At 40.2% G+C, this 288358-nt stretch overlaps 1 protein-coding gene and 1 non-coding gene across 5 annotated transcripts; one reads left to right on the forward strand and one right to left on the reverse strand.

Moving 5' to 3' along the window:
* The first annotated feature begins 23385 nt into the window (after positions 1 to 23385).
* Positions 23386 to 221345, forward strand: LOC126470102 (oxysterol-binding protein-related protein 11-like). Of its 4 annotated transcripts, XM_050097675.1 has the most exons (15): positions 23386 to 23544; positions 23637 to 23673; positions 71581 to 71733; positions 71948 to 72003; positions 74021 to 74153; positions 84816 to 85025; positions 87692 to 87872; positions 92409 to 92781; positions 107716 to 107804; positions 126010 to 126229; positions 134483 to 134724; positions 168912 to 169180; positions 192859 to 192975; positions 218660 to 218821; positions 220840 to 221345. In XM_050097675.1, exons 4-15 carry the CDS (start codon positions 71987 to 71989, stop codon positions 220960 to 220962), a joined length of 2136 nt encoding a protein of 711 aa, XP_049953632.1. In that variant the 5' UTR covers positions 23386 to 23544; positions 23637 to 23673; positions 71581 to 71733; positions 71948 to 71986; the 3' UTR covers positions 220963 to 221345. The 4 variants fall into 4 exon arrangements, with proteins under 4 accessions (XP_049953632.1, XP_049953633.1, XP_049953631.1 ...); XM_050097674.1 differs by lacking the exon at positions 23637 to 23673 and having other exon boundaries at positions 23391 to 23544; XM_050097676.1 differs by lacking the exons at positions 23637 to 23673; positions 71581 to 71733 and having other exon boundaries at positions 23387 to 23544.
* Positions 164504 to 164577, reverse strand: Trnat-ugu (transfer RNA threonine (anticodon UGU)). Its single transcript has one exon. It is a non-coding gene; the product is annotated as a tRNA-Thr (tRNA).
* Positions 221346 to 288358: the final 67013 nt, after the last annotated feature.

Genomic DNA, 288358 nt, shown 5'->3' on the forward strand with positions numbered 1-288358 from the left:
ACGGCCAGATTTTTGCAGCCTGATACGCTTCATGTGCCAAGCATCTGCCCTGATACCACCCACTCCAATGAAGGGCTGCCCCCATGTGTGCCACACAACCACACCAAGGGCCGTCTGGCTCGGAAGCCGTTGCCGGGAGTTCTGATGCTCCAAGAAGATAAGTAACTACTCCTTGTCATACATGGGAATGGAATAGCTCAGGTATCAATAGTGGTGGTGGTGGTGGTGGTGGTTAGTGTTTAACGTCCCGTCGACAACGAGGTCATTAGAGACGGAGTGCAAGCTCGGGTTAGGGAAGGATTGGGAAGGAAATCGGCCGTGCCCTTTCAAAGGAACCATCCCGGCATTTACCTGAAACGATTTAGGGAAATCACGGAAAACCTAAATCAGGATGGCTGGAGACGGGATTGAACCGTCGTCCTCCCGAATGCGAGTCCAGTGTGCTAACCACTGCGCCACCTCGCTCGGTCAGGTATCAATAGTGTGATCCCTGTGTTGTCAGGGACCTCAGCCATATGGATACATAACAGCTCCAGCACACGAGCTGGCTACACGTGCTGGTGACCTAGCAGGATGGAAGAGGGCCACAGCGGGGAAGGGAGAGAAGAAGGAAGGGCGGAGAGGAATCAACACAGCAGATGATAGGGAGGGAGTTCTTCCCCAAAAGGCTCACACTAAAAACGGGAAATTTTGAAGTGGAGGTCAAACCTCAAGTGGGGAACTAAACGCCAAAAAAGGATGAAAGAACATGCAAAAGCAACGAAATTGCAACCAATACAAGAAACCAGGTGGACAGTCACGTCAACTTGAATCAGAACACCGAGAGAGGGAAAGGAGTGGGCAATGAGAGAGGAGCTGGAAGACAGGGGGAGGGCAGAGTGAAGGAAATGCAGCCAGGGAAGGAAGCATTGGTTGCAATAGCTCGGGGCCCCATGTGTGCCACACACTAACTCACGAAAGAGCCATGAGCCCCAGGGGGGGGGGGGGGGGGGGTTGTATTAGCTTTATTTTTTGGTTCAGATTTGATCGTTGCCCACATATACTTAAGTGGCCAACAGTCACACAGTCACTTTGATTTGTATCATGGTGGACCTCTCACATTTAAGACATACAAAATTGTTCGTGTTCTTTATTTGTCCTATGTTGACTCTCCCCTCTCACCACTCTTGGATGTGAAGCACTATGATGTTCCGTTTGTGTTTCAGTTTGTTGTTAATGTTTCCAGATTACCCCACTCCTATGGCTGTGTCTACCCCTCTCCCTCTGTCTAATATCATCATATCCTGCCAGCTGTTCTGTTCATCTAACTTAATTAGTACTGGCATGGACCAATTAGATCCCTGAGTAGTTGCCGGGCTAGAGTACCCTAAAAAAGCAGAACAAATGTGACTAACCCACCACACACAGTTATACCTAGTTCATTTGTTTGTGAACACTTGTATCCATTTCATAGCAAAGTGTGCTACCTTGTGGAGATGAGCAATGTAATGAATTGCTACAGGCTTGGACACTTGATCACAAATACCTCCTACCCACCTTTTACCCTTATTGCCCCCTTCTGCATATTCAAATTTAAATTTTGGTAAAACTCCCCCCCCCCCCCCCCCCCCCCCACACACACACACTTAAACAGTGCATTCATTACTAACCTCCACCACCCTTTATGACAACTGAGCGACAAACTTGCAAACTTGTGCAAAAGCTCAGGATCACTAGCCCTGCTAGTATTCCACAAAATTTTTGTAAGTTTCAGTTTTTTACTTATATTACATACATTCCACTCTATGCCTCCACACTTGTGTTGTGGATTGCAAAATTATAATATTTTACAGAATCTGAGGCATTGTTGTTGTGATGCACGATTTCCGGTTTGTACCTGTTGGGAACAGCTCATTGAAAGCAGTACCACAGCCAATTTAAGTAGCACTTCCACGTGTAATCACATGTTTGTGCCTCAGACTTATCACATTACTCTTACTGCTAGTGACTTTTTATTTAATAGTTCTTATTGTAACATAGTAGTATCCACTGTCAGATATCTGTTCATCTAACTTAATTAGCACGGGCATGGACCAATTAGATACACGAGTAATTGGCATGTTAGAGCACTCTCAAAAAGCAAAACACACATAATATCAGCTCACACATAGTATCTGTTCAGATTGACTGTTTTGCCTGGAATGCTTCCTGGGGGGCTAGTGCAATCTGATAGTTTTACCATGCTACCAAATAACTCCAAGGTTCACCTTCTGCAAACCCAACTCTATCCGAGCAGCAGCCATTGCATAACTGTCCTAACTAAGAAAATCTCTAAATGACGTTATTCAGGCATGGCCCTCCTTCCTTGACTGATTTAAGAATACGGTACTTCCGAAAGTTTTTTAATGAAATATTTGAATTTTTTTATGTTATGGGACTCTATTAACTAAAAAAATGATAAAACTGGAACAACATGTTGAATGTATAGTGCTATTATGAACCTAATTTCCAACTTGGCAGTTCTTCACACCAGGAGTAGAAAATCAGTTAATAATAACTCCATGATGTATATAATTTAAATACAGAGGAAAATATATAGATCATTGGTTAATAAACAAAGGAAGTTTGTAAACAAATGTCACTGACTGTTTTTATCTGTTACCTGATAATTACTTGCTAGCATTACTGCTGTGAAAAGTTTGTGCCACTATTACCTGTAACCCCCCCCCCCCCCTTTTATACTGACATCTCTCCATGAGCTGACACCATTCAGTCACCCCCCCCCTCCCCCCTTGGCTCTGTCCACAGTCACCAACCTGACGCCACCTTTACTCAAACGGCATTAGACCGGCGAAACAACTCAAAGGAGCCATTTTATTCCCTATTTTTTGTGACACTAGTGTGGCAGAATTGACTTACTGTATTAAAATTAATTGTTAACTATTAATTGAAAGCTAATGACATTGTAACAATTGCCCTTTTTGCACTTAAGATTTTACATTTTATAAGTACCCTCCAGTACATTAAGCCACCTACTGAATGTCTGTATAATCTATCTAAGAGAACCTCTAAATTCTTACTATCAACTGTAAATGTTCAGTGAACAAAGGACCCAACAAATGGAGAGGACTGAAGGATGTTTCAAAACTTTGTTGCATTTAATTTTATTCTTATGAATTCTGGTACTGCATCTTACGATGGAACAGTTGCCGGGCCTGGGCCAAAGTAGCACTGCATATGCACATACCATGCTTAGTTCACGTGGACAGTATACCCTGGTCGGATAATGCTGACCAGCGGATGCTATTGCAACAGCATTGCTGACCAATGGACATGTTGAGTTACCCCTCTGCCAACTAACTGAGAGCTAGAAACAATCACGTGGAGGATGGAGAGTGGACTGGCCAGAGTGCACCAGTATCGTTGGATCCCCTTTCTTGTCTACCAGCTCTCCTCCTGACCAGACATGTTTCCTAGTTTCTCTTTTTGGACAACATGCCCTACAGTCTGGCTGTGGCACCCTCCTTTTTCCACAGATCACATCAAGTGGTAAGCTTTGGAGCCAAAACACATCAGTAGTGACAAAAATTCGTCTGGTTATGGACTTCTTTCTAATAACTTCCCTGACAAACTTGGGTGCTCACATCCCACCTCCATCCTAAATTGGCTAAGCCTGTACAATGCCTCCTATTTCATAAAAGAATTGCAGTTACTTTAATGGGTAAAAGGTGGTGGGTAGGAATTACTAACCCACATCTGCGTGTGACATAATTATGATTTATTGTGCAAATGATCCATGGGACATGAAAATATCTAGTTACCCACAGAAGGTATCATGTGCTGTTTTCCTTGAAAATTAGGGAGAAATTACAATTTCAATTGGCAAACCATATTCTACACTTGCCCTTTCAATTGGAAGGTCGTGAAATTTTGTAGCTGCTTGTCTCTTTCGGATCATTATACATATGCAGCCAAATTTTAATAAATATTGTCAAACAGAATTTTAATGTCTTGTTCAGACCCATTACATGAAATAGTTAAATTTTTTCCCAGCATATTTGTAATTTTACTTTGAGATCAAACTTTATGAGCTCATCCTTAAACATTTATTCTCCCTTACTCAAACTCGTGGTTTGTTCTAATGCTTGTGCTTTCTCATTCTGTCTGTTACTTTTGTGAACAGTTTTATGCACACAGACAAAACTTTCTCTTCAGCAACTTAATTTGGAGCTGATTATCTTCGAAATTGAGAGTGATAATTAATTCTAGTATTCCTGAATAAATTTTAATTCAAGCTAAACAACTTAATAGTTGTTTGATTAGTTTCTCCCTCCTACATTTTAAATACAAGCTTTATAAAACATAAAATCTTGCTACAAGTCTAACTGATCTAAGCTGGCTTACTCCTCAAACTAATTACATTCTCTTGCTCCTACAGAATGAATGTTCTTAAAATACATTGGTTTAAATTAGTTTAAAATTTTGTGAGTTCTGTGATACTGGTACAGTTTTTGTTAGTTGGTATTACAATAGTTCTCTTAAGAACTACAAATAACATGCAACAGTGTTGTACTCATCAAGACAAGAGAACAAGCTACTACACAAAGGCTGTTGGTATTTATTACGAAGGAGACAAATATTGGCGAGATGGAAGAAGTGAACTCTTGATTCAATGAGTGATGACTGTGAGCTACTTGCACATCAATACTAACTCCTTCTTAGGACAGGATCTAGCACTGCCAGTCAAATCACTAAGTATTTCACATTCGATAAAAACATCCTATAATTACATGTATGATATTTAATTGGTATTAATTTCCAATGTTATTTATAATACATCTTGCTGGTACAATAATTTAAAGAGGATCAAAAAGTTGGTTCTATGGTTGTAAAGTCCAGAACTGAGATGCCAATCAAGCATAATCGCAGTCAATGTTGACACTATCATTCTACCGTCACACCAGGTTGAAGATACCCATTTGCTAAAACACCATGTCCTGCTGCATGAAGACGTCCATATCTGCCTGCCACATACCCCTGTCCGAAGGGAATTGTCAACCCTTCAAGCCCTTTTTTTAGGGACAGAAGGCATGATAATCATTTGGGGAGAAATCAGGACTATAGGGCAGGTGCTTGAGTGTCTTCCACGGTAGTTGGTGTAACTTCTGCCTCCCCAGTTGACCAGTATCTTGTATTGAACTGTGACCAGCATGGAGATTGGTGCACCATTTCACAATGGTGGTTTTCAACAGGTGTGCTGCCCCATACACATTCTTCACTCTCTGATGGATGCCGACTTTTGTCCTTCAGCGGCCTAGAACAGAATAATAGCACATTGGTCCTGTCTGGATAGATCTGGTAATAACGTCAATACAGTTCATGTTTCTGCATTTAGTATACGCACATCAGAAAGACATGAATGCAACTCTAATCTTTTGCGTACATGTTGGTACTTACTTACCTGCATCAGAGTCAGTTATATATATAGTACAGCAAGGTCCTCAACAGAAACTTTTTGACTGCCCCTTATAAACTGCCACTATTACCCAAATGGACATTAACAGGACGAAAATGTTGCCACAATTTGTGATGTGAGACTTAGCCATTTTCTGTGTGAAACGTTCTGTTTTGTCAACTGTAACTTGGTGGAACAACGATCTAAGATAGCAAAGGAAGCAGGTAAGAAGACTGTTCAACTATGAAAGATGGGAAAATAACAAGAAAAATATTGAGAGGTCCCAGATAAATACAAGCTTGCTGTTAAAGAAGATCATGCAATACTAGTTGGAAGCAACTTCACCTTGCCGAGTATAGACAGGGATGTCTATGGACTGATTGCAGGGGTTACAGACAGACAGTCATGTGAAATACTTTTGAACACGTTTTCTGAAAATTGTCTTGAGCAGCTAGCCCAAGCCCACATGCAATGGAAATATCTTAGACCTTGTAGCTACAAATAGGCTGGACCTTATTGACAATGTCAGTATAGAAACAGGGATTAGCGATCATGATGTCATAATACCAACTATGATTATGAAAGTTAATAAATCAGTCAAGAAGGTCAGGCAAGTGTTTCTGCTAGACAGAGAAAGTAAGTGGTTATAACTCATTTAGAAAGTAAATCGGCATCACTTAGTGCCAGTAAGATGGATGTAGAGGAATTATGGGCAAAGTTTAAGCAGATCGTAAATTGTGGTCTGGAGAGTCATGTGCCTAGTAAGTGGATAAATGATGAAAAAGATTCACCACAATTTAATAAGGAAATTTGACATATGCTGAGAAAACAGAGGCTGTTGCATTCTAGGTTCAAAAGGGGATGCACAAGTGACAACAAGCAAAGGTTGGTAGAGATTCGTGTGTTGGTGAAACAAACTATGAGCAACGCATACAACTACCACCGTCACACCTTAGCAAAAGATCTGGCAGAGAACCCAAGAAAATTCTAGTCAGAAGTAAAATCCCTAAGCGGGTGTAAGGCTCCCACTCAGTCCCTTGTTGACCCGTCTGGTGTGGCAGTTGAAGATAGCAAAACGATAGCCGAAGTTTCAAATTTCATGTTCAAGAAATCAATCATGCAGAACTGTACAAACATACCATCATTTGACCAGGGACAGACTCCAGTATGGATGACATAGAAGCAAGCATACCTAACACAGAGAAACAACTGAAAGATTTGAAAACAAATAAATCACCACGTCTTGATGGGCCCCAGTTCGATTTTGCAAAGAGTAATCTACAGCATTGGCCCCTTACCTAGCTTGCATTTATTGTGAATCTCTCACCCAGTACAAAGTCCCAAGCAACTGGAGAAAAGCTCAGGTGACTCCAGAATATAAGAAAGGTATAAGAACGGACTCGCAAAATTACAGACCAATATCACTAACTTCTGTGTGCTGCAGAATCCTTGAACATATTCTCAGTTTGAATGTGATAAACTTTAATGAGACTGAGAAGCTTATGTCCATGAATCAGCATAGTTTTAGAAAGCATTGCTCATGCGAAACTCAACTTGCTCTTTTCTCACATGATATACTGAAAACCATGGATGAGGGGCAACAGGCAGAGTCCATTATCTAGATTTCCTGAAAGCATTTGGAAAGAAGCCTTGGATGTGGCCCTATACTCGGCTGATAGATTGTGACTTAGTTTCCAGACGTGCCAAATTTGGTTTGTAATGCAGAATAAATTTATGTTTGTGTACCGTTTATTTATAGTCACTGTATACTTTACAGTTAATCTGTGTATTTATGTATCTGCACCAATGGGATAAAATTTCATAGAATGGCTAAATATCCATGATATTTGCAGCAAATACAACTTCTGTCTGCCATTTTAAATCAATGTAAATTGAGCGTGTACCACCTGAAGATTAAGGAGTAACCATCAAAATGCATTGTAGTTATATAATAAAACCAGTGACTGATTTTCTCTTTTTGTTGGCATTTTAAGCATACAGTAACAGACTCAGAAACCATTCCATCTTGGCTGAGAATATTTTTAAAAACTCACCTCTGACAATTTATGTAACTAACTTGATAATAATGATAGTAATAAATGAAGAGAAAATAAAATAATTGATTAACACTTCATTTCTACAACATTTAAAATTTCTGTTTATTGCTGTGGTCCTAAGTACAAGGATCTCTTTTGCTACCTCACTACCAGCACTTCCTTTGTAACCCTCTCCTAAATCTACATAGCCTTATGACTTCTTTGAGTTATTCCTTGAAGGGCTGTGTAATTACCCCCCCTCCCCCCATACACACAAACACACTGCTACAAGAAATTAAACATAGGCGGTGGTTTTTCTAATTCCAGCAGAAGCTGTAAAAGTGTACCTGCCGACTGCTGTTTTGACTTTTTTCAGTAATAAAATCAAAACACACTGAAATCAAATGGAAGACAGCAGCAATTACTCTACAATAACTGCAACAGAATGCTTGTGTTCCAAAGTACAGACACCAGGGAGCAGTGGTGGAAGGTAAGTGGTGCAACAAAGTACAGCCAAGTTGAACTTTTGTGGGATGAGAAAAGTTGCTTGTCTTAAGCTGCACCACTGAAAACTGGGAGTTCACACATGCCACGGCATTATGGTACGTCACTAGCTGTGCCGACACTTTTGTTGCGTGTGTAAACCCAGCTTAAGATTTGGGCCCTGTGAGGTATTGGTTTATTTGCTGAATTGTGGGTTCTAGTCTCATAAAGTACATAATTTAAATCACTCAATTCAAGTACAGGACACACAACAACTGATCGTAATAACAACACAATTTTTTTATGTATAGGGGGCAGTCAAATGAGACAGATGTAAAAAAAGTAAACTGTTTATTAATTTAATAGTAATCACTACAGCTGTTAATACATTTATCCCACTGTGAGACAAGACAGTCTGTGTCTTCATGGAAAAATGTTCGCGGTTTCCTAAGAAGCTACAATTGTACCCAGGGTGTGCACTTGATCATCAGAAGCAAATCGGCAGCCATGAATTTCTTTCTTCAGAGTGCCAAAAATACGGAAACAGCATGAGGAGAGATTGGGACTGTATGCAGGATGTGTAATGGCTTCTCAGCACAACTTCTGCAGCATAGTTGAAACAACCTTGGCAACATGTGGGTGGGTCTCGTATACAATTTCAATATTCTCCACTGTAAAGAAAAAGGACCTTCATCTATCCCAGTGCAAACCAGGATCTTAAGTTTCTGCAATTCGCTTCATTTTGCTTTCCTCCCATTGCATGGTCACGGAAGGGAAGTTCTTAGGGTCATAATCTGCACTGAGGAATTCTGGTCTGAGGAAACTGCTGCAACCTCATGGTCAACAGCTGTTAACTTAAGTCTTTTCACAGTGCCAAATATCTGCTACGATGCTGTTGACTCAAAATGAGGGCTGCCACACAGCCAAAGCAATGGCCATCTGGGTTGGTGGCTATTGCCTGGGGCCCACATGCCCCAAAATGGACAGCACCTACTCCTCAGTACGTGTGGAGAAGTAACAGCTTGGTCTTCAACAGACTGGCTACCATACTGTGATGCTGGGTGACCTTCCCCACACGTACTGCACTTGGGTAAAAAAATTTTAAAAGGTAGAAGTCAAACACACACGTGTGGACTGAAGATAGCGTAAAATAAAGAAACAATGTGGGAAAAACCATACTCAATGTCCTACAAGCAAGCAAGGTTGTCAGAAGGGAATTTCTCCTAGAGATCAAAACTGATAAAAGATACAGATAACAAAATCTCAGAACAAGGGAGGAAAACATACTGCACTGGCTTGTGACCTCGTGTTCACCATGCACATGCTCACTAAATAAATGTAAACTCCTTGGTGGGAGCTTAAAACAAATCTAGTTAATACCTACAAAAGTTTATTAAGAAGTATTATGTTGATAAATAAATCAGATTAAACAAAAACATCCATGTCACCTGCACCAGCAAACTTCCACAAGAACTGAAGTTTTTATACTCATTGAAAATTCCTTGTCATGTTTCCAGTGACACCGATTCAACTCAGTCCACGAACACCCTGGTATGTAAAGTACTGCCCTCAGGTTAAATTTATCCTTACATGACATATTTCAATGTACAAACAAAGTTTAATATTTGGAATGGGAATATAATAGTTATTTAACATGTTTAGTTATTAAAAATTACTAACATGACTCTTTTGTCATTTTTAAGTATTAACTTGTCTATATCATATAGAGATCTCTTAAACAAAAAAGGACTAATAAATAAACTGAACTACACTAATGACCATGAGAGAATTGGACATACAGAAGCTAAACTTTTTAATTAAAAATTTAGCTTCTGAGAAACTGCAAGAAAACTGAAAAAAGTGCAATAATTTTGAGATTATTTCAATACGGAAGTGGAAGCTCAACTCTGTAATTGTGGAACTCTCAGATTAACTATAGAGGAGGTACACATGAGCAATTAAAATATTTTCCAGAACACCACCAATTTTTCTCAGGCAGAACTCTAATTTTACTGGCCTATAACACCTGTGCAACCATGACTCTACTTGTAGAGTGCTCTTTGCACACATCACAACACTTCTTAATCAAAAACTGGACTGCATTCAATATTCAAGAGATAAAATTTTCTCAGCTTGTAATGAACATATCTTCAACATAATATGTCAATAAATATTGAATAAATAGAGCTAATCTTATTCAGAAGCTATTTTTCGTATATTCATCTAGCTGTATGCAAATTATCTGTTGTCTCAAAGGTCATATGCATGTCTGCATATTTCCATCTGGGAAAGTGCCTATTTGTCACTTAACAAACAAATTTTACAACTCTTCAGCACATTTGTTATATAAGAAATTTCCTTAGGATGTGTTTGTAGTCTTCATAAATTATTTCACCTCACAGTAACAGCCAGTATAAGAACTGCTACAGAAAGAAAATAAATTATCTTCAAATGAGGTGCAAAACAAAGCTTTGATTTGTCCTGAAGGATGTCCTGTCATACTCAACAGTTCTGGGAATATATGACAACAATGCTTGGACAATAATACTCATAGATGAGCTAGCAGTTATATTTTCAGTGTAGATCTAGTGAAAATCCAGGCAGATGTAGTGAAAGTTAAAAATAAGTCAAGTGCTATTGGGCATTTTGCTCAACAATTTTGGCAATGCTTGCCATGAAAAAGACACTACGGACCTGGTCAAAAAATTGCTATGACTACCAAAAGAGAGAATAGCTTGTAGATGACATGCTTTGTAAAGCTGAATGGAAGAGATTAAGAACAAACCACAAATAATACAGAAAAATTTCATATAGTTCAGCACTAAAACACACAGATTGTCTTCTCACCTCTCAAGAGTTACCTAAAACTATCCTTGCACTGGGTACATAAAGTGGGGTACCATCTACACACAGCAGAGGAAAAGTGTGTTGCCTGTCATTGTCCTATTATTTTATTTTACCAGCAATTGTTTACACCTTCACTTTACACACTATGCACATGAAGAATTACTTTACAAAAAGGAACGTATGGATGGCCACCAGGTTCCTAATTTTTTATTTTGCTATATACTATTAACAGATCATTTTTATTGCCAATCATTGAACGAAGTTGTGAAGTGGTTAATACACCAGACTTGCATTCAGCAGTATAGAACATGGATTTGTCAATCAACCATCCCAATTTAGGTTTCTAATGTTTTCCCCAAATCACTTAGGGTAAATACTGAGATGGTTCCTTTTAATATACATTTTTAGTAGTTGATGTACGATATACGTATATAATATGAATCACACTACTCACTAGAAATTTGTCTAACATGTAATAAAGCATTTCTGAATTTAACTTGCAATTTCAGTTATTTCTCAAGAAATAATATATGAATGTTGATTACAGCACATCCATATAAAAATCAGAAATAGCTAAACCAATCACAAAGCTGGATTCACATGGTGCTTATCAATATTTTAAAATGGATAGTAAAAACCAAAAATGAGAGAAAGCATGTCTACATGCATTGCCATGCCCTTTCCTCATGCTCTGATAAAACTTTAATCTTGTACATGTGGCCACTCACTCAGTCTTCCACCCCAAAGCTGTGGTGAACACATCCACAGACAATTGTTTGAAAGTAATCCTATTATGTGAATAAGACACACAATGACTGAGATTGTTATCTACTGTACATTTTGCCCACTTATAACAGCAGAATTCACAAGTCAACAGGGTATACTCCTTATAAGGTAGTATACGGTTGTCCTACAAGTTCCCCTTTGAAACAAATAAACTGCTTCCCAGTGTTGATCGAAGGAAGTAAGGAACTTAGTAGTTGCCTTAAAATGGTTTGGCAGAAAGTGCAAGCATAATAATCTCAAAACCACTTCAAGGCTAGATCAAAGAGATAATGTAGGGGCAGTGTTACCCTCATATCAACAGGGTCATTTGGCTTTATTGTGGCCACCCCTTCTTACCTAAACTATGCTTTGTATTCCAAACACTCCTATGTGGTTCAGTTGTGAGATTATGTGCTTTCTATCATTTCATTTGCCTGTGATCCCTCTACTTCCCTGTGAATATGGTAAGTAGCCTGTTTGCACTATGCTGTTAATTTTGGCCTCTCACCTTTCTTTCCTCAGGAACAGCAAATGTCACATCATCGTGTGTCTTGTTTTGCCCTGTCATGTCGTGCTGCTCACTTGCAGAAAATTAACTGTCTGTATTCTTGCTTCTGTTTCTGTTTGCTGCTGTGTAATTGTAGTACATATTTACGGAGGTGGTGAAGATAGCACTTTATACGAGCTGTTGATTATTTATTGTCATCGTGTGCTGTAGTCTCACTAGAATGGACACCAGAGAATGCTTTATTTCAATTTGAGTTACTCACCAAGCCACATTTGATTAACCTGTTCATTAGTTACTATAAGAACATGGGTGGAGGAGGCAACACATCTGTGACACGTTTTTAACACTTTCATCCCACACTGTCCACCGGGGTTCCTGAATGGCAAACTATTGGAGACATAGTGAAAATGCAGGTTCTTACCAGTTTCTCTTACATGGTGCCCACAACACACCTTCTGTCTGCGTACTATGTCACATGGTGGATTTTTATTAAATGTTATGTGAATAGTTCACTGTAAGTGCCAGTATGGCACCAAGTGAAGAGTCTAACAGTATGCTTACCACAGCATTTTATACAGCACCTGTTTTTTTTTTTTTTTGGTCAGCATTGAGCCATTCACAATGAAATTGTTAATGAGGTAATTCATTTATGCAGCACCCAGTAAACAGCAAATGACATGCAGCATTCTTCAACTCATAAAAGACATCACACCAACTTTACTGTTTCCTGTCACTTATCGATTGGGAATTATTATTCGTGAATTTAAGTTTGCATACTTCTCTTCAAAAAGGGGTTTTATTATTTAAGATGTCATTCTCAAGGCAGTTTACACATTTTATTCTTGTATGTATTGAGATAACAGTTTGAATAACTACTGACACAGGTGCAGTTAACAGTTTACTCAATGATTGTTTCCAGAGAATGACAGTGTGTCTATAGTGTGAACCTCGCTGTCTGCTCAAATATCTGTCATAGTAGCTTTCATGAAAGAGGCTCCTTTCAACCCCTCCACAGATGGCAGTCTCTTGGCCTTCAACGTGCGGTCCCTGCATTGCTGTACCACCACCTCTTCCTACACCCCCTCTCTTCTTCCACCCCCACTTGCCACTCTCAACTGGATAGCCAACTGTGACATCAAAAGGTCTTTGCCCTTCCTTGCTGTGATGACTTGTTTATCATAATGTGCAACTGGTAGTGCCTTGACCTCACATAACCAACTTGCAAAGTAGTGTGTATGGAGTAACATTAATGGAAAAACTGTTCAACAATTGATTTTACCATTCTGTTCAGCAACTGTAGCCTACTTCGCGCCAGCGTGGCTTGTGACAGCAGTCCTTGAAGCCCCTGCAATAGGAACACCTAACATGAAACATGGCCTAACAAGTTGGCTGTTAGCACAGGTTGTGTGTAAGTGGGCTGGTGTATGCAAAAGAGGCAGTTTCACTTGGAGCCTGGTGGGGAAATTTGGGCATTTTCCCTTGCCACTATTGTACTCCCTGTTGCATCTGCCTCTGTCTCTCTTTGCTTCTTTTTTCAAATTGCAGGAGGAGTATCATTCAGACACTGCACCAAGGTTAATGCAGTACCTCAATAAATTCTGGGTTATTATGTGCTGCACGTTTAATCCATTGTATCATACCCATTTGATGGGTGACTTTCAGTTCCTATTCATTTGCAGCTGTTTTCATCCTAAATCCCATCCAGCAAGGGATGGATGCTGAAATTGGCCAGCCCTCCTACTATAAAGAAATTAGAACACACTTCTAGAAAATTACATTATTCTTATCTTTCATTTTCAACTTCAAACATCCTTTAATTATCTTCATGTAAGCCAAGAATTTCGGTGTTAATGTCATAATATGGTCCATTCCCTCTGCTCTATGCTTCACTGCAAGAGTCCCATTACAGGCATTCAATCTATTTCATTATTATCTCTTTACTGTTGTCTTTACTGAGAGGTACTGTTTGTAAAGACCCATTAAGAAGATTTGAGGGAGGCATCATAATTGTCTTTAGTTGAAACTGGAAAGTTTAGCTCCAGTTTTACAATTCTTAATATACTTTGGCAGTCAAGCCAAGCAACCAGCGAAAAGCGCTGTTTTCCAGAACGCTGCTGCACAGCATGGACTCTGAACCAATGCTGCACTGGAATGTGTGAAGTCAGCTGTAATATTCACACCTGGTGACAAACAGATTAGCCACAGTGTGGCCTTCCTCCTGTTGCACTGAACTCTTCTGACTAGAGCTGAAAACTACACTGTGTGGAGTCAGTTGTGCACTGAACTCTTCTGACTAGAGCTGAAAACTACACTGTGTGAAGTCAGCTGTAATACTCACACCTGGTGACAAACAGACTAGCCACAGTGTGGCCTTCCTCCTGTTGCACTGAACTCTTCTGACTAGAGCTGAAAACTACACTTCTTAAAAGATTATTGGCTCCCCATCAATGGGAATGACCAGTATGTGAATCTATTGGAACCACCAGCATTTCACAGACATATTGTTTAATGCACGAGTTTAGTCTTGCTCCTGTGTTAATGCTACCACACCGATGTTATGTGTAATAATGATCCACACCAATGTCTGTTCCAAGTTAACCCAACACTATACAACACATAAGCTTCTCTCTTTCTGTCCTGTCATGTCACTACGCACATTAGACTTTGGCAATCCAACTGTTCGATTCAGTCACTTGACAAAATTACCAAGATATTGGAAGACTTGCCTGTTTCCATGTATGTACCAATGTTATTGTCAAACCTTTAGGGTTATTTTCTCACAGTGATCCAAGGTAATTACCAGCATTACATGAAACTATAATTCAAGGTATGGAGTGGTACTTGACGATACACACACTACCAATAAACACAATGTTCTGACTGCATGTGGTAACTTCTCCATTACATCAACAAAGAAAAATCTGCCTTTGAAATAACACCAGAGTTTAACTGCTAAGCAGGAATTCAATGGTATACTTAGTGACTTGTAGAGTCATCTTCTAATTACCACATTAGATTGCTGGTGTATTATTGGATTCCCACGTCCGCCCCCCAGTAGCTGAGTGGTCAGCATGACAGAATGTCAATCCTAAGGGCCCGGGTTCAATTCCCGGCTGGGGCGGAGATTTTCTCCGCTCAGGGACTGGGTGTTGTGTTGTCCTAATCATCATCATTTCATCCCCATCAACGCGCAGGTTGCCGAAGTGGCGTCAACTCGAAAGACCTGCACCAGGCGAACGGTCTACCTGACGGGAGGCCCTAGCCACATGACATTTCATTTCATTTCATTGGATTCCCACATCTCTTGGGCCATGGCAATGTCTTTCAGCCCCATCATTAACTAAGAAGTTGAACACTATCAATAATTCAATCTATATCACCAAAGCTTGGATTTCCCCCAAAGACACACTAGCAAAAAGCAGTCAGCAACTGCTGATTTATTGGTGGAATCGCTAATCGAACTACCTAGAATGCATATGTTATGGGATGGTAACTATTTTCTAGCTTCCCCAGTTTGAACTCCCTGGCCCAGTTCCCAAAACCTAGTCCACAAGCTGGTTTCCTGTGCCATATCAAGTGCTGAAGTGATGGTCTGCCATACTACAATTCACTTAAGAGATTGGATGCAGCTGTCTGTTTTCAACTGCACAGGCTCTGATGTGACATCATCCCTTCTGGAACTAGGAGTGCTATGTTGCTCACAGCAGCAGGTCAGTATTTTTCTTTGAAACTGCACGGAACATATTGTGCAAGCATAAAGTATGTGGTATTTATGAGAAGCCATTTTCTTAACAGCACTGTGACCGAGGGGCCTAACGTGTAGACTGGCAAACTTTCAACTCAGGTTCTATTTCTGGTGTTACCAACTTTTTTTTTATCCACTTTAGTTTTTCTTTGGAATGTTAAAACAATTAATTACAAAATTTAAATATATTTAAGCAGTTCAATTTATATCTTTGAAATTAGTATATTCTATTTAGCTATGATCACTATCCTTGTAAGTCAAAAGACTATAGGCTAGATGGTGATAAAATAGGCATATATGAGGAAATTTAGTATGAAAATGTTTTCTGTACATGATCTTCAAAGGAGCTCCTTTTCCAGCAGGTCTTTGGAGGAGAAAACTAGATTTAAAGAGTTAGGCAGATTTACTTTACATGTAAATCTAACAACTGAGGGACATGGGACAAGGCTCACCAATTTGGCATATGTAATGCTGAAGATTTCGAAACACTTGCAAAATATTTTCAACAGCATCTAGATTGTCCAGAACCAATCCATGAGCTCTAATACTCAAACCCTCATGAAAATGTAGAAGGTGGTTTACCCCCAACTATCAACGAAACTGAAGACATTATTGAAACCTTATAAAGCTGGAAAAGAATCTATTACAGAGCAACTTTTCATCTCTACCAAAAATAAAAAAAGAGCTAAAATTAATCTTTGAGAAAACCTGAAAACAGAAACAGTCCCACGAGAGTGGAAGGCGGCCCTCATACACCCACTACATAAGAAAAGCAATAAACAAGATATTAACAACCACAAAGGAATTTCTTTGCAACCAGTTGGATTTAACATATTTTCCAAGATTATACTAAACACTGTAGAGTAATTTAGGTGAATATCAAGGTTTTAGGAATGGAAGATCATGTTCTGAAAAAATATTTAATCTGAAGTCAATTATTTGCCAAAGATGACTGATTTTAAAAGATGTTTGTTGATTTCCAAAAGGCCATCAATTCTGTGGACAAACTACAGATAAAATAAAACCCCTTTCAAGTTCATAGAATATTTCGCCTGAGTGGTCCACAGCAAAAGGTGAAATGCTCTCTAAAAATTTACGTGTAGAGTATGAGGGATTTCTAAGGAGCCATTCTTACAATGGTGTCATGGCCGAGTGGTCTAATGCAGAGACTGACAATTTGTCGATGCAGATTTGAATCCCATAGTTAACATCCTTTTTTTTAAATTTATTTTATTCCCCACAGTGTTTAACTATTAATTAAAGATTTAAAATATATTTACACAGTTCAATTTATATACATAAAATAAATTTATTTGATTTAGTTATGATGAGTACCTTTGCAAGTCAAAAGGCTATAAGCCCACCACATTGAAGCACACTGGTAAAATTTTGAATGATCTGCAACTGTCCTACCCATTAGAGGCTGCGTAGCATGTGAAAGCAGCCATGTCCTATACCAAGTCTGTTGCACACAATGCACAGCTTTTTATGTCAGTATGGCTACCGACCAGCTGGCCACCATGATGAATGGCTATGGCCAAACCATTTCCAAGAACAAATTTGATCACTTTGTGGCATAACATGCTCAATTTCAATAGTTGCTTCACAACCCAGGCCATCTGGATTGGTCCCTCCACCACCAGCTACATTGAACTGTGCAGATGGGAGTTATCCTTGCAATACATCCTTTGCTCCCATAATCATCCTGGTCTCAATCTCCGGTAAATCAATGTCCCCACACCCTCCACCCAACAGTTTCCCCTTCCTTGATCCTGTCACCCCCTCCTACTTCACGGCCCCACATCAACTTCAGTGCATACCACTCCCCATTGGCTCCAACAACCGTACATCATATACCAAGCACTTCTGCCTGCCATCCCTCCCTTCCACATTCCTAACCAGCAAACTAGCTGCCTTCCTCTGAGCCACTAGCCACCTCCCCCAATCCACCCCCCCCCCCCCTCCATGCCTCTGCCCACCCTACTCAACACAACCCTCATAACAACAACATAGTCCACCTGCAAAAAGCAGCACTGGCACCGTTCATTCAGCTGGCATCATGTAGGGTCATAGTGCACGTTTTTATCTTCTAGCTCGAAGGATTACTCTGAAAGCTAGTATGTTTTCTTTCTTTCTGAGTGTACCTATCGACAACTCAATGCTTCTGATTTTTGGTGAGTGGTCTTCTTTAACTCAAAAGTATTTCCATTCTACCAGAACTTTCCTAACATAAATATATTAAAGCAGAACTGGACATGCAGACAAAACCATATAACTGTTGTTGTTGTTGTGGTCTTCAGTCCTGAGACTGGTTTGATGCAGCTCTCCATGCTACTCTATCCTGTGCAAGCTTCTTCATCTCCCAGTACCTACAGCAACGTACATCCTTCTGAATCTGTTTAGTGTATTCATCTCTTGGTCTCCCTCTACGATTTTTACCCTCCACGCTGCCCTCCAATGCTAAATTTGTGATCCGCTGATGCCTCAGAACATGTCCTACCAACCGATCCCTTCTTCTAGTCAAGTTGTGCCAAAAACTTCTCTTCTCCCCAATCCTATTCAATACCTCCTCATTAGTTACGTGATCTACCCACCTTATCTTCAGCATTCTTCTGTAGCACCACATTTCGAAAGCTTCTATTCTCTTCTTGTCCAAACTGGTTATCGTCCATGTTTCACTTCCATACATGGCTACACTCCATACAAATACTTTCAGAAACGACTTCCTGACACTTAAATCTATACTCGATGTTAACAAATTTCTCTTCTTCAGAAACGATTTCCTTGCCATTGCCAGTCTACATTTTATATCCTCTCTACTTCGACCATCATCAGTTATTTTACTCCCTAAATAGCAAAACTCCTTTACTACTTTAAGTGTCTCATTTCCTAATCTAATCCCCTCAGCATCACCCGATTTAATTTGACTACATTCCATCATACTCGTTTTGCTTTTGTTGATGTTCATCTTATATCCTCCTTTCAAGACACTGTCCATTCCGTTCAACTGCTCTTCCAAGTCCTTTGCTGTATCTGACAGAATTACAACGTCATCGGCGAACCTCAAAGTTTTTATTTCTTCTCCATGGATTTTAATACCTACTCCGAATTTTTCTTTTGTTTCTTTTACTGCTTGCTCAATATACAGATTGAATAACATCGGGGAGAGGCTACAACCCTGTCTCACTCCTTTCCCAACCACTGCTTCCCTTTCATGCCCCTCGACTCTTATAACTGCCATCTGGTTTCTGTACAAATTGTAAATAGCCTTTCGCTCCCTGTATTTTACCCCTGCCACCTTCAGAATTTGAAAGAGAGTATTCCAGTTAACGTTGTCAACTATGATGCGGATAACTGTAGTTGTGTTCTTCACTGACTAAAAAAAGGACGAAACATGCACTTAGACATGTTAAAATAACCTACGCAGTGATTTGGGCAGGGCTCCAAACACCACATAAAACCTTTTTTAAAACACACCAGCAGCTGTTGCACTATTGTTTTTTATTTTAAAAATCATGACCCATTCCAGTCCCAGATAGACTTAATAACAAACACACACACACACACACACACACACACACACACACACACACACACACACACACACACACACACACAAATTTCGAGCTTTCGCAACCCAAGGTCACTTCATCAGGAAAAAGGAAAGGAGAGGGAAAGACAAAAGGATATGGGTTTTAAGGGAAAGGGTAAGGAGTCATTCCAATCCCGGGAGCGGAAAGACTTACCTTGGGGGGAAAAAGGGACAGGTATACACTCGCGCACACACACAGACATATCAATCCGCACATATACAGACACAAGGAGACATGTGTATTACATTTCCTTTTATTTTGTCAAATTTAAAAACAAACTTGGTTTCGCGAATAGCCAGGAAGGATATTTGCTTCAACACTGTGTTAAAACATTCAAGTCTGCCACATTAAGCTCTGGAAGTTGTTCCTTTGCTATAAACCTGAGCACTTGCTGCCCTTCTGTGATTACATACATTCATTCTGCTCATGCACTGATAAGAAGATTAAAGACCTTACATTAGAGGTTTAACTGGAACTTATGTGCACCTCACACCATGAGGAGCTATCAGCAGATTCTTAAAGGTGAATTCGAGAGCCTCAGCACAGAGGCTGGGTATCTTAACACACTCCCCTGATGGACACCACTCTCCTGGATATGCAGGTCTGAGAGTATATGACCAACTCTGAACCTAAAATACTGCCCCAAGAGGACTGAGCACACTATAATGAAAAGACAACTTTGGAACCCTCATTCATACAGTTTTCAGATGATGATGTATCTCCATCTAGCGTAATACGCCTTTTCAGCATCCAAAATAGTCCTATCAAGCACTGCCTTAAAAAAAAAAAAAACCCCTCTTGTATTGCTGACTCTGGGAGTATTAGACTGTCAAGTGTAGAGTGGTACCTATGGAAATTGCACTGATAGCAACTGAGAAAATTTATGGTTTCTAGAGTCATACTAAGCTGTTGTTGGTTATTAGTTCAAATTTCTTCCATACACAGCAGTTAATTGCTATACTGTGTTAGTTACTATACACCACACACTGGCATAAGAACCTGGGCAGCTGGAAATGCTGTTACTAACTTTCATGTGCGAGATGCAGCCATTAGTAGTACCTGAAAGCCATAGTTTCCAACAACAATGGGAAAAATGCATCGCATGATTTGTTGTGGTAGGTGCAGCATGACGCAGCCATGCCAAGCCCACCTCAACTGTCAGCGTTTTTCTCTTGCCACACAGACTACAAGGGCTGGTGCAATTCCTCCCAAGTTTCAGTAGCCAAATCATAATTACTTCCCTCTGAGAATCAGAGTATTGTTCTTCAATACAGATTCTATTAACAAGTGTGAGGGGTGTAGTGTTTTGTCTCAACTTTCAAATATTTCAACATGTAGCAGTGTGCTTCATCTGGCTCTGGCGTTGTATTGAGAGCCATGTATAGTGGATCCTCCAACTTCTTCATACAAAAGAGGCAGTTGTACTCTTGTGTTACTGGAGCTAAAGCCCAAATGTGTACTCAAATAATTCCCATCTGCACTGAGTGTGTTACCTTGCCTGGCATTTGATGTAATTTGTTTGAAGCTTTTGAAATTATCTGGGCTACAGCTTCCTGTGTAGTGATTAGACCACCACTGTACTGCATGGCCACTGCAGTGTCTGCACTACGTTTCCCTTGGATCCTTCTTATTGGCTCATATAAAGTGGGTGACTGTGTGAAATGGCTAACAGACTGTAAATATTCTAATGATGACTGCTTTTTATTCTCTCCAATAATGTGCTGAGCTTTTACTCTGGGAATGCGAAAGGCAGCAAGCTTGTCAGCAAATGGTGTACAGTCAAAGTTTCACAATGCCACCTGCCTGTCCCTGATGGCTACATAGCACTCCTGCCTCCATGTATGAACTTTGGAGATTCGTGATAAAGACTAAAAGAACTATAGCCCCAAATTGTATGCAGTAAATTAAATTCTGTGACTTAGTATAATGGCTTGCAGATGTAGCCTATGTGCTGTGGAGCTATTAGGAAGCTTACTAAAGCATTAGTTGGGTCTCTGTCAGACAACACATGCAGTTGAGAATTATGACAATGCTACATCAAAAAGAGGAAGGAAGAGAACATAGGCACCCCATGCATGAAGCAGCGTTTCACTTCTAAGAGGATGTACTGAAAAATTTGCTGCAACCCATATGCTTCGACTAGTGATAAACAGTATGGTATAATAACAATAATGTCGTGTGACGAGGGCCTCCCGTCGGGTAGACCACTCATCTGGTGCAAGTCTTTAGATTTGACGCCATTTCGGCAACTTGCATGTCGATGGGGATGAAATGATGATGATTAGGACAACACAACACCCAGTCCCTGAGCGGAGAACATCTCTGACCCAGCTGGGAATCGAACCTGGGCCCTTAGGATTGACAGTCCATCGCGCTGACCACTCAGCTACTGGGGGCAGACAACAGTATGGTGGATATGACACATTTTATGAAGTATTGGGACTACATGGGAATCTGTAGGTTTTGGGTTGCCATGTTCTTTCTATTAGGCCTAATAGCGTCAAACATTTTAAAAACTTGAAAATATCAGACCACAGTGCGAAACTATTTGTTTCAATGTTCAGTATTTAATGCACAATGTTGCAACCTAATAAAAATTGTGATTTGACATTTGTTGTCGTAACCAACTCAAAACCTACGTGTAGGACTACACTACCAATCTGTCTGCCACCACAATCTCCAGTTTCAAAAGAGTGCTTGCTGTCATAACATGTCTATTGGCTTCAAAAAATCTCTACCAAACTATGACATTCATATCCATCTTAGACCTCAGACAATACAACAGAGCTTTTTTAAGGACATCATACTCACCTTAGGGCCATTTTTAAGTGGTACTGCAGTATTACTCAAAAATGGCCTGAAGTCCAAAACTGGAACAGTTATATAAATAAATTTCTACAGTCAACAGTGAATATGATGTCCTTTAAAAAATTCTACATGACTGAACCCTAACCGTGAGAAGTTAATCACTACAGAGTCGACCACAAAAACCTCCATTTCGCATTACTGATCAAAGCAGAATGGCAGGACTGCAATCTACAATACACCAGGCCTGGGACATTAACTGGTGATGTGATTTTCCATGTGAAATACCTGCCTGGCGATTGTAAAAACTTGAACATTAAGTAGTAGTAATGATAACATGATCAGACAGCAAGAGCTCTTCAGTCCTACCACACCACAAATCTTTAACAGTGTCTATGGCCAACATCACTGGGTTTTCCTAGGAAGACAATCTGTCTGTTGTCCAGTGGAGTATAGTCTCTGGCTGACAACATGTAGGTCCCACATTTGGTTCTAACCTTCTGCCACTGTTTAAGAGTTCAAGAAGGCAGAAATAGAAGCCTGTATTAACACTTTTTTAATTAGTCCAATATCTCTCTCTCTCTCTCTCTCTCTCCCCCTCCTACCCCCTTCCAGACAAAACAACTGCACACCCAGTAATAATACAGACTGCTAGTCATGGAAAATAACGCTGTTATTTACAGATAATAGACGACGCACAAATCAAACACCACAGTGATATACACGGCTGATTTGTTCTCATACGACAGAGTGACTACCGCAAATAAGACCATCTAGTAAATCATTCGTCTCTGTTCGGTACAAAGAATTTAAAATTATTTTGATCAAACAAAAGCTATCATCCTTTTCGTAACTTACACAACAGTTTTCTTACGAACGTGTATAGAACTTGCACGATTACTTACGTTAAGCGCTCCAATTGTTAGATATACAGAAACCAAGTACAAAATAACTCCAGTGTTTTAACTATTGGGTAGTGCTTGCTGCAACAACTCCAAACCCAATGTGCGTAAACAAAAACACAGCACAAAATTACAACACTGTGGACATTCATATGTTTTGTTAGCCAACATTCAAATTCAGCAACACAACTTCTGACAAAAGAAATGAATCTCGATGCAGCAGAAGGAAATCATGTTAGCCAACAGTACAACCAGGAAAGACGATCTTAATTTGATACTAGTATGGGATGTTCTCTGTGGCAACGCAAGATGATAAGGATTTCGAGTGTGAACCGGTATCTTACGCTATGATACTATCGGAAAAACATGCGGCAATGTTGTGGTGGGCTTCCAACTGGTTGATGTTTCGCAGCTGATTACTGACAGGTAGCACATGCTTACAGTGACTCATGAGTGCCGGATATAGTAGTGTAAAGGGCTTTATGTTGTTATTGGCTGTCTCTGTTTATTAATTACAGTAATCTCGGCGTTTGGAAGCTTGTTTTATATTTCAAGGTAAATGTCATCTCGCTGTAATAATATTTGTTAGATAATATGTAAATTTAGGCCTACCGAGCTTGTGTTATAGCGCCACTTGTACCTACTGTACAGTTTATGTGGCTGCTGCTTTTGATACTGTAAGATTAGATACGGAGATCTGACAGAAGGGACTCGGTCCTGCATCATCATGTCAACAACGACTTACTGTCAAGGCATTGCCCCTCTTTACTTTTCGTAACAGTATAACCAAGCGAATACACAAGCTCTGCGTTTTTGAAGATAGTGAACCTACATACGTTGTGTTTCGAAATTCTTCTAGTGATGGATCCTAGTATTTGTTATTAGGAAGAACAGCTGTTGGTATAAAGTCAAAGAACGAATATGCTGTACATGTTAGTCCCCCCAAATCTGAACGCATAAGTCAAAAATTCCCACCATTTAAGGCCATACCAAAGTGTGAGCGATTTCGAGTGGGGGGGGGGGACTGCAGGTGATACTTTTTAAGGCACCAATGTTACATGCAACTTTTAGTTTGTACACTATGATTATACACCATCAACCACAGTGTATCACAGAAGAAAATTACCTGCTAGCCATCGAAGTTTTTCCTCATTAATTGCTTTATTTTGTCGTACGTTTAGTGATCTTGACAGCCACTAAATTTGTAAACAGAGGTAGTTGTAGCCAGAGAGAGAGAGAGAGAGAGAGAGAGAGAGAGAGAGAGAGACTAGAAAAGAAAATATATTGAACTATCAAATGATAGCCATGAAATTTTGACTGTGTTTTGGGCAGCTACTGGTATCTGCTTTTTCATTTTTTGTTTTCTTAATTCAAGAGAGACTGTTGGTGTGAGTAATTATAATTATTTCACAAGAGAACATAAAATTCATCCTCCCATCCTCACCGTAATGTCCAACTTTTATGTTAGAACATATAAATATTGGCCTCAGAATTGCATGCTGTTCTTTGATCCCACCAGATACTACACTAGTGGTAGCAGACAGCTACATTATTGGGGTACATTTTCTAAAGCACTCAGGTACTATAAGAAATGGAACTTTCAATGCATGAGACTCAGTTGGTTGTTGAATATCAATTTTTTTTACACTATTGAAGTTCTAAATCTGCACTACCAAACAGGAAATGTAAACATATAGTGGGGTATGGTTTACCATTTAGATTTATTGTATTTTTCACTAAAATAATTTTCCATAGAATAATAGATATTTAATTCAAATTGAGATTGTTTTAAAGACTTGTGTTTGGGAAGAGTTACGTAATGTCTCCCATACCCTCTTCTCCTTTCGATTTTCCATAATTTGTGTTATGTATGTATGTAATATTTGGCAAAATACCCTGACAAGATTTCTCAGTTGTGTAATACAAATTTTGTGATTTAACTTGTAATATGTTTTTATGACAAAAAGTGCAGTAAATATTGTCTGAACATAGACATCGGTGTGCACTGAATATCAATCTGTGACTACAACAAAGATTTTATGTAGTGCTGCTATAACAATCTACTCTTGCTGTGTTCATGACATTTCTATACCTCTGAATGGCTGTAATAACAATCTACTCTTGCTGTGTTCATGATACATACCTCTAAATGGCTGGTAGTCATTCTGATAAGAGGAATCTTACTATCAAGTTATTTGTAAATTTAACTCACTATTGTAACCACTGAAATAACCTTACGTACGCTCTCAATCCATGTTGTTTCCTTTTGTTTCCGCGTCCCCTTCTGGAAGCATCACTGTTTTGTTCAGACAGTATCTGTGTATAACATAGGAAACTTTTCACATAGACCTACTGTATTTTGGCAATATACATTCTGCAAATGAATTAGTAGCAGTTTAGCTCTTTGGGCCAGCACAAACTACTAGTATAAAAGTAACATTTTTGTGCATCTTTGTTAACAGAGTGACATCCTTTCAGTGAGGAAGTAATTGCAGTGTGAGGTATAATGAGGAAAGTTTTGTTTGCATTATCTGTTAAAGAAACTCTTAACACTCCGTCATCAAAGTCATGGCCTTTAAATTTTAAAGTTCATTAATCTCAGGAATGTCTTCTGATTTTGTATAGATACGTGGCATAAGGGCCATGGCCAGTCAGATGATGTATCAATCCACTTGATGAACCCTCATTTTTAATCTCTCCATGAAGTTAGGGAGAAATTCACATGTTCTCCTGCCAGAGCCTGTAGTGTCTCATTCACTTTGCCACAGTTGTTGAGTTTTTCAAACTGGTCTCAGTTCCAAGCAACCTTCGTACTTCCATTTGATTGCCTTTCTTTAAACAGTAAAAGGCTTCCCTTTTCCTAATTTCCAAGTCCAGTGGGCATGTTCCTAGAATTACTAACAATGCATCATTCTGGGAAGTGCAGTAGGCCCCCGTTAATTTTAGTAGCATACCTCGTTGAACTCTTCTTACTATTGTGGCTGGCTTCACTAGTGCAGTCTGAGTCCAGACACTCGCACCATATCCTACAGCTGATACTAATATAGATTGGTGGTAAACTGTAATTGTTCTCAAAGGAAGCCAAAATCGTCTATTTGCAATGGTTATAATTTTATTCATTTCATTGGTACCTTCCCTGCCTGTATCTTCTACATGATGTGCAAAGTTACGACATTCGTCGAGAAATACCCCTAGATATCCCATTACTGCACTACTTCTAATCGTTATATCATTTAATTCTGTTTTAACTTTTCTTATTAGCTTCCCTTTCAGCCAGAGGTACATTGTTTTGTGAGGTGCTAGTGACAACTTAACACTTAGACACCACCCTTCGAGTTTGTGTAGAGCCGGATTACATTTGTCTTCTATAATTCTTCTGAAGTCACCACTTGCAATGAGCAGCACGTCATCTGCAAATGCCACCAGACCGCTTGTGTTACCGCTGTCATGTAACTTCTGTAGTATGGGCTCCAGTGCTGCATCCCGAAACTCTGGACCACACACTGATCCCTGCAGACAGAGTTTTGTTATTGTCTTTATTATTTTCTTTCCTGGACATGTTAAAGAAGCATGTCGCCTGTGCCAGTAATCTCTTGGGCAATTATACAGTGCTTCTGGACATTCCAAATCCCTATGGTCACCATAGGTTATCGAAAGTGCCAGTCATCACCTCTAGATCGTACATAGAATGAGTATATGTCACTAGCGAATCACCTTATTAATTGTGTCTTCAGTTGACTTGCCTCTTCTAAACCCGTACTGGTGAGGATTCGTCCTGTGTAGCAGTCTGTGATATTGTAATCTTATGCATAATAGTTTTTCAAATATCTTGCCAAGAACGTTCAAAAGGCAAATTGGTCTGTAGGATTTGGGTATCAGTGGATCTTTATCTTGCCCTTTACTAATTATTACCACTTCAGCGTTCTTCCACACCGCAGGGACCCTTCCTTGCAAGAGACACCCAATGACCAAGATCGCACAAGTAACTATCTAATTGGTCGCATAAGGCTTGCATTACTTCGGCAGTTAGTCCATCCGGTCCTGGAGATTTTTTCTTTTGCAGTCTTAAAATTATATGCCTAATTTCTTCTTATGCAAAGGGGTACACAGGTTTACTGTTCCTATATTCTTCCCATAACATGTCCTGTAACCTACGAAGATCATCTGTCTTGCCTTCTTCTCCATACTCAAGAAGTAGGTTTCCCATTAGCAGGGCAACTGACTGTTCCCAGCATTCTCTTACCATCCCATCATTCCTTCTGAGAGTGGATAAGACTGATGGTGACCACATTTTCTTACAGACTATTTTGTATGGTACACCCCCAGGGATCGGTTCCTAAGTTAGCCTCCATGAATTGCTTCCATCGTTCCATTATGTTTTCCGCAAATCTTCCTTAAAATGTTGTTTAAAATATCTGTATCTACGCAACCTTCGAATTCCTTTTTCTTGAGTCATGCTGCTCTGGTATAGCTTCCTGGCTCTTCTTGTGTTACATCCTGATTTTTATAGTTCCTCGGTCCAGATGCAAGGTACTCCTTTAGAGTGACCTCTGCTGATAGGTATTGATGCCTCCATTTCCCTATGTATAGCCACTGTCAGTTCTTGCACTTTAACATCTACATTATCACCCAGTGATTGAGTTCCTGGACTCTGAAACACTCTTCTTAATTTTTCCCTGTTAGCATCCTTGATCTTATATTCGAGCCTTATGCATATGTTTTTTGTGTCATCTTGGATTTCCCTTCCGGTGATAGTATAAGGTATGTTATTGTGGTCACTCACAACCTTCCAGTCTCTCACACTGTGCATTGCTGCCGTATTTGCTAAAGTGACATCAGTACTTGATGTTGCTCTGACCCTTCCTTTGTAGGTTGGCAGATTGTGAGGCGCATTCAATACCGATAGGTTGAGTTCCACAATGGCTTCTTCTAGTTGTCTTCCACAGTCATCAGTCAGGCGGGTATGCCACAATACTGACTTTGCATTTGTACCAATGGAACACCCAAAGGGCTTAGTTCGTCATTTTTTTTGTCATTAGTCATCTGGCTGGTTTGATGCGGCACGCCATGAATTCCTCTCCTGTGCTAGCCTCTTCATCTCAGAGTAGCACTTGCAACCTATGTCCTATGTGACTAATATCCTTAAGTCTTAGCAGATACTCAGCTATCTCATGACTAAACTGAAAATACAGTTAACAGTTCCTCACAGATTACGTGTTCTGAACAGTATTGTGATATTTTTGTCACTGTAATGGCCTTGTTAAGTACTATTATTGCTGCCATAGGATACTGCCCTTGTGTGACTATCTGGGCAGTTATTGGCATACTGGTGATCTGTACTGCCTTCGTATATGGTTCTTGGAGGCACTCTTCTAGCCTCGTGCAATACGCTGAAACTTCTCATGGCATTAAACTTCTCCTATTTTTATCTCCATTAGGGGTGATAGGTTTATATTCAACACACTTGGTCTACTCGCCTTTAATCAAATGTTGTATTACCATGTGTCATCACAAAGTGCTTGTACAAAGTATCTAAAGAGAATGATTCATTTCCTCTGACAGAAACCTGCTGCAGTAGCTTCTCCAGTTTTTCAACTTCTGTTGGCAGGTTGTTTACTCTGAGGTGGATTCTATCCACAAAATCAGGTACAGGAAAAGTAATATACTCCCCTTCTGGATGCTTATATCTTACTAGATATCTTAACACTGTAGTAAGCGTCGTTGGCTCTTCCACTCTAGTGAGTTGCATAATGCTCTCTATGCATTCATAAATCTGTCACGGATCTGTTCTGATCTGTATGTTACTGTTTACTTCTTTGTAGAAGGTGTTTGTTTCCTGCATGAGCTGGCTCTGAGTCTCCCATTGTTTTTGTTGCAGATTCACTTCCTACACTGGCAAACCTTCTTTTGCTTCTGTAGGTAGCACAGTTTATTCCTCAGGCTGTGTGTTGTCACATTCTACATACAACTGCCCAGTTTGTGTCACCAAATCCTGTTCGCTTATATGTCACTCCCAAATCCGTCTCTGATCTTGCTTCTGTTATACCACATAGTTCTGAATTTTCACCAAAAACTTTTCTCCTGCTTTTTCATAGGTGCAGGATGCTCTACTTCAGTCTGTGTTGCATGCTCTGTTCTATGGTACTTACTGCTCACTTTTTGCAATAAATTCCTTGCTCTTCTGACACCACCTCCTCGATGGTGACATGTTTCTTACATAGCTGGCACTTGGTGTCATTACAGTCCTCATTGCTTTCTACTGTTATGAAAAACCTACCCATAATCAATTTTTAAAATCTGCCTTGTTAGGAGCGTTTGATATATGTGACATTTGTTTTTGTTCCCAGTGCATTTTTTACACCGATATTTACATGGCGCACACACACTGCTGCATGTTTGATTTTATTACAGTCTTTTGTAATATGACCTCTTTCCCCACAGTGTCCACAACTTACTACTTGTTTATCGCAATGTCTTGCCAAATGACCTAGGTCTAGGTCTTGGCATGGAATGCAGTGCCTCAGTACCAGATAGTCTCTCACTGAAACCGAATGAAACCCAAGATATACTTTTTGTCACTTCATGAGAGCTGTTCTAACCTCGAGGCTCACTTCAGTAACTTGATGGACCACTTTTCTTCTCTTTGGTGCTGTCGTCAATTGTACAGTAAAGCCGCCTCTGAAGCTTTCCTTAGTCAGTTCATCTTCAAGGTTCTGCATATACAGTGTGTATACGACCTGGGACAACCAGGAGATACGGGAAAAACCCGGGAATTTTCTCATCCGAGAAAAAACTGGGAAAAACCCGGGAATTTTTTAGAATTCCGGGAATTTTTCATTGTTTTAGTTTTTAGTTAAATTTTTTTTACTTTGACTGGTAAGAACCAATACTCTAACAAAGACTATTAGTGTATCTCGCAACTGCAGAATAATACTGCAGCAATAAAAAACGAACAAGAGGGAAAAAAACGAAAATAAAACTTAAGTTGCAAAGGAAATGCACCATATACAACAACAAAACACAGTGCTCATATAAGTGTCTGCCAACAGCAAAATGTGCCAAAGGCTTTAGGAAGACTATGCAATGTTTCACAACAACAAATTGCCTCCGATGAGTGTGACTTCACAACTTTTTACAATAGATTCGTTTGAGTGGTTGCGAGCGAGCTTCTGCGCATGTGCAGTTGAGTCATGTACGACTAGTACCTTCTCCCACTTCTGGCTACAGAAGTGTGGCAGCTAGCTACACTGTTGTTGTTATGGTCTTCAGTCCTGAGACTGGTTTGATGCAGCTCTCCATGCTACCCTATCCTGTGCAAGCTTCTTCATCTTCCAGTACCTACTGCAACGTACATCCTTCTGAATCTGCTTAGTGTATTCATCTCTTGGTCTCCCTCTACGATTTTTACCCTCCACGCTGCCCTCCAATGCTAAATTTGTGATCCCTCGATGCCTCAGAACATGTCCTACCAACCGATCCCTTCTTCTTGTCAAGTTGTGCCACAAACTCCTCTTCTCCCCAATTCTATCCAATACCTCCTCATTAGTGATGTGATCTACCCATCTAATCTACAGCATTCTTCTCTAGCATGACATTTCGAAAGCTTCTATTCTCTTCTTGTCTAAGCTATTTATCATCGACGTTTCACTTCCATACATGGCTACACTCCATACAAATACTTTCAGAAATGACTTCCTGACACTTAAATCTATACTCGATGTTAACAAATTTCTCTTCTTCAGAAACGCTTTCCTTGCCATTGCCAGTCTACATTTTATATCCTCTCTACTTCGACCATCATAATTTATTTTGCTCCCCAAATAGCAAAACTCCTTTACTACTTAAGTGTCTCATTTCCTAATCTAATTCCCTGAGCATCACCCGACTTAATTCGACTACATTCCATTATCCTCGTTTTGCTTTTGTTGATGTTCATATTATATCCTCCTTTCAAGACACTGCCCATTCCGTTCAACTGCTCTTCCAAGTCCTTTGCTGTCTCTGACAGAATTACAATGTCATCGGCGAACCTCAAAGTTCTTGTTTCTTCTCCAAGGATTTTAATACCTACTCTGAATTTTTCTCTGCTTGCTCAATATACAGATTGAATAACATCGGGGAGAGGCTACAACCCTGTCTCACTCCTTTCCCAACCACTGCTTCCCTTTCATGTCCCTCGACTCTTATAACTGCCAGCTGGTTTCTGTACAAACTGTAAATATCCTTTCCCTCCCTAAGAGTTTGACAGAGCACTGAAAGACCTGAGTCGAAACAAGGCCCCGGGAGTAGACAACATTCCATTAGAACTACTGACGGCCTTGAGAGAGCCAGTCATGACAAAACTCTACCATCTGGTGAGCAAGATGTATGAGACAGACGAAATACCCTCAGATTTCAAGAAGAATATAATAATTCCAATACCAAAGAAAGCAGGTGTTGGCAGATGTGAAAATTACCAAACTATCAGTTTAATAAGTCACAGCTGCAAAATACTAACCCGAATTCTTTACAGACGAATGGAAAAACTGGTAGAAGCCGACGTCGGGGAAGATCAGTTTAGATTCCGTAGAAATGTTGGAACTCGTGAGGCAATACTGACCTTACGACTTATCTTAGAAGAAAGATTAAGGAAAGGCAAACCTACGTTTCTAGCATTTGTGGACTTAGAGAAAGCTTTTGACAATGTTGACTGGAATACTCTCTAGCTACACTACTGGCCATTAAAATTGCTACACCATGAAGATGACGTGCTACAGACGCGAAATTTAACCGACAGGAAGAAGATGTGATATGCAAATGATTAGTTTTTCAGAGCATTCACACAAGGTTGGCGCTGGTGGCGACACCTACAACGTGCTGACATGAGGAAAGTTTCCAACCGATTTCTCATACACAAACAGCAGTTGACCGGCGTTGCCTGGTGAAACGTTGTTGTGATGCCTCGTGTAAGGAGGAAAAATGCGTACCATCGTTTCCGACTTTGATAATTGCCTATCGCCTATCACAATTGCAGTTTATCGTATCGCGACATTGGTGCTCGCGTTGGTAGAGATCCGATGACTGTTGGCAGAATATGGAATCCGTGGGTTCAGGAGGGTAATATGGAACGCCCTGGTGGATCCCAACGGCCTCTTATTACTAGCAGTCGAGATGACAGGCATCTTATCCGCATGGCTGTAACGGATTGTGCAGCCACGTCCCTATCCTTGAGTCAACAGATGGGGACGTTTGTAAGACAACAACCATATGCACGAACAGTTCGACGACGTTTGTAGCAGCATGGACTGTCAGCTCGGAGAACATGGCTGTGGTTACCCTTGACGCTGCATCACAGACAGGAGCGTCTGCGATGGTGTACTCAACGGCGAACCTGGATGCACGAATGGCAAAACGTCATTTTTTCGGATGAATCCAGGTTCTGTTTGCAGTGTCATGATGCTCGCATCCGTGTTTGGCGACATCGCGGTGAACGCACATTGGAAGCGAGTATTCGTCATCGCCATACTGGCGTATCACCCGGCGTGATGGATAGGGGTGCCATTGGTTACACGTCTCAGTCACCTCTTGTTCGCAGTGACGGCACTTTGAACAGTGGACGTTACATTTCAGATGTGTTACGACCCGTGACTCTACCTTTCATTTGATCCCTGCGAATCCCTACATTTCAGCAGGATAATGCACAACCGCATGTTGCAGGTTCTGTACGGGCCTTTCTGGATACAGAAAATGTTCGACTGCTGCCCTGGCCAGCACATTCTCCAGATCTCTCACCAATTGAAAACGTCTGGTCAATGGTGGCCGAGCAACTGGCTCGTCACAATACGCCAGTCACTACTCTTGATGAACTGTGGTATCTTGTTGAAGCTGCATGGGCAGCTGTACCTTTACACGGCATCCAAGCTCTGTTTGACTCAATGCCCAGGCGTATCAAGGCCGTTATTGCGGCCGGAGGTGGTTGTTCTGGGTATTGATTTCTCAGGATCTATGCACCCAAATTGCGTGAAAAATCACATGTCAGTTCTAGTATAATATGTTTGTCCAATGAATACCCATTTATCATCTGCATTTCTTCTTGGTGTAGCAATTTTAATGGCCAGTAGTGTAAATAAGCAATAGCAGCAAGTAGCCAGATGCTATCCGGAAAAATTTTACTGGTGCGCCTAAGCTGCCAGATTCACGTGTACACATTCTAAGTTGATTTCTGAAAGAATAGCAAGTTGATTTTTGAATGCGTGCGTAGTGTATGTGATGTCTCTGCCAGCGGAATCCCCGTCACATTTAGAAATAAACTTTCCTGCAGACAAAAGGGGACGGGTCTATACGAGCTGAGCGGAATAAAGCCGATCGGGTGAATGCCAATCGCTGTTTATGTGGTTGACTGGGTTTGCAAATAGTCAGCGTTGTTATAACTACTAGCGAATTCCATAGATTCAGACTACCAGAGTGGAAATGAACGACTAACAGGAATAACAGGCAACAAATATTGCGTATTGTCTCCTCCGTGTATCCGAGAAAATGAAATTTTGACGGAAAATTTTTGACCAGACCGCTGCACCACCCAAGGGCCAGTTATACAGTCCCCGGATAACAGCCGCTAAAGTTCTATTCTGGGAGTAGCGAGGAAACCGCGTTGTACGAACACTTAATAACGGCTAACCGGAGGATAAATGCGGGATAGCCAAATCAGATAAAAATTTCATACTACTACTTTTCGATCTCATGCTTCAGGAGCGAGAGAGTTTGAATGAAATGTGAAACTATTTCCTAACATAAAACTTTTTCTTGTAGTAGGCCTAATAGGCATTTGATATTGGTACTTCGTGAATTATATTCTGTCGTGTCATAAAAATGAGAATTTGTGCTAAAACAGTCTCGTTTATTTGGTATGTGTAACAATTGCTGCAATATTAGACAGGCCTATTTCGTTTTATCTAGCAGTGACAAAATACACGTAATCAGATCGAGAAACCACACCAGTCTTGGGTACAATTTGTATAACAGCTTTTCTAATAATAGACAACGACATTTGGTTTCTTCATGTAGCAAAACGTTGACGAACTTTGATGAGGTAATAGATTCGTTCCCAGAAAGGAAAGTACGCTATATAAAGCTGTAGCAATATTAGAGAGAAAAAAAGGTAGGGCCTAAGGACTGAAGAAATGTGTACTGTCTTGCTTGTTTCTTGTCTTTACTCGTTTTATGTATCCTCTATTTAATTTTATATCACACAAAACAGCACTGTATTAGCTAATAGGCAGTAAAGACAGCAAATTTTCTGAAGAGTTCTTTTCTGTCGGTTAAAAATAACCCCATCCAGTATTAATTGCGAGATTTTTTAAAATAGGGGCAGGATGTCAGACTGGCCGACTGGGAGCAGGAGAGGCACCACAGGACAATGTAATTTCCATTGTCGTGAATATAGTTTGATGACATCCATTACAAAATATTATGTCTCTTGAATTCCACAGAGCGAAATCAGAGACGTGCGATGGAAGAATGTTGTATGAAGAGTCGTGGCACTGCACTTTGGCACACTTAAGACCAAATGACACCGAGCGAGGTGGCGCAGTGGTTCGACACATGGACTCGCATTCGGGAGGACGACGGTTCAATCCCGCGTCCGGCCATCCTGATTTAGGTTTTCCGTGATTTCCCTAAATCACTCCAGGCAAATGCCAGGATGGTTCCTCTGAAAGGGCATGGCCGACTTCCTTCCCCATCCTTCTCTAATCCGATGAGACCGATGACCACGCTGTCTGGTCTCCTTCCCCAAAACCAACCAACCAACCAACCAACCAACCAAATGACGTGTTACGTTTCCTTGAACATCTATGTATTACGTATCAGACTCTTCAGAAAGATGTGCGCTACAAAATGAAGATATTTTTGAAACGTCAGTTTTTTGAATTTTTGGCGTCCTACCACAAACGCTCGAGGGAGGGGGAGCGCCACTATCTAATATTGCCCCAGTTCCGAAAAAATCGTAGATCAGTCTGAGTTGTAGTGGGGAGGTGGTAGTCTCCAAGTGACCCGTGTTTACGTTAAGTGATTTTGCTGTTTCCTCTTCGTGTATTGCTCTCACGTCAAATAAAAACAAAATGGATTTCTGTGACCAGGAGCTATCAAGTGAATTAAAATACATTCACATAATTACGGAAGGCCAAAATATGTAATTATGTTCAGATTTTATTTTATTTCCACCTTTCTGACAGTCAAGCGTTAATCACCTTGCAGAACAGTGAAGTTATTTTTGTCGGTCTGTTAAAGAAATTTGACTTTTATTACTCTTTTCTGCTGAGGCAGTCAATTTATTTGAAACGAAGTGTTTAGTTCCACAGTATTGGCTAGTTTCAATTGTGCGCACCATTTCAAGTTCACGTTTACATCTTCTAGCACATACGGCATTATGCCTTTATAAAGAACCAAACATGAGGTAATACAGTACTGGTACTCCAAGAAAATTTACATATGAATCTGGGCACATGAATGTGCACTTTAAGCCGAATGATACATTTTAGTATAGTTCACAAAATTCCCATGCTCTTGGAGTATCCTCTAATGTCTTCTTTCTTTTATGAAATAATGTAACATCTTTTAATGTTTTACGCATACGAACGTACAGGTTTCCTGCGTCATCGTAGCTGCGCAAGCGCGGCTGCGCCTGCTATCTGGCGCTCTCTGGCAACTGCTGAAACGAATCTATTTCCAACAGGTCGCGGGAAAATATTCAGAACGGTTGTTTGGAAAGCGTTACTTTGAAAGTAAATTTCCTTTTACCCTAGATGAACTCTGTGCGCGAATGTCCGATGAATTTCTTAAAACACAGAGCGTTTGACTCTCATTTAAAAATCAAATCTTTGAGGACGACCATTTAGAATATTTTCGAGCCCAGAAGATCAGACATTTATGTCGATGTTAAAAATTTTACTGGCACATTTGTGAGATGTATCTTAAAGTGTAACACGTGCAAAAAAAGATCAACATTATGTGTGAAAGCTTAGCTTCTTTTGCAGCTTATTAATCTGATAGTCCAGTATTATACGTAAAAGCGTTTCATTTCTTGTAGCAACATTATGTATATTAATTTAAACCATTACCTTTTCCTGTTCGTGTGTGATGTTATTGGCTGACTACATCACATGTCCTATGCCCTGAATACCCACTGTCATTGGCTGGCGAGATCGCTTGACATGAGCTACGACTGGCTTACAGAAACACATTGCAATCTCGATTTCAATCCTTCGGAAAGCAACATGCGGTGTTTGGTGGAATTCGAATTTATACCTTCGTAATACGAAACGTGCAGTGTACATGTTGCTGCACTTCAGACATCTTTCCAAAACGTGTTTTTTCCCCTGAATTTAGTTTTCTAAAGTGCCGGGAAATTCTACGCCGGTGTATAAAACCACAACCATTGAAAGGATTGATAAGTTTTACAGTTCTGAGGAAAAGTATACTGTTACTTAACACGGAAAAAGTGTATTTTCATCCGGGAGAAAGTGTATTTTTAACCGGGAAACCCGGGAAAATCAGGGAATTTTTTTTTTTCCTTGTCCATGTATACATCCTGCTGTTAGTGCCTTGCCATCTGCATCCTCTGGGATGTTGTACAGTATCATTAAAGGGCTCATTTTCTTAGGCTGTTCACAAATCAGTGTCTCTTGCACCTCTGTTGTTCATTATCTTTTCCGTGTCACTTTATGTAGCAGTTTCCACGATGACTACATTATTGTCTTGCTTGATTTTACATATAGAAATTTTTTCATAGGTAGGGTTTATTAAGGTCGTTAGTTTTTGTTGCGCTACTTTTGCCTCTTCATTTGTTCTTGACTCTATGAACAATATATTTTGTTGCATTGTTTGCGCTGCCGCTATTTTAGCTGCAGGAGCTGTTTTGTTGCGTCTCTACTAGGTGGTGTTGTTAGCCCTGCACCTGCATAGGTTTTCGCTGGTCTTTGTGAATTTTCCCTATAGCTTTCGTTTCCTTTTTGTAATTGGTTTTTCCCTATGAACTAAGCTATTAAAAACCTATTCTAATAGGTAGTTTTAGTGCCTTGACTAATGTTAGCTATGTTGGCCAGATCATCAGTTTAAAAATTGAAATGTATAGTATCTTGTTGTGCTTACATTAGCTTACTGGGTATTGTGTCCACATGTGATAAGGGAGCAAAATTACACGATTTTTTAAAAGAGTGCATATTGCCCCCCCCCCTCCCTCCCCCCTCACAATTCAATGGGCCCATTGTGACCTCAACTGGCTATAGTGATGCAATACAATTTTTAAATATTATTTGACACTGCACTACAGTTTCATAGAAATTGTTGTATATCATGTATAATTCTTCCCTTGAGTGTACATGCTCCAGTCACATTAATGCGACCACCACCTGTGTTTGATGTCAACATGCAGTAACCCCTCATAGATGGCAGGTGAAGTGGAAGATTTATAAAGCGCATCAGGGGGACACGGAACACAGTGCAGTCATTGCCTTAATGTGGAAATGGAGCGATTTACCTGACATCCAAAAGGCCATGAACATTGGCTTTTGTGTCAAGGGTCGAATCATTTCTGAAATGGCTAAGTTTGTAAACTGTTCATGTCTCATCGTGGTTAAAGTACACAGCGCATGGCAAAATTACACTATCTGAAACTGGCACCAAGGCAACTGTGGTGCAATGCAGGCTAGAGATGTTAGGGGAGAAGACAGCTGTGGAGATGTTTATGGGCAAATATACATGAAACTGTTGAGCAACTGACCGCCCGATGAACCAGGGGGCTACCAACAGTTTCTCCTCAATGACCGCCAAGTGAATGTTACTTCGTGTGGGCCTCTGCAGCAGACACCTAGTTCATTTACCTATGCTGACTGCTGTTCATTGGCAACGAAAGCTGGAATTTGCATGCCAGTACCACAACTTGGGTGCCCACTGAGTGGTGACAGGTGGTCTTTGAATATGAATCACTTTTTATGCTCCATTACACTGAAAGCAAACACCCTGTAACAATCATCAGATGGGTCTAGACTGGAGAGGATGGAGCGTTATGGTTTGGGAAAGCTTTTGTGGCATCTCCTGTGTGATGGTGTCATTCTGAAATGCACAGTGGATCAGCACAAATATGCATCTATCCTTGGGGACCATGTTCTCCTTGGCACGATGGCATCTACCAGCAGGACAGTGCAACATGTAACACAGCTTGCAGTGTACATGTGTGGTTCGAAGAGCACCAGGATAAGTTTCCCCATACTATCCTGATCACCAAACTCCCTGAATTTAATCCCAATTGAGAATCTGTGGCTCCTCATCCAAGAAAGCTAGCGCAACTGACCACAGCACTGGAGTCATCATGCCTCCACATCCCTTCCTGCATCTCCCGCAGTGGTCTGTGTTGCAGAAGGTGGTTTTTCAGGCTTTTGACAGGTGGTTACATTATTGTGACTGGGCAGTGTATAACACTATGTCTATAAACTTCTTTGAAGACTTAAAATATTAAATTTAGTATAGAAAGTAATATAACCCATCTGTCCAAACATTTTCAAGACTGGATTAATGAAAAATAGACAAAAGTTAAGATGGTGGTTTTAATGCTTCAGGTGTTTACGTAGTCTCCTTGCACTTGACCCCCTCCCTCCCCCCTCTCCCCAGGGGCTCACGGTTCTTTTGAGAGTTTGTGTGTAGAGCACACGGGGCCCCGAGCTAGTGCTGCCCATTCTTCCATCCTGGGCTGCATTTCCTTCACCGTGCCCCATCCTCATTCCTTCCCCACTGCCCCCTCCTTCCCCTCTCTCGGTGTTCTGATTTATGTTGACCTGGCTGTCTACCTTGTTCCCTGTATTCCTTGCAATTTTGTTCCTCTTTGCTGTTCTCACTTCTAATTTTGTGTCTTTAGTGCGAGCTATTTGGGGAAGAACTTCCTCCCTATCATCTATGGCATGGATTCCTCTCCCCCCTCTCCCTTCCCCACTGTAGCCCCCTTCCACCCTGCTGGGTCACCAGCACATGTAGCCAGTCCATGTGGTGGGGCTGTTATGTACGCATCTGGCTGAGCCCCCTGACAACACGGGGAGTACATTACTGGTACCTGAGCTGTTGCCTTCCCATGTATGCCAAGGAGTGGTTGCTTGTCATGCTGGAGCATTGGAACTCCTGGCAACAGCTGCTGTATCAGTGCTGCCAAGTGGCACCCATGGGGAGAGCCCCTGATTGGAGTGGGTGGTATCAGGGTGGACACTTGGTGCGTGAAGCATATCAAGCTGCAAAAATCCAGCCATTCTCAAATGGCTGTGTCTTGGAGTTGTAAAGGTTCAATGAATGTTGCTTTGTATGACCCTGCAACCTTCTCTTCCCTCTCTACACTCTGGGAGAAAGGCCAGGCTCTCTGACTTTGGATGAAACACTTTCCACGCCATCTGGTCTGTACTAGGACAGATGGGGACACATTCACCACCACAAAACCATTGTTTTTTGTGGATAATATTAAGGCCAAGTTTGGCGAAGTGGAATCTCTCAGTAAGATGCGGTTGGGCTCCCTGTTGATCATAGTTTCTTCTGCTGCCCACTCTGCAGTTCTTCATGCTTGTGATCAGCTTGGCAGTGTCCCAGTGCCTTTTCCCCTCACCAGTCTCTGAATATGATCCAGGGACAGATTTTTCATAGCGCTCTCGTCCCGCTAACTGAGGAGGAACTGTAGGTTAATCTGGAGCGATGCAGCATTCATTTAGTTCGACATGTGCAGAAGGATTGTAAAGACAACCACACTGATACTGGCGCCTTTATTCTGGCTTTTGAGGGAGAAACGATCCCAGAGAAGGTCGAGGTGGTGTGTTACTGATGTCGTGAAGCCTTATGTCCCGCCACTTATGAGGTGCTTTCGGTGCTTGGGTTTTGGGCGTATGTCTTCCCACTCTACAGTGGACTCTCTGTATGGTGACTGGACACCAACTCCATGAGGTAAGCCCCTGTATTCTGCCACCTTTGTGTGTAAATGGATGTGACCGCCACTCTCCACACTCACCAGATTGCCCATCTGACAAGACAGAAAAGAAAATCCAAGAGTAGAAGTCCCTGGATTGTCTATCTTTTGCTGAAGCTCACCAATATATAACCAACACCACACGGTGATGAATTCTTCTACTTTTGCCCTATTACATCCTTTCCCCCTCCTACCTCTTCCTTACCTGAGCACCATTCCCCTCTACCCTCCCCCTTCTCCTCCCCTACAGTTCCGACTCCCTCCCCTCCAGGTGGTGCTCCCCCTCCTGAGCTGAAGAAATGCCCCTTCTTTGGCACCCGCCAGTGATGCCTCCCCCCCCCCCCCCCCCCCCTGCAGGTCCGGGGGTTAGAGTAGGCCCACGGTATTCCTGCCTGTCGTAAGAGGCAACTAAAAGGAGTCTCTCACGTTTCGGCCTTTATGTGATGGTCTCCTGTAGGGTTTGACCTCCATACTTCCAAATTTTTCTGAAGAGCGAGCCAATTGGGGAAGGGCGCCTGACGAGGTCCATCATGTCCATCGTGCATTGAGATCTTTAGCCTGCTTTCTCGGCATCACATTGCAGTCCCGCTCACTCTCCGTCTCTTGGGCAAGGATACATTCCTGGCTGCAGTTTCTGCCATCCACTATGCTGTGTTGCTTTTTGCGCTGATGACGACCATGGACTTATTTGCACCTGGTATCCAGCACGGTAGTCAGTCCATTGTGGTGGGGTCGCCATGTACCCTGTTGGTTGTAGCCCCCTGACATAGCTCCCTGACAACACAGGGATCGCTCTGATCATGTCTGTGCCATTAACTCCCCACGTATGCCAAGGAGTAGATGCCTATCTCCCTGGGGTATCAGGACTCCTGGCAATGGCCATCCTGCCAGGTGGCCTTGCTGCGGCTGGGTGGTGTCCGCAGGGAACGCCGGCCATACCATGGGAGGAACGAGAGGCTAAGAATTGCAGCGAAGCTTATTCGCCCCACTACCTAGTATGTATGAGAGCTGATGGGGGAGCGTTTGTGTCCATAAAGCCTCAGTTCTTCGTAGTGCATTTAGAGGACAAGTTTTGGGAGGTGGAGGGCTTGTCCAAAATGCACTCTGGGTCAGTTTTGATAAAAACAGCATCCTCTGCCCAGTCACGGACATTACTCACTTGTGACAAGTTTTGGGATGTTTCAGTTACCATCACTCCCCATAAGAGTTTAAATATGGTCCAGGGTATTATATTCCACAGGGACCTTCTTTTGCAGTCTGATGACGAGCTGCGTGCCAGTTTAGAGTGGTGAGGTGTTCATTTTGCCCAGCACTTTCATTGGGGTCTGAGGGATAATCAAGTTGCCACCGGTGCCTTCATCTTGGCGTTCAAGGGTGATACATTGCCTGAGAAGGTCAAGATGATGGTCTACTGCTGTGACGTGAAGCCCTATATCCCTCCCCCGATGTGGTGCTTTAAGTACTGGAAGTTCAGCCGTATGTCTTCCTGCTGTACTTCCAGCATCACATTTTGAGATTGCAGACGCCCATCACATCCCAGTACTCAATGTGCCCTGCCTCCCATCTGTGTCAACTGCAGAAAGCATCATTCACCTTGCTCGCCAGACTGCAGGTTATTACAGAAAGAGCGGAAAATCATGGAATATAGGACCCTGGATCGACTGACCTACACTGAGGCTAAGAGGAAATATGAACTACTGCATCCTGTGCGAATGACTTCCTTTTATGCTGCCGCCATGACAACAGTGATAGCCCCATCAGTTCAGCGAATTCCAGTCGGCTCCCCGAGGCATAAGACTACACCTGCCTCCTTGACCGTGGGGGGCACTACTCTCCCTGTTGCTCCTGTGCCACCTACTTCGGGAGCAACACCTCCCCCCCCCCCCCCCCCCCCCCCCCCCCAACCCAACTCATCAGGGACCAGGGACATCCGTCCCCACTCCCCACTTCTAAGCCGGAGAAGCGTCCAACTTCTTCGGCTCGTCTTGCTCGGTAGGGGTCACTTGGGTTCCTCCATTCCCAGGTTTCCACCAGTGGGAAGGATGACAAGTAGCTGGTCGTAGGGCTTCACGATCCTCCTCAGTCCCAGAGACTGAATCAATCAAGCCCTCTCAGCCAGTGAAACCCTAGTAGCAGTGAGAAAAGTCCAAGAAGAAGACCTCTAAGACCAAGGAACTTGCGGTGGTGCCCACCCCATGGCAACCTACAAGCTCTGCGTCTGAGGATGGGGTGGAGATTCTGGCGTCTGCTGAGGACCTAGATCTCGCCGGACCCTTAGACACCATGGAAGTCGATCGCATGGGTACTCAATTGGTGGCAGCAGGTGATCCAGCGGTGTAAAATGCCTCCTCGGTCCCTTCACACCATTTTCGGCCGCAGACAGTGTCATCATCCAGTGGAATTGCAGTGGTTTTTCCACCACCTTGCTGAGCTCCAACAACTTCTCAGCCTTCACCATTTCTTATGCATTGCTCTCCAGGAAACTTGGTTTCCGGCGATGTGAACCCCCACTCTCTGTGGCTATCGGGGTTATTATATGAATCAGGCAGCTTATGAGGGGGTATCTGGTGGATTCTGTGTCTACGTCCTTAACTCTCTTTACAGCGAGTGTGTCCCTCTTCAAACACCTTTAGAGGCTGTTGCTGTTCGGGTGTGGACACCTCAGGCTGTTACTGTCTGCAATCTCTGTCTTCCTCCAGATGGTGATGTCCCGCAGCATGTATTGGCTGCGCTGATAGCCCAGTTGCTGCCACCTTTTGTGTTATTGGGCAACTTTAATGCCCAAAACCCTTCAGGGAGTGGATTGGTGACAACAGGCTGAGGCACTGTCGTTGAGCAAGTGTTGGCACAACTCAACCTTTCTCTTTTAAATAATGGTGCTTCCACACATTTCAGTGTGGTGCATGGCACATACTCAGCCATCGACCGTTCGGTGTGCAGCCCTGGCCTTCTACCATTTGTCCATTGGAGTGTGCATGATGACTTGTGCTGTAGTGACCACTGTCCACTCTTTCTGTCACTGCCCCAGCATCACTCACCTGGGTGCCTCCCCAGATGGGCTTTAAATAAGGCTGACTGGGACTCGCTCGCCTCCATTGCCACTCTTGAGCCTCTTTCTCTTGGCGCCAATGATGTGGCGGTTCACACGATCACCACCGGCATCATTTCTGCTGGGGAATATGCAATTCCCTGTTCTTCCGGGTATCCTTGGCGGAGGATTGTGCCTTGGTGGTCACCGGAGATCGCTGAGGTGATTAGAGATTGCAGGCGGGCCCTCCAGCGTCATAAGTGGCACCCATCATTGGAACACCTCATTACCTTTAAATAGCTCTGTGCCTGAGCCCGACGCCATATTCGCCGCTGGAACGAGGAGTGCTGGGAATGGTATGTCTCTACCATTGGCACCTGAACCTCTCCATTGCAGGTTTGGTGCAAGATTAGGTGACTCTGGATATCAGACACCCGTCAGTGTACCTGGGCTTTCCCTGAATGGAGCAGTCTGTACTGAATCAGACACGATTGCAGAATTCTTAGCGAAGCATTATGCTCAGAGTTCCACTTCTACGAATTACCCACTGGCCTTCCACTCCTTGAAAGAGCGGTTGGAAAGTCGGAGACTTTCATTCCATTCGTGCCACCCCGAATTGTACAATGCTCCATTCAGTGAGTGGGAATTCCACAGTGCTGTAGCCGCTTGCCCTGATACGGCTCCCGGGCCGGATTGCATCCACTATCAGATGCTCAAACACCTCTCGGTGGACTGCGAGCGACACCTCCTTGACCTTTTCAACTGTATCTGGGTTGAGGATGAGTTCCCCTCTCAATAGCAGGAAAGTATTATCATCCCAGAGTTGAAGCCTGGTAAGAACCCCCTGGAGGTGGACAGCTACTGACCCATTAGCCTCACCAATGTTATGTGTAAGTTGCTCAAACATACGGTGAACCAGAGGCTGAGTTGGCTACTTGAGTTTCGGGGCCTTCTGGCTCCGTCCCAGGGTGGGTTCCGTAAGGGCTGCTCTACCACCGATAATGTGGTCTGCCTGGATTCTGCCATCTGCACGATATTTGCCCGCTGTCAGCATCTGGTTGCTGTCTTTTTTGACATGCAGAAGGTGTACAATACAATGTGGCGACATCACATCCTCACCACACTAAATAGTTGGGGTCTTAGGGGCCCACTTCCACTTTTTATTCAAAATTTTCTGTTGCTTTGTTCCTTCTTCATGCAAGTTGGTTCCTCCCATAGTTCCTCCCAAGTCCAGGAGAATGGGGTCCCGCAAGGCTCTGGCTTGAGCCTCTGTCTCTTTTTAGTTGCTATCAATGGGCTAGCTGCAGCTGTGGGAAAGTTGCACAGGTCACACCAATATTCAAGAAAGGTAGTAGGAGTAATCCACTAAATTACAGGCCCATATCATTAAAAGTGATATGCAGCAGGATTTTAGAACATATATTGTGTTCGAACATTATGAATTACCTCAAAGGAAACGGTCTATTGACACACAGTCAACATGGGTTTAGAAAACATCATTCCTGTGAAACACAACTAGCTCTTTATTCACATGAAGTGCTGAGTGCTATTGACAAGGGATTTCAGATTGATTCTGTATTCCTGGATTTCTGGAACGCTCTTGACACCGTACCACACAAGCGGCTCGTAGTGAAATTGCGTGCTTATGGAATATCGTCTCAGTTATGTGACTGGATTTGCGATTTCCTGTCAGAGAGGTCACAGTTCGTAGTAACTGATGGAAAGTCATTGAGTAAAACAGAAGTGATTTCAACTGTTCCCCAAGGTAGTGTTATAGGCCCTTTGCTGTTCCTTATCTGTATAAACAATTTTGGAAACAATCTGAGCAACCGTCTTCGGTTGTTTGCAGATGACGCTGTCGTTTATCGACTAATAAAGTCATCAGAATATCAAAAGAAACTGCCAAACGATTTAGAAAAAATATCTGAATAATGGTGCAAAATGTGGCAGTTTGACCCTAAATGACGAAAAGTGTGAGGTCATCCACATGAGTGCTAAAGGGAACTCGTTACACTTTGGTTACACGATAACTCAGTCTAATCTAAAAGTTGTAAATTCAACTAAATACCTAGGTATTACAATTATGAACAGCTTAAATTGGAAAGAACATACAGAAAATGTTGTGGGGAAGGCTAACCAAAGGCTTGAGTTTTATTGGCAGGACACTTAGAAAATGTAACAACCTACTAAGGAGACTGCCTACACTATGCTTGTTTGTCCTCTTTTAGAATACTGCTGTGCAGTGTGGGATCCTTACAAGATAGAACTGATGGAGTACATTGAAAAAGTTCAAAGAAAGGTAGCACGTTTTGTATTATCACTAAATATGGGAGAGAGTGCCACAGAAATGATACAGGATTTGGGCTGGAAATCATTAAAAGAAAGGTGTTTTTCATTGTGACGGAATCTTCTCACGAAATTCCAATCACTAACTTTCTCCTCTGAATGCGAAAATATTTTGTTGACACCGACCTACATAGGGCGGAACGATCACCACAATAAAATAAGGGAAATCAGAGCTCGTATGGAAAGATATAGGTGTTCATTCTTTCTGCGCACTATACGAGATTTGAATAATAGATAATTGTGAAGGTGGTTCAATGAACCCTCTGCGAGGCACTTAAATGTGATTTACAGAGTATCCAAATAGATGTAGATCCGTATCGTTTTCTTTGTATGCTGATGACTTTTGCCTGTACTATAGCTCCACTGGCATTGCAGTTGCTGAACAGCAGCTACAGGGCGCAGTCTTGGACCGTCACGCTTGGCTTCCAGTTCTCGGCTGCCAAAAGCTGTGTCACGCATTTCTGCTGGCGTCACACTGTTCACTCTGAGCCACAGCTTTATCTTGACGGCGAACCTCTTGCCGTGGTGGAGACACATCAGTTTTTGGGCTTGCTTTTTGAGGTGCGGTTGACTTGACTCCCTCATATTCGGTAGCTTTAACAAACGTTGTGGCACCATCTTAACACTCTTCGTTGCTTGAGTCACACCAGCTGGGGTGCCGATATGTTTACCCTTTTACGATTGTATCACGCGTTGATCCAGTCTCATCTCAATTATGGGAGCCTGGCTTACGTTTCGGCATTGCCTTCCGCATTGCAGTTGCTTGACCCCGTACTTTACTGCAGTATCTGACTCGCAACTGGAGCTTTCTGCACAAGCCCTGTAAACAGCCTACTTGTGGAGGCTGGTGTCCCTCCATTGCGGATCTGCCACCAACAACTACTGGCCGCTTATGTTGCACGTTTGTAACTTGCCCAGGCATCCAAATTACCGCCTACTATTCCACAACTCGATCGTCCATCTTCCAGAACGGAGGCCCTGGTCAGAGTGTATGATCGCGGTTTGCATCCGGGCACCTTTTCTGCTTTTGATCTCATGATATCCTCTCCTGGTCTTGTGCCTTCCCTACCATGATGATCTTTGCGACAGTGACCACTTTCTGGTGAGTTTATCATTCCCCTGCCACCACCAGGCAGACAGGCCCCTACATTGGGGATTCTGCAGAGCCTATATATGTCTGCTGTGCACTCAGACACCTCTCTCTTGGAGTGCATTGATGTGGTCGTGCAAGATGTCTCTGTCACTATTCTTCATGCTTCTGGCACTGCTATTCCCCTATCCACAGGTTCCCCTCATTGTCATTAAGTACCGTGGTGGATCAAGGTTATGGCAGTCGCTATCTAGGACTGCCGATGGGTGCTGCAGCGATATAAACAACACCCTTCACAGACCAACCTTATCACTTTTAAGCATGTCCATGCCAACTAAGACTTGCTGACTTATTAAGCAGAGTAAAATGACTGCTGGAAGTGCCATGTTTCCTCCCTGGGGATGTATGCCTCTTCATTGCAGGTCTGGCTCAAGCACTGGAGCTATCAGGGCCACCAGCGACCATCTACATCTACATCCATACTCCGCAAGCCACCTGACGGTGTGTGGCGGAGGGTACCTTGAGTACCTCTATCGGTTCTCCCTTCTATTCCAGTCTCGTATTGTTCGTGGAAAGAAGGATTGTCGGTATGCCTCTGTGTGGGCTCTAATCTCTCTGATTTTATCCTCATGGTCTCTTCGCGAGATATACGTAGGAGGGAGCAATATACTGCTTGACTCTTCGGTGAAGGTATGTTCTCGAAACTTTGACAAATGCCCGTACCGAGCTACTGAGCGTCTCTCCTGCAGAGTCTTCCACTGGAGTTTATCTATCATCTCCGTAACGCTTTCGCGATTACTAAATGATCCTGTAACGAAGCGCGCTGCTCTCCGTTGGATCTTCTCTATATCTTCTATCAACCCTATCTGGTACGGATCCCACACTGCTGAGCAGTATTCAAGCAGTGGGCGAACAAGCGTACTGTAACCTACTTCCTTTGTTTTCGGATTGCATTTCCTTAGGATTCTTCCAATGAATCTCAGTCTGGCATCTGCTTTACCGACGATCAACATTATATGATCATTCCATTTTAAATCACTCCTAATGCGTACTCCCAGATAATTTATGGTATTAACTGCTTCCAGTTGCTGACCTGCTATTTTGTAGCTAAATGATAAAGGATCTATCTTTCTGTGTATTCGCAGCACATTACACTTGTCTACATTGAGATTCAATTGCCATTCCCTGCACCATGCGTCAATTCGCTGCAGATCCTCCTGCATTTCAGTACAATTTTCCATTGTTACAACCTCTCGATACACCACAGCATCATCTGCAAAAAGCCTCAGTGAACTTCCGATGTCATCCACAAGGTCATTTATGTATATTGTGAATAGCAACGGTCCTATGACACTCCCCTGTGGCACACCTGAAATCACTCTTACTTCGGAAGACTTCTCTCCATTGAGAATGACATGCTGCGTCCTGTTATCTAGGAACTCCTCAATCCAATCAACTGTCCAGGGTCTTATCCTACAGGATGCTTTGTGTACTGATCCATCGGTCCTGGCGGAATACCCTGTGACACGTTTTGTGACAGCATTAGCATCCTCTTTCTATCCTGCTACCTTTCTCAGGCAGAAATGATGAGTCGAAGAACCCCGCCCCCCTCTGTTTCAACCCTCACCAAGCTGAATCCTACAACAAACCCTTCACTGAATGGGAATTCATGAAGGCTCTTGCCTCTTGACATGAACAGCCCCAGGCCTGGATTCCATCCACAACCAGATAATCCAACACTTCGACGTTATGCAGAAGCAAGATTTACTCAGGGTCCACAACCTTATTTGGCTCAAGGGTGCCTTCCCTTTGCAATGTTGAGACAGTGTAGTTACCCCCGTTCTTAAGTGTAGAAAGAACTCAACATCTCTCGACAGTTCTCAACTGATAGTCCTGACAAACATGCTTTGTAAACTGCTTAAGAGGATGGTTAGTTTCTGATTATGTTGGGTGCTTGAATCTTGGGGCCTTTTTGTCCCTGTATCAATGTGGCTTCTGGGAAGGATGATCTGCAATTGACCATTTACTCAGTTTGGAAACAGCAATCTGACAGGCTTTTACTAATTGCCGCCACCATGTTACAGTCTTCTTTGAGCTACATAGGGCATATGACATGGCTTAGTGCCATCATATTTCAGTTGCGCCCCCCCCCCCCCCCCCCCCCAATGACTGGGGCATTTGCAGCTCCTCCCAATTTCTCTTTGGGAGTTTTTATCCCACAGGCTCTTCTGGGTTCAAGTTGGTACTTCACTCAACACCACTTGGATCCAGGAGAACGGTATCCCACAGGGTTCTGTATTATGCGTCACACACTTCTTCATTGTCACCAGATGGCTTCTAACCCCTTTGGGCCTCTGGTTACCCCAGCGTTGTATGTCCCACTCGGTAGCATCTCCTGAACGCAAGGTCCAAGGTGCCCTCCAATGGGCACCTGTGTGGGCCTTTCCCCATGGCTTCCAGTTTTATCCCTGCAAAATGCGGGTTATGCATTTTTGTCATTGACCCACAGTACAGCCCGATCCAGAACTTTATTTAGGTAACCTAGGTAACCAACACCTCGATGTAGTAGAACAGTCCTGTTTCTTGGGCTTCTTTTTGATAAAAAGCTGACCTGGCTGCCCTATATTCGCCACCTGAAGACTACATGCATGTGGAAGCTTAATACTCTCCGGCTCTTTGCCCACACATCTTGGACTGCAGAGCGTGCTACACTTCTCCATATTTACCGTACTCTGGTTTTGTCCAGACTATATTATGGCTGTCAGGTTTATGGCTCAGTGGTTCCTTACACTCTGAAACTGTTCATCATTGTGAGGTGCATCTGGCTATCAGTACCTTTCGCAATAGTCCTGTCCACAATCTCCTCCCAGAAGTGGGGATTCCTCCTCTACAAATATGATGGAGCCAACTCCGGGTGTCTTACACAATTGCCATTCGATGATCCCTTACCATCTCTTGTACCTCATCCTCTTTGCAATCGAGGGATGTCTCCCTCCAGATACCCGCCGTTGGGTGGGATTGCTAGCTGGAATGAGTCCCACTTTCCTCTGTTGGGATCTCCATCTCCACTCACTGGATTGTGCCCCATGTATTCCCTCCCGCACCCCCTCCTTGGATGGTGCCTTGACTACGGATGAAGACTGACCTATTTCAGGGTCCTAAGGTCTCTGTCATCATTATGAAGAGTTCGAGGGTGCTACCATCTTCTACACTGATGGTTCTCAAATGAAAAGTAAGGCAGGATATGCTTTTATGTCCCCTACTGGCATGAAATGCCATTTATTGCTGGGATAATGTAGTGTGTTCTCAGCAGAGCAGCTAGCCATTAACAGGGCCCTCCATTTTGTTACTCAGGCCACCCTCCTCAGTGTTTTAATATGTACCGACTCGGTGAGCTATAGACTGATGCTACTATTGTCCCCCTTTGGTTTCTGCTATCCATGAACTCTGCCCTTGGCAGTGCCAACTGCTCAGTTGTCTTTCTCTGGGTCCTAAGTCATGTGGGCATCCCAGGGAATGAACCGGCTGACTGTTTGGCTAGAGAGGTGGATACTTACTCCCCATTCTCTTTCATGTTTCCAGATACAGATATGCGGTTCACTTCAAATCTCTCTTTGCCCAAAAGTGGGACGACATCTGGTGCACTACTGCTCTCAGTAATAAACTCCACACAATCAAGGAGACTACTACAGTTTGGCGCTCTTCCTTCTGCTCCTCTTGGAAGGAGTCCACTGTCTTATGCTGTCTACGCATCGGTCATACTAGACTCACCCTTTGTTTCCTCTTGTGTAACAAGCCATCCCCACAATGTGGTTCTGGAGCTAGACTGATGATATCCCATATATTGATGGAATGTCCCTTTCTTTTGGCCTTTGGCACTAAATATAGCCTTCCAGATTCCTTGTTTTTAATATTAGCAGACGATTCATGGATGGTTGAACTGGCCCTCGGTTTCCTTTGTGAAAGCAGATTTTGTTTTCAGTTACAAGATTTTGCTTTCCTCCTGAAGGAGGGGCAGGGCGATTGTGGTTGAGGCCTCTCTGTGTTTTCTGTGTCTGGGACCCATGACCACTCCCCCTTCCAAAGACCACTCTTTTATCCCTCTGTTTTTCCAGTTTTTAGTTTTGGCTTACCCTTTTATGCCTTCTTCTGTGTGTACTTTTAGCTTCCTCGCTTTATAGTTTCACCCCTCTGCCTGGATCCGCCAACTTTTAGCGGATGCCTCTATCTTACACATGTAACGTTTGAATTGCAGGACTGTTGACCTCGCAGTTTAGTTCCATAACCTCTCTGTCAATCAATCCCTGCACTTGAGTACAACACACACAATATTTATAAGGCCAGGATAGTCCACCTTTGGATGTTGTTCAGTGTGAACATCACATTTGCACCTTCTTTTGTCTTGGGAAACCATCAGAGACTCAATCTCCACTTTGTTGTTTTGTGGTAGGTTCATATTTATAATACCAATAACACCAACTCTCATCACTTGTGTTTTTTTTCCATAAAATGTTTGTCATGACAATTAAGTCATGGTAGGCTTCCACGCATCATTGTTCTTGTTTGGCAGTCAAAGTGTGTGATACAAACTTTGCGTGCACTTTTCTCTTCTTAACAACATTTTGAAGGATTTGTTGGACATTAGATTTCGTTTAGATTTTGTTGCTCCATTACGTTTTGTGACTCAACCATGTCGACACACTGTGGCAAGCACGTCCACTACAGAAAACTGCTTGCTGACAACTGACTGGTTGAATGCACAACCATTGTTTACCATTTTTAGCTGCCACTGTAGTTACTAAACTGAAAGAAATAAAATCCATGTTGGAATGTTTTGGATGAACAGTGTACATGTGTTAAGCATCCAGCCATAGCATATTAAATGTGTTTTGGGTAATGTATTGATAGTTAAGAGTGCATTAAAGAGCTTTCTGATGTTTAATACCTTCTATTCAACTAAAGTTGATCTTCAAAGGCTCCTTTAAAACTAATAAATTGATCTGTAATTAATAAAACACTATAAACTAGAATATTTAATAAATTTAATCTATTCTGTCATATTTCACTTACTCAGCCACTGCAAAAGAGGGACCTCTTTCCATCTTCCCCCACTGCAAATGAAGGTTCCCTGTTTCCTTCAACTGATGAGCAAAGCAGGGCCCCCCATCCCCCCCCACCCCAACCCCTCCCCCACCATCCACCCCCACCCCCCACCCCCCACCCCTAACCCATGCTAAAGAGAGACCCCCTTTTCCACCTTCAAACTCCCTGCTAAAACAGACTCTTTATTCTAGTGTAATTCACATGCTGTCTGTTTTTAATTGAAAATATTCATGTGTTTTCATGCAAGCACTTCAGTATATCCAGATAAAAGTTTTGATTAATGTTTCATCACAGTGAAACAAATTCACAGTCTTTCACATCAAATAATATGTGATGGGGTGCGGATGCACTCACATTGCCCGAGCTCTTACGGCAATTGGTAGATTGACTGCCACAAGCAATGAGTATAGCAGGTGGGGGCACTAAAAATGTAGTGTGTGGACAGTAAGTGGAGAATGTGGGTCTCACAGGGAGCATGCCAGAGAAAAGTCCCTGCAGTCGCACTATCCTCTGTATCCTCAGGGGCTCAGAAGAATAGAGTGTCTGCCATGTAAGCAGGAGATCCCGGTTTCAAATCCCAGTCAGGGCACACATTTTCGACTGTCCCCATTGATATTTATCAACGCCTGTAAGCAGCTAAAGGTCTGGATTTCATTGTAATTTCAAAAAATATATGGCCATCATCTTCATTTGTAATCTGACTTGATTTACCTTTTTCGCCTTGGTGATAGTGGTTTTCCTGACATTTGTTTGTCAATACATAATTGTAACACAATGCATAGCTAAAAGCCAAAATATCCGAAAGAAAAATGGGCAATTTTGCAGTTGCTCATACATGTTAATGAGTGAATGACACATTGGTAACGATACTTCAGGTGTCATAAGTAGATGCAACTCCAGAATCATCCTGTCACCGGCAATGTAAACAGCTCTTATGTGTAACAGAACTCTTCCAAATTTTTAACTGTTTGTTGTAACAGTCTCAGTTGCAGTTTGTCATGTATGATTACTAGTTTAAATCAATTGATCATCATCTTCAGATCTGACTAATCACGAGTTGTGAAAAGTCAAGAATTTTTAAAAAGAACACTGTCATTAGCTGTAAAATAAAAGGAACAGTACTATGGCAGAATTGTGACAACATTCAGGATTATCCAGCATTTACATTCATCCACAGAGCTATAGATGTTGGGACTCAGGTTGATGCCATGTTTCGTGAATTCAGGAAGGCATTTGACACTGTCCTGCACTGCTGTTTAGTGGAAAAAAACATAAATAAATAAAATAGAAGCTTACTGAGTATCAGACCAGATCTGCAACTGGATTCTTGCAGATAGAACTCAACAGAATAAAATCGACAGGTGTATAGGCAATTTCAGGAGTGCCCCAAGGAAGTCTGGTTAGATTAGATATAGGGTTGTTACTGTTTACAATCTATATTAATTACGTAGTAGAAGGCATTGGAAATCTTTAAGACTGTTCACAGATGATACGGTTGCCTGTAAGAAAGTGGCAATGTCAGAAAACAGTAACACTTTGCAGCAGGACCTGCAGAGTGGTGCAGGGACTGGCAGTTGACCCTGAAGATAAAGAAATGTAACATATTGTGCATACATAGGAAAAGAAATACACTACTGTACAACTACACTTCTGATGACAAATTGCTCGAAGTGGTAACTACTATAAAATATCTGGAAGTATCTAGATCTGGAGAGATCGTAAGTGGAATGATCACATAAAACAAATAGAAGGAAAAGCAGGTGTCAGACTGAGATCTAAGGAAACACAATTCATCCACTAAAGAAGAGGCTTACTGTTCTTGTTTGACCAGTTCTTGAGAATTGTTCATTAATATGGGATCCTTACTAGGTAGGACTGATAGAAGAAAGAGGGAAGATCCAAGAAAGAGCCGCACATTTAGTCATGGGATCGTTTAGTCTGCATGGGAACATAACAGAGGTGCTCAACAAATTCCAGTGGCAGATGTTTAGAGAGAGGCATTGTGCATCATAGAGAGGTTGACTATTGAAATTTCGAGAGAGTGCTTCCTAGTTATAATTAACCATGGAGGTCCATTGCTGTGGCTGTAATTTTCATTTGGCAGTGAAACTTGCTTGATATGCTGATGACTTAATGCGGAACCCATTTGCACTGGAAGAAAATTAGTTCCAATTTTGGCCACCAGGTGCAAATCTGAACTGTACACTGTTTGTGTGATGGTATGACATCCACACTGTCATTTTGACATGACATAATGTGAGTGAACAGCATGGCTATCTAGAAGAGAAACTGTGCAATGCTAGTGAAACTGTTTTATGTGAACGGCAGCAATTATAGTGCTGCATGAAGAGAGTATCACCAACTGAAAGGTCTGAGTAGATGCCCAATGTCGTTAAATGATTTAAAGATGATAATGAAATTTGAAAACACGGGTGATCTTGGTGGTGTGGCCCTGGAAGAGGAAGGCATCCTATCCTGCAAGTTAATGATGAAGTTGCTGTTGCTGTAAATGACTATGCATCACATGCCTGAGTAGTGCTAGTGCTTGTGCAGTGTCACAAGAATTGTCCATCCCATGGTCAACTGTACTGTAAGTTTTGCAATCTATATTACAGAGGTACCTGTACAAGATCCCACTTTGCAATGGCCATTAGCCCAAGTAACCATTGCTCTGGCTGGGTGGCACCTATGGGGAGAGCCCTTGACTGGAGTAGACCGCATAGGGTGGGTATATCACAAAGACAGACTTGATGATTTCAATGCAGATTTTTATTACACCAGGAACTTTCCCACCTTGGCTATGCCATGAGAGGAAAGTAAAATCAAGCAAAATGCAGAAACTTACTGCCCTCAGTTCCTGGTTTGCACCTGGACTGATAGAGGGTCCTTTGTAACTACTAATCTTATTTGTTCTTAGTACATAACATCAGAAATGTATTTGGAGAAATCTCTTCCTTCAGTAAACTATGGTGTGGTTCTGTCTTAATTAAAACAGTGACACCTACCGAGTCCTGAGCATTACTCTGTTACAAGAAACTTGGTAAAATGACTGTCACCATAACACCTCATAGGAGTCCCTTGACCCTACCTCCTTGACCAGCTTATCTTTCATCCCTTTCATATGCTCTTTTTAATTGCTTTTAGATGCAATTTGTCTCCTTTTCTGCTGCACTTTATTTTCTGTTTTAGAGGTAGCACTCTGTTGAGTAGTGGGTGATCTTTTACCGCCTTGTAGACTACACAGGGGCAGCAGTGGGAGGACTGTGGGAGGACGACTCCCATCATATGCAGACCCCCAGTGAGCCCACTTGATGCCTTACCTGTGTATTTCCTATTGTTTTTATTATTGATGGTCCAACTGACGTACATTATATTTTTAGCCTGCTTACTTTTACTATCATGAATGTGCTGATCAAAAGACGTTGTGGTGCTGTGTAACTTGTCTTCAGTGTTAATTGGGCTATTGGGGATCGGATGCAGGGTGGGGCCTTTCTCACCACTGGATGAACCCTGGGAGACTCCTTGTCTACTCCGACCAACACACTGGCCCAATCCATTCTTTCTCAGCTCTGGCATCAGTTTTGCCTTCAGTGCCTCAGTCATACTGTTCTTATGTACTTTCATTAGAACGTGTACTTTGTGGACATCACTAATCCTGGGTGAACTACCCCTGGTTTTGGGGACTGATGATTTTGTTATTTAATCCTTTAACCACCAACCAACCAACCAACCAATCTGCCTCCTTTGCCAGCTGCCGTGGTCATCTTTCTTTTACTTTGTGTTAGTTGCTTTTAGCCACATGCAGCCCTTTTTTCCGGCCATGTCCTATTTTCAGTTTTATTGCTAGCACTCTGTGAAATAGTGGATGGTGTTCCCGTCTTTAACACTTTGACTGCAATTGATTAAGGGTCGGACGGCTCATGGGATGGAGGCCCCTGTCACATGCAGAGCTTCGGGGGACACATACCTGGCCCACCGACTGACCCGATTATTTTTCTCACCTTATTTCATTATCATCAGTCCAAGTGATATCCTTTACTTTTTTAGCCTCCACACTCTTACTGTTGCAAATCTCCTGGCTAGAAGGCATTCTTTATTTTGTCTTCGCCCTTAATAGTGTTGGCACGGGGTCAATGTATGTGATGTTTCTCTTGCTATTGATGAGACCTGCAAGACCCTTCATGTGTTCTTATATATATACTGGCCTGATCCATAGACTTATAATTTCCTGTAAATTCTTTTAGCAGTACAGGCATCAGTGTTCCTTTCAAGGCCCCAATTTTATCACTCCTACATACTTTCATAATTAAATCAAATTTCTGGCTGATATGATTTACTCTAGATGAACTCTCTCTTGACAAAAGGGCAGATGATCTCACTGTTTAGTCCATTAAACACCAACCAGTCAACCAACCAATTTAATGTTGGCACCCAGACATTGGTAGCTAAATGTTATAACTTCCTTGCTCGCTGTGTGGTTCTTTAGTGGATACAAGAGCGAGGAACAGATGCTTTTAATGAACAGAGAATTCAAATATTGATTTATTCTACATCTAATATCAAATGGTAAAAATAATACATAATTTTGTTACTGTAGTTGCAGCATCAGTTGCTAACAGTAGCTTTGAATGTTGAAATGTACAGATATACCACAGATTTATAAATGAGTCAGTCTTCAATACAAGAAATATTCAGTAGATCATGACACCTGACTGCTATGAAAGTCCGTAAATGTTATTCAACTGGCTAACACACAAAATGGGGTCAGCATATGAATGTTCGAACTTAAGCACGCCCGCCACTTTAGCTCTGGAAAGGGGATTCTTGCATCTCATTGGCAGCGGCGTAATCATTTGTGACAGTGACCTTGTGCCGTGGTGGTGGCTGTAGGAAATTCAGCCGCCTAACTGGCGACACACATTTTTGGAAGTGCAGATGACTGGATAGTGCACTCGTCCCTGCCCAACTGGGATGGTACAGGGAGAAGCCTGTGCCATAGATAGTGATGACACTGGTTGCTTGGCTGGGAGCAGAGCAGACTGACCCACGTTCCAGTGTTGTGTCTTGTGAGCACCAGGTACACAGGCTGCATCAAACAGCACTTTTAGGAGCACAGAGGATTCTGCAGAGGGTGATGGCAGCAGTGGCCATGGGAGAGGTGATCTGCAACTTTGGCATCAGTGGCATCACAGGTGGGCAGGTGGAGACTTCGATGGGTGAGATGGCCGTGGGTGGAGGCACCCCACCCTGTAAGCTGCGTAGGAGGCTGCAGTGTGATGGATGGATGTGGCTCTGTCATGGTGACCAGACGCCATGAAATGAAGAAATCTGAAACAGTTTTATCTATGACAGGATCACTGAATTCACAGAACTGTAGCTGATTTTGGTGACGTTGGTGTGTGCCTGTGCTGCTGCAAATAGTATACTATGCTCTGCCAGATGATGTGAAAACAATGCCAGATTCCCATCAATGTGACTTGTTGTATACCTGGTATTGAACTCCGACATGTGAGTGAAATTTCATGGTGAAGTTTGAAACTGGAGCAGAGAGGTAAGGATGAAACAAATGCAGCAAGGTCTGATAGCGTCTCCCATGCAAACATTCTGCTGGCGAAATGTGAGGATCAGGCTGAGTACAATATGACTCATAAACATCAGTGAGGCATTTTTATTTGAATGTGAAACTCGTAGTTTTGATATTTGCATCTTGAATGTTCAAATGAAACATTCACTCTCGCTGTTAGACTGTGGTGAGAATGTTACTGTCCTGACATGCTGTATTCTGTTGTGTTTGTATATTTGTGCAAATTCCTTGGAAGTAAAATGAGGTCCATTGTCAGAAAAAATTGTTTATGGCAAGTCTTAGAGAGATAATACAGAAGCGAGCACCTTGATTGTGCTGACAGCACTTGTCAGATGCATTGAGATAACAAAATGGTATTTGCTGTAGGCATCAATGATAATTAACCAACGTGTTTGCCAGAAAGTGCCAGCAAAGGCTGTATGGAGGCATTGCCATAGAGTAGCAGAATGGGCCAGGAGTGGCCTAATTGTCCACACAAGCATAACATTGTGCTGTCACATGTTCTATTTGCTTATCTAAACCAAGCCACATACAATGTTGGCATGCTAGCTGCTTAGTGCGAACTGTTTCCCAACGACTTCTATGGAGAAGACTTAACATCCGCTGTTGCAATGAGGTGGGGATTAACACTTATGTCTGTTGGTTAGGCATGTGGAGCAGAATCACATCATTCAGAACAGGTAAACTGGTGTGATGCACAAAGTATCTTTGCTCTAAAGGATCTGGAACACATTTCTGAGAGCGTGTCCAACCTTTGCAACTCTTTAGCAATCATCGTGACTGGTCATGGTTCATGGCTTCTGCGATCCACCATGAATCAATAAGAAAAGAAACTAGTGCTTGCAAATCAGAAGAATCAATATGTAAACAAGAAGCTTCCAATACGTCAAATTCTGCATCTGTGCTGCCAGGTAAATGAGACAATGTGTCAGCCTTTGTGTGTTGTGCTGTCGGATAATAGTGAATTTCATACTGGTGATTTGACAGTAATAGCAACCAGCATTGGAGCTCTTGTGCCATCCAATCAGGAACTTCTTTTGACAGATGAAGCAACAAAGTAAGAAGCGTATGGTCCGTGACTAAGAAAAATCTTCTGTCGTACATGTAATGATGAAATTTGGTGACAGCCTTTATTACAGCCAGGGCTTCCTTCTTGAGATGACTATAGTTAATCTGAGCACTGTTCAAAGTTTTGGAAGCAAATGCCATTGGGACATTTTGTTTTGTCAATTTTGTGGGATAAAACTGTCGCAGTGCCCTGGGATGAGGCATCAACTGCAAGCACAAGGGGTTTGAGTAGATCGTAGTGTATAAGGCAAGATTGATGAAGCAATGCATTTCTCTGTCTTTGAAAAACAAAGCTACAGTCTTTTGTCCTATGGAATAGAACATTTTTACATCTGAGGCGGTTCAGATGCACAGTAATTTGCGCCACATTAGGGATGAACTTTACATAGTAAATAAATTTTCCAAGAACAGCTTGCAGTTCATGTAAATTCTTAAGAGATGGCATTTGCTGAATTGCTTGTAAGTGTTTCTTCAAAGGATGAGCACCATTGGTGTTGATGATATGTCCCAAGCATTCAGTCATTGTGTTGAAAAAATAACATTTCTGCAAGTTACATTTGAGGCTCTCCTTAGTTAAAACTTGAAAAAGACAGTCCAAATTTTTAAGGTGTTGTTCTGCAGATTGTCCAGGGATGATTATGTCACCAAGACAACGAAAATAAGAAGGCATCTTGGACATCACTTGTTCAAGACATTTTTGAAATAATGCAGACACAGGTGTTGATATTCAAACAAGCTGACATTCACAACATGCATTTTCTTTGTCTCTCTGTCGAATGGTAATTGAAGATCGGCTTCTGAAAGACTTATTTTTGGGTAGGAATCAGTGACTGCCTTTGAATTTACCATGCACACAAAGACGAATCTTCCCATTTGGCTTACGAATGACAGCTAAAGGTGATGCCCACTGACTTGCTGAAATAGGTTTTAAGACACCAATGGATTCCAGCCTCTGTAGCCACATTGTCACATAATGCATGTGGCACAGGGTGTGCGCGGCAAAATCTGTGTTGCACATTAGCATTCATTGTAATGTGAGCATAAAACCTATTGCACATCCTACAGTACCGCTGGACAAATGTTGATACTTACCAGAGAGTTGTTGAACTGCGGAATGGAAAACGTCTGTGTCTGTGGCATGCACATTGTCCTTTATGTTCAATCTGAAAGAATCCAACACATTCATGCCGAAAATATTTGGGCTCTTGTGTGGTGGGCTACGGTAAAAGGGGCTTCCTTAATCATGTTTTTGTATTTTGTTACTAAGTGGCATGTTCCAAACACTGAAATGCTGTCACTGTAGGCAGTGAGATGTAGATTTGATGTTTGCTACAGTTGTTGGCCAATTTTTTCCTACGTACCTAGGTTAAGCAATGTGACAGAAGCTCTGGTATCTAGTGAAAAGACAGTGACTGGTTACAAATTTGCTATGTAATCCATAGTTTGCAGTGTGTTCTATGAATACAGTTGTCCTTTCCATGTTGCGAAAAACTGTTCTGTTTCCACCTGCGCAGTAGAGCACTTTCATGAATTTTTAGATTGGGAGAGCCTTTTTGAAGTATGTGGATACAGGAGCGTGGAACAGGTACTGTTTGTGAACATAGAATTCAGATATTAATTTATTCTACATCTAATATGAAACAGTAAAAATAATACATAACTTTGTTGCTGTAGTTGTAACATCAGTTGCTAACAATAGCTTTGAATGTTGAAACATCTACAGATACCGCAAATTTACAAATCAGTCTGTCTTCAATACAATAACTATTCAGTAGGTCATGAGCCCTGGCCACTGTGAAAGTTTGTAAATGATGTTCAACTGATTAACACACAAAATGGGGTAAGTGCATTAATGCGTGAAAGTTCAAACTTGAAGCTGTGGAGAGGGGATGCTTGCATCTCATTGGCGGCGATCTAACATTTATGGCAGTGCGCTCATGCCATGGTGGTGGCTATAGGAAATGCAGTGGCGCAACTGGCGACGCACATATTTGAAAGTGCAGCTGATCGGATGGCAGCTGACACTGCAGTAAACAGAGCACAACGACCTGCAGTTGTAAATGTAGTTGCAAACCTGCATTACTGGTGAAACAGCCAAGCTTTCCTACAACCAAAATAATGATGGCAGCAGAATCTACTGCCAGGAAGAATAAAAAACCTCATGGCAGGCAGAAAAAGAGAATAAAAAAATGTTTCTTTTGAAACAGCCTTACCTCCATATCGAAAATCCGAATTGGGGACAAAAAAGGCCAAACAATCAAGTCCAAATTCTATCAGGCCCTGTGACCATGAGACAATGGATCAGGCGATGAAATAGTAACAATATCCCCAGGGGGCTCGCCACACTTTGGCGGGTTTGTGCTTGGCTACCAGGGGGCCCCAGCCTTTGCAGCATCTTTTCCCTTCCATGATGCATGTCTATCCTCTTGCTATTCTTTTTCCTCTCCCTTGGGAAACATGTCTGGGGTGTTATTGGGAATGTTTTGCATTGTCTGCCACTGACGTAAGAACAGTCTCATTACTGTTTTTTGCTTCCTTTTCCTTTCTTTGTTTCCCTTCTCCTCTCGTTCCTCCGCTTTGGCATTTGAGGTTCCTCCTTTTCTTCTTCCTCCCTGTGTGATCATGAAGGCCGGCCCACATGTGTGACATGTAACAGGTGATTGGGTAACACACAATTCCCAGTCCCAGGTCAACAGGTAGGTTTCGCATGTACCCCCTGGTATAGCCCAGGCCCAGGGAGGGGTGATTGCCTGAGCTGCTACCTTCCCAAATTGTCGATTGGTCCCTGTGTCAGGTGTTGGGGAGGTGTGACCTGAAGTGTGAACAATTCAGTTGGAAGGAGTGTGCAATCGGAGATGCTGGCAGTCATGGGGGCTTTTCTCACAATCAGCCAATCACCTTCACAATCAACGTCTATGAAACGTAAGCATAATGAGGCTAATGATTGAAAGACCATTCCTGCTGCACTACGGTTCCTCATGGTCTCAAATACTGAAGACGGTCAGTCCTTTGCCACGATAAACTCATTTATTATTCAGAAAGGTGTTGATGCAGTTTTTGGCCCTGTGAAATCCTGCTCTCGTTTTCAGAATGGCACTTTGCTTTTGGAGACTACTACTTATTCTCAAGCACAACAACTGCTTGCCGCCTTGCTTCTCCACAGCTACTCTGTTCATGTAGAGGCCCATAGAACTATGAATTCTTCCCGTGGTGTTATTTACAGTAGGCTACTCGATGGTCTGACCGAGGCCGAAATCCAACCTTACCTCTCTGATAAGGGTATCATTGCCATCTATCGGGTGATGAAAAAGGTAGATTCCTCCTTAGTGCCCACCTGCATTCTTTTTCTCAAGTTTGACAGAGTGGTGCTTCCGTCCAAGATCAAAGCAGGATTTGAAATTATCACAGTCCGACCATACATTCTGAACCCGATGTGCTGCTACCAGTGTCATTGTTTCAACCACACTAGAATGTCTTGTCAACACCCAGCCAAATGTGTCACCTGTGTTAGGGATGCACTTGTGGGTGACTGTCCACCTCCTTCTCCCCACTGTATCAACTGCAATGGCGGCCAAGCCGCCGCCTCTCGGGATTGTCCCGTGTATCTTGATGAGTGGGTTGTGTAAGAGATCTGGGTAAAGGAAAAGGTGCCTTACCCAGTCACTTGCAAGTTATTGGCTAGTCGCAAACCCTGCGTTCTCCCATCAGGCACCTATAGTTCTGTTCTTGTTACCCCTCATTCCATGAAGGACATTGCCGTGCAGACATGAAACCTCAAATTCAGCTCTGAGGTTGTGAAATTGCCCTGTGTCAAGGTAGCATCGCTATTTCCCTGTCCAGCTGTGCAACAAGCTATCATACTCTCACCCCAAGGGGCGAAGCCACCAGGTACACAACCGGTAGGCCGGAAAGGACAGGAGGAGTACTCCCATGAAGACTTCCTACGTCTCTCCAGCCAAACAACACCCGAGTCTTCCTCTAACCAGAAAGGCTCGAAGAAGTCCAACAAAGGCAAACAGTCTTCTTCTTCGCTGACTTGAGGGTCTTCTTAGACAGTGTTGCCACATGATACCTTGGCCCGGCCAGTCTCCGTGCCACCAGTGCCCACCACCAATCGTTTTTCAGCGTTGGACTCCACAGACCGACAGCACAAGCAAGCCGATGCTTCTGTATACCCCATGGAGCAGGATCCTCCTGCTTCTGTGCCCTGTAGCAGTGACTCTTCACAGGCTGTCACTATGACGCTGCTGAGGTGAAACCCCAACACCTGTTCCTCATCATGACTCCCCTCCAATGGAACGTTCGCGGCCTTTGGTCCCACAAAGAGGATTTATGGCTGCTTTTAGCATCCCCATGTACTGTGCCTTCAGGAAATGAAATTGCTCCCTCGTGACCGTTTTGAGCTTTCACATTTCTTCCTGGTTTGTTTTGACCTTCCTCCTGAGGTCAGCATTCCATCTCATGGGGGCGTCATGCTGCTCATATGGGATGATGTTCATAGTCAACCCATCTCCCTGACTACTCATCTTCAAGCTGTTGCAGTTCGCCTTTTCTTTCCTACATGACTGTTTCCCTCTGTACTATTTATGTTCCTCCGTCATTCGATGTCACCAGGGCAGACTTCCTTCAGCTTATTGGTGAGTTCTCTGCCCCATTCTACTACTCGGTGACTTTAATGCACATCATCCCTTTTGGAGTTCTCCCAGAACCTGTCAGAGAGATGCCCTCTTGGCTGATCTTCTTAATCAACTCAACCTCTTGTGCCTTAACTCTGGAGCACCCACTTTCCTTTCTGACTCCTTGCACACCTAGTCCGATTTGGATCTATCCTTCTGTGCTGCCTAACTTGCCCATCATCTTGAGTGGTCTGTTCTTTCTGACCCCTACTCTAGCTATCCCATGTGCTATCCGTTTGCTGACTCCTACCCCACCTGTGTGTACACCCAAATAGCAGCTTAGTAAGGCTGATTGGTGGGTTCACTCCTCTTTGGTGACCTTCGAAGAAAAAGATTTCCCCAGTTGTGATGACCAGGTGGAATATCTCACAAACATTATCCTTACTGCAGCAGACTCTCCATTCCTCGTACTTCCTTATTACCATTCCGTGTCCCAGTCCCTTGGTGGACTGAGGCGTGCCATGATGCAATTTGCCCATGGAGACGTGCCCTGCGCGTTTTTAACTGTCATCCTACAATGGCCAACTGCATTCATTATAATCAGATGCATGCAAAGTGTTGTTGCTTTCTTCGGGATAGTAAAAAAACTAACAGTATTTCATTCACTAGTTCTTTTAACAGTTCCACCCTTCCTCTGTTGTGTGAGTCAACTTCTGACAGCTCTCTGGGACCAAGATCCATTCCCCAATTTCCAGCCTGATAGTAGCAGACGATGTTATTGTGGGCCCTATTGCTATCTCCAACACCTTGGGCCACCATTTTGCGGAAGTTTCGAACTCTTCGCATCATCACCGTGTTCTTCCATTGGAAACGAGTGGAGGAGGCTTGGGTGATACCATTCTCTTCTCAGAATCGGGAGTTGTTTTTTTTTTTTTTTTTTTTTTTTTTTTTTTTTTTTTTTTTTTTTTTTTTTTCCTTGCGGGCAAGCACTTCCTGCTTAACATGTACAACCACATCTGGGCAAAGGGCACATTTTGCGGACTTTGGTGTGAAGCCACCATCATACCCATAACTAAGCCCGGTAAGTACAAAAACCTTCCTTCTGGCTACCGCCCCATCTCTCTCACCAGCTGCATTTGCAATGTGATGGAATGTATGATTCATGCCCGGCTGATATGGTGGCTTGAGTCTTGCAATTTACTAACGACTGCACAGTGTGGATTTCGAGCATGGTGTTATGCAGTTGATGATCTTGTTATTTTGTCCACCCATGTCATGATTGTTTTTCTGCTGATATCCCAGACTGTGGCCATGTTTTTTCGATTTGGAGAAGGCCTACGACACATGCTGGAGAACTGGTATCCTCATTTCTCTTTACACATGTGGCTTCTGTGGCTGCCTGCCCTGTTTGCTTCAGGAATTTTTAAAAGACCGAGTTTTCAAGGTTCTTGTGGGTTCTGTTCTGTCGGACACCTTTATCCAGGAAAATGGTGTGCTTCAGGGTTCCGTCCTGAGCGTCATTCTCTTTGCTATAACCATTGATCCTGTAATGGCCTGTCTCCCACTTGGGATCTCCGGCTTCCTTTTTTGTTGACAATTTTGCCATCTATTGCAATTCTCCACGGACCTGTCTCACTGAGTGGCATCTTCAGTGATGTCTTGATCGTCTTTACTCCTGGAGTATCGGCTATGGTTTTCGTTTTTCCACTGACAAAACCATATGTAGTAATTTCTGGTGGCACAGTTGGTTTCTCCTACTATCATTACATCTTGGGCCTGTTGCCCTTCCATTTGTTGAAACTACAAAATTCATGATGCTCATGCTCAATAGGAAACACTCTTGGTCCTCCCAAGCGTCTTACCTGGCAGCCCGCTGTACATGGTTCCTCAATGTCCTACATGTTCTCAATGGTACATCCTGGGGTGCCGATCGAGCCACCTCCTCTGTTTGTACTGGTCCCTTGTCTGTTTGTCGAAACTCTACTATGGATGCTTTGTGTGTCTGCACGTCCATCCATCTTACACTGTATCAACACTATCCACCATCATGGCATCCATTTGGCCACTGGCGCTTTTGACACTAGCCTGGTTGAGAGTCTGTATGCTGAAGCTGCTGAACTACCACTGTGCTACCACCGTGACTGTCTCCTCAGCAGGTATGCATGTCTTAGTCACTTGCATTTTGGCTTCAGGGGGTATCGCGGGACTCTCTTTGAAGTGGCTATACAACAGGCTTTCCAGCCCAGGCATCACTTAATAAGTGTGTTTTTTGACATCATGGCGGCCTACTTGAAGGCACAATATCTCTCTCTCTCTCTCTCTCTCTCTCTCTCTCTCTCTCTCTCTGTGTGTGTGTGTATGTGTGTGTGTGTGTGTGTGTGTGTGTGTGTCCTTTTTAACCTTTTATGTTCTGTTTTTAACTTTTCCGAGTTGAGGATGAGGGACAGTGTTTTCAGTTTCAAAGAAACAGTGAGGTTACATACCTGGTTACCACACATTAGGCACCGAAAATCCTGGTTCCTAAAAGCTATTCATATTTTAAAGTTTGTTAGCCATAATTTGTGTGGAGCAGAGGAGCAGGCTGATCCTGTGTGCTTCACTTTTATGGAGCCTTTGTGCGATCTTGGCCGGACTGTGGATGCACAGTGTGTGTCTGCACTGTGGTTGGTGAGCCACCACTTAACATCAGATGGTGACTTCTTAGGGTGCCACAGCCCTATAAGATAATATCCACACCACAGACACTTGCATATCATACTGCTGCTCACAGACCAAAGGAAATGACAGCAAGCCATTAAGCCATATGGGAGCAGAGTGAAGGACTACCTCTTAGAAATATGTGTGGCTGATTTTAAAGTTTTACAGCAATGCTGGAGCAGATCTTCACCTTGGCTCCTAAAAAGGCCTAGAATTGTTTTAGATTTGACAAAATTTTAAGGAAGATTACACTCCAGATTTTACATTCCAATATTTGTTATATAAAATTTTAGGTAGGCATCACAGTTTTAAGAGAGTGAACACTAATAACACAAAGCAAGAGGACTCCTTTGGCTGTTGGTCATGTTTCCCAACTGTGTCTTCAGAATTTGCCTTCACATTGAATACACTGTGTTTACTGCAGAGCTCCATCTGAACCCGAAGACAATCAAACAGATGAGGCAGCTTCAGAGCAAAGAAAAAGTGCACTACAAGCATTTGCAACAAGTGTACCCAGCAGAGAAACTACCCATTTAATAAAAGACAAAATGCTGTTCCTTCAGCAGCAGAGGAAGCATACCGAGATGGAACTGTTGAAATCCTCTTCTTCTCCTCCCAGCAGGAAGGGTATATTGCCTGGGAGTATTCACACCTATTCATCCAAAAGAATGAGAGACGATAGCCCATCTGATAATAAGAATACTTTGGACTGCAGTAATAGGGCTCATGGGGTCATGAATAACAATGTGTTTCTGGTGATAAAGAGGAAGGAGGGGACATTTGAAAAAGTGTCCCCTTTTTATATCCATAAGGATTAATACTCTGTAGGAAACACCCTGGAGCGAATGGTTAACCGTCCTCTGGTCTGTTTGTTAGAGACCAGGCAACTCCTTATTCGCTCTGTGTGGATTCCAAAGATTTCGGTCCACTGTTGACAATCTGACCCTCCTGGAGGTGGCTATTCAGCAGGCTTTCCTCCGTAAGCAACACTGTATCGACATATTCTTCAATATAAGTAAGGCATACAATATTACTTGGAGACACTGTATTCTCACACAACTGCATCAATGGGGCTTGTGTGTCCACCTCCCCATCTTCGTACGGTCTTTCCTGTGTCAGTGGTATTTTAGGACCCGAGTTGGTGACATGCTGTCTGATCGATTTGAGCAGGAGTATGGTGTTCCTCAGGGCAGTGTTTTAAGTGTTACCCTCTCTGCCATAGCCATCAACAGTATCATGTCTACAGTCAGTTGCAACTTACAGTCTAGTGGGGACTCCAGATTGTCGTGGTTACCACACCTGCGAGACCTGAAAGCCAGAACCCTGAAGGCACTGATCATCATCAAGTGCCTTAGCCACAGGCCTTGGGGGGCAGAGAGGCCATGTCTCCTGCAGTTTTATTGGGCTTTTGTGCGTTGGCAGCTGGAATATGGTTGCATGGTGTATGGGTCAGTGAGACCCTCTTACTTGCGGATAATTGACGCTGTCCATCATGAGGGGATTCGGCTGGCTACAGGTGCTTATTGGACCAGTCCCATACCTAGCATCTGTGCTGAGGCAGGGGAACCGCCACTTACCATCCAGCACCAGCTCCTCATGGTGTGTCAGGCATGTGTGTTCCTTGCAGCTTGAACTTCATCTGCACACCATACTGTTGCTAGTCCATCTCTGGAACGCCTTTTTTCCAACCATCCACAAACCACAATGCCATTTGGGATCCATGTGCAGTGTGTGCTGGAGTCTCTCTGTGTGGGGCCAGTACGACCCCAAATCCCGGGTTTTAACCTCCTCACCCCATGGTTACTGGAGAGGCCCAGAGTGATTTTAGATTTGGTGCAGTACAGGAGAGACAGCACTCCTACTTCCATTTTTAATGTAATATTCTCTGATATTTTATCTGAATACCACAACCCTGTAGCTGTTTTTACGGATACAAAGTCATGTGTCGATGGGAAGACGAGTGACTGGCAGTGACTGATAACAAGCTCCGTGTCATCAAACCTACAACTCGGCCATGGAGTACTTCCTTCCAGCCATGTTCTTGGGACGAGGTCCTTCTTACTCACCTTTGCATAGGCCACAGCCCTATGACACATTCTTAATCCGGCAAGACGACCCTCCAATGTATGGTGCTTGTGGCGTTGAGATCACGGTGGACTGCGTTTTGTTTTCCAGCCAGCCGATTGCGGTGGATTTGCTGTCTATTTTATGTAAAGATCAAATGAATGTGGTTAGGGTTTTAAAGTTTTGTGAATTGTCCAACGTTTTTAACAAGATTTGAGGGAGATGTTCTTAATGTGTCAAAGGGTAGCTGGCTCACCTTAGATTTTTGTAAGTGGTCAACCAGTCACATTTCCCTGCGATTTTCTTTTAGTTCTTCTGTGTTATGTTTTTTCTCTGTTTTAATTTCTTGATTAGCTCTCTTTCGTCCTAATTGGTTTTAGTGCATGTGAGAGTACATGTGATACAGAGTTACTATGTGGTCATTTTGAGTGCTTGCGTGGACAAGACTTTTAGTTCATCTTAACATTAGTTTGTTTTTATAATTGTAAGGGCACTGATGACCTCGCCATTGGGCACCCATCAGATCCAAACACACACACACACACACACACACACACACACTCCCCCCCCCCCCTCTCTCTCTCTCTCTCTCTCTCTCTCTCTCTCTCTCTGTGTCTGTCTGTAATTTATGTGCCACAAAGATTAAATCATATGCTTTCTGTATTTAACTCCACAAGAAATACTGGACTAAGAGGCATTCATAGACGTTATAATAAAACTTCCACTACTATTTATCTTAGTGGGTGATTTCAATATGCAAAATGTGCTATGGGTCTCATAATCTACTTGCCCTAGGGACAGAGTTGTTGAGAAGCCACAGGAGTTCTATATCCATAGCACTCGCAACACTACCTACTTCAGTACTATTGCTGAATTATCCTCAGTCATAAACATTTCATTCTGATCTCCACCTCTAGCATATTTTTCTCAGTGGGAAGTTACTGATGACCATCATTCCAGTAACACTTCTCTGTCTGGATTCATCTACCAGGTGGAATAGATGCTGAAATAATGCAGAACATTCTGGACTCCTCGCCATACCTGCAAAAGCTTTCAGAAATAGGTGTTATTCTGTGACATATTTGGGAACAAGGAAATTTAAGGAAATTAGCTAACTAGCAAGTATGGCAGCCAAAGAAGCATGCTGTTGCTTAATGGGCCACTCCCTTACACGTTATCACTAGACCTCGGATTTTAGGTAAAAACCTATTTTGTTCCTGAGTTCCTATTTGCATAAAAATTTGTACTTATGTGTTTCATGACTATTTACACTTAATAGCGTTAATTCTATAGGACCTAAAAAAGCCTATTTCGATGTTAGTGCCTATTTTTGCGTATTTCGGCTTTAATATCCTAAAAAGTGCTTATTTCATCATATAAGACAGTGGCTCCAAGTTTTTCCACGCTATACGACAGATGGAAAAAAAATATTTTCTGCCCAGCGTGCAGCAAGGATGCTAGTTGATATGCGCTCATGCTTCGTATTTGCCTAACACTTCGGTCTTTTTTTATATCGCTATCCCTGTTAATACCAAATACTCTTTATAGATGTTTTATTATTCATATGTAAAAAATAGATCATGGATCTTTAGGCTAAAACCTATTTTTTTTCCTAAGCTCCAATTTGAATGTAAGTTGGTACTTATGCGTTTCATGACTAACTAAACTGAATGCCGCCGTCTGGTGTGGCCGTGCAGTTCTAGGCACTTCAGTCTGGAACCGCGTGACCGCTGCATTCGCAGGTTCAAATCCTGCCTCGGGCATGGATGTGTGTGATGTCCTTAGGTTGGTTAGGTTTAAGTAGTTCTAAGTTCTAGGGGACTGATGACCATAGATGTTAAGTCCCATAGTGCTCAGAGCCATTTAAACTGAATACCATTAGTTCTATAGGACCTAAAATTGCGTATTTCGATGTTGACCCCAAATTTTGCCTATTTCAGCATCAAAATCCTAAAAAGTACCTATTTCGTTAATCTGACAAACAGTTCTTGTGTTTTCAAAGATTAGAAAAAGGAAGTAAACTTAGGGTTTTACGTCTCGTCAAAGTTGAAGGTCGTTAGAGACTGTTTACAATTCCTTTGCTTGGCTTACTACCAACAGCACTCGGCACGGTTGAATGGTCATCCATCTAAGTACGCGCCGAGCGCGACAGTGCTTAACTTCGGTGAGCGAATGGGAACCGGTCAAAGATTTGAGTTACACATTAGAATCGAACGTGGGAGTACTAAATGTTATATTTGAAAATATTTCGTTTGTAGGGTTCTGGCCAGCTGTGTATTTTCGCAAAGAAACGATTTCATAGGCCTTAAGCCGAGCACGGATTAAAAAATCACAATTTTAATTGTAGACGCCCTCTATAGCTAAATTACTGCCCTTCGTGCATTTTCTCGCTGCTATCTACAGGCAGTCCTATCAAACTACTCTGTTTCGTGAAAGGTATTATAAGTGAATTTTCCAGTTCGAAAAATAATTTGCCAGTAGTGAAATGTTTTCATCTGAAGCACTGGTAGATTCCATTCGCTTGTTCAGAAGGGGCGGCCATCTGTCAGGTGCCATTTGTCCAGCAACGAGTACGGACCTCCTATCGCTCCCACGCACCACAATAAAAGGAACAAAAACAGGTCATCGTTCACTTCAGTTGTCCTAACAATTATTCAAACCACATCTGGTTTCGGGGTAATGAAATCGCATCTGCAGGAATATAAAATTATTGTATGTGATAACACACAATGTGCAGTTGGGCTAGTCAGTGCAGGGTCACCAGATCACTTCATCTTGGCAAAATCTGTCTGCCGTTGGGCAGCCACACACATGAATGTCAACCATGTTGACCACGTTGGCCAGTCATGGTTGGCACTCATACCATGCACCTGTCCAACAGCAGACAGTTTCCGCCTAGATGCAATGATTTGGAACCCTTGCACTGACTGGCTTGACCCCATATTATGCATCCCCAAATACAATAATTGTATACACCTGAAGAAGGGATTTTAATATTCCAACATCAGTCGTAATTTGAATAATCATTAGTACAACTGAAGTGGATCTCTTTAAATTAATCATACTTCTCAGTTGCGGATGTCCTACATACCAAATCATGTAATTATATAGTTCAAATAATAGAGCATTGAATGTGAAATACAAAGATCCAATTTTGATTTCTGATGCAGCACACAGTTTCAATGTTTTGGTGAGATTGTGTATACTACATTACAAAGTAAATGTTTTGTTATCACGCCTGCTACAAGCTGTGCATGGAAATGGCAATGACTGATGGTACTTGTTTTCTGATTTTCATTTTCCTCTTGTAGTATTTCTGAAGTGTTCTGTGATGGTTGTAGATTGCTATAGTGGCAGATCTTACTAGATTCTATTGAGGGAAATGGATTGCTGCCAGTGTGGTTTGCACAGTTGAGACAGTAGTCACAAATGTCTTAGGGGTTTATAGAGCAATTGTATACAAGATACAGTGGATACTTTATGGTGTGACATTACTTCAGTATCAGGTTTGGAATAATACCATATATAAAACACAGGCAGAGTACTGGTGCTGTTATCTTGCAGGGGATTTCATGATGACATTTAAATTTTGAAAAATGTTACTTGGCTTTTGGTTGTGATGACCAGTAGAACATGATTAATGGAAAACATGATAATTATCATAATCAAAATGGAGTATCATGTTTCCTGCTCTCTTCACAGCAATACTCAGTTGTGCTACATATGTTTTGACTTTAGACTGCTTTCATTTGTGTTACGGGGATTCTCAATAGCTTCATAAAGTGGATATAATGTTTAATAAATGCATATAGCGTTTTCATATCCTGAACGGAATAATAATGTTATGTATTATAGGTTAAAAGTTACTAATGCCATTGATCTCTTGGTGCACAGGAACCAAAATAATTCAGGTGAACAGTCTAAATATTTACAAGGAGAAACCAATAGAAAAGCAGCAAACATTTTAGTCAAGAAGACCCTGACTGAAACTAGTGGAAGCTTTAAAAACATAAGGATATCATTTCTGCAACAGATCAGAAAAGACAGGTGAGATCCCTGCATGATCTCTCTCTCTCTCTCTCTCTCTCTCTCTCTCTCTCTCTCTCTCTCTCTCCTGTCTGTCTGTCTGTCAGAGAGAGAGAGAGAGAGAGAGAGAGAGAGAGAGAGAGAGAGAGAGAGAGAGAATGCATTCAAACAACTTTGTGCTGTCATGTAGTGAGCCAGTTTCTTCTTAGCTTATGTGCTGTTCTGTTCCTTACAGGAAATGCCAAAGACTCCTGCGTGACTGTGCGTGTATACTATGGCTCACAATCAAAGGTAAACATTTTCAAAATGATAATTCTAAGTAACTTGGAAATTTTGGTGTTTCTTTAGATTTTTCTCTATTCTAATATTTGAACTAATTTTATTGAGAAGTCTAGATGCCTCACACACACAGTCTACTGGGTTTCTGCACTATTCACCTCTGGAAAATGGTATTTGGAAGGGAGTGAGAAATTCATTAGGGATAAACTGTAGGAAACCTGTTCTAGGACTGAATTAAAAATGGAAATAAAAATGATCTTAGCACATGTAGAAACTTTATCCACAATTACAATTGTGTTTAATTTATCATGTCAGTACACATTTTGACCCTATGTTCGTCTTCAGATAGCCTGTAGTAAGAAAAGTTATTACATAACTTCTCGGATATAGTACAATAAGTTGCAATACTAAAGGAACAAAATTTATAAATACAATAATAACAGATGGAATATAGCTACCAGTTGTGAAATAAATATTTCACCTTATTGTGTATCTCCAACTTATCATAATCCATCCACAGATGTTGTCTAGTAAAGATATCCATAGGCTGATATGCAGCTGCTAATTGTGTTCTGAATTATGATGGACTGTAGCCAGTTGAGTGCATATGTACCACTTCTCTCTCTTACTAGCATAATTGAAAGTCTACATTTTATTTATACAGATATAATTAATTACATATTGGTTTCCATTAGTGAAAACAGTTAAATGAAAGTCTGAGGTAATAAAATTAGGCCTACTTAAACTGCAGCTATTTTCTTTAGGAGCCATCAAAAACCTACAGTAAAGACACCAATCACATTATTTAAGGTGGACACATGATCTGCAACAACTCACAGCAAGCAGTGTTGCTGCATCAGTTTCTAGTGTTGTCTCACTTGGTGGCTGTCGCTCTATAATTGATAAATTATGGGGAATCTCGTGTCTTATATCCATGTAAACAATTGCCTTTCACAGAATGCTTAAACTACCATTTAGTGACGCTTAAATACAAGAGAAGTTTAATATATGAAACAGGTCATCATAGTGATTGATTTTAGATCAACAGAAATTGTTAAACTTAATCTCTGAAGTTCTCCAGAGAAAGTATTATAAAACCACAAGATTAATATTAATCGTAGGGCATTGTAACTCTACAGAACAACATTATCTTATTTCTTATTGCAAATGATTGATAATATGTGGTAAATACTGTTTAAAGCCAGGAAACATAACAGAAAGCCAGTTAGGTATGAGATGACTTAAAACGGCACATATGAAGAATTTATTTTTAATTACACCTTGAAAGAAGTTCTAAAGGAAAGTGTGATTAAAATCTTTTGTGTTGTAAAGTAGACTGAATATTTCTATTTCTTCTAGCAAATTCATTAGGTTTCCCTTCTGAGGTCTGGGGAGAAAGTCTAAGTTACCGTCATTATGTATTGCAATGTGATTTGGTGTTCTTAAGTGCGACCCAGATATTAGCTTAACAGCCTTCATCTTTTCTGTGTGCTGTTTACACCTGATGACAAAATTTTTTTCAGTTTGCCCGATGCATTATCACAATCTCAATATCTTAGTGTATAAATACCAGAATTTTGATAAATTGCCAGCAATTTTTTTCTTTATTGTGTCCTCTTACCTTTTATAATATGTTTTATGAGCAAAAAGAAATTTTTATAGCACACTTCTTAAAACAGTTCAAAATTTTATCTTAAGTACACAACTAGTTTTGGCCAAACAGTTATCTTGTGGCAGGACTTCTCCTTCATGGCCAAACTAGTACTTTCACATGCAAATGCGATTGCAAAATCTTTGTCTGTACTAGTACTGTGACCAATACCTTTGCAGTTCTTGGGTGTGGATACTAACAAAATTTACAAGTAACCATGCAAATTAGTCGCACATTATTTTGAGTGTGACTAATAATGAATTAGAAGGGGCTTGAGTCCTCCTCCTCCTACTTACTACTACTACTACTACTACTACTACTACTATTGATCCTATTGTTGTTACCATACTTCTTATTCCGGCTTCTGTTTTGTTTCAGGTCAGAACTGACATCTGAGAAATTAAGACATCAGTATGAGGGTCAGTTGAATAAGTATACAAATGTTGTTAAAGGATGGCAGTATCGATGGTTTGTTTTGAATCCAGAAAGTGGCACACTGAATTATTATTTGGTACGAATTAGTATTATATAAAACTATAGTGATCTGCACTTTCCTCATGTCCTTGTTAGACTGTAGCCGAACCTAAACACTCTCCATGATATCTTTTGATTTTTAGTACTCTGCCATTTCATTTGTATGAAAAGGCTCTTTCATGCTGGATGTTTGAAGAGTAGCAATGCACACTTGGAACTTGAATGGTGTCGAATATTATGCAGAAGTGTAAAAATGAATAATGAGACATAAATGTCCTATTGCCTTTTTCTAAAAAGGGTCCATCATTGATTATGAGAATAGTAGTCCAGAAGTAAGTTATGATGTCTTTACTGAAGCTCATTGTTGGATTTGGATCTAGTTAACTATGCAGATACAATCCATTCCATGATTATCAAATTTTTAGTTCGATAGTGAGTCACATTTTGAAGAAAAGATACTGATACAGTAACTACAAATAAACTGCTGTACCAGAAAGACTTTTGGAAGACAGGGATGAAGGAAACCAATATGTTTTTCACTTTCAAACTCAACTGTGTGTTTCGAGAGCGATGGAGGACTAAAAATTTTAACCAAAATCTGCCTATTAAGAGCTCATACGTAAAATATTGTGTAAAGCTCGGCTCCCTCTGTTCATCCATGAGGCAGAGAAGGATGTGAGATGTTACTCTCATGTGGATTTTATATTCCTTTACTTTAAGATGGATTTTTGTTCTGTTTCATGTCAATAAGATACGCACTTACAATATAACTGGTGATGTATAGAACTGTTTCTCATAAGGTGTATGCCAGTTTACTAGTATCTCTGTAGTTGAAGAATTATCATAAATGTGTGTAACATAAGGTGTGTCCATTGGGAAATATCGCACCACTACTGTTTACAGTATGGATGCAGGGTGCCCAAAACCTACAGGGTCTGCTTTATACAGACAATTAATTATTGAAAACTGGCCACTTTGAAGTATGGAAGCAATAGTCACAGAGAATATTTCAATTGTTACAACGTCTTAAATGGGCATGACATGTGAGGCATGTGTTTGTAAAATGCTTATATTTCATAACAAACAACTGCTTGCTGCATCAGCATTAGTGTTATTACTTTGAGAAACAATAATGATTCATCTGTGATGTGTCAACAGTGAAGTTTACTACAGTTTACAGTTCATGTTATGTTCACAAATATGGTGCATTACACATTAAAGGAATTCGCAGTAGTGCATTTAGTATATGTTGCAGCAGAATGTTGTGCCTGAAAAATCTGTTCTCTACAAACTACTGTGAAGTGCATGGCAGAGGGTATGTTTCATTTTATTAGTTATTGGGGAATTTCCTGTTTCATTCACATATAGAATGTGGAACTGTGGAAAGAATGGCTGTTTAAATGCCTCTTTGTGCACTGTAATTAATCTAATCCTGTCTTCATGATCCCTATTTTAGTGATACTTGGGAGGCTGCAGTATATTAGTACCATCATTGTTTAAAGCTGGTTCTTGATATGTTGTAAGTAGGCTTTCTTGAAAAAGTTAATGTCTATCTTCAGTAGTCTTCCAGTTAAGTTTCTTCAGTGCCTCTGTGACACTCTACCACAGGTCAGACAAACCTATGATCATTTGTGCTACCTGTCTCTGTATACGTTCAATATCCCCTGTTAGTCTTATTTGGTATGCGTCCCACACATTTGAGTAGTATTCTGTGGTGGGTCACATGAGTGACTTGTAAGTAGTCTCCTTTGCAAAGTGATTGCATTTCCCCAGCATTGTACTGATAAACCAAAGTCTGCTACCTGCTTTACCCATGACTGAGCTGAGTGAACCTATGTGATCATTACCTTTCATATCCCCACAAAGAGTTACACCCAGGTATTTGTATGAGTTAGCCAATTCCAACTGTGACTCATTAATATTATACTTGTAGGATACTACATTTCCTCATTTTATGAAGTGTGCAATTTTCCATTCCTGTACATTTAATATGAGCTGCCAATCTTTCAGTATCTAATGTGAGAAAACTGCAAGTATGGTTTCACATGCTCGATGTTTTCAAAATCCATTCTGTTTGCCATGGAAGATGTCATTCTGTTACAGATATCTCATTATATTTGAGCTCAGAATATTCTAAGATTCTACAACAGATGGATGTCCAGGATATTGTATGGTAATTTTGTGGCTCACTTCTGCTGCCCTTGTAGATGGATGTGTCCTGTGATTTCTTCCAACTTCTGTGAATGATTTTCTTTGTTTGAAAGATCTACGAGAGACAGGCTAGCTCAGCCAGAAATCCAGTATAGAATCTGTTAGGGATTCCATTGATTGCTGGAGCATTGTTAGATTTTAACAATTTCAGCTGCTTCTCAGTGCCACTGACAGTAATACTCATTTCACTCATGTTTTCAGTGGTGCAGGGATTAAAGCTGTGGTAATGCTCCAGAATTTTCCTTTGTAAAGGAACATTTGAGAACGAAGTTTTTGACATTATCCTGCTACAGTAGTCATTGAAGGCTTAATGCATTGCTGTCTTGACAGCCAAATGGATTTCATTCAGCATCTCTCTATCTATAGCCCTATGCTGTGTTTTACACCTATTACATGCAGTAGTCTGTTTCTTTAGAAGTTTCTTTGTGGTGACTGTATATCACAGAGGGTTCTTCCCACCATGAGCTGTTGTACTGAGTATGTGCCTATCCAGTGTGTGGTCAACTATTCTTTTAAACTTGAGCCATAGTTACTTTATATGCTCCTGTCATGAGATAAAAGTTTCAAGTTACATATTGAGATATTAAACTACTGCTTCTTTATCTGGTTTACTGAACATATAAGTATTTCTAGTAGTTTCTGCCCTTTGTACTTTGGTAGCCATTACTGTTACAGCTGCCTCATGCTCACTGATGTGTGGACACCCTGAAAGAGGTCAGGTCTATTTGTGGCCATTAGATCTAATGTATCTTCATCTTCAGTGGGATTCGGAACTATCTGTTGTAGGTAGCTTTCAGAGAAGGCATTCAGTTATATTTCCTATGTTGTCTTGTCATGCCCACCACTAACAGAACTATAAGTGCCCCAGTTGATTTTTGAATGATTAAAGTCTTCTTTAATGATTACAGTATGATTTAGGGAACTTAAAATACAAGTGAACTGAGGTTTTTCTATTTTTTTCAGTTATATCTGGAGGCAAGTTCGGTGATATGTAAAAAGCACCAGTTATTACAATTTTATGCCCACCCTCGATACTGAGTCTTTTGCAAACAGTCTCACTTGCTACTTCAGTTTCTATGTTGGCAGAGTTGAGTTTCTTGTCTATTGTGACACACACTCCTCCATTCCCCATCAGCCTATCCTCTCGATACACACTTAAATTTCCCTAAATATCTCACTGCTATCAACTTGAAGTTTTAACCAGCTTTCTATAGCTAGTATTGTGTGAGCTTCAGTGTTTTTTAAGAGCACATCGAACTGTGGCACTTCGTTGTGGATGCTTTGACAATTACCCACTAGGTATTTAATACTCTTGCCTTTGGCGGGCATTTCCTTGAATCTTACACTGATACTTCAGCATCTCCTACAGCTGTCGTTATCTGGACTGAATGGAGAGTTGCCTAATTTAAAAATATCTTGTGTGCACTCCACACACTGCGAGTTGCTTGAGCAGCACTTTGATTCGTAATGCACACCAGACCCATTTTGGGGGACCTTACAGTTCTGAAACGTATGGTGGAAGTCTAGGAAGGCACAGGCTAGCTGGTCATAGAGCCTATGCAGTTTCTGGGTCAAGCCTTCTACATGCCTCAGAACCAGGGGGCCACAATCTTTTCTGAGGACAATGCTGCAGGTAGTGAACTTTGTTGAAACTTAATGAGCAAGGTTGGTATTCTTAACCTTCTCAGCCAGTCACTGGAATAATCCAAGCATGACCTCTTGAGTCCAGATGACAGGAATGGTTTGTCCCCATGTGTGCCACAATCTGCAACTGGTTACATCCTGGTTCTTCAGTGGCTGCCAGAATGTCCTCTTCAATGTGTTGAATGTGGCCACAAGGCACACACACTCAGTGCACATGGTGTTCCTTACCATCCCATGCTGCCGTTTTCCAAGGGGTACCATCATTCATCATACGCTTGAACTGCCAATGATTAATGTATGCCTCCCTTTTGTGTTTGCCTCCCTGGACACGGAACACATCATTTTTCCCAACAGCTGAAGTGAATCTCACTGGCTCAGTTTTGGTTTCGGTGGAAGACAACACTTTGAACTCCTTGGTTAGAGCAGTGAGTGCGACGTCTTGAGATTCCCTGGTCCCTATATCACCTGTACAGGATTCTTAGACCTCCCATTGACATGCCACTCAGTTACGGGTCCTGTATGTCCTGTAGAAGAGGCAGTTTCCAAGGGACAGGATATTACTGGAGGTACCTTTGGTATTTTTGATACATGACTCTCGGTAGCTCTCCCAAAACACCCATTTGACGCATATTCCAATCACATGACAGTAGTCAGGGCAGTATCCAGCTTCTTACGAATGACCAGTATTCATCCTATGCCCAAGAACAGCATACACAGTGGGGCTCCATTGTACCTGGTACAAAATTATACAGAACTGTAAACAGATAACTTAAAACTAAGTGTGCCCATTCTCTTTTAAGTTATGGGTCTGATATGCTAAAACTATTCCCAGAAGCTTTTTACTGCTGAAGTGATTTGTAGCCAAGACGAGTTATCTATTATGACAACAGAGAAACTTATTGCAAAATCAATCATTTCTCTGAAACATTTTTCGGGTTATAGTCACTAACAAATTTGATAATACTGTTAATTTAATTAGTTATGTCCCCCATAAATCATTTGAACAATTCGATTCTTTTATCAAAATGATGAACAAGTCAGGTTAGTTTACAGGATATGTATACATCATTACTGTTAAGATTTATGAACACATTGTCATTTTATTCCTACTTATACAGCTACAATTAAAAACAAGCCCCCTTTTTTCCTGGCTACCAGTTTTTCAGTAGAAATTTGTTTATGACAGATGCAGACAGTATATGCTTATGCCAAAAGAAGAAACGTATGTGATACAGTAGTTATTTGGAGTAACTGCAAATCACAAATAATGATTCATCACAAAATAGATTTGAACAACACTCATAACTTACGAAGATTCTCCATTTGCAAACATCTGAAAACTATTCTCATGATTTCTGATAATTGTCAAAAAATGTACATTTCTCCACATTGATACACACTGAATCTTTGGCTGCATGATTGCTTAAATGAGAATACTACTGACAAAATTGCAACAGATGTTGTGGCCCAAAGTATATTTTTTGTGGCACACGATTTAGGGAAAATACACAATGTATCATGACACATGCACGAGTCTTGACACAGTCAACACAAAAAACACATTTAAATTTTACATCATGTTTCTGGAACCAACAAGGGAATGGTCCAATCCAGTGTGTCAAAACCTACCCTGAAATTTTTCATGCAGGTAGAATACATCGAAAGGAGTGCACTGTCAATATGTTTGCTGCTAAGGCATACGGCAAGTATTTCACAGAAATTAAAATTTCTCATTTTTTCCACATGAAGAACTGCTTCTAACAGCACTTTCTACAGCCCTTCCTGTGTAGCACTCAAATCAGTGAATAAGCAGATGTAGCTGCCAAGATGATGTAGCACCACATAGTGTTAAGTCCAAGGTGCATGCATGCGATTTTTAGTACTTATTCCATGCCAAGAATTCCTTACTTCATTAATTTTTTGAATAACTTGCAGTTCATTTCGACAGATAAACTGTTGCAGATGTAATTGTTACAAAGGTGACTACAAGAGCAGAAAAAAGAAAGGCAGTCTATGATGTTACCTTACGGATGACTTCCATCAGTCAGGACTTTAATTTGTTGACATTAAATATTTTATTACAATTCCTGTAGCACAGTTCTGATGATAAATTTTGAATAATGTATATTTCACTAACAATGAAGCGTTATCGTTGTTTATTCCCTGTACTTGTCACAAAAATAGATAGTGCCTATTGGATGACGAATCATTTTTCTTACATCAGCCACACCTGATAAAAGAAAGATTAATGCATTCAGGTGCTTTACAGAAATTACCAGTTTTATTTAGACTAAACTGGAATGTAGTAAGAAAAGGTGGTGGCTGTTGTTCTGCATATTGTGCTGCGTACCAGGCATACTTGATCAACCGGGTTCCCGGGTTCGATTCCCGGCGGGGTCAGGGATTTTCTCTGCCTCGTGATGACTGGGTGTTGTGTGCTGTCCTTAGGTTAGTTAGGTTTAAGTAGTTCTAAGTTCTAGGGGACTGATGACCATAGATGTTAAGTCCCATAGCACTCAGAGCCATTTCAGCCATACTTGATCAAATTCGTAAAATGTGGTTATGCAAACTGTCAATGCAGAAATGACTGAAGTTTAGCAATATTGTTCCGCTGATAAACCTGAAATGAAAAAGGGCTTTCAGAAATTATGTTATTCTACAGTTATCTGAAAAATGATTTACACTGCTTGAAAACATATTTTATCGAGTGGGTGAATCACACAATTAATTTTGAGTGGAATCTGAATTACATTAACAGTCGTTTTGTAGTCCTCGTAAAGACCAAGGTGCCATTATGTCCAGGCCAAGAGCCCAACAAAAGCAACAAATTATTCTCTATAAATGGTAGGAAGACATTTTGGATGATACATTGAAAATTATTCTCTCCTATTTTTCCAGATTTTGCTATAGTGATTACAAGACTTTCACAAGTAATTAGTCCGTTTTTTTTAAATTTTTTGTCCTAATTTGCGTGATGTTCCTGAAGACGAGAGAGAGTTGCGGAAGCAGTAATGCACTGATATATATCAAACGAATGATACATATCGTACAAATGTGTCATAGCATTCATCGACTCTACAAGCAACTCTGTCCTGCAAATACATGGGGGGGGGGGGGGGGGGGGAGATATCTCAGAGTGCAGAGTGTAAGTAAAATAAATCCTTAGCTATGCAATCTAGTTTTCTGGGAGTAAAATGAATGTGCTCCCTTACTAAGGCAAAACAAGTGCACTATCCTAATGTTCTCTGTCTTTTTTAACTTGAAATGATAGTGTGGTTTGCACAAAACTTGAATGATTGGCTTAATACACAGCTTTTAATGGATAACAAGAAGCTGCGTCTTCACGTCAGCTATGAATTTCTCTATAGTATTATCTATTAATGACATCTCCTCTACACTTTTACTTGAAGCAAACTTCATAATTTTGCGACTTCCATTTCTGTATAACTTCCTAAATCTTTTTAACCAGTTCAAAGAAGCATGGAAATCAATAATATTCATCTCATTTGCAGTCCAGAGCACCCAGTCTTGTAGACTTCCCTTGGTAACGGTGCATTGACTCTCACAGGCTGTTCTAAATCTTTCAAATAGTTTTTCTTTCACTCTTTGTGAGTTTCATTTTGGTGCATGTTTTGTACTTTGTGTAAATCTTTTTCCCATTAATGCAGTTCATGTTGAGATTTTATAAAATGGATCAGATTTGCACACTGCTTAAGTTTAAGTGTTTTCTTTCTCACTGGGAGCTGTTACTGTACATGCTTTCTTTGGGCTTATAAGGTACTCTATTTTTTTTCTGAACTATAATTTTGACAAGTCATCGTTCAAACAACAATTCATGGAATCATAGTGTTATTTCCTGTTTCTTCCAATGTTTCCACAATTTCTACAGAAATGTTCACATTGTTGGAATGAATGTCCAAGAAATTAACTAATAAACAACAATTACATCGGTCTTCAGGAGAATTAGGTGATTTTGGTCACATATCAGTACCACATTCTTCATATTTCATCTTAACAAGGTGGAAAGCATTAATTGGGTTCCACATTACTGTGAACCTCTGGAACGTGCCAAAAGGCAGATGCTATTAGCTACATATACCAAGAAGTCACAAAGAAAATTAATTCAGTTTTATCTCTACTGTTAACACTTAGCCATACTGCGAAGATGACTGCCAATTACACTGAAGCACCATTCAGATACAGTGAGATGTAAACAGGCAGAATACAGCGCTGCGGTCGGCAACGACTGTATAAGACAACAAGTCTCTGGCGCAAGTCTTAGATCGGCTACTGCTGTTACAATGGCAGGTTATCAATATTTAAGTGAGTCTGAATGGTGCATGAGCAATGGGACACAGCACCTCCGAGGTAGTGATGAAATGGGGATTTTGCCATATGACCATCGCACAAGTGTACCGTGAATATCAGGAATCTGGTAAAACATCAAATCTCCAACATTGCTTGTGGCTGGAAAAAAATCGTGCATGAATGGGACCAATGATCACTGAAGAGAATTGGTGCAGATTTCAATGTTGGGCCATCAACAAGTGTCAGCACGTGAACCATTCAACGAAACATCATTGATATGGGCTTTTGGAGCCAAAGGCCCACTGTGTACCCTTGATGACTGCACGACACAAAGCCTTATGCCTTGCCTGGGCCCGTCAACATTGACATTGGACAGTTGATGACTGGAGACGTGTTGTCTGGTCGGACGAGTCTCCTTTCAAATTGTGTTGAGTGGATGGACATGTACGGGTATGGAGACAAGCTCATGAATCCATGGACCCTGCATATCAGCAAAGGACTGTTGAAGTTGGTGGAGGCTCTGTAATGATATGCGGTGTGTGCAGTTGGAGTGACCTGCATCCATTTTGCATTCTGACGGGCTTGGGCAATTCCAGCAGGAAAATATGACGTCCCACACATCCAGAGTTGCTACAGAGCGGCTCCAGGAACACTCTTCTGAATTTAAACACTTCTGCTGGCCACTAAACTCCCAAGACATGAACATTATTGAGTGTATCTGGGATATCTTGCAACATGCCGTTCAGAAGAGATCTACTCTCCCTTGTACTCATACGGATTTATGGACAGCCCTGCAGGGTTCATGGTATCAATTCCCTTCAGCACTATTTCAGACATTAGTCAAGTCCATGCCACACCATGTTGTGACACTTGTGTGTATTTGCAGGATCCCTACATGATATTAGGCAGGTGTACCAGTTTCTTTGGCTCTTCAGTGTATTATGAATATTAAACGAGTTCAAATTTGAGCGAATAGTAACTGTGCACAATTGTGTCTGGGAAACTATCAATGGAAACTGAAATTCTCTTTACAAATTATGATTGAATTGTGCTGAGGTTCCTGGTCTTTCATGACACTGCTCTACTCACAGTGTGTCTTGGCAGCTAAAATTTCGACATTATGATTTGTTAGGTGTATTCTTCCTGTATAAAAAAGTTCATGACACATTTAGACCTGTTGGATTCAACAGTTCCCTTGTAAGTTTTTGAGACTATTTTATCTGGTACACATGCCTTCTTCTGGTTCCTCCCGTGTGCAGAAATAAGCTTGTTGTGTATACTGTATAAGTCATTGATTGCATGTGTTTTATTCTTCTTCATGCTTCTTCATGCTTGTTACTTGCAAAATTCAGTATGTAAAACTTTAAGGGAATGATTTTTATTTTTGATGAGATGACATCTCACACTTCAAATGGGGTTCTGCCTTCTATGTAGAGGATAACATGATTTGCACTGACATAAAATTCCTGTTTAATATCAAAGTCTTTGCATGGATTATAAGTTGCTGTTGAGTGATTAGCTCATACATCTTTTTGTTTCATAATCATCAGCCACATCCAACAGCGGACCCACACTGAATTTATTTTTCACTTAGGTAGGGGAATAGCCTTTGGATTTATTTTTAATTGTATTTTACTAATTAATTATTGCTGAGCAAGTCATTATTCAGAAGTGACAGTAGTGACAGAAGCAATGATACTTAGGGATTAAAAATACAAATAACTTGAACTGGAATGATCACTAAATAATTTTGTGGGGAAGCAAACCAAAGACTACAATTTACTGGCAGAACATTTAGAAAATGCAGCAGGTCTACTAATGAGACTGTTTACACCACACTTGTCTGCCCTCTTTTGGAGTAATTCTGTGCAATGTGGGATCTGCATCTGATGGGACTGACAGAGGACATCAAAAGGGTTCAAAGAAGGACAGCTCATTTTGTATTATCGTGAAATAGGGGAGAGAGTGCCATGATCACGATGCATGAATTGGGGTGGCAGTCATTTAAAATGAAGGCATTTTTCATTGCAACATAATCTTCTCATGAAATTACAATCACTAACTTTCTCCTCCGATTGCGAAAATATTCTGTTAGCACCCACCTATTTAGGGGGAAATGACCACCAGGGTCAATCAAGGGAAATAAAAGCTCACACAGAACAATTTAAGTGCTTGCTTTTCCCGCGAGCTGTTCAAGAGTGGAACAGTAGAGAAATAGCTCAAAGGTGGTTTGATGAACCCTCTGCCAGATAATTAATTGTGAATGGCAGAGGAATCACATAGATGTAGATATAGTAAATGAAGAAAAACTGTATTAATGATGAATGTGTTGGATATGTTGTGTTTATCTTTCCTTATCATTATTGAAAACATATGATTCAATTTCCTTTCTGTGTTGTACATCTGAAACTTGAAATTCCAGGTTGCTGGTTTGAGAAGAAATTATGTACCTTTCATGTTATTTGATGTATTTGTAATTCATAGAATATGACGTTTGAGTGGAAATATTAAGTGTTGCATTAACTTTCTTACCTAGAATGAAATTGAAAAAAGACAGAGACCAAGGGGCTCAGTTCACCTCGCTGCAGCTGTTATATCACCAAGTGATGAAGACAGTAACACTTTCACTGTCAATTCAGCTAGTGGTGAAATGTTCAAGCTGAGGGCAGCAGATGCAAGATCACGGCAAGAATGGGTTAATAGGATACGTGCTGTAGCTGAAATGCATACAATGGCTATAGCTCAGGTACATCAGCTTTAAATTTGTTGTTGTTGTTCTTGTTTGTGTGGTGCTTTTATTGAATAGCTTTTTCTTTGGAATTCCTATCCGTTAACTATGTTGGCATTAATATTGGTAACAGGGATTTTTTTTCCACTGCATAGCTGTTTGTTGTTTGTTAACATTAAGTGATTGAGTTGCTCCATGCTGGTGCACAAAACTTAAGGATGAAAGTAAGGACAAAAGTAACAATGATGTGCCATTGCCAAGTAATATAGCTCAATGGAACTTGGACCATAAATAGAAAGAACTGCTGCAGTGTAGTACAAAAGGTAACTGAAAGGAATATGCAGTGAGACAAATGGAAATAATCGGTAAGGAGTTCTCATGGTAGGGCATTCCATTCATGTGACTGTGCAGTTGACAACTGCTGGTTAGTTATTAGTGCATGTAGATGTGCTCCAATACATTTCAACACATCACACATATGCTCAATGGGATTTCAGTTGGGGAGAATGGGCAGGTCAGTTGATTTGTTGAGTATCCTGTCATTCCAAGAGCTGCTCCACCTGTGCAGTTTGATGAGGTCGCATATTGTCACCCATAAAAATGAAGTCGGGGCTGTATGCACCCTTGAAAAGACACAACCTCTGCAACATTATGCCTCCACACATTAAAACATGGGAACCGCCAAAATGGTCATGTTAGACAATATTCCTGTATTCATTACATGTTCCCACCTCTTACCGTATGGTGCTATATCCAGCATAGTCGAACATCATTCTGGTGCTCCAGCTTTTATGATATGGGGAGGCATAATGTTGCATGGGCTTACTGACCTCCAAATCTTTGAAAATAGTACACTCATTGGAGTACATTGTGACACTGTACTCCTTCTACATGTGCAACTTTTGAAGGGTGCTTTTGATCCTGACTCCATTTTTATGGATGACAGTGCACGACTACTTTGAACAGTGCAAGAGGAGGAGCTCTTGGAACGAGAGAATATTTGGTGAATGGATTGTCCTGCGCGTTCCCCTGGCTTAAAGCATATCAAGGATGTGTGGGATGTGTGGGATCTGTTGGGAGACATATTGCAGCATGTCCACGTGCACCAGTGACCATCTAGCAGTTGTCAATTGCACTGGTGGAGGAATGGAATGTTACCAACCTTGTTTCCTGCATGGGAGCATGTTGCAGAGCATGCATTGCCATTCATAGCGATCACACAACCTGTTAAGAACCATGTCCTGCCATTTGTAATGTCCAGGGGACATCATGAATCACAGCGACTACAGTGTTTTATTGTCTTTGACTGAAAGTTTCATTTCTGTTTCACCTTATTGTATATTTCTTTTAGTTCTCTTCTGTGCTAAATTTTAGGAGTTCTTTCTATCTATGGTCCAAGTTTCATCAAGCTATATTACTTGGTTGTGACAAATCATGCGAAAGTTGCATTCATCCTTAATTTCTGCACACCACTACAGTAGTAGTATGTGGGCAATGATAAATAAAAAAAAGTAACTTGTAAATAAGTTGAAAGTTGAGTTGAAGAGAGTTCATGGGAATTGCATCAGTGCTCAAGACCACTCATTACTGATTAAATGAATTTAAATGTGGTACATAGCACAAAAACCTGTAGATTTGAAACATTATAAATGCCAAGTTTAGATTTCTTTTGAAGAAATATTTGATAAAAATTATGTTATTAAGATAGAGTACCATTAAATTAAGAGTAATGATAGTGTTGACATATTACATGTGTCATGTAATAACTTGTATGAAATGCTACATTTGGAGTAGTTGAGTGTAATGGATGCTGCATTTGTTGACTTGTGTGCACAGATGCTCAAGAGAAGGCCATTTTAAAATCATGTTACAGCATAATTCTAAAGCGTTTGGTATCTTCTGTGATTGAAGACAAAATGTAGATCTCCACTACACCCTGAGATTCAATTGCCTTCAAAACAAGGAGTTAGCAATTGTGAAAGTGCACAATAAATAAATAAATAAATAAATATTTGATTGGTGAGAAAAGTGAAGGCAACCTATTTGTGTAATGTCCTTTTAATTGACTGTGAATAATGGTAAAACAGAGGCTCTTATTTCAGAGTGTTATGGACTGCCTAAGTGATTGGTTGAAGCAGAAATGACAAAGATTAGCACCATGACCATGTCAGCTTTCACTGCAACCACTATGACAGTAAAAGTGCAGTAGCTTGGCTTTTAAATAGTTCGCCCTCACACAGTACACCAGATTTGTTTCTATGTGACTATTTTCTGTTTCCTTCTAAAAAAGAAGTTCTTTGTGGACATAAATTTTTGGTCAGCAAAGAGACCAGTTTTGCTGTAAACGAGCACTTGCACTCAACCTGCCCAACATTAATTTTCTTGTAAATGAAGTGCTAATTTAGTATAAATTAATGTAATTTAGAACACAGCCTTTAATTTTGTCACCTGGAAGAAGCAGTTTTGCGATTATGAGCAATTGCTCTTACTGAAAACTGCAAATGTTTCCCATTGTTATTATTCATACCATTTGTGCAGCTCTGTGATGAGAGGTATTTGGCATATGTATAAAACTAAACAGTTGATTATACATTTTCATGAGAGTTTTTAAAGCCTCATTATGACATCTTGGCAAATTATAGCTGTGTTGTTATTTGTAGAAACATTTTGTTTTTGTGGCACAGAGTAATCCACCATTACCACCACGGGAGCACATTTCCCTTGTACATGCTCCAGCACCTGTTTCACAAGTGCAGTACTCTCTAGAGCTGCTTGATGCATTTGCTACGGTGCGTGATCACATACATCGTGCAGAACAGTCTTGTCAGCTTATGAGCCAGGAAATTGAGGAGCTACCAGCTTCAGGTAGGTACCTTGAAGAAAAAATGTATGAGCTTCAATCCCCCCCCCCCCCCTTTTTTTTTTTTTTTTTTTAAAAACCATACAGTATAGTTGGTTTTTGGGTCCACCAATCAACAGCCACCATTCTGTTACAAATCTGACCATGATCTTACACACAATGACTGTCAAATATAAGTTATTATCAAATATCACCTTTTTTTATATTTGGTTTTGAAACCCTCTTTGATTATTCGGATATCCAGACAATAAAATGATACCAAGATGCAATTCCATGATTGAGATCAAAATTGGGCAGAGGCAGGCTACTCACTGTTGATGTTGGTGTTCTTGATCACATTAAACTATGTATCATGCTGAGGTTCCTGGCCTTTCATGGCACTGCTCTACCATTAGCCATTCAAATTTGCATATAGGGTGAAGTGAAATTCACGCACTTGGGCTTCACAGTGCGGTTCCTCACATGCCAGTGACAAAAACATGTCTCTCACAAAATTTCATCTGGTGAGTACATCCGGCAGAAAAATGACATTAAAGAGTGGCAATCTGGCAACACTGTAACCACTTGTATGGTAACTACCTCTGCCAGCTCGTATTGGTTGTGCTGTACAGTTGGTGCAGTGGATAGTTTTGGGTTAGCATGCAGGAGGTCGAGGGTTTGATCCTAGGTTAAGGTACATGTTTTTTATTTGGTAAATGTAGTCCAGGTGGTACGGTATCTGGCATCTTGATTGTCAACAGCGATTGCAGCAGGTCCTCTAGAAAACATTTGCACTTACGTACTACAATTGTAGAAATGGAAGGTTGGTTAGCTTTGAAAGAAGCCCTTGGCGTGAATTTATTCACATTACTTCATCTGCTAGAAGCGAAACCTGTTTTCCTTGTACCCTTCTCCAATGGTCCCATAGATTAGTACCAACTATTATTCTTGTCTCCTTGAGGTCCATTACATTTTGTTAGGGACAGTAGGACTAGTAACATACTTTGAAAATAATGTCCAAAGTTGGTTACTATTTGTTTGTGTTATCACCATGGTCCCATTAATTGTGCCTTTCACCAAGCGAGGTGGTGCAGTGGTTAGCACGCTGGACTCACATTTGGGAGGACAACGGTTCAATCCCGCGTCCAGCCATTCTGATTTAGGTTTTCCGTGATTTCCCTAAATCGCTCGAGGCAAATGCTGGGATGGTTCCTTTGAAAGGGCATGGCCGACTTCCTTCCCTGTCCTTCCCTAATCCGATGAGACCAATGACCTCGCTGTGTGGTCTCCTCCCCCATAAACAACAACAGTTGTGCCTTTCAACATTGAGTCTGGTAACCGTTTGCTGTTCAGTGTGTATGTCAATACATTATTATTATTATTATTATTATTATTATTATTATTATTATTATTATTATTATTATTATTATCATAATCGACGGGATTGTGGAAACATCACATCTGTTACCATTAGGGAAACAGTGTAATTCAAAAATGAACATTTCACAATTAGCGGTGTCGGGATGAATCATGCAGTATAATATGTGTCAAAGGGATAATGCATGTTAGGTGCAACAGCATGCAGGACTGATGACGTGTTTGTACTGCATGTGCTATCCACCAGACAGGGAGTAGTTGCGAGTGGAGTAAAGTGCCTGTGACAGACTGTAATGTACATGTGTACATGTACCGAATTTTCTCATTGTAGACCTCTAAACCAGCGCGACAGACATATGGCATGCACAAACGATGAGTATATGGCTACGTTTCTGTTCCTTGGTGCATCTGATAACTGGACTGGTGTTCCAACTCACAAATATGCTGTTAGATATCCTCATCGATGCCATCCAGATAAAGATGTGTTTCGTCGTCTGGAGCTGCACCTTCGGGAGTTAGGCTCTGTTCTTCCACAATCATGTGTCAGAGGTCTTCCACAGACACACCATACTCCAGCTACTGAGGAAGCTGTTCTGGAGGTCATACATCAAGAACCTCAGCGAAGTACACATAGTGTAGCAAGACAGCTGCATGTCTTGCAACACAAGGTCGTTAACACGCTGCACTACCATGGGCTTCACCCCTATCATTATGCTTTGATGCAACACCTGCATTCCGCAGATCGCCATCAGCAGATGCAATTCTGTGAATGGTTCCAACAACAAGAATTGGTAGCACGTGTTCATGCTGCTCTTGTTACTGTGGATGCAGCTTCGCTGCAAAGGGTCAAGAGCTGTGAGATCTGACGGGTTTTGCAATGTTTGGATGTGCAGGGAGGTCGCTTTGAGCATCTGTTGTTCTGAGGACAACGTATTCTTTGTGAAGGTCATACGGTCATTAATATGAGCTTTATTATTGTCACCGGTTGCTAATGTGCGACATCTGAGTGCTCATAGTACATGTAGTAGAAATGACAAGTAGATGTTGTGTTATTGCACGGTGCTATCATCTTTAGTATCTCAAAACTGATAATGTTTTTGTAATTATTCTGTCCTATGACATGTCATTTGTTTCAACTGTCTGTTTCTTACCTGTCTAACCACGTATTTATAATGTTCAGCATTACAAAATGTTGTAAATTTAGGATACATATGAACTAAGAAACGGTGTATGTTAAGTTTGATACGTCAGAATGAAATTAGCAAATAAAAAAAGTTTACCCCAACCCAGCATCGAACCCTCGACCTCCTGCATGCTAACCCAAAACTCGATCCACTGCACCAACTGTACAGCAGAACTAGTGTGAGGTGACAGGGTTAGTTACTATAAATATGGTTACAGTGTTGCCAGATTGCCACTCTTTAACGTCATTTTTCTGCCGGATGAACTCGCCAGACGAAATTTTGTGACAGACCTTTTTTATTGCTGGCATGTGAAGAGTCGCGCTGTGAAGCCCGAGTGTACGACTTTTGCTTCACCCTGTATATGCAAACTGAAATTGTCAACCTGTCATAATTCCTCCCATTATTGTTAATAATGCACACCTATCTTTCTTAGAAGAAAGATGGAGGATGGGATTACAGATGAATCACAATCTAAGCAACTGGGTTCTCTATTTTTGGTTCTCTATTTTTATTGATTAAACTATTTTTTTGTTATTTGTAAAAGATATTTTAATCCTTTTTTAGTGTTCCATAATTTTTGGATGTTATTGTCACAGTTAACTACTTTGTGAGGAAAATGTTTTAGTGTATAAGTGTATATTTGCTTATTTACGGGGGATGCATTACATTTGAAATAAGCATAAAGGCAAGTTCTTATATTCTACACTTCTGTGATGGTTTTGAAAGTGGGCAATCATTGTGGAAAATATTGAAGGAAAGACAAAACAAGACACTTACAGAAGAAGCAAGTTGTCCACTTCTTGATAAACTATATCTGCTTGATATGTTTAATACTTAATTGTGAGCTACACACTCTGAATGGTCCTATCATTTGCCAAACTATTTCCTATTGTTTCAAATTTTTCTTATGTTTTTGATATTCCTGTCAAGTAATCTGAATTTTGTTTTGCCTTGTATATCTGCCTCTCGTAATATATTTTTTCTTCTGGTAAGAGGAGGCCATGCATGATGTTTCAAACTTTGTATGCCTTTAGTAGGCCATTAAAACAACATAATGTGCAAGTAGTAAGGTGCACTATTCTGGCAATTCCGAGAAAATGCAAGAGAAGTTTTACACATCTGTTACATAACTGACATCTCTGTGCAAAGGTGCCAGTCATAAGAAGTTGTTGTGGTCAACTGGTTAGCATTCGTGCTTTGCAAATGGGTCATGGGGGAGGTGACAGTTTGAATCCCTGTGGCACTTAATTTTTTAATCAATTTTTTTAATCACTGGTCACAATATTTAATTTATGTGAAATTTCAAAGGTAATATAATGAAGAGGAAAAAAGGAAACATGCATTTTCATGAAGTTGTAGTGAATTTTGATATGTTACTTGACTATTTACTATTTGTAGTTAAATTTTCAAGTACAAGTGACAGGCTTGGAAAGCCCAAGTCAAACCTCGATAAATAATTATGCGAATGATGTTATTCACATTCAGTAATATAGTAGGTCACAATTTGCCAGACCACAATAGTAATGTAGAATTACTCGTCGGGTGTGCTCTACACATCACACATTGCAGGATGGTATTTGTCTTACAGACATGGAAAACGTAAATTGAAACTTCATGCAAATAGTTCTTGCAAATAGAAGTTTTTTTTTTTTCAAAATGTCATATAAATGAAATAGTGTGACCAGTGATGATAAAAAAAGATTAAAAAAGTTAGCGGTAGCAGGACTCGAACCACAGCCTCCTCAGCACACAATGACTTCTTATAAGTGGCACCTTCGCACAGATACATCAGTTACATAGTAGACGCGTAAGACTTCTCTTGTGATTTTCTCAGAATTGCCAGAGTAGTGCACCTTACTATTTGCACATTGTTTTTTAATGGCCCAATAATGGTGTACAAAGTCTGAAGTAAATGTGTGATCCCAATGTCGTGGCCTCCCCTTGTGAGTAATACTTTGACACAATACATATCTTATATGAAAACTTTGTTGGTTTTGACAGGGGCCCTGAGACACAATGATGAAATGTTATTACTCCTGAAAGCAACAAGTGTAGCAACAGTGAACTGCTTACGTCAGTGCCTTTCAATTCTGGAGCAGCAGCAGGCTGCTGCTTCCATTGCAGCCAATAACTCGAAGAGGCATCCACCTCCAAATCGACCAAACAATTCTCATTTTGTGTCGTATGCAGAAATCAGCACAAACAAAATAACAGTGCCAGCTGCAAATAGTGGTGCCTTAACATCAGTCTCTACAACTTCATTGGAAAGCAATACCAGCAGGTCTGGTACAAGTGCTTCATCTCTGCCAGACTGTGTACCATATAGACAGACGGGCTTCATATCATACCTGGAAGCACCAGATGAGAAGGAAGGGTATATTATCATTAAAATTTTTATGGTCTTAAATCAGACACATTTGTTAGCTCTTAATGTACATTGATTTCTTTTCTGCAGTGCTGAGCTCTCAAACATTAATTTCAAAATTTTCTTCATTTAGGAATATTGACAGATGATAATGTTTACAAATGTAAAATTTCTCCTCAGCTGGACATTTACATACTGTATTTAAAAATTAATTGTTTGGCAAAAATATATTTTCCAGTTCGTTGTACTTTTTTAGTATTTGAATGTTTTTTTATGTAAGAAATGGTTGGTAATTATGGGAAATGTTGGTAGTTTTGTGCCAATAATTGGCTCAATCAAACAGTTGTAAGAAATGTAGCATAATGTCATTCCATTTCGTAATTTTTGTGTGAGGCCTGGAAATTGTGTGCAGAAAAGCAAATACAACTCGTGAAGGATTTGTAAATGTTCTCTCTGTCTCAGTAAGGGCATATGAGTCTTGTAATAGGTGCTATCCAAGTATGTTCATGTTTCACTAGGCCTATCACTTGTATACATTAACCTGCATTCAGTCAAGCAAGATAATTTTAGTGTTGACATTGTATATAATTGATTGAAGAACAACAAAAAGCTTCATTGTTCGTGATCCATAAAATAAACTCTTGCCGCAGATCTTATTGTAAGGAATGTGTTACTACCACTGCCTTCAAGTGCCTGTTAAATAGACTTTTTAACAGCCAGATAACATTGTTTGTTACGCCATATTAGTTCCATCTGTGTTACCAAACAATGTTTGCAATGTTCATATGTGTAGTGCAGGAAAGTGCACTGGCAAATGAAATACAAAGCTTCTTGGCAGATTAAAACTGTGCCACCACTACATCACCTCCTACCTTACAAACTCCTCAGAGGTTCTCATACGTATCTCGCAGTATGACTGAGTTCTAAGGGTGTACAGTTAATGATTATGACATTGGAAACAGTACGTAAGATTAGACCACTATAGCCAAAACTTCAGGCTGTTGAATCCTGTTTTTATGTTGTGAGATACAACTGGCATATTGAAAGTGAGAATTAAGTTATGTCAAATTCACATTAAAATTCTTTCCCGTTCATGTTTAGTTGTTTTGTGTCTGACAGGCGTGCATGAGTGTGTGCGTGCGCGCACGCCTGTTAACTGATGATTACTAATGCCCCAGAATGTGTCCTATCAACCAATACTTTCCTTTAGTCAAGTTGTGCCATTAATTTCTCTTCTCCTTAAGTCAATTCTCTACCTCTTCATTAGTTATCCAGTCTACCCATTTAGTCTTCAGCATTCTCTTGTAGTGCCACATTTCAGAAGCTTCTATTCTCTTCTTGCCTGACTTGTTTATTGATCAAATTTTACTTCCACGCAATTCTTCACTGCAGACAAATACCTTCTGAAAAGACTTCCTAAAATTTCAATTTATGTTTAATATTAACAAATAACTCTTTTTCACAAAAGTTTTTCTTGCTATTTTGTATGTTGCATTTTATATCTTCTTTACTTTGGCCAATGTCAGTTATTTTGCTGTCTAAATAACAAAACTCACCTACTTTTAATGTCTCATTTCAGAATATAGTTCCCTCTGCATCACCACATTTAATGTGACAACATTCCATTAACTTTGTTTCACTTTTGGTGATGTTCATCTTATAACCTGTTTCCAAAATACAATCTATTTCCTTCATCTAAGTTTCCAAATCCATTTGGTGTGTTTGATAGAATTACATTGTCATAGGCAAATTTCAAAGTTGTCAAGTCTTCTCCATGAACTTAAATTTGCCTTTCCAAATTTCTCACTTGTTCTGTTTGCAACTTGCTCAATGTCAGTTTGGATAACATCATGAAGAGGCTACAACCAGGTCTTGCTTACTTCTCAGCTTCTGCTTCCGTTTCGTGTCCTTCAACTCTTACAACTGCAGTCTGGTTTCTGTACATATAATAAATAACTTTTCACTCCCCCACAGTTTATCCCTGCTAACCTTTAGAAACGCTGTAAACACAGGTTTACTTATCTCCAACCAATTTTCTACAATAAATCTTAGTCATTATTGTCTCACTGTGTTCCTACATTTCTGCACAAGTGGAACTTTGCTGAGATCAGGTTCTAACACTTTCTTCTCTAAATAACTTGGTTCAGTGTTTAGCCACTATGTCATATTGGCCGATAACATACATGTACCATTTTGTAAAAAAAGAAAAGGAAGCAATAATATATGGCACTATGAAATTCCAGGATGAAAATATCACCAGTATTGTTCAACAATGTGAACCATAGATTTGGCCATAGTGGACACTAAGTTGGTCACATGACTATGTACAGTCCCATCCCAGTTTGAACTATTGCACATTTGTTTCCTCACTGTGTGGTTGTGGAAAGTGATTATGGAAAATACCTTTGTTGGTAGCTTCATCGGCTTTTTGGTAGCATCATTCAAGTTGTTGTTGTTGTTGTTGTTGTTGTTGTTGAGGAGGAGGAGATCCAATGATGATGAAAAAGGTGACATAAAATGCAAACAAAATGTTAATGTTGACTAAAATCACGTTGTGCTAATTACAGCAAGAGGGATACAATGTTCAGTATCCATCCAGAACAAGAAGCAAGTTATATACAATAAATATCCTGTAGATGATACGGGTAAATGTATTGTTCTGTTTCTATTTCTGTCATGATATGAACAATGAAAAGAAATGCCAAATGTGTGAAAACTTCACAGGTTTCGTGTGGAAATAAGATGCCTAATTTAATATATTTTTTTTTATTTAAAGGCATATCACATTAAAGTTTACACAAAAATGAAGCTTCAGAATTATTCAGGTGAAACGTGGATTCATGGACATTACACTGTCAATAAATGTTAACTAATTGACAGTGTACTTGGAGTATATTCAAACAAAAGTGCCAGTCATTGTTTAATTGTTGTTCCACACAGGGTGTTGATGTATAGATGTTTAGTGTGTGACTGTACTCCACTTGTAAAAATATTGGAGTGTACACTATTACTCTCGCCTCTCCTTGTTTCTCATATGTAAAGATGATGGTACTGACACCCTGGCCAAGCCTTCAATTTGTTTTGTTGGCTAGTAACGATAATAACAACAAAAAATACTAATACAAATGATGATGATGATGATGATGATGATGATGATGATGATGATGATGATAGAGCAAGAATGCATATAGATTACTGGAAAGTGTTGGCGTGGCCTATTATTTGGAGCCAGTCCGACATTTTCCTGAAATGACTTAGGAAAACCCTATCTGTTGTTATTTTCCATACTGTGACCTTTGTGTGTCCTGATTGGACTGTCTTTTTATTATGTATGATGTCTTTTACTATATATGACTCTGTATGACCATCCTGCTGAGCACATGTATCTCAATCACAGATGACTAGTGATAGTTTTTAGGGTCCAAGCAAAACCCTAGTCTTGGTGCTCTAGTTCTTCAAGTTGAAGTAAATATTTGCAGTGGTTACCAGTATTGCCCAAGCTGTTTTTAAATGAGACTGGGAAGGGGGACAGATGTATACCATATTTAATATTTAGGTAACTGTTTTATGCAGTTTCAGATGAGCAGAACAACTAAACATGTTTCCATTGAATGATGTATGCTAGGGGCTTTATTCATTTGAAACAGATGTGATCTTATCTTGGAAAGTATTGTGGCAAATATGTTGTACTAAATTGTCTTGCAATGATTTTTTTCACTGCTGAGCTTAACAGTTCTTCTCACAGTAAAGTAATTAATATTATGAAGTGAGGTTTGTTAGTAAGACTTCATCAAGTATAGAAGTTTATGGCCACAATAGTTTTTTAAAATTTCCTGGAAACTGGTTTTGTTCTTCCATACAGTAGAGCGTTGATTATCCAAATGTCAGTCAACCTGATGACTGCATAACTGAACTGTTACTTGCTCGTACATGTCACCCTCCACCCTGCTACAAACATGGATATATATGTTGCTGTTTAGAAGGAAAGATCACAAGGAGAACCTCTATCTTGTCCCATTCTCCCGAAAAGGCAGTTCAGTTTAATGCAAATCTTGGAGGACTGTCATATTTCAAAGCAAGCATGGGCTGATTAAAACACTTTAAGTAAAGACACAGCATTTGTGAGCATCAAATAGAAGGAGAAATGTATCTGCTTGTTTTTCAGCAGCTGATTCTTTCGAAATCTAACTAAGAGATGTATTGAGGGAAAAATATGGTGCTCATGAAGACATTTGCAATGCTAACAAAACTGAGCCCAGTTGGAAAACTTTGACAAGAAAAACTTGTGCTTCGTGTTGTGAATTAGAAGGTGATGGTCCTAAAATAAGCAAGGGTCGTATAATGGCTTTAACTTGTGCTAATGCTGCTGTTATCCATTGATTGCCTATGCTCGTCATTGGTAAAAGTAAGAAATGGCATTGTTTCAAAAATGTTAATATATCCGCAATGCCTGTTGTTTGCACCCCACAGAAGCATGCGTGGATGGATAGTACAATTTTCACAGAATGGGTTATAAAAAGTTTCATAGCTTCCATAAAAGCACAGCAGTTAAAGAACGGCAAAAGGAAGAAAACATTACTGCCTCGAACCCAGCACCAACTCATCCATCATGCGATACCATAAACAAAAAGGACATAACCTCCTTACTTCAGCTCTTGGATCGAGGCACTGTTGAGACTTTCAAATGGTATTGCAAGAAAGAATTGTTACATAAGTTATTGTTAGAAATAGAATAGAAGAGGAAGGAGAAGACAGCCTGTTAAGAAATTGAAAGAGTGTTGCTTTGAAAGATGTGTCCTACACAATTGGAGCAGCATGGGATAGTGTAAAGGAACAGAGTTTAAAATAAGCCTGGAATAAAATTTTGGGTATGGTGGAAAGTTTTTAAGAGTCTAATTGGAAATGATGAACAGAATATATCTGAAATGCTCAATATGCTGAAAAATTCAATTACCATGAATGGAATGAAGGTGTTGAAGAATGGATGAATGTTGACAATTTAGATCCAGAGTGCCAAATCGTGCAAGATAGTGAAATTGTAAACTTTATCACTGATAAAACTGATGTCACCAGCATCTCAACTACTGGTGGCCCAAAAAATGTGGATGAAAATATACGAGCTGCTTCTGAAGCATTTACATATTTAGTTACTGCCTTGCAATGGTTTGCAACTCAAGATGAAAGTAACTAGTAAGCGCATGGCTTAGCTGCTTGTAAGCAGGCAGGCTTGCTTAGTCAGGAAAAATTAAGGATTTTCTAAGTATTAATTCTATACATATGTCCTGTACATATAAAATGCATATGTATTATATATTTTTTCTTTACTAAGCTGTACTATACATATTCCTATTGTACTTGCCTTTGGGATAATGAGAGATTAATGTTGTTATAAATATATGTAGTTTTTATGGGTAAAACGGTAAATAAAAGTATACAGTTCCATTGTCAGAATAAACCGGTTTTTCGAACATCAGTGTCCTCCAATTAGTTTGGATAATTGGTGCTCTACTGAACTTTGTATTTGTGATTCTTCAAAATTTGATCTGGCAGCTTTTTGCTGTTTATTACTTTATCACCACCACATTTGTTGTTGGGCTTATCAAGTTGTCTCTTGGATTTATGTTTAAGGTATTGCAGTGACATGTAGTGTTTGTGAGATGTGTTTTATTTGAGTAATACATAAAGATTGACACCCCCATGTACGTGTGCAAACACCCCCCCCCCCCCCCCCCCCACCGCTCTCTCTCTCTCTCTCTCTCTCTCTCTCTCTCTCTCTCTCTATCTCTCGGTGGTGTGAGGCTTGTGTGTCTCTACCATATGGGTAGCCATTTTGTAGGTTCAGTTGCATCAGAGGAGTACGTTTTGAGGAGCCATTACAACATATAGCTCCTGATGTTCCTGAATGGCTGACTAATCATAACTTTTAACTTAAACCATCATGCCCTTGTTGTGTTAATACTGCAAAAAGCTGAAAAGCAAAGGGAATCTACAGCCATCATATTTCATGGAGCTATAAAGCTTTACTGTATGGTCAGGTTGACTGACATTTGGATAATCAACGCTCTACTGTATGGAAGAACAAAATCAGTTTCCAGGAAATTTTAAAAAACTATTGTGGCCGTAAACTTCTATACTTAATGAAGTCCTACTATGTTGTACTAAATTGTCTTGCAATGATTTTTTCACTGCTGAGCTTAACAGTTCTTCTCACAGTAAAGTAATTAATATTATGAAGTGAGGTTTGTTAGTAAGACTTCCTCTTGGAAAATATGAGGTGTCTTCATAAAGTATTAAACCTTCAGTGGTCAGAAATACATTTATGCTTTGGAGGCACAGAACTCTAATCCCCTTCAAAGTAGTGTCCTTGTTAATGCACACACTTTTACCAGCACTTCCGCTATTGTTGGAAACACTTCTGGAACACACTTTTGGAATGGTGATTGGCTGGACCGTAGAATTCAGCGTGATGTAGTCTCTTGACTCAAATCATTTTTGGGGTGTTTTAACCTTAGGAAGTAGCCAAAATTCACATGAAACCATGTCTGGGGAATCGGTAGTCTGATTAACCACAGGAATATTGTGTTTGCTGAAGAAAGTCTAAATCAAATATGCAGAATGGGCAAGTGCATTATTATGATGAAGCTGCCAAGCTTTTGCTGCCTACAGCATCATAAAGGCAACAGAGGACCTTGTGGTGTGTTTGTTTGTGATGGTTGGGCCTTGTGTTGTGTACTCATATTACACCACTCCTTGAGAGTTCAAGAAACTGACTGACATGACCTTGACATTGCTGCAGACCTGTTGTACTTTCTTTTTCCTCGAGAATGTCGGATGTTTCCACTGTTGCAACTGTATCTTGGTTTCTGCATCATACCCATAAATCCAGGTTTCATCATCCATGATCACAGTGTCCAGAAAGTTAGGGTTACTGTTTGTATTGTCCAGTGTGTCCCATGCTATTTCCAGATGGTGGTGTTTCTGCTCTATTGTCAGCAGTTTTGGTATGAATTTTGCAGATGGTCTTATCATATACAAACTGTCGGTCAAATTTGAATGTGCCAATCCAATTATTACCCCTGTCTCATTTGTAAGTTACCATACACTGTTACAGTTGATGTCCATGACCAAAGTCTGCACTTGCTCAATGACATTGCCAATTTGGCTTGTTGAGTGTCTGCCTGAATGTGGTTCACTGTCTATTGATATTTAGCAGATTTGATTCAATTGTATCATTCCTTTATCTGTGAATTGCTTGTGACATTGTCCATGAAAAATATGTTGAATCTGGCAAATGGTTTCCAGGTGGCAAAAGTTAATGCAGTATTTCTGCCAATAGTTTTCTCATTTTACAATTCATTGATATGTGATGAGCATTCAATTCATGTCCCCTCTTGTCGTCCAACTGTCAGTGACTGATGCTTTCTGTTGATGGGGAAAAAATTCACGAGTGCATGTGGCATGTGAATGCCTCTCACCAAATCTCTGCTGAAGAAAGTCCCCTGCACTTCGTTGGCTTACATGGGAAATTTGAAGGTTTGATGCTTTTTGCATGCACCTTATATTCCCCCATTCAGATCTGTGGACAGGGTTTACTTAGGAAGGATGTTGTCATCTGGAGGGGAAAAAAAGAACTTGTGTTCTGTGGGTCAAAGCATGGAATGGTAAGTGCCTTAACAGGTAATAAAAATGAAAAAATAAAAGACAGATTGTCGAAGTTTCATATAGTGGGAATTAGTGATGTGCAGCGACTGGAAGAATAGGACATTGGGTCAGGTCAGTACAGGATTATAAACACAAAATGAAACACTGCTAATGTGGAAGTAGATCCAATAGTGAATTGGAAAATAGGAATGGTGTAAGCTACTGCGAACAGTGTAGTGAGTGCATTATCGTAGCCAAGATAGAGGGGAAGCCAACACACACCACAGTAGTACAACTTTGTATGCCAACTAGCACTGCAGATGCTGATGAGATTGAAAGAATGTATGCAAAACATTTCCAGGGCAGACGTAAACTCTGATCATAATCTATTGGTTATGAACTGCAGGTTAAAAATGAAGAAATTACAGAAAGATAGAAAATTGAGGAGATTGATTTGAGAGTTTCGAAGGTAGAAGTAGGCAACAATTGACAGAAACAGGGAGGCAGAGCAAAAAGAGAACAAGACTGCGTAGCTTTGAGATGTGAAAAAGTGAAGGTAGCAGAGGCTCAATTAGCCAAAACAAAAAAAAAAAAAGAAGTCAGTAAAAATACTTGGATAATCCACAAGACAATGAATCAATTACTGACAAGAGAAGATATAAAAATGAAGCAAACGAAACAAGCAAAATGGTATACAGACGTCTGAAAAATGCAATTAACAGGAATTGCCTAATTGTCAAGCAGGAATGGCTAGACAAGAAATGTAAGGCAGTGGGAACATCTGTGAATATGGAAAAGATAGCTACAGTTTATAGGAAAATTAAAGGAACTTCTGGAGAAAAAGAAGCACCTGCTTGAATGTTAAGAGATCAGATGAGAAGTCTGTTCTAAGCAAAGGAGGGGACTCTGAAAGGTGAAAGGAATGTACTGAGGTTTCATAAAACATAAGACAGTATTCTAGTAATGCTCATTGAACAGGAAATAGATTGAGATGAGTTGGGAGATATGACACTGTGAGAAGAATTTGACAGAACAGAGGAAGCTTGAAGTCAAAATGACCCCTGGAGTAGATGACTTTCCCTCAGAATTATTGAAATCCTATATAGAGATGATCATGACCAAACTATTCCACCTGGTGTACAATTTATATGCGACTGCGAAATACCCTCAGACTTTGAGATGAATTTAATAATTCCATTTCAGCAGAGGGCAGGTGCTTGCAGTTGTGAATATTACCAAACTGTCAGTGCAGTAAGTCATGGTTGCAAAGTGCAGTTACAAATTATTTACAGGAGGATGGTAAAACTGGTAGAAGTCAATCTTGGAAAACATCAGTTTGGGTTCCTGAGAATTGTGGGAAGCATAAGGCAATACAGACCCTACGACATGTAAAATAGGCAGAAGAAAGGCAAACTTATGTTGTTATCATTTGTAGATTTGGAGAAGGTTTTTGGCAGTGTTGACTGGAATACCCTCCTTGAAATTATGAAGGTAGCAAGAATAAAATGCAGGTAGTGACAGATTATCTATAACTTACATGTAAACCAGACTGCAATTGTAATAATAAAACAATGTGAAAAGGAAGGAGTAGCTAAGAAGGGAATGAGGCAGGGTTGATGCATCTTCCCAGTGGTATTCAATCTGCACACTGAGCAAACAGGAAAGAAAACCAGGGAGAAATTTGGAAAGGGAATTAAGATTCAGGAAGAGATTGTAATTCTGTCAGAGACAGCAAAGGACTTGAAAAAGCAGTTGATTGGAATGGGTAGTGTCTTGAAAAGAGGCTATGAAATGATCATCAACAAAAGTAAAACATGAGTAATAGAATGTAGTAAGATTAAAGCAGTTGATGCTGACAGAATTAGATTAGGAGATCAGCTGCTGAAAGCAGTCTGTAAGTTCTGACAATAAGATAATAGAATTGTTTCAAAATTTAGTGCTACTTGAGAGTGCTGGAGATGAAAAACTAACAAAGAGGTACGGAATCAAACTTGGGGGGGAGGGGTGATCAAAAGAAGGGACCAGTTAATAGGACACATCCTGAGGCATTCAGGAATTGTCTGTTTGGTAATGGAAGGAAGTGTCTTGGGTATGGGGGAGGGGCTGATTGTAGAGAGAAACAAAGGCTGGAATACATTACGCAGGTTGAAACGGATGTAGGTTACGGTGCACATGCAAAGATGAAGAGGCTTGCACACATTAGACTAGCATGGAGAGCTGCATCAAACCAGTCTTCAGACTGAAGACCACAACAACAATAACAACATAAAGACTGTACTGCTGTTGCCATCTAAATGTAAGTGTATAGAACAATAAGAAAGATGTCGATGATGGCAGAAAACTTCGTAAAGATACATACACATGTCTACAGATTGACTCATCAAGTAGAGAATAAAAGATATTGTAAGGAATGCTGTTCCAAAAGGTAATTCTATTTCTGAAAAAATATTGGGTTAGTCAGTAATGACTTCGTGTGATGTCTTACATGGTTATCAGTAACTCCTACCTGGCATGGAAGAGAGGCTAGGTGCTGGTGCTTGAATATTTCATATACTTTGGTGCAACATTGTTTGTACTGTAAAGATTGAGTGAGTGCTTAGCACTCGACAGATGTTGCAATTTTTTTAGATACAAGGAATTAACCATATGAGACTACAGGTAAACTGATAGAGAATACTTAACAGCACTAGTGAATGAATTAGAAAGACTGCATGAAGCCTACAATAATTTTTAGTCATATCGTGGTGGAAGATCTATCCAAAAATTTTAGGAAGCTCTGGTAATAAATAAAGTCAATGAATAGGTCTAAAACTGCTGTGCTTGTCTTCTGTTGAAACAGAAGACAGGAAACAGCAACATTAAGCTTTAGAAATGTATTTAAGCACGAGGAAACTACCATATCAATGTTTCATTGCTGCAAGGACTTATAAATGAGAGAGATGGTTGTAAGCGTCCTCTGAATAAGTCTGTTTGTTGATGATGCAATTGTGTAGAGGAAAATCTAATTGCTGGATGGTAAGGAAATGCAAAACAATTTTGAAAAAATTGCCACTTTGTCTAGGCAGCGACAGTACTCTTTAAATGTGGATAAATTCAGGACAATCCGTATACTGTAGGGAAAATTAATGGTGAACATCTTGTACTTGTCATACCATATAAGTATTTTGGGGTTATACTAAGAAGAAAAATGAAATCGGAGATCACTTAAAATCAGTGTTATGGGAAGGTAAATGGAAGACTCAGATTTGGTGCAGAGATTCTGTGAAAGTGCAAGTGCACCTGTAAATCGAATTGCTTAAAAAACAACAGTATGACCAATTCTAGAGTACTGCTGCTATGTTTGATGTCCTGATGAAATATATATGACAGCAGGCATGGCATAAATTCAGAGACAGTGTAGTTCATGTGAAAGTGTAACGAGAGGTGCTTGTGGAATTTGAATGGAAATCGTTGGCAGAAAGTTGGAATAGTTCTCAAGAGACCCTGGTGAGTAAATTTAGAGAACGTGAGTTTGAGGAAGATTATTATGCTACCACCATCATGTACCTCATACAGAGATCATGAGACTGAGATAAAATAGGTTAGGGTCAGTACTGAGGCATGTAAGTGGTTATTTTTCTCTTGTTTAACCTACAAATAGAATAGTGTACATAATCGTTAAAATGGCTATGAATTACTCATGCATGGTAAAGTGGTTTGTAGAGAATGTAGATGCAGAAGTTTTTGTAGACATCAACTGTGTAAAACTTAATGCGCATGTGGAGGCCTGCTTGGGCAGAGTATTAAGTACTTCTCATCAAGATGGTGGCAATTTTGAAATGTTGTCACTCCTACATATTCAAGAGGGTAAAAGTATCTTATAATCAATGAAGCCCCTGTTTCACTGAAGTCTGTTTATCTCAAGGTACCTTGCACCTGATTATCTACTGACAAAAACTAAGAGTGGCTTGAGATTATCAAATTATGGCAGCACTGTGCGTCACAGTACATTTTGTGAATAATATTGTTTTTTGGAAGGATATTATATAAAGTATTGCCAATGTGCTGGAAGAGGAATGTGAAAAAGAACTGTGGCAGGAGAAAAATGTAACTTAAAATGTGAGTAGTGATTTGATAAAAACATTTTGATTGTAATGCTTAAAATAATTGTGCTTCCAGAGCACATCAAAGTGGGTTTAATGGGGCTGAGTGTGAGAGAAAATCTATTGAAACAAAATGAATGCACTGTTTCAAACTCCAGCAGTTCAACGGCATTACTCTAGCATATCAAGGAGAGGCAGCTTGTAGAAAATGGAGCAAAGTCAGTCATGGAAGAGTTACCTGTTTGTCCTTGAAAGTTTACTTTTGTAGTCATGAGACTCGTATTGTATGAAATAATTTGCAGCCTGTATAATTTGTGGAAAAATAAATGGATAAACTCACTATGGCAACTCATGTAAAAAGGCCTACACAGCACTATAGCATTTGTTACTCACAACTTCATTTTATCTAGTTGTGATAATGATAGTTGGGAGGGCTGACTTTTTTACATAGACCCAACCAGGTAATGCTACCAGAAACTTCTGTTTTTCCAAGTGCCCTTGCATTAAACTGTGTTACCGTTTACACATCACCGGCCCAGACCTGTACAACACAATTTACCAAAGTTTGTCCACCACCTTTCAGGATCCAGCTTTTCCATTGCCACACAGTGATCACTGGTAGGGTCAGTGGAATGTCAGTTCCACCACACATGGAACTTGCAACCGTGGTTTCTCTCTGTATTGTCTATCGATTTTGACAACACCTAGTTGTCAAGTCTGTCACATCTGGAAGCACTTCACAAAAAACGTCAAGGAAAACTTTCACAACTGTTTTAACATCATATAGGTAACTGGACATAGAAAAAAGGTGTTTCATTTCCTCCCTTGATGTGCCTCAAAAGACTATTATTCCCTTGTCGGTTATGAGTATTGAATTCACTGGTTACAGAGAAAATATTTTGGAGGAGATATTTAGTTCTGGTCTTGTCTGGGGTCCAGAACCACATGAATCATTTCTTTTTATGTATGTTCAGAACAAATGTTGCTGGTGGCTCTCTTCACGGCAGACTTTCCTGAACAAACAGCACCTGGTAAAGTTTTCTTGATTTTGAGAAAACCTAAAATATTACTTTGAACAGCTCCAGTACTGTAAGTTTTGTGGATGTTTTTTTATGTTAACATGCTTCTGTCTCTTTCTTGGACATTTTAGGTATTGAATAGATGACTTTCTGCTCAACCATCTTGACTAGGGTAATGGTGCCCCTTAATATGTTTGCAGAACATCTTTGCTGTCACAATCAGACAAAGAATTTTTGTGATGAAGGAGTTCTATTGAGTATTCCTTATTCATGGATTGTTTCTCTATTTCATTCCCCTCTTCTTTTTACCTGGGATTCGTGTTTATTACTTTGCTAAGTGTAAAATGATAACTGATCAGGATCATGTGAAATTTTACAGAAGAAAATATCTGAGAAACAGACTGTATTGTAAAACTATAAAGTAAATCATGTTACATCTGGACTGAGCACGACCCTGCAAAGGCACTTGAACCATAGGAAAACTTATTTCTGTATGCGCCAGTTTGGTACTCTCCGACTTCCACCCATTTTCACGTTTAGAGAAAATTGTGACTAAAGAACCTTTTGGTTCTGATGGAGAGGCTATAGCACCTGTAGATGAGTTGTTTTTGCATATCTTCCAGAAAGCAAATACACTCTCTGTAATAGCTTTGGATGAAGTGCATTGGTCTAAATGTGGGATGTATCAAAAAACAGGGTACTTTTGCACTTTGATGTATTTCACTGCCAGGCAGAGGAATTATTTTGTTCCTCACAAAAACTTTTATTGATGAAACTATCTGGCAATGGTATACCAGCTTCCAATCACTGAATTTTGATAATGTGACTTTTACCATCTCCTTATTATGCTGTGTTGTCTAACATGAGTTTTTGTTACTCCTGTGGGTTAACCTGTGACTGTGTTGCTTGTTATACGAGTCTGTAGTCTGTGTTTTAATGGAGTGAATTATAGTTTTTGATAGTATGGCTGCTTTAGCCCGCCCGGTTGTCCGTGCGGTCTAACGCATGGCTTTCCGGGCGGGAAGGAGCGCCTGGTCCCCGGCACGAATCCGCCCGGCGGATTTGTGTCAAGGTCCAGTGAAGCGGCAAGTCTGTGGATGGTTTTTAGGCGGTTTTCCATCTACCTCAGCGAATGCGGGCTGGTTCCGTTTATTCCGCCTCAGTTACACTATGTCGGCGATTGCTGCGCAAACAAGTTCTCCACGTACGCGTACACCACCATACTCTACCACGCAAGCATAGGGGTTACACTTGTCTGGTGTGAGATGTTCCCTGGGGGGGTCCACCGGGGGCCGAACCGCACAGTAACCCTGGGTTCGGTGTGGGGCGGCGGAGGGGTGAAGTGGACTGCGGTAGTCGTTGTGGGGTTGTGAACCACTGCGGCTGCAGCGGGGACAGAGCCACTCCGTCGTTTCTAGGTCCCCAGTTAACATACAATACAATACAATACAATACAATGGCTGCTTTGAATATTATATGAAGAATTACATCTCTCTATTAGTTAAGAATTAGAGGAGTTTGGTATAGTTTTGTGATGTGTGTTTTATGTAAACTACCTGTTAAGCATAGAGCGTGAAGATTTTAATTTGTGTGTTTTTGTATATTAGCACTTACACATGCCACTGCTCTTACACATTTCATTTAGATTTGGATTACTTCCTAGTTTTTACATTGTAACCAACATTCAACTTTTTATAGTTTTTTGTGTATGCTGAAGACTCCATTATTGAGCATCAAGCAACCTGTCACCACAGACTCTCTTCCCAACCTACTGACTCTGTACTTCTCACCAAAACTTTATATAACCTTTAACAGAAGAAACTTGGCACCAGTAGGTTTACTCTTACGAAACTTGAGACAGGGCCTCTTCAGTATTCGTGTGCTGCAGCTCTCACTCAGAAAGTGGAACTAAAGAATGAAACTGCTGTTCCATACTTAAAATATACTGCAGTTTATGATATAGATATATAAAGTGAAGCAACACAGTGGTTCCAGTATTATTTTATTGTCATTGGTGGGATTATTTTTATGAAAAATATCAAGACTCTAGTTTGGTGGTGGACAGGGGTGGGAGTATGATTTAAATTTTACTTCCTGCATCTTAGTGATTATTGTGTTTTGTATCTGTTACTGCACCCTTAAATTTTTTTTACTATTTTATTAATTGGAATACTTCTCATTGTTGTCAAATTTTCATTTAGTGTACCTGAAACACAACCATGGCCCACAAATTTATCATCACCACCACCATCACCACCACCATCACCAACATCTGTCGATGCTTCATTAGGTGAGTTGTTTGAAATCTCTTTTAGTTTAATATAGAAATGGAAATAAACCTGACCTAAACATTAGTGGCTAAGCATACGTGCATCAGTTTGCTGCTTTCCTAGATTCTTTCTTAGCAACTTCTGCTGCAAGTACTGTAGCTACCCTTAATTAAAATAATGCAGTTACAAAATGTACACTTCTGTATTATTTTACTTGTGAGGTATGCTACTTTGTTCTGCTTTCCTGCATCATCAAGTGTTCCCCATTAGGTTCAGGGGCGTATAGGTAGGGACAGAAAAATTTCATTTGAATGATAATGCACTGAACAACATAAAATAGAATTTTTTAAAATTAAATCTCTCAAAAAAATAGCTTTTATACCTGTTTTGGGTAAAAAAAAATTGCATGATAAAATGAGCATGTGATTGACATTCGTTAGCTATTTAATGTTGAAATTAGATATTAACTTTCCCATTGGGGATGATTGTGACTTGTATTCCAGTTGAAATTAATAGTTCATTTCCTGTGAAACAAGAAATGTTTTGTCCCCCCTCACTACCAACCTTAATAGTAAAACAATGTTGTGCATGATATCATTGTAGTAGTCATGGTTGAATGCTGTTTTTCATTATTGCTAATGCGTATTTTTGTAACAAAAATACCATTATTGAAAATGTAAATATGCCATGTGCTTTAAATTTGAATCAGATTAAATAATTCAGCATTTGTCGTTTGGGTAAAAGCATGGCAAATTCTGTATCTGTCGCAGTGTAAACTAAGCTTGTAATTAGTACTAACTTATGAAAATACAAGCGCCATTTCTAAACTTCTGCACAGAATGCATGCATGACCGTAACAGTGGAACGATTCCCACATGCAAAGTGTAAACTGTGAGCAAGACTATCAGCTATCACCATGAGTTTTCAATGCTACGATAATTCATGTTTTGAGTGAGAGGTGCGGTTAGAGGTGCCATGTCACGAATCGGGCGGCCACTCCTGCCAGAGGTTCGAGTCCTCCCTCGGGCGCGCGCGTGTGTGTGTGTGTGTGTGTGTGTGTGTGTGTGTGTGTGTGTGTGTGTTTTGTCCTTAGTGTAAGTTTAAGTAGTGTGTAAGTCTAGGGACCGATGACCTCAGCAGTTTGGTCGCATAGGAATTCACACACATTTGCATTGAAATGGAGAGAAAAAATGATTCAGCTCATTTGGACAGCTGCACCACTTGGTGCAGAGAGATGGTGAGCTCAGAACATTTGTACATAGTGGTTGCACCTTCTCCGACAATGAGAACATCTGAGGATGGAGGTCCAGAAAAATGACAACACTGGGTGCCAGATTTTGAGAGCTCTATGTCCTACAACAACATTACAACTGGCAGAAACAAATGAGGAACCTCAAAATGATGGGCTATTGCATTTATTCCATTTTGTGGCACATTATCCAGGAAGATCGGATGCTGTCTTCCACCCACCAGCTAAAACACAGGCACTGCTTGGTAGTGTCAAGGATGACCTTGGAGTATGGAAATCTGGGATCTGTCATGCCAATATGGCATGACTTACATAGGCCAAACTGTGGGTCCTGTCTAAGATTGTTATTGAGAACGCCAATGCCACACTAGACTGCAGCAGCCTAGCAAATTGGCAGTTGTGGAACACTGGCTATCAGAATCACATGGAATTGATACTAAGGTTTTGACACAGACATCTAACTTCTGCAACTGTGTAACTGAAGAACTTATTGAAAGTCAATTAAGGGAGCTGCTGATAAATTGTGATTGTGGCTACATCCTTCCCCACATTGAGCCTGATTAAGAAGAGGTAGACATCCTGCTATGAAATGATGACTTTAAAGGCAGAAAGAACAGCAGCAGAGACATTGCCAGCACACATCCCTGGGTGTGAACCTTGGACAGAATGACTTGGTGGTGAGAGGATCAAGGGAGAAGATGCTGGACCTCATACAGAATGCCAGGTGGGTGGGATTTGAAAAGGGGGGGGGGGGGGGGGGGAGGAGGAGATGAAACAAGACCTACACCAGCTCTGTGGTAGTCAGTTCATCAGCACACCTGATGAAGGCGACGTGATCGTTTGCCAAAACATTGTGCCCATTGGACACTGACATCTGGTTGTTCACCAATGAACTATTCTGTCATGAATTACACAGGGAGTAGTTGAAGAAGCACAATAATTGAATTCTTTTGCGGTGATGACATGTGGGAGCTGTCTAATGCAGACACTGAGTACATCAGTTCACTGTCGGATGATGAAGTGCATTGGATTGTTCTAGAAGCCACATTCATTAAAGAACAGGCCAGGGACTTCATTAATGTGACTGCTTTCATAGAGACTTCAAAATATCCCACTTTGTGCAAACTTTACTCAGTGTTAAAACAGCTTGAAGAATGTTTCAGTACTGTGGGCAAAGGAATTTTTGATGCTGATACAGATTGTTCTTGTCTTCTTTGTTTCCACTGTATCCAGCATCAGGCTGGATCTGGACATTTATGGTCCTTCTCCACTTTCCCATCTTTCTACCATTCTTCTTCCAGTCCAGATTCCTTCTTGTTAAGCTGGTCTTTATTGAGTCAGTATGTCTTGTCCTAGGTCTCCATCTTGCCCTTTAACTTTGCCTCTATCATTCCTTCTGGTATTTTCCATCTTCCATTATCTTCACATGTCCATATGATTTTAACCTGTTCTTCTCAATTATCCCATTCAACTTTTCTACTTCCGTTTCACTCCTCACATCTTAATTTTTTCACTCTGTCTGTCCTTGTTTTTCCTAAAATACTCCTTAGGAATTTTGTTTCATTAGCTTGGAGACTGCTCTCCTCTCTTCTTGTCACACAAATAAGATTTTTAAAAAGATAAAGAGACAAGTGATTCATGCAGGAATAAGGAGGGATTGAAGTGCACTGGGTTGCACCCTCAGATGAAGTTGTCAACTCTTTTGTGCTTCGGATTCAAATAAGTCTGCCTTCAAAGCCTTAGATTCATGTTTTAGCCCAAGGACGATGAGCTTGAATCCCATTAATGTAGACATGAGAAGAAACTTGCAGTCTTCACCTGGAATGGCTGATCTCAGTAGTGCAGATACTCCCAATGGGTAAAAATGAATTTTGCTGAAAAGCAAAAGTCTGTGCAGTCAAGAAATGTTGACATAGCCAAACGTCTGCAGGTAACAGGGGTTGATAATCAGAAATTCACAGTTGTGGCACTCAAGGCTACTTGGGTTCCGTGTTTCAACATAGACAGTGATAAACTGTTTTCTAACTACAGTGAAGTGCTAACAGATGGGCAGCACAAAAACTCGGAAGATAACATAAAAATCATGCCTCTCTCTCTCTCTCTCTCTGTGTGTGTGTGTGTGTGTGTGTGTGTGTGTGTGTGTGTGTGTGTGTAAGGGGGGACGTTGGGGGGATCATATAATTGCAACCGCTGTAACAGGAAGTAGGAACCTAACAAAAGATTTTTCAAATAGAAAATAAATAGGAAGAAAGTATTCCTATTAAGGGATACAGCCATATAGAAATGTCTAAATAATAATGCTGTTGCCATCTAGATACCGTTCTGCAATTTTGTATTCTCAGGTGATTCCTTATTATCCATTTGAAATCAGTTACATTTCATGTCATAGGACATGTCAAAACCATCATATTGTTTGATGATAGAAGAATGTTTATTTTAATGCCACAAATGTGGTATTCCACAGTACAAACTGAAAGTACAATGTATGGTAGATTGCCAGTGGCTACAAAGCAGAAATAGCAATTGTGTAGCAGGAAGGAAATAAAATTACAGAATGCATTATTATTTGGGAAGGTTTTTTTTGCGAAGTTGTAGTTAGTAATGTTGGTGCATAAAGTATATATGTAAATTATGAGACGATAGGTATCCTGGTGACAAGTGATTGATTTTGATATCTGACAGGCTAACAGAGACTTTGCACAAAGCTTTTGACAAAGAGTGACATGAAGACATGTAGCTTACAGATGTAACTCTCTCTATAAAGACAGAGAAGGTAGTACTAGGGAGTGGAAGCAGCAGCTGCATCTAGAATTATAAGTTTGATGGGGATTATGTACTCCCATCAAGAACTTTAAGCGTGCTGTTAGGAGACTCATTAATTATTTAATGGCAGAAGTTATGGTACCTGTGAAAATTTAATTACTTAAATTGCATATTACTGGCAAGACCACCAATAAATCCCTAGTATGTATTAGATCAACATCTATCAGGTCCAGTGGCAGTAGATGTCAACATAAGCCTTGGCAAATATTTTCTCAGCAACCAGAAAATAAGATCCTACAAAACCACTACCCTGGAAGGACACTGCCTTTGACTATTGCACCATTTGTAATCTTATAGCATACACTATGTGATCAACAGTATCTGGACACATGGCTGAAAATGACTTAAATGTTCGTGGCACGCTCCATCGGTAATGACGGAATTCAATGTAGTGTTGGCCCACCTTTAGCCTTGATGACAGTTTCCACTCTCACTGGCATATGTTCAGTCAGGTGCTAGCAGGTTTCTGCTGCACTGAGGAGAGGTATCGATGACAGTCGGTGAGGCCTGGTATGAAGTCGGCATTCCAAAACATCCCAAGGGTGTTCTGTAGGATTCAGGTCAGGACTTTGTGCAGGCCAGTTCATTACAGGAATGTAATTGTCATGTAACTTCTCCGCCACAGGCTGTGCATTATGAACAGGTGCTCGATCGTGTTGAAAGATGCTATTGCCATCCCCCAATTGCTTTTCAACAGTGGGAAGCAAGAAGGTGCGTAAAACATCAATTCAGGCCTGTGCTGTGATAGTGCCATGCAAAAGAGCGAGGAGTGCAAGCCTCCTCCATGAAAAACACAACCACACCATAACACCAACGCCTCCGAATTTTACTGTTGGCACTACACACGCGTCACTCCACACAACGTTTCTCCACTGTTCAATCGTCCAATGTTTACGCTCCTACACCAAGCGAGGCATCATTTGGCATTTATTGGTGTCATGTGCGGCTTATGTGCAGGCGCTTAACGATGAAATCCAAGTTTTCTCACCTCCTGCGTAAGTGTCATAGTACTTGCAGTGGATTATGATGTGGTTTGGAATTCCTGTGTGATGGTCTGGATAGATGTCTGCCTATTACACGTTTTCAACTGTCGGCAGTCTCTGTCAGTCAACAGATGAACCCGGCCTGTACACTTTTGTGCTGTACATGTACCTTCACGTTTCCACTTCATTATCACATCAGGAACAGTGGACCTAGTGATGTTTCGGAGTGTGGAAATCTCCCATGCAGATGTATGACACAAGTGACACCCAATCACCTGACCACATTTGAAGTCCGTGAGTTCTGCGGAGTGCCGCATTCTGCCCTCTCATGATGTCTAATGACTACTGAGGTTGCTGATATGGAGTACCTGGTTGTAGGTGGCAGCACAGTGCACCTAATATGAAAAACGTATGCTTTTGGGGGTGTCCGGATACTTTTGATCACACAGTGTATCTTAGTCCATGGCAAGCATACCAAATATTTATTGACAATCTACTATGTGAATTCCAATGAGGTTTCCACAAACTCCATAACATGATACCTGCTTAAATAAAAGGAACAGACCATCTGAAGTTAGCCAGGATGAGACAATAAGTGACTGTTTTGTGCTATTAGAATTCAGCAAAGCCATTGATACTGGTGACTTCAACATAACACTTTCCAAACTTAGTAGCCTAAATTTTTCTCTGATTGCAGCAAAATGGTTCTTCCCACACCTCACATCCCACCAACAGTGCATAATGTCTTGAACTATAAAATCACACTGGAGGAAGGTTGTATCAAGCATTATACAGGGTTTGATGTAAGCTTCAATACACTTTTCATTGTACTTAGTGACACGTCACAGTTTTGCCACACTACGATTAACATTTGTGTGCGGATGTGATCTCCAGTTCTACATAACTGCAAAAGCCATTAACTCAAATATAGCCACCAAGAATGTAAGTGCTGTCTTGTATGTTTTATTACAGTGGAGTCTGACTATAGGATTCAAATTCAGTCCATCCAAAACCCAAGCAGTTGTGGTTCATCATTCAGTTCTTATTAACTCAAAATTTGGGGAATCCCATATTTAGTTTGAAGTGGGACAAACACAATTTTATCTTGATCGGGAATAATATTAGATGGGAAACCTAAACTGGACTGAACACACAGCTATGGTATTCAAGAAGGCATCATCTCTTCATTCACTACAAAAATATAAAAAACCCCTTCCCTTTGAAACTTGAACAAACATTTGAAATTTAATCCTAGACTACAGTGATATTATCCTGTAAGGACACTCTCATGAACTCTCATGGTATGTGGAGCTAGTGGTGAGCACATGTATAAAATATATCCATTCGTCTCATTATTTTGATAGTGTTTCACCTTTTTATGCACAGTCTTCCTGTTTGTATGTAGACAGTTGCATAATATCCACACACACTCTCTACTGAGCAGTGTGTGTGGTTTTTCCCTCTCTCCCCTCAACCTTAACATACTTATCAGAGCACAACAGCAGAAACACTAATTTCCATAAAGGAAAAATGCTTTCTGCCCCACTCCATCATATTGTTGCCTTCTCTAAATCCTTTTCTATAGCAAGAACACAGCTCTGGCGTGATGTTTTCACAATGTCATCGATTTCTCTCTCTGTTTCTAACTTCAGAATGTCTTCCCTTGATTTTAATCCACCCTTTACACTAGTACAGCTGAGTAACTTCTTCTGCCACCAGATTTTTCCCATGGCTCAAAACCCCTAGGTGTAACAACCTACCTGCATTTTTCTATCCTAGATCCCATTGCACAGTAACATTCTTATTTTTGGATCCTTCTTTCTGTTTATGTCAACATTCTCTGTATAGTAGTAGTAGTAGTAGTAGTAGTAGTTTTTGGTGTTGTTGTGAAGTTATTGGAGTTGTTTAAGATTTAGATATACTGCAGTCATCTTCCTACTATTACCATACATCCAGTAAAATAATTTTGTGATTGACATTTCAGTTAGTTGAATGATAGTGCTATCTTGAGTGGCATGTGTTCACTGTTTTTCATATTTTCTAAGTGCATGCAGAGCCTTGTCATGTGTGGTTGGTTGTATGCTGACAACACTGTACCCCCTCCCACATCGACAACACTGTATCCCCCTCCTGCATCAAAAAATCACTGTAGTCTGTCAATCACAGATTTATTTTATTTGAGCTATACTATAGCAATTACATTGCTGCTGCTTCTACTTAAAACTACTACTACTACTACTACTACTACTACTAAATAATAATAATAATAATAATAATAATAATAATAATAATAATAGCAATACTATTGTTATTGCTATCATGTTATATTCATTATCGTTGTTTAAATAATCTGTAATTCAAAATGTTTTGAACATGTAAAGTGTGGACCTGTGGTAAGAGGTAAGTCTGTAATGTGACCAGGTTTATTATTATTTACAAGTCATAAAGGCTCTTCTCTGCAGAATATACTGTATTGAGCCACTTTGCTTTGTCATCACAAAAAATTTTCCAGTTGTGGCCAGAGTAATTAAATAAATAAAATATGCTTTGTAAATGCAGAGTTGAACAGACTGCTGTTGTATGAAGTGAAATCTCACACTGATATTGTGCATGTTAGTGATGTGGGAAGTCAGCAATGGAGTAGAATAAATTTTCACTCTGCAATGGAGTGTGTGCTGATATGACACTATCTGGTAGATTAAAACTGTTTGTTGGTCTGGAATTCTAACCTGTGACCTGTGTCTTTTCATGGGCGAGTGCTCTCCCAACTGGCAGGGCTGTCCGAGCAAGACTCGCAGCCCACCATCATGGTCTGAGGTGCTGTTGCCATAAGGCTATGATGGCAGGTTGTGTGTCATGTTAGGATAGCTCAGTTAGTAGGGCACTTGCCTGTGAAAGGCAAAGGCCCCAGGTTTGAATCCATGTCTGGCACACAATTTTAATCTGCCATGAAGTTTCAGTAATGGAGGAATTGTGATATCTCCTTAGAGAAGTCAAGGCAGGTTAGCTGAGCTATTGGCTAGAAGTATTGGCAAAAACGAAGACACTATCACATAGGCAAGGTGCCTGTGATAACTAGAGTCAGAAGGGAACCTTTTTCAAAGTTTTACATTAACTTATTGTGAAATACTAGAACTGTGTAGAAGTCATGTGGAAAATAGGAACACTTGCCAAAGAAGCAGAACACAAATTCAGAAACACTGAAGTACAGATTGATTTCAGTAATTTATTTTCCAACAAGTGTGTATGAAGATAGTTGTATCCCAGTTCATAATATCTTTGTAGATGAAGTTCAAAGCAAGCAAATAAATGAGTACTGGAGAGTGATGGACTATCCTGTCATCATGTACACTATGGCAACCAGACTCTAGAGCAAAACAACTTTAAAAAGTTTCACGAGAGGTAGACTGGGATGAAATATATATGAAACAAAATGCCAGTGTCAGATTTAACATTTTTTGTGATAAGTTTGTGGCATTATTTGAAAATGGATTTCCCAGTAACCTAGTTAGTAAGGACAGTAAAAAGCCATGTGAAAATTATAACCAGTTAAATTAGTGTCTTATAAACAGAAAAGTGAAACCTATATTTTTTTAACAATAAAAACAAAGATCCTGTTTTAGGTTCATAGTACAAAAATTACTTAGAATTGTTAAGAAATGTTAGGAATAAGTCTAAAAAAGTATTTGCATTATGTCTGAAATTAATAATGCAAATAACATTGTTAAATGTATGGGGAACATAGTAAAACAAGCAAGAGGACTGCAAATCACATAACAATATAATATGTCTATTGATTTGAATGTCAAGTTTATAAATTATAATTCACAGGTTGCAGATTCTTTGAGCATAATTCCTTAAAAGCAGTAGAGACAATAACATCAAGGATTTAGCAGACAAGTCAGTACGGTATTAAGTGACCTTGTATTATCAAACATATCTCCGTTCGACATTAAGAAACTAATAACTTACTCAAAAATAAAAAACCAAACAGGATTAATAGGATTTCAGCAAAATAAACCTCTTCAAATGAATGGTGATGAGTGTGGTGTCAACAATCACTGAAATGGTTCATTGCTGACCTGTTTTGTGAACTATTTCAAAAATAATATAATCTAAAATGGTGACTTGTTTCATTAATAATAATAATATTATATTAGTACGTAGTAAATCACAATTTGGATTTCAGAAAAATTTCTGTTTACACATTCACTCACCAAATTTTACAAGCATAAAATAACGAAATAGCATTTGTTGGAATTTTCCTTAACCAGTCCAAGGTATCTGACACACTTAATATCAAAAATTTGTTTGAAAAACTGACATTTTACCAATTTAGTGGTGTAGCTAAAAAGTGATTCATGACATACTTAACAAAAATAATGAAGAATGTTTTGGTTACACAATTAACAACTGTAGATCGGGATATCTTTCTGAATGGAGGTAAATCATTAATGGAGTCATTTCTTCTCATCCACCACTACTTCTGATATGTCATCTACCTGTGTTTTTATTTCATGTATTGCACTGTTCTAACATTTTAAAAATTGAGATTTACGTGTATAGTTTTGTCTCTGTTGTTAGTTATTGTACCATATACTTCTACACTCTGCAGTCTACTGTAAAGTGCTTGCCAGAGAGTACATCTCATTGTACAATGTGTTAACATTTCTTACTATTTCATTTATGTTTGGAGTGCACCTTAGGATCAATCTAATCTTGGCTTTTGTGGCCCATATGTGCCATCTAGGCAGCTCTATGTTCCTAGATTCCTCAGTTAAAGCTAGTTCTTGGAATTATGTAAGGAGGTTTACATAGGATTCATGGCATCTTTCTTCCAACATCTGGCAGTTCAGATTTTTCAGCATCCAAGTGATGCTGCAGGTCAAACAAACCAGTGATCATTCACACTGCAATTCTTAGCATACATTTGATATCCTCTGGTAGTCCTATTTGGTAAGGGTCCAATTCCATATCCCAGCAATTTGTTACTCACATATTTGTACAGATTGACTAATTCCAGTTGTCACTCATTGATACTGTAGTCGTAGGATTTATATTTTTATATTTTATATTTTTTTGATGTGCAAAATTTGTCACTGAACATTTAAAGCAAGTTGCCAATATTTGCGTCTCATTGAAATTGTATCAACATCTGAGTGAATATTTGTGCAGTATTTTCAGACAGTACTTCATTATAGAACAATGTATCATGTGCAGTCTGAGGTCACTATTAATGTTATCTTCTTCTTTCTCTTTTATTGCATCTGTCGTATGACAGGTTTCAACTGGTGGCTCTCCTTAGTGTCCTGTTCTGAACTTCTTCCTTCATCTATTTGTAAGTTCATCCTCTCCTAATGTCAGTCATCATTCCAATTGTCTTCCTACCTCTTTCTTTCAGTCCTAGTACATGTCCTGTGAAGATTTCTTCTTCTTTCTGATTACTTTCAATAACCTCCTTTCCTTCCCCTATTATTTTTCATTGCTTCTTCATTCTTAAGTCTGTCTGTCTACTTTAAGCATTTTTCTCCGTAGCCGCGTTTCAGAACATTTTAAATATCTTTTTAACTGTACATGATTCACTGGTGCATAAGACTAAACTCCAGGCATAACATTTAGCAGATCTTTTCGTCAGCTCTATTGGAATTCTTCTAGATCTTAATAACTGCTTCACCTTTTCAAATGCTGTCTTTCCCATAGATATCTTTCTCCTTATTTCTTCTGTACTGTTTCGATTCCACGTTATTAAACTTCCCAGGTAGAGAACGTATTTTACTGGTTCTATCCTTTTTTCCATCTAGGAATATGTTAACTGGAGGCTCCTTATCTACCAGGTCAGTAATGTACAAGGTGAACAGCAAGAATCTCAAGACACTTTCCTGGGGCATGCGTAAAGTTGTTTGTACATTTTTTTTTTTTTTATGACTCTCCATCTGACGTAGCATGCTGTATCCTCTTTACCATGAAACTCTTAGTCCAATTACACAAATTTTATCTGATGCCATGTATACAGTGATGAGCCAAAACATTATGAATATCTGCATAATAGCTCGTTTGTCCATCTTTCAAACAAAATACATAATTGATTCTGCATATCAAGGTTCCAACCGTTTGTTGGTAGGTTTGCGGAGGTTTGTGGCATTAGATGTGTATGCACAGGTCATGTAATTCACGTAAATAATAGGCCGCTGATTTGTGTACATGGTGATGACACTCCAATAGCGACCCAGATGGATTTGATAGGATTTACATCAGGCGAATTTGGTCTCTGGGATGTCAATGTGAGTTCACTATAATGCTCCTCAAACCACTGTAGCATGCTTTTGGCTCTGAGACATGGACAATTGTACTGCTGAAAGATGATATTGCCATCCTGGAAGTTATCAAGCATGAAGGTATACAGGTGGTTCACAGCTGTCAGTGTGTCTTTGATTACTACCACAGGCCCCATGCAAGTGCAGGAGAATGTCTCATGTAGCATAACATGGCTCCCAGCAGCCTGTGTCAGTGGTGCGCTGCACGTTTTGAGCCACCATTCACATTGATGGTGGCATATGTGGAGACCTGGCGTAGCAAAAATGTGATTCACCCGAAGATCCAACACGTTTTCATTGATCGACAGTCGAATCCCAATGGTCTGGTGGCCACTACAATCGTAATTATATTGTATTGTATTGTTTTCATGATGTTGTTGGGTCAACATTGAATACATAGGGGTGGTCTGTTGCAGAGCTCCAGGTTCAACAACATATGATAAACGATGGGCTATTAAACACTTGTGCATGCACCAGCTCTGTGCTCTTGTGGCAGAGATGCCACAGATCACCACCTATCATACTTTACAGAGCAGACAAGCCTCTGAACCCCACGTTCTATGAAGAGTTGTGGATGCCAACCATTTAGAACCTAGTGGCAGTTTCACTGTCCTCCTACATTTTTCTGTAGATGCTGAAGACATTAACAGGTGAATGTCTGACCAGTTTCATTGTTTTTGAGATAATCTTTTACAGGTTGTGCGCAATAATAATCTTCCCTTTGTCAAAGTCATTTATCTCAATGGATTTTTCCCATTTGCAGCCTATATCTTCACTAGGGTGATCCCCATCCGTATCTGGTCTGCCTACATATGGACAAATAAGATCCTACTATGGTTTTCAAAGGAATCTGACACTATTCTTCCTGCAAAATACTGACCAATTCAGGTATCGATGGTGGAGGTGGATAGCAATCATGCACCCTTCTCTCCTAAATAGACCACAGAGGCTCAATAACACTGAGAGCTGGTGACAGTGGTGGCCAGGCTCACAAAACCAGTCCTGCATGAGGTGAACTGTGTGAAAAGGGGCCCTATCATCTTGGAACGCAGCATCATTATTGGGAAACAAACGTTGTACCATGGGACTGACCTGATCAATCAAATTGGTCACATAATCTTTGGCAGTAATGCCACCTTGCAGATTAATGATGGGGCTTATGGAATACCACAACACTGCTACCAAAATCATAACTGAACCTCTGCCCCCATGTTGCACTCTTGGGATATAAATTCAACCGTAAGTCGGAATAATGTAATTTGATCAGTTAAGTCTTGTTTCATACTGTTTCCATTGCTCCATAATCTAGCTTTATGGCATTGACACCATGTTTTCCTGTTATCGGCATTTGCAACACTGATGAATGGTTTTGGAATTTCCTGCTTCTTGAAGCTCTCTTCATGTTTTGGTCCTGAGTTTGTTCGTGAGTGCGGCATTCAGTTCTATAGTGACTTTTCAAGATATCATCCTCTTATTTTTTCTCACAATCCTCTTCAATGATAATCTCTCGTGATCACTCAACACACACTTTTATGCATGCTGTTACTTAATGGACAACGTTTTTCTTTTTTTCCTATATGCAGTTTGCATTTATGCACTCACTCCTAGCTACACAGAATGTTGTCCTGACCACGACTGACACTATGTTAAAGCACGCATTTTTCACGGTGTTTCCATATTTTTGTTCAACCCATGTATATTAAATCTAGTGGCAACAAATAGACTACTTGTGAGTATTCCCATGCTCAAACTGGTATCAGGAGACCATGAAATGAAATGGTTGTAGCATCAATGATTACCAAAGTACGAAGGAAAACTATAACGAGTAGAATTATTTACGTTGTCAATAAACTATATAAAGATGCAATAACATCATATCTGAAGGGGGAACGTCACGCTCCTGGACAGGAGCATTTAGGATAAAGGTGGCTCATATTCAGAAAAATAACTGACCAAGAACTGGATAGATATGTACTTAGTAGAACCTTTTCATGACATACAGTCACTTTAATGAAACTTAAAAAGAAATAGCAACTGCTGTAAAACAAGTGTAAACCAAACCATACGACTACAGGTAGATGATCGATAGATAGACACTGAAGGAAACACATTCAGCTCTCCAGGATAAATATGTGAAGCCTTCAATTACTACTGCACATAATCTTATCTTAATACATCTCAAAAAAACAAAGAAATTATGATCATATTCAAAAGCTGTCACTTGTACCACGTACTTGTGGATGAGACAAGTACTAAAATTGAAGGTAGCAAAAGCAACAATGCTGAACTCCATTTTCAAATGTTCCTTTACAAAGGAAAATCCAGGAGCACTTCATCAGTTTAATCCTTGCAACACCATAAATAAGAGTGATATAGATATAAGTGACAGTGACATTGAGAAACAGCTAAAACCACTAAAACTTACCATAGTCCAGGACTTGGTGGAATCCTAAACCGAATTTAAATCTGAGTTAGTCCCACTTTTAACTATAACATACTGTAGAGCCCAGAATTTGCAAGAAAGCACAGGCACATCCTTATACAACAAGGATAGCAGAAATAATCTACAAAACTACTGTAAAATATCTTTGATGTCCACATGTTACAGACTCTTACAACACATTCAGAGTTCAAACCTAATGAAGTATCTGTAATAGAATTATCTCCTCCGTGCCAACCAGCATAGATTCTGCAACTAACAGTCATAACAAACCCAGTTTACACTTTTCTTGCATGATATGCTGAAAGTCATGGATCAAAGCACTCGGGTAGGTGCAGTATTTCTTGAATTTTGAAAATCACTTGAGTTAGTATCACACCAATACTTATTAACCCTATAACCATGAGCAACACAGGTGTGTTCATTCAACTCTTTCCATACAATTTCACGGAGCCCACAATTATAATGACAAACGTAATTTCTGCTCTCTTTGCATGTCACAATTCACCATTTTCCTGTCGAATAATTTTATCTTGCTCTGGAACGTTGTAAGGTGCTACTTTTCAGCCAAATCTTTTTCTGTTGCTCTGGAACACTGGCAATCATTATTTTCCTGCCTGAAATATTGGGAGTCATGTTTTCAATGTTTTCCAGTAGCACACATGTATACCTTCTCATGCTAGAAATTTTGTATTCATATTCCCGATCAGCTAGCTTATGGAACCTTGCTTTAAGGGGAGACCGAAGGCAAGTGGACTTCAAAAATTTGATTTTTTTGATTTTTGCATATTTGAAATGTCTGGTCTTTCCTGCGTGAAACAGTTTTTGTTTTATATAAATACAACAATTTTTTTCGTGACACATGATGGTTTTCTTGAGGTTCTGTACAGTGTGGCATTTAAATGCCACGCCTTCCACTGTGATAGCAAGGCTTATGACCAGGTACGTGCAGAACAACCCTATGGTCCTAGTGTCACAATTTCTAAATTAGAGTGCATTGGGCATGTCCAGAAGAGAATGGGGTCTAGGTTGAGAAGATTATTGAAAGAAAAGTCAAAAATAGTATTGGAAAATAGTAAGAAGATAGGTGGTAAACGTTGCCTGACAAATGTTGAAATAGATAGATTACAGAATTATTATGGCTTAGCCATGAGAAGAAATGTAGGGAATTTAGAATAGGGAATTTAGAAAACATGGAAAAAAGCTGTGTGGGCTATCTTTTTCCATAAGCATTCCACAAATGAATATCCAGTGCACGGTCTTTGCACGAATAATCCTGACTCTTGGTGCAAGTACAGGAGAAGCGCCAGATATGACCACAAACATTCTTTACCTGCATCAGTAATGAATGAAATTAAACCCATATTTAGAGACCTTTGTAAAGATACCATGTTGAAGAAATGTCTTCATGGGAAAATCGAAAATTTAAATGAATGTGTGAATTCTGTCATTTGGAACTGGTTACCGAAAACTGTATTTGTTCAGCTTACAACCATCAAATTTGACATTTATGATGCTATTTTATGCTTCAATGATGGTGTAATTAGAAAACTGGATGTTTTGGAATTATTGGGCATAAAATCTACTGGAAATACTGCAAAATCCTTGATGCAAATAGATAGAGAGAATCTGCAAAGCAGATATTGCTAATTTAAAATGCACAAAAGAAGCCAGACAGAAAAGAAGAGGGACCAAGAGAAGAAAAGATCAGTATGGTTCAGATGCTGCTCAGTATAGTGCAGAAAAGTATTAGTGGTAAGTAATTCTCGTCAATAACTATACTAGAATTGCAATATTAAACTTTAAATGGAGTTTTCTCAGAACTACCTTTTTTTTACTTTCAGGTACCATTATTTGATAAACTAATGGGGTTAGAAACATGAAATTTGGTCAATTTGTACTTCAGATGGTAATAAGTTATTACAAATAAATTGAGAACCACCAAACGATCAGAAACTGTTTTATAATAATTAATGTACAAAAAAAGTTAAGTTTTACTAGTGAAAGAATATATTTTTTTCCTTCAAAACTATATGAGGTATTATGTTCATTTTATTTGTAAATTGAGGCATATATGTTATATATATACGCAGTAAAAATTTCATTGTTCTATCACTTATAGTTCTTTTGAAAAGTGTACCTATTCAAAGGGTAAAATAGCATTAGCAGAATAGGGATAAAAATTGCCTTCTGTCTCCCTGTAAGATACAACACTCAGAAAGTTTATCATCTACTCTTGTAAGGTTAAATGCAATTTTCGAATTTCTCACATTATTTGTGTCACGTGTCAATTAAAAATGAACCCTAAAGCACATTTTTGGTTTTCTTGTTACGTTTCAATAATTCTATCCTTACAACTACTCTCATTATCAAATAAAAATTCCCTGCAATTTGCACGGAGGAACTGGAAAGTTGCCCACAATTACAGGGTTAATACATACATCAACACGATGTCGACCTTTTCCGCAATTGATAAATGGTCCATTTTAAGACGAGTAATGTATCACGAAGCAAATACCGTCCACACTTGTTGAATGTTACATGATACCACGTACTTACACGTTTGTGACCATTACAGCGCCATCTATCAAAAAGTGAAAAAAGAGGTCCAATTAAAACATTCATATTTCTTTACGTACTACACAAATATTTAATTAAAAATGGGGATTCCTATTTTAAAAAACGCAGTTGATATCCGTTTCACCTATGGCAGCGCCATCTAGTGGGCCCACCATGGCGCCATCTAGTTTCCTCCTTCAAGCTAGATGAGTTCAGTTCTTTGTAGTTTTTTCGTTTTATGCTTATTTCGTGAGATATTTATCTCGGTCACTATCAATGGATCACTCTGTATATTGTTGCGGTATCCTTGAGACAAAGTGTGGCACATTTGATTTTCAGTGCCCTTGAAATGTTGAATTGGCATGGATATCTCCTCTGCTGTCTTTTGCCTTTTAAATATAACTGTATTCAGCTTCACTCACTGTCACATTTTTAAGGTGTGTTTACACTTGTGCACTTTGCAACTAACCGCCGTGCGGTTGTAGCTTGCTCGCACATGGAAGTAGAGGTGCCCTCTGTGAACACAGGTGTGTATGGAATGACTTGCACACACATGTTGAAGGAGAAGCATGCAACCTACATGCCTGCCTCTACTTCCGTGTGTTGCAAGCACAGTAGCACAGCCTCTGGGCATAATGCGCACAGGTGTAAACACACCATTAGAAGGCACTGGTATTGGCAATTGTTCACTGTTGTATAAAGACCGTATAACATATGGTAAATTAGGATACAACAGTTTTCTTTGTTTTTAAGGTGATCCCATCTATCTAACAAAAAATATGTCTGTTGTGTGATCTGCTGATCCCTCCAGACCATGGGAACAGCAAAGACTATGTGGTGTGATCCTTGTAACCAACCTGTCAGGAGTGTAGTACATGATGAACAACATATGAAGGGCTTATTTCAATAGTGGTACAAGTCCATTTTTGTTCATATTGAGATACAAAGTCCTAAAGTTAAATGAGTGCTGAAAAATCTGCAGTTGGGATACCAGAAATATTCAAGCATATGGCTTCTTGCTAGAGATGAACCTTTCTTTATGTTTGTTTGGATCATTACTTTCAGAAGCATTATAGACAGAAAAGTGAAGGTAATGGACTTGTACCACTATTGAAATAAGCCCTTCATATGTGGGAGGGTCATTTCTTGTCATGGTCACCAACTTTACCCCCAAAATAAAGTTTGTAGCACTCTATTACAAGATAATTAAGTTTCTGTTTTGCTGTTTCAGGGTTAGCTCTCTACAGATATAACAGAAGAATTTGTGCTATTTACACAGGCATGGGGTATTTCTTCTTCTGAATTAACACAAAACACAAACTCCAATGAAATGAGAACAACAAGCAGTTACTTCCAACAATTTTCAGAACTCTCATTGCTGAGATGCAACTGGCTACAAAGACAACTTGCTTATATGTGTTAAAGCATGACTCCTCAGCAAGGCTGCTGAACCACTTTCATTTCTTTGAGATAGGTTTCTGAACGTTACAAGAAACGTGTATTCTGCATTTTGTTTAATGAGTTGAACCATATGTTGCCTTATTGGATGACTTGTCTAATAATAGCATATAAAATTAATTATCTGTAAAAGACATTTGTTTTACTGAGCCTTGAATGTGTATGTGAATGAGATCAAGAATTATTTTTATTGGTAACATCACATGAAAAATGAGATTCCTGTGTTCAATGCCACAATATTTCATGATATTTTCACTGTAATTTTTGAATCTCAGCAGAAATTAAATGCATATGTCTAAGATAATCGTAATTTCATTACATGGTATTTATTATATCTCATAGTGATTTCACGTCACACTAAATTTTCTGTTTTAGTGGTTATTTCTTTAACTATTTCAGATGATTATAATCCAGATGAGGAAGTTACTGATAATGAAGATCTAAGTGATGGTGATCAAGATGACACTGAAGAACACAAATCTGTTATTTTGCATTTGTTGTCGCAGCTGAAACTCGGAATGGACCTAACACGAGTAGTTCTCCCCACTTTCATCCTAGAACGGCGTTCCCTTCTTGAAATGTTTGCTGACTGCATGGGGCACACAGCTGAATTTGTAAGGTAAAATATTTAATATTAAATGTTTGTTGAGAGTAATGGTTGTTGACTATCATATTTTGGAACATTTTTCCCACCTCTTTACAGGGAATTGTGTTACTTATTACTGTATGTAAAAGATTCTTGTATTCCTTTTTTTTTCATATATATCACTAATAAATCCTTTAGCATATAACTCTCTGGATTTTCATTTACGGTTAGGCTGTTGGCTCTATAAAAATATTGTGTTCTTTGTTTGTAGAGTTTTGTATGAATTTAGGTGCAATTTAATTGTGGTCTGTTAATTACAACCAGAAATATGAAGAACTGTAAACTTGCATTACATCATTGACATTTTTAAGTTAAACATTTCACATTCTGGGTATTTCATATCAGAATTTCACTGAATCCCTTTCATCCTGCACACAGGTAAAGTTAATTTAAAACTTCATCTGTAATTGTTGATCGAAGACTGGCAATTTATAGATACCAAATGATCTGTTAATTTATTATTTAGTGATTATATGTGAAGGCTACCAACCTTATGATTATAAATTACTAGGTGAGTACCTGTCATTGCCTGGGTATGTTGAGCGAGGTGGCGCAGTGGCTAGCACACTGGACTCGCATTCGGGAGGACGACAGTTCAATCCCGTGTCTGGCCATCCTGATTTAGGTATTCCGTGACTTCCCTAAATTGCTCCAGGCAAATGCCGTGATGGTTCCTTTGAAAAGGGCATGGCCAACTTCCTTCCCTAATCTGATGATACCGATGACCTCACTGTCTGGTTTCCTCCCCCACACGACCCAACCCAGAGTATGCATTTATTCTAATCTTCTATTAGTATACCACCTCCTTCCTTCTCTGTTTCTTCGTCTCGTTGTCTCTCACCTTTCTCTGACCTTCACCACCACCCTAATAGGTGGTTTGTAGTTCTTACTCCAACAGTATTTCTTAACAGTAGTAAGTAACATGTGTATCAAGTTTGGTTGAATTTGTCCAGGGGTTTCGGAGGAGCTTTTACACGCAGCTTTACCCATGAATGCACATCACATATATTTGACATACTTCATGCATATTTGTACACATATTTCACCTGTATCCCTTGCACATTTCGCCCTACAGTTTTGTTTACACATAGCTCAATGTTTATGGCATCTTATCTTATATCATTGTACAACTGTGTTGTATGATGATATAATTTTGCAGGTGTATACAGTAGCATATGTGGATACTGTCTGCGAAATGTGTTGGGAGTAAAGTTATTGGTAAAAGAAGTAATAAATTAAACTGTCATGCATTATGAAGCATTTTTCACACGCCTTGGTGTTTTTGACTTCGTATCACCTGAACTATTTGTTGTACAATGATCTAATTTTGTTGGTCAGTTAGTTAGTAACAGGTTCCATGGGCCATTTTGTGTGATACATTGTAATGATGTGGAATGAGTCATCATACATCACATCACAAATTAATTTGTACAGACAGTTACATTGTGTACGTTTCTATTTTTTTTTTCTTTTTCATAAAAAGAATAAGAAAGATGTACAGATGTGAGTTAATAATTCTTACCCAGCACTTTTTACACATTACAATAACAGAGATTCTCCTACAGAATAGGAGGAGTTATCAAGGAGAAGTTTTCCCAGTTTGTTATCAAATAATTCTTTGCTGTCTGTCAGATATTTTGTATCAGTGGGTAAATAATCAAAAATTTTTGTTGTGACATTGTGCTCCCACTTTTTGTGCTAAGGACAACCGTAATGTGGAGTAATTAATGCCATTTTTCCTTCTGGTATTGTAATTACATACCTCATTGTTCCTCTTGAACTGTAGTGGTTTTATTTACAAGAAACTACATGAGGGAGAAAATATACTGTGAAGCAGTAGTGACAATGGCCAACTCCTTAAACAGATGTCTACAAGGTGACTGTGGGTGAGCACCACATATTATTCTCACAGAACTTTTTTGCACAATGAAGACTTTGTCTTAGAGATGAGTTACCCTGGAACATTATTCCTTATGACATTATTGAACAAAAACATGGAAAATATCACAACTTACTGATTTGTCTGTCCCTAAGATTTGCAATGATTCTAGGTGTAAATGTGGCTGAAATGAGTTGTTTTTGGAGTTCCAAAATGTGTTTTTTCAATTTAAATTCTCATCAATATGAACTACTAAGAATTTTGAAGTTTGCACTGTGTTTATTATTTCCTCACCATTTGTTAAACATATCATTGGTGTAGTACCTCTAGATGTGCAGAACTGGATATGTTGGGTCTTTTTAAGATTGAGGGTGAGACCATTCACAAAAAACCAGTCAGTGATACTTTTAAGAACCTTGTTTACCATTTCTTCTGTTTCTGTATGTATGCTTGGATTCATTACAATACTAGTGTCATCTGCAAGAAGAATTAATACTGCTTGTTATATACTAGATGGAAGTTCATTTACATATATGAGGAACAGTAGTGGACTTAAGAGTGAACCTTGGGGAGCTCCATACATGATTTTTCCCCAGTCAGAATTATGTCTCCGGACTGTATTGCTTGAATTACTAAGCACAACTTTGTGCTTTCGTTTGGTAGATATGACATTATCCATAGAATGTTAATTTATCTAGGAGAATACTGTGTTTTGCAAAGTCAACTGCCGTAGAGAGGTCGCAGAAAATACCAACTGGTGCATTTTACTATTTAATGCTTGTAAAATCTGGTTTGTGTACACCTAACTGTGATTTGCTAAGGATACTATTGGTGCTAAGGTGGGATACTATTCTGAAATACATCACCTTCTCAAAAATTTTGGAGAAAGATTTCATCAATGAAACAGGTTGATAATTACTGCTTTAATGGTACACACAGTAGCATATACGAATACTGTCCGCAAAATGTGTAACAAATGAAGTTAGTAATAAAATAAAACATAATGCCTGATGCAGCACTGTTACTTGTCAGCAGTGAAAATTTAGTTAGCAATAACTTTTTTCCTTTCAACATTTTGTGGGGGTGTCAGCAAGAAAACATTTCTTAAAGCTGTGAAATTATGTGTAAAATTTTGAAGTCAGCAAGTGTTACCATTCTCAAATCCTGGATAAATAATGTCTGGTTATTTGGGCATCATGGCCTACACGTCTTTTTCACTCCTACCCCCACTACTTTGGTAAGTAGGTGGTTCTTACCCCCACAGCATTTCTTACCAGACAGTAAGTGATATCTGTGCTAAGTTTGGTTCATATCAGTTTAGTAGTTTAGGAGGAGATGTGGAACGTACATACATACATACATACATACATACATTTTTATAGCAGGTATTTATTTATTGGAGAATTAATATGGCTATGATAGTTAAAAGCAACAGATTTCTGACACAGCAAAGTGAAACATTTGTCTGATGAATTAAATTATATTTTATGCCATTATCAGAGTCAATGAAATGATACCTTGTAAAATATTCCTATTTTGTGATGTGTGTTTGATGTGCCCTTGCAGATGTGCTAGTACAGAATGAGGTGCTAATTTACAAAGATAGGCAAGTTTTGAATATAACACATATTGTGGATGATAAAACATTTAGCAGCTGAAGAAAGAAAGAAAGAAGAAAGTACATTAAATCATTTTCAGACTCATTGATTGATGATTGCAAATGCTTAATTCAATAACTCTTTTGTTAAGCATGGAATGTAACTGCAGTTTGGACATTACTGTTCAGATTATTTTTCCATGTATACCTACTTGGAAGGGAGCTACAGTGGTGGGACCAGCGCCAGAGGGCTCTATGCTGCAACCTGATTTTCTGATATCTGTTCATCTCGGGTCACCCGTAAACAGAGGGAGATAAGGGCATGGCTGGGATTAGCAAACAGGTCCGAGAACCAGAGGACAGGTTCAAATGGCTCTGAACACTAGGGGACTTAACTGCTGAAGTCATCAGTCCCCTAGAACTTAGAACTACTTAAACCTAACTAACCTAAGGACATCACACACATCCATGCCTGAGGTAGGATCAGAGGACAGGAACAGCTTGGGAACAAGAGGGAAGATAGCTGAGGGTCTAGCAGAAGAGAAGTGAAAGGCGGTGTCACCGTGCTGTGTGTCCACCAGAGGGCCCACAGGCGATGTTGGTTGGGTCTCCCTGCCATGGGCAGATTTGATTTTGATGGCATGTCCAGTCCTCCAGGGACAGAGTGAACCCAGAGCTTCCCCAGTACTGCTGGACGACTGCCAGGATCTGCTTATCCTAGCGTCCTAAGCTCCACACCCACACATGGGTGCCTGGGCAGCTGTGGACTGAGTACCTGCAGTTCAGCTGCCTACATGTGGTATGACTGATTAGGCATTTTATGACACTGGATGCAATGTCGTGGCATTGTCGGTAGTTAACAGAGTGCACATTTTGTCAAAGGCCAGGTGTGTCAGTTCTGTGAGAGGGGCCAGTCTGCACGAAAGCTGGTACGTACTGGGTCTGATCCATGACAGAAAAAGTGATTTTACAGCATCTGAATCCATTACCTGGAATGCGGCAAAGTGCTACTGGAGCCACTTCTAGTACATTTCCAACTCTTCTGCAGTCTCACCACAAAGTAGGAATGGTGGCAGATCTGTTGCAGACTTTTGGGAGAGCAACAATGACAAGAAGGCTTCCTGATGTTACCATCCTCCTAACAGCTGTTGCAGAAAGTGCTGTACGACAACTTTCATCAACGCACCTGGTAAGGTAGCCTATTTCACAGGGTCCGGGTTGTGTAATGAACAGGAAAAATCCCATCGTTATTGCCAATTATGTTGTAACTCCCAGTGTTAAAAGAGAGAGAGAGAGAGAGAGAGAGAGAGAGAGAGAGAGAGAGAGAGAGAGAGAGAGATAACACCTCCAAAAAAAGTATATTTAAGAATTTCACATCACAATAGCTCACAAAGGATACAATGTGTGGCATTGCCACGTGGCAAAACAGGTACAATACAGTTCTAGTTAGTGTAGTAAATAGCACGATGAGCTAGAGCAGACTGAGGGTGATGGCCAGGCGGCAACCGCACATGTATACAGTGTGTCGCAGGTGATGCTGGAGGCACCTGCACAGCTGTCATGCTTGGTCGCTGGGCTGCATTGTCTCCCCCTGGCAGTCCCGCTTCACAATATGGGATGTGGAGTGACTGTTGTGTCGCATGTGCCAGTCGTGCAATGATGGCTGACATTGGAGACAGGGGCTTGTGCCAGACTTCCAGGCAGTAGCCCAGTGAGCTACCACAGAAGCATTTAGTGTTTGTGATGAATATTATGTAGAGAAGACAATGATGAATGTGAATTCATCATAAGAGCACATCTGCCATTTTAAATGTGTCTTAACATTTCCTGTTAGTTACCAGTCTCTATATTTATTACACTCGTACTCTTTATTATGTTGTGCCCCACATGACCTTTGTTCATCATAGAGCAACAGCCACCTGATGGAGAAAGTATGTGGTGAGGAGATACAACAGAGTTTCTTTAAGAAAAAATATTTATCAGCTTTTTCTGAGATAAATAAGTAAATAAATAAATAGACGTAAATGTGTGGCTTCTGATGACAGTTCAATGGAATTCAATGTATAATCTTTGCAACTTTTTAAATTCTTGTAACATGATATTTCTTGAAAGTATCTCATATGTATGTCCTCAATCATAAAATCTCTTATACATCTATAACGTTCCTGTGTGTGTGTGTGTGTGTGTGTGTGTGTGTGTGTTTTACTGAACATCAGCATAATTTTCTTACAAAGCTGAATGTTAAGACTTCGTATTATTGTGTGGTTTTTTAAGCATGAGTCTTGTGGAAATGTTTCACTTTCCATTAATTTATATTAATTTGATATCTAGCACATGATCTGAGAGATAAAGCCTCGTGTTGAAGCTTCTTGATGCAGTCAATGTGAAATCGAATAAGACAAAGTCCCATCATATACTCAAGCAAAAGCAATACACTGAATTAATGAAAGTCATGGGATAGCGATATGTACACATACAGATGGTGGTAGTATCGTGTACACAAGGTATAAAAGTGCAGTGCATTGTCAGAGGTGTTATTTGTACCCAGGTGATTCATTTAAAAAGGTTTCCAACATGATTATGGCCCCACGACAGGAAGTAACAGACTTTGAACATTGAATGGTACTTGGAGCTACATGCATGGCATATTTCATTTTGGAAATCATTAGGGAATTCAGTATTCTCAGATCCACAGTATCAAGAGTGTGCTGAGAATACCAAATTTCAGCCATTACCTCTCACCACAAATATCATAGTGGCCAGTGGCTTTCACGTGACAAACAAGAGCAGCAGCATTTGCATAGAGCTGTAGTACTAACAGACAAGCAACACTGGGTGAAATAACTCCAGAAATAAGTGTGGGATAAAATTTGATATTAATGGGCTATGGTGGAGATGACCGACACTAAGGGATTTGCTAGCAACATGATATTATGTGCAGTGCCTGTCCTGGGCTTGTGGCCATATCAGTGGGACCCTGGACAACTGGCAAATAGTGGCTTGGTTATATGAGTCCTGATTTCAGTTGTTAAAAGCTGATAGTAGGGTTCAAGTGGGGTGCAAACCTAAGCCCTGGACCCAGGTTGTCAACAAGGCACTGTCCAAGCAGGTGGTGTCTCCATAAAGGTGTGAGCTGTGTTTACATGGAATGGACTGGGTCCTCTGGTCCAACTGAACCAATCATTAAATGGTAATGGTTATGTTTGGCTACTTGGGGATCATTTGCAGCCATTTGTGGACTTCACGTATCCAAACTGTGATGGAATTTTTATGGATGACAATGCATCATGTCACTGGGTCGTGATTGGCTTGAAGAACATTCTGGCCAGTTTGAGTGGATGATTTGGCCACCAAGATCACATGTCATGAATCCAATCAAATATTTATGGGGCGTAATCAAGAGGTCAGTTCATACACAATATCCTGCACTGGCAACACTTTTGCGGTTATGAATGGCTATAGAGGCAGCATGGCTCAATATTTCTGCAGGGGATTTCCAACAACTTGTTGACCCCATGCAACCTCGAACTGCTGCACTACACTGGGGAAAAGGATGTCTGACATGATATTAAGAGGTATCCCATGACTTTGTCACTTCAGTGTATATAGAAATGAGGAAGTGAAATAACATTTTTAGAAATGCAGTTGCTACTTTGAAATTGTTAGGTGTCTAATTTTTAATTAGATTGATACAGACTGTAGTGCAATATTCTGTGACTTGTAAATGCTATCATTTTGTCATTTACATAACATTGAAAAGAAAATATTTGATATAGTCTAGTTTATTGTTGTTATGAAAATGTTGTATCTATGTTTTTCTTGTACAACCAAAGTTTTTATTTATTTATTTATTTCGTTCTATAATCTGTTATGTTTAATATTAACTTCTTACAATGAATTGTGATGCAGATAAGTAATATGTGTCAATACCTTTAATTGATTACTTTTAAATGATTGACATGAAGGTATGTAATTGACTTCAAAGTGTGTGACTTGAATTAGGTTGTTTATGTATCTAATGACTGTGCAGAAGTAAAGGTGCTGTGAAGGATCCTTCTGTTTTCATACAAATTGATTGCTCAGGGGGAGGAGGGAAGGGTCTTTACGAAATCTTCACATTCATGCAAGAAATTTTCTAACACCACAGATAAAAAAATTACAACTTGAGTATAAATATCATTTCAGGAAAATAAACTCCTATTTATCAGAAAAATAAGGTAAATGGTCAGCTGGTTCCTATGAAAAGGGAAAGATTTTCTTTCTCATCTTTGCCATGTCCAGGCCTACACTCACTCTAATGACCTCATTGTTAACAGAATGTTGATCACTTTATTTATTTATTCATTCATTAATTCATTCAAACAAAACAGGCCATTGGTGAGAATGGAGACAGAAACTCTTCTCACCCCCTCCTCATTTCCTTTGTCTTGAGTTATGAGCTCTTTTGTTAACCATCTGTTGTTGTGAAGAAGAACACATTCTCATGATACCACAGTCTCGTACCTCAGGAACAGTTCAAAATCTAAAGAAATAATCAGTTGTGTTCTTGTAATTCTATTGATTACATGCAAAACCATATGAAATATAAGCTTAAAGACACAAACACAAAGCTTACTCTACATCAGTGCTTGGATACCAAATTACTCTATTGGATATGTTTCATTATATTTAAATACTTACATGACAGCAATTTTGTCACAACATTTGTTCCAATTAACATATCTGATAATACTTGCTTGCCATTTTGTAGGATTCCTGATGCAGATACTCCAGAAGCAAGAATGCTTGCGGTTTTGGAGTGGTACTTAACTTCATTTCATATGGGCCGTAGAAGCCCTGTCGCAAAGAAGCCGTATAATCCAATTATTGGTGAAATATTCAGATGCTCATGGCGGCTTGTGCTCCCAGTAGATGAAAAACAAACAACAGACAACTCATGCAATGAAATAACAGTTACATATATAGCAGAGCAAGTGTCACATCATCCTCCTGGTAAGTGAAGGTCATCTTCAGAGAACAGCTTCCATTATATAATGATGGTATGAACAAGTTAAGATGGTTAGCAGTAATAGTAAGGCCATCTGCTTATCAATGGTACTTAAGTACTTGAAGGGTATGAAGTTCTGAAAAAGTGTCGTATGCTATTCTAAAGACAATTCTATTTGAGCAGTTTAATGGAACTTATAAAACAATTAGATATTATATTCTAAATTAAATTGTTCTTGGAATATTCATCTTGAACATTTGTCTGGTGGTTGATATGGGAGTGGGAATTTTTTCTTGTTTTGGAAAAGCTTTGATTTGACTATGTTAAAGATAAGCAAGGCAACAGGGAAACAACTGCTTTAGAAATTATTCAGAAAGTAGTAGATTGTCTGTCATAAAACATTGCCGATTAAAACAGGCTGAATGCAGGCTAAGAACAGTTTTCAGATACTTGGGATTAACATACTGTATATTGTCTTGTGTTAATCAAATTGGGCCAGTGATTATAGGATGACACATAAAGTATTAAACTTATTTTTTATGCAGGTTGATAAAATGAGGATTTTTGTGTAATGAAGCAAAGATTCTGAGCACAAAAAGAGAAACTGAAATGCTGCAGCAGTCATAATAGTAAATGTTGAGGTATACATTAGTTAATAATGTATAAAATGACAGACAATTAAGTTTCACTAAACTGACGTAAGATCAAAACTGCTAAACAGTAATCTACTGTTTTCTACACTGTCTCTTGTAAAAATGAAGGAAAAGGACTGTGTAATAATGGGTGACTGGAACAAATTTCCAAGAATTTTCCGTGCAGTCAGAAGTTACTGTACAGGTAAGTCATTAGGACATTCAGTCCAGCCTTGAATGTAAGTGCACTTGTGCATTACCCTGTATAATCTAGTTTTCACTTTGGGGCAAGGTGAGACACGTATTTTGTATGGAAACCCAACCATGAATATGTGATCACCAACCACTACAGTCAAAATAGGAAAAAATCTGTAATTTCCGAAGTAAAAATGTATTGTTTATTTATGACTGTTTTGATTATTCATTAATAGTTTCTGTCCATGTTGAATTTGATGTTAGGCATCATAAATTAATAATGATAAAACACAGAATACACATTTAGAAACCGTGAAATTTCTGAAATTTGGACAAAAAAAGAGAACTGTTTTATAGATTTAAGAAAAGCAGGCAAAGCTTAAATTTTGTAAAAATGTTCGTGACATAATAATAGTATTTACTTTCAAGCCAATACAGTATGAACAACTGAAACAAACGTAAATTATATTTACATTTAAAAGCATGGCGAGAGTCAAGTTTTCCTCAGAGAATATATAGTTCAAACACGTTCTGTGTGTATAGTGAGCATGGGGGCCCAAGCTATTGCAGCACCCACTTAGTTTCTTGTGCTACAATCTGTCATTTCAGACTCTCCTCCTTTCTCTTACTCTCTTTCCCATAATGACAACCTTTGATGTTGACCTGGCTATTCCAAGTAATTTTTGGTTCCCTTCTGTGTTTGACCCACATTTTCCAAATTTTTCGGTAGTGTGGACTGACTTCGAAACACCACCTTAAATACTGCTACTGTGTGCAGCATTTAAGATCATCTGCGTGCAATACCTGTGTAGGCTTTTATATGCATTTCAAAGCCACCAAGAAAGCCAATCCTGCCTTTTTGGTTGAGCCCCCTGATAACATAGGAATCACACTGCTGGTGCCTGAACTGCTAGCTCCCCATGCATGCCAAGGAGTAGATGTCCATCTTCCTGGGGCATAAGGACTCCCAGAAATGATTGTTGCACTAAATGGCCTTTGCTGCATTGGGAGAACTTGTGATAGGAGTAAGGTGGCATCAGCATATTTTTTTGCCGATGAAACATATTAAACTACACTTAAACAACGGCCATTCATATCTGGCCATATCATCAGACAGGTGTAGAAATATCAATGCAGACAGTTACAGCCCATCTGCATTCCTTACCCTGGTGACCCTCTGGGAATAGGGACAACCCAGACACTTGGGAGCAAAACAATTTATTTAACTCTTAATGTACTTGAACTGATGGAAATACTTTTACTATGACAAAACCATTATTTTTTGTGGGACATATTGGAAATTTGGAGAAGTTGAGTCTTTGGGAAGAAAGCATAATGGATCGCTGTTGATTAAATCGTCCTCTGCTGCACAATCTACAGCTCTTCAGGCATGTGAGTGACATACCAGTGACCATTGCGCCACATAAAACTTTGAATATGCTCCAAGGAATCATCTTCCACAGAGACCTTACTCTGCAAACGGATGAGAAGCTATGGGCTTATCTCGATTGGTGAAGCATACATTTTGTCTGATGCAGCCAAACAATCTTGTCGGACTGTGACCCCATGCCCCCTCACCCCCCCTTTTTTTCCAGTTTTTAGATTTGGTCTCACCTTTTATGCCTTTACTTTGTGTGTTTAATGTTCATTATTTTATAATTTGAATCCCATGACTGGATGCGTCCACTTTTAGCAGACCCTCTTTCTTCTGTGACTCACTTTGGAATTGTGGGACTGATGACTTCACTGTTTGGTCCCATAACCCCTCTCAATCAATCAACCCGATGCATCCAAGAAGATACTGAGGATAATCAAACAGATAGAGGCACTTTCATTTTAGCCTTTGAAGGAAATTACCTGCTAGAAAAGGTTAGTCATGGTGACTAGGTGTGAGGTGAAAACTTAAGTCCCACCACCAAAGAGGTGCTTCAGATTCTTATGCTTTGGTCATATGTCATCATGTTGTACAATGGACCCAAAATACCGTAACTATAGATGATCACTTTACAAAGGTAGTCCCCACAAGCAACCACTTTGTGTTGCAGTTGGGTGGAACACCATCCTCCATATTCACTGGTTTGCCAGTCTTGAACAAATAAAATAAAATTCAGGAATATAAATTTATTGACCACATTTTGTTCACTGTGTAATGAAAAAAGTATGAATGGCTACTTCTTGTTGATGTGATGACCAATTAAGCGAAAGTCACAGCTATCACTCTCACTACCTCAAATTTGTCCAAACCAGTTCTTCGGCACCATCTTCAGGAACCACTTCCCAGACTTAGCTGGAGGAACAACTCCCTTTTCTGGTGTCTATTGGTGACAGGGCTCCTCTCAGGATCCCTCTACCTGAACACCCTAAGATAGTGGCCTGACGCCAACCAGTGGCTGAAAGAACTGACCTTTGGGTGCCAGGGCTGCCCAGCCTTCTCCACTCCCACACTTAACGTGATAGGCCCTCAGTAGAACCCCTGCCACCAAAGGCTAAAAATGAGGTGGAGGACAAGGATACTCTGGTAACCCTGGAGGTGCCACATACCCTCCCCCGCACCTCCCTCTATGCCCTTACTTTAGAGAACTGTTATTTGAAGCTGACTGCAGAATGATTCTGTTGCCTCCAAGATACACTGCGTGTAAGGACCATGAAGATAAGATACGAAAAATTAGGGCTCATATGGAGGTCAGCCATCACCCCAGGGTGAATGGCGGACAGTGGTGGGCTCGCGCGTGCCTGGCCGAAAGGCGAAGGTGGGATCTGGCCGCGTGGCAGCTGCCTTACCCCTTTCCAACAGGTACGGGGTGCTTCCTAGTGGTGATGACATCGTTTCCGAGCCACCACAGGATGCCTCGCCTGTTGGGCCAGTGGCCGATTCTCCGGCAAGGTCCCGACAGTCACAGAGGGCGGGCCTATTAGTTATAGGGAGCTCCAACGTTAGGCGGGTTATGGAGCCCCTCAGGAAAATAGCGGGTAGGCCCTTCCGGCAGCTATTGAATGCACTGGGTGTGACCGGCTGCAGATAGTAGCACATGTCGGAACGAATGACGCCTGCCGCTTGGGTTCTGAGGCCATCCTTGGTTCCTTCCGGTGGCTGGCTGATTTGGTGAAGACAACCAGCATCGCACGCGGAGTGCAAGCTGAGCTTAATATCTGCAGCCTAGTGCCCAGAGTCGATCGCGGTCCTCTGGTTTGGAGCCGTGTGGAGGGTCTAAACCAGAGGCTCAGACGACTCTGCGACTATAATGGTTGCAAATTCATCAACCTCCGTTATTGGGTGGAGAACTGTAGGGCCCCCCTAGACAGGTCAGGCGTGCACTACACACCGGAAGCAGCTACTAGGGTAGCAGAGTACGTGTGGCGTGCACACGGGGGTTTTTTAGGTTAGAGGGACCCCCCCTTGGGCGAAACGATAAAATACCTGATGGCTTACCAGAGAGGACATTATCATCGTTGATAAAGAACGTCCGTCCTCAGAGACCAAAAACAGGAAAAGTTAACGTAATATTGGTAAACTGCAGGAGTATCCAGGGCAAGGTTCCTGAATTAGTATCTCTTATTGAAGGAAATAGTGCGCATATAGTATTAGGAACGGAAAGTTGGTTAAAACCGGAAGTGAACAGTAACGAAATCCTAGACACAGAATGGAATATATACCGCAAGGATAGGATAAACGCCAATGGTGGAGGAGTATTTATAGCAGTAAAGAATTCAATAATATCCAGTGAAGTTATTAGCGAATGCGAATGTGAAATAATCTGGGTTAAGTTAAGTATCAAAGGTGGGTCAGATATGATAGTCGGATGCTTCTATAGACCACCTGCATCAGCAACCGTAGTAGTTGAGCGCCTCAGAGAGAACCTGCAGAACGTCGTGAAGAAGTTTCGTGATCATACTATTGTAATAGGGGGAGACTTCAATCTACCAGGTATAGAATGGGATAGTCACACAATCAGAACTGGAGCCAGGGACAGAGACTCTTGTGACATTATCCTGACTGCCTTGTCCGAGAATTACTTCGAGCAGATAGTTAGAGAACCAACTCATGAAGCTAACGTTTTAGACCTCATAGCAACAAATAGACCGGAACTTTTCGACTCCGTGAATGTAGAAGGGGTATCAGTGATCATAAGTCAGTGGTTGCATCAATGACTACAAGTGTAATAAGAAATGCCAAGAAAGGAAGGAAAATATATTTGCTTAACAAGAGTGATAGGGCACAAATCGCAGAATATCTGAGTGACCACCATCAAACGTTCATTTCTGAGGAAGAGGATGTGGAACAAAAATGGAAAAAATTCAGAAACATCGTCCAGTACGCCTTAGATAAGTTCGTACCGACTATGGTCCAAAGCGAGGGGAAAGATCCACCGTGGTATAACAATCATGTACGAAAGGTACTACGGAAACAAAGAAAGCTGATAAGGAAAAGCTGAACGAAGCGAAAAAGAGCGTAAAGAGAGCAATGAGAGAAGCATTCAACGAATTCGAACATAAAACATTGGCAAACAATCTAAACAAGAACCCTAAAAAGTTTTGGTCATATGTAAAATCGGTAAGCGGATGTAAATCCCCTATTCAGTCACTCGTTGACCACGATGGCACCGAAACAGAGGACGAGCGAAGAAAGGCAGAAATACTGAATTCAGTGTTCCGAAACTGTTTCACTGCGGAAAATCGTAACACAGTCCCTGACTACAGCCGTCGCACGGACGCCAAAATGGAAAATATTGAAATAAACGATATCGGAATTGAAAAACAACTGCTATCACTTAGTAGCGGAAAAGCATCCGGACCAGACGAGATACCCTTAAGATTCTACAGTGATTATGCTAAAGAACTTGCCCCCTTTCTATCAGCAATTTATCGTAGATCACTGGAAGAACGTAAAGTACCTAGTGACTGGAAGAAAGCGCAGGTCGTTCCCATTTTCAAGAAGGGTCATAAATCAGATGCGAATAATTATAGGCCTATTTCGCTTACGTCAATCTGTTGTAGAATAATGGAACATGTTTTGTGTTCTCGTATTATGACGTTCTTAGATAATACAAATCTCCTTCATCATAACCAACATGGATTCCGCAAACAGAGATCATGTGAAACTCAGCTCGCCCTATTTGCCCAAGAAATTCACAGTGCCGTAGACACTGGCGAGCAGATTGATGCCGTATTCCTGGACTTCAGGAAGGCATTTGATACGGTTCTGCACTTACGTTTAGTGAAAAAAATACGAGCTTACGGAATATCGGACCAGGTTTGTGATTGGATTCAGGATTTCCTAGAAGAAAGAACACAACATGTCATTCTTAACGGTTCAAAATCTGCAGATGTAGAGGTAATTTCGGGAGTACCGCAGGGAAGCGTGATAGGACCTTTATTGTTTACAATATACATAAATGACTTAGTTGACAACATCGGTAGCTCCGTGAGGCTATTTGCAGATGACACGGTTGTCTACAAGAAAGTAGCAACATCAGAAGACTCGTACGTACTCCAGGAGGACCTGCAGAGGATTAATGCATGGTGCAACAGCTGGCAGCTTTCCCTAAACGTAGATAAATGTAATATAATGCGCATACATAGGGGCAGAAATCCATTCCAGTACGATTATGCCATAGGTGGTAAATCATTGGAAGCGGTAACGACCGTAAAATACTTAGTAGTTACTATCCGGAGCGATCTGAAGTGGAATGATCACATAAAACAAATAGTGGGAAAAGCAGGCGCCAGGTTGAGATTCATAGGAAGAATTCTAAGAAAATGTGACTCATCGACGAAAGAAGTAGCTTACAAAACGCTTGTTCGTCCGATTCTTGAGTATTGCTCATCAGTATGGGACCCTTACCAGGTTGGATTAATAGAAGAGATAGACATGATCCAGCGAAAAGCAGCGCGATTCGTCATGGGGACATTTAGTCAGCGCGAGAGCGTTACGGAGATGCTGAACAAGCTCCAGTGGCGGACACTTCAAGAAAGGCGTTACGCAATACGGAGAGGTTTATTATCGAAATTACGAGAGAGCACATTCCGGGAAGAGATGGGCAACATATTACTACCGCCCACATATATCTCGCGTAATGATCACAACGAAAAGATCCGAGAAATTAGAGCAAATACGGAGACTTACAAGCAGTCGTTCTTCCCACGCACAATTCGTGAATGGAACAGGGAAGGGGGGATCAGATAGTGGTACAATAAGTACCCTCCGCCACACACCGTAAGGTGGCTCGCGGAGTATAGATGTAGATGTAGATATATACAGTCATTTTTCCCCTCATTCTATTTGTGAGTGGAGCAGGACAGAAAATAACTAGTAGTGGTACAGGATACCTTCTGCGAAGTGCTGTAAATGGATTGCGGAGTATCAGTGTAGATGTGTGCCATCAAATTTGGAACCGATGCTCATTGATGCGACTCTATCCACATCGATGCCTGCTAGGCAGTGATCCTGGGGCATGACTGGTCCTCTTGTGACCTTCTCGTCTAACTTGATCATCCGTGACATGATCATTCAGGGGAACTTAAATGGATATTACTGTCACCAGCCAGAACTGCAACACATTATTTTCTCCTCTTGTGCAATTTGTATTGCTCTACAAAAAACACATCATGCCGATGACCAGTACCCAACGATCTGCGTGCATCGTACACTCTGTCGGACCCATGCTGGCCCTGAGAGGGTATCTGGAGGTGTTCATACAGGGGTTCGCACAGATGTCGTTAGTAACTGGATTACCCTCATACTATGTTGGAAGCTGTGGGGGTGTGTGTGGAAACAATCTCACCGATCACCATTTGCAATGTTTACTTGCCTCCAGGCAGGCCACTTATTTACATTTAATTGATGACATTAATCCAACAACGTCTCCTCCTTTTCCCACTTGGGGATTTCAATATGCACCACCCTGTGTAGGGGAGTACCACTTTGTCTGGTAGGACCTTCTGTTTGTCCAGCTTGTGTGTCTCCTCAAGGATGGTACTCCTGCTTACTTCAGCTGTTGGATTAAATGACCCCCCCATTTCATGTCTTTGCTATACTGGTCACTACATGATGACCTTTGTTACAGTGACCACTTTGTGGTTGTCTTGTCATTTCCTTGCCAATACCAGACAGACTAACTACCACATTGGGTGCTTCAAAGAGCCAACTGGCAGTTGTATGCTGCTGCTAGTACCTTCATCCCATCTCTGTCAGATTGCTCCGACAAGGCTGTGCAAGGTGTCTTGATGCAGGTGTCTAAGCCACTGATCTGCTGTTCCGTTTCTACAAGTCCCTGACTTTACTGGACAGTGCTATGGTGGACCAAAGACATTACAATAGCTGTTCAGGATCACTGCGGAGCTCTACAGTGTTTCAAGTAACAACTTCACACAACAGCCTTGTCACTTTTCAGTGACTTTTTGATAATTAAACGCAGTGAGAACCAATGCTGTGAGTGCTATGTGTCCTCCTTGGGAATGTATGCCTCTTTGTACCAGATGTGGGCCAAATTCCATAGTCTTCTGGGCCACCAGAGATCCACAACTGTACTAGGTCTCTTCTTCTTGAAGGTCCCTGTACTGACACCTTGGCTGAACATTTTGCAACCCACTTTACAATAACATTGGTGTCCTTAATCTTATGTTGGACATGCAAGTGATGAATAGAAGACATTCCCATTTTCTTTGTCCTCAACGTGCTAAATTATATAAAAAAACCTTTCACAGCCTGGGAACAGTTTCATGCTCTTGACCACTCACCTGATTATATCCACCTGGGTCTGAGTCCATTCAGAATCAGAAGGTACAACATCTGACTGTTACTCAACGGCTCCATTTCCAGAGGGTCTTAAATGGTATTTGGCTCAACAGTGTTTTTGCTTCGCAATTATGAGGGTGTATCATTGCACCAATTCTTAAGCCAGGCAAAAACCCAGCATCCATCGACTGTTACTTGCTGATTAGCCTCACAACATGCTCTGCAGACTGCTTGAAATGATGGTTGGCCAAGGATTATGCTGGGTTCTCAAATCTTGGGGCCCTTTGTCTCTCTATCAATGATGTTTCCAGGAGGGAAACGGCTACCCGATAGGCTTTTTCTAAGCACGAGCTCCTCAGTGCAGTCTTGTTTTTGACCGTAAGGCATGTGACACCACCTGACATGATCGCATTTTACTTACCCTTCATGACTGGGGCTCTTGAGGCTCCCTACCAATTTTTATTTGTCAGTTTTTATCCCACAGACTGTGAATTTGAGTTGGTACTTAACTTAGTTGTCTATGGGTCCAAGATCACAGCATCCCATGATGCTCCGTGCTGAGTTTCACATTATTCCTCATTGCCATCAAAGGACTAGGGACCTTTATGAGCCACTGGTCACCCCCGCACTGTGTGACAATGACTTCTGCAGGTGGGACTGACGGATGACATCGAAAAAGTACAAAGAAGGGCAGCTAGTTTTGTATTATCAAGAAATAGGTGAGATAGTGCCAAAGACATAATAAGTGAATTGGAGTGGCAATCATTAAAACAAAGGCGTTTTTCGTTGCGACAGGATCTTCTCATGAAATTTCAATCACCAGTTGTCTCCTCCAATTGCAAAAACATTCTGTTGCCACCCACCTACATAGGGAAAAATCATCATCACAATTGGGGCTCGCACACAAAAATTTAAGTGCATGTTTTTCCCACGCACCTTTAGAGAGTCGAATGGTAGAGAGACAGCTTGAAGGTGGTTCATTGAACCCTTTGCCAGGCACTTTATTGTGAATAGCAGAGTAATCACGTAGATGTAGACGAGATGTAGGTTTGGTACAGCTCCCACTGTGTAGCCTTTGCTGAATACCAACTTCAAGGCACCATTCGGTGAGTCTCTGCATGGACACTTTTGCGTGGTTTCCAGTTCTCTCATGCAAAAATGCAGGTTGTGTGTGTTTGTCATTGTACCATAGTCCACTCTGACCCAGAATGCCACTTGGGAACTCAGTGCTTTGATGTCCTTGCCTAGTCTTGAATTTTTGGACTCCTGTTTGCCAAGAAGCTGACTTAGCTACATGCAAAAGCTTAATGCTCTCTGCTTCCTTGACTAGGCCTCTTGGGGCGTGGATTTTGCTACTAGCCTTCATATCTATCGGGTGCTAGTCTAGTTCCACTTGGACTATGTTTGTCAGGTTTATAGCTCGGCTGCATCTTCAACTTTGAAATTGTTAGATCTGGTCCATCATTGTGGAGTTCGACTGGCCACTGGCGTCTTCCAGACTACTCTCGTAGACAGTCTCCTTACTGAAACAGAGATTTTCTCTCTTCATTTCCAATAGTACCATATCTTGCTCACCTATGCAATCACCATTTAACAATTTCCTAATCCTCCAACACTAGGTAAATGTTTATATATGAGGGGTGTTGACCCCCTGATAGCTGCTCTCATGTGGGATTACCAGTTGGTATACATCTCGCAGCCCTCTGACTTTTCTCCTTAGAATGTACTCCCTGTGTTATCTTGCAACCAATCCCCCGCCCCCATCCCCTTGGTTGGCACCAAGGCCATGAATTAGGACTAGAGTCTGTTTTCTCCATGACCTTTCGGCGTCTGTTGCTTTCAGTTCTCCAGGAGTAACACTGTTGACTGTAAAACCATGGATAGGACAGGTTATCTTTTTATACTTCCTGTTGGTCAGGAACACCAGTCAACGTGCAGTGCTTTTACGGTGGAGGTGATGGCCATTAGCAAATACCTCTGCTCTATTAAATGAGCCACCCTTGACTGTGCTTTAGTATGTAATGACCCAATCAGCAGTCTGCAGATCAGTGACGGATGTTACTGATCTACTGTACATAACCTTCTCTCTAAACTCAGTGATACTGTCTGCTTGGTTGCTTTTCTCTGGGTCCCAAGTCTTGCGGGTATCCCAGGGAATGAACTGGCTGACCATTTGGCTAGAGAAGAGATGATAACTTGCCGCACATTTACTTTGATGAGCCCAAATACAGATTTGCAGGTGCCACTAAGGCTTCTGCTTGATTGGGAATGGATCATCATCTGGTGGGCTACTGGACCCTTTTATAACCTCTGCGCTACCAAGGAGACTACTGCTGCATGGCACTCCTCCTCCTGGAAAGAATCCACTATTGTATATCACCTCTGCATCAGTCATAACAGACTAGCTCGTAGTTTTATTTTATGTTAGAAACCACCCCCACAATGTGGTTGTGACAGTTGCTTATATCCTGGTGGAATGACTCCTCCTCCAGGCGCACTGCGCTGAACATAATGTTCCAGATTCTTTGCCTCTCATGTTGGTGGACAACTCACGGGCACCAAAACTGGCTCTCCATTTGCTTCATGGCAGTGGTTTTTGTTCTCAGATACAATGTTTTGGTTTTTATTTTCAGATATAATGTTTTAAACTACCTTTGAGATGGAGTGATGGGGTTTGGGGTCGTCTCCTGTCACATGATGGATCAGGGGAATGCTCGACCCTGTCTCCTTGCCTGCTGCCTGTATCATCCCTCCTTTCCTCTTTTTAATTCCTTTTAGGAGACTTGCTTCTTCTCCTGCCACACCATTTTTCCCATCCTAGGTGTAACACACTGTTGTTTAGTGGATGCTGTCCTCTTTAACATTTTGCCTGTGATGGATTGGGAGTTGGACAGCTGTGGGAGGGCCTGCCCCCTTCACTTTCAGAGCCCTAGGGGACACCCATGCACAGCCTTAACTGTTTCTCTCATTTTGTTTTATTCTTGATGGTCCATCTGATATCCATTACCTTTTTAGCCTTTTGGCTGTACTGTTCTGGATCTCTTGCCGAGAAGGCATTCTTTACTCTGTAGCTGTCTTTGTCCTTAATTGAGTTGGCAGGGGTGAGATGTAAAACTGGTTTCTCTCAGCACAGCTCAGTCCTAGGAGCCCACTTTTCTGCACTAACTAGTAGACCGGTTCAATTCATATACTTACAGTTTTCTGTGAATCGCTTTTCTTTTCTGGCATAAGTATTGCAGTCACAGCCTCACTTTTACAACATCTACATATTTTCCTCATCCGAGCACATCCCTTTTGGCTGTCACTTATTCCAAATGAATGAGCCCTTGATTGAGGGATGGGTGACCTCACTTGTTAGTCCCTTACTCAGTTGCCCAACCAACCATCCCACAGTTCTAATACAATCTAAGTCAAATATTGGTATGTAAGAGTGTTTTCAAATTTGAGCAAGTGTATCATCCCTGCTTCAGTTGTTCCTGATGTGGTTGCTGGTAAGGACTTCAGATAGCCATCTGTAATTCAATTCACTGTTATCAGGGCAGAAAATGCTAATATTGAAAAGTAACCCTCACCACACACTGTAGAGTGGCTGGAAGAGTATATATGTAGATGTATTCATTGTTTGTCACTGATAGTTAATTAATCTGCTTCATAGGACAGCATTAGCCTTTTTTTTTTTCATAACTTTGACTGTAACATACAGGCTGTGTGGCCTCTACCACCGGAGGTTCAAGTCCTCCGTTGGCTGTGTGTGTGTGTGTGTGTGTGTGTGTGTGTGTGTGTGTGTGTGTGTGTGTGTGTGTGTGTTTTAGTGTGTAAGTCTAGGGGCAATTGACCTCAGCAGTTTGGTCCCTTAGGAATTCACAAACATTTGAACACATTTTTTGTAACATAAAATGTCTTATTTGACTATCTTAATCCCATTGCTCATGTGGGGTGGCTTTGCATGTGATACAGAAAGCAGTACTGTAAGTGCAACCACAATGGAGGAGTATCTGTGAAGAGGCCAGACAAACATGTAGTTCCTGATGAGGAATGGCAGCCTTTTCTGTAGTTGCATGAGCTACAGTCTGAATGATGGACTGAATTGGCCTTCTGTAACTTTAGGTAGCATTGCATTCGTGTGTGGTTACTGTGAATGGCTGAAAGCTGAGAGAAACTACAGCAATTACATTTCCCAAGTACATGATATTCTACTATGTGGTTTAATGATTACAGAAATGTCTTGGATAAAATCTTCCAGAGGTAAAATAGTCCCCCATTTGTATCCCTGGGTAGGACCTACCCAAGAGAATGTTTTAATTTGGGTAAAAGGGGGGGGGGGGTGGTAAGTAGATGAGAGGATAGTTTGAAGTTAGATATAGTGGCAGCTAAAGAAGTGTGGTGGCAGGAAGAACAGAACTTCTGGTTAAGTGAGCACAGGGTTATCAACATAACATAAAATATGGATGATTCAGTAGTAAATATAATAAAGAATAGGAATATGGATGAGTTTACTATGAACAACATATTGAATGCATTATTCAATCCAAGTTAGAAACGAAGCCAACACCCACTATATTAGTGCAAGTGAGTGTGCCTACAGCTCTGCAGATGATGAAGAGTAAAGAGATTAAAAAATGTATGAGGAGATAAAAGAAATTATTCAGATGTTTAAGGGAGATGAAAATTTATTGTGATGGGTGACTAGTACATAAAGGATGAGAAGGAAAAATATCAGGAGAACATGGACTAGAGGAAAAGGATAAGGGAAGGCACCTGGAAGAATTTTGCACAGAATATAATTTAATCGTTGCTAAGAATTGGTTTAAGAATTGTGAAAGAAGATTGTACACTCCTGGAAATGGAAAAAAGAACACATTGACACCGGTGTGTCAGACCCACCATACTTGCTCCGGACACTGCGAGAGGGCTGTACAAGCAATGATCACACGCATGGCACAGCTGACACACCAGGAACCGCGGTGTTGGCCGTCGAATGGCGCTAGCTGCGCAGCATTTGCGCACCGCCGCCGTCAGTGTCAGCCAGTTTGCCGTGGCATACGGAGCTCCATCGCAGTCTTTAACACTGGTAGCATACCGCGACAGCGTGGACGTGAACCGTATGTGCAGTTGACGGACTTTGAGCGAGGGCGTATAGTGGGCATGCGGGAGGCCGGGTGGACGTACCGCCGAATTGCTCAACTCGTGGGGCGTGAGGTCTCCACAGTACATCGATGTTGTCGCCAGTGGTCGGCGGAAGGTGCACGTGCCCGTCAACCTGGGACCGGACCGCAGCGACGCACGGATGCACGCCAAGACCGTAGGATCCTACGCAGTGCCGTAGGGGACCGCACCGCCACTTCCCAGCAAATTAGGGACACTGTTGCTCCTGGGGTATCGGCGAGGACCATTCGCAACCGTCTCCATGAGGCTGGGCTACGGTCCCGCACACCGTTAGGCCGTCTTCCGCTCACGCCCCAACATCGTGCAGCCCGCCTCCAGTGGTGTTGCGACAGGCGTGAATGGAGGGACGAATGGAGACGTGTCGTCTTCAGCGATGAGAGTCGCTTCTGCCTTGGTGCCAATGATGGTCGTATGCGTGTTTGGCGCCGTGCAGGTGAGCGCCACAATCAGGACTGCATACGACCGAGGCACACAGGGCCAACACCCGGCATCATGGTGTGGGTAGCGATCTCCTACACTGGCCGTACACCACTGGTGATCGTCGAGGGGACACTGAATAGTGCACGGTACATCCAAACCGTCATCGAACCCATAGTTCTACCATTCCTAGACCGGCAAGGGAACTTGCTGTTCCAACAGGACAATGCACGTCCGCATGTATCCCGTGCCACCCAACGTGCTCTAGAAGGTGTAAGTCAACTACCCTGGCCAGCAAGATCTCCGGATCTGTCACCCATTGAGCATGTTTGGGACTGGATGAAGCGTCGTCTCACGCGGTCTGCACGTCCAGCACGAACGCTGGTCCAACTGAGGCGCCAGGTGGAAATGGCATGGCAAGCCGTTCCACAGGACTACATCCAGCATCTCTATGATCGTCTCCATGGGAGAATAGCAGCCTGCATTGCTGCGAAAGGTGGATATACACTGTACTAGTGCCGACATTGTGCATGCTCTGTTGCCTGTGTCTATGTGCCTGTGGTTCTGTCAGTGTGATCATGTGATGTATCTGACCCCAGGAATGTGTCAATAAAGTTTCCCCTTCCTGGGACAATGAATTCACGGTGTTCTTATTTCAATTTCCAGGAGTGTATATATGGAAGAGTCCTGGAGACATTGGATAGTTTCACACAGATTATGTAATGGTAATATAGAGATTTTGAAAGCAGATTTTAAACAGCAGAATGTTTCCAGTGACATGCGTGGAGTTAGACCAGGCCGTAATTTACTTATTATGAACTGCTGATCAAAACTAAAGAAATTCTCCCCTGTGGGTCCAGAGATTAGAATAGGCCCAAGGTATTCCTGCCTGTCGTAAGAGGCAACTAAATGGAGTCTCACAAGTTTCGGCCTTTATGTGATGGTCCCCTGTAGGGTTTGAGCTCCATTTTTTTCAAAATTTTTCCAAGGAGCGAGCCAATTGGGGAAGGTGCACAATGTCCATCATGCACCGATACCTCTCACATCCTTCATCGACGTGGATTTGCTCTTCCGCTCATTCTCCAGCTGTCGGGCGAGGTCACCCTCCTTGGTGCATTTTCCTCTGTGCTCTGTGCAGTATCATGCTTTCTGCACTGTTGATGATAATGGACTTCTTAACTCGTTTGCGGCTGATATCCAGTGCGGTAGCCAGTCCATTGTGGTGAGGCCGCCATGTAACCTGTTGGTTGTAGCCCCCTGACCACACAAGGATCGCTCTGCTGATGTCTGTGCCGTTAACTCTCCATGTATGCCAAAGAGTAGTAGATGCCAGTCACCCTGGGGCATCGAGACTCCCAGCAATGGGGATCCTGCCAGGTGGCCTTTGCTGTGGCTGGGTGGTGCCCATGGGGAGGGCCCCTGGTCGGACTGGGTGGCGTAAGGGCGGATGACTTGCCATGAAGTGAAGTGTAATACGTCATCTCTTGCTGGTGGTCAAACACCAGCAGTCTCAAAGCAGTCAAGGTGTAACTTCAATGTTAAGAAATACGAAATTGCCCCCCACCCCTCCCCGACGACATACCATGGGAGGTGCTCGAGTATCATGACGTTTTTGGAAACCCAGAATCTACTATGTAGGAATCAACATGGATTCCGGAAACAGCGATCGTGTGAGACCCAACTCGCTTTATTTGTTCATGAGACCCAGAAAATATTAGATACAGGCTCCCAGGTAGATGCTATTTTTCTTGACTTCCGGAAGGCGTTCGATACAATTCCGCACTGTCGCCTGATAAACAAAGTAAGAGCCTACGGAATATCAGACCAGCTGTGTGGCTGGATTGAAGAGTTTTTAGCAAACAGAACACAGCATGTTGTTATCAATGGAGAGACGTCTACAGACGTTAAAGTAACCTCTGGCGTGCCACAGGGGAGTGTTATGGGACCATTGCTTTTCACAATATATATAAATGACCTAGTAGATAGTGTCGGAAGTCCCATGCGGCTTTTCGCGGATGATGCTGTAGTATACAGAGAAGTTGCAGCATTAGAAAATTGTAGCGAAATGCAGGAAGATCTGCAGCGGATAGGCACTTGGTGCAGGGAGTGGCAACTGACCCTTAACATAGACAAATGTAATGTATTGCGAATACATAGAAAGAAGGATCCTTTATTGTATGATTATATGATAGCGGAACAAACACTGGTAGCAGTTACTTCTGTAAAATATCTGGGAGTATGCATGCGGAACGATTTGAAGTCGAATGATCATATAAAATTAATTGTTGGTAAGGCGGGTACCAGGTTGAGATTCATTGGGAGAGTCCTTAGAAAATGTAGTCCATCAACAAAGGAGGTGGCTTACAAAACACTCGTTCGACCTATACTTGAGTATTGCTCATCAGTGTGGGATCTGTACCAGATCGGGTTGACGGAGGAGATAGAGAAGATCCAAAGAAGAGCGGCGCGTTTCGTCACAGGGTTATTTGGTAACCGTGATAGCGTTACGGAAATGTTTAGCAACCTCAAGTGGCAGACTCTGCAAGAGAGGCGCTCTGCATCGCGGTGTAGCTTGCTCGCGAGGTTTCGAGAGGGTGCGTTTCTGGATGAGGTATCGAATATATTGCTTCCTCCTACTTATACCTCCCGAGGAGATCACGAATGTAAAGTTAGAGAGATTAGAGCGCGCACGGAGGCTTTCAGACAGTCGTTCTTCCCGCGAACCATACGCGACTGGAACAGGAAAGGGAGGTAATGACAGTGGCACGTAAAGTGCCCTCCACCACACACCGTTGGGTGGCTTGCGGAGTATAAATGTAGATGTAGATGTAGATGTAGAATGCCAGGCTAAGGATGGCAGTGAAGCTTATTCACCCTGGTACCTCGTATGTACGAGAGCTGATGGTGAAACTTTCTTCTCAATGAAACCTCAGTTTTTTGTGGAGCATTTAGAGGGTATGTATGGAGAGGGCTTGTCCAAAATACAGTTAGGGTTGGTCTTGATCAAAATAGCATCCTCTGCTCAGTCATGGGCACTACTTGTCTGTGACAAGCTGGAGGTTGTTTTTGTTTCCATCACGCCCCATAAGAGCATAAATATGGTCCAGGGTATCATATTTCAGAGGGATCTTCTTTTGCAGTCTGACGATGAGCTGCAGGCCAATTTAGAGTGGGGAGGTGTCCATTTTGTCCTGCGTGTCCACCGGAGTCCGAGGGATAATCAGGTTGTCACAGATGCCTTTATCTTGGATTTTGAGGGTGACACTTTACCCTAGAACGTCAAGGTGATGGTCTGCCCCTGTGATGTAAAGCCGTATATCACTCCCCAATGCGGTGCTTTAAGTGCTGGAAGTTTGGCGATATGTCTTCTTGCTGTACTTCTAGTGTCACCTGTAAGGATTTTGGACGACCTTCACATCCCAATACTCTCTGTGCCCCACCTCCCATCTGTGTCAACTGCAGAGAGCACCATTTGACTTGCTAGCCAGACTGCAGGATTCTCCAGAAAGAAAGAAAAATAATTGAATACAAGACCCTGGACCGACTGACGTACACTGAGGCCAAAAGAAAATAATGAGAAGCTACATCCTGTGCATATGACATCAACCTTCGCTGCCGCTATGACAGCGGTTCTACCATCTTCCGTTCCACCGTGGCTCTCAGTCCCATCAGATTCCACCTGCCCACTTGATGGTGGGAAGCACTTCCCTCCCTGTTGCTCCTGCACAACCTACTTCAGTAGCCACCCAGTCACCCCCCCCCCCCCCCTCCCCCCAACCATCAGGGATGTCAGTCCAAATCCACTACTTCTCAGCCGGAGAAGCATAATACTTCTTCGGCTCCTCTCGCCAGGAAGGGATCGCTTGGTTCACCCCATTCCTACCAGTGGCAAAGTTGACACCCGCCAGTGGTTGAAGCAACCACAGGTAGGTGGTCGTAGGGCCTCCCTGAGACTGAATCCATGAAGCCCTCCCAGCTGGACAAACCTAAGGAGCAGCGAGAAAAACCTAAAAAGAAAGCCGAGCGAGGTGGCGCTGTGGTTAGACACTGGACTCGCATTCGGGAGGACGACGGTTCAATCCCGCGTCCGGCCATCCTGATTTAGGTTTTCCGTGATTTCCCTAAATCATTCCAGCCAAATGCCGGGATGGTTCCTCTGAAAGGGCACGGCCGACTTCCTTCCCTAATCCGAGAAGACCGATGACCACGCTGTCTGGTCTCCTTTCCCAGCCAGCCAACCAACCAACCTAAAAAGAAAAGGACCCCTTAGAACTAAGGCACTGTGGTGGCACCCACACCACCATTACCTAAGAGCTCTGTGTGTGAGGATGAGGTGGAGATTCTGGTGTCCGCTGAGGACATAGATCTCGCTGGGCCCTCAGGCACAATGGATGTCGATCACACAGGTACTCATCTGGTGGCAGCAGGTGACCCTGAGGCGTAGACTGCCTCATTGAGTGTTTCAGGCCTTCCCAGTTTCGCGATCACATAACCCTCCAGTGGAATTGTGGCGATTTTTTCCACCACCTGGCTGAGCTACGGCAACTGTTAGGCTTTACACCTGCTTTCTGCATTGCCCTACAGGAAACCTGGTTCCCGGCATTGCAAACCCCTGCCCTCCATGGTTATAAGGGATATTACAGGAACCATAGTGACTATAATAGTGTCAGGTGGAGCTTACGCTTAGGTCCTGAACTCTGTATGCAGTGAACCTATGCCCCTTCAAACCCCTCTTGAAGCTGTGGCTGTCAGGATAAGGACGACACAGGAAATAACTGTCTGCAATGTATGTCTTCCTCCAGATGGTGCAATACCCCCGAACGTATTGGCTGCACTGATTGATCAACTCCCTTAACCTTTCCTATTTCTGGGACATTTTAACGCGCATAATCCGTTGTGATGTGGCACCATGCTTACTTGCCGAGGAAGGGAAGTCGAAAATTTATTGTCACAACTCGACCTCTGCCTCTTAAATACAGGTGCCCCCACACATTTCAGTGTGGCACATGGCACATATTTGGCCATTGACCTCTTGGTTTGCCATCCTGGCCTTCTCCCATCTATCCACTGGAGAGCACATGACAATGCTGGTGACCACTTCCCCATCTTCCCGTCACTCCCCTTGCGTAATGCCCATGGACACCTACCCAGCTGGGCTTTAAACAAGGCATAATGGGAGGCCTTCATCTCTGCTGTCACCACTGAATCTCCGCCATATGGTGCCATCGATGTTGTTGTTGAGCAGGTCACTACAATGATCGTTTCTGCAGTGGAAAACGCGATTCGTCATTCTTTAGGGTGCTCCCAGTGAAAGAGTCCCTTGGTGGTCGCCAGAAGTCAGTCAGGCAATTACAGAGCATTGGCGAGCTCTACAGTTACATAAGCGGCACACTTCCCTAGAGCACCTAATAGCCTTAAAGGGACTCCATTCCCACGTTCACCAGCTTATAAAATGACGGAAACAGGGTGTTGGGAGACGTATATGGTGACCATTGGGTGCCATACGTCACCTTCCCGACTCCCAACTCTGAACAAAGATCAGACAGATTTTTGGGTTCCACACCCCAACAGGTGAACCTGGCATTAAACGTCAATGGCATGGTATCTACTGACACAAATGTGATTGCTGAGCACTTTGCTCGAACCTCTGTGTCGGAGAACTACCCCCAGCCTTTCGCACCCTCAAACGGCGAATGGAAAGGAAAGTCCTCTCATTGACTACATGTCACAGTGAACCTCATAATGCCCATTTACAGAGTGGGAGCTCCTCACCGCCCTTGCACATTGCCCGAACACAGATCCTGGGCCAGATCGGATCCTCAGTCAGATGATTATACATCTCTCATATGACTACAAGCGACAGCTCCTCGTCATCTTCAACTGGATCTGGTGTGATGGCATCTTTTCATTGCAATGGCAAGAGAGCACCATCATTTCGGTGCTCAAACCTGATCGAAACCTGCTTCATGTGGATAGCTACCGGCCCATCAGTGTCACCAACTGTCTTTGTAAACTGCTGGAACATATGGTGTGTTGGCAGTTGGGTTGGGTCCTGGAGTCACATGGCCTACTGGCTCCATGTCAGGGCAGCTTCCACCAGGGTCGCTCTACCACTGATAATCTTGTGTTCCTCGAGTCTGCCATCCGAACAGCCTTTTCCAGATGCCAACATCTGGTTGACATCTTTTTTGACCTGCCGATATCATAGCCTTGCCACATTGTATGAGTGGGATCTCTGGGGCCCGCTCTCGATTTTTTTATTCTAAACTTCCTGTCGCTCCGTACTTTCCATGTCAAAGTCTGTGCCTCCCATAGACCCCCCCTCCGTATCCCGTAATCAGGAGGATGGCATTCTGCAGGGCTCCGTATTGAGTGTCTCTTTATTTTTAGTGGCTATTAATGGTGTAGCAGCAGCTGTAGGGCCGTCGGTCTCACCTTCTGTGTATGGGGATGACTTCTGCATTTTGTACTGCTCCTCCAGTACTGGTGTTGCTGAGCGGCACCTACAGGGAGCCATTCACAAGGTGCAGTCATGGGCTCTAGCCCACGGCTTCCAGTTTTCAGCTATGAAGTCATGTGTCGTGCATTTGTGTCAGCGTCACACCGTTCATGCAGAACCAGAACTTTACGTTAATGATGATCCACTCACTGTAGTGGAGACATATCGATTCTTACAACTGGTTTTCAGTGCCTGATAGACTTTGCGTATGTTCATGGAGGACATATTGAACAGCACGCCTTGCCAGATGGCCGCAGTGGTTTCACTGCAGAGCTGGTAGCCATATCTTGTGTTCTTGAGCACATCCACTCATGCACTGGTGAGTCATTTCTCCTGTGTACTGACTCCTTGAGCAGCCTACAAGCTATCGCGATCATTGCTACCCTTGCCATCCTTTGGTAGAATCCATTCAGGAGCCCATCTATGACCTGGAACAATCTCGTTGTTCAGTGGTGTTTGTGTGGACCCCAGGACACTTCAGAATCCAAGGCAATGAACTTGCAGACAGGCTGTCCAAACAGGCTATGTAGAATTTGCTTCTGGAGATGGGTATCTCCAAAATTGACCTGTGTTTTGTGTTACGCCGTTGGGTTTTTCGGCTTTGGGGGACGGAATGGTATAACAGTACTCACAACAAACTGCGTGTCATTAAGGAGACTATGAATGTATGGAAGTCTTCCATGTGGTCCTCTTGCAGGGAATCAGTTGTCCTCTGCTGGCTCTGCATCGGCCATATGTGGCTAATGCTGGGTTACCTCCTCTGTGACGAGGACCCACCTTGGTGTTGCTGTGGCTCACAAGTGACAGTCGTCCATCTCTTGCTGGACTGCCCACTTTTAGCCACTCTTTAAGGACTTTTAACTTTCCCAGCACCCTACCTTCAGTGTTGAGTGACAATGCCACAACAGCAGCTTTAGTTTTACGTTGTATTCATGAGGGTGGGTTTTATCCTTTGATCTAAGTTTTAGCGCATGTCCTTTGTCCCTGCATGTCCTCCAGCCTAGTACTTTTAGGGTGGAGGTTTTAATGTGTTGCAGAGTGGCTGGCTTCTCCCTTTTATTCTCATGATGAACGAGCCACGGTAATCTGCTCTCTCGTTTTGATGTCTTCTCCATGTTTCTTCCGTGTCTCTGTGGTTTTCTTGTCCGATTTTGTCCATTTTAGTGTTTGTTGCCCTTCTGTCATTCTTGTGAATTTCCCCTTTCTTCCAGCTGTGTTTTGTATGTCTTGCTTATTTTACTCCCACCCCTGTGGAATTATTTTAATTGAAACGAGGGACAGTGACCTAGCAGTTAGGTTCCTCCCTCCCCCACCCTCCCCTCCCCCTCCCCAATTAAAGGAATTGCAGAAAGGTAGAAAATCAAGCACTGGACTTATCAATAAGTTAAAATATTCCAAAGGGAGCATTAATCTGTGAGTGACTGAAATGAGGAAAAGGAACACAATAGAAGGTGGAAGGGAAGATGAAATAGTGATGTTTGCAGATGATGATATCATCAAAAAGAAAAAGGCCAGCAGAAGTCATTGTATAATATCTGAGATAAAAGCACTCTGTCTTCAGGCCATGAGTGGCCTACCAGGACCATCTGACCACCGTGTCATCCTCAGTGGAGAATGCGGATAGGAGGGGCGTGGGGTCAGCACACCACTCTCCCGGTTGTTATGATGGTATTCTTGACCGAAGCCAATACTATTCAGTCGAGTAGCTATTTAATTGGCATCACGAGGCTGAGTGCACCCCAAAAAATGGCAACAACGCATGGAAATAGAGAATTTAATTGGTGAGAGGAGAAAATATAAAAATGCCAGTAGTAAGCAAAAAAGGGAAGACTATATAGCCTGTCTGCCTTTCAAAGAAAACAAACTTGGGTACAATCTAATGTAAAGAGAAGAGGAAGTAGTAGGAAATATACTGTGAAAAATATTTGATAGATCGCTGAAAGACATAAATTGAAACAAGGTACCCAGAGTAGACAACATTCCCTCAAAATTAATGTGATCTTTGGGAGAATATACCATAAAGGAAAATATTCCATCTGGTATGTAAGATATTTGAGACATGAAGATTGCTCACAGAAGAATGTAGTGAATGATTCCAATTCCAAACAGCACAGGTCTTGACAGGTATAAATATCACAGAACCACCAGTTTAATAAGTCATAGTTGCAAAATACTGACCCAAATTATATACAAAAGAATGGAAAAAAATGGTACAAGCCAATCTCAGGGAATGTAAGTTTGAGTTCTGAATAAATGTAGGAACATGTGAGGCCGTACTGGCACTACGACTTGTCTTACAAGATAGTCTGAAGACGGGCTTTTCGCGATGTTGACAGGAATAGACTCTTTGGAAGTTCAGACTAGCAGGGCTAAAATACAGGGAGCAAAGGGTTATCTGCAACTTGTATAGAAACTGTACTACAGTAGTAAGTCAAATGTCATGAAAGGGAAGCAGTAGTTGAGAAAGGAATGAGACAATGTTGTAGCTTATCCCCAATATTATTCAGTCTGTACACTGAGCAAGCAGTAAAAGAAACCAAAGAGAAATTTGGATTAGAGGAAATAAAGACTTTGATGTTACCGGTGATATTGTTATACTGGCAGAGATGGCAAAGGAGTTGACAGATCAGATGAAAAGACTGGATGGTGCCTTGAAAAGAGGTCATAAGATGAGTATCAAAAAAGATAAAGCACCACTAATGGAAAATAGTTGAATCAAATCAGATAATGCCGAAGGAATTAAATTAGGATGATGACGCTGAAGGTAGTAGACTAATTTTGATATTTGGGCAGCCAAGGAACTGATGATATAAAATGCAGACACAATACCAAGAGAAACGTTTCTGAAAAAGAATAGTTTGTTAACGTTGAACATAAATTCGTGTGTGAGGAAGTCTTTTCTGAAGGTGTTTGTCTGGAGTGTAACCTTGCACAGAAGTGACACATGGATGATAAGTGATTCAGACAGGAAGAGAATAAAAGTTTTTGAAATGTTGTTCTACAGAAGAATGCTGAAGGCTAGATGGATAGATCGCATAACTAATGAGAAGATACTGAATTGGTGATAAAAGAAATGTATGCTACAGCTTGACTAGAAGAAGAGATCAGTTGATATGACACATCTCAAGGCATCAAAGAATACTTAATCTGGCAATGGACTGAAGTTTAGGGGAGCAAAAATGGTAGAGTAGTAGAGGTAGACAAAGTCTTGGTTACAACAAGTAGTTTCACATGGATGTAGGTTGCAGTAATTTGCAGAGATGAAAAGGCTTGCACAGGATAAACTAGAATTAAGAACTGTATCTTACCAGTTTTCAGACTGAAGACCATAGAATCAGCAATAGCATTACTGATCTTCAATTATTTCTATGCAAAATAAAAAAAAAAAATTACTACTGTTGTTGTATTACTTTCACTTACCACCATTTTCTCAAGGAAAGGACATGTTCTATGGAATGAGACACAAGTACAGCATTAAAAAATGTTGTATGGCTTTCAAGTTGGTGCAAGCCTTTAAATTTGTTGGCACTTTTGCATTTTTCATGTCAGTTTCACTAATATTTTTATTAAACTTATTTGGCCTCTGAGAGGCTGAGTATGAATAGATGCCAAGCCAGACATTTTCCCAACAAAAAACTCTGAGGTGGTCATCACAAATAAACCCCATTCTCTCTGCATTAGTAACACTAACCAGTAGACCAAGAAGCAGGAAGGTGGCCCAATCACATAAGAAGGACTCATTTCTTTGGTTGTCCCTGTGGCTGCCAACACTGGTGTCTGGTATTTTCATTGACCTCCACATGGACCAAGCTTTTTCATGCCTGTGTGGTAGACATTCCCGAAGTGACATCCATATATTTGGTGTATCTCCAGTTACCATCTATGCATCTAATAATTGTTGTAGGTGCCCACTGTTAGGGCACAATTAGATTAATAAACTGTTCCTGCAATTCAGTGCCTAGGTTGTGGACAGATTTTGTATGCTTAAAGTTTGTCATAAACTTTTTTATTTGGGAATAATAGATGTTCACGTATAGTCTTCATGTGGGCGGCCTCTTCAGAAAGTTGTGTTCACTAATCAAATTCATCATAAAATAATCTAGTGCAGTTTAAAAAGAATAGTAAAGTTTGCAGCTATAACACTGTTAGATATAAAACTCCATTCTTCATTATTTTCCACTGGCCAGAGTGGCCGTGCAGTTCTAAGCACTACAGTCTGGAACCGAGCGACCGCTACAGTCGCAGGTTCGAATCCTGCCTCGGGCATGGATGTATGTGATGTCCTTAGGTTAGTTAGGTTTAATTAGTTCTAAGTTCTAGGCGACTGATAACCTCAGAAGTTAAGTCGCATAGTGCTCAGACCCAGCCATTATTTTGCACTAAACCTGTCAATAGGTCAGGTCTTGTAATATGTAATCACAAAGTTCCTTAATCATTTTCTAATATAAGTATAATGATAACTGTGTAATATGAGTATCAAATTTCCAGCAAGTAGTGAAGCAAATTTTAAATCAAAGTTAAAACTGTTTCTTCTGACTAAGTCTTCCTTTCTTGTCGACAGATTTGTAAGTAAGGCTAGTGATATGTATTGTATAGTAACCAAAAGTTTTCTTATATTGTTAAATATAAATATAGTCATGACAGATGGCATTTAATCTTACTCATTCTACATCACTGCAGTACAAACTGCATAAATAATAGATGAAATATGAAATTAAGCAACCAGCTAATGAATTGATCAATGTGCATTATGATTGTGATGTGTTGAAGATAATATTTTTTCGAAGTTCAGCTCAGATTTTTTTTGTAATGAAACAATTTATTGTGTGAGATTCATATACTGGGAAACACCTTCTGTTGTGAACACTGGCTCATAATAGCCCCTTTATTATTTTTTAAAAAAATTATTTTGAAATCAGGTGTGTTTCGACACTGTCAGAGACTCTTAATGACCAAGTTTGTTACCCATTTATTAATGGCTATTGATTTATGTAACTCTACACTATCATTTTTTTTCTAAAGTAAGACAGAAAAGGAAGACATTTTCACAAGTCGTGCAGCAGGTCACTGTAGCAATAAAGTAAGTGCTCTTCACTCCTTCTTTTTCATCCTCATGTCATACCATGATCTCCTACTATTCTATGGTTGTTTGGAAGAGAGAACTGCCTGTTTCCACTGTTGCTTAGTATGTTTTTTGTATTGGCTTACAAATCCACATCATCATTTCTTACAAGCGTATCTTAACTTTGAGGTCATGCATGGTTTCTTTTGTGGTAGTGTCCCTTTCTCACAGAGTATACAATTAGTTGATACTAGATAATTTTGAATGAACAGACAAATTTTATGGAAAAGTCCATGGATATTGCTGGCAGTTGGTTTAAATTTGTGATCCGCAGTGCATAGTGTCTTCCTTCTTTCACAACTTCATTGAAAAGGTGACTCCTTAATGTGCCCTTGGTTATTGTGCTTATCAAATTTCAGTCAAACCATGAACTTATATTGACTAAAATAGATGAGATGGACAAAGATTAGTAACAGATTGTTTTTTATTATCTACCTCATTCATTTTTAGAATCATTGAAGAGACTGCTTGAACTGAGTGGCATGAAAGTACTGTGCTCGTGTGGCTGTAGCTGGATGTGAATTTAATTTGAAAAATGTTGCCTGGGACAGCCACATTATTGGCGGTGGAGACCGTCAATAAATTCAGAATATAAGGGAGTGCATTCTCTGCCAGCTACCCTACTTGGCGTTGTAGCATGCTGGCTTTTGAAGCTCTGCCAGAAAAGAGACAAGTTTTACCAACAAGCTACAGTCAAAATAAAATAAGAACATTTATTGTGGATTTGACATGTGAAAAAGTTTTGATGTAAATTTCAACTTGCCACTTGATGTACACTGAACAGGTTCATTGCATGCAGGGCTATAAAGGATGAAGAAGTTTCATCACAGCTTAATTGTTATGGTCAGAAAATTCTGCACAAACCAATTAACAGACAAAATCTAATAGTAGCTCATTAATTAGATGGACTGTATGTAATGGCATAAATAGCTTCCACAGTCAGATATTATTAATCAGTATTTCAAATAATTTTACGAAAATTAATTGCATTTTAACATTGCTGAGAGGTTCAAAATCTATAATTAAACACACACTGAATGTTCAGGAGTCAAAATCGAGTTGATGTAAAATAAAATCTAAATTTAAAAAATAAGCATTTGGGCAGATAGAGTATTATGACCTATAATCATTTGACTGTTTCACAAACTCTCAGATAATTGGCAAAGAAATAGGTACATCAAGTGTTCTAACAAATTTCCTGCAGAGTTTCACATTGCATTTGTGGCAAAATAAGTCCCCTTCATACCTCACATTTAGCTCAAACGTCTCTTGTAAGACATGATTCAGGAGGAGGAGGAAAGGGGGCAGGGGATGGTATCTCTCCAAAACTTACAGCAGATTAAAGAAATCACACTCATGTAAATGCCATTCCTAATTTTTTTCCCCAAATATGATATCTTGCAAATGGTATTGATGAATATACAGGTTCCATCTATCCAGTATATCTGAAAGGAACTAAGCACCATATAACAGGGTCAACTGATCACAGATATACAAGCACAGAGAGTATTTTCTTAAATAGGTAATTGATTTGGACATTTTTTCCTCAATAGAACCCAATACACGATCTTGGATGGCAAGAATTCATCATAAATTTATCAAAATCTATAAATGGTGTGCCTTAATACGAGGAGTGTCATTCACAGTTGCTATTCATGATATATAAAAATTACTGTTCGATAGTGTCAGATACTCCATCATGTTCATTTGTGATGATGTCACTTGTGATGATTTGGTGATGTGTCACTTGAAACAGACATAACCATCAAACATCTAGCAATATGCATGCAGAGCAATTTAAATTGGAACAACCATACAAATAAAGTTTTAGAAAAGGCAGATGCGAGACTGAGATTCATTGGAAGAACAGAAGTGAAGTTCAGTCACGAAGGAGGCAACCTACAATGCCCAAATTCAACCAGTTCTTGACTGTTGCTCTGCATTGTGGTACATTTACCTGGTGGAATTTACAGAGGAGATGTAGAATATCCAAAGAACAGCAGTGTGCTTTGTTACAGGTTCATTTAATAATCATAAGAGTATTTCAAGGATGCTCATCAAACATTAAAGGAAAATCTGGTGATTTTAGGGTACAGTGTTAGCTGTGTGCTTCTGCATTCATTTACTAGATTAATTGCCTAGACATATTATTATAGAATGATGTCATGAGGAATGCACCCAAATCATCAGTTGTAGATGTGATTGATTGGAAAAGCCTTTATGTATTAGGAGAGTTCAGGTCATTGATGGCAGAGGACATGGGCACATTTCAGTGGTGCCAATTGAGTCTATCAGTAGATCTGGTTTCACTGGGAATTCCCTGCACCTCAATAGGTTTGGGAAGGGGAGGCTGGAAAAGCTTATAGGTCACAGTTTAATGGGTGGTGGTGGGATCATTCATGGAAAAATTCCTGTAGTGGTCGGTGTTAGAGCTGCACCTTTTTTAGATTGAAGTCAGCTGATAGGTATACCTGCTTAAAGGAAGTCCCTCTAACAAAGGGCTCACCTTCAGAGGATGTCACGTTTCTAAGTAGAGAAGGAATTAGTATGTTTCATCTAAATATAAGAGGTATTAGAGATATAGTTAATGAACTGAAGAAGAATATAATAATTCCAATCCCAAAGAAAGCAGGTGTTGACAGATGTGAAAATTACCGAACTATCAGCTTAATAAGTCACAGCTGCAAAATACTAACACGAATTCTTTACAGACGAATGGAAAAACTAGTAGAAGCCAACCTCGGGGAAGATCAGTTTGGATTCCGTAGAAACACTGGAACACGTGAGGCAATACTGACCTTACGACTTATCTTAGAAGAAAGATTAAGGAAAGGCAAACCTACGTTTCTAGCATTTGTAGACTTAGAGAAAGCTTTTGACAATGTTGACTGGAATACTCTCTTTCAAATTCTAAAGGTGGCAGGGGTAAAATACAGGGAGCGAAAGGCTATTTACAATTTGTACAGAAACCAGATGGCAGTTATAAGAGTCGAGGGACATGAAAGGGAAGCAGTGGTTGGGAAGGGAGTAAGACAGGGTTGTAGCCTCTCCCCAATGTTGTTCAATCTGTATATTGAGCAAGCAGTAAAGGAAACAAAAGAAAAATTCGGAGTAGGTATTAAAATTCATGGAGAAGAAATAAAAACTTTGAGGTTTGCCGATGACATTGTAATTCTGTCAGAGACAGCAAAGGACTTGGAAGAGCAGTTGAATGGAATGGACAGTGTCTTGAAAGGAGGATATAAGATGAACATCAACAAAAGCAAAACAAGGATAATGGAATGTAGTCTAATTAAGTCGGGTGATGCTGAGGGAATTAGATTAGGAAATGAGGCACTTAAAGTAGTAAAGGAGTTTTGCTATTTGGGGAGCAAAATAACTGATGATGGTCGAAGTAGAGAGGATATAAAATGTAGGCTGGCAATGGCAAGGAAAGCGTTTCTGAAGAAGAGAAGTTTGTTAACATCCAGTATTGATTTAAGTGTCAGGAAGTCATTTCTGAAAGTATTCGTATGGAGTGTAGCCATGTATGGAAGTGAAACATGGACGATAAATAGTTTGGACAAGAAGAGAATAGAAGCTTTCGAAATGTGGTGCTACAGAAGAATGCTGAAGATTAGATGGGTAGATCACGTAACTAATGAGGAAGTATTGAATAGGATTGGGGAGAAGAGAAGTTTGTGGCACAACTTGACCAGAAGAAGGGATCGGTTGGTAGGACATGTTCTGAGGCATCAAGGGATCACCAATTTAGTATTGGAGGGCAGCGTGGAGGGTAAAAATCGTAGAGGGAGACCAAGAGATGAATACACTAAGCAGATTCAGAAGGATGTAGGTTGCAGTAGGTACTGGGAGATGAAAAAGCTTGCACAGGATAGAGTAGCATGGAGAGCTGCATCAAACCAGTCTCAGGACTGAAGACAACAACAACAACATTAATGAACTGAAATTACAATGAAATGAACACCCTTAGCTGCTTACTGGTTGATATACGTCAACGGGGACAGATGAAAATGTGTGCCCCAACCGGGACTCGAACCCGGGATCTCCTGCTTACATGGCAGACGCTCTATCCATCTGAGCCACCGAGGACACAGAGGATAGCGCGACTGCAGGGATTTATCTCTGGCATGCCTCCCACAAAACCCACATTCTCAATGTATTGTGCCGCACTACATTCGTAGTGGCCCGCTTATAGATGTTGACACTGAAATTATTGGTATATCAGAACACCACTTAAATAATTTGACAATTTTGAGGCTTCCTTTACCAGGATACAGATTAGCTATTAGCTGGCTGTTTTTCGAGGAGTCCCTTGCGGAGTGGGGGAGTGGCCATGTACGTATTAAAAAAGTGTATTCCATTTAAGTCCATAGATGTTTCATGGCACTGCACTGAACAGATATTTGAATGTTGTGCAGGGGCAGTTGAATTTAGTGAAACTAAACTTCTAATTGTTGTTTATAGGTCCCATATCTCCGACTTCAGAGCATTTCTGCTCAAGCTAGAGTGGGTTCTTAATTCACTTTGTAGGAAGTACCAGAAATTAGTTATATGTAGTGACTTCAATATAAATTTTGTATCTGGTGCAAGAAAAAGGATGTTGGTAGATCTCCTAAATTCATATGATCGGATGCAGACTGTATGTTTTCCAACTAGTGTGCAGGGAACAGTAGCACAGCCACAGACAATATTTATATTAATTCGTCATTACTAGATGGGCGTTCTGTTAGTAATAGGATGAATGGCATTTCAGACCATGATGCACAAATTTTAACACTAAAACACTTTTGTACTCACTCAAATGTCTCATATAATTACAAACTATGTAGGAAAGTTAATCCAGCAGCAATGGAGAGTTCTTTAAACCTCATCAAGGAACAAGAGTGGCAAGATGTTTATAGTGCCCATAACATAGATGACAAATATAATGCTTTCCTTAACACATTTCTCATGCTCTTTGAGAGTTGCTTTCCATTAGAACATTCTAAATGGGGTACTAGCAGTAAAAGGCAGCCCGGGTGGCTGACAAGTGGGATAAGGATATCATGTAGAACAAAGCAGGAATTATATCTACATCTACAGCTACATGGTTACTCTGCAATTCACACATAAGTGCCTGCCAGAGGGTTCATCGAACTGTTTTCATACTACTTCTCTATCATTCCAATCTTGAATGGTGCGTGGGAAAAAGGAACACCTATATCTTTCCATTCTCTTATTTTATTATGATGATCATTCCTCCCTGTGTAGGTGGGTGTCAACAAAATATGTTCACATTCAAAAGAGGAAGTTAGTTTGTGATAGAAATTTTGTAAATAGATCTCGCCGCAAAGAAAACTACCTTTGTTTCAGTGACTGCCACCCCAACTCGTGTATCATATCAGTGACACTCTCACCCCTATTGCGTGATAACATGAAACGAGCTGCCCTTCTTTGCACTTTTTCGATGTCCTCCGTCAATCCTAACTGATAAGGATCCCATACCGCATACTGCGCCGCAGTATTCCAGCAGAGGATGGACAAGTGTAATGTAGGCTGTCTCCTTAGTGGGTTTGTCACATCTTCTAAGAGTTCTGACAACAAAGCGCAGTCTTTGTTTCACCTTCCCCACAGTATTATCTATGTGGTCTTTTCAGTTTAAGTTGCTCGTAATTGTAATTCCTAGGAATTTAGTCGAATTGACAGTCCTTAGATTTGTGCGATTTATCATATACACAAAATTTATTAGATTTCTTTTAGTACCCATGTGGATGACCTCAAACTTTTCTTTGTTTAGTGCCAATTGCCACTTTTTGCACCACACAGAAATTCTCTCTAGATCATTTTGTAATTGGAATTGATCATCTGATGATTTTACTAGATGCTAAATTACAGCATCATCTGCAAACAATCTAAGGGGGCTGCTCAGATTATCACCTAGATCATTTATGTAAATCAGGAACAGCAGAAGGCCTGTTACACTACCTTGAGGAATGCCAGACAACACTTCTGTTCTACTCGATGATTTACTGTCTATCACTATGAACTGTGACCTCTCTGAGAGGAAACCACGAATCCAGTCACACAACTGAGACGATACTCCATATCCACACAATTTGATTAATAGTCGCTTGTGAAGAGTGGTATCAAAAGCCTTCTGGACATCTAGGAATATGGAATTGATTTGAGATTCCTTGTCGACAGCAATCATTACTTCATGGGAGTAAAGAGCTAGCTGTGTTGTACAAGAACAATATTTTCAGAATCCGTGTTGGTTATGTATCAATAAGTCATTTTCTTCAGGGTGATTCGTATGTTCAAGTACAGTATATGCTCCAAAATCCTACTGCAAATTGAGGTCAGTGATATGGGTCTGTAATTCAATGGGTTACTCCTATTTCCTTTCTTGAGTATTGGTGTGACCTGTGCTACTTTCCAGTTTTTAGGAACAGACTTTTCGTCAAGTTAGCGGTTGTATGTGATAGCTAAGAAAGGTGCTATTGTGTCTGCATACTCTGAAGGGAACCTGATTGGTATACCATCTGGACTGGAAGACTTGCCTTTCTTAAGTGATTTGAGTTGTTTCGTAACACCTAAGATACCTACTTTAATGTCACTCATGCTAATGGCTGTTCTGGTTTTGAATTCTGGAATATTTACTTCATCTTCTTTAGTGAAGGAATTACGGGAAACTGTATTTAGTAACTCTGCTTTAGTGACTCCATCATCGGTAACATTTCCATCGCTATCGCTCAGTGATGGTATAAACTGTTTTTTGCCACTGGTGTACTTTACATATGACCAGAATCTCTTTGATTTTTCTACCATATTTTGAGACAATGTTGCATTGGGGAAACTATTAAAAGCATCTCGCATTGACATCCGCACTAAATTTTGAGCTTCTGTGAAACTTATGTTAGGAGTAGTCACAGTCAGGCTACAGTAGCCCATGACAAACACTACTGTAGGGTGCTTAAAATGTACTTCTATGATGATAAGTTGAAGAGAAGTAACTTACAGCACCTTTGAGTGAAGGCTTATGAGGAGTGAGATAATGCACAATGCTCTCAATCAAGAGTTATCTACCTCTACATTTATACTCCACAAGCCACCCAACGGTGTGTGGCAGAGGGCACTTTACATGCCACTGTCATTACCTCCCTGTCCTGTTCCAGTTGCGTATGGTTTGCAGGAAGAACAACTGCCAGAAAACCTCCGTGAGTGCTCGAATCTCTCTAATTTTACATTCGTGATCTCCTCGGGAGGTATAAGTAGGGGGAAGCAACATATTCGATACCTGTAATATATTCGCTGAAATTTTCTAATGCTGCAGCTTCTCTGTATACTACAGCATCATTTGCGAAAAGCCGCATGGAACTTCCGACACTATCAACTAGGTCATTTATATATATTGTGAAAAGCAATGGTCCCATAACACTCCTCTGTGGCACGCCAGAGGTTGCTTTATGTCGCACCTCACTTTCAGGAGTAGTTCCCATAGAGCGAGTTGAGCCTAATGCTTTTGAGCCACAGCATGTCGCACCTCGCAATCTTCATTGGATCTTGAGACTGCATAATCCTCGGTCTTTTATCTATTCTGGTGTATTCAGAAAGACTTGACTGTTTTCTAGATAGTTTTATTCATAAACAAAAAAATCAAAATTTAACAAGCAGGCACCCAAATCACAGAGCAAACTAAATAAATTCATTTTTCCTAGCCAAGAAGTCAAATATAAATAAAACATATTGAAAGAAGCAAAGCAATTTTGTGAAATGTTTAGTGCACAAAGCAAAATCAGTATACCTGTGTACCCTAGCTTTGCAGACACCTTTATACAAAATTTTAAATTAAAATATCTTTTTTTTGTGTGTTTTGATTTTGATGAAATAAAGTATAGATGTTGCCCCAAGCTATTCTCAAGTTACCTATGAAAACTCCATGAAAATTCCTATAGTAGTTTTGGAGGTTAGCGTGTTCAGACAGAGACAGACACAACAGTTTTGCAATTTTATTATTAGTAGAGATTATTCGTCAAAATTATTCTTACTTTACTCTTAATGATTTTCTGTTTTTCTCCACATTCTATGTTCTTTCCTCCCTTTGATATTAAATAATTCCCTGATCTTCAGTGAATGAGCATTATTTTTCTTTTTTGTTAGAAATTTAATATTATTTTAGAGAACAACAAAAGAAATTTGCAACTTTAAAAGTTGTGCAGAGTTGGTGTAGGTTGTCTGAAGTATTTTATATGAACAATTAATTTCTATCATAGATTAAGTATTTTGAATGCCAGTTTCATATATGCCACCTAGGTAAAAGCAAGAATGTTTCAGAATCATTGTAGTTTGCTGATGCAAAGAAGGGACATACTTTTAATTTTGTTGTTTTGAATGAATATTCTCTATTAATTTCTGTACTATATAATTTTCATTCTTTTTTTCAGTCACTGCATTCTATGTTGAATGCCCATCTAAAAACATATGCCTAAATGCATCTATATGGACCAAATCCAACTTCTCAGGCATGTCAATAGGAGCAAATATGATTGGAGAGATAAATCTTTACCTAGGCGTGCATAAGGAAAAATATACATTTTCACTGCCAGCTGTATATGCACGGTCTATACTCTCTGTACCTTGGGTTGAACTGGGTGGCAAAGTAACTCTAACTTCCAGCTCTGGCTTCTCAGCCAACATCATTTTCCATACAAAGGTAAGTGGTCAATGATATTTGAGATATTTTTCACCCTTGTACTAAACACCTGAGCAGCATAACATACTGTGTAAATGCTTTGTGAGAGTTGGCATTTTTTTGTAATTAAACTTTGAACAAGCAAGTAGTGAAGGAATCCAAATAAAAATTTGGAGAAGGAATTAAAGCTCAATGAGAATAAATAAACACTTTGAGGTTTGCCAATGACATTGTAATTCTAAGTAGTAATGGGTACATCAGTCAGTCACAGTCATGTTTACTTCATTTCTAGGTTTCGGTCACTGTTTGGCCATGGTTTGTGCCACATAGTGACTGAAATCTAAATATGAAATAAACCTCTTCAATGTGACTCAGTGACCAAAATCTAGCTATGAAATGAACATCATCGCAACTGGTTGCTGTACCCTTTACTACTTCAAATGAATACAGTCATTGGGCACAACAGTTTCCCTGTGGAATCAGGCATTGTAATTCAGTTAGAGACAGCAAAGGATTTGAAAATGAACAGGATGGACGCTGTCGTGAAAGTAAGATATAAGATGAACATTAACAAAAGCAAAACAAGGGTAATGGAATGTTGTCAAATTAAATCAGGCAGTGCTGAGGGAAGTAGATTAGGAAATGAGACACTAAAATAGATGATGACTTTTGTAATCTGGGTGATAAAATAATGATGACGACGGAAGTAAAGAGGAAACAAAATGTAGACTGACAGTCACAAGAACACAGTTTCTTAAGAAGAGGAATTTGTTAACATCGAATATAGAGTCAATTGTTTGGAAGTCTTTTTCTGAAGGCATTTGTCTGAAGGGTAACATTGTATCTAACAGTAAAGATTAATATGTTCAATAAAACATGAATTGTAACTGCCATATGCTTCACATCTCCTGTGCAGCAAGCTACATAAATTTAAGTATTAACTCTGTTTTCCTTACTTGTTACTTCTTTTTCCATGTGTTTTTCTTTTAGGAAGCTTTAATTTTCGATTACTAGTAATAGTATTCCATAGATTTCGAATTTGTTTTGAATACAGTACAGAGACAGTTAGTTCTTATTTTCATTGTTTCCGGCAAGAAGTGTCTGGTAACCACAGTTTAGTCAGCTATCAGCCACCTTTAGTGAATTAGCAGTCTAGTTAAAAGTTGATTACTTAACTCTCTACAGTAAATTGTTGATTTCTTACGATGGATAGGATGTGTGACTGCTGTGTATGGACATAGGAGGAGCTGGCCACTGTTCACGAACAGCTGAATGTGCTGATGGCCGCGGTCAGCCGTCTTCAGGCTGCTACCTCGGAGTGTAGCGGCAGTGGGGAGTCACATGGTGCACCGCAGGTGTTACATGCTTCACCCACGGTCCCTGCTGTCGAGACATCTTCGCGGGTACTGGGCGATGCTGGACCACGCTCTCCCCAAGGGGAGTGGTGGGTTCAAAGGCATTCACATAGCACAAGGTGGAGGGTCAATGTGGAGGCTGGTCATGTGGCATTGCCCGCTCTGCCTGTGAGTGGACATGTGGCCGCTCCTTTAGCAAGGTCCGAGCAGGCACACGAGGGGAGGGGTTTATTAGTGATTGGTAGCTCCAATGTTAGGTGGGTGATGGAGCCCCTTAGGAAAATAGCGGAAAGGTCGGGGAAGAAGGCCAGTGTTCACTCTGTCTGCTTGCTGGGGGTCTCATTGGTGATGTGGAGGAAGCCCTGGCAGTGGTGATAGAGAGCACTGGTGTACCCGACTGCAAATTGTTGCTCATGTTGGCACCAATGACTCCTGCCGTCTGGGTTCAGAAGCCATCCTCAGTTCAGTCAGGCGGTTGGCGAAGTTGGTGAAGGTGGATAGCCTTGCTCATGGGGTGGAATCTGAGCTAAATATTTGTAGTGTCATTACCAGAACCGATCATGATCCTCTGTTTTGGAGCCGAGTGGAATGCTTAAACCAGAGGCTCAGACAATATCGAGTGGAAGGCTTAAACCAGAAGCTCAGAAGATTCTGTGGAGATCTGGGGTGCAAATTTCTTGACCTCCGCTATCGGGTGAAGAAATGTAGGATCCCCCTGAATAGGTCAGGTGTGCACTACATGCAGGAAGTGGCTACAAGGGTAGCAGAGTACATGTGGAGTGCACATGTGGGTTTTTCAGGTTAGAGAATTCCCTCCCTAGGCCCGACAAGACACCACCTGAGATGCGACAAGGTAGCAGTAGGCAAAGCACAACAGAGAATGACAATATTAATGTGGTAGTAGTAAACTGCAGAAGCATCTATATAAATATCCCAGAACTGCTCTCATTAATAAATGGTCACAATGCCCACGTAGTACGTAGTACTAGGGATGGAAAGTTGGCTGAAATCAGACGTATACCGAAGAGACAGGCTGGACAGTGAAGGGGGAGGCATATTTATAGCTATAAAAAGTGCAATAGTATCAAAGGAAATTGACAGAGATCCGAAATGTGAAATAATTTGGGTGAAGGTCATGATTAAAGCAGACTTAAACGTGGTAATTGGAGTCTCTATAGGCCCCCTGGCTCAGCAGCTGTTGTGGCAGAACACCTGAAGGAAAATTTGGAAAATATTTCAAGTAGATTTCCCGACCATGTTATAGTTTTGGGTGGAGATTTTAATTTACCAGATATAGACTGGGAGACTCAAACATTTATAACGGGTGGCAGGGACAAAGAATCCGGTGATTTTTAAGTGCATTATCTGAAAACTACCATGAGCAGTTAAACAGAGAACCGACTCATGGCGATAACATATTAGACCTTCTGGTGACAAACAGACCCGAACTATTTGAAACAGTTAACAGTAGGAAGATTTTTCTGTTTAGCAAAAGTGACAAAAAGCAGATTTCAGAGTACTTGACGGCTCAACACAAAAGGTTTATCTTGAGTATAAATAGTGTCGAGGATCAGTGGACAAAGTTAAGAACCATCGTACAATATACATTAGATGAGTATAACAATCGTAAGAGATGGAAAAGAGCCACCATGGTACAACAACCGAGTTAGAAAACTGCTGCAGAAGCAAAGAGAACTTCATAGTGAACATAAACATAGCCAAAGCCTTGCAGACAAACAAAAATTACATGAAGCGAAATGTAGTGTGAGGAGGGCTATGCAAGAGGTGTTCAACAAATTCGAAAGTAAAGTTCTATGTACTGACTTGGCAGAAAATCCTAAGAAATTTTGGCCTTATGTCAAAGTGGTAGGTGGATCAAAAGAAAAGGTCCAGACACACTGTGACCAAAATGGTACTGAAGCAGAGGATGACAGACTGAAGGCCAAAATACTAAATGTCTTTTTCCAAAGCTTATTCACAGAGGAAGATTGCACTGTAGTTGCTTCTCTAGATTGTCGCACAAATGACAAAATGGTAGCTATCGAAATAGATGACAGAGGGATAGAAAAACAATTAAAATTGCTCAAAAGAGGAAATGCCTCTGGACCTGATGGGATATCAATTCGATTTTACACAGAGTACGCGAAAGAACTTGCTCCCCTTCTTGCAGCGGTGTACCATAGGTCTCTAGAAGAGTGTAGCACTCCAAAGTATTGGAAAAGGGCACAGGTCATTCCCATTTTCAAGAAGGGACGTTGAACAGATGTGCAGAACTATGGACCTATATCTCTAACGTTGATCAGTTGTAGAATTTTGGAACATGTATTATGTTCGAGTATAATGACTTTTCTGGAGACTGTAGGAATCAGCATGGGTTTCAAAAAAGATGATCATGTGAAACCCAGCTCATGCTTTTCATCCACGAGACTCAGAGGGCCATAGACACGGATTCCCAGGTAGATGCCATGTTTCTTGACTTCCACAAGGTGTTTGATACAGTTCCCCACAGTCATTCAATGAACAAAGTAAGGGCATATGGACTATCAGACCAATTGTGTGATTGTATTGAAGCATTCCTAGATAACAGAATGCAGCATGTCATTCCCAATGGGGAGAAGTCTTCCGAAGTAAGAATGATTTCAGGTGTGCCACAGGGGAGTGTCGTAGGACTGTTGCTAGCATATCTTTAGCATACATACCTGGATTATCTCTTCAGTTAATGCTAACATAATTTCTCTCATATGCCTTTCAGCAATGTGCACGACTGCATTATTGATAGTAATTTGCCTCCATTTGTGGGCTATAAGTGTAACAATTGATTGCCGTAGACGGTCATTTTTACTGTCAGGTAGCATAGGCCAGCTGCCATATTGTGGCTGTACAATTGGTAATTCAGGTAAATGCAATAGAAAAGACTATGTGCTTGTATTTTTTATTTGTGTCAAGTGAGCAGATAATCTAACAAAGGGTACAATTACATTACAGCTCAAACTGTTATATGGAAGTCCACTGCCAGTTGAAGTGACTGTTACAGTGTACCATTAGCTTTTACCAGCGGATGTGAACAGCAGACCGTGCACCGCTGTGACCATATAAGACAAGGGGCTGTCTTTATTTCTGTTAGGAAAAGAGCAATTTTGCAATTGCTGATACCAGCATGTATTTTTTAAAGTGGAGCACTTGTAATAATTTATGTGAATGCTAGACTGAAGGTCACACTGTGCCCCATAACAGAATGGGCTTGGCACTCCTTTTTCCTTTGTAACCATCAAGATTTCTTTTGTCTGCCAAACAATGTGCTTCTGTGCAAATGTCCAGGCTACTGGAAAAGTGTGGAGATAGTAACACTCACCCCTGTTGAGTGATATACAGTAGATTGTCCAGCCGTTCAAACATTATATCAGAACTTGAAGGGGGGTTTTGGAATGGCAGACTGCCAACAATATTGATAAAGTAAACAGAATATAGCATCTCATTTCAATTGATTGGCAACAATGTGCAAAGATACAGCAGCTCAAGTAGTTGAATGCACCAGTGAGGCTGTCACCAGTTTGGGGCATGTCAGTAGAGTTACTACCACAAAACAATAACATAAAAATGCACAAACACAAAGTGCTAAAACATAAAAAAAGATTCCTGTGACTGAGTTGGATTTAAAATGGAATAATGGTATGTCCCATGAAAGACATTTGGCAGCAAATATGGATGTTGGTGGTTACCTGTAGTAGGTAAAGGCAAATGGGTATCATGGTTCAGTGATGGTAAACATGTGTGACCTCACACTCAAACACTCCACTGAACGATCACAGATTGGACATCATCTGTAATATAATGAAAGGAAACAGGTCAACATCAGGGTATGCCCATTGTTGTATGGAATATGCTTAAAATTCTGGTATGGTCAGCACTCAAGAGAAATGGCAGTTGTAACAGGATTCGCAGGATCTGGTCACTTCTTGGCTCTAACAATGAATCAGCAAAATTTGTGATATAACAGAGAAATGTAGAAATTCTCCCTTAAGCAAACAGTTCACATAGGCTTACAGGGCTTGTATTGAACTAGAGCTCACGAAGTTTATACAGAATACATTGATTAACCCCTCAAGCTTGTCGCTGCCTTCCACCTGATAGCACCTGCAGTGTGACATCTATTGTGCATGTCTGTGATTGCTATATCCCTCCTATAATGCAAATGCTATATCTAATAAAGTACTGGAAGTAACATTCTGAAAAAATTGGGTAAACACTTGAAACCAAAAGGATTTAGCAGTGTATATCACTTTAAGCACAAATAGTTTTAATTGTGTTATAAAAATTAATTGTTTATAAGATATTTTGAGTGTGATAACACTCGAAGCATGGCACAATACGCAGTGCTGAGTTTACAGGAAGAGTGTTGCATCTGTATGATGTCTCTCTTGTTTTCCGTTTTGTTGCACACAGCACACATTTCCTAAGGCCTACTCTTCTGTTGCTGGATTTTCTTCTGGGAAGTGTATACCAGACAATCGGTGATGGCTAGTGACAATGTCAGAGGGCCTTCTTTGCTTCTGGTCGATGGCTCTGTGGTGATAATTAGTTATGAGCTCATTTGTCAGCTTCATCTAACTACATCTAACAAATTTTCACACAAATTTAACATCACCTTTGTTGACAGAAGATCATCATCTTTTGTTATTTGGCAGTTAGGACCAGTATCTCTTCCAGTGTACAAAATAAAGTTCCATGATACCAATTCTTGTCATACAGTTCGAAAAATGTCATCCCAAAGTGTGCTGCTTTCAAAGGTATATACTGCTTCCACTAGAGTCTCCTTTTCCAAAGTAACAATGATTCAACACTTATATTATTTCCTGGCTCATAAACTGTCTGAAATCTTGATTTCTAGCGCTTTATCAGGGGCATAATTTTATAAATGTTTTGACTGCCATGTACGTGTTTGTGATCTCTGTTGTCAGCAAAATGTAGGAATCTTGGCAGGAGATTAAATCTTTCTTCACTCATAACATTAGGGAAGAAGAGCATTTCTAGCTTGTTATTTCTGCTGAAATGCATGTTAGCTGATCTTTTAGACACTATCTCCCTCAGTAAAACTAGAAATAGAGCTGAGAGAACTCTGACTCCATAAACATCAGTTGGAAACCACTTTGCAAATCACCATTTTTTCAGAGAAAATATTTTTTCACTTTCCTTGTGTAAGAAAACTTTTCACATATTTGTTTCTTTGACAATCATTGCTATTATTTCACTGTCAACAAACAGTTCAAAGTAAGCTAATGGCCCTGAATTACCAGGAATTTGGAGTTTCAGCCTACCATCAGCAGTGCTTGATGTAAATGGACTTGGTGCAGAAATTCTGTCACATTCCTTCCAGTCAGGTGAGGCTGTACCCCATTAAAAGTCACAGAATTTTATCTTTAGTCAGCCAAACCATTGTACACAACCTACGAAAAATTCTCACGCGCTCAAAGACAAAAACGTCCGTAATCCATGCAAATAACAAATGCAGTCTCCATCAACATGAAGCCAAGGAATGTATAACATTGCCATCTAGTGGTTGTCTTTCAAACTACATTGGCAGAGAGGAAAAATGTGTTCAAAAAGTTCAGACAGCAAATGACGTCGCGCACACTGAGCGAGTGGTAGGCTGTGGACGACATATGTCGTCATACACACTTGAGGGGTTACATTGTTCTTCAAAAAACATGGGATTTTAGGTAAATTGACGTATGTGCAAGTAAGCATAAAGTACAAAATTGAAAATTTTCATGAAAGTAGGAAAATTAGGATAATGTCATTCAGAGTTGTACTGAGGTAACAGTCGTGATCAGCTATCCAGGCTCTTAGTACCCTTGGCAGTCTGGCACGTTGTGCACCATGCGATGTTGCTCACTATGTGACGAACCAGGAACTGGTGTCTACAAAAGAGAAATAATGTGTATGGTAATTGAGGTCACTGTTCCTTCCAAGAAGGACTCTGGATCTAATTAATCCATTTGGGCACTGACTAAGTAAGATAAAAAACATTTTCTTGCAGTTCATAGTAACATTAACCCCAAAAAAGAAAAGAAATAAAGAGTAGATAAAATAACATGTGCTAGAATTACTGTGAGAATCTTTGGTAGTTAAGATAGTAACATGAACTTTCATAAATTTGTGGACTTGTAGTGTCTGGAGAGAGAGAGAGGGGGGGGGGGGGGGGGGTGCTTACTCTTGGTACAGAGAATATGAATTAAAACATATTTGATTACAAGATGTGATGGGACCATCATAGCTTGATCCTTTAAAAGGCCCTTTGATTAACTGAGAGAGATATGTTAACCCTGTGTTGAAATATATAAGCATTGTTACAGGCTTGACCAGATTATATAAAGTTAGGTCAGCATTAACATGTAGCATTTCAACATGAAGTTTGCTAAGTAACTTTAAAGATGTGGTCAGTTTTACAACTTGTGTTTACAATACAGGTAGCCTCTACCAGGTCTTGATGGAAACAGATTAAATGTTTGTCTGCACATCTGCGCTTAAAGGTGTCTGACTGGTGAACAACACAGTAAAATCGTAACCACAGTCAAGAAAACAAAATTTATATAATTTGCTAGAGTGCACTCAATGAAGGGACTGCGGATGTAACTAGTTGCAGGGTCCAGACATCCTGGAACAGCAATATGGGTTGGTGCTATATCCACAACACTAGATTAACTCAAATAGACTGTTTGTCATTGCTCAAAAAGGGGAAACATTTTTGACAGTGCGTTCAATAACTAAAATTAACTTTCTTAAGTACCTCGGTACTTCTGGGAATTGTCCAGTAATACTGCAAATAAAACATATGAAAGAAATGTTTCACATTTACCTATATATCATGCAAGTTATATAACGTAACTGCAACTAACTTCATGGGTAGGACTGTCATGACCTTACCCACCAGTACATGTGTGAAACATAATTAGCAAAATATCAGAAAATAGTAAATAGAAAGCATGGGAATTGCAGCACAAAATAACATGAAAACAATGAGGCAAATGCAACATAGGCACAACATAAGCTTGACTGCAAAGTGGCTTGAGCAGTGAACTCTCCAGTTCATGATATAGTAACCATTTCATTTAATCCTTCATATAATTTGACCTTAATCTAACACAATTGTTATTTATTCCTTCTTTAAAGTGAGTGAGCTACTGAAACCTCTGTGGTATATCTGGTGTTGACTTGATGCAAGGTTCCTGCAGATGGGGTACTTTTCTGTTTACAGTACGTCATTTACTCACTGTGTGAAAATTGGAGTGAAACGATATTGCAATATAACCCAGTAACGTGCTCATCAGGATTGTTCCCGTTGACTTACCTGCAGTGAAATACTGTCTCTTGTGGAGTTGGTTTGACAATATCATCATGCAGCGGTGATCACTGCTGATTGACTTATCTGCATTGACAATATTTGCTATGTAATACCTGCTTATCAGTTGGGTACAGTAATAAAACTATGTAAATTCTGTTACTTGTACTACCTCTGTATCATCTGTTATTCACTCGTAATATTTGTGATATGCTTGAGTAGTGATTACCATGTTCAAAAGGTGGCTAAGCCTAGGTGGTCTTGGAGTAGTTAATATGTTTCTGCAACAGTATGAAGGTGATCAGCAAGGTGGCAAATGTGCAAGGAGTGGAGTCACAACTTGTTTTGTACCCAGGCATACACATTGTAGATGCGTAATTGGACTGTATTTGGTCAGGACAATGGGGCACTTAAGTTAAATAAGGGACATACCATAAAATATGGCACATCTGATCACCCCCAATTACTTCCCAATAAGATAACTGGTAGCTTAAATTGTTGCTTCTTGTTGCAGTGGAGATGCAACAAAATATCGCCTAAAACATTTTTGAATGGAGCATTTCCCTCAAGAATGCTGTATCAAAATATTTTTGTTTATATTCATCCAGAAGACACAGGTAAAATTGATTTTTATCATGGTGCCATTGTGGATGCTTCTAGAGCCCGATTCTAGTAATAGATGATCATTTTGATATAGCATATATTATTAAATGTGAGCTCAAAAAATTGATAGAAATGTTAATATTTTTATAAATGAAAGCTGGATCCTGTGAAGATGGTTAGTTAAAAAGCCAGTGGTGTACTCTCTTTGTGTCCATTCCAGGAGCTGCAAACAAACTGACTCCATGAAATTCTCTGAATTTTTGTGGTTTGTGATAACCATCTCTGAAGACCTTGTAGTTGCTTAATTTCTGAATCATTTCACAAATTCTGATGGTATATTTGAACTTCTCTTGCCTTATCTTTTTACACAGATCATATTGTAACCAACTTCATTTCTTTCTAACCATGTGTCCACTTACAAAATCTAGTGATTATTTGTGTCAGGAATGTATTTGTCACTCAACAAACTGTGATGTGAGACTTCTCACTTGAGTTGGATGAAGAGACTCTGCTTAAATACTATACATGGTACGTGTGTATTGTAACTCAAGTTAAATATTAGTGTCAATGACTGATGAGTATGAATAGGATTTTTAGGACAAAAAAATCACGATAATATGCACAAAAAATAAGATATGACCAAAAATTTACAAAAATATGCACAGTAACATAAAAAGTATGACCTGACTATTAAAATGAGGTCAAATTTCTGTTGCAAAATAAATTAGTAAGTCAGTTTATGATAATGAACTATTTATTTAAGAATAAACTGCAGATGAGAAGCAAGCTAAACTACGGAATTTGACATTGTTGTATGCTTTTTATTAACATTTTCAGAATATAGTTAACTTATGTTAATAAAAAGCATACTACATCAAATTCCATCATTCAGTGTGCTTCTCATCTCTGTGACATATGTTTTGTACATCCTCATTTTCACTTCAGTTTATGAACTCTCAGTTGCAATATACAGTGAACACCTTGGGTGAATTTCCAAATAAAAAACATTTCCTATTGTCAGTAAACAAAGCTTTGTACATTGAAAAGCTTCTTTCTACTTTACCTGACTAAAGAGGAGCATATTTAAAGTGAAAATATCATTTCAGTCTAAATCTCAATGATTAAGAGAGAACATTTCACCAAATAAAATCACTGGAATGGAACACAATATATGATATCCTTCTTTTTCTGATACCTTTTCCATGTTCTTTGACACTTCTTTTTCAACTTTATTTTCACTTCTTCTGTTTGATTCAGTGGCATTTCTGATTGCTGCATACCAGTTACAGCACAGGGAATAAATCCAATATCTGATTTTCTGTTCAAAAGTTTGCCTGAAATTTCAGCAATGGACATTAATTCTTGGGCTAGTCCAATGGAAGTGGCTTCACTGCTAACAAATGAATCAGTTCTGCTTTTCACAGTGGTGGTGTTCTGTCAGTAATAGTTGCAGGTATTAATCTCGAACCTCCATCTTATTGAAATAGGAGATGGTAGCAAGGAAATGTCTGGAGCTAGCAATTTAAATGCTACAGCACATGGAGGGGCTTTCAAAAATACTTTCTTGAAACACACTATAAATTTGTCAGTATCACTCAGTTTACTATGAATGCAACTCAATGTAAGGTGTGAGCTAAACAAGTGACATGCATGGTGCTATTGTATGCAGTAATTCTTTGAGTGAATCAGCAGCTTTCACCATATAAGGTGCAACATACATTACGAAGAGAGGTACAGTGTCATGCTTAATGCCTTTATGCTGTATAGCACACACAGATCTGTCAAACAATTTTATGATAGTAGAAAAATTTACTCTTTAGGGTTCTGTAGCTGTAAAAATGAAACCTGTGTAAAATCATTTTGTTGCCCATTTGTGTGAGTCTGTCTGTTCGTCCATCTGTCCATATGTCCATCAGACTGTTATGACCACTTCTTCTCAGGAACGGGTAGCGGTATCAAGTTAAAATTTCCTTTGGTGGTGTAAATAACTTATGCTTCCAAGTCAGTGCGCTCAATACATATGGCCATATGTGTCACATATTTTTATACTCTCAAACTCTCTCATCAAAACCTATAGATGAAATACCTATATACGTGTCGGGTTAGTAGTCTAGTGGTAAAGCACGTATATGAAAACTGAGGGGTTGCAGGATTGAACCTCTGTTGGAGAACAGATTTTCAGTCTCTCAAATAAGTCACCAGAAACAACACATGCTTTGGATTCCACGCTAAACTGTAGGTCCCCTTTCCCCAACTGGATAACTGGATGGAACATAAAATTTGCTGAAGTGGTGCTCAATAGAAAGACTTGGACTGGACCACTGAGCCACACAAATTATTATTATTATTATTATTATTATTACTTATCATCATCAGCAGCAGCAGCAGCATCTATATGCCGAATTAAGTTCGTATGGAACTCTCAGGGCACAAGTCCTACTTGCACTTGTCCTGTTTTTCTAAATGTTCAGTTTATTACAAAATTTTCACCTGGGTCATATGAAATGGCCGGTGAGCTACATGAAAGTGCTTGGGGATGGAAGGTACAGGCCTTAAAATAAACATAATTTGCACAATAACAATTTTATTAATATAAACAAGCCTTGCACTCATAAGTAACAAAATACAAAAGACTGCCCAAAGCTCTACAGTACAATTATAAATGCCAGCACATGCTCAATTAGCTTCCTATTACCATCAACCGAATATGGGCAGGACTCAAACCCAGCACCAGTTCGTAGTAATGACACACCACTCTACAGGATATGGTCAAATGGTGCAGTCACTGGTACTTTTACAAGATATAAATAGCGTACATTTAACAAAAACACAATAAACAGTTCATAAAAATGGATAATTTCAAAGTCCCCCAAATTACACATTGCATTGCCCACACTGAGAAATATATTTGAAACAACCTTTCATTATGCTAATAAATTATCATAAACACCACAAATATGAATAAGTTAAAACAATAGTGCTTTTATCTGACACCGATAGCTATTAACTCTTCGATAATAAACCACGGACGAGTCCTGGTAAACTCAGTACAGGCGTAATACAGCTAGGTTGAAATATGCAAGAAACAGTGCTGATGATGGAAGCCTTCTCAAATAAAATTAAGCCAAGGTGCAGCATCAACTTGCATGAGTTACAATATTAACAAAATATCAATCTTAAAACTGGACGCACTCACTGAGCAAGATCAGCACTCAAATCCATTCTCCCCACATACCCTGGTTCTGAAATTAATAAATAACTAATTTAAACCTAAGGCAGACAAGTCTTAAACAAACTAGACTTGACTTTGTTGCATACAGCAACAGGTGATGTTCTGAAATGCACTTGCCAGTTTTAGTGTTTTTTGGTTGAACAGGGGCTGTCCCAAGAGGTAACTGGTACACAAATCTTCCTTTGGTCATGCTCTGGCCTGACAATTTCTTCACCTGAAGTACAGTTACCCACTTCACTTTCTGTCTGCACAGCCTTGCGCTGATCTGAAGTTGTCTGCTCAAAATGGCCTTGGCACTCTAGTTGACAGCTGGACTCTTCCTTGTAGACCCAGAGATAGAGACCCCTCAATGCGAGCTAGGTATGCCTCTCAAAGGCTCAGAAGTGACTGCGTACTTCATCTCAGCACTGGGCATGAAGCCATTGCTGTGTAACAGTCGAACAGTGTAACCACATATACTGTCGATAAGAGCAACATGGCTCACCATCTTCCAAAGTTCCGACACCAACATTTGCAGTGTGTCTTCCCATGGAGTCTGTTTCATCAAATCATACCACACATTTTTATTTTCAATCTGTTGTCTGATTTGTTGCAATGTTTGTTCATAACTTCAGGTGACAGTCCTTTCTTAATGTGGAAGTATCAGGGAGATATTTGCCTGTGTATTTTTCTAAGAATTTGTAAAATTTTGGATGGTTCAGTTCATTTAAGGGACTGTCAGCAGAAAGGAAAGCTGTACAAAGTGCTTCACAGAATGATGTATAAAATAGTGTTTTCTCATTCTCAGTTCATTATACTCCACATTTGTGTGTGGGATTTTTTTCCTCACATGTTGCTGAATGTTAAATGACTTCTTCGCAGTTACTCTTACATCACACAGTTTACAATACAGTATTTTACCATCAATCGAAAATACCTTTTCACCGCATTGAGGCATTAACTGTTGTAATTTTACATGAATGCTTTGCTTCACTTAAGGTATTTTTGTGAACGATACTGCACATACTTCTGACTTCAATGACTCAACACTTGTCTGCAATCCAGGGTCCAGAATGGCTTAAGCAACTATCTGCTCATAGAATACTAATAGGCTTCACAAACTCATTGTTGCATGAGGGTGAATTCCACATTATGAATTCAGATGAAATAGGGCAAGAAGAAAGATGTTGTGCTATTTTCCAGGAAACAAAATGAGATGCACACTTACGAGAAATGTAACTTGGAAGAAAGAAATTGCAGGGGAAAAGTTCTTTATTTCTTGAAAGAGTCAAAATATAATTAATATGACCATTTACTTACTAAAATAGGCTCTGTCAGAGAGAAATAGTCACATCTGCGTATATATGATGTAACAAATTACAGTAATTCATTCAGATTTTCATAAAAAATATTTATATTTATTGAAGGAAAATGTCAGTCTTACCAAAAAATATATGCCCTATCATATAAATCCTAGCCCTACTATTCAGCGACGTAGATAGGTGTCTGTTGTGCAGAAATCGAACTATTCACAGTTAAAATTTGAAAATAATTAAGCAAAATCTAGGTAATTGATTTTGTAACTTTCAATTCTTATAGGAAGACGAGAATCCATTATCACTTATCTCTCAGATGACAGATACCCAGGCAATTCATGAAAACAGCGAGTTGCTTCAGGTGAGCTTGTCTCCTCTCATTCCCTTCCTGTATATACTCTTCAGAACGCACACGTATTTAATTTATTCCATTGTTGAGCTATCTTAGTGTCTTAATTTCTTTTTAATACAAGTTGACTTCACTATTCTCATTATCGTAGTAGTTGTGCATACATCACACTTTCACGGCTTTTGCTGGAAATTTATATCTAATGATTTTAAGTATTCTGTTTCTTATTCTTTGCTGTCTCGTAATCTATCGAAAGATTGGAAGAACAATTTGGTAGTTACCAACAAGTCTTCACGATATTTGATTCATACCATAGAGCCTGGGAAACACAGTTTCTTTTTCTAGTTTTGAATGCAGCATAGGGTCAGACTCTCTCACGTATGCATACTTACATGACTGGGAAAGTTGTAGGACACAGTACTTAATTAGAAATAGACAATGTAAAAAGAAGTTGTTGCCACCTAGTGATTTTGTATTGACTGAGCATGCAGTAACAGGTTATCACTTAAAAGTTACTGGCTAGTTAAGCAACTCATTGCACAGTGTCATTACACATATGATGGATAAAGACTTCAAACACACTCACACTTCCCTGAAGTTTTGAAAATTTCAGTGAATCTATTATTCCATTGATAATCTGGGTATAATCATTAGGGACTGAGTGTATGGTAATAAAATTAGAGTAGAGTGATGAGTAGTGTGCCAAGGAGAGATTGTGTATTCTGTTTAGCAATGGGTTGTATATTCTTCCTGGTTTTGATATATGGTATAATCTAGACTGCTATTGTCTGACATGTCGTTGACATTCACAGAGTGGCTCACAACATAGGTTTAGTCTTTGATTCACTTTTTTAATCAGCACCTGTTATTGATTCACAGCTTTTTCTGTCAGCTTGAATTAGTATTGCCATCATGCACACAATTACAATTTTAATAGTGTAATGACTTTTGCAGATTATTGCACAGAGCCGTGGAAGGGTTCATGCTCGTTACAGGTAATTTATGTATGTTGGTAGAACTTGTGTATTACATTGTGGTAGAATCATTGAATTCCACTTGCACAGCTTCAATAATTTGTAGGAATAAATTACATACAGAAGAACCATCAACTAAGATGAAATGCTAAAGTAGTTAAACAGAAGGTAGGAAGCCTCTATTTAAAGTGTGACAATTTGTAAAACTTCTAACAGGGCTAGTGATGTTTGATATGATGTAGTATAGTATACTGTTGTTGACTTCAGTCCAAAGACTGGTTTGATGCAGTTCTCCACGCTATTCTATCCTAAGCAAGCCTCCTCATCTCTGAATAACTACCTGCTTCTTGTTGTCATCTATTGGCTTCCCTCAATAATTTTATCCCCCCACTCCCCCTCGCTCTCCCTTCCCAATACTAAACTCATGATCCCTTTATGTCTCAGAATGTGTCCTATCAACCGATCCCTTCTTGTAACAAAGTTGTGTCACAAATTTCTTTTCTCCTCAATTCTAGTGAGTATCTTCGTATTACGTATGTGATCTACCAATCTAATTTTCAACATTGTTTTGTAACACCACATTCCAAAAGCTTCTATTCTTTTCCTGTCTGAACTGTTTATTGTCCACATTTCACTTTCATACAAGGCTACACTCAAAATACTTTCAGAAAAGACTTCCAAACACTTAAACTTGTTTTAGATTTTATTAGATTCCTCTTTCTCAAAAATGCTTTTCCTCATCAGCCATTGTCAGTTATTTTGCTACCCAAATAGCAAAACTTGTCTATTACTTTTAATGTCTCATTTCTTAATATAATTCCTTCAACATCTCCTTATTTGACTACATTCCATTACCCTTGATTTACTTTTATTGATGATCATCTTACAATCTCTTTACAGTACACTATCCATTCCATTTAGTTGCTCTTCCAATTCAACAACAAATCTCCAAGTCTTTGTTTCTTCTCCCTGAACAGTAATTCTGTCCCCAAATTAGTCCTTGGTTTCCTTACTTGCTTGCTCAATGTACAGATTGAATAACATTGGGGTTAGGTTACAACCCTGTCTTACTTCCTTCCCAACTACTGCCTCCATTTTGTGCCCCTTGATACACCTGGTTTCTGTACAAGTTGTGAATAATCTTGTTGTGAATAACCTTTCACTCCCTGTATGTAATTTAAAAAAAAAGACTGTGTAATATAAGTGAGTAAGCTCACCCCTTGCTATTATAATTGGTTAATTTACTGTCATATTCATTGATATCTATAGAGATAATTTGTATTTCATAATTGAGTCACACAGAAAAGAAATGTTGTTGGATATCTGTCGAAATTTATGTGAAAGTCTCTGCATCTTTCTTAATTTCAAATGTTCAGTAAATGAAGATATCGCTTGTGTGTTGAATGTCTTTGCCACACCAGTCTATAATGTGGAATGTGCAGAGAGGAGGAGGGAGGGGGAAGGGTGTGTGTGTGTGTGTGTGTGTGTGTGTGTGTGTGTGTGTGTGTGTGTGTGTGAGAGAGAGAGAGAGAGAAAGAGAGAGAGAGAGAGAGAGAGAGAGAGAGAGAGAGAGAGAGAGAGGGGGGGGGGGGGGGGGGGAGATACTGTTTATGTATTGAGACATGATTAGCATTCTTCGTTTGGCATGCTCAGTGGGTGTCATTTCTATTTCTAATACTTACCAGCGGTCAGTGATACTTTTCTCTTAGATATAAGACACACAAACAACAGTTTTCAAATGCTAAAGTAGACAAAAGATTTAGAGAAGAGGTCATAATGAGTAGAGTGAGCTTACACTGTTACCTTATTCATCTGTAAGCTGTCAGCGACATGTCAAATTCTATAACCTTCTTGACATTGTGTATGTTCGGGCTATCTTGTTATGGAGGAAGAAAAGACTGAACTTCGGCTTCTGTAATACCTTTGAGCTTTTTAGAACAGGCTTACTGTTTATAGCCTGTGGCATCAATACTTCTGTTGCAGTTAAAAAAGTGTAACTTGACACGCTAATTGTGGAGTGTTACCCAAGACCTAAATCTCCACCAAGATTACAGCAAGAAAAATTATCTATACACCATGTGTAGTGAGTTGGACCACATAATGAGAGCACCGTCTGAAGTTAGCCACCTTCTTCATGCATAGGCTAACAACAACAGGGAACAAATTGCTGTGAGTACTGCCTGGACTGACCCGGACTCTTCATACCTGTTACACAACAATCTATGCAGTCACTGTGATGTCACACAATGAGTGTGTACACCAGGCTGGACAGATGTTCATGCTATTGAACTCAGATTCCCAAAAATTGAGTGGAAAGGTAATGCCATTTCTGCTTGATATGTCAAAAACTGCCCAGCTTCACTTGCAGTTTCTCACGTATACTGAAACTTAAGTATCTGTTCCTCTGGCTTAATCTCTGTTGGTTATGCACTGTAAGAAATATGTGACAGCTGAGGACTACTGTCATAGGAGAATAAATCACATTTTGCCTACGTATTTTCTGCTGTCAAAGAGTGTCTTAAACAATGGACATTTAGAACGTGTTCTTAATTCAAAAAGGGAGACACACGCAAATACCCCTTGATGCGCCTCATGTCCTCTCTTAAGTGTGTTCCTTAAGAGTTCCATAGCTGATTGTTCCTGGTGAAGAGAATACTGTGTAAGCATACAGTGCAATACACATAACTGAAGTTAAGCATTGCATTGACGTTTGAGAGGAAGTTTCATAGTTTGTGTGCCTTCCATGTTTAGATGCCTCTTGTCTCATAATAATTGTTTGATCATTGTTCAGTAAGTAATGGAACACTTTTTTTCCTCAAAGGAAGATAATTTTATTCATAAGTTAAATATGCTCTGTTGCTCCCCAATCTTTTGGCTATTAAATTATTTTTTTTCCCAACATAATCTCCATTCATTTTTATGCCCTTATACCTTGTTGATCTGAAAACCTGTATGTAGTGATCATGCCATTCTACTGGTGTGCATCTCACCCAAGTTCTTGCTGCTTCACTAAATTCCTCATTATTGCAGTTGTACTTCCTGCAGAGTCAGTCCTTCAGTAGGCCAAAGAAGGTGATATTTACTGGCTGTAGGGATAACTAGGAAGAAAAGTCCACCAAAGTTTTGTGATCTCATCTTGGACATGCAGAATTGGGTGTGGTCTTATGTTATTGTGGAGAAGGAGAAGTTTGTTCACATTTTTGTGCGCACAAACATGCTGTAATGGTTTTTTCGTTTCCCAAAGTATTTCTCAATAGACTTCCAATGTCAGTCATTTGACTGTGAGGGAAGATATCGAACAGATTATTGCCTTTCGTTGTTCCAGAAGACTGAATCCATGACTTTACAGCTGATGGTACTGTTTTCAATTTCTTCTTTGATGGAGATATTGTGTGCTGCCACTCTGCGGATTGCATTTTTCCCCAGGCTCAAAGTGGTGAATCCTTTTTTCCTCATATATGACAATGTTTGACAAGAAGTAATCACCACCAGCCTCATAACAAGCAAGCAGTTTGGCACAGGTGTTACTTCTGCTCTTCAGTTAGGTTCTGAGGAACTCAGTAGTCACAAATTTTCATAATGCTAGACACAAACAATAGTGTGGCCACAAAGCCCAAAAGTTTGTCCATCCGTATTCAAGAAAACAACAAACATAGAAACAGTACAATAAGCAGTAGAACACAATCTGAGGACAGGAGCCTGCTGTGCTGTCCTTATACAGAGGATAACCCTGTGGTGGCTGGCCCACACAGCTGCCATTGGCAGAGCATTTGAGTATAGGGCACTGGCCTCCTGGTGCCACAGCGTGTATTGAGATATGATGAACGCAGTTATAACGCCCCTCTCACTATTGGGAAAAAGGACACTCGTCTGATGTTAATGTTGCCCCAACAGATTACAAATCAATGTCCTCTGCGGTGGGTGCCACAGGTGATGGTAGTGGTATTGGAAGGAGATTCCAAGATGGAACTGCTGAGTAGGGGCTCAACAGGAGCAGCTGTGGACACATGTGGTGACTACCCCCTCTCCCCTCCCTTTCCCCCTGCTCCCGTCCCCTACCCCTACCCCTTCCCCCTGCCCCCCTTCCCCTTCCCCCCGCCCCCTTCCCCCCACCGCCCCCCTTCCCCCCATACACACACAGTCCACAAAGTATCAAAAAGGAGGAATGACAATGAGGGTGCTGGTAGCATCTCAACATTTGGGTGATGAAACTGTATCAATGATGAAGGCCCTGGCCACTTGGGCAGGAGGCGCTGGTCATGAAGTACCCCACGGCTCCAGCGCAGGCAGCAATGGAACCCCAGGTGGTAGCAGAGCATCATGGGATGGGCTGGCAATGTGCATCAAAATAATGGACCCTGGAGGGGAGGCAGGAGGCAGCAACATCCGCAGTGGGGGGGGGGGGGGGGGGCTGTCCAACACTCACAGCAGGGACTCCCAGTGGAAGCCTGGACAGGTGCTGAGGGAGGAAGTGAAGGCAGCAGTGGACGTGCAGCTGTCGCTATGGCATGAGGATGTAGCTGATCACGGTGGCATGCCACCAGCCCATCACTGATGTGCACCATGCAGAGGTGGCAGCCACAGAAACTGTGGACCACAACCATACTCCACTTCAGTTGGCGACTGAACCCTCCAACACAGACCGCAGCCCAAGGATCAAACTGTGACGATGGTCATGCTGACAGATGGTGGGGCAGCGTGAGCAGATGCAGAAGGGTGCGTAGCTGGCAACTATGGAGCATCTCACCCAGACTCCAATCCCCCACTGCTGTAAACCTGTAGGAACTCAATGTACCGTCCATGGAAGAGTCTGTGACGTACTTCTTCATTTGAACCTTGAATGTGCAAATGAGCTTTTCTGCCTCACTGTTAGATTGGGGATGGAACAGAGGAGCAGTCACTTGGCGAATGACTTGAAAGGCATGGAAATCATGGAAGGTCTGAGACATAAACTGTTATCTATCACAAGTGTATAATGCAGTCCTTCTACAAGAAACATTTTTGAGGTGGCCTGAACCATAGCTGCAGCTGACGTGGGAGGACAGCAGGTAAGGTACAGAAATTTCGAGAAAGCATCGACAACCAGCAACCAGTAAGAATGTAGAATGGAACAACAACCAGTCAGAATGTAGGAAGGGACCTGTGAAATCAATATGAACATATTTCCATGGATGCTGTGATTCGGGCTGTGGACAAAGTGTCACCGGCAGCACTGGCTGTTGTACAGCACACTGAGAGCAGGCTGTAAAAAGATGCACAATGCCACCATCGATGCCAGGATAGAAGAGATATCGACAGGCCAATGACTTGGTGTGAAAGACCACCACCCAAAGTTCCAGATGTAGGAGCTGAAGCACATCCCACTGCAGGGTGGTCAGGATCACAATGCGGGCGACAGTCCATCTGTAGCTGAGAGACCACCACCATCAAACACCAAAAGGTGGTGACAGAGGGTAAAATAGTGTCATAAAGGATCAGAAGCCCTGCCCAGAGGCTTGTCCGGCCAACCATGCTGGTTGAGTTGAACAACTTGGCACAAAATGAGATCGGCAGCAACAGCAGATGTGACCTTGGAGCCAATAATAGAAAACACTTTGACTGTACATCATCTAAGTGAGAACAAAGGAGCTCATCCTGATCAGAACTAGGACCTGGCCTCATTGGAAGCTGGGACAGTACATTGGCATTGGCACGCTGCACGGTGGTCCATTAATGTGTTTCATAGTTGTAACGAGACTGAAAGAAGAAGCAACACTGGAGATGGTGTGCTACTTTGTCAGGCAATGAAGCAGATGAACAGAACAATGAAACTGAGGGCTAATGAGGTGGAACTTAGACCCATACAAGAACATGTGAAAAACATTTTGAGGGTGTAGATGACAGGAAGCACTTCCTTTTCATCTTGGGAGGAGCACTGCTGGGTCGAGTTCAGCATTTTTTTATGCATAAGCTACCGGACATTCAGAACCATTCTCATATTCTTGTGGAAGAATGGCCCCAAGGCCATACTGAGAGGTGTCTATAGCTAAGTCCAGATGGTGGCCAGGATGGAAGGTAGCCAAACAAGGAGCAGAATGTAATTTAGATTTCAAAAATGTAAAAGCGCATTCACAGGCCAGTGTCATAAGTTGCAGAAATGCTCTTCTGTGGATGCACCCATCACGATGTCAAGACGGTTGATGCACCCAGAAACGGACATTGTCAGTTGTTTTGGAAAACACTGAAAATCACATGGGCACTAGCCAAATGGGAGGTGCCAATATTGGTACAACCCAAAGGTCATTTTAATCACAGATAGCCTTTTCAAATCCTCATCCTATGGAACCTGTAAATAGGTTACAGATAGATTTACTTTTATTCCAATTGATCTGCAGTGAGGAGGCTCTTCAGGATGTAGAACATGTCAGAAAAACAATAATACGTGACAAATATTTACAACTAAAACAAATAAGCTAATGTACCTTCCATAGGTCCCAAGTGTTATGATTCTTTTTTTTTTTTTTTTAATGAACACTACATGAAAGTATCATTTTACAACACTAATTTACTAAGATGGTATTAATGCACTGAATTTAAAATTGAAAAAAAAGTTTTTATTTATTTATAAGGTAACAAACATATAATAGAACTATTACAATACTTATTTACAATGAACACATTACTGCACTGAAACAGTGCAGAAGTTACACACACACACACACACACACACACACACACACACATACACACCAAGTCTGTACATTGTTCTTGAACCTTTAAGTACTGAAAACATCTCACACCAACAGCTTCAGTTGAGAGAATTCACACTTGTGAAACACATGAACGGACTGCCTGAACTATGCTGAAGAGACAGCTACCAATCTGAAACTTTGTTAATAAATGTGCATAGACTGAGAAACTTGCCCTGTCGTAGGAATGGACACCACTGCCTTCAGAGTACAGCAACACAAGAAGCATGAAGCACTGCCCTAACAAATGAACTCTCACATATGCAAAAATCCATTTGGTTGAAAAGCCACACAAATAAAATTGAAAAGGAACCCTGCTACAGCAAACAAACTAAGACATGTTAAAACACTAAAAAGGACATCCTTGAAGTGTCTGTTGGAAGTGTAGCATGGGACGTGGTTCAGGGCGAGGGCAGCACTACACCTTGGTGGGCCGCATGGTGACAGCGGTGTCCGTAGTGGAGACTTCAGGCAGCTGTCGATTGATGTAACTGGCTCTCTGTGGGCAGAGTGCCAACTTAAGTGCATGTCTGTAGGAGGAGACATGCGTGGTATCACATGAGTGTGTGACCATGTGGATGAACCATGTGATCAAAATGTCAGTATAAATTTTAAAACTTAATAAACCACAGAATAATGTAGATAGAGAGGTAAAAATTGACACACATGCTTGGAATGACATGGGGTTTTATTAGAACAAAAAAAAAAAAAAAAAAAACAAAGTTCACAAAATGTCCGACAGATGGCACTGGATAGCAAAACGTCAGTGACTGCGCATGACAATCGTGTATAAAAGGAGCTGTAATGACAGAGAGAATCAGATGTGCCAGCAGTCGCAGCATGTTGATGTTGCCTGAAAAGGCACTTTTAGTGAAGTTGTATTATCAGAATGGGGAATGTGCTAGTTCAGCGTTACGATCCTATCGCCGTAGGAAGGGGATTCGAAAGGGTAAAGGTCCATTGACAAATGCAGCTGTGGCAAGAATGATTTTGAAGTTCAAAGCCATGGGTTGTTTAGACGATAGACCCCATAGTGGCCGACCGAGCACAAGGCGTAATACTGCTGAGACAGTTCAGGAAGAAATGGAGACTGTAGTGGGTTTGTCTATGCATGGGGAAGTCAGTGTTTGTGCAGTCGCACATCACACCGGCATTCCATACACTACTGTTTGGTTCGCACTGAGGCGTACCCTCTGATGCTATCTGTACAAAATCCATAGGCATCATGAACTGTTACCTGGCGATTTAGTGAAGCGGAGGGCATTTGTCATGTGGGCATTTCAAAAGATGGCGGAAGATGGCGATTGGTTGAGTAACGTGTTGTGGACCGACGGAGCTCATTTCATGCTCCGAGGGTCTGTCAACACCCACAACTGCAGAATTTGGGCTACTGAAAATCCTAGAACTGTCGTGGAAGCTCCATTGCACAATGAGAAAGTCACGGTATGGGTTGGATTTACCACATCTACCATTATCGGGCCTTTTTTCTTCGAGGAAATGCGTCATTCTGGTTTTGTAACTGCTACCGTGATGGGTGAGAGGTACGCCAAAATGTTACAGGATCGCATCATCCCCAGCCTGGCTGATAAACACCTGCTGGAACGTACGATGTTCATGCAGGATGGTGGCATATCCGACTATTGGGGCATCAGAAATCTATACAACCATCTGTAGACTATGCTGACATTATTTATACATTGTTTGACAAATTCTCCACTAAGGGCAGATCATTCAGTCTCTTGGGTTTATGGATTGTCATTACCTGATGATGTATTTGAATGAATTTATTTTAAATTTATAATTCCAAAATGTTTTCTGTTTCAGCCTTTTTATGGTGGAAAAGTAAATGCTGTAACATCAGATGTAAAGAATGAAACTGGAACTATCATATGCAAGATACAGGGAGAATGGAACAGCCATTTTGAATTTACTTATCCTAATGTAAGTAATTGATATAATGTATGAATTAGCATCATGTCAGAATTAAGCTTCCATCTGAACATTTAGCTACTTCATTTGAATAATATAAATTTTAATTAATAATAATTACCAGTAAAGACTATATTCAGTAACATTATATTTTGCGGTAAACTGGAAAATGAACTGGAAAACAATCCTAGCCCATGGACTGTGAATGAATGCTTTAGTCATATTTGCATGTTGATCACTTTCCTTTGCATTAGTGTTTTAATTCTCTGGTATTTTCTTACCACCTTAACAGTAAGTTCTACCCTGTAAGAAACACTCTATAAACACTTTTCAAATATGTAAGAATAAAGGGAAAGAAACTTGCCTTATAGTAGAGACATTGAATTGTCTAAAGATATATAAATGAGGCTGAGAAATTTGCTAGCTTTTTGAGGAAACCTTTTTCAAGTGGGAGTACACACGTGTGCACACATCCTACTGAAATCACTGTACTGGGAAGGGTATCTGAAGGCTGGGAGAGAGGCAGCAGGTGCATGGGATAGGAATGGGGAATGAGGGGTAGCAAGTTTACAGGATAAGAATGGGGGAGGGATAGGCAGCAGATGCAGGGGATAAAGGGGGGGGGGGGGAGGAACAGCTGGTGCACAAGATAGAAATGCAACACAGGCACCAGTGAGCTCATGGTGATGATATGGATGAATGGATTGGGGGGAGGAGACAGAGAAGATGAAAGTGCAGACTGTGGGGAAGAGGATGTGGGTGCAAGATGAGTGAAGTTAGGGTCCTGAGGCAGTGTGGAGGTGGGTATGAGGTGGAAGTTAGTGGAGATGAGGCCAGAAGGATTACAGAAATGAAGGATGTGTTGTGAGTATAATTCCCATCTACCTAGTTCAGGAAAACTGGTGTTGAGGGGGAAGATCCAGATGGAACGGGTTGTTAAGTAGCCATTGAAATCGTGCATGTTGTGCTCGGCAGCATGTTCGTCCAGTGGGTGGTCAACTGGGCTCTTGTCCAGAGTTTGGCAGTTGTCATTCATTCAGGTGGATGATTGGTTGGTGGTCATGCCCACATAAAATGTTGTGTAGGACTAGCATCAGAGTTGGTATATGAGATGGCTGCTGTCAGAGATGTCCCTGCCTCTGACAGGATTGGATAAGCTTCTCACAGGAGCAGAGTAGGATGTGTTGGTGGGTGAAGTATGAGAGCTGGTGTGGCATAGGGATGGACCAGGGTATTGTGTAAAGGATATGGTGTAGTTGTTCCAATCTGAGAAGATAATCGATGATTTGCTGATTAGAGGTAATGGTAGAGAAAATGCAGAACCTTGAGGTTGTACTCTGAGATGATACTTTGTGTAACTGTAGTGTGTAGGTCTGTAAAATTCCTAGAGCTAGACAATCATATTAATTTTACCTTTCAATGTAACACATAGCTTTAAAATGTTATTAAAGAAATGGTTTTCTCTCCTATTCCTTGTATTTATTTTGTGATTGTTCTTCCAGATAGTAATATCATTGACTCAAATTATCAAATACTTGTAACAAACTGCTGTGCTATTTGCCAGTGCAAGTGTGTTCAACAGTCTACTTAATCAAATAATTTCTCAATAATTGCAGCTAAAATGGAAAGCCACATGTTATATTCCATTAGTTGCAGCATATGCTTTCTTGATTAGTATTGGTTGAAAAAAGTGTCTCCAGAAATGTTTGTGTTTATACTAATAATAATAGTAGTATTAATAGTAACAATAATAATAATAATAATAATAATAATATATAATAATATATAAAGTAGATCCTAAATTGATACAGTTCCTAAACATAGTAATGAAAAACTGGAAAACTACACTTAATATCCAAACAAATTCAAATAATATCACATCACAGCCAATACAGATTAAGCGTGGAATATACCAAGGAGATTCATTAAGTCCTTTCTGGTTCTGCCTTGCTCTGAACCCACTATCCAACATGCTAAATAATACAAATTATGGTTACAATATTACTGGAACATACCCACACAAAATCACACATTTGCTATACATGGATGATCTAAAACTACTGGCAGCAACAAATCAACAGCTCAACCAATTACTAAAGATAACAGAAGTATTTAGCAATGATATAAATATGGCTTTTGGAACAGACAAATGTAAGAAAAATAGCATAGTCAAGGGAAAACACACTAAACAAGAAGATTACATATTGGATAACCACAGCGACTGCATAGAAGCGATAGAAAAAACAGATGCCTATAAATATCTAGGATACAGACAAAAAATAGGAATAGATGATAGAAATATTAAGGAAGAGCTAAAAGAAAAATATAGACAAAGACTAACAAAAATACTGAAAACAGAATTGACAGCAAGAAACAAGACAAAAGCTATAAATACCTATGCTATACCAATATTGACCTACTCATTTGGAGTAGTGAAATGGAGTAACACAGACCTAGAAGCACTCAATACACTTACACAATCACAATGCCACAAATATAGAATACATCACATACATTCAGCAACAGAAAGATTCACATTAAGCAGAAAGGAAGGAGGAAGGGGATTTATCGACATAAAAAACCTACATTATGGACAGGTAGACAATTTAAGAAAATTCTTTCTAGAACGAGCAGAAACTAGCAAAATACACAAAGCAATCACCCACATAAATACATCGGCTACACCACTACAATTTCATAACCACCTCTACAACCCTTTAGATCACATAACATCAACAGATACAAAGAAAGTAAATTGGAAAAAGAAAACACTACATGGCAAGCACCCGTATCATCTAACACAGCCACACATCGATCAAGACGCATCCAACACATGGCTAAAAAGAGGCAATATATACAGTGAGACAGAAGGATTCATGATTGCAATACAGGATCAAACAATAAACATCAGATATTACAGCAAGCATATTATTAAAGATCCCAATACCACAACAGATAAATGCAGACTTTGCAAACAACAAATAGAAACAGTAGATCACATCACAAGTGGATGTACAATACTAGCAAATACAGAATACCCCAGAAGACATGACAACGTCGCAAAAATAATACATCAACAGCTTGCCTTACAACATAAACTTTTAAAACAACACGTTCCTACATACAAGTATACACCACAAAATGTACTGGAGAATGATGAATACAAATTATACTGGAACAGAACCATTATAACAGATAAAACAACACCACATAACAAACCTGACATCATACTCACCAATAAAAAGAAGAAATTAACACAACTAATTGAAATATCCATACCCAATACAGCAAATATACAGAAGAAAACAGGAGAAAAAATTGAAAAATACATCCAACTGGCTGAGGAAGTCAAGGACATGTGGCATCAGGATAAAGTTGACATTATACCAATTATACTTTCAACTACAGGAGTCATACCACGCAATATCCACCAGTACATCAATGCAATACAGCTACATCCAAACTTATATATACAACTTCAGAAATCCGTAATTATTGATACATGTTCAATTACCCGAAAGTTCTTAAACGCAATGTAACATATACCGTACAGTTAAAAGGAAGTGACGCTTGATCAAGGTCCGCGTCACTTTCATTCCGAACCAGACCTAAGGTCTGAGAAAGGAAAGGTAATAATAATAATAATAATAATAATAATAATAATAATAATAATAATACAGACTTTGCAAACAACAAATAGAAACAGTAGATCACATCACAAGCGGATGTACAATACTAGCAAATATAGAATACCCCAGAAGACATGACAATGTAGCAAAAATAATACATCAACAGCTTGCCTTACAACATAAACTTATAAAACAATACGTTCCCACGTACAAGTATGCACCACAAAATGTACTGGAGAATGATGAATACAAATTATACTGGAACAGAACCATTATAACAGATAAAACAACACCACATAACAAACCTGACATCATACTCACCAATAAAAAGAAGAAATTAACACAGCTAATCGAAATATCCATACCCAATACAACAAATATACAAAAGAAAACAGGAGAAAAAATTTAAAAATACATCCAACTGGCTGAGGAAGTCAAGGACATGTGGAATCAGGATAAAGTTGACATTATACTAATTATACTATCAACTACAGGAGTCATATCACACAATATCCACCAGTACATCAATGCAATACAGCTACATCCAAACTTATATATGCAACTACAGAAATCCGTAATTATTGATACATGTTCAATTAGCCGAAAGTTCCTAAATGCAATATAACATATACTGTACAGTTAAAAGGAAGTCACACTTGATCAAGGTCCGCGTCACTTTCCATCTTTGACCAGACATAACGTCTGAGAAAAGAAAGAAAGAAAGAATAATAATAATAATAATAATAATAATAATAATAATAATAATAATATTAATAATAATAAATGTATTTGACATCAGTTCTTCTGAATGTGGCCAAATGTGGCAATTTTTCCAGTTTTTGGTCACATTGCATTGTCATTTTTATGAATATGTCAAAGTTCTTCACCTGAATTTTCAGAATATGTAAAAATTCTCTCATAGTAAGGAAACAAATTTTACTTAATATTCAGCAGGACATGGTAAAAAAAAAAAAAAGACATTTTACTGGTAACATTTTTATTATTCAAGAAATAATAACTCTTCAAAGGTGTGAAAAGGGTTATTGTTAAGTAGTTTTTTAAGTCAAAATTTAAATTTAAGTGCTGAAATAGTTAAAACAGCGATCAGCAATGCATTTACTAATCTAATTCTGCCAAGCAATGAACTCCCACCATACAGCTACTGTCCTGTGGCTATAACTATGTTATTTTTCTTTGGTTCTGTTCTTACATACATTAGAGGTAATGGTTAGCTGCTGTCTTCTGCTATAAAACTACACTTAATATTAGTCAGAACCAACATATCACCATCTACACCTAGATTCTCTTGGTACAGTCCTGCATACTCTCACATTTATTTCCTGTCATACCAGCAGTCTGTTTCATTGACCCTGGAAATAGCCCATATTTCAATTGTTGTTTTTGCTGTTATTGCCTCTTCGGTAGAAAATCTGAATACTAGTTTGCTGCAGCTCTCCACTCATTTCTGTCATGTGCCAGTCTCTTCATAATTACATCAATCTGAATCTGCTTATTCAGGCTGTCCAGTGTCCTGGAAAATCTGGAAAGCAGGGAAAACGTAGGGAATGTTTTTGTTCTGGAAAACTTGGGGAATTTTTGCATTTTGTCTAAAATCTCTGGAAAAGGCACGGTGTCTCATTTGATTTTGGGCAGAGGCATTTGCTTGCCTTCTCCTTGGCTCAATGCCAAGGTGCGATAAGCAGTAATGTCTCTTTCACTAAAGCTCTAGAGTCCTCCAACACTAGTTACTTTGTATCCTGGGTACCGTACAATATCTGTGGTCACCCAACCATTTCCATGATCATATGCTTCAAGGTTCTCCAACGTAAAATTAAACACAGCTCCACAAAACACTGAAGGGCCGTGCAAAAACGGTTGTCCACTCACTGGTTGAGCGTTCAACTCAACATCATCTACAGCTTTATAAAATGTTAGACGAGAACGTCTTTTCCTCCTTGGTACTATGCAGCTGCCCTCCATCAGAGTTTTGGAAGCCCTAAACCTCTCCCCTCGCTAACTCCAATGCAGCAGCCAGCCAGACCACCCGGCCTGGCCAAGTCCAGGCAAGCAGTGCAGAGGTTGTTGTTTGTTGACATGGAATAGCTTGCACGCCTGTCACTGCAGCCTGACTATGCAACTCTGGTTTGTGTTGTGTTGTGATTGTGTGTGTTTCTGACTCAATGTAATGAGCAAGAATCTGTGATGAGTATTTGGTGTGGTTTACATTTACATCTGTTCAAATGTACTGCCTTGTTTGCTAACACAGTGATATCACAAAAAGTGTGCTTTTAGGGGAGTTTGTGGCCTATTCAAATCCATTTATTTTGTACCAGTAATACTAGGGCATGATAGGTAAACATACAGTACATTTGTTAGTTATATACATAAAAATTACTGTTGTACATGCCAACATCTGTCAATCTCGTTGTGTTGTGTACAATTAAGATTGATTATAGATCTTTAGTTGTAGGCATAAAACAGTGTAATTAGAACACTAACAAGCAGTCATTGGGCTTTGGTATGCTGTTGTTTGTTTAGTTAACATTGAGCTGAAGCCTGTAGTGCAACACAGATGGTTGGAGGGTAAGTAGGAACTTTTGAGAGGAGGTGCCTGGTGCATGGGGAGTGAGGTGACTGTGTAATTTCTGTCCTGAGTGGCTAACATCTCCAATCCAATCGAATCCAATCCAATCCAATCTTAGTCAACTACTTTCAGTTACACACATACAAGCAAGATTTTATTGGCTTACTTTGGAGGCACTCAGGGAGAGATATAGGTGAAGGGGGTGGGGTAGAATTTGCTCGTAAGAAAGATAAAAGTGCAGGTCACAAAAATTTTTAGTGGCTTTCTGTCTTTATGAACTCTTGGCCACATCTCACTATATTGTGTAGTTGCAATCCTGTCTAATCCATGTGTTACCTCAGCGCTTATTCAATGAACTGGAAGTGTGCATTCTACTCTTGCTGAATTGAGGATCCAGAATTTTGTTGAATCACAGAGATCACATCCGAAAAAAATTGTGTCTGGTTCATGCTCCGTAAAACTAACTTGGAAAGAAGGATGCTGAGCTTCAGGCTACAGCCAGGTGTTACCCCAATGCAGTTGCATCAAGTACCTACTGCAGGAACTTCTGGATGAAGGGTGACAATCCTAGATTACTTGCAGAGGAGCCCATTTTGAAGACAGAGCTCCATTTGTGTCTGTTGGCTGCTGTGAGACACCAATCTTCTTGGGACATCGACATCTTGTTAACCTCTTACCAGATGTGTTCCCAGACAGTAACATTGCCTTCCAAGTGCAGTTTCAAAAGTCAAAGGCAAATTATGGCATTGTGTTTGGATTGGAGCTGTTTTTCAGTAAACAACTACAGGAGATTGTTCTTGCTTGTGATGAAGTAGTGACTGAGTTTGATGTAATTGTTCATTTTTGGAATAGGATGTTGGGCCATGTTTTGAGCCTTCAGTGTTTTTGAAAGAAAGTACTGCAAAAGATTTAGTTGAAGACTTTGAGGCACGAGCATTCCAATCTGAGGTAAATCTGTAAAGGCACGTTGTTCAAGATGATCATGGGTGGCGCTAATGTTAATAAGACATTCCTAAGAGAACTGAAAAGGAAGCTCCAAGTTGAGGGTAATGCAGAGGGTTCTGTGCTTTTGGACTTTGGGACATGTGGCTTACATACAGTGCATGGTGACTTTAACACAGGTGGTACTAGCACTGGTTGGAATCTTGTTCAGTTTCTAAGAGCTTAATGTAATCTATTTAAAAACTGCCCCTCCTGCCAAGTTGATATCAACAATATTACAAGCACTGCCATTTTCCTACAGCAGTTTTGTGCTGTTTGGTGGGTGGAAAACAAAATGTTATCAGTCTGGGCTCAGCAAATATAACAGCTGTTTAAAAATATGTAAAGGAAGTAGAAAGGGTAAAGAAGGAACATAAGTAGGTAAAACCATAGACTCAAAGTTGCTACTGGAATTTTAGTCATAGCTACCAAGTAGTGTGCGAGTCCTTAAGGGGAAAGTTGCTGATAGCTCATCTTGCCTATTTTGAGACTGTCAATGCTCAGGTTGCGTCATTGTTGACCAAATTTCAGTCAGATGCACCCTTAACTCCATTCCTCTATCCTTCCCACCGGTCTATAGTCAGAGAATTAAACAGAACATTTGTGAAACCAGAAGTTTGAAGAAACAGACTAGCTTGAAAACAGATCTGAGTGCCAACATAAATCAGTTGAATAAAAAGGTCTTGGTCAGTGTGACGTTTCAGAGAAAGATATCTTGGAATTGTGAATTGAGTGCCTTACATTTATGCAGAGTGCAGTATCCAAAATTCTGGACAAATTCTCCCTGGTTTATTTTTTTATGAAGAGCATTCCACATTTAGTCCCGCAAGTGGCAGTTAACACTGAACATGAGAAGAGACAGTTAGGCATAGAATTGACACATTTTACTACCTTAATTTTCTTTGGTTGTCATGAGGCTGATGCTATTGCTCGTGAGTTCCAAAATCTAGTGGAGATCATGTCAAGAGAGGAAATCCTCAAAGAACTTTGTGGGGATCGTATTCGCATCAACCAGTTCTGGATGGTGGTCATTGGGGTCAAAAGTGTACATGAAAATGTGAAGAGTTGTTTGCAGTCTCTTCCAAGGCAAAGCCAGTCTTGAAAGAGGTTTCTCTGACAATTTCATTCGAAAGTGAGTAGAAAAAAGTCAAGAGCTCTACAGAGCCTGAAAACAAAACTTGTGGAAAGTGCTGAGAAAGAGGTTTCTTAGATTGAAGTAGTACTCTGTCACTAGAAACTACCTGCTTGTGACTTTACTTAATGTCCATGTATGCGCCCTTATCAGATTAGTCTCTTACTGTGTTTTCCATAAGCCTTTTATTCAGATGGTATTTGGATTTTATTCTTATATCTCTTTGTAAAAACTGTAATTTCTTATTGAAATAGATAATGGTCTTCTTTTGTAAGTCTGTGTGCTCCCAGCAGCTGATTATTCCCAATATAAATGTTTATTAATAATGTTTTACTTTCTTTGCAACCTAGTCTCATTCTACTCTGTCCTGTCACATTAATGTGACCACCTGTCAAAAGCCTGTATATGGTTCCCAAAAATAGATGCATACTTGTGGTGATCAATTGTGCCTTCCAGAATGACGAGATCACCCAGGGAATGCCATGAAAACATTTTTGGCCTGGACCCTTTCATCTGAAAAGGCCATCTGTCGCACTCAGTGGACATCCAGTTGCTGTATTGGCTTGCAAAATTTCAGCCTTTGTTGTCAATGAACAGCAGTGAGCATAGGTGCATGCACTAGGTGCTTGTTGCGGAAGCCCATCCACGGCAATGTTTGCTGAATGGTCGTTGAGGAAACACTGTTGATAGCACCTTGGTTCATCTGACTGGTCAGTTGCTGAACATTGCAACTCTATTTGCCCATACAGAACTCTGCAGCTGTCGTTCACGCCGTCATCTTTGCCAGTGGTGCACCCCTGTTGCCTCAACACCGGTTTTGGATAGAAATGTTACCGTTTGTGTTTGGTAATTTCATTGGTAGGACACTGTGCAGATGTCAGCAGTCAACAAAGGACATTGCATACAGAACAATGTGTTAAAATATTGCTCAAATATGTGGTATCCATTGAAATAGGACTATGAAGGGATATTAAACATAGAAAAAGAATAACAGCACCAATAGTCACGTGTTTGTTTGCTCCACAAGACAGTGTCACAGAAATGTAGAAAATCTTGAACTGCCAGATGCTTGAAGTAGAGGCAAACTACTTCTAGTAAGACTACTTACAGTTTTATGTACCAGTATCAAGTGAGAACTCTAGGAATATACTACAGCCTCCTGCATATCACTCCTAAAAACTGCAAAGACAAGGTTAAACTGATTACAGATTGTAATTTCTTAAACTTTCCCGCCGATTTGATGACATCTAGTGGAAATCAGGTTTTCTGCTGGATATCAGCATCTTTCAAACACGATATTTCGATGTCATTACTTGACGTCTTCATCAGGTGTTCCCTGAGACTGGCTGCTTGATGGACCGGGTTGCATATTTATGCCTGCCCGGTGCCTGGTGTTGTGTTTGCCGTTCCCTAGTTGGTCCGCGCCCGCGAGTCGCACTATCCTGCCGCTCTAGGTGTTCCCTATTCCGTCCGCGCCCACTCTGGCCGCCTCCAACTGCGGTCGTGGCCTCCTGGTGTTGCCTCTTCAGTCCGCACCCGTGAGTGGCGCTCCCCTGCCACTCTGGACGCTCCCTATTCCGTCCACGCCCACTCTGGCCGCCTCCATCTGCGGTGGTGGCCTCCTGGTGTTCCCTTTTCGGTCCACGCCCGCGAGTGGTGCTCCCCTGCCGCCCTGGACGTTCCCTATTCCATCTGCGCCCGCTCTGGCTCTCTCTGACTGCGGCTGAGGCTTCCTGGTCATTCCTGCTTTTACATTTTGCTCTTTCCATCAATCTCATTTTGATGACATAATTAATTTGTGAGCTTAATGTGAATGATAGGCAGTGTGTAGTGTACCAGTATTTGCTTAAAATATCTATTGCAAATAAATTTTACATTTGATTCATTTTTTCACAGTTTCAATGCCCATTTTTACTTCCACACCAGTGTCATTTTCCTCTTTGTTGAATTTCATGGGTGGTGCTCACATTCCGATGGCTTTCATTAAAATACTGCATTAATTCATTTCCAACTGTGTTGTAAAATGTCTCTGATCTGTGATAGGCTTGTGTTAGCAAATGACAGACTTATTTTCTGTGTCATTTCTAAGCCAAGAATATATGAAAAAGAAGGGACCCCAGTACAGAAACATCAAAGGCACCACATTTAGTGTTACCAATTTCAGATGTATGTAGTCCCTAACTGTTTTCTCTTCATTAGATGAGGTTTTATCAATGAGTAGGGGGTAACTTTAAATCCAGTATTTTGTAATTTATCCTATAATATTGTAACAATCAAAAACTTTTTTTTTTAAGATCAGAGTAAATACATGTGGCATGCTCGTTTATTTCCAAACTATTTTGTGGTTCTATTATAGTTCATATTTGCTATCATCTTGGAGGAAACTGACAGAATGGAGATCAACCTAACATTTTCTTCTCTTCATTACTACCCTGTCTTAACAATTAAGGTTACCTTAGCTATTTTCAGTTTTTCCAGAAAGGTACTTGTTTTAATTGCTGTAGACAGGTTCACAAATACATTTTAAGGTGTTAATATTAACCTATCCTATTATGAAGATGTAGAACATTTTAATGAAAACACTATGATACTTATTTCTCTGCAGTTTGCAGTAAAATGGTGTATCCTGTATGCTGATGGACTGCCCATGAAACTTTGTCAAAGACTTTTACCTTATTGATCATTTTACCCACTGAGGAGAAATAGTAATTGAAAATGGATGCATTTTCAAATTATTTATTTTTAAGAATCATATTATGAGCTGTGGTTAAGTTACTGTAGCTTCACTCCCACATTGCTTGAAAAATGTTGATTTGTTTTTGTGGTCTTCAGTCCAGAGACTGGTTTGATGCAGCTCTCCATGCTACTCTATCCTGTGCAAGCTTCATCATCCCTGAATAACTGCTGCAACCTACATCCTTCTGAATCTGCTTAGCATATTCATCTCTTGGTCTCCCTCTACGATTTTTACTCTCAACATTTCCCTCCAGTACTAAATTGGTGATCCCTTGATGCCTCAGAATGTGTCTTACCAACTGATCCCTTCTTCTAGTCAATTGTGCCACAAATTCCTCTTCTCCTCAATTCTGTTCAGTACCTCCTCATTAGTTACGCGATTTACCCATCTAATCCTGAGCATTCTTCTGTATCACCACATTTTGAAAGCTTCTATTCTCTTCTTGTCTGAATTATTTATTGTCCATGTTAATTACATCAAGTATGCCACCTGGTGTTATTAGTTCTAAAGCAATAAAAAAAATGTTTATGTGACTTCACCACTCATAAGCCCAAATTATATCCCTCCTCCCCTCCCCCACCCCACTCATAACCATAAACCACAGACATTCTCCTAGTGAGGTGATTTGTGTGCCTAAAAAATACAGGAAGACATCTGTGGAGAGGCCACCCCAACATATTCCTGAAGTGGGGTAGCAGCCTTTTCAGTAGCTGCAGGGTCTTTACTGGTCTTGTAAGATTAACGTATGTTGTTACTGCCAGTGGCTGACAGCAAGGGGAAACTAAGGCAATTACTACTGAATGGCTTGATGATGGCATCCTCCATAATCAAAAAGAGATAATGCAGGAGTAGGTCAAATAATGATTAACAAAGTAGGAATGCATGCGAGATAGTATGAACAGCATAGTGAAGACCTTATTATATTCATGATAGAGACCAAGCCAACACTCACCACAGCCGTAAAGTTTATATGCCCACTAGCTCTGTGAATGATGAAGAGATTGTAAGACTGTGTGATGAAATGACTCGGATTAAGTCAGGCAAAAGTTTAATTGTGATGAGGGGGACAGGAATTTGTTGGCAAGAAAAGCAAGAGAGAGAAAAAACCATAGGTAGCATGGACTGTTGGTAAGGAATGATAGGAGAAGCAGTCAGGTAGTATTGTGCACAGAACACAATTTCATAATTGGTAATATTTGGCTTAACAATAATGAAAGACTTCTGTATAAGTGGAAGAGACATGGGACACTGGAATGTTTCAGATAGATTATAATGGCACGACAGAGTTTTGAAAACTGGATTTAAACTATAAAATGCTTCCAGGGGTAGACTTGGTCTCTAACCGTAATGTATTGGCTGTGATCTGCAGATTAAGACAAAAGAAGTTACAGAAGGATAGGAAATGTAGGGGATATTAAAAGAATGAGAGGTTGATGGGATTTCAAAGACAGCATTTGGTGACTATTGACTGAAACAGGGGAGAGGAATACCATAGAAGATGAATGGGTATCTTTGTGAGATAATATATGAAGGCAGCAGAAAAATATCGAGGCAATGAGATAAGGTGACTTAGAAATCTGTGGATAGCATATGAGACACTGAATTTAATTGATGAAAGGAAACTATAAAAACACAGACATGTGAAAAAGTGAGATTCACAGATGTGCTGAATGGCAAAGGATGACTGACTGTAGAAACATGCATGGTTACAGGAATGATAGAGCACCTGTATGAAAAGTAAAGAAATCTATGGTCAAAATTTATGCAGCTATATTGATATCAAGGCTGCAGATGGCAACCAATACTAATGAAGGAAATTGAAAGCCAAACAAATTGAAGACACCATTTTGAAAATGGAAGAGGAAACAGATGAAGATGAGATGGGAGATATGGTACTGCAAGAAGAGTCTGACAAGGCACTGAAATACCTCAGCTGATCAAGGCACAAACAACACAAGTTATTTACAGAAAAATGAAAATCCTGGGAGAAACTGATAGTGGATTATCAGTTTGCATTTAGAAACCAAGGAGATTTTTGGAAAGGAAATTACAGTTCAGAGAACAGAAAAGCAACAACAATTGCTTAGTAATTGAAAGGCATCAGAACCAGATGATGTACCTATAAGATTCTACAAAGATTATGCAAAAGAATTGGCTCCCTGTGTAGCAGCAGTTTATTGTAGATCAGTGGAGCAATGAAGGGTACATAGCGACTGAAAAAAAGTGCAGGTCATTCCAGTTTTCAAGGAGGATCATGGGACAGATGCATATAGTTATAGGCCTATGTTGTTGACATCAGTCTGTTGTTGAATTATGGAACATGTTTTATGCTCAAGAGTTATGAGATTTTTGGGGAACAAAAATCTCCTCCTAAAAACCAACATGGATTATGCAAACAGAGATATTGTGAAACTCGGCTTGCTCTGTTTTTCCATGAGATCCATAGTGTTATAGACAACAGTGCTCAGGTAGATGCCGTATTCCTTGATTGAGGAAGACATTTGACACTGCCTCGAACTGCCATTTACTGAAAAAAAAAAGAAAGAAAGAAACATGAGCTTACCAAGTATTGTACCAGATTTACTCCTGGATTCAAGACTTCCTTGCAGGCAGAACTCAACATGTCGCTCTCAGTGGAACAAAATCGACAGATGTAAAGGTAATTTCTGGAGTACGACAAGGAAGTATGATAGGGCTGTTACTATTTACAATGTATATAAATGATTTATAGAAAGTGCCAGAAGTTGTTAAAGACTGTTTGAAGATGATGTGGTTGTCTAGAAGAAAGTAGCAAGGCCAGAGGACAGTATAGATTTGCTGAATGGCCTGCAGAGGATTGATCAGTGGTGCAGGCTCTGGCATTTAACCCTGAATGCATAAATAGGAAAAGAAATCCACAACTGTGAAACTAAACTATTGATGACAAATTGCCAGAAACAATATCTAACATAAAATATCTAGAATTAACTATCCAGAGTAACCATAAGTGGAATGACCCCATAAAACAAATAGTAGAAAAAGGAGATGCCACACTGAGATTATAGGAAGAGTCTTAAGGAAATGTTACTCATCCATGAAGGAAGTGGCTTACAAGGTGCTTTTTCGACTGATTCTAGAGGATTGTTCATCTATCTGGGATCCTTACGAGGTAGAACTGATAGAAGAGATAAAGAAGATCCAATGAAGAGCAGTGATCAAAGGATTGTTTATTTGGCACAAGAGTGTTACAGAGATCCTCAACAAACTCCAGTGGTAGATATTGCAAGAGAGGTATTGTGCATCATGAAGAGGTTTACTATTGAAATTTCGAGTGAGCTCATTCTGGACAGAGTTGGACAACACATTACTTCCTATCACTAAAATGACCTCGATGAGAAAATTCGAGAAATTAGAGCCAATACAGAGGCTTACCAAATAATATTCTTCCCACCATTCATAAGTGGAACAGGGGAAGGGCATCAGTTAATGGTACCAGAAGTACCATCTGCCATACTCCGTTGGGTGGCATTGGGAGTTTGATGTACATGTAGAAACTTTGAAGTCTAAAGGAATGTAGTCAAATTAAATCAGGCAATAATGAGGGAATTAGATTAGGTTTCAGGACAGGGATGATGTTGGTCTTCAGTAATTACAGTGATTAGCCAGCCTCTTTTTTTCCAAGATGTTTATTGTCTGTATGAATTAACTGGTTTGTAAGTTTGGTTAGGAAGCTACTATCAACCCATGCTCCAACTGATCTGTGTACACAAAGATTACTAGGCATTCATTTTTCCATTTTCATTTTACTGCTGCAGTTTCAGCAAAATCTTCAGCACGACAGCTGCTAATATATGCACCATGGTAGTTAACCCTTTTTACAGTGAATATTGGTACACCACTACCCGATTTGTCTTTCCTGGAGAAAGCAGCAGAGGTTATGGTCTGAAGCTCACAAATGCTAATTATGTGATCATAGTTCTGGTATTGATTCATGACTGGTGTTTTGGATTTATTTACAGACGAATCTAAATCACTATTATTAGTTGTCAGAGTTCAATAATTTTGGTGCATTATGGTAAGCTCATGTTTCTGTTTTTGACCAATTATGGCTTGGTTGTAAAGTGGTAAAGTGCCAGGCTTTTTATCAGTCACTTACTACTTCCATTCAACTTTGTCAAAAGTGTTCCCTTATTCCAGTTTTATATTTCTTCAGTTGATCTTCTAAGATAAGTGGTGGGATCAGTACTACATTGCATGTTCCCAAGTTCCTCCAGCACCCAAACTAATCTTGACAAGGTCAACTCCTCATAGTCTTTCTGTTCTTCTGTAAATAATTCATGATAATATTTTGCAAAAATGACCTATTAAACTAATAGTTATGTAATATTCATACCTATCGATACCTGCCTCCTTTGGAATTTGAATGATTACATTTTTGTTAAACTTGCACATCAGGTGGATAATTTTTTTCTTAGTATGTTTTCCAAAGGATCTCAATAATTCTGAGAGTGTGTCATCTACTCGGCGTGCCATGTTTCAGCTTAGATGTTTTAGCACTCTGTAAAATTCTCCTTACAGTACCATATTTCCCACCTAATATTCGTCTGCTTCCTTGTTCCTTTGCATAATGTTTTCTTCAGGTTTCTTTCTCTTGTCTAGCCCTTCATATATACCTTCAATCGTACAAGCTTCTCTTCTTTTCTTAGTACTGGCTGTCCATCTGAGCCCTTGATACTCGCATAGCTAATTCTCATTTCTCCATAGATTTCTTAATTTTCCAATAAGTGACATCCATCAATGCCATAGTTGTGCATACCTCTACACCTTTGTGTTTCTCATCCAGTCAGTCCTGCTTTTCCGTTCAGCAGATCCTGTGCTGTGTTGTTATGCAGGGTGTTTCAAAAAGAGTGACATGATTTTGGATATTAGTAATTATGAAACAAGGGACATGCCAGCAAGGAAATGTGTGTCGTTTGAATGGGCATGACCTAGAGCTTCAGAAAATTACTCGTGGATGCCAGTCAGTGTGTCTTCTCAGTTGGCAGTCAGTCAGAATTAAGATGATGATCCCTCAACAGAAGGCATGTTGTGTGGTGCAGTTCTCAAAGAGTGAGTCAGTGATTTCAGTCCAGCATGCTTTTCATCGACATTTTGGCATTGATGTAGCTGCAATTAAAAACATTCTTCATTGAAGAGACAGTATGCTTGTGCAAAGATAAGAGTCCAGGTCAACATTGCACTTCTGATGACTGACATGGTGGAAGGAATTTAATAAATATTTGAACGGAGTCTACAAAAGTCTACTCACTGTGCAAGCAGAGAACTGGCAGTACCTCATATGACTGTCTGGCAAGTGTTAAGGCATCGTTTGGCCTGTAAACCATACAGGCTACAGCTAGCTCAAGCTCTTCGGGTTAATGATAAAAGGAAACAGGTTGCCTTCAGCAATGCTCTGCTAGAGGATATGTAAGACAATACATTTTTATCATGGTCAATTTTCTGTGATGAAGCAACATCTCATGTTAGCAATAAAGTAAACCGGCATAACATGTGCATATGGGGACAGTAGAATCTTCATGATATTATTGAGCATAAAAGAGACTCACCTAAAGTGGATGTTTTTGTGTCATTTGTCATGAAAAAGTGTAAGGTTCCTTCTTGTTTGAGGAAAAAACGGTGACTGGAATGAGCTATCTTCTAATGCTCCAGAATTGGCTTTTCCCACAACTTCAGGAGGATTCCGATGACTTCATTTTGTAACAGGATGAAACTCCACCACACTGGCACTACAATGTATATCAGTTTCTCAGTGATACTCTGCTTCACTGCTGGATAGGGTGCATGGGATCGCAAGACACTGCCCTGCATTCTTGGCCTCCAAGATCGCCAGATGTGACCCCCTGCTCTTCCCCCCCCCCCCCCCCCCCCCCCTTTGTGGGGATATTTGAGGGAAAATGTGTTCATATCCCCTTTATCCCATGACATAGAAGAAGTGAAGAACAGAATAACAGCTGCCATAACTTATCTTCTAGATATTGTTTGTGCTGCTCTGGTGGACACACAGAGCATTGTTAAAATTTCACGATTTTTTAGTTTGTTCTGTATCAGTAAATATGGAGTTTTGTAATCAGGTCATCCATTTTTCATGTATTTTCTCCTTTCGCCAATTAAATTCAGTATGTCGTATATTACCCAAGACTGTCTACTGGACCTTGTCTTTTTGCAAAGAGTCTGAAAAATGCTGTCGCTTAACCCCTCTTTAAGAAAGATGATTAGAGAGATGCTAGTAACTACTGACCATTTTCCAAATTTTTTGAAATGATGATTTATTCTAGAATAGTATGTCACCTTAGCAACAATAATGTCCTCAGAATATTGCAGTTTATTTTTCAAAAGAGTTACTCTACTGATAATGCCATTTTCATGTTCACTCACCAAGTTTTACAAGTATTAAACACATTGCCAGAAAAAATTGCTACACCCATTTAGAGGTTTCCAATTCACTCAAGATCTATAGTTGCAACAGAGCATGTGGAGTACATGAAATGATTACATTTACAGATCACCAGCACAAGCAATTCTTAGGTACGAGATATTGACCCATGCTTGAACACCAATATTAGTACGTGGTGTAGCATACAGGGGCAGGTGCTCACTTTTGCATCAAGTACAGATGGCAAACACTGTCCTGGGATATGTTATGCCATGCCTGTTTAACCTGTTCTCACAGCTCTGTAAGAGTTAGTGGTTGATGAGTCACTTCTTGTCGCATCATATCCCCCACGTGCTCAACTGGAGACAAGTCTGGATATAGTGCTGGCCAGGGAAGTTGCTACATATCTTGCAGAGCGTGTAAAGTTTCGTGGGCAGTGTGTGGATGAGCACTATCCTGTAGGAACAATACACTAACCTTCTGTTATGACAACGGCAAAAGAATGGGTCTAGCAACATTCTGTATGTACTAAGTGCTGGTTAGTGTCCCCTCCAGAAACACCGAAGGTGAAAGAGACTTGTAGTGTATTGTACCATAGACCATAAGTCCTGGGGTGCGGTCAGTGTGTCTTAGTGAATGCACTCTGCAAAACAGTGCTCACCAGTTCTACATAATATGCACGAACAACTATCACTTGTGTGCAGGCAGAATCTGCTTTCATTGCTGAAGAGCATAGCGTGCCATTTCATGTTCCATGTGATTCTCTGATGGCACCAGTTGAGCTGTGCATGTTGATGCTGTGGCGTGGGTTAGAGGTGTGCATGCCAGTAGTCCCATTGCTAATAACCGGTTCACAACATTTCATGTTGACGTGTCGGCACTCACAAGTCCTCTTATCTGTGCTGTGGTAGCCGTACATTGTGTCACTGCTGCCCTTAAAATACGATGATCCTTTCAGGCATCTGATGGATTGATCTCCAGAACCTCATCTACAGCGGTGAGAATGTTCATTTGACCGCTGATACCAGTTCTGTTGTACAGCTGTGACAGCGCATTCAACTTGTGTGATAAATCTGTGAATGAACCATCCCGCTATTTGGAAGGCCACAGTTTGACACCTTTCAAACTTGCTCAGTTCACTGTAGGAAGCACGAGTGCATGTCTGTGGCTTGGTTGCCTGCTTACTTCACACATTTGCACAACACTGAGCCTTCTGGCTGCGAGAATTTTTTGTTAAAGAGTAGACACAGATGGCACCCTGTTAGCTTTGCCACTACGCTATCTGTTGGCAGATTATGTTGAAACCATTATCAGTACTCTACTGGGTGTTGTGTGCTGTCCTTAGGTTAGTTAGGTTTAAGTAGTTCTAAGTTCTAGGGGACTGATGACCATAGATGTTAAGTCCCATAGTGCTTAGAGCCATTTGAACCATTTTTAGTACATCTACTATCCCACAGGGGGCATATGCCATCATCAGACCAAAATCAACATGCTCTTTCCAGGTGTACTATTATATATACCGGTATATGACATTTGACTGTTGAACCATAGTATTCTCCTAAATAAATGGAAGTTTTGTGGGGTTGATGGTATGGCCAACCAATGGACATCATATACCCAACCAAAAGGATGCAGAATGTTTGACTTAGTAATTCAACCAATATTATCCAGGGATGTAATTCTGCCTGGAAAGAAATCATGTATGGAGTTCAACAAGGCTCAATCTTAGGTCCGCCATTGTTCCTCATGTAGTAAACAAATTTACATCTAATATACAACAATCAGAATTAGTTGTTTTTGCAGATGACACTATTAATGTCATCAGTCCAAGCATATGTACAGAAACAGAAGAAATGGTAAACAATGCTCATAAATGTATCATTGGTTTTCTCCACATTGCCTTGCCCTTGATTTTAAAAAACAACTTATTCAGTTCTACACATACAAGAGTACTACACCAATGATAAGTGTAATACATGGTGAGGAAATAGTAAACAGAGTGGAAACTTAAAATTCTTAGGTGTCCATATCGATGATAATTTAAACTGCGAAAAGCACTTTTTTAAAGTCAAACACCCCATTGCACCCCCTCAGATTTAGTGGTAACATGCCCCAGTGGGTAACCCGCCAAAAACTGAACACAGATCAAGCGTGAAAACAGGAAGGATGTGTACTGAACTATGAAAAAAGTGAAATAGGAACAGTGAATGGTCCAAGCTTCACAAGTGTAATATTAAACTAAGTTGAGGAGCCAAGGCATCGTGATTACGTGGTCAGTGTTGAACTGTCAAATGGGTGAGCCATGTTCAAAACTCCCTAATACCATTTATTTATTTTTTTCACAACATTATTTACTGTGCATCTGGTCATTGAAATGTTTGTTCCCTTCCTGTAAGCTCGTCAGTTGGTTATAGAATATGAGTCATGTGGTAAGCATACTTTACTGTCACAAGTAAACGTGATGAATAGTGAGAGCAGGCAAGATACCACATAGGTGGCTCACAGAAATGAAAACAACAAATAAACGGGTGTGAACTATGTTAACAACAAAGGAATTCAAGAGTCAAAACTTCCAAAACAGAACACAACTTCAAAAATGTTAAAAAATATACATTTTGACAGAGCACAGAGAACCTGTGTGATTGTGAAACTGTTTCATTCATTTGTTGCAACTTATGTGACAAACTATTATGTTTTCATTGTTTCCTTGGGAATGATCACATTCATGTTCATGTGAACACCTAAATCAGACAAGGAGGCATATCTCACTCTCTTACCAGGTGTATAAATTCGGTGCGTTGGTAAGAGCTTCCTATTATATGACATACGTACTGTAACTAATGCCATTTATGACACACCAGACATTTTTTCCGGTGGAGGATTTGGTTGACTTGTTGCCTTCTCATCAAAAGTTTACGGTTCCCATTCACAAAATTCACATTCTTTCAGCTGCTAATAAAGTTTTTGCAGAATCAACTGTCATTATAGGTCCCTCCTTTACACTTCGCTGTTGCAAACGGACGTTACATGACGACACAGACACAAATTTGAATACAGCGAACAGTGTGGTAAAAAATAATAATAATTGGCAAAAGGGAGATTTCAACACAGCTCTCCCACTTGGCATTCTAACACCGTGACCTCTTAATCATGACACTGTAGCTGCTTCTGGCTGCCTTATATTGCACTTCCTATCCTTGGACTGTTCACATTTCTGTTATGCTTTTTTCCCCCACAGTTCAGTACAACTTCTTCCTGTTTACATGCTTGATTTGTGTTCAGTTTTTGACGGGCTGTGCACTGGCCCCTCTTACCACTACATCTGAAGGGGGGGATGCAATGGCGAGTTTCCTTTGTTAGAATCATTACAAATCTGGGGTAACTCATCTTTGAGAAAGAAAGTCTTTTGTTGCTCATAAGCGCACTTAGGAACAATATGTGATGTTCACCCATGGTCATTTTGTAGACATCTGTTTATGGAACTGGGCATTCTGACTACTGCTTCACAGTATATTTATTCCCTCATGAAGTTTATTGTAAATAATCCACTACAGTCCAAAAGAAACAATGATATGCATAGTTACAGTACTGGAAGCAAAAATGACATTCATTACTCCACAAAAAAGACATTCATTATTCCACAAAAAAAATAAAAATAAAATAAAATAAAATTGTGTGGCATTGTTGGCTGGGACACCCCATCCAGGGAAGTTTGATCACCAGGTTACAAGTCTTATTTCAGATGTTTCAGATGATGCCACATTGGGTGCCTCATGTGTCAGTGATGAGAGGAGATGATGATGATGATGATGATGATAATGATGATAATGATGATAACACAACACCCATTCTATGAATGGAGAAAATCTCCAACCCGGCTGGGAATCGAATCCAGGCCTACTGCATGATAGACAAACACATTACCACTCAGCTAATCAGGTGGACATTACTCCACGTTGAAGTTGTCTTAGCACAAGAAGGGGTGCACAATGCTGCAGCAAAAATTTTTGATCACTTACTCAGGAATATAAAATGTCTGATAGATAGCAAAGTAAAATGTGAAAACAATTCCAGAGAATAATTTCTGTTATTGCAATGTGTTAAAGATGGTGGGTAAGAATTACTAACTCACATCTGTGTATTTGAGATAAATAAACTTATAAATTTTTAGCTAGTAACCGTATTCAAAAGTGTGATGGACTGTAAAAGACTCATTACACATCATTACGATTTATTGTGAAACATTATCCGTCACTGACACTGCATGTGACAACATGTCTCAATGACACCAGTTTGTCTTCTGCAGTGTTCCTTTCCTCCACGGTAGTCATTAGTTGCCTAATGCTATCTCTGAAATTATCATGAACCTCTGCTTCTTTTGGCTTACACATGTCCCATTTTCTCAATTCTCCACCTTTCTATAATTTCTTTAGTTTTAATCTGCAACTCATAATCAATAAGTTATGGCCAGAAACTGCATCTATCCCTGGAAATGTTATGCAGTCTAAAATATGGTTTTGAAATCTCTGGTTCACAATTATAATCTGTCTGAAACCTTCCCATGTCTCCACATGTGTTCTGTTTGTACAGTCATCTGTCATCATTGTTAAGGCAATTGTGTTCTATGCAAAATTCAGCAGGCTGCCTACCCTGTGATTTCTTTTTCCTCGGTCTCAGTTCTCCTAGTATTTTTCCTTGTGTTCCATGTCCTATTATTGGATTCAAGTCTCATAACACAATTTTGTATGCCTGAACTATCTGAATAAATTCTGTTATCTTGACATATATTCTTTCAATCTCTTCGTCATATGCAGAACTAGTGGGCATATAAACTTGTTCCATGGTGGTGTTTGTTGGCTTTGTTTGTGGTAAGATCTTCACTATGTTGTTCATAGTAGCTCACCTGCATTCCTATTTACTTAATTGTGCTGCTTGTTTCAGCCCTGTTTGATTTTCCCTCCCTTACACACACACACACACACACACACACACACACACACACACACACACACACACACACACACAGAGAGAGAGAGAGAGAGAGAGAGAGAGAGAGAGAGAGAGAGAGAGAGAGAGAGAGAACATTGTACCCAGTGCTTTTATTGTACTAAAATACTTTTGACGTGTGACATTTTCCAAATCATGATGCGTGTTGTGCAAGTGATCTAACAAATAAATATGGTGAAGCAGCTAAGGCAGGCCATCCAAAATATAACCGAAATGACTAAATATATCAAGGTGTGGTGTTCCCTGAGGTATAAGGGATAATTTGTGACTTTCTTAAATCGAAATATATACTTTTTGTGGATTTGGGGAGAACCTTTGGAGAGAACTTCAACGATATAATATGTTGGGGACTTGAGCAAATAGTAACAAGATAACAGTTCTGCAAGCCAGTGTCCTGCTGTTAGTAGAAGAGGTCCCACAAGCTCAACCCTACTGTTTAAAATTTAAACAAACATGTAACTTTGGTATGGTTTGTGAGATTGTTATTATACAGCCATATCAAGTGTTCAAAGTGTTGGTCTTGGACACTAATACATGCTACCAAGTATTAAATTTCATTTGGACTTACAGCAGCACAGACCTGTGTTATACATGTCCTCTCACGGTGTTTATGTTTTCTTGTAGACCTCTTGTTTTAATTTCCTCCACCCAGATAAAAGTCCAGAGGTTTTAAGCTTGGTGAGCTTGCAAGCTATTGTGTCTATCCCAAATGACCAGTCCAACAATCTTCAAATATTCCATTAAGAAAGCTGGTAATTATCTGTGCAGAATGGGTTGGACATCTGTCCTGTTGGTACCACATGGATTGCATTGTCAAGAGGAATTCTTCCTGTAACTGCAGCAGCATATCTGTTGGGAACTTTAGATATTTGTGGCTATTTACAGCCCCCCCCCCCCCCCCAATAAAATAGGAGTTAGTGATGTGATTCTTGAAAAGCCTGCACTACAGACTGACTGACCATGGTAGTTGTGGGCACAGAAATAATGCATCACTTTCCAATTTTCAGGGACAGCATTTGGAGAACTGTAACCAATTTTGAATGTCACTGCAGTGCAGCTGTTGATGGAACAAAATGTGATGAGGATGAGCTGTGTTTAACTGTAGTATTTGCAGAACACTCCTTTTGCTGATCCTACTCCCTCATTCAAGCAATCTTGTAGTGAGACATGGGCAGTGTGTTACCATTGCTAAAATAATAGTTTCATTTCTGTTGTCAGTTAATGTTCTTTTTCATTGGCATATTTTATTCTTTTATTATTCACACTTTGAGTCTTGAAATTTTTGTACATTGTTTGCAAAGACGAATTGTGATGCATCAGCACAATCAGAATACCTTTAAGGATACAAGTGCACTGCTGCTCTAAAAGTTTGGCAAAAACCGTACCCACTTTTTCAACTGTCCTGTACAATGAGTAGTGCCATGAGCAAGTTGTCTGATCACTATAACAGGAGACCACAGATTGATGGGTTTCAAACACACAAAATGTACCTGGGATATGTGTTTGCTTACATTTCTTGCAGTAGTTAAAACATTTGTGGGATTTCTTCTCCTGACAATGGTACAGTAGTTTGTGGTGCTGCTACTTTGTTACTATTTGATCAAGTTTCACATGTTAAGTTGTTGAAGTCTTCTTCAAAGGCTATTTTAATGCCATTAAAAGTATATAGTTCTGTATATAGTTACTGTCATAGTTTGGTAGCTATAAGCATTAAAAATCACTTGCATATGTTAGAAAATTCACCACATTGTCCGCCAAAACTTAGCAAAAACCTCATCTTGATATAATTATTCATTCTGGATGTATCTGGAATGGGCTGTCTTAGCTGCTTCATACTGGGTAACTAACAAATTTACAGATGGTTCACACAATTACCAATCACACTCAATCCAAAGATATTTCTAACATCATTACACGACACCTTTGTAAAAGTTTCGTCCCCTCAGACTTCCAGGTTCACTGCAAAGATAGGTGTACTAATTCAACATCATCTCAATTTATCCATAAATTCCTTTTTGAAGTGTGGATGAAAATGTGTGTCACCAGTCAGATCACAACATCTGGTTGTCTTGCACCATGCCATTACTCCAAGGATACAAAATAAATTTCTCAAGATTATCATACTGTGCAATAAAAAGCAGGATTTCACATAGATCTCTGTTTACCATTACCTAACCTGTGACAGCAGATTCTTTCTTCATTTACTTGTACCATGACCACCAAACATTGTGTTATTGTAAATTACTCAACAAGATTCCTACAACATTGTGACTGTGGAATGAGGAATAATATGTATCCCTTACTGCAGTATGGCTGGCTGCTGGCTACCCCCCCCCCCCCCCCCCCTTCTTCTTCTTCTTCTTCTTTTTTTTTTTTTTTTTTTTTTTTTTTTACTACTACACACGACCTAATAACTCTAGATGATAGTGTGTATGTTGCATTTAGTGTTTACTACGGTTTTGTGGTCTTGTGACTCTGCTGGTAATGTCAGTGTTTCAGTGCTCTTTGGTCTTAGAGATCTTCATGGCACTTAACTTCCATTTTGCCATAGCTTTATATGTGGTAAATGGCGGTTCACACTGTGATTATTAAGATTCATTGTGGACCTGAACTTCATAACTGACTTGGTGGTCTAGGTTATTGTTTGCAGTAAATCCAAGGCACGCCAATCTAATATAACTATTCCAGGTAAAGTGCTGTGATGTTCAAACAAAAACTTTGATTAATGAGTGTTTACTTTTTCACAATACATTATGTGCTGTTTGACATACCTACTCAGATTTCAAAAAGTAAAATTATATTTTTGTGGCCTTTCCTCCAAAAATACTTCTGTTACTCAAAATTTGATATGGGTTTACAGCAAAAGTGAAATCCTTGTAGACACAGTATTGATGCTGTGTTCTTGGTGGGCTTAAATTATTACCTAGAAAGTTCCAAATATGTTATTTGGCTTTTGGTTGTGAGTGCTTTGAAAAATTAGACACAAGCTAAAATGCAATACCATAATTTCTTCTCTCTTTACATCATTACTTCATTGTTGCACCACAAGTTTTTGCTTCACACTGCCTTCATTCATATTAGATGGCTTCCAGTTCCTTCATTAAATGTACTTTATCTATACTAATTTAAGATAGTAACTTCCTGTTGTAAATAGGATAAAAGTGTTTTGTATTGTATTTTAACAACTCACTGATTTTCATTTTTGTGTTTGTAGGCAGCAACCAAAATAATTGAAGTGAACAGCTTAGACATATATAAGAAGAGGGTACGACCAATAGAAAAGCAGGCAACATTTGAGTCAAGAAGAATGTGGCTGAAAGTAACAGAAGCTTTAAAAAATAAGGATATCATTGCTGCAACGGCTCACAAGAGACAGGTGAGATTCCTAATGACTCACTCTACAGCTTCTCTAAATATGTGAGGGGAAAGTATTTCTGTAAATGCTTGAGGTGAATGTCAGAATGATTTGTTAAATGAGACCATGGGCAATTTCCATCCCTACCTTTGCTCAAACCGTACTTATTGCAGTTTCTTTCGTGTGGCCATAACTTGCTTCCTTTCTTTTAATTTGTACGTACCCCGCACCTGATGCTTGAAAATAAAGGTAAAATTATACTCACTACTCATTTTCCAACCACAGCAGATATTTTTTGTAATAAGTTGATTTGCAAGCATCTTACTTGTAATTTTTGCATGGAACCCATTCTGCAGTATGCAAGTGTAGTGGATCAATTGACATCCACATGGAAATACACAACTCTCTTACATTACACTCCAGACTCTATTTTGATTTGTTTACTTAAATACTGTATCAAGTTCTTGTTGAATTACTCAGAAGAATGATATGTTTTGATGGTTATGCTAATATTATCCTTTAGTATATAACTAAGATTGCAGTCAAATGAAAGAAACAACAGATCTCTAAATATAGCTGTGTCGTGTAAGACAAAAAAGTAAAGTGTTCTCTTTGTCATGAGGAGAGAGTGAGCAACTCATCACTCAGTCATCAGCATACGTGACCTTTAGAATTTTCCCTTCCTGTTCATTACACTTTGTTTCAAAAATAAATTACTGCACTGGACAAAATATTAGTCTTTCCCTGGAGACATCACACTAATACTGTGTAACACCACATTTACATTTGTTAATGGTATCAGTTTGGCAAGAAAGAGAATCCACAAGTTTCTCCAGGTATGCCATATCCAACTGAAGCCTCTCATTGATAATTAGCTCCAATAGGACTACCAGACTGCAGGTATGTTGATTACTGTGATTCAGCAGACCAATGAAAGTGTGGTAGGGTACTTGGTTATTCGTCAGTCCATAAATGTACATAAGCAGCCCTCTGAAAATGGCTGGCATCATTTTGGAAGATGACAGTGTCCACAGCATGTGCATCATGAAGATGTAAAAAAAGGGGCAACACTTGGTCACTGAGTATGTTAAAATAAACTTCCTAGTTCATGTTTATGGTAACTTGAGAGTGTGGACCTAAGCCATGGTATAATAAACACTCCAAAACATCACAGAAATATATGGAACCTGACCTACACCCTCCACATATTGTGGGTTAAATAACTCATTGTGCTTTGCATCAATTGAAAACACGTTCTTTTAGCTATTGTTTCTGTGTTGTTTGGCTGATGGAGAAGTGCAGCTTTGTGCATCCCTATGAGCAGTGGCCTTTCATGAGGGGCCTCAACTCCAAATGTCCATTGAATGTTGCACTGTTAGCTCAGAATCTGGTTGAGATGGATCTGCAATTGCTGTTGGGTTTGAAACTGATTGTTGTTGAAAAAATGTTACACTCATCTCCTATTCCTGTTGGAGAATCTTTTTAAGACTACTGTTCTTAAGCCATGTTGCATGACTGCAGGTAATACACCATTCCTCATAGCCAAACTGAATAGTCCACATAATACACCAAGAAGTTGGGGAACTTCATTCACATTATGGTTGTGGGCATATCTAGACATGATGGATTCTTTCTGCCATCCTGTCACTGCATGTCAACCCGTCTGTGCTGTTACTGTGCAACTGACTGGCACATGCACACCACTCCACTGCCATGATCTCTATCAGCAGTGGAGGATAATATGACCACATGCACCAGTGCTACACCAACTACAGCGCTCCAAAGGCATCAGTGTTCTCTTTTAAGGGGGTGAAAATATATTCTCTTATGAGCTTATTTCTAGCTTGCAAAGTTTCTAACTATCAATCAGTGGCTTCAGTTGGATATGGCATATCTGGAGAAACTTGGGGATTCTCTTTCTTGTCAAACTGATATCATTAACAATTGAAATGATGTATCATACAGTTATTTATATTTTATATATCTGATGCTGATTCATAGTGTTATTTCTCTTGTTGTGTTATGAACTTTTTTTTTAGTTGGAGGAACGGCAGCGAGAAGGAGAACGGAGGCGGAGTGAACAGGGAGAGTCTTTTCCTACTTCTTTCTTCCACCAGATCAACCAGTCTTGGGTGTATAACAATACCCTGTGTAAACTGTGAAAGTACTGCCAAAAATTCCATGGTGCAAACAGCTGTGTGTGGAACTTAAGACTGAATGCTATAACTACACAACTTGAAACAACGAACCTAATGTAACATATCACTTGGAACATATGTCATTGTTGGTTTCAAGCGAAATCAATGGAGAAGAACTGCAGTATAACTATAAGAAAGAGTTTTCCCTGTGTTGGCTATAAAATTTATAACATCTTAATTCTGTTAATAGTTTTGGAATTGCTAACAAATCAATAATTTAATTATTCATTACTACAGTGACATAAGTATTGCATTCTACACTGTACTTATTTTAACTGGTACTAATACAGATGCTGTGTGTGTGTTTGTGTGTGTGTGTGTGTGTGTGTGTGTGTGTGTGTGTGTGTTTCATCAGTGATAAAAAAAAAAAAAAAGATTTTGAAAGTGTAGACTGTTGCTAAAGCCATCCTATTTCTCCAAGACATTTTATCCACAGTGGAACATATATGTATATAGATCTGGATTTTTCTCATTAGATATCTATTTTTTCTGCATGGACACTGCATTTGAAGGATTGTTGTGCACTAAAGTTCAGTGAGTTTTAGGTTCTGTTTTGCACTGAAAATTGTACAATCTTCTCAGGAGTTAAATTATAAGTGTACTTCATGTCATGAAATAGAGTTGCTTGAATTTCTTTAAGTTAAAACATATTTGTTCTTGCAACATGGACTGCCAGTTTTATCTTATATTGCCCTTTGTAACTACAATCAGTGATGTCTGACCACATCTCCAGTAAACTTCATGATGCAAACAAACATGTTATTTTTACAGTGACTGAGTTATGTTTTTAAGTTATCGGTTCATACATTTTGAAAAATGTATTTGTATTTGTCTTGCCAATAACTTTGTCTGTCTGCATATATTTGGCACCATGCCATCGTGGTTATGGCTGTGGCTGTGATTATTGAAGATAATGTACTTCAGATATCGTGATGATTAGGGATTAAGTGTGTAACATAGTATATTTAAGATTGTAATGAGTACATTATTTGTACTGTATCATGTACATGTCAGCCTTTTTTTTTATAGATTTTAGTACAGGTTTGAATAGCCAACCCCCACATGCACCACCACCACCACCACCACCACCATACATCTTCCCTTGCCAAATAATGATGTTACAGTAGAATTCCCATGCTGACAGTTTGTAAAATCATTTATTCGGAAAAAAAATGTGCAAGCAATAAGAATAGTGTGGTTTTTAGTCACAGTTTTCAATCACAATTTATATTTTCATTCAGTTTCATGCTGCTTGTTTTCCCCTGTCCAATATTACGTTCATTGAGGCGATTCATTTCTGCTGCAGTTTCCATGTGCAACTGTACTGATTGGTATGAAAACAGAAAATTTTATCCCTACAACAGGGGAAAATATGATAACATATTTCACAGAGTTTGCCCTAAATGTTTTGCTGTTCGCACATTTTGGTACAAATGTCCTTTTCTGCTTGATCTGTGATATATTTCCACTGTAATACTGGTCAAATCAATTAATTGTACAGTTTACAAATTTTGCTTTTGTTTTATGTTTTTTATAAATTCTGATTGATTATTGAAAGATTTTATCTTGTAATTGAAAGGTACTTACTGCTCTTTAATTTTCATCATGTGTGGTTAAAGGTATTATTATGATATTTTTTATTACTGCTGTAATTATTATGTAGTTTTACATACTAATTTAGTGTATTTTAAAACAGTAATAACTTTTTGAAGTTATGCCACTGTCCTTCTTCTGAAATCATCCAAAACATTTGGTTAATTACTAAAAAGTAGTACCAGCTGGACAATGCAGGCTGCTTTTTGATATCTTAGTATGTTGAAAGCAGAATCTTGGCTGCTTTTTGATATCTCAATATGGTGAAAGCAGAAGTCTTGTCATGCTGCACGTGTGTGTGTGTGTGTGTGTGTGTGTGTGTGTGTGTGTGTGTGAGGGCATGGAGTAGCAGGGGTGTACATACACACATACACACACCTGCATAAGGTAGAAATGTGTTACAAGTGTTTTGTGTTGTTGTGACAATGGCATTATATTTCTTTTCATTGAGAGCTAGATGATGTCATGTGCAGTAGTGAATGTGATGACCATAATTATGGTGCTTGGACTGGTCCTGTTACAGAATTTCTATTGATTTTGATGTGACATAATAAGTTGTTTATGTTCTCAGTACTTATTATAAATCCTGGGTGTCCTAACTGTTTCAGCAATGAGATGTAGCTGTTACACCTCCAGTGAGATATGATACTTAGGTAAAAATTTAAGAAGCTGTAATAATGTTGAAAATAGTTTTTTCTTTCCCTTTGTTAAAGATGCCTGTATTAAATTGATACTTGTATATTGTTATAATCATCTTCCATAATGAAGTGAACTGTTCAAAATGACCTGCATAATTTGCAAGATGAGAGGAAAATGTGTTTAAATAGATGCATTATTTTCACAATTCATAGTGAAGCACAAACAAAAATAAAGAAGTAATAAATATTATAATGCAGTCTCACTATATTTCAGCACATCTGAAAGTAGAACCGAATATAGATCAAATAGAATATTTAAAAATTAATAAATAATTGCACCATATCTGAGTATGTGAGGTACACAAGAAGAAACTCGGATTTGCAAATAGTAATATTGTAAGGAATTGGAACATATGTTTTGTACATTTCAGAGTTCTGAGAAATCTTTTGATAAAGTAAAATGTGGTGATGTCATCTTGATTTTTAGAAGAGTGTACAGACACAATTATCTTGTTAACAATACCATCACAGCTGTACTAGGTCTGATGCATTTCTCTCTTTCTCTTTTAGTTTTATGATAACATTTTAGTGCGGGTTTCATCACTACAGTCAATACTATAACTTGCTTTCATATTTTTCAGTCTTAGGGTTCTTATTGTGACGTTGATTAGACATTGTACCTCAGTATTTTCTTTCCCATCTTCCAGCAAAAAATCAAATGAACTAATTTTTTCTTTCCATTGCTGTAATACAGTAAGCAGGAAAGCATGAGAAAGTAATTGTGAATGTCTTGATGCTTTTGCTGAGAATGATTTAGTTTTATCAGATCTCTGATGGGGGCTGTGTAACATTTTGTATAGTATTACAATAATGTACATCGTTCAATATGAAAATATAAACAAACATGTAAGACAATACAAAATGTTTACCAAAATTTGGTAATGGCCATTGAGCCAGGTGCAATATTGATGGATACACTGGACTGTTAGCTAGAAGAAAAGAGTTTCAAAAACCTATTTTATATTTTCAGTGGTTTCTTTTAATTGCTTCTGACAAATGTTGGGAGATACCTTCTACAAGATCATGGTCTGTTCCTGTCTGCATCCTTGTCTGATAGAACTAATGCTCAGTATGTGTTGACTCCAGTGTTAGTGGGATGCTGAGCTTTGCATCGGAACATTGTAGAGTCTAGTATCAGAGGAATTGCTATGGTTATAAACAACTGAAAAATTCATTTACATGTGCATTCCACAAGCAACAATGTACATTGTGTTGCAGTGTTTATATGGTGTGCCAGAATCATTTCTTCCACATTTTCTCCCCCCCTCTTCCCATCCATTCTGCTTCTTCTTCTTCTTCTTCTTCTTCTGATGGGTTGTGCGTGACAAGGAAAAACAATGTCTGTACCCCTTCTCAGGTTTCATCCTTGTGATCATTGCACAAAAGTATAAGTTGCAGAAAGTAATATGTCTCTTGACTCATAGTGGTATGAAGGTTTTTGATCTCCTTTCTGTGTAATTTACACATTCATTGAATTCCTTAAAAAAACAAAAAAGAAAACTCAGCCTTCCCCACGATGAGAGTTTTGTGTTAATTCCACTTTAAAGCAGTCTGTACAGACACCACAAGATACTTGACTGTTGTTAAGTTATTTGTGCAACTGACCATCTGTTATGTAGTCATACAATCTTTGGCTCTTCATCTATTTGTGGCATTGCATTATGTTCAAACAATGGAAAATCCAGGATGGAATGTAACAAAATTATGAGAAGGAAAGTTGCCTTTCACCATATAGCTGAGATGCTGAGTCGCACACAGGCACAACAAAAAAAAACTGTCACAAATAAAACTTTTGGCCCATAAGGCCTTTGTCAAATGCAAAGACTGTGTGTGTGTGTGTGTGTGTGTGTGTGTGTGTGTGTGTGTGTGTGTGTGTGTGGTCTATTTTTGACAAAGGCCCTACAGGCTGAAAGTTTTATTTATTGCATTATGTTTGAATTATTTATGTCAAGGATCAACTGCCAGCCTTGCATGAAATGCTGAACACTTTCAAATTTTCCTGTATTTCATGACAGTTTTTGGCATGACCTACGTGTATGCAGTTGTGTCATCTATGAACAGCCTCAGAAAGTAAATATGTAGTCTACTGTGTTTTTTATGTTGTTGTGAACAGTAATGCCCCTTTCACAGTTCCATGAGGTACACCAGATGCCACTTTCACTTCCAGTGAGGCCTACCCATTAATGACAACATATTGGCTTCTCTCAAAATGTTACTTCATCACTGTGAAGGATGGAAACATTGAACAGTTTTTCTGCTCCAGTTGTTGATCACATATTACAGTAATTGTCTGATTTCAGTTGATGATGACTGTATTTAGATGTCAACAACAGTGTAAATTATATATATGACACTTATGAACTGATTAATTAATACAATTAATTAATATGTAATACAAGCATGAATTGGGAAGAGCTATATCTACAAAATGCATACCTTGCACTTTGAAGAAGGCCCCACCTTGATGAGCTGAATATATCTGGGTATTAAAAATGACCACCACATAATAAAAGAAAATCTCATACCTGTGCTTAAATGTGTTAGTATGAATGTGTGTTTAAAAAATTCTGCTGATATAGCTATCTCAATTTGCATAATGCTGTAGTGACAGTCAGTAAATTAATATGAGTCACATTGCAGGACAGGTATGCTTGTAATTATAGAAATATCAGAAAATTCTGAAGGGGACTGCCAAGGGACCTTTTTCATACTGGACTCTCTTTTCTAGGAAGTCTTCAAACTGATCACATACTTTTTCTGATATTTCATAAGTATTAATTTTGTGTATTAGGCAGTTAACACAACTGTGCAGAAAAACAAGAAACTTGTGAAACGATCTAGCAAGAAATGAAAAGAAAAGAAATAAGGGAAAACAAGCTGTACTGACAGCATAGCACAGATTGAAAATACATGTACATTTTAAAGTAGTGGAAAATGTCGAAGAGCCAAAACAGTTAATGACGTAACACACAAATACCATAAAAGTATACAAAGAAATGAAGACAAGTTAGATGCTTCAAATTCAAATGTACCATGGATGGTAAAGCCATAATTCTAAACTGAAGAAAGGAAGACATATCACTAAAAAACCTAACCAGTTAAAAATTATTAGTATGAACCAAATAGAAAAAGTACACGAATAAAAATACACTCCTGGAAATGGAAAAAAGAACACATTGACACCGGTGTGTCAGACCCACCATACTTGCTCCGGACACTGCGAGAAGGCTCTACAAGCAATGATCACACGCACGGCACAACGCACACACCAGGAACCGCGGTGTTGGCCGTCGAATGGCGCTAGCTGCGCAGCATTTGTGCACCGCCGCCGTCAGTGTCAGCCAGTTAGCCAAGGCATACAGAGCTCCATCGCAGTCTTTCACACTGGTAGCATGCCGCGACAGCGTGGACGTGAACCGTATGTGCAGTTGACGGACTTTGAGTGAGAGCGTATAGTGGGCATGCGGGAGGCCGGGTGGACGTACCGCCGAATTGCTCAACACGTGGGGCGTGAGGTCTCCACAGTACATCGATGTTGTCGCCAGTGGTCGGCGGAAGGTGCACGTGCCCGTCGACCTGGGACCGGACCGCAGCCACGCACGGATGCACGCCAAGACCGTAGGATCCTACGCAGTGCCGTAGGGGACCGCACCGCCACTTCCCAACAAATTTGGGACACTGTTGCTCCTGGGGTATCGGCGAGGACCATTCGCAACCGTCTCCATGAAGCTGGGCTACGGTCCCGCACACCGTTAGGCCGTCTTCCGCTCACGCCCCAACATCGTGCAGCCCGCCTCCAGTGGTGTCGCGACAGGCGTGAATGGAGGGACGAATGGAGACGTGTCGTCTTCAGTGATGAGAGTCGCTTCTGCCTTGGTGCCAATGATGGTCGTATGCGTGTTTGGCGCCGTGCAGGTGAGCGCCACAATCAGAACTGCATACGACTGAGGCACACAGGGCCAACACCCGGCATCATGGTGTGGGGAGCGATCTCCTACACTGGCCGTACACCACTGGTGATCGTCGAGGGGACACTGAATAGTGCACAGTACATCCAAACCGTCATCGAACCCATCGTTCTACCATTCCTAGACCAGCAAGGGAACTTGCTGTTCCAACAGGACAATGCACGTCCGCATGTATCCCGTGCCACCCAACGTGCTCTAGAAGGTGTAAGTCAACTACCCTGGCCAGCAAGATCTCCGGATGTGTCCCCCATTGAGCATGTTTGGGACTGGATGAAGCGTCGTCTCACGCGGTCTGCACATCCAGCACGAACGCTGGTCCAACTGAGGCGCCAGGTGGAAATGGCATGGCAAGCCGTTCCACAGGACTACATCCAGCATCTCTACGATCGTCTCCATGGGAGAATAGCAGCCCGCATTGCTGCAAAAGGTGGATATACACTGTACTAGTGCCGACATTGTGCATGCTCTGTTGCCTGTGTCTATGTGCCTGTGGTTCTGTCAGTGTGATCATGTGATGTATCTGACCCCAGGAATGTGTCAATAAAGTTTCCCCTTCCTGGGACAATGAATTCACGGTGTTCTTATTTCAATTTCCAGGAGTGTATAATGGTATCAAAAATCTGCATGAAGTTTTTATCATTTTTGTTGTTAGATTTTGTGGGTAGAACATTTGTTCATTTAGCAGAGATATAGATTTTAATAAAAAAGATATGAAAAGATAATATCGCTGATGCTGTGGCTTGTTTGGGACACTCGACATTGCTATTATCAGCACCTTTACAATTACACATTCTCTCTCTCTCTCTCTCTCTCTCTCTCTCTCTCTCTCTCTCTCTCACACACACACACACACACACACACACACACACACACACACACACACACACACACACACATTAGCACCTAGAGAATCTAGAGGAATACTGTAATTAATTGAGTAAAAGTGGATGATAAACTTTTTAGGTAGTTTAAAGTGAAACTGATATTTACAAAAGGAAGGAAAAAATGTTCTATAATTTGAAGACTATGTGATTAGTACTAGCCCTATCATTATGACATTTAAGATTGCACATAATTACAAGTTCATTTGCCATCAGAAAATGGAGAGAGGGAAAAACACTGATAGCATTAGCAATGAAGTAATTTTTTAAATGTGTTACTTAAGAGGGGAAACTATCCCAGATGTCATTTGCAATGCATAGAACTTTCTTATCACACATGCATTATTTATTTTATGCTTTGCTAGACTTGGTTTAGTCACTGTGTTGTTCATCATGTCAACTGTTGACTTGATAGTAGCTGTTAATGTAGTACAGTTTCTCCTCTTGCTGACAATGTGTAAACTAATGCCTGATTTTGGAACAGATACCAACAAGCTAGTTTTGGGAATTATTTGCATTTATATATCAGACTTGCAGACTGTTCAGGCAAGGCACACATGAGTTTATTACTGCTGTCAGAAGGTTTTCCTTTTACATTTCATTTGTTGTTGGTGCATTAGAAAATTGTTATGGTTGACAACCTCCTTAAGTTTTCTGTACTGATTGTGAGGTAAGAATCATCTTACACTAATTTGTTACACAGTCTTTTTTGTAAGATTATTGTGGAGTTCGGTAACAATAAGTATCCTTCGCCAAAGCTCCTCAACTGACTCAATTTACTAGCACATATTCACATAATATAATGCAGAACCTGTATCTTAACATTTATTCCCAACATTTAGATACTTAGAACATAGCTGCTAAGTTTTGATTTCAGTACATTGTTGCATTTCAGATCAATATAAACATCATTTTCGCCCTTTTCATTGCTCATGAAAACCACATATTGTATGTTGTACCACCATACAGCAAGACCTTCAGAGGTGCTGGTCCAGATTGCTGTACACACCAGTACCTCTAATACCCAGTAGCACATCCTCTTGCATTGATGCGTGCCTGTATTCATCATGGCATACTATCCATAAGTTCATCAAGGCACTGTTGGTCCAGATTGTCCCACTCCTCAGTGGCGATTCGACGTAGATCCCTCAGAGTGGTTGGTAGGTCACATCGTCCATAAACAGCCTTTTTCAATCTGTTCCACGCATGTTTGATAGGGTTCATGTCTGGAGAACATCTTGTCCACTGTAGTAGAGTCATGTCGCTATTCTGAAGGAAGTCATTCACAAGATTTGCACGATGGTACATGAATTGTCATTCATGAAGACGAATCCCTGGCCAGTATACTGCTGATATGGTTGCACTATCAATCGGAGGATGGGATTCATGTATTGTACAGCCATTACAGCGACTTCCATGACCACTAGTGGAGTATTGTCGCTATTCTGAAGGAAGTCATTCACAAGATTTGCACGATGGTACATGAATTGTCATTCATGAAGACGAATCCCTGGCCAGTATACTGCTGATATGGTTGCACTATCAATCGGAGGATGGGATTCATGTATTGTACAGCCATTACAGCGACTTCCATGTCCACTAGTGGAGTATTTGGCCCCACATAATGCCACCCTAAAACAGCAGGGAACCTCCACCTTGCTGCACTCACTGCTCAGTGTGTCTAAGGCGTTCAGCCTGACTGGGTTGCCTCCAAACATGTCTTCGACGATTGTCTGGTTGAAGGAATATGCAACACTCATTGGTGACGAGAACATGATACCAATCCTGAATGGCCCATTCGGCATGTTGTTGGGCCCATCTGTACTGCACTGCATGGTGTCGTGGTTGCGAAGATGGACCTCACCATTGATGTCTGGAGTGAAGTTTCCCATCATGCAGCCTATTGCACACAGTTTGAATCATAACATGATGTCCTGTGGCTGCATGAAAAGCATTATTCAACATGGTGGCGTTGCTGTCAGGGTTCCTCCGAGCCATAATCCATAGGTAGCAGTCATCCATTGCAGTAATAGCCCTTGGGCTGCCTGAGCGAGGCATGTCAGCGACAGTTCCTGTCTCTTTATATCTCCTCCATGTTCGAACAACATTGCTTTGGTTCACTCCTAACCACCTGGACACTTCCCTTGTTGAGAGCCCTTCCTGGCACAAAGTAGCAATGTGGATGCAATCGAACCATGGTATTGACTGTCTAGGCATGGTTGAACTACAGGCAACATGAGCCATGTACCTCCTTCCTGCAACCAAACGCTTCTGCTTTTCAGTGAGTGGTGTCCTTTAATCCAGAAGTATTTACATTCTACATGAACTTTCCTAGAACATTGTATATGTACAGCTATACATAGTCCAGTACATTCTAGTAAAAGTGTATGAGAATTATATGGTGAGACTAAGAGATGTGCCATGGAGAGAGACTGAAATGAAACTATAAGCTAAATTACATTTCTGGCATAAGAGATTTTAGTCAATAGGTCTCAAAATCATCAAAACAACAGAGCATTGTTAGTGCTGAGCAGAATTTCTCCAACTTAACATTAAAGAATTAGAAGTAAAGAGATACAAATTTCACATAATCACACCTATTTACATAATGTTTTTGTTTCTGTTGTTGTTGCTGTATCTGAAGACTGGTTTGATGCAGCTCCTCATGCTACTCATCCTTTGCAAGCACCTTCATCTCTGAATAACTCCTGTAACCTACATTCATTTCAACCTGCCCACTGTACTCATCTCTTGGTCTTTCTCTATAGTTTGTACCCCCCACTCTTCCCTTCAACACTAAATTTATGATCCCTTGATGTCTCAGAACCTGTCCTATCAACCAGTCCCATCTTTTAGTCAAGTTAGGCCACAAGTTTCTTTTCTCCCCAATCCTATTCAGTACTTTCTTGTTTGTTACATGTCCAACTCACATAACCTTCAGTGTTCTTATGTAGCACCACATTTCAAAAACTTCTAGTCTCATCTTGGCGAAACTGCTTATCATCCATGTTTCACTTCCATGTATGGCTACACTCCAGGTAAATATCTTAAGAAAAAATTTCCTAATCCCTAAAAATATGTTCAGTTTTAACATATTTTCTCTTCTTCAGAAGCATTTTTTGCCGTTGCCAGTCTACATTTTGTATCCTCTCTACTCAGGCCATCAATGGTCATTTCTCTGCCCAAATAGCAAAACTCATCTACTATTCTAAGTATCTCATTTCCTAATCTAATTCCTGCAGCACCACCTGATTTAATTTGACTATACTCTTATTATTCTTGTTTTGCTTTTGTTGATGTTCATCTTATATCCTCCTTTCAAGATGCTGTCCATTCCTTTTAGTTCCTCTGCCAAGTCAGTTTCTGTCTTTGACAGAATTACAGTGTCATTGGAAAACCTCAAAGTTTTTATTTCTTCTCCCAGAACTTTAATTCCTTCTACAAATTTTCTTTGGTTTCCTTTACTGCTTACTCAATGCACTGACTGAATAACCTCAGGGATAGGCTCCAACCCTGTCACTTCTTTCTCAACTGAAGCTTCCCTTTCATGCCGCTCAACTCTTATAACTGCCTTCTGGCTTCTGTACATACTGTAAATAGCTTTTTGATCCCTGTATTTTAGCCCTCCTAGCTTCAAAATTTCTAAGATAGTATTCCAGTCGACATTGTTTCTCTAAATGTACAAATGCTGTAAACATAAGTTTGCCTTTCCTCATCCCGTCTTCTAAGATGAGTCTTAGAGCCTGTACTGCCTTGCTTATTCCTACATTTCTCTTATGCAAAGTCAGCATCTACCAGTTTTCTCATTCTTGCCGGAAGACATTCCTAAGACAGCTCTTATCATGCCGCTTGGTTTATTCCAATATCAATTCATGCCATTCGGCCTAAAGAACATGACGGAAATGTGACAATGTTTCATTGACTCTATCTTGTGACAGTTCGAGTTTTGCTTTGCTTATCTGGACGACATTCTCATTTTCAGCAGCTCAGAGGAGGAACATGAAAATTGTCTGTCTACGCTCCTCCAGACCTTGAACTCCAATGGTGTCGAGGTCAACAAACACAAGTTTCAGTTGTGCCAGGCGTCAGTCTCCTTCCTAGGTTACACTGTCTCCACTGACTGAATACAGCCTCCCAAATCTCATGTGCAGGCTATCATGTCTCTGCTGCCCCCGGCTACTTACAAAGAGCTACGCTGTTTCCTCGGCACCATCATTTACTATCATCACCATCTGCCTTCCGCCGCCACTGTTCAGGCACCCCTGATGGACGCACTATCAGGCAAACAAACTTCTGGTATCAAACCCGTCTCTTGGACTGCTCCGATGTTAGAGGTCTTCAAGGCTCAGAAGACTTATTTAGCTCACGTTATGACACTCGCCCACCCCGACCCCTCGGCCAAGTTATTCATCACTACGGACGCCAGAGACATCGCAGTGGGGGTAGTGTTGCAACAACGCAAGGGCGACACAGTTTCTCCCCATCATTTCTTCTCCAAGAAACTATCTATGCTCTTTGCTGTTTCGAGGCAATCAAACATTTCAGCCCTGACGTCAAGGGACATTTGTTTTTCATCCTCACCAATCACAAATCACTGGCAGAAGCGTTCAGCAACCCACCTGAGGATCCACCCCCTTGACATGTCCGTTACGTGTACAGATAACATCGCTGCAGATTTCATCTCACGGATCAGTACTGTTTCCCACATTGTTGATCTTTCCGATCCGGCCTCCCTCCAAGCTTCTGACGAAGATTCTCAGGCTCTCCTACAAGACCCACAAACATCACTTGTTTTCACAAAAGCTAAATTTCTTGGCATTTCCGACGAGGTGTGGTGTGATTCTTCGACCAGCACCCTACGCCCTTTGCTCCCACGCGGGCTGCGCCGACAGTTTTTTGATGCCCTGCATAACCTAGCCCACCTGGGTGTTCGAACCACCACACATCTCATGTCAGAACGTTTTGTTTGGAAGAATATCAAACGTGACTGTCAAACCTGGGCACACAGCTGCGTCCCTTGCCAGCGCAACAAGATCAGCTGCCACATCTCCCCGCCTCTGGGCGAGTTCGACATTCCCACAGGACAATTCTGTCGCGTACATATTGACCTGATCAGGCCTCTTCCTCCTTCGGAGGGCCATAGATTTATTTTATCAACTATCAACCATTTGTCTTGCTGGGTTGAGACTGTTCCTCTCCCTAACATTATTGCTGAGATGGTAGCCAAGGCTTTCATTGGCTCGTGGATCGCTCATTTCGGGTGCTCGACCACTATCACCACCGATCAGGGTCGGCAGTTCGAATCCTCCCTTTTCACCATCCTCCGCAATATCTGTGGCACTAAAAAAATACACACTACCACAGATCACCCACAAAGCAATGGGTTGGTGGAGAGATGGCACCGTACCCTCAAGACAGCCCTTCAAAGCCATGATTGTATCTGGTCAGAAGCTCTCCCGTGGGTGCTACTTGGTCTACGCTCTATATATAAACCTGACCTACAGGGGGGCTATATCCAAATGTGTTTTCCTACCGGGGGGACTTTTTCTTCTCCAGGTTAGCGAGGATCTTCCCCCCTCACCAGATTTCATTAGCCGGATGCACACGCATTTTCAACAAATGCGTTTGCACCCACCTATCAGTCACTCACCACCCGAGACTTATGTTCCCACCGCATGCTCCGACTGCTCCCACGTCGTGCTGCATGATGATGTGGTTCGGCAGGCTCTTCAACCTCCTTATCTTGGCCCCTACAAGGTCCTGAGGTGGGGGGACATTAATTTTGATATCATGATTAAAGCCCACACACAGACAGTTTCTCTGCATCACCTGAAACTGGCTCTCGTTGACCCTGATGGTCTCACACCGCCTCAGTCGGACTCTGCAGACGATCCATCCTTGATCAAGAACAAAGACGTGCTCCCATCAACCTCACCGCATACCTCTTCCACCGAAGACTGTTCGCCACCGTTCGCTGGTTTCCCCACGTCACCCCCTGTTTCACACTGCGCAGGTTTCGCGCCCTCACGTCCAATGTTGGAGACACACACACCTGCTATCAGTTTGTCATGCAGCGTGCCGCCACACCGAATGAACGACATTTCTATTGTGACGTTCGAGAACCGAGTGCTCATTCTTTGACAGATACCGAGGTCCCACCATCAGACGGTCCCTTACACGTCAACATTGCACATAATCTCACACTCCCGCGTGAGTGTGACCAAGCATCTCTATGTGCTTTCATTTCTATGGATGGCTCGATCCACTTAAGGGTTACACATGCCTCCACCGCATTATCGACCACCCCACCTGCTTACACCCGGGCTGGCCGCCGTCTCATCCAGCCACGGTGGATGACTGACTATGAAGTGTGTAGTGTCGGCAGACTTGCCAACACTACGTACACTAATAGAAAGAGGCGGCCAAGATGCACGCGCTAACTCACGCAGGGTGGCGTGAGGTCTGAAACAGGATACGTAATGAATGCTATAAAGAAAAGTACGTAGCTGCTGGAATACTTAACTTTAATCCATCATTTGTATACAGTGTTCTTGATGATACAAGTGAGACTGTCTCTAGATAAATGCAATGTAATGCTAATGGCGCCTTGCTAGGTTGTAGCCATTGGCTTAGCTGAAGGCTATGCTAACTAGCTGCTCTGCAAATGAGCGAGTCTTCGTCGGTGTAGTCGCTAGCAAAGTCGTCCGTACAACTGGGGCGAGTGCTTGTCCGTATCTCGAGACCTGCCTTGTGGTGGCGCTCGGTCTGCGATCACTGACAGTGGCGACACGCGGGTCCGACATGTACTAATGGACCGCGGCCGATTTAAAGCTACCACCTAGCAAGTGTGGTGTCTGGCGGTGACACCACAAAGTGTACCTGCCTCTCGCCGCTCCGCCTGCACAAGCCACCTCGTTCGAGATGAAAGTACCTGTGGTGCACCTACCTGAGCCCACGATTTCCACCGACATCGACATCGACACCCGCACACCCTCATCATTGAACATCTGCAGTACTCCGTACTGCAGAAGAGTGATGAGGGGGGGGGGGGGGGCTGTGTGGCGTTGATAGTTTGTATCGACCACGAAACTTAATATATGTGTTCTCTAAGTGCTCTGTCGAGCCTCCATCTTAACTTTACTTTAGCCAGTTCTTTGTGATATTTCATTCTGTACGGACACAGTATCAAGTGTAAATATATATATGAGCTATGACATATATGGGAATTAAGTTTTCTATATCCCGATTACTGATCCCGTCCCCATAATGATATGGAGAAGCATGTGGTCATCACACTGCTATCCCAACCATTGTCAGTTTTCCTGACCAGAGCCATTACTTCTCAATCAGGTAGGTCCTCAATTTACCTCACAAGAGCAAAGCACATCCCATTTGATAAAAGCACACAGCAGACCAGGATGGTCACCCATCCAAGATCTAGCCAAGCCTGACAGTATGTAATTCGGTGATTTGATGGGAACTGGTGTTACCAATGCGCCAAGACTGTTGGCATAATGAACCAAATGCTGACATAAAATTTAATCTATTCCATGATAAAATCATATCATCATTTGAAAGTAGCTCTTTAAATAAGCTAATCAGAAATTACATTTAACAACCATATGAAATACCATGGATCAGTGGAGGGAAAGTTTCTTCTGAGAGGAAAAGTAAATGTAACAGTTGGTAAGACCAAGTAAAGATCCAGCAGTAGTTATGCACTAACAAAAGCTGCTTAAAATTTACTAATAAAACTTATTAAAAAGTCAAGTAACATGCAGATTATATCAGAAATCAGTATTTCAGACAACAGACTAAAGTATATATGGAATTTAGTAAGACAAGAGAAAGGAAAACAGTGCACAGAACAGGATAATATAGTTAATGATATAAATGGAAGGGTTGCTAAGGATCTGGCACAGGAGCAGCTATATGTAATAATTATTTCTTACAGTCGTAGGAAATGTAGTAACAAACAGTTTCAGAGAAAAATCAAAGCAATATGTTGAATAAACAGCTCAAATAAAATTCAATCGTATGAATGCCTCATCAACTTATCTTTTGAAATTAAAAAAGATTATATATTCTCTCAAAAATAAAAGCTCATCTGATGGCATTTCCAACAGAGTACTTAAGACTTGTTAATATATAAAAGGTTTTAAGTGCTGTGTTTTCTGAAATATGTAATTTGTCACTAATTTCAAGGCAATTTTCCAAAGAGATTGAAATATGCCACAAACTCCTGTGTAAAAAAGATGACATATGACAATAACTACCAACATGTTTCACTGCTAGCATAATTTTCTAAAATTTTTGAGCACTGTGTCTGCTGATGGTACAGGAATAAAACTGGATGATAAAACAACTTTCCTTGGTACAATGTTGAACCAGCATATCTCTTGGAAGCACCATATTGATTTCTTATGCCAAAAATTAAGAAAATCAATGAACGCAATGAGGACAATGTCAAAAGTTCTTAATTATGAGCAAATGAGTATTATCTACTATTCTTTATTGTATCCATACATCACTTGTGGAATTGAAGTATGGGGGTGTACTGCTGCCAAGCATTTAAACAGGTAACTCATCGTTAAAAAACAGGTAGTGAGGATCGTGTGTAAACTTAGTTATAATGAGTCTGGTAACAGGATTTTCAAAAATAAAAATCTCATGAAACTACCATCTAGGTATATTTATAAAACTGTTCAACTAATTTTAAAATACAAGCAGTATAATAGTCTAAATAGAGATGTGCACATTTACAATACTAGGACAGACTATGATTATCATCTGGGAAGAAAGGACACAAAAAGTGCAGACAACAGTTCCTGTTATATGGGGATAAAATTTTACAACAAACTTCCAAAAACTTTATAAAGTTCAAGTGAAAGATGCTTTGAAATGGCCGTGAAAGAGTTTCTTATCAACAAACGTTTTTGTAGTATTAAGGAATTCTTTCAAAGGAGTCAAATACTTTCATTTGTACAAATAGTTTTTATATATACCAGTAATCAATCTATATTGTTTATAACAGTTCACACAAGGTGAAGAGAGGAAATACACTGAAGCGCCAAAGACACTGGTATAGGCATGAGAGCTGAAATACAGAGATATGTAAGCAGGCAGAATATGGCACTGCAGTCGGCAATGCCTATATAAGACATCAAGTGTCTGGTGTAGTTGCTAGATCAGTTACTGCTGCTACAACAGCGGATTATCAAGATTTAAGTGAGTTTGAATGTGGTGTTACAGTCAGCACACAAGTGATGGGACACAGCATCTCTGAGGCAATGATGAATTGCGGATTTTCCCGTACAAACATTTCATGAGTGTACAGTGAATATCAGGAATCCACTAAAATATCAAATCCCTGACACTGCTGTGGCTGGAAAAAGATCCTGCAAGAACAGGGCCAATGACAACTAAAGAGAATCGTTCAATGTGACAGAAGTGCAACCCTTCCACAAATTGCTGCATATTTCAATGCTGGGACATCAATAAGTGTCAGCATGCAAACCATTCAACAAAACATCATCGATATGGGCCTTTGGAGCCAAAGGCCCACTCACGTAGTTGTGATGACTGCACAAAACAAAGCTTTATGCCTTGCCGGGGCCCATCAACAATAACATTGGATTCTTAATGACTGGAAACATATTGCCTGGTAGAACGAGTCTCATTTCAAATTGTATCAAGCGGATGGATGTGTACGGTTACGGAGACAACTTCATGGACCCTGCATCTCAGCAGGAGACTGTTCAAGCTGGTGGAGGCACTGTAATGGTGTGGAGAACGTGCAGTTGGAGTGATTTGGGACCCCTGATATGTCCAGACACGACTCTGACAGGTGACATGTACATAAGCATCCTGTCTATCACCTGCATCCATTCATGTCCATTGTGCATTCCAATGGACCAGGATAATTGCAGCAGGACAATGCCACACCCCACAAAACCAGAATTGCTACAGAGTGGCCCCACGAAAACACTTACAAGTTTAAACACTTCCGATGGTCACCAAACTCCCCAGACAAGAACATTACTGAGCATATCTGGGATTCCATGTAACATGCTGTTCAGAAGGGATCTCCACCCCCTCGTACTCTTATGGATTTATGGACAGCACTGCAGGATTCATGGTGTCAGTTCTTTCCAGCACTACTTCAAACATTAGTTGAGTCCATGCCATGTATTGCGGCACTTCTGCATTCTTTCGGGGCCCTACATGATATTAGGCAGGTGTACCAGTTTCTTTGGCTCTTCAGTGTGTAATACACACTCAAAAAAGGTGCCTATCATGAAGAAATTATCTAAGTGGGATGAAATCAGTAGATGTGATATACATGTAAAGACAAGCAAATGATTACAGTTTCATAAGAATTTGATGATTTATTGAAGAGCAAGAGCTCCACAAATTCAGCAAGTCAATAATATGTTGGTCTATCTCTGGCACTTATGCAACAGTTATTTCAGTTATTTGGCACTGATTCACAGAGTTGCTGGATATCGTCCTGAGAAATATCATGCCAAATTCATCGCATTAGATCATCAAAGACCTGAGCTGGTTGGAGGGTCCTGCCCATAATGCTCCAAACCTTGTCAATTGGGGAGAGATCCAGAGACCTTGCTGGGAAAGGTAGGGTTTGGCAAACATGAAGACAAGCAGTAAAAACTCTTGCCATGTGCAGATAGGCGTTATCTTACTGAAATGTAAACCCAGGATGGCTTGCCATGAAGGGCAATAAAACGGGATGAAGAAAATTGTCGGCATGCTGCTGTGCTATAAGGGTGCTGGGGAAGACATTGAATGGCACCCTAGACCACCACTCATGGTTGTTGGGCTATATGGTTGCAACAGTCAAGTTGGTATCCCACCACTGTCTGGAGCATCTTGCTGTTCATCTGCGCTCACTTTGAACTAGAACTCATCACTAAAGACGATTCTACTCCAGCCCATGAGATTCTAGGCTCTTATGACCACCAAATACATGTCTGGAGGTGCCTCAAACAGTGGTTGGATATTAACTTGACTGTCACACGCCATACGGCCCTACAGTCAGGGGTAATGGTCTGGGATGCAATTACTTTTCATGGCAGGACTCCTTTGGTTGTCATCCATGACATTCTTACAGCATAGTGGCACATCGGCAATATTCTTTTCTCTGTTTTGTTGCCCTTGATGGCAAGCCATTCTGGGCTTTTATTTCAGCAAGATAATGCCCACCCGCACATGGCGAGAGTTTCTACTGCTTGTCGTCATGCTTGCCAAACCCTACCCTGGCCTGTAAGGTAGCTAGATCCCTCCTCAACTGAGAAAGTTTGGTGCATTATTGGTAGGGACATCAAATCACTTTGGAGTTTTGGCAATACAACACACCAGTTCAACAGAATTCAGCACAATATCCCTCAGGAGAACATCCAACAACTCTATCAATCTATGCCAAGTTGAATAACTGCTTGCATGAGGGCAAGAAGTGGACCAATGCTTTATCTACTTGCTCAGGTTGTGAAGTCCTTTCTCTTGAATAAATCATTCAGTTTTTTCTGAATTTCAAATCATTAGCTTGACTGTACATGTACCTCAGATCCACCAATTTCCATCCCATTCAAATAATTTTTTCATGGGGTGTCCTTTTTTTTTTTTTCATTTTGCTGTCAGTCCAAAGCAAATCCTCATATATGTCTACGGAGAAAAAATAAACAAATAAATAAATACGAGGATAGTATCCTATGTGTGCAACAATAATATCTGCGGTAAATCATGTTAGGAATCCAGGAAAGTTGCTAAACTGAGAATGCCAGTTACACAATCAGTCACCAACTTTAAATTAAATAACAAAATATCTCCAATTGATATTTCATGTGACCTATCAAAGGCATTTGACTTTGTGAATCACAATACTCTCCTGAGTAAATTGTGGTTTTATGCATCTGATGTGATAGACAGCCAATGGTTAATGTCCTATCTAATCAAAAGAACTGAGAATGTTGAACTTAGTAATTGAAGTAATGTAAGGTTGGGATATTCTCTTGGCTGGGGAGAAATCACTTATTGGCTTCCACAAGAGTCTATCTTAGGTCTACTTGTTTTTCATATATGTAAATAATCTTCCATCTACTATATAAAAAGCAGAATTATTCTTTTTATGGATGACACTAATATTGTAATCAATCCAATCATGTAGAGCAATAGAAGAAATCATAAATAATGTTCTTAAATGTACTATTGAGTTGTATTCTGCAAGTGGTCTCACTCTCGGCTTAAAAACCACACAGCATGTTCAGTTCTGCACATCTAGATGTGCTTTACCAATCATACATGTAACACATGGCAAGGAAATAACAACTAGGCTGGAGTCTTCAAAAATTTTAGATGTCCATGTTGATGAGAAATTAAACTGGGTGAAATGGTTCAGATGGCTCTAAACACTATGGGACTTAACCTCTGAGGTCATCAGTCACCTAGACTTAGAACTACTTAAACCTAACTAACCTACAGACATCACACACATCCATGCCCGAGGCAGGATTCAAAACTGCGACCGCAGCAGCAGCGCAGTTCCGGACTAAAGCACCTAGAACTGCTCGGCCACAGTGGCTGGCTGGAAAAAACACATTTTGCAACTTCTAAAACTACTTAGTTCAGCCACATTTCCAGCTTGAATAATTGCAGATCTTGGTGAGAGAGAAATCAGTATGTTGATATATTTTCTGTATTTTCATTCAATGAAGACATATGAAATAATGTTCTGATGCAACTAATATTTAAGAAAGAAGGTATTCATTGCTAAAAAAATGTGCTATAAGAATAATATGAAGTGATCACTCACAATCACCTTGCAAACATTTGTTTAAAAAGGTACGTATTTTGACTACTGTTTCACAGTATATTTATCCCCTCATGAAGTTTGTTGTAAATAATCCACTACAGTTCAAAACAAACAATGATGTACATAATCTGAATACCAGAAGGAAAACTGACATCTATTACTCCACAGTAAGTTTGTCTTTAGTACAAAGACGGGTGTACATTGCTGCAACCAAAATTTTTGATCACTTACCAGTACCTGGTGACATAAAGTGTCTGACAGACAGTGAAGCCAAATGTGAAGACAACCTGAAAAAGTTTATCGTTGACAACTCCTGTTCCCTACAAGAATAAATGCCATATTTAAAAAAGAATGTTTAATGAAAATATTAAAATACTCATTCCATTTCTTCACAATTAAACATATTTTTCATGTCCTTCATTTCTTATAACTGCAGTCTGATTTCTGCAAAAGGTGTAGAAGTAGTTAAAGTAGTAGCAGTAATAGCAGTAGCCTTCTTCTTCTTTATTGGCTCTACAGCTCATGATGAGCCTTGGCCTCTTCTACAATTTCCTTCAATAGCAGTAGTAATTCTATTCATATATAGATCTCTTATATGAAGAAACTGGTCGTCTTGTGATTAAAATTTAAGAACAAGAAAAATAGTGTTTCACATATACAGACATTTACAGACTTACAGGTCTAATATGACAAAGATGGAACAGGTAGTCAACTGCGGCTTTATAGTAGGAACCATCCCAGCAGTTGTCTAAAATAATGTACGAAAACCACAGCAAACCTAAATCGAGATGGCTGAGTTGAATACGAGGCCACTGTGTTTAAAATGGTGCTACCTCATTTGGTTTACTGCTAGTGTGATTAATACTGTTTCACAAATAACTTGTTTAATAATGACAAAGACTAATGTAAAAACTGTTCATTTATTTCTGACTCCTACACACTGCTCACACTACACACACTATATGCACATTGTTTCATAGCATTTCACACAGTATCAGCTGATGCCATGTACCACAACTTTCCATTTGCTAACCTGAAAAACTGATTCAGCGTCCCTCTCTAATGAGTGAGTTATTGAGCTCAGAAAGGGATCAAGGTGTTAATATTATAGATTGCATAGCTTTGGTAATTTGTTATAGTTTTATACTTTGGTAGAAAATGCTGTTTTTAATTTTATGTTTATTCTTTATTGGTAAGTGTAAGTTCAGTCTAGATCTTGTTTCATGGTAATGAACTTACCTGTTTCTGCAGTAATTATCGATATTATTTTTGATATGTACAATTGATTGGTAAATGTATTCACACAGTGCAGTTAATATCCCTAGTGTTTTGAACAGATCTTTACAATGAGCTATAGTATTATTTTTGGTTATTATCCTTATGGCCCTGTTCTGGAGTTTGAAAATTGTGTTCATATTCTGTGCACTTGTTCCCCAGGAAAGAACGCCAAAGCTAAGAAGTACATATGAATAGTAAGTAAATAAAGGACACTCGCTGCTACACACTGGTGACAGGACTGTAAGGGCGTAATATACTGATGACATTCTGTTTGCTTTTATCTTTGTGTGTTCACACCACTTGAACTGAGAATAAATATTCATTCCTACAAATTTTGCATTTGTTAAACAATCTATAGATGTGCCATCTCATCTAATGTAACAATGTTATTTTCCCTCTTCAAACTGAAATTCATGGCATTTGTTTTCCTTATGTTCAGTGTCAGTTTAGTGCTTATTGACCAATTGTAAACACCCTTGAGCATTTGATTTGCTCTCTGTGCAAGGAGTTATCTTGTTTTCTTAGTGACTACAATATTACTGCATCAGCAAAGAGAATTTTTTCCCCATGACTTAGGTATTGGTAGACTTATTGAAGCATATCAGGACTAGTATTTATCGTAAAATGCTAGCCTGAGGAACTCCTACATTAATGTGTTTTGGCCCTGATAAGTGTTTTACTACAACTTTACACTTATTGTACCCTATCTGCTAGGTATTATCAGGAACCAGTCATTAGCTATCCTGCTTATTCCTAATGCTTCTAGCTTATTTAGTGGACTCTTGTGGTTAATAGTATCAAAAGCCTTAGAAAGATCTAAAAATATGTCTGTGACATACTCATCTTTGTCGAGGGCATCAAGTACCATTTTTTTGAATTTTACTATGGCTGATTCCATACATCTATCAGTTCAGAACCCATACTGTGGGTAACTTAAAAGGTTGTATTTAATCAAGTAATTCATTAATCTCTCTTTATTAACCACCCATTACTTATGTGATGATTCCTGATATTGTTATTCATGTGGATAACATGTGTCACCCACAACATAAACAGTGTAATTGGATACTCTGAATGGTGTATATGAATGACTTTAGAAGTGTTTTACTTAAATCTAAATATAATACAATTAATACAAAAATACAGTAAGATATACACTAGGTGATAAATATTTTTGGCAAGTTTTTTTAAATAGCTCGAGTACCTCTAGACAGCAGCCAACTTGTCATTCTCTCTGTGGACACCTCTGTCAAGGATGCTATCAAACCTGAGACATCTCACGTGTATCCTGAATCAGCTTTTACTCATGCACAGGTAGCATGATTCAAGTTTGTTGCCATTTGAGTTATCCCACAACACTGATAATCTCTTTCTAGAATGCCTCAGAGATCTGCACAGATATTACAAACTAATAAAGCTCTGATCTTTATAACATTAGTTTCTTTAGCATCCCTTTCCATAGAAAGTTACCATTAACTTCATTGATGTAAATATTAGTACATGTGCAACAATAGGTATTATATTTTCATTCCAGAATAACTTTGTAATATCTATTTCTTTGTTATGTTAGCTTCACTTTTCAGTCCAGGTAAATGTGTAACAATGTTACAAACTCTTATTCTAACATTAGTAGGCTATCTACTGTTCCTCCATTTAGCTATTCCATCTTTTCAGAAAAGAAATATGTCCTCATCAATTACTTCTTCTTATGATTCAAATCCATAATTTTTGACAGTTGTTGTCCTGCTCCTGAATCATGACCACTTTTATGTACAAAATCATCATTCGCTGAGTCAACAGTATCACTGTAAGGATCTACATAACTTAGCTCTTGCAACCATTTCTGCCATACATCAGAATGTCAGCTAAACTCTATGGTTTTTTTTTTTCCACAAAGTAAAAGTATAGAGAATATTTACTTTTCATAGGTAAGTATTCTAGGTAAAAAGCAAATTACCTATAATTATGTTAGATATGATTAAAATTATCAACATGAAAGTTGTATTGAATCCAGGAAAGGAATAAAATAGCAAACACTACTTTGTTCCAGATTGTAGTAGTAGTGCTTGTGCAGAAGACGAGCATCTTCTAGGCTATAATACTGTTTCATAAACATAACTGAAAGCTGATGATGGCTGAAACTAATGGCTGGAGGGTTAATGGAAAGGTATTGAAAGTAGTGTGACTGCCATCCAGCCCACTCAGACAAAATAGAGCAGGAAAATCATTTTGATGTCATCTGCACAAGCAGCAGAGAGTTAATTGATTCTATTTTATTTGAGAATGGGGACAGTCGAGAAATGAGTCACTAATTTTCTATGACTTCTGCATTACCTTACTTTTACATTGGTATAACTCTTGCATATTTTAAATACTCTGAAAATTTCCCTGAGTTTAAGGACTCACTTATTATGTTTCTTAAGGGAGCTTGTACACTCTCTATGCATTGTTTCAGTACACACATTGGTACTTCATCTAAGCTGACTGACTTTTTATTTTTTGTTTTATGTATGGTTTCGCTGACTTTATGGTCTATGCCTGTGTTTGGCAGCAACATCATTCTATTTACTGCATAATTATTTACAGGTGTTGTATTCGGTTTAGGGAATTTTTACTGCAACTTCTCTGCAATACCTGAAAAATCATCATTCACATAGCTTGCTAAGTAGTGTGGTTCATTTATTAATTTATCTCCCTCCCTTATCAGTATGTTATTATGTCTTTGTTTGGCTCTCCCTATCTTTTTTATTTTTTTTATTTTCTTTTTATTACAACTCTGTCTGCTCTGCTTTTATCCTCTGCATTATATATTACTTAGCCATTAAATGACTTTTTTTTTTTGCAGCAATCAGCTCCACCCTATAAATCATCTTGATTAGAAATTTAAGAGCTCTGGTTCATTATGACTCTTTTTCATGGAACTGAGGTACTTTTTGGTTTGAGAGGACTTCTTAGTAACTCCTGTTATCCATTTGTTTTTTTGAGACATTGATACTGATGTGAGTACTTTTGGAAATGTCTTTTCAGAATTCAGTTGAAATAATTTTTAATATTTAGAGAATTTCACATTTACATTGGTTTCCATATACATGTCCTCCCTGCTTTGGTTTGGTAGTTCTTTTGAAAAATGTTGTATTTTTATTTCTGATAAACATATTTTGTAATCTTGCTGTTTAGGAAATTTTTCCAAACCTGATTTTACTGTTATTATTTGACAGAAATGGGTTGATGGTTCCAGAACTTTTACAGCTACATCACACTTTTCCCTGTCCATATTTGTGGGCACTTGTTAAGTTACTGATGCAGTCTTTGTAGTAACTTTTGTTGCACGATTGACAAACAGGAATGTGCCAGAACTCTTAAGGATATTTATGAGGGTCCTGCTAATTTTGTTTATGATATTTGTGTTTATGTTTCCACACAAAGTTAAGTTTATTTTTGTACTTGAACTTATAGAGAACTATTGTTAATTTACTGAAAAAAGTGTTCACACTACCACTGTGAGATCGATACATGCACACAATGATTAATTACATGGTGTTATCAAGACCTGTTAATTCAGTGGCTGATATTTAAAAATGTTTATGTTCACTTACTGTACTAAGATCTGTCTTGATTTCAACTGCATTCTTTTTCTGAAATAAATGTATTATCCTCCACCATTTGAATTAATCTCACAATAAGAGTCTGTCCTTTCATGCAATGATAATGCTATGTGTTGGATTTCTGTGTCTCTGCACAAATGTTGACTGACACAAACTACTGTGCAATGCAAAGAATAGAACTCAACTTCAAATTGTTGTATTTTATTTTTTATTGATTACATGTTTCGATGAATGATTGTTAAGTCTGTAAAATGTCCCTTGTTGCTTTTTTCCAATGGTTTCTTTTTCTTTGTGATATGTATGTCATTTGGTGTGTTGTGAGTGATTGTTTCGGAGTTTTTTAAACTTGAGGTAGTGAAACCTGTTGTCTTCATTTATCCTAAAAAAGATATACTTCTCCTACCTCTGACAACAGGTATTTGATCATGTGTGGCTCGAGATCCACCCCCTATACTTTCATGAATCACCTGTACCAACCTGCCCTTCCCAGTCCTGTTTAGGAGTTGGTTGTGCCTCGTGAAACGCCATCTATTGATTGTCTTGACATGCACCAGAGCAACATGTACAAAGTCAGTTACCATCAGTGCCACAGAACTGCTGAAGCGTCTTAACAAATCTCTGTTTGCAATGCGAATTTTGTCAGACATAGGGGATATAAAAATGAAAAGGCTGGCATACTATGCTTACTTTCATTCCATAATGTCATATGGGATTATTTTCTGGGGTAATTCATCAAGCCAAGGTAAAGTTTTCCGGGCACAAAAACGTGCAGTAAGAATTATATGTGGTGTGAACTCAAGAACATCCTGCAGAAGCCTGTTTAGGGAACTAGGGATACTAACTACAGCTTCCCAATATATTTATTCCTTAATGAAATTTGTCATTAAAAATATATCACTTTTTCAAACCAACAGCTCAATTCATGGAATCAATACTAGAAATAAGAATAATCTTCACAAGGATTTAAAGTCACTTAGTCTTGTACAAAAAGGTGTGCATTATTCAGGAACACACATTTTCAATAACTTGCCAGCAGCCATAAAAAGCTTAACAACCAATGAAATTCAGTTTAAGAGAAGCCTAAAGGATTTATTGGTGGCCAACTCCTTCTACTCCATTGATGAATTTCTGAGGAAAACCAACTGATTTGTATATAAGTACAACATAACTTCTGCACAATTTCAGTGCAGTAATGTGTTCACTGAAAATTTGTGTGTGTGTGTGTATGTGTGTGTGTGTGTAAGTATAATCTAACTTCTGCACCATTTCAGTGCAGTAATGTGTTCATTGTAAATAAGTATTACAGTAGTTGCATTACATGTTTCTTACCTTATAAATAAATATAAAACTTTTTTATTTTAAATTCAGTGCAATAGTATTTGTAAAATGACTCTTAGTGTTCATTAAAAAATGACGATCATTCCACTTGGGACCTGTGGAATGGTACATTAGCTTATTTGTTTTAGTTTAAATATTTGTCATGTATTGTTGTTTTTCTGACATGTTCCACATCCTGGAGGACCTCCTCACTACGGATCAATTGGAATGAAAGTAAATCTAATCTAATCTAATCTAATCCAGATTAATCCACCTCAGAGCTCCATTAAAGTGTGTCTGGTCATGTCACTGGAACAGCTCAGCAAAGTGTACATTGGTGCCATGAGTAATAGAAGCTATCCTGTCCAGCAAAGCTATCTTTCCCAGTTCATTACCTATGTCATATGCCCCATTGCTGTCCGAACTGTTTCCCACCCCACCCACTATTAATACAAGACCCTATTTTGAAAAATCTTTTCATAATGATCTTAAGTGCTCTATCACATGACATAGCCCTGCATTTGATTTGAATATGCTGATGGTCTGGTATACTGCCCCTAAGTTCTCCTGTAACTGAGGGCCTCTACTTCACCTGTGGCTACTTTCTAGCAGCAGCACTTTCTTTTTCCTAACACTTTGCATGAGCCTGGGCTTCCTAACATCAGCTGGTCTATAGCACATTTCCTGCTCCTAGATAACCTTTTGCTCCATGTGCTTTATTCCTACTACCTTCAGATTTCAGTGAATGTATTACAGTCAATTTAATCAAAACTGTTCAAATAAAGACTTACAGTATTCAACAACAGTTAGAATTGCAAACAGGAGTGTTGGAAATCCTTGAAGCAAATTTGATTGCAGTAATACACTCATATGAAGAGCGGGTCCTACCACAGAATCACTTCTACATCTACATCTAAATGATTAATCTGCAATTCACAATTAAGTGGCTGGCAGAGCATTCATCCCACCACTTTTAAGCTACTTCTCTACTGTTCCATTCTCGGACATTGAGCAGGGAAAGTGAACACATAAGTCTTTCCATGTGAGCTCTGATTTCTCTTGTTTTATTATGACATTCATTGCTCCCTATGTAGGTGGGCAACAACAAAATAATTTCACACACTGAGGAAATAGCTGGTGATTGAAATTCTGTGAGAATGTCCTGCCACAGAGAAAAATGCCTTTGCCTCAAAGACTGTCACTCCAAGTTGTGTATCATATCCTTTTCATCCTCTCCTTTATCTAGCAGTAATACAAAAAAAGCTGCCCTTTTATGAACTTTTTCAGTTCCTCCATGAATCCTATCAGATGCAGATCCCACACCACACAAAGATACTCCTTAAGAGGGCAGACAAGTATCATGTAAGCAGTCTCTTTAGTAGACCTGTTACATTTTCTAAGTGTCTTGCCAATAATTCACAGTCTTTGGTTTAGTTTCCACACAACATTATCTATGGGATTGTTCCAATTTAAATTATTAATAACTGTAATCCCAAAGTATTTAGTTGAGTTTACAGCCTTTACATTTGTGTGATTTATTGTGTAACTGAAATTCAGCAGATTCCTCTTAGTCCTCACGTGGATGACTTCACACTTTTCATTATTGCCACCTTTTGCAATATGCAGATATCTAAATCATTTTGAAATTTGTTTTGATCATCTGATGACTTTGCAAGACAGTAAGTGACAGAATCATCTAAGAGAGCAGCTCAGATTGTCTCCTAAGTCGTTTATGTGGATCTGGAACAACAGAGGACCTTGGGGAGCGCCAGATATTACTTCTGTTTTTCTTGATGACTTTCCATCAGTCACTATGAACTGTGTCCTTTATGACAGGAAATCACAAATCCAGTCACACAACCATCAGTTATTATGAATTATATCCTTTCTGACAGGAAATGATGAATCCAGTCACACAACTGAGACAATACTCCATAGTCACACAATTTAATTAGAAGTTGTTTGTGAGGAATGGTGTCAAAAATCTGAGTGTCAACTTTGATCCATACATTCTTTGAGAGCGACTCGAAAGATGTCATTATAAGTGGGAAAAGCAGATCTTCAAGGACTTCAAAACTAGAGATGCTGATTGATGTCAAATGTATGAACAAGAATTTTGGATGGATAGTGTTATGGAGAGTGAATACGCTCATGTTGTTTGCTGGAGCTGAGTAATAATAATGATGACACAGTTTCAGTGTATGAGATTTACATAAAAAAACAAGATAGATTGACAGAAGACTGACAAGAACAGAATGATCGCATCAATTGCACTGAAATTTTAGCATATTTCAGTACTGACTTTGGTTGTGGGTAGATAATTAACTCAGCACTTGCATAAACAGCACCTACATTTCCCATAGGATAATAAATATTATGAGGTTCATCCAGCAAGTGAGTTTCCCTATTTTATTTGAAGCATTCAAACATAGTTAGTACTACAGTTTTTTTTTGTGTTCACAGAAACCATTTACTGAACAAATGAATACAGTTTATATTACAGATATTCTCCACTTTTGTGCATGCACTTTTGCCATCATTCTGGCAAAGTCCATATTTGTGTAGCAAACCATTCTTTGAGAGCATCCTGGCACCACTGGTTGACAGCTGCATGAAGCTCATCATTGGTAGTGAACTTGTTACCTTGCACAACATCTTTCATCACATTGAATAGGGCACAGTCACTAGGAGCCAGAGCTGGTGAATATGGAGGATGGGGTAGCACAGTGAACCCTAGTTCATGCACAGTGGCAATGGTCTGGTGACTGGTATGAGGCCGCGCATTGCTGTTTTGGAACAAAATGCCATGGCAACATTTTCTGTGCAGAGTTGCTGAGTGTGTTGATGGAACTGGTGCAGTGAAGAGCAGTACTGAACAATCTTGAGGGTCATAATGTGAGAGAGCCACTCCAGCAGCAGTATACCTTCCTGATCCCAGAACACAGTCGTCATTTATCTCTGCATGAATAGTCCCAGTCTTGACTTGTTCAGATGAGGGCTTCCAGTATGCTTCTACTGCATAGACTGAACTTTTGTTTCTAGAGTCTCATGGAAGAACTATTATTCATCAATAGTGACCAGGTGCTCAAAGAATTCCACTGGATCTGCACTGTACTGTAGCACCAACTCTTGACATATCCCCACATGCCCCTGTTTCTGCACAATGGTGAGGGAATGGGGGACCCATTGTTTGCACAACCTCTTCTTTTTCAAATCCTCGTGGCTGATGGCACAGAGAGTTTCCCATGACAGACCTGTTGCCTTCAGGAGTTCCTCAAATGTGATTTGCCTATGCCCCGTTATCAAGTCATTGACATGCCGGGCATTGTTTCGTTTGCATGCAGTTGCTGGACACTGAGTGCTTTTGTGTTTTTGAGCACAGTGTCTGCTGCTTCTGAACTCTGACACCCAATGAAACATGGATTGGCAAATTAGTGCTGTTTCCCCACATATGACTACAAACGACTTGTGGATAACTGAAGCAGTCATTCCTTCCCTCTAGAGGAACCACACTGTCCTCTGCTGCTGGTCTGCTTCCATGATGTCTTACTGATGCCACATATGGGAAGCAGCAACACCATCTGGTGGCAGTAGACAGCTCTATAATCTATCTTCATGCATAAATGACGCATATTTCAAACTGCTACTTTGCAAGAGTTATTGGGGGAGTGCCAATCAATACTGGACACACAAAAAATTTCTCTGCAAAATAAAATGTGCCTGTGACTTGTGATGACATGTGAGGGCTGGTGAGTTAGACTGGTATGTGCTGACAACACTCATAGTGGCTAACTATGCATACTGCACTATCTTGCCAGTATGCTGTGAGCTAACATGGAATTACTATTACAAAATGTGTCTGATTGTGAACTGTGCTCTGTCATTCATTTTTTTCACAGTGAAACAACTATCTGCTGTCAATATCCAGTGGGAATTAACCTCTGTCTGTGGGGAAGGCTATATGAGAATTAAAATGGTCAGATGTTGTTATGTATAGTTTGTGGAAGAGATAGAGAATGCAAATGACAAATAGCACATTGGGAGGCTCACTACAGTGATGAGGTGATACCATTATTGCAATTCACAATATTTTGGATGAAGATTGTCATATTTATCATTGACAGCATCATAATGCAGCTATCTTCTGGAACTGAAATTGGATGCTCATTCACTACAGCGAAGTCTTTGCAAGATGGGTGCCACATTTACTGAGTGATGTCCACAGGCAGCAATGGATGGATCTGGCCATAATGTTTCTGGAAATGCATCAGAGAGAGGGAGATCTGCTCTTCAAATGGACTGTCACTGGGGATGAGACCTAGGTTCATCACTTGACCCCTGAGACAAAATGTCAGGGCATGTGAAAGAAACCCAGCCACAAAAAAAAAAAAAAAAAAAAAAAAAACAAAGGTCACACATGCAGCAGGAAAAGTTATGTCAACCATATTTTGGGTCTGTGGGGTTTTGCTCATTCACTAACTACCTCACAACACCTCACCAAATTGAGAGAGGTACTGTAATATCTTGAGGAATCTATAAGCTGCCATAAAAAGAAAATGTCATGGACTTTTGTCTCACAACATTCTCTTCCCTCACGACAATGCTCTGCCTCATACAATGGAGTGACCCAGGCTGAGCTTAGAAGATTCAGCTAGAAAGTGTTCTCACATCCTTCATATTCACCAGATCTTGCTGCAAGTGATTTTCACATGTTCCCTCAACTCAAAGGTCATCTTAGAGATAAGTACTTCAACACTGATGATGTAGTCACATCAACAGTAAACAAGAAGTTCTGAGCAAGGACATGACATGGCATTACACTGGTTTGGAAAACCTTGTGTCACGTTGCCAAAAATACTGGGAAGAACATTATGACGATGTAAAAAAGTAACAGAAGCACTGTACAATGTCAATAAAATTATTTCAGGATCATAAATTGTGTGTAATGAGTTTTTATAAAATAGGAAAACATACTTATCGGATTCCCTTGAAACAAACTTGCTTAATGGACAAGCTCCAAAATTCAGGTTTTAACACTTATAAACAACATGAAGCAGGAATATGTGGGATCACCAATTACAAGTTAGTTGTGCTGTGAGTGGGGCTTATTGCCACACCCATGTGCTATGCTTGGGCTGTAGGACAGGCTGACGGAAATTGACTGAAAACATGTCTGCACAATGGTTCATTTATTTGTGGCAATGGAATATGCAGGCTATTAACAATGTTTTATGATATTGACAGTCTATGCTCTTGTCACCATGTTGTCACAGTAAAGGGTGTTTCATAATAGATATGCTTGAACACTGTTCCGGGAGGGTTACACTCCTCAGGAATCAGGCACATGGTTTGATCATCTAACCACAGGAAAAATGATTTTCACATAAGTGGACGAAACAGGTAACCATCTTTCAACCTGTGGGGCACCATGTATGTTACAGTCATGATGTAACAAGATGTGAAAATGGACGGTGCTTTCTGAATAATCCTCTATGCATTGTGGGAAACTCACATTAAGCTTGATCCAGGTGGCCTGTGGCAAGCAGAATGATACACCTGTAGATACGTCTACACTGATCCACTGCTCAGCTCACACTGGTCTCTGCTTTGTCTTTTGTGCACCTGTGCATGTCACACCATTGCCAAACTCTGATCTAATGGTAAATCTGTGAATGAGCCAGTGGAAGACAGATATTGCTAGCTTGTGCTGGATGTAACTATGGTTCCCATATTTCTCAGTGTGGCTGCCACACAGTTCCCCCCTTGGAAAGTGGAGATCAGGAGCTAAGAGAAAGTACCAGCAACCAACTTGCAACTAGCACATTTGGAGCTGTTGGGCTTTCTGGTGTAGTCAGCATGAACACGATGGTGGCAGGCACATCCACACAGATCTGACAGTGGCCAATGATGTCAGTACACACGGTGGGCGTGTCCATGCACAGCCAGCTAGTGACAGTGGAATCAAGTTACGCACAGTCTGTGATGAAGGAAGCTGGGATATTTTTACTTCCCCTCTTGTTTTGCCATCTGCCTCCTTAAATTTGTTTTTTTCACTTTTAACTAATTACCATTAACATACACAAGTACAATCTGCATTTTTATAAAAGAGAAAGGTTGGCCCTTAATCTTAAAGAATATAACACCAGATCTAATCTTGTGCTTAGTTTTATGTATCTAATTGATTTTCTAATTTATTTCGACTATTCCTAATTAGTATCTTTTGGTATAGGGTGAAATCAGTAATTGTTTTGTAACTTAAATTCTATTGCTGACATATAAACAAATATAAATTCTGTACCAATTATAAACATTTGGAGGAACAACTAATAGTATTCTTAAAGGATCTATTTGGCTCTATTCGAAAACATGTTAGGAAAGCCGGCCCTTAATTAACTCCAAAGTAATTAACAGTTTTGTCAAAAGTACTATTCGCATAATGATAAATGTTAATTTCATCATTTAAACAAATAATTTGGCCTAAACCTTGTAGTAGAAAAAAGTGTTAAAAGGTACAAATTTTTTGGTGTATTCAGTTAATTTAATGAGTTAGGTTTTAATTTTAATTTCTGTAAATTTAACTTCAAACAATGTGTAGTTTCAGTACCTAGTATTGTGAGGATATATAAGGGCCTTATTTTTGGTCCCAAGACAGTCAGTTCATGGCCAAGTTTCAGACAGGAACCTGTGTTGGTTAGAATAACAACAATGCATCAAATTAACTGTGAAACAAGTGTAACACAATTAGGCCATGTGTTAAAACAATAACAGTATCTGTTCAGTACAAACTGCAATATTCTGCAAGACTTGTGAACTGTGTGGTTAGGTTTTTACTGCTCGTAGATGTACGACAGTAAACTACTGAAGCAGCATGTGGATTTTCACTTGCCACCTATTAATGAGACTTATCAAAAGTTAAACAATAGTGCACTGGCCATATAACTGTATTATTTGGTGGGTTGTGAACACTGAAAGTAAACCACTCTGAAATGCAAATGTGTACCAGTTGGCTACATCATTTAAAGTAGTCCGTGTTTGATTTCTGCCCCAAAATTTTTCAGCCAGAATAGCAACAGTACATTGACACTGAGGACAACAAACAAAGAAATAAAAAAACTGTCACAAGTTGATAGCCATACATGGTTCACTTCAGAGGACACTAACACACAAGCAAAGTCTGGTTGACAGTTGATATCACAAAACAAAAGATTGAACAGTTGCACAGTAGGTAATGAAATAAATTGTTCATGAAGTAGCACTGTTCTTAGTTCACTGACTTCACTGACACAGTCTGATGGGCAACCAGAGTGCAGCACTCAATCCAGCATCAAAGCTCAAGACAGTGGAGGTGGGAGAACTGTAGCAAGTGTTTTAACTTGCATGAGCATGGTATAATTGTGACTTAAACACAGGCTCCAGAACTGCAACGGACTTGCCTGGCAATGCAATGGGTGAAGCCTGGAGTACAACGAGGATGCAAACATGGAAAAGGGCAAGTCAGTAGATCCCGCCTCAACAACTGTTGGAGCAGAGGTAAAGGGACATGGACGTGGGTCCAGGAGCTACAGTGGACAAGCTGCTGATGAGATGGGAGGTGATGACTAGAGCTCGACTGGAGATCAGATGGTGATGTGACACACTGGAGACAGAGTCTCTACAGCAAGCAGTGGCTCAGGGAGCATATTCTTACCCCATGTGATGGCTGGGCTGCATTTGGGCTGCATTGTTAGGTGTATTTGATTATTATGCAGCATGGTCATTTGAAGTGGATGGCTGGCCTGTGTGACATAGTCCACTGGGGGGCTAGGGTGTGGGTGCTTGGTGCGCCTGTTGTTGGTGCAGCCTGGGTTGTTGTGCTGGCTGCCTGGGTGAGATGGGGAGAGGCTGAGGTGACTGTACCACATTGGTGTGCAACATTACGTGTGTACAGCACTGCAGATCAGCATATACAAATGCTTTACTGGTGCCATGTCACATCGGCCATTTGGATGTGCAGATGTTCCACCCCCAGAGTGATTGAGGTATCATGTGGTGGTGGTACTTCCTCCATGAAATCTCCTGGAATGGCGAGTTTTTGCACATAGATGAGATTGGCTGGTGAAATACTTTAGTGATACCTGAAGGCTGAGGAGAACCCGCAGGAGTGCTTGCATCCAGGATGTATTGTGTCAAGTTACAGCAATTTTCAGTATCCTATTGAACTGTTCCAGAATGCCATTAGAGGCCGTGTGGTAGCTAGTGGTCATGTACAATTGCACGCCACAAAGCTAGGAAATGTCAGTGAGCAGAGTGTTGTCAAACTGGTGTCCTCGGTCTGTTGTGACATGACTGGGGCATCTGAAATGTGCCACCCAGTTGTCAACATGAGTGATGGTGATGGTCTTGGGTGTTGCTTCCGGCAAACAAGTGAAATGGTCCACTATTGTTAGCAGATACTGCTTGCCATATGGACGTGTGCAAAGCGGCGTGTCACATTGGGAAAGGTACCAACAGGTCATGGGTGTGTATCCCAACTTTGGCACATTGACATGTGCTGCAGGCATGTGCCCATTGATGGTACTCTTTCAGGAGTTCTGACCAGACCAAATGCACAGTGATGAGTGACATGGGAGTGCTGATACCAGAGTGTGACAGTCTGTGGATGCAGTCAAAATTAGTGCGCCAGAATTTCTACAGGTAAAACAGGCAGTGTGTGCCTTTCAATACATCACACCAAATCTTATGGTTGGAGCCATGAACAGGCTCTAGTTTGTGTTTCAGGCTGGTGGAGCATTGTGGTAAAAGCTGTCAAGTTTATTGTTGCTCTCCTGTTCTTGGACAACGTCCTCAAAGTTCACAGCAGGAGAGACAATGGCACAAGTGCAGGACAAACAGTGGCGATGATATTGTCCATCCTGGAAATATAATGAATATCTGTGGTGAACTATCACATGTACTTCAACTGCCAGGACCAGCATGGCAAACATTTGGTGTTGTTGACCCAAAACACATCAGTGATAGGCTTGTGGCCAGTGTACATAATTAATGAGTATGCTGCTACCAGTGGGTGGAAGTGTTTTACTGCCTCATACACTGCAAGTAACTCATGGCCCTGGACACTCCAATCGTGTTGCAACATTGATTGTTTCTGTGAGAAGAAACTAAGTAGCTGCCAGATACTGACAACATGCTATTGAAGCACTGGCTAGCTTCAACAACCATGGCCTGTTCAGTGTTGCACAGTGGGTGTTTGAGCAAAACATTGTTTCTGTGAGATTTCATTTGATTTTGTTGAAACTTTTGTCCATTGCATCTCACCAGTGCACAGGAGTCCTCCCCTTCATGATGGGGCCACACAGAGCTGCTGTCAGCACCTCCTGCACAGCAGCAGTATTAGGGAGATCTTGTCACTAAAAGTTCAGCACACTGATGTAGTGGCATAACTCTTTATGTACCTGTAGACATGGTATATTTAAGATCACCTGTACCTGGTAGTAGCATGGATCCACTCAGTATGATTAAGTCTACAAGAAACTCCATTTCTATGTTGCTGAATATGCAGACCTCACTCAGGCACCAAAAAATGGTTGTTAGGTGGTGGCAGAGGAGTGCAAGTGACTTCAAGAAAACCAGGATGTTGTCAAGATAGGCAAAACAACATGGTAAACCTTATAAGATAACATCCAGGAAACACTTCCAGGTCTGGGCAGCATTCCAAAAGCCAAGCGTCATGTACATGCTCTGGAAGAGTCCAAATAGTGTGATGTTTGCCATTTTTTAAATGTCTTCTGGTGCCACTGGTATTTGCATGAATGCCTTCACACAGTTGATTTTCTGAAAATTACAGAGCTCTCCAAAGCATGACTAAAACACTGAAGACATTTTACAGGATATCAATCTGGCACTATTTGTGAACTGAAGGCACAATAGTCTCCACTAAGTGCAAGGCAGAGGACCATGGGCTGCTCAATCATTGGATGATGCCCTGTTGCAGCATGGCCTTGAACTCAGTCTTTGCTTCAGTGAGTCTGCTGGGCACAAATCAACATGGATGACATGAAGTGGGAGGACCTGGTGTAGTTATAATGTGGTGGAACATAGAATGATTCATGTCCCAATGAAGACCAGGCAGGCAAGTGACATCCAGAAATTTGTCAAGGATGTCAGCGTACACTGAAGAAAGTAGCCTGGTGTCACTGTCCTGCTATCTTCTGACTTGTGGTAGCATCTACCAGCTGGTAATTTGGAATACCAACAAGCAGCTGGTAGTGTCCGAGGAATCTGCACCCAGGATTAGCTCACTGATGTCAGCCAACTTGAAGGTCCACACAAATGTGAAGTGTAGTTTCAGACCCAAATTTTGTTGGTGTGTGCCATACATTTTGATTGTTGAATTGTTTACAGCCATAAGAGATAGCACCTTGGCTGTCCTGCAGTCCATCAACATTGTTCCTGGGAATAATGAGAGCTCAGAACCCATGTGTACAGAGTACTTAACACTGCCAGCCCATTCTGCCATGAAGAGATGCTTTGATATGGCACTGCAGCCAGGTGTGTCCAAGCCCAGTTGCCACTGACATTTGGGTGCAAGCAAGATGGTGGCTCTTTGTTGTGTTGTTTCTGAACTGGGCATGGTACGACTAGAAGCTGTCTGGCAGCTGACCTGACATCTGTGGCATATTGCTAGAGCTGCTAGAGCTGTATTGCTGGTTGCTGGTCACAATATAATGAGATGGATGAACAAATTGTGCTATCAAAATAATTCCATACATGTCATGGGAAGCTCATGTTAAACTAATCACATGTGGCCTGTGGTGAGCAGAATCATACACCTGCAGACAAGTCTACACTGGTGCATTGCTCAGCTCACCCTGGTCTTTGCTTTGTCTTGTGTGCACCTGGGTGCATTCTACCATTGACAAAATTTGGACTAATGCTAAATCTGTGGTCATGTCAGTCGATGCTAGGCATTTCTACCTTGTGCTAGCTGTAACTATGGCTCACGAATTTCTTGGTGCAGCTGCCACAAGGATAGGAACTTCGAAATAATGTTGATCTCTGTAAATTACTTATAATTTTTAATGTCTAAAGCTAATGTAAACTGTTACCCATATTTGCTCAATTCATTACTCTTATTATTGTTCTCCTAATCATAATCAATGGTGAAATAAAAACTATAAGCCTACCCATATTTTAAAACTAAACAATCTATTTGGGAATGTTGGCAAAGATCTGGTCAATTTACCCCATTAGGTATGGAAAAGTGGCCACTATATAAGCATTCAGAAAAATGTTTACATATCCTATAAAATATACTCTTACCTTAGCTATAAACATTTGGTGTGATACCTTACAGTATGTTGATTCAAGATGTATATGCTGCAAGCTTCAGTTAACAGCCATTATTTCATGAAAATTCAATTTCATTTAGAGGGGGCACTTTACCCCACCTTCCCCTACCTGTTGTTGATGATTTGGAAGGCCAGTTCCATTATATTTCTTCTAAATCCCTTTTTTTCCTTGAGGGCATTCCAGCTGATTCATTCTCCAAGATATTTTAATCCTATGGCTATTTCCATTTTTTGTTCTCCCACTCTGAAATCTTTCAGAAGGTTTTTTATGACTGTCATTATTTTGCTCTTTAGTAGGGCCATATCATCTACGAACACCAAGCAATAATGCTTTTGTTTTTTGTTCCGAGTCAGTTTTCACTATGGGTATTTTTGTCCCACTTGCCGATTACTTTTTGTAGGGTGCAATTAAATAGCAGTGAGGACAGTCCATCTCCTAGTCATACACCAGTTTTTTATCTCACAAAGGGCAGAGAGTTTTTCCATGAATTTGAGTTTGATGTATTTTAAAGTTCTCTCTGATTAATTTTTGTGGCTTTGTTGTCTAGGTCTAATTCCTTTAACTCAGGGATGAGCAATTCCCATTGTACTGAGTCATAAGCTTTTTGAAAGTTACTGGAGAAGACAACAGATGATCTTGCTCTTGATTTTTAGGAAGCCATGACATTTTTGAAGTTTTGAATTTGACATGGGCACTATCTTCCTTTCCTAAAATCGTCTTGTTATTCTCAAAGTGGATACACTAGTTGAGGTTCTGCTCTGTTTAGTAGGACTTTAGAGACTATCTTGTACATTACATCTACAAGTGAGGTCCATCTGTGGTTGCTGCAGTTTATCTTGGAGCATTTCTTATGGAGTGAATGGATGAGGTTGAACTTCGACTTATCTTTGATTCTTTAATTTATCCAGATTTCTTCATAGACGTTTTGGAGAGAGTTTATGGCAATTTCTTAGACATTTTTCCAACGTTTTTCTGTGAATAGCTTTTCTCCTGAGGCCTTATAGGTTTTAAGAGTCAATATGATTATTTTCAGTTTCTCATTGGTGGGGAGTTCAGCATTAGGGCTAGTTGTTGTTGATGTGATGTCCATTTTCTCAGGGGGTTCTTTACAGTTGAGGAGGTTTCTGAAATATTCTGCCAATATTTTGTAATTATTCACTTTGTTGTTGGCAGTATTTCAGTTTTTTATTGTTTTTTTAAAGTCTTATAAAGGTTGCTTGTATTGTTTTTGATTAAGTCTTCACTGATCTGAAACAGGAGATACTTTTCATGGGCTGTTTTGATTCATGTGAGATTGTTACTCATTAATTTTCTTATGCTTGAGAAGTTTTGTCTGTTACGTTTGTTTTTCTGTGATTGCCACTGCTGACACACTTTTCTTATTGGTCCAAGAAGTCTGTCACTTTCTTCCATCCATCAGGCATGTTTTTCGTTTTGCTTATGGGAGCTGGTTGTTTAGCTTTAGTTACTAGACATTCTTTTATTTGATTTCAGTTTTAGTATTGCATGTCTTCAGTTTTGAGGGGAAACTCTTTGGAGTTCATCATCTTTTCTGGGTCTCTTTTTCTGTTGTTATTTAAGTTTTTTTGGTACTGTTAGCTCACTTTTGCTTTTTGGGAGTGACAATGAATTTTATTTTAGAAAGTCCTCTGAGGACTCTGACAATATATATTTCTTTATGGAACTTCTTTTTGATTGATATATCATTCAGTTGGAATTCAACTAGACATAGGTTTGTTAACAGTCATGTGTCGTATTTTTTAGGTTACCTTTTTAAAGATTTTGAATTTCTCTATCATGTTGCGTGCTTTACATAAATCTGTCAAGCTGGTCCATTTTGGTTAATTCTGTTATGTGCTGAGTAGTTTCCAATATTTTTTTGTTTTTGTATTTCTTTTCCTTCCCTACCCAGATTTTGGATTTCTCAATCACGAACTGTGCTTTGCATAAATCTGTCAGTCTGATCCCATTTTGTTTAATTCTGTTATGTGCTCCTTTTTCCCCCCTCCTTCACTACCCAGGCACTGAAATCCCCTATAAGTAGGCAATTGTATTTGTGTAGACACATGGGGCCTGATGATGGAGTGCTGCTGCTGCTGAATAAACAGTGACCCACTGTTTCAGAAATTCTCATTGGAGCTGATTACAGCAGTAGGGATCAAGAGCTTGTCAGTGGTCTTTGTATGGTGAAACTGGCAGTCTCGTATTCTAGTTGTGTTATTACACCCACCTCACTTTGATGAGCATTAAAGGTAGCCCCACCCATTGAAGCATCATGATTTTGGAATGGGTCTTCTCCTTTCTTCAGTCATCCGTAGTTGGTATGTGCCTCTGGACTGAAGCAGAGCTTGATACAGAGGACACAGACAATGTCTCTACACATTTGTCCTCTTCATGATGAAGTCGTAATTGTCAATTTCAAACATGACATTAGACAAGCAACAAAGATACAGCCAAAAAGTAGCATATTAGTAACTTTTCTGATAGTACCTCTTTCCACACAGGTTTAAAAATCCATATCAAATCTTCATGCCATATCTTACTGGCTGTTATTTGCCATTATAGTGCTCTTGGTCTTTTCTCTGAGCATCCAGGGTCCATATGTGAGTTTATACCTTGCTTATTAAGTCCAGGTGATGTGGTGTTCCCCATAGTCGTCCTGAGTATCATCTGGTTGATATGGGAACAGTGCTGTTTGAGCCTTGCAAAAATGGAAGAGAAAGAATGTTGTGAGACCTGTAGTATCTTGCTGCTCTGTGTTGTATATGGGTTGACAACCAAACATTTCTGCCCCATTGGATCATAGTTCCTCTTATACAACATTCCTTTTATTAATTACCAAGAGGGCTGACACTGTGGTTAGCACTCTGGACTTGCATTTGGGAGAATGAGGATTCATATCCCTATCCAGCCATCCAGATTTAGGTTTTCCATTAATTCCCTAAGCCACTCCAAGCAAATGCTGGGATGGTTCCTCTGTAAATGGCATGGCCAATTTCATTTCCCATTCTTTCATAATCTGAATTTGTGCTCCATCTCTAATGACTACATGGTCACTTGGACATTAAACTTTAATCTTCCTTCCTTCCTTTGTTTTATGAATTGGAATTCTCCTTTGGTCAGTTACTCGTTATTCAAGTCTCTTATAGTTTCCAGCAGTGCTGGATTTTCCCTCTGTTGAGCAACAATGTCATTTAATCCAACAATGACTGAGATTTTGTCCACACTGCTGTGTTCCACCAGAGGATTGCTAGAAAGGCAATTGATGCCCCTGTGTCCAGATCCATTTTTGTATACAACTGTGATATCATACTTCTGAAGCTTCAGTGCTAATCTCAACAGTCAACCCAACAGATCCTTCTGAATAGTCTGAACAATAACTAAAGGCACTCTTTTTTTGTTGTACAGTAGTTTTTCTCAGACATGGAGAGTACTCTGCAAGTGCAATCTATCTCCTGAATTTGTGTTATAACTGCCTCTCTGCCAAAATCGCTACTGTCAGTGTGAAGTTGTGTCTTGCCATTCCTGTCATAAAAGGCTAGAACTGGAGAAGATAGTTAGTGCCTCCTTAAGAACAGGGGAAGTTCTTTCTTTCACCTCATTGTACAAAAATTTTGTGTCCCCCTACAGTAGTTTTTGAAAGGAATGTACCTTGGTACTGAAGTCATTTGTGAATTGCTAGTAGTATGAGCACACACAAAACATGTCAAAGAGTTGGAACATCTTTGCCTACTGTTATTTTCTCTAGATTGGGATGGTCTCCATCACCATGTGTTAGATGCCCCAAGATTTTTATTTCTTGCATGACAAAAAGGCACTTTTTTGGATTCAGGTGCAGTTTGGACACACCTCAACATGGCTGTCAGTCAGATTAGACAGTCTTCAAATGTCTGAAAAAATTAAAATGTTATCTACATAGCAAAGATATGTAATCAGTTTATGGTATGAAAGCAGGTTGTCAATCGTGCATTCAAAGATGGCTGGAGCATTACAACATCCAAATGATGTAACACTTGTGCAACACATTATTGAGTACTGCTTGAGTGTTTGGGATCCTCATCAGGTTGTATTAAAGGAAGACATGTTCAGAAGCATGCTACTAGATTTGTTATCAGAGATTCGATCAACATGTAAGTGCTACAGGGATGCTTTGTGAACTCAAAGGGAACTCTTAGAGGGAAGACGGCACTCATTTTGTAAAACACTATTGATAAAATTGTAGAATAGGCATTTGCAGCTTACCACAGAATGATGCTACTGACGTCAATGTACATTTTGTGTCTGGATCTTGAAGATGTCACTTGCTCCATTTATGAGTGGAATAGGAACAGAAATGACAAGTAGTGGTACATTGTATCATCTGCTATACACCATATAGTGGCCTGTGGAGTATAGACACACACGCACATCAGAAAAAGTTTTGCATCACCTCAGTTCCAAGAGTTCTGCAACCTCTACAGAAAATTGGAATACAGATCAACACAAAAATCATTTCTACCCTTTTTATTGCTCATGAAAACCACACATTGCATGTTGTACCACCATACAGTGAGACCTTCAGAGGTGGTGGTCCAGATTTCTGTACACATTGGTACCTCTAATACCCAGTAGCATATCCTCTTGCATTGATGCATGCCTATATTAGATGTGGCATACTATCCACAAGTTCATCAAAGCACTGTTGGTCCAGATTATCCCACTCCTCAATGGTGATTCGGCATAGATCCCTCAAAGTGGTAGGTGGGTTACATCGTCCATAAACAGCCCTTTTCAATCTATTCCAGGCATGTACGATAGGGTTCATGTCTGGAGAACATGCTGGCCACTCTACTCAAATGTCGTCGTTATCCTGATGGAAGTCATTCACAAGATTTGCATGATGGGGAAGCAAATAGTCGAACATGAAGATGAATGCCTTGCCAATATGCTGCCGATATGGTTGCACTATTGGTCAGAGGATGGCATTCATGTATCGTACAGCCATTACGGCACCTTCCACGACCAGCAGTGCCATACATCGGCCCCACATAGTGCCACCCCATAACAGCAGGTAACCTCCACCTTGCTGCACTAACTGGACATTGTGTCTAAGGAATTCAGCCTGACTGTGTCGCCTCCAAACACGTCTCCAGCTATTGTCTGATTGAAGGCTTATGTGACACTCATCGGTGAAGAGAATGTGATGCCAATCCTGAGAGGTCCATTTGGCATGTTGTTGGGTGCATCTATACTGTGCTGCATGGTGTCGTGGTTGCAAAGTAAAGTCACTGAATTATGACTCTGACTTTTTCTTCTAATGGAACCATATGCTTTTTTCTGTAGCATTTGAAAAAAGCTTGTAAGAGAACTTCAATGACATAACATGGATGAGACTAGATCAAGTAGTATCAGCAGAAGAGGTTGCACAAATGTCTTTCCCTATTATACCAAATGTAAATAAACAGATAACCCAGGTATGTTTCTTCTGTAAACATGTGTGCTTGAAGCCCATCAGTGTATGTTCTGCTGTTTGCTGTTGTGGCAATTGCCTTTTGAAGTTGACTTATTTGAACATGCAGGAAGTGTAAATAAATTTCTCCACAAGAAGTGGAAAAAAGACTTGAAAAGACTGGTACACATATCAGAGATCGGAAGTATGGTTTAAGATGGGCTGAAACATGTATATCAACCTTTCAATTGCAGGAAAGAAGCTCATCCACTTAGTTTTTACATGCCTGAGTAGATCTTTGCATGTCACATGCAGGAAATCATGAAAGTGCTTTAGTGCTGCTACACGAACAGCATAAATTGAAGAGTGGTTAGGTACTTTAATTATTATGCTTTAAATATCTTGTGAAATATCTGTTTCACTTTGGATTGCAGTACGTAATATATGAACTGGGCAACCTACCCCTGCTATAGACCTGTTTATTTTGTTGTAAAGTTTTCTGACTATATTGTTTCCCCCTTTTCTTCCAACATCTCCACAGTTAGTGTTAGTATTATCCCAACCAAAAGCAAAAAACTTTATTGCCAAGGTTGAAATCAGAAATTAATTTATATACTCTCTCAGACAGCGTTCTGGAGCGTTCACGGTCACATTCATTTAACTGTAATAAGTTACATTGTATGCCTTTTGTAATATCAAAATATTGGGCCAGAACAGGGAAGATTTTCATATGCTTGTGATGACTTGTCAGTTTTACACTGTATATAACAATACTAAAAATAGACAATAAACTAGTAATATATATGGTGTAACATCTTCAAAGAGGTATTTTAATTACAATTATAATGCATTGTTACCATTCATGAAATCTTCTACACTATAGTAACATTTATCTTTCAGATATTTTTCCAGGTCTCTTTTGGTACCTTTTACATTTGGGTCATCCATATCCCATATCTTTACATATTTTATTTACAAATTTCATGCCCATATAGTATGGGGTTTTTTTCATATGATTTTAAACGGTGGGTAGGTAACATGTAGCTCGTTCTATTTCTAGTATCATGTTGATGCAAGAAGAAGTTGCCCTAAAAAATTTGTGGGTTTCTTTTCTTGAAAGTTAGAGTTTGATAGATGTATATGCTTGGAATGCTCATTAGATCCAGTTTTACAAATAAAGGTTTGCAGTGTTGCTTTGGTTTTGCTCCCACCATTGCTCGGATGATTCTTTTTTGTAGTCTAAAAGCTCTAAGTAAATTTGTTTTTTCAGACCCCCAGAAAATTATACTATACCTAATGACTGAAACAAAATATGCATTATATACAGTTTTTCTTACAGCTAAATCAGTAATACTATACAAGATATTCATAATATATACAAGGCTATTCAGTCGACCCAGTATGTTGTCCACATGGTGACTCCGTAACAGGTTTTTATTGACTAACATGCCAAGGAATTTCACACAGTCTGCAGTCTCTAATTTTTTGTCCATATACCTTATTTCACTTATAGACTGTGCAGATTGTTTTGTGGTAAAATGAACAATTTCTGTTTTTGTAAACTTTAATGTCAAGTTATTGTTTTTGACGCATGCCTCCACTTCCCCAAGTGTTTGTTCAATATGACGAATTAGGTCTACCTCATTTTTACAACAGGCTACAGCTGTTGAGTCATCTGCATAGAGGATAGTATCAGACTGGACCTGACATGGCATGTCATTAATATAATATAGAAAAAGCAGTGGCCCTAATATTGAACCTTGTGGAACACCTAATTGAGTGTTTTTCCAGCCAGAGAGAAATTTCTTGCCATTGATGTTAATAAGTACTCTTTGTTTTCTGTTTGCCAAGTATGATGACATCCAGCTAAGAGATTTGCCTTGAAAACCATAGCGTGCCAATTTTTGGAGAAGCAGGTCATGATTTACTGCGTCGAAGGCTTTGGACAGGTCACAAAAGATGCCTGACACACACATTCTATCATCAAGACATCTGCTGACTTTTGTGACTAATTCATTTATTGCATGGATTGTGCTCCGGCCTTTTCTGAAACCATATTGATTCCCTAAGATAATGCTGTTAGATGCGTTGTGATTTTCAATCTGATCACATGCAGCTCTTTCAAATATTTTTGAGAAAATTGGTAACAGTGAGATTGGCCTATCCCACCCCACTGATTTTGAATTTTTTAAGGACATTATGATTTTGACGACATCTGAGATGGAAACATGAGAAAACTTAAAACATGTGCAATTGCTATCTGTCACATTGGGCTTTGTATTTGGTGGTGAACAGTCACCAAATTTGTTACAGTTTATGAAAAAATCATTGAATGATTCACAAATGGCACTGGGTTCTGTAACAGCTCTACCATTTATCACTATTTTAGAAGGGCATTTTCTCTCTGACTCACTGCCAACTTCGCTTCTTATAACAGACCAAACAGCTTTTGATATGTTTTTTTGCATTTGAAATGACGTTGTTATTTGCAGTACGTTTTGCTAGTTTAACTATTTTGTCAAATGTTTTTTTGTATGTGCTTACATACTTAAGAAATTGAGGGCTTCGATTTACTTTTGCCTCCATATGTAGTTTCCTATTAGTAGCACTAGACACTCTAATTCCTTTTGTTACCCAGGATCTACTTTTTTGGGACCTGGTGCTCACTGTTACAAAAGGGAAGCATTCATTGAATATACCCAAGAATTCAGTTAAAAAGTTATTGTAATTGTCACTTGTGGAAGTGTGTTTGCTGACTGTCCACTTGGTTTGGCTTAGTTTTTTGCAAAATACTTCCACATTTTCTTGACTGAAATTCCTACATCTTTTTGTTGTGCAGACTGAATTTTGCTTTGGTAGTGATACAAATAGTGCTTTATGGTCTGATACTCCTAAATCTAGAAGAAACTTTTCTTTTACATAATAATTATAACTACTTACAATATTGTCAATACATGTTGCAGAGTTTGCTGTAACTCTTGTATACTGATCAAAATTGAGATTTAGTCCATTTGTGGCTACCAGGTTCTTTACATGTGAAGAAAATTTGTCATCAATCCTTACATCTATGTTGAAGTCAGCACATATAACCACTTTCTTGTACAGTTTCTCACATTTTAATTTATATAGCAATGTATCAAACTTATCTAAAAATACAGAGCTTATATGGTACCCATGGGTGCAATATATGCTGATAATTAGTGTGTTATACTCTTTAAGTTCTATACAACAACTTTCAAATGTACCTTCTTCATTCAGATGGCTAAAATTCTGTCTGATATCATAGTCTGTTGTGGAATGAACTAGTATGCAAGAGCCTCCATACCCATTGGTCCTACAAAAGCTGGTAGCCAGTTTATAACCTGTAATTTTATTTAGGAGACTGATATTTTCAGATTTTAGCCAATGTTCATTAAGGCATATTACTTTCACAGATTGTTTCACACTTTCTGTCACAATCTTTGATTGTATAAGGCATGTTACGTGATAATAAAAATTGAATTGAATTGAATTGAATTACTGGCATCTGTAATGATTTTGACATAATTCACTTTTGATAGACTATGTACAGTGTACTTTATGAACAGTGATATTGCCTCAGTTTTAATTGTTGCACTTGAAAACTTTGAATCACTAAAAATCTGATATATGATTTTTTATATACACGAGGAAGAATTGTAGGAGTGGTGGTGTTTCACAGCATGAAAAGCACCTGTGGCTTCTCTGCCGCAACTTTATTCAATTCTGTTTGATTACCACTAAAGTAACTGGTCAACTGTTTGGAAGTTGAAGGGGAATTCATAGTTCTTGTGTGTTTCTTGGTTGTAAAATGTTCACTTCGAGCTTATTTCCCTCCACTGGCAACTGAAATACAAGAACTGTAATGAAATAATTCAAGATTAGTTGGAATTTAACCTCAAGTATGCTAATTAACATTTTTAGGCCACATTGACCCAATGTTAGTTTATTAGGGTATACCTACATTAGGTATACAGGGAAGATACACTATCAATACATCAGTATCCTTGAATTAGTCATCAGTTACTTTTGGCTTGTGCAATTATTTAATAGTAATGCAAACAGTAGACTGAACAGGAATCATAAAAGTGTGCAAGAACAATGAAGTACAAGCAGCACAGGGTCCAAACAGCTTACCATAGTGGTTAGACCCAACAGAGAATTTCCATTATTGTAAAAAATTTTTTATACTGTTTATAAGAGAAAACTCTGAGTATTTTTTAGTGTAAGTATTGCTCTTACTTGCCCATACACATCACAAAAAGCCTCATGTACATTTGTTCCAGGTTCTATGCTTGGAAATTGATCCATGTATTCTTCTCAGAGGGGACTGATGACCATAGATGTTAAGTCCCATAGTGCTCAGAGCCATTTGAGCCATTCTTCTCAGAAGTGAACTTTCTATTTTGACAACAATTTGATTTGAAAATTCCATGTAATGATGTCACCAGTAACTGTGGATCAGGTTCAGATTCAAAATTACACTCCATACATCTGAATATTAAACTCATATGAACACAAAAGGTACAAACACAATGGAGGCACCAGAAATACAGGAACTGGAAATTACAAAATTCAAGAGAACTGATTATTACACTGCTTCTGCTGTCATTATTAGCATGTGATTAATGATGTATAGATGATCTTGATCAGACAGTGAAGTAATGTGGACTATTTCATTAGCCACAGTGTTGCTACCTGTAAACTTTTCTAACAAGGAGTGGTGAAATACTTGAATGGCGATCAGTAGTAAAACTCATATTTTTTGTTGTTTTTTTTTCTTAAAAAAATCTGACTACTTTCTCAGAATTATGTCTCTTCATCCAGGATATTTGTCTTTTAGTATAAAGCCATGGATTGTCTTCAAAATTTGCCAGTAATCAGTAAGAAGCTTTGCAATTTTGTGTTTTCAAGAAAGCAAATAGCAATGACTCCATCATGAGTCAGAATCCTAAATAATAGTTTTGACACATATTTATTAGCTCTGTCAGGGAATCCAGCTAGGATAAAATATACTGAATTATCTACTACTCCTTTACCCTCTCCACACTATTGCTATCTGTTTTACCCATGTTTTCCATGCACTCCATTGCTAATCTGGACTCTCCAATCTTATATCCAGTCTCTGTCTAACTACTAAAATCAGCAGCTTTCTTCCTTTGCAGCCACTGTAATTCCAATGTGCACTTCTGACATCAGCACCAATTCAACATCCATCTCACAATAACAGCTGCAGCCACATCTGCTCCAGCCACAAACACATTACCCTCACCTGAACCTGCAGTAAAAATCTAATACCAATGAATTCCACTCCCATTACCTCCCATCCACCTTCTCCAATATTTTAATTGTGTGGAGATCAGGGGTATGCTCTCAATTGTGGTGGCTGGCTGTGATACATCAGGCTGTCTACAATTCACCAACCTGAGTGTAGCTGCAGTGGTCCCATGTCGTGGTCCATCATGAAAACAGTGTTGGCCGAATAATGCCTTTAGTTCATAACAAGTACAGCAGTGACAAGGGAACTGCAGAGGTGGCCCTTTGGACGTAGGTGGTCTTTGAAATCTGGAGCGTGCTAGTTTCAGTAGTGGCCCATTGGAAGAACAGCATACAGCATCTTCGCTTAGGTGACAGTGGCAGCCAGCAAAGTGCTGCTGTCAGCATATTGGCAGTGGAACTAAATCACGAATGGAGCTGGGTGGAGCACATCCAATTGGCAGCACATGACCTGGGGCAGCTGGCCAGTCCCTGTTGCTCTGCACGAAGGCTGCCAGGGCAGGTGAGGCCAAATAACAATACTCAGCATGGATGATGATGTCAATGCCTGCATCACAGGGTGATGGTGGGCAGCAAAAGCACATATCTACATGGAGTGATGAACAGTGACAGTTTTTTGTCACTCAGGCGATGATGGCTGGACAACGAGATGACCCAGGCTCAAACCCAGGTCCACCAGCAAGGTGACCAGAAGCAGATTACAGTTATCCTGTGGGTGACCCACTGGTGAAAAGGCACAAAGTCAGCAGCATCCAGAATTAATGTAGGCAATGGCCTGCAGCTACTGAAGACAGAGTCTGACGGAGGCAGCTTGCTTCATCACCACTCAACAGCTGATGTTGATCTCCCCTTGGCTAGCAGCTTGTGATGACTGCATAATAGCACCCTGAATTAGGCAATACACATACAAGTATGGTGAAATAGTATTTCTGAAGTGGCAGTCCTGCTGGCCTTTAAGTTATAACAGGTATGAGATGCCAGGTGTAATCGTTGGGTAATCATGACACCATTTGCCCCAGATTTCCCTCCAGAAGCCCTGTCAGTGCTGTAATATATAACAACTCCTCCTTTTCAGAGAACATGGGCGGTGTCTCCTATGACAACAGCACACTGAATACTTGTTCTTGTGCCAGGACACCAAGTTACTGAGATGTCTTGTGATACCCTCCGTATGATGTTGTTTCACTGAGATGTTAACAAGAGCCTTCCTCTATGCCACGTGGCACAATGGCACAACAATTTATCATTGTAAATGTTCCCACAATGTACACAACAACCAATTCGACTTTCCATTCTTCTACCGAGATAATTTTGGGTAGTCCCACTATCACTGAACAATGCAAAGTGAATCATATTGTATTGCACCAGAATCCATCCGAGTGCATAATAACAATCTTTCCCACTACTTCAGGCTTCACCAGAGTCCACTTAATGAGCCTATTTTTCATATCTATATGCCTAACACACAGCCTTTCCATCTGACAACTCAACTTTGACATGCCTCCTCACAGTTCCCATTCCATCCTCCTGTTTAGCTAAGGTTACTCACAGTAAATCCCAGATCAACGGCAACATACAACTAATACCAAGATGATGGAAGGAATGTTATTGTTTAAAGCCCTGTGGATGATGAGGTCATTGGAAACAGCTGCCATTTTTCAAGGAAACCATTTAAGTCAAGTCATTTAGAAATATCATAAACTCATTTTAGCAGTCTATATTGTCGAAGAATAGTCATTCTTGCTACTGCCAACATATTACCAATCTGTAGAAATTAAATAAAAATATTAGTTGTGTGAAGCATTGGCATAATTTGAGACAATTTGTTCTGGGGAAGAGGATCTCTTCCACAATGTCAGTGATGCATGTGCACAGTTGTTACCTTAATAACAGCAAGTTTCTTTGGCTATGATATCTCTTAAATTGCATTTGGAACAATGCTTATGCCTTGACGTGTCGTACATGATCATAGTCTTATAACATAAATACACGGTGTGGCTGTAAAAGAATAAGGCTATTGTTGTAAAACTTTTTATTCCAAAAGCATACATATTTAGTTGCTGTCACCCTCAATGTATTCCTCTCCTCTATCCCTACAACACTCCAATGCTAATCTTCCATTGATGGAAGCAGTGATGGAAATCTAACACTGTGAGCTCCTTGATGACATGTGACACTTTTTCTTTCACTGCTTCAATGGACTGAAATCTTATTCCTGGAACCTTATTCCTTTTAATGCAATTTGACCTTGGGAAATAGATAAAAGTCATATGATGTTAGGTCAGGTGAATAAGGTGGATGGTCTAACACTGTGATGCTGTACATCACCAGAAACCTTTTAACGGACAATGTGGTATGAGGTGGTGTGTTGTCTTGATACAGTATCCATGACTTGTTCTTACACAATTTGAGCTGTTTCTCTCTTATTTTCTCATGGACTTGAGCAATATCCTCAAGGTAGTAATGTTCATTAATAGCTCAACCTTCAGGAACCCAGTGAAGATAGCCAATTGCATGAGTATATAGAAAAACAATCATCATCACTTTGAATCTTGATATCCTCATTTGAGCTTTTCTCACACTTGGTGAAGACGAGTCCTTCCAGAACACAGATTGGTGCTTAATTTCTGGACCATAAGTGAAAAACCATGATTTGTCACATGTTATCACTCTTTCCACAAAATTAGGATCATTTTCAATGGTATTCAAAGTGTCAGTAGATATATTTTCACGAGCTATGTTTTGATTGATTGTAAGAATTTTAGGTACCAGTTTTCCAGGAAGTTTTCTCATGTTAAACTGATTATGTAAAATTTGCATTAAGCATTCTTTGTCAATTCCTACAGTTTTCAAAATCAATTGAAAACTCAACTGCCATCAGATCAAATCAGATTACTTATTGTTTCAATATTTTCATCTGTTTTTGATGTTGAAGATCTTCAACATCATCTTAGAAATCTTGGGAGCACCTGAACCACTCAAAAACACACATACATTATAAACAGTCTTTGCCATATACTTCCTTTAGTAACAGATAGCTTCAGTGACAGCTTTTCCAACTTTCATGTGAAACTTCATGACAATTTGCTGCTCTATTATTACACTTACGATTTTTTCGGCAAAACAAAATAACACCTCTTACACAAACAAAGGCCATAGATACAATGATTTGTCTACAGACTACAGAGATGCCACATTTAGCTGAGAAAGCTTCATGCCTAATATCTATTGGTGGTTTACCTTTGGTGTATGCATACTTACTCTGTGACAGCATCAGTCCAGTTATTTTGTAGCCATACCTTGTATTCATTGTATAAATTTTCAATTGTACATAGGAATATCACAGTATGTTTTATTACCTCCACCTTGCCTGGAACTATTTTAAACAATCTCACTACAGCAGATTTTATGTGGTAAATGTACCCGTGGTCTAGGGGTAGCGTCATTGATTCATAATCAAAACATCTTCGGTCCCGGGTTCGATCCCTGCCACTGCCTAAATTTTGATAAATAATCAGCATTGGCGGCCGAAGACTTCCAGCATAAGAAGTCAGCCTCATTCTGCCAACGGCCTTTTCAAAGAGGGCGGAGAAGCGGATAGATGTTCAGGGCACTCTCTTGTCCTAGGGGTGGGAAATTGCCCCTAAAGGCGGAAGAATCAGCAATGATCAACGACATGAGGATGCAGAAGGCAATGGAAACCACTGCATTAAAGACACATAACGTGTATCCACAGGACATGTGGCCTGTAATTGAAGAAGTGTCATGATGATCTCTCCATTGGCAAAAGATTCCGGAATAGTCCCCCATTCGGATCTCCGGGAGGGGACTGCCAAGGGGGATGTTACCATGAGAAAAAGATTGAATAATCTACGAAAGGATAATGTTCTACGAGTCGGGGCGTGGAATGTCAGAAGCTTGAACGTGGTAGGGAAACTAGAAAATCTGAAAAGGGAAATGCAAAGGCTCAATCTAGATATAGTAGGGGTCAGTGAAGTGAAGTGAAGTGGAAGGAAGACAAGTATTTCTGGTCAGATGAGTATCAGGTAATATCAACAGCAGCAGGAAATGGTATAACAGGTGTAGGATTCGTTATGAATAGGAAGGTAGGGCAGAGGGTGTGTTACTGTGAACAGTTCAGTGACCGGGTCGTTCTAATAAGAATCAACAGCAGACCAACACCGACAACGATAGTTCAGGTATACATGCCAGCGTCGCAAGCTGAAGATGAACAGATAGGGAAGGTGTATGAGGATATTGAAAGGGTAATGCAGTATGTAAAGGGGGACGAAAATCTAATAGTCATGGGCGACTGGAATGCAGTTGTAGGAGAAGGAGTAGAGGAAAATGTTACAGGAGAATATGGGCTTGGGACAAGGAATGAAAGAGGAGATAGACTAATTGAGTTCTGTAACAAGTTTCAGCTAGTAATAGCGAATACTCTGTTCAAGAATCACAAGAGGAGGAGGTACGCTTAGAAAAGGCCGGGAGATACGGGAAGATTTCAATTAGATTACATCATGGTCAGACAGAGATTCCGAAATCAGATACTGGATTGTAAGGCGTACCCAGGAGCAGATATAGACTCAGATCACAATATAGTAATGATGAAGAGTAGGCTGAAGTTCAAGACATTAGTCAGGAAGAATCAATACGCAAAGAAGTGGGATACGGAAGTACTAAGGAATGACGAGATACGTTTGATGTTCTCTAATGCTATAGATACAGCAATAAGGAATAGCGGAGTAGGCAGTACAGTTGAAGAGGAATGGACATCTCTAAAATGGGCCATCACAGAAGTTGTGAAGGAAAACATAGGTACAAAGAAGGTAGCTGCGAAGAAACCATGGGTAACAGAAGAAATACTTCAGTTGATTGATGAAAGGAGGAAGTACAAACATGTTCCGGGAAAATCAGGAATACAGAAATACAAGTAACTGAGGAATGAAATAAATAGGAAGTGCAGGGAAGCTACAACGAAATGGCTGCAGGAAAAATGTGAAGACAAAGAAAAAGATATGATTGTCGGAAGGACAGACTCAGCGTACAGGAAAGTCAAAACAACCTTTGGTGACATTAAAAGCAATGGTGGTAACATTAAGAGTGCAACAGGAATTCCACTGTTAAATGCAGAGGAGAGAGCAGATAGATGGAAAGAATACATTGAAAGCCTCTATGAGGGTGAAAATTTGTCTGATGTGATAGAAGAAGAAACAGGAGTCGATTTAGAAGAGATAGAGGATCCAGTATTAGAATCGGAATTTAAAAGAGCTTTGGAGGACTTATGGTCAAATAAGGCAGAAGGGATGGATAACATTCCATCAGAATTTCTAAAATAATTGGGGGAAGTGGCAACAAAACGACTATTCATGTTGGTGTGTAGAATATATGAGTCTGGCAATATACCATCTGACTTTTGGAATAGCCGAAGATGGCAAGAGCTGACAAGTGCGAGGATTATTGCACAATCAGCTTAACAGCTCATGCATTGAAGCTGCTTACAAGAATAATATACAGAAGACTGGAAAAGAAAATTGAGAATGTGCTAGGTGATGAGCGGTTTGGCTTTAGGAAAAGTAAAGGGATGAGAGAGGCAATTCTGACGTTACGGCTAATAATGGAAGCAAGGCTAAAGAAAAATCAAGACACTTTCATAGGATTTGTCGACCTGTAAAAAGCATTCAACAATATAAAATGGTGCAAGCTGTTCGAGATTCTGAAAAAAGTAGGGGTAAGCTATAGGGAGAGACGGGTCATATACAATATGTACAACAACCAAGAGGGAATAATAAGAGTGGACGATCAAGAATGAAGTGCTCGTATTAAGAAGGGTGTAAGACAAGGCTGTAGCCTTTCGCCCCTACTCTTCAATCTGTACATCGAGGAAGCAATGATGGAAATAAAAGAAAGGTTCAGGAGTGGAATTAAAATAGAAGGTGAAAGGATATCAATGATACGATTCACTGATGACATTGCTATCCTGAGTGAAAGTGAAGAAGAATTAAATGATCTGCTGAACGGAATGAACAGTCTAATGAGTACACAGTATGGTTTGAGAGTAAATCGGAGAAAGACGAAGGTAATGAGAAGTAGTAGAAATGAGAACAGTGAGAAACTTAACATCAGCATTGATGGTCATGAAGTCAATGAAGTTAAGGAATTCTGCTACCTAGGCAGTAAAATAACCAATGACGGACGGAGCAAGGAGGACATCAAAAGCAGACTCGCTATGGCAAAAAAGGCATTTCTGGCCAAGAGAAGTCTACTAATATCAAATACCGGCCTTAATTTGAGGAAGAAATTTTTGAGGATGTACGTCTGGAGTACAGCATTGTATGGTAGTGAAACATAGACTGTGGGAAAACCGGAATGGAAGAGAATCAAAGCATTTGAGATGTGGTGCTATAGGCGAATGTTGAAAATTATGTGGACTGATAAGGTAAGGAATGAGGAGGTTCTACACAGAATTGGAGAGGAAAGGAATATGTGGAAAACACTGATAAGGAGAAGGGACAGGATGATAGGACATCTGCTAAGACATGAGGGAATGACTTCCATGGTACTAGAGGGAGCTGTAGAGGGCAAAAACTGTAGAGGAAGACAGAGATTGGAATACGTCAAGCAAATAATTGAGGACGTAGGTTGCAAGTGCTACTCTGAGATGAAGAGGTTAGCACAGGAAAGGGGAAAGGAATTCATGGCTGGCCGCATCAAACCAGTCAGTAGACTGATGAAAAAAAGAGAGAGAGAGAGAGAGAGAGAGAAAGAGAGAGAAAGAGACCTCTTATGAGACTGTTGTGTGCTCTCCTGTGACATATTACTTGTCAGTGTCCTCTACTTGAAAATTGGTCCAGATTCACTGCTTCACTACAGTAATACTTGTGGACATCTCAGTGGTCCCATTATTTACAGCAGTCAAATTACAAATTAACATAACTTGATAAGCCACCATAAAAGATTGTAATCTAAACATCTTTGTAGGGAAGACAACCTGCGCTACCTTAATTACTTATTCCTCCACCAGAGTGACATCACAGAAAAATATTCTGCATAAAACTGTTTAATTTACAAATATTTATTTTCTTGGTAAACATAACAAATAACAGATTCTCAGATACCCATCCAAATAAGATTATTCACATGTGTTGGCACTTTGATGAGTTTCAAAGCAACAATCTTCTAGTAGTTGGCATTCCATCTGTAAGGTCAATTGCATCCCCTTAACTAGTAGTTGGGGTAGGAAGTGCAGTCACTACCTACAGGGTGGAGCACTATTGTGCTTCTTGCTGTGTGGAGAGGACAGGGAATGGGGCACTATTCTTGGGAGGAGAGGACAGACATGCACTGCACTTATGGGGTGGAAACACTCATGATGCCCTACATTTGTACGTTTGACAATTTCCAAATCATAGAGTACCAGATCCCTGCACATTACTGCCATCCACAGGTCCCTATGAGAGACAGGTTCTCTTGAGGTTTATTTTCCACTGGCATGTTCTCATAATGGCACATGTGAATTTAAGGCCTACTTTGAACTTTTGTGTTACAGGTGTGAAGGCCTGATGGATGCAGTCGTCAATGCACAGGGCTTGAAGAGGAGGCATTAGCGCTGCTCAAAAACACACCATCAACAATCTCACAGTGTGTTGCATGGGAAATGAGTTTAAGCCATTCCACAATTTGGTGTGTGTGGCATGAAGAAGATTTAAACCTCTACCATCTTCACGAGGTTCACACCCTTAACCCACATGATTTTCTGCATCAAATTGAATTCTGCCAGTGGTTTTTGCAGAGGCATGCCATTCAACCAGACTTTCTGAACAGTGCACTTTTTATGGATGAGGTATTCTTTAGATAAGAGGGTATTTTCAACAGCAACAATCAACACATGTGAGCATGGGAAGACCCACATGCTGCCTTTGTTTGTGGCCACCAGGACTGCTTTGCTGTCAGCATTTGAGCTGCCTCAGTAGGTGATAATCTGGTCTGTCCATACATGATCACTCACTGACCGAACACAAATAGATATTTAATCTTTTTATAAGAAACTCTGCCAGCATTGTTAGAACATGTTCCACTCAACATATGATAGTGAATGTGGGACCAACATGGTAATGCACCTACAAATGCATTTGGATGAAACCTTTGGTGAGAACTGGACAGAGCATCGTGGGCTGGTGGCATGGCCTGCATGTACCCCTGGCTTGATGAACATTGATTTTTGCTTCTGGGGCCACCTGAAATTTGTTGTCTATGAAACACCCATTGAGACTGATGAAGAGCTGATGGCACACATTATGGCAGCCTCTAATGCAATTTTCACTTTTCCAGGTGTGTTTGAAAGTGTGCAACAGTCACTCCAGCTTCATTTCATGGTTTGCATTCAAGCAGCAGGGCTTAATTTTGAGAACATTTTGTAACTGTTTTCAAATAAAACTTATAAATCTTCACCTCAGCTTCTCACTTACCTTGATGCTACAAATACATTGAAAACATTGCCCTGCAGACCTGCTGCAATAAAGGTATGGATGGCATGTTGTGTACCTACTCTCTTGCAGTGCGCAAATCTGTTCAGTGATGCATAGCAGCTTATGCTAAGGAATGAGGACATGGGTTGCTATGTGAAACATGCTTGTTATGACTTACTCTCATTTTCTGCATTCATTTCAGATACATCTGTATAAAATATGAAACCATTAAATATACACATCAAAATAAGTTTTGCAGCATCACCCTAGTTCCCAGAACTCCTGCTGAAGATAGACGTTCACTGTGGATATTGTCTCACAGACACAGTCCTTTTGACTCTTCAGAGATGTCACTAAACCTGCCCAAAGATGTAAACAACCATGCATCAGCAGCGTCTATTAGATGGAGGGAGTCCGACAGCTGATCAGTTCCAGTCATTCTACCAGGAAGGAGGTACACGGCTCATGTTGTCTGTAGTTCAGCCTTGCCTAGACAGTCAATACCATGGTCCGATTGTGTCTGCTTTGTTACTTTGTGGCAGGAAGAGCTCTCAACAAGGGAAGTGGCCAGGCATCTCGGAGAGAACCAAAGCGATGTTGTTCAGACATGGAGATACAGAGAGACAGGAACTGTCAATGACATGCCTCGTTCAGACCACCCAAGGGCTACTACTGCAGTTGATGACCAATACCTACTGATTATAGCTCAGAGGAACCCTGACAGCAACGCCATCATTTTGAATAATCTTTTTGTGCAGCCATAGGACATTGTATTATGACCTAAACTGTGCACAATAGGCTGCATGATGTGCAACTTCACTTCCAATGTCCATGTTGACGTCCATATTTGCAACCACAACACCTTGCAGCACAGTACAGATAGGCCCAACAAAATGCCAAATGGACCGCTCAGGATTGGCATCATGTTCTCTTCATTGATGAGTGTCGCATATGCCTTCAACCAGACAATCATCATCGACGTGTTTGGACGCAAACCAATCAGGCTGAATGCCTTAGACACACTGTTCAGTGAGTGCAGCAAGGTGGAGGCTCCCTGCTGTTTTGGGGTGGCATTATGTGGGGCCGATGTACACTGCTGGTGGTCATGCAGGTGCTGTAACAGCTGTACAATATGTGAAGGCCATCCTCTGACTGATAGTGCAACCATATTGGCAGCATATTGGCGAGGCATTTGTCTTCATGGATGACAATTTGCACATGCATCGTACACATCTTGAGAATGACTTCCTTCAGGATAATGACATCACTCGACTAGAGTGGCCAACATGTTCTCCAGACATGAATCCTATCATACATGCCTGGGATAGATTGAAAAGGGCTGTTCATGGGTGACATGTCCCACCAATCACTTTGAGGGATCTATGCGAAAACGCCATTGAGGAGTGGGACATTCTGGCCCAACAGTGCCTTGATGAACTTGTGGATAGTATACCATGATGAATACAGGCATGTATCAATGCACACACTGGTACCTCTAATACCCAGTAGCACTACTGGGTATTAGAAGTACTGGTGTGTACAGCAATCTGGACCACCAACTCTGAAGGTCTTGCTGTATGGTGGTACAACATGCAATGTATGGTTTTCATGAGCAATAAAAAGGATGGAAATGATGTTTATGTTGATCTCTACTGCAATTTTCTGTACAGGTTCCAGAACTGATTCAAATGTAGAGGCTGATTTGAAATACTCACCCAACCTTCCTGATTTGGGTTTTCCAAGTTGTTTCGTGATTTCAATACCAAAGACTACTCTGATGGAGCTCTCCATGCTAGTTGATCTTCTTCAAGCCTCTTAATCTTCAAAGATCTGCTGCAACCTACATGTATTTGAATGTGCTTACTATGTTGATCTCTAGTCTCCTCTACTATGTTTACTCCCTCACTTCCCTGTAATGCCAAGTTAACAATTCCTTGATCCCCAGCATATATTGTGTCAACCAATCAAGTCCTGTCATTAATTTTTTTCCCAATTTGATTCAGAACTCCCTCATTAGTAACATGATCTACCAATCTAATCTTCAGCATTTTTCTATAGCATTGCATTTCAAAAGTTTCTATTTTCTTCTAATCTGAACTGTTCATTGTCAATGTTTCACTTCTGTACAAGGCTACACTCCAAACAAATATCTTCAGAAAAGATTTCTTAGCACTTAAATCTTTATATTAGAGAATAATAAATTTTTCTTTTATTGCTGCCCAAATTGCAATGCTCATGTATTACTTTTAGTGACTCACTTCCTAATTTAATTCCCTCAGCACCGCCTGATTTAAGTCAACTACATGCCACTATGTTTGTCTTACTTTTGTTGATGTTAATCTTATAACCTCCTTCCAGAACACTACATTTGTTAAGCTGTTCATTCTAGTGATCAGGAGGATTTGACAGAACTGTGGTCTCATAAGCAAACATCAAAGTTGTAAGTTCTTCTCCATGAACTTGAATTCCTTTTCCAATTTGTCCTTGATTTCATTTCCTCCTTGCTCAATGTATGTCATGAACAGGCTGCAACTGTGTCTCATTCCTTTCTCAACTATTGCTTACCTTTTGTGTCATTTGACTCTCATAACTACAGTCTGGTTTTTGTATAAGTTGTACATAACCTTTCATTTTCTATACTTATTAGACCTGCTACCTCCAGAATTTCAAAGACTGTATTCCAATCAAAAATGTCACAAGTTATCTAAAGTCTAAAATTGCTATAAATGTGGCCTTGCCTTTCTATAACCTATCTTCTGAGACCAGTCATAGGCTCAGTATTTGCGTATGTTCCTACATTATCTCTGGAGCCCTAAGTTATTAGTCTGTTAAGTTTGGTACTAGTGACACTTGCCAGCACCTGCTATATTTGGAATTATTACATTCTTCTTCAAGTCTATGGGCATTTTGTCTATTTTATATATTTTGTAGATTAGGTAGAATAGATTTGTCATGGCTGGCTCTCCCAAGGATACAAATAATTGGGAAGAATTCTTGTCTACTCCAGGAGTCTTGTTTCAGCTTATATCTTTCAGTTCTCTGTCAGATCCTTCTTGCAATATCATATCTTCCATCTGGTATTCATCTACTTCCTTTTCCCTTTCTATGATATTTCCTTTAATTTCATTTCCTTCGTATAACCCCTCTATATATTCCTCCAACATTTTGACTTTCTCTTCTTTGCTTAGTAATAGTTCTCCAGGTGAGCTCTTGACATTCATACACTTGCTTCTTAATTCATCAAATCTCTCTTCAATTTTCTCATAGGTGTTATCTATCCTTCCCCTGTAGTTTTATTTAAGCTAGTTGTTACATGAAAGGTAGCAGGCTGTGCAGCTCAGCTACCTGTACTGCCACTGTGGGAATGGTTGTATGTTCCGCCAACTAAACTGCTCCAAATAAATGTTACATAGGAATGGACAGAACAGAATGGCCCAGGACATACATCACATGTAGCAACATACTACATATCACATAAAAAACATTTATTCAATTGAAAGAGAGAATCTCATTGAAAAGTTAAAGTGGTCAATTTCAAGTTGACAATAATAATTCACATCTAATTTTGAATAAGCAAATTTTTTAACAATGTACAGGAACCAATACACAACTTGAAAATCCTATTAGTTCTGACATCAACACTGGCATGGAACACCTAAGTCTCATGCTAAAACGTAAAATATTAATAATGTTCCAGATTGCACACAAAATTACACACATCAGGCAATGGTTTTTTAGAAATGTCTGTAATAAATGATCTCTTTCTTTTCTGGATCACTGTATTTAATTGACATTAACACACAAATTACTAAATATTGTTCACAGAGTAATATTGTTTAGTGGATAGTGTCTATCAAAACTCAGTTATTAATTATTTCCAGTCCATAAATTTCTAATGTCATCACTGTCCATTGCATTCATTGAAGAGCCTACTTAGTACAGTGGGTGCACAAGTGTGTTACTGTGACACCTGTTCACCAACTGATACAAGGATTAGAATGCGATCTGCACCGTCAGTTCACTTCAGCAGACTAATATAATCTGATGCTCTGTGCACATAATCTTTAACAATCTTTAGCAGTTTTCTGCACACACAAAATCACCTGGAGCCCTTTGTTTATCTACTACCAGCCCTCCACAGGCAAATGCTGTGCACTGCTAAGTGGCTATGCATTACGAAGCCAACTTACCCACTTTTGTCTTCTGCCTTCAACCTAAATAAATCATTCAGCAAGCTGTTAAATGCCTAATATTGTTCAGACAAACTTATTATTACAATCACTAACAAAACTCTGGAGTTCATGTAAGTTGTGTGCATTGCTAGGAATCTCCACTGGAAGTGTCACCTAGAAGATTGCTTGCTGCCATGTGACTTTTTGGGAAAAATTGTGTACTTGGTAGAGAGGTAAGCAAGAGATATACTGCTGCTTGATGCTACATGCAGTCTGCAATGATGTGTGTGCAGGTTGACATGTCATCTGCTCAGTGCTAGCCTGTCTGTCACAGGATATGGTTAGCGGATGCGAAAATGGATTTGCACATCACCACACAATTCCCCTATTGCTAGAGTTGACAGTCAGCTGACAGATGTGGTGACTGTAACCAGTGTCATTCGGCACTCTGAGGTGGGGTAGCACATGCAGGCGGTGTTCTAAGTGGTGGCCTCCAGATCATCTGGCACTGGGTGTGGGGGAGCTACATGTTGCACCACTGGTTGGGGAGGGAGGGGTCAAAGTGCCGCAGCTGGCTGGTGGGTCACACAGGCTGTGCAGTGTGTGACAGCCTGCTGGCAGCTGGGCTGGTTGTACATGGTGAATGAAGCACCATGTGTTGCATGTAACAAGTAAACCACACACAGTTGTGTGCCTATGCCACATGTTGTTGCAGCCTCATAGTGGAACTGCAGCTCATGCACTGTCATGTGGGCACGGGCTGGTGTTGCGGGATTGGTGACCCATCACTCAGATCTAGGAGTGTTGTGCAGGTGTCCCATGACCCAGGTAGGATGGCAATTTGTAGGTCTACTGTACCTTGGGCAGTTATGCTGGTGTAGGTGGTAATGAAGGGGGGTGGGGTGGGGGGCAGCATGGCCCCAAGGTAGGTGTCCCACATATCAGCCAATGGGTTGACAGGAGCAGCTAGGGTTTCACTTACAGTACCCAATGGCAGCTCAGTCTCAATGTTAGATGGTGGGGACAGGCTGGAAAGATCCAGTCTGTACACCAGCTTCAGATGATTGATGGGGACTGTGATGCAGTTACCATAGAGGCAGTTGGAGAAAATTATATTGCCTCACTTGAACACCAGTTACAGACCAGAATACTGTGGGCAGAGGGGCAGCTAGTGGACATCCACTCAGAGCATAACATGCATGCACACACAGAGGTCTTTATGCACAAAGTACTTGTGTTCACCTTGACACCATAGGGATACTGGATGAAGATGCATTATGCAGTCTGCCCATAGATGATTTTGGAGGTGGATTCATGCAAGTTGGCTTTGTAGGCCACACATAAACCTATGAGAACTAATGGTAGAGTGGTACACCAGGTTGTATTGTGGCATGTGAGGGCACCTTTCAATGCTTTGGGGAATCTCTCTATAGCACTGTTTGTGATGGGGTCGTAACTGACCATGAAATGAATGAGTGTGCTGCATGTTTTAGCTAATATTTTAAGTAGGCCTGATGTGAATTGTCATCTGCAGTCTACTGTTATGTGGTGGGGGCACTCAAAATGTGTGACCCAAATGTCCATGAAAGCTGTAGCAACCATATCTGCCATGATTTTGGACAGCGGTACGGTCTCCAGGCACAGCTGAACCTGTCGATGACATAGAGTGTATACCTGTGGGCATTTAATGATGGGAGGGGTCCAACAAGGTTAGTGTGGACGTGGGAGAATCAGTGGTCAGCTGGAGGGAAAGAGGCAACTGCAGTGTGAATGTGGAGACCTACTGTGGCACTCCAGCAAGGGAGGCAAGAGCATGTCCAGATGGTGCAATCTCATTGTACGCCAGGCCATACAAGAATTTTTGCACAGGAGTCACAGATGCTTGAACACAACAATGAAACAAACTGTGGAGCTGCTCAAAAGCCCGGCAGTGGAAGCCAGGGAATAGATAGTGGCATATGTATTCATTAGGACTGTCTGGAAGGTCAGAACTTATGTGGAAACCACACCAAATAAATGACATCATATCTGGGATCATATGTAGTTGAAGGATGAGTCCAGTGTTAGGGTCACTGTGCAATGTTTGTAATTTGGGGATGGCTGCCTTGGCAGCAGCCAGGGTGGTGTAATAAAGGGAGGCTGTAATGGTGCAGACAACTATGACAGTCGGTGGCAGTATTGTCAATGCCTACCATGTTGTCAGTGAATATTGTAAAGGGGCATTTATCACTGGAGGAATGGAAATACTTTATGGCCTCATACATGGCAAGAAACTGTATTGTTATATGTGACCCACCAGTGTTATGGCTTAGACAAGTTTGAGGAAAAAATGCCAGCCACTGCCAATCACCTTCAACATGTTTCTGTAGGATGCAGGAGTCGGTAGGTGATATTCTATACCCCAAGAAGTCAATCTTTGAGACACCAAAAACCCACTTTTCCAGGTTCACCTACTGTTCAGAGGTGGGAGAAAACCTCCTGGAGTTGGCAACAGTGCTCCACTGGGTTGCAAGAGTAAATCAAGCCATCAGCCAAGTATGCAAAGCAACATGAGGAAACACACAGGATGCTCTCAAGCAAACACTGCCAGGTCTGAACGGTGTTGTGAAATGAAAATGGCATAAATATACTTTTGAATAGACCAAGAGGCATGATTATCACTATCTTTTTGCTATCTTCTGCAGTGACCAGAACTTTTGTAAAAGCTTTTGCACAGTCTAGCTTGCCAAACATGGTAGTGTCCAGCAGGTGGTTACAAAAGATGCTCAATAGCAGAACCAGATTAAGGTCCAGAACTGTTCTCTTGTTGAGGGTGCAGAAGTCACTGCATGGGCTCCAAGTCCCACCTTTCTGGAGACAAGATGTAAGGCAGGAGCCCAGGGGCATTTTTGTGGGACGTAACACACTGACAGTGATGGCTGTCTTGATTTTGGCTTGCGTAGCTTGGCATTTGAGAGGCAGGTGGTGGCAGGGGTGGCAGACAACTGGGGGACCCAGGCTTGTTGCAGTGATAGTGGGTAAGGAAAATGACACTGGGTGCAGGTGGGGTCAGGTTTGCAGAGGGGGTTTGCAGTGTTGTCTTGTGGCAATCATGGTATGGATGTCAATTGATTCAGACACCCTGTTGGCAATGGTGGCTTCCACATCAACTTTCATGTGGTCATATATAGCCACTGCCATACAAGTTACAGCAGGCAGTCATGTGAGGAAATTTATAAGCAGCAGGTTATTTGGCATTATCGTGTGTTTGGTCGGAACGTGTATATGTTGCAGGAGCTGTTAGGGTCACATATCTATGCATTTCTCTGTTGAAAATAACATGCATGTGAGATGCTTCTCTGATGAGGTCAACCAGCATATCAATTGATCATTTAGTGCACTGGATTTGCCTCATTTGGGTGGGATGCTGATGATATCACTTGCTTACACAGTGATTGAAGGCTTCAGACATGCGACCATGAAAGTTAACTGTGTAGTATCGCTAGTCATGGAAGAGGCTAAAAAAATTGCTTCTGTAAAGGTAAATCACAGCTGGAGGTGGCAGGTGGACCACGGAATGAGCTGGTCAGATATGGGGAAAGGCGGGGCATGCATAGTGGTGGTACCACTTTGCACGAGCTGCACATGCTGGCTACAGAATGCATCCAATACAGTTATCAGCTCTGTTTTCTTGGAAGGGGTGGGGGTTGGGTCTCGAAGGGAGGGGCTGGCCAGCTTTGGACTCATTCCCTATTTGACCAATGATGCTATGTCTGTAAGGTGTTGGTTGGTTGGTTGGTTGATTTGGGAGAGGGGACCAAACGTGAGGTCGCTGTTCCCATCAGATTAAGGAAAGATGGGGAAGGAAGTCAGCCATGCCCTTTCAAAGGAACAATGCTGGCATTTGTCAAAAGCAATTTAGGGAAATCGTGGGAAACCTAAATCAGGATGGTCAGATGTGGATTGGAACTGTAGTCCTCCCAAATGAGAGTCCAGTGTGTTAACCATTTTGCCACTTCACTCAGTCGTTAGGTGTCTGTTGTGCAGCTTGGATGGGACCACCACTGTGGGAACAGTTGTATGTTCCTCCAACTAATCTGCTCCAAAAAATGTTACATAGGAATGGACTGGACAGAATGGCCCAGAAAATACATCACATGTAGCAACTTACTACATACCACTCAGAAAACATTTATTCAACTGAAAGAAAGAATCTCACTGGCAAGTTACAGTGTTCACTTTGATGCTTACAATAATAATTCATATCTAATTATGAATAAGAAACTGTTTGGTGCCACATAGGGAGTGGCATGTAACTTGAAAATCCCATTAGTTCTCAAATCAGTACTGGTGTGGATCAGCTAAGTGTTATACTAAAACGAAAAATATTAATATTGCTCCAGACTACACATGTCAGACAATGGTTTCTTGCCATGTGTACAGCAACTGGCCTCTTTGTTTTCAGGATCAATGTAGTTAATTGATTGTAACACACAAATTACTAAAAATTGTTCACAGAATAATATTATACAGTGGATAGTGTTCATCAAATCACCGAGTTATTAATTATTGCTAGTTGTAAATTTCTAATATCATCATTGTCCAGTCTGTTCATAGAGGGGCCTACTTAGTACAGAAGGTGTACATATGTGTTACCGTGTTGGCTCTTTGCTAAGTAATACAAGGTTTAGAATGCAATTTGCACCATTGGTTCAGTTCAGCAGACTACAGTAATCAGATTATCCATGCACATAGCCTTTAGTTTGTGGTGAGCATTTTTCTGCACACATCTAATCACTTGAAGCCCTTTGTTTATCTACCACTGTCTCTCCATTGGCAAATCTGTGCACCACTATGTTGCTATGCATTACCAAGCCAACTTACCCACTGATTGTCCTCTGGCTTGAATCTAAACAAATCACTTGGAAAGCCATTAAATGTCTGATATCACTTCAACAAACTTAATTTTGCAATCACTAACAAAACTTGGGAGAACATGTCCCATCATGCGTGTTGCTAGGCATCTCTACAGGAAGTGCTGCTGAGAAGAATGCCAGCTGCTGCATGAATTTTTGGGAAAAAACCTATGCTTGGCAAAGAGGTTAACATGAGATATACTACTGCTTCACACTACGCATGGTCTACAAAGCTGTGCACACCTTTTGACGTGTCATCTGTTCAGTGCCAGCCCATCTGTCACAGCAGATGGGTGATGCGTGCCAAAATGTTTTTTTGCACCATCACACCACTTCCTCTGTGCTGTGCTGCCTAAAGCAATGTGCCAGCCAGTCCTCAGTGAGATATTGCAGTGGGAGATTTGAGTGACTTTCAGCTTCACATGCCTCAAGATGTGTGATGAAAGCAGTTGAGAGAGGGGCAGGCTGAGGCTGCACACTCATAGGAAACTTTCAAAAAGTGTTGGAGATGGCATGATTATACATAGTCAGTCGCATGAATTGTTGTGTTCCATGAAGGATGCAGGAGTGCTGCTACTTCTTTTGGATACAGTGGTGGCAGGAACTGCAGCAGCTCTGCAAATCAGGGAATGATCAGTGATAAGAATCTGCAAGGACAAGAAATTCATGAAAGAAGAATCAGGCAAGTCATCTATATTGGAGACACCTGGGAAGAAGAGATGCATATATACATGTGCTTATTGTTAAAGTATTATTTAAGGAAGAAGTATCCTACACTCAAAAAGCTACATACTATCCTTGTAGAACTATTTCAGGGTAGTACATCCTCCTTGGTAAGGGATGTGAAAAGGTTAGGATTCTGCTATAAATCCATTTCTGGTTGCAAGTTATTAAAGGTGTGCCAAGATATTGCAGACTGTCAATGCCACTTTCACAGAGAATTAGTAAGGACAAATTTTGATGATATTGTTTGGCTTGGTGAAATGTGGCTAAATGCAAACACAGTTTACAAACAGCCTGGACAGATGATACCATCAGTGGCAATATGGCAGCTCCTTTCAGCAGAGGAAAAAGATAAATAATTGTATCATATGCCATGGATTCAAAAGGTTTCATTTCTAACTGACTGCTGTTATTCACTTCAAACAAGACCTCCGACTACCATTATGACACGAACCGCAATACATTTGTGAAAGCTTTATCCACAAAGTTTCTTGCAGTAGCTGTACTGTCTTGTTTCAAGTCTTTTGAATCTTAAATGATCTTGAAATTCTGTTATTAAATAGAAGCAATGATCCAATAATAATTTTCTTAGGGTTTTACAAAAGAGTAAGAATGATGATATGTCTTTTAGTTTATACACAAGACTATTGTAAATTTGTGTAGTGCTGTTTACTGTGGAGGTTTTATAGGCTGATGTCCTTATTGACTGAACATGAAACTTTTCCCTTTGTCTTGTATCATGTTCATGGATACTGAAATTATCATTTACATCTTTTAAATTCTTTCTAATGTATTTACAGATTTCTAATATATACAGACAGTGAAGAGCGAGAATTGATGACTTTTGAAAGAGGGGTTTGCAAGAATCTGTTTGTCGAGCAT

The sequence above is a fragment of the Schistocerca serialis genome, chromosome 3 (assembly GCF_023864345.2).
Source record: "Schistocerca serialis cubense isolate TAMUIC-IGC-003099 chromosome 3, iqSchSeri2.2, whole genome shotgun sequence".
Classification (NCBI taxonomy): domain Eukaryota; kingdom Metazoa; phylum Arthropoda; class Insecta; order Orthoptera; family Acrididae; genus Schistocerca; species Schistocerca serialis.

Coding starts and splice junctions, on each gene's coding strand:
- LOC126470102 (XM_050097675.1), top strand. Junction 85,026..87,691: donor ATACAATGGCTATAGCTCAG/GTACATCAGCTT, acceptor TTTGTGGCACAG/AGTAATCCACCATTACCACC. Junction 134,725..168,911: donor AGTGTCACATCATCCTCCTG/GTAAGTGAAGGT, acceptor TCTTTTTTTCAG/TCACTGCATTCTATGTTGAA.